Genomic DNA, 288,358 nt, shown 5'->3' with positions numbered 1-288,358 from the left:
AATGCATTCACGTGACGGAAGCATTTAAAAATATCATTTCAATAAAAGCAATTTTTTACCTTGTTTTTCAAAATTAAGAATTTTTTCAACTTATTTGGGGTTAAGTTTATTATTCCAAAACTCGAATACGAAAAGTGATCTCAATCACTCGATGTCTTGAGTGTCGTTAAAGTACTTTCATTTCTCGTGAATGCCCAATTTCGATCACGCATGCATACATGGACACGCTCCATGCCTTCCTTTTGGATTGATACGAAAAAGCCCGATTTAAGTTTTTCCGCATAAAATTTTATTTAACACCACACGATCTAGGTTTCGCACAAAGTTCCACATCATCAGCTGAAGTATGACCAGATATAGAGGCACTACGAATAGGAGGGACCGCAAGTGGCACTATATAATGATTTTTCGTTCTCTAACCTCACCTGATAATGGAAAGCTTTTACGAAACCTAGATCGTGTGTGTTAATTAAAAATGTTCGTGGATAAACTACAGGTCACCTGAAAGTCACGCTTTTTTATTGCTATGTTAAAGAATTTCACTAAGTTACACAGAATAAATTTGATATTAAGCTCCCTTTCGAGGCAAGTAGAGCAAAAAGAAGTCTGATTTTAAAGGATTTCAGTTGACCAGTAGAGTAGTGCTTCATCTGATTATGTGGCATAATATTCCACGACATTACCCTGCTCATTCTAAAACATTTTCTGACCCCTTTCGTCGCACCAGATCTTGTTTTCCTCTTGATCTATCTCATTTAATTATCTATTGAATCCTAATGATCTGTACTTCCACTGAATCCCAGATCTAGTTTCACTCCCGTCCACCGTTTTCCTTCCCCAGCAACAGATTGCTCTACTTCCTTTGAATAATTTTCCCTCTCTTTCATTCAACAAACTTACACCGTTCCACGAAACCCTGATTTATCCCAGGACGCTCATCTACGCCCATTTCACTGGTAAGCAAGCATCAGAAAATCAAAACAAACATCTCAGTGACTGCACATAAAAATTTAAAACATCGTCGGCACCGCAATTATCGTCTTTGCCCCTGCAGTAAAATTCGATAGACGTGTCGACATCAAACCCTGTATCTACGGTATTGGATTTTGAGCGAGTGAACCTTATCTCAACTACGACTTCCGAGCACGATAACGTGAGCAATATTCGCTAAGGCACACGGCGAGGAGTAATGGTTGCCGTTGGGAGGAACGAGGGTGGACGTTTTACGTGATGATGGCGGCGTCGTTTAAACTTCGAAGCAGACTTCTTTGGATTCGCGACATCAGGGACGGTGTGGACGACGGCGAAAGGATGCGGGGAGAGCTCGGAGAGCCCCTTGCGTCTCGAGTGACGCACTCCCCGAGGGGGAATGTATCTCGCAGTCAATCCCTCCCGCCGCAGCCTCCGTGGAACACGCACGAGCTGAGGCACACCGGGCCGAGCGGACATGAGAGACGGGTGGCTGGCAGGGCAAGTGTGTGGGTGGGGGGGGCGGGAAGGGGGTGGCGCCAAGGGAATCGAGGGCTCTCGTCCAGCCATTTGGTTCCCGACGGGGAGCCAAAGTGACCCCCCTCCCTTTCTCCCGTGCCCCCTCTTCCCACCGCACTGCGGCGGATATCTTCGCGAGGGAGAGGGGGAGATCCTGGGGGGGGGGAGGTCGGGAGGGAGAGAGTGACCTCCATAATGCGTTTAGGATCGTTCGCTTCATCTCGCCGTGAGCCAATTGTTTCCAGGGGATTTGCAATCGCAGAGCGAAATGTCCCGCGAGTAGTTACGCGGAATCGGATGAATCAAGAACGGATCCGTGGGTTGCCCTTGGAGCTTGGTCCAACGCACCCATGACCTTTCGGCCACGCGCGCACGGAACTGGTTGCGATTGGCTAGGCCTCGCGCGGACTATTACAGCCTACGGCTGGGCATAGACTGCTGAATGCCTTGCAGCGTGCGTCGATGCACGCTGCAAGCTCATATCGACGGGGGCAATGACTGAATTTTCTGTTTAAAGCGCCAGATATACCGTCTCCAAACAAATACAAGAAGGAAAGTGGTTTCATGGGGTGTGCGCGAGGAATTAATAATGATAAAGGGTCAGGATACTTGTTTTTTAAGAGGATTAGTATCCAAATGACCTTGTTTTCATCCATAACACAAATGAATACTAAAAAATATTTCGTCCACTGTCGGCACGGAGGTTTTGAGGTCGTGCGCTAATTTCAGGTGATTAAGCAATCCCGTCAATGACAGTCGTTGACACACAGATTAATTTCGGCGAAATTTCAAATGTAGCGTACAAAATTTATTGATCACTTCCAGTTTTGCAAAACAAATATTATTTGGACAGAGAGTGCCATTTAACGATGGATATGTCCACGAATTAATGCCATTTCTATCAAACATATGCACATAACAGTCAACCTCATAGTTGAAGACTGCGTAACGTGTGAGCCTGCCGTTTTTACTGGGGTTCCTTGTTTGCCTTCTAGTGTAGTTACTGGAGTAGTCACTAACAGTATAACATTCACCATCACGGATCAACGCGTGTTGTGCGTTTTCGGAAGCATTTAGGTAGATGTAGTATGCCTTGTGACCTAACACCCCTGCCACACGTCCTTCAGGCGGCTCGAGGGGTAGTGTATACATGTAGATGTAGAAGCCAATCCAGCAGGAAACCATTTTTTTGTGTTTTCCCTTCTCCTTCAACCATTGCACACCCTTCCTCTCCCTAATACCGTACCCTTTCCAATTGGCGCTCACACCCCCCGCCACGCACCTTCTTAATGGATTGAGGGGTATTTGCGCAGATGCATAAATCATCATTCCAGAACATAACGCTTTAATAAAGCATATGTATGTGAATTAACCACAAGAAATTAATAGTCATGAGATTCTCTAGAAGTAGGAAAGGTACGTTAAACATTAAAATAGGATGCAATAAACTACGGAAGGTAAAGTAGTTCACGAATTAGGGCAGAATTTTTGTGTAAAAGAGGTACGGAAGTGGTGACATTAGGAGAAAAACATCTTTTGCGAAAGGAATATTTGCGAGATTAAGAGAATTTATGACGAGTACTTGGGAAAATGTGAAGAAAAGGTCAGTAAAGACGCTCATGTGGAGCGATGTGCTTTATGGATCTGAGAACAGGTCTTAGAGGTGACATTCGGGATGTGGGCGTGGCGAAGAATTAAGAAAATAAGAAGATAAACGCTTAAGTTTTAAACAGAGTGGGTGTAAAGAGAGGAAGTTCCTGGGGCAACCCGGAAAGGCAGAGAAAGTGGGCGGAGAAAATGTAGAAAGGTAGATTGGGATGCTGAAGACCTGAATAGAAGGGAGAATCGGCAAAGTGGGGTAGACGAAGGAAGAGCGTAGGTTTCCAGACAGCGTGAAGGCAGGCACAAGTTAAGAAGAATTGAAAGTAATAATGTAGGATGATAAAAGAAAATAAAGTTCTCGCCATTATTGGAATAAATGGTGTGCCACGGGTCTCACAAAACATACCTTTGAACAGAGAGGATGTCCATGAATGAATGAAAAATCTGCGGATGAATGATGTCATTGCTTTTTTGAAAAACAATACTCTTTCATTATCACTACAAAATAGAATAAATTCTTTGAGTTCTAAATTCCGATAAAAATCGATTGGGGTGAGTTCCTCGGAGTTCTTTGACACGACAAAGATGTGGATGGTAGAGGTCGTAGACACGGGGACAGTTGAGGGTACAAGTATATCGATGGCATGGACACGAAGTGTCGAGAAATGCATCCGGAGAGTGTGAGAAGCCTTTGATCCGGCGTCGCTTTAGGGTCCTCTCGGGCATGTGCGCCCGCACAAGCCACAAGGGCGGTCTGCGAGCATATGCCCTCGTCGACGAGCGATTTACTTTTCCCACACGGTTAAAGCGGTCGCATTAATGGAGCTTCGCTTGGCTCGGTAACTTATATGCATATGGGTGTCTGAAGGTAAGTATAGAGTTTCCGCGTTAGCGTTTCCCACGTAGATGATCGAGATATCCAATCGATCGCTACAAGATCAGAGGTCGATATTTTACAAAGTAGCTGGAATTGTTGCCACAAACCCCACGGAACTATAAATATATAAAACTGGTTCCAGAGTTTTAATTGTGACAAAAACACCTTCAAGACGTTTTTTATGCAACGGTTTTTGACGATATGGGTACGCCTTAACACAGTATAGCCCGGATATATCGGACCTGAGTTTTCCCGTGACACCCGGATACCTCTTTATTTACAAGGGACAGTCAAATGAAAACCGAACTCCCGCTACAACGTGACCAAGGAATGATTTCGGATCGTGGGTCCAAACGGACCGTTATGGAGCGGGAGTTTTCACTAAGCGATTGTCCTATCACAGCAATGGCAGCATCTATACGTCACAACACTGTTGCCACCTTTTGCGTCGACTGTTTTTATGGCGGGTTCGGTTTTCGTTTGTCTGCCCCTCTTACGTAAATACCCCGCGATTCGCCGAAGAGGTAGGTGGCAGGGAGTGCAAGCACCAGGCGGAATGAGAGCAGAATAAGAGAGCTTTCAACGGGCGAGGGAAAGGGAAAAACAGAATAAATCCAAATAGATGTAGTTTCTATTGTAGTACTCTAGATAGTAGTACTCTTTCTTTTGCACTGACGAACGCATGAGAAGATGATAATATCTTAAGACCGATAAGAGTAGGCTCATATCTTGTAACGTGGATGACAATGACGGCCAGGCTTCGCGTAATTCCGCATAAATTATCTACAAATCAAAAGTTTAACTGCATCTACATCAAAATGCATGATGAAGAAGTAAAAAAAGCAGAAACTCTGACACCTTACACCCCTACCTCGACAACGAGTATCTATTACATTCGTAGGTGCTCCCCCTTTTACTGTCATCGCGAATAGTACGCGGGAAAAACGAATGCTTGAATCTATCAGTTCGATTTTCTCTTATTTTGTGACATTGTCGGCTCTGCCAATGTTATTAGGGGACTTAAGGGCTTAATTACACCCCCAATGTCGGATGCAAAACCACACGCTTCATATCTTTGTAATAAGTTTAATCTAGCCCTAAATCTTCGCAAATGTAAAGGGTCCCACCCCAGATTCTATATTAAATATGTGACGCTTTGTGTTCTTTCGTATGAATTTTTCACGAACCTAGCGGCTTTCCTGTGCCTAATTCAATTCTGTAATTAATTTTTAAATGGATCCCATACGCTCACCGCATACCCTACGTGAGGTCTTACTTAAGAAAAATAGCACGTTTCCTTTGCTTTTTCGTCGCTACACCTTCCGGCTCTACGTTTGGCGAATGCCATTTCTTTAGCGCCCCTCCGCAAATAGTGCGTAGATGTTTCCCCAAGTAAGATCCGATGCAACGGTGAACCCAAGGAATTTTATTTCATCCGCGACGCTAATCCGAGCACCTCCGAGGGAGTGTGAGTTGCTAAACTTTGGTCGTGTGATCTATTAACAATTTGAGTAGTTTCAGGCGTGATGTAATACATCGAAACCCGGTCGTACTATTAAACTTATCTAGTGGAAACTTGTCACCAAGTTTTATTTATTGTGTTATCTATAGTTTTAGAAATGCATAACGGTACATTTTTTCGTATTTAATTCCAGTCCTAATTCTTCACACCATTTCTTAATGTTGTTTAAGTCAGTTTTCAGGGATTCGCGATCTGCGTCATTCGCGATTTCCCTGTAGATTGCAGTGTCGTCGGCAAAGTAAAATAACGTAGCATCAAATCAGCTCTAAATATCACGCACATTTCCAAAAAGGAAACTTCCCCCCGTCACACACCCTCGTGAAGACTTCAAGCTAAGATGAAGATAGGTCTGGAAAATCTTCTCCTAAAATGCCGTGCAAGATTTGGACACTATCTACACTATAAAAAGGCTGGTGCAGAAGTGCGCCAAAACACTCGACTGCCGTGGAAGGGCTTAGTTGCCCTTTCTTTAAATTCATGCTGCTTCCTGGGAATTACCGTCGCGTAGGTGAGTTGATGGACAGCTGTTTCGCCCCCAGTCCTGGAGGCGTCTTCAGGTCAAAGACTTCGACCTAAAGACGCCTCCAGGACTGGAGGCGAAACAGTTTTCCATCAACTCACCTACGCTACGGTAATTCCCGGAAGCAGCATGAGTTCATCAGATACACGTCGTGGAAGCCCAAGGATTAATGCCCTTTCTTTGCCTTCATCTCTGTTCCTACAATTGACTTATTCCCAGAACAAAAATTCAAATTTAAAGAGCATTCTTTCGTCGTCGCTTGCCTATTCTATTCGCAAATCCTCGTCCCATCTATTCTCAGTCTTCCCCGGTCGCCACCTCTTGGAAACACAGGACGCTTTCACCAGGGTACTCTTGAGACTTGGGATTAGTTTCAAGAAAGCTACGGGGAGACTTTAGAGATGGGACTAAAACCCCAACGGGGAGGTCTCTTTTGGCCCTTTGTCCCTTCAGTGTCGCCCCTTTGTTCAGTGGTTTTTCTTTATCTAATCTGGGAAATCGAATTTAAACAAGCAGCGACAGAGTAGAAAGAATAAGGGTTTTTCTGCACGGCTACTGGTATCTCACTTCCCTATCTTCCCAACTTAGGTATTCGTTAAAAATTTCGTCCTTTCTTTAGAAACTGGACGGAGACTTTCCAGAAAGATGACCCTGGTCTTGAGAATTCCCAGACGTCCCAGAAACTCCAGCGTGCCACTTGGTGAACGTGCTACATCAACTCAGGCGTAAAAGTCGCTGATAGATGCGCAAACTAAAGTTTGCCCCACACCCTGCCACACACCCCCGTGGAAATTCGATGACTAAGATGCAGATTGTAATTACATAAAGGCTTTTGTAAACGACTTGAACTGGCCAATGTATTTTATTGCAGGATTGGGGTCCCTTGGGCCACAAAGGGAATAGGTATGACTAAAGCTTCAGCTAAATCTAACGGAAACGGCAGTTCTCTATCAATTCTATTCCTCAATGAATCTAACAAGGATTATGTTTTTGCTTAATTCATCCCGATGGTGTAATTATTCTAGCAACCCAACTCGGTTGATTACTGCTCACCCGTCATTTAATGCTGAAAAGGGCAGTTATCTTGCCAATGCTTAACCTAACTTAGATCCTGTACCAGTATTAATCATCTTCCCCAAATACGCATCTCCCGGTAAATCACACCGCTATCCGTGAACAGTCAAATCTTACTACACGCTTCGTGGTTCAAATCGGGACACGGCCCCAGATATCTTATGATATTGAATGACTTCATTTCTCTAGTCGCTAGAAATATCATTTCGTGCATTTTTCCTCCCGGCGTGACGTAGCCTTTGACGTCTGAACGATTTTATAACTTCCGCGTCGTACCATCCACGTTCCATGTTATGTTTTATAAATATATCTGGAATGAACTTGTTTACTGTTCAGCGCGTGATGTCGAGGAAATGATTCAATTGATCCTCAGTATTCCAGTGCTATCATTCGTAAAATTAATAAATGAACTTACCATAACAAGCATTTTAAGCCATTATAGTCCCCGTTTTTAAACAATCAAATTCATGTGCGGCAGGTGCCTTGACATCCCGCAAGCACTTGAGATGGCTTGAGAGGAGGTGTTGGTGATGGGGAATGATCACACTGAACTATACTTTTTTTGAACGGGTAAATAGCACCTGCCCTACCTGCTGCGACTAATACATCTTTCAAATAATATTACTCGAAGGACGCGGGACTTTGAACAGGAACGAAAACATATTTCCGTATCAATCCTTCAGCAGAGCCACATAAATCGACGCTGAAAAACTTTTCTCCCGAACCCGTTGGAATAATTCATGAGTTTTTTTTTGCATCCGTTATCTAATCGGGTTCATTCAAACAATTCGCTTCATGGCGTGAATAATTCAGGGAGAATATAAAAAAGCGCAACTCTATAAGTTATATTATCACGCCGAGTTTTCCAACCACATTCCTACATTTTAATGTAAAATCTATGGTGAAACTGCAATTGAATGCCAAAAAGAGTGACAAATATACTTCCTAACAGCAATGACACTAACGCTAGTCAGTAATTTCTACACTGGGTTGCGGCTTCGGATAGATGAATATTAACAATAATTAATCACTTCGCAAGAACCCACGAATGAAACAACAGCCTTTCAACTTCCCAATATGCTTAGTCCCAGGGAATATGAAACTTCTGAGATGAATCTATTTTGCTACTCTTATTAGGACTTATTTTCTTCGGTATCATAACCGCGGAGAAAATATTTTTAAAAAATACACTTAGCCCACGGTTAATCCTCAACTCAAAAAAATGGATCGAATTTCTCCCTAATGGCAAAAGATTGGCGTTTTCAACGACTCTGTATGCCCATATTGATCTTGCTAGGCATTACGTAAGATTCAAATTGAGTCCGCGAGAGGTAAAGTGCATCCGGAACTATACGTCAAATCTTATTTATATATTCATTCAATCTAGTGCCATTTAAACCTGACCACATTTAGGCGACACATTTATTGACAACCGAAACAACACGCCGGATCTTCTTAACACTCATGCGTTTTCGTAAACTTTAATGTATACCTATATACTCTGAATTGGATACAAGCGTGATGCGGAATGGTCTTCGTTAACGAACAACTTGGACCACAGCATCCCTCCAGCGTAGCATCATTTACGATTCGCTCCGACCATGAACAAAGGATTTCAGACTGGGTGGCCCTGACAGTCGCCACGATCGATGGACAATCGCGAGAACAACAGGCCGACTCCGGAACACCGAAGACGAATCCATTGGCTCTCGATGGTCGGAAGCTGCGTCTCCACGGGGTGGCGCGCGTTGACCAGATCCCTTTCCCCTCCCCTCCACTTGGGCGAGACGAAAGATACGGGTGTGAGAATGGGTAGGGGGGAAGGAGGTGGATCGGAACCGCAGACTGAGTCCCTCACATGGCCGAGCTCGCGCACAAGTCGACGCAAATGAGACGATGAAATAAACAAGCAAGCCGGCCCCTAGATCACAAAAAGGGCGCGGTGGCTGTGCCATTCGCCAAAATCGTCGACGGATGAGAGAGAGAGGGAGAGATCGGGGGAGAGAAAGGGCGAGTGACAGGTCGCCATCAGTTAAGTTTGACGCGCAATCATTCTCATCGCCTCGGTCCGCCTCTCTCGCCAGCCTTACGCGTCTCCCACCGCCGGCCGCCCTCACACCGTCCCCACGAATCCATATACGCACTCTCCCCGGGCCGACCGCCTCGTGCCCCCCCGTCGGATCCCCAACCCTTTCACCTATCCCACCCCCCAATGACCCACCCACTCTCACTCACTCCCTCCGTAAGCCACCCATCCTCGTCCAGCCCCCTTCCCTCCACCGATTTCCGAATGTCCGTCCGCCCACTCGATTGGGCCGTCAGCGCAGGAGGGGGTGTTGTGTGTGGGGAGAGTGAGTTGGTGAAGGGGTTGCGGGGAGAAAGGGGGAGAGGGATAGAAGTGACGAGGGAGAGCACCAAATTGTGTCTTGGTCTTTTTTTCCGTTATTTTCGGGACCATAGGAAGGCAGGCTTCGAGTGAGACATCCGAGCCCATTATCCTCCTCGAGGTGGGGAGAGGAGGAAATGGAGTTTTTTTTTCTTTTTTTTAGGGGAAGGAACGGACGGGATGGATTAACTCAGCTGCTTTCGCATTCGAAATTTTATCATTCTTTTTTAATGGCAACGAGGTCACAGATTCGCGAAGGAGTATTCATCATTCCCTCCGGGAGAGGAAGTGTCGATTCCGCAGGTGATTTTTTTCCAGTGACCGTCAATGATAAATGCTCTCTTAAGGCGAATGGAATAATCCAGAACAAAAGAGCCCCTCCAGGCACATAAAATAGTTTCTCATGCAATATGTCATTCATATAAAATCATTAATGCATAATGGGAAAAAAGGAACCGAATAAACTGTCTATGGAAGCCCAATAGCACCCAAGTGCATTAGAGCTCAAACCATTAAACACGATTATATATGCGCTACCACTAATGCGCTGTCAAATTTAGAACAACTACAAAAATTTCAACCGTTCAAAAGATTTCTGTCTTCGTGGGTGATTTACTATCCATACCTACCCTCCAAGTAGCCAAGAGGGCGAGTGATAGAGAGTATTAAGTCACCATGTGATGCGGTAATTAGTAATTGCTATTTGTGACAGAATTCCCGTGATTGCGAAAGCTGTTTATTTAAAATTGCATTGGTGCATCTCCCTGATTACTGACATTAGCCAAAATTAAAGAAAAATACATGAACAAAAAGTACTGGTACTCCCTGGAAAAATATGCCCTTAATAACACCTTGTGATTTTTTCCCGCCAAAATATCCTAGTTAATGATGTAAACCTTACACGGAAATGAAAATTACCGAAATGCTCATTGAATACATAAGTGCAATGCCTGTGCCAAAAGTAGTGTCTTATTTTCCCCGGATAGACGTATGGACGGGCGGCGGTTTCTCAGACTGGCTTCAGGAGAAGGGAGTCTCAGAGAAGGCTGGAGGCCGCTGTTGGCAGTTGGCTCCCAGCCTTTGCGGAGTGCGGATCGTTCGTTTCTGAAACCTCTGTAACGGGACCTCGTTACGACCCGTCATGAATCGGTTATTGGAACAGCGATACGTCATCAAATAAGAAAAAATACCGGAACATGCGTTTATCATATGAAATGAAATGGGAAGGAGAGAGTGACTTAGATAAGACAAAGGAATAACATAAATTACGCAAGCCTTCATAGTGTCTAGCTCAATCGCACTTCGTGGAAAAGCATCGCAAAAGTTGTGTAGAGAGATTAGGCAACACGGTAAAATTTGGTTACAAAAACAACTGCCGGGTGCGATAAATATCGTTATCAGCGGAGGATTTGGAATGCATTCCACGAAACTGGCCATGGGCTGTTGGAAAATCCTGTTTTACAAAGTAATCTACATTTACTATGTTTTTAGAAATATTTTCGCAGAGACGCTGACGACGTCGGTTTTGGGTGCGAGGTAGGGAGAACCGTGAGGGAAAAAAAGGTGGGTTCGCCCTTATTGCATCGCGTTGCACCCAGGGCCACTCTCGCATCACCCTCGACACACACACACACAACCACACAATGGCTCCTCATCTCCGAGCCAAAAGGGAAGGGGGGTTTGCTGCTGCTGGGTGTGACCCCTTTGTCCTCCCCTCTCCCACACCAGGGAAGGCGAGAGACGCCCGCTGCTGATGCGGTCGGCCGGGCATGGGAGCAGGCGACGGGGCCGGGCAGAGAGGGAGAGAACGGGAGCGCGAGAGGAAACTCGAGAGGGTGGGTGAAGGGGGCGGTGGGGGGGGAGCGGATGATGTGGGGGTGGGGTGGCGCGAGGAGAAAGAGAGAGTGACAAGGGAGAGAGGTGGACTCGCACGAAGGAGATAGAAAGAGGGAGAGCGATGAGAAAGCAGACAAAGGAGTAAAGCAATACGGGCGACACCGAAACCCATCCCTCCTCTCGCGCTTTCGACACCGTGTCAGGAGGAATGTAGGGATAATTCTTTCGTAAATTCATTCATTCATTTTCAAACAATGGTCAGCTGAGAGCGGAAGGCAGCCTTCCGGTGAAACTTAAAACGGCGAGGTGACGACAAAAATCCCACAATAGCGACGCGTAACTCGAGAGTGATTTCGGGGAAAATGACGACGGAATCATGGAAATCACAACCGCAGACGGTGCGGGCTGTTTCTGGTTGAAGTTTTAGTCAGCACGTGCCGCCAAAACTCGTCGAGGATACCCAAACAACCCCCCCCCTCGAGAATTATGTCCCCGTTTGAGTCACAACGACATCAAATTCATCATAGATAATCAAAATTATTGATGCGAGGCACTCGTTTTCATTCTAGAACATGATGTATGAAACTAAGCGCAGTCTCGTCAAACCGTTTCAAATGAAAGACGCCCTCATCTGAAGAAAATAATTGGCCTTAAATCTTCATACACAGTGGATTAAGTCGCTGCGGACGGGATCGATCCCCTTAATTTTGGCAGCGTTTGGAAGCCAACTCTGGCTCATAATTGGGACATTTCTGCGCCCCAATTTCTACACAGAGCCAAAAGTAAAATAAAATAGCCTTGGAAAGAATTCCAGCTAATTTTCGGATCGAAAAAAACTAAAAAAAATGTTTGTGCATTTATTTATATATACCTACACATAACCGACCATACGACGAAACTCGGGAGGGGAAAAAGCAATGGCCACAGAACACGGGAACCTCCAAAGCCAGTGCGTTAATGCAATCAGCGGAATTCGTGCTAATGGCGTTTCCCAATGAAGAAAAAAGAAGCGAGAGCAATTAACGCGCACTCCCGAGTGCGTGTGCATTTCCAGCCGAGACATTTTCGCGCAGGGGTGCTCCCGGAGGGGAGGAGAGGCGAGAGGGGAAGAACAGAGAGTGGCATGGCGGGAAGGAGAGAGAGAGAGAGAGACCCCATGAGGGGAGGGTGGAGAGCGAGAGAGGGGGGAAGGGCGAGGACGGGAGGGGAAGTAAAGGAGGGGAAGGGAGGGGAGCGTGGGGCGGGAGAGGGGGCAGCGCTGTGGGGGCAAAAACAAGCCACCGCTGCCCGGCTCGCAGTGTGTCGTCTTCAGTCGTTGGCGTTAGGCGGTCGAGAGTGAGCGTGAGAACGAAAGAGCGCACATATCACGTCGAGCGTTGAGATTCCCAGACTTCTCGCATCAGGTCGGTCGGTGTATCGTCGACCCGACCCTCTCGTGTGATAATCAGGGCGGCGGAGATTGACCGCGTCCCCCGGAGTAGTGAGTGCTCCCGACGAGTGAGCGAAGGCGTGCGCGCCACAAGGAAAGGAGCCAGAGAGTGTGTGGTAGGGAACGAGCGGGCCTAATCTCCCTCGACCTCCGCGGCCATTCCCGCGTATTTTCCTCCGCCCAATTCACACTCCGTGAAACAGGCGGACGGACAGAGGGAGAGAGAGGAAGTGGGGAAAGATCCTCGCGGGAAGTCGAGGCATAGGCATCGCCAGTGCGCACGCATTCACTCCTCTTCGCCTTCTCCCCCTGGCGTGCCCCTTTCCCTGGCCGCACCCTCGCGAGATTCTTCTTCCTCCTCGTGCCCCTTTCACGAGGGCGGGGTATCGTGTGTGTGATCGTGTGGAGTGACTTTGGTGAAGCAGTGCACTAAGTGAGAGAGATAAAACGGTTTTGTGTTTCGCGCGAGGAGGGAAGTTCGAAACAGGAGGGAAAACCGGTCGACGTTCCTGGTAGTCCCCTCCGTCACACGCCGTGTGTTTTGGATTACGTGGCGCGGGAGAAGCGGCGTGCGGTGCCCCTAGAGAAGGAAGAAGGTCCGCGATTTGAGAGAAAAGGATTCATCGTGCTCGTGCGTGTTTTTTGTGTTTGTGAGACATCATCTCATCCACTGCAGACTGCAGATATTCTCTCTCTTCTGCCCCGTACGATGGTCGCAACGGGCCGGCGCTGAATCGAATTGACCTCGACGGAATTGCCAAATCCATAGGTATGTCGTCGACTCCGTGAGGGCGCGTGATATTTTGTTCTCACACCGACTCGAACATTTTTGAGAGCGTTTTTTCTTATTTTTACTCTACCGGGTTCGTGAACAAGCGGACTCCTCGGAGTTGGAACCCACCAGTTCGCGGTAGGCGGTCGTTTGCGATCCCAGAGAGGAGAAATTCGTTTTCGGGAAGAAGGGCCCATGTGGGTGGGTGGGTAGGTTACTTCACCTTTAAAAGCGCGCGACGGCTCCGCGCCCGACTCGGGAGGCGAGGCGGGTGCGGCGCGCACGGGGGGGGGGGCTTGGTTCCGCCGTCGGGGAATTCCTTCCCAGTCACGAGGTAAAGATCACAGGTTGTCGCGGAGGCGGGTCCGGAACACCATCCCGCCATCAAGTCCATCACTCGGCGAGATAATCGAGTGAAGATGATTCACCGGGCGACTTTTTTTCTCCTTCGACACGCTCCAATCGAACCTCGATTAGTTATGTATTCTAGAGGAAATGTTAGTGTATAGCTCGTCGTCTTAACATCATAAACATTCCACGTGCGGCTTTCCTATTAAATTTAAATTGCCTGAGTGTTGATGGTAAAACAAAGTTGTTTGGACCTACCTTAATCTGGAAAATGAAATTACGACGCAAGTAAACTCGGTCATCAAATGCTGATGACTATTAATTTTATAATCCCTTAATTAGATTTTTTGATTTGTTCGGTGTTAAATGCTTTATTTATATGAACATTTATCATTTTAATATGATTATATGTATAATATGTACATATATCATACATTAACATATGATTATATATTGTTTTGATTGGATCAAATGTTATAAAGTGTAACAAATAATTCAATTGTTCATTTCACATATAAACGAAAGTAAAAACCTTCAAAACTCAACAAGAAGTCTAAGTGAAGATCCACTGAATATAATTTCGAAAGCTTAACGTAATTTTGTATTGTTTAACGATGGCTGTCCCATGAATCAGAGCACGACCATCGGTTCGTCTGGTGAATATCTATCGGATTAATTAAGTCAGCTACGTTATTTAAATTCAATAATGATACTAATAATGCACCATGGCGTATTGCGTTCATGCCAAGAGAAATTCACCGAAACATTCACTTTGAAATGTCGCTGAAACTGCGGTTCGAAATGTTAGAGAAAATGATTTTCATAGCAGTATAAATGCTCGAGAAAAATAACTGCCTAAATAATTTGTCATTTCGCTTCGTACCGGGCAAGCAACAATCTTTTGATAACCAATATAAGGTTCGCGAGGTTTAACTTATCACAGACGTAAGACGGGCTCAGGAGTAATTAGAGATTTTTACAAAAGATAAAAAGAATAAGTGTTGGCATGATTTTTAATTATAGGTATGGTGATGTTTTAATGAATCCGTGTCGCATATCTATTGCGTCATTAAGATTAAATTAATTCATCAATGTTTTAATTAAGGGACTGCACTGGGTGAAATGAAATTAAATAGGCCAAAGATAAGTGTGAGAGAGGGTTCCCCAGAGTATAAAGTAAAACTTGGCAAGAAATAGAACCGATAGGGTTAATTCGAACATCAACAATATCAAAGCAAAAAGAAAGCCGAAGAGACAAAAACCACTACGCCTTGTAATCATGGCTCTCATTGAACAAATTCTTTAAACTGCGTCCTTATAAAAATAAGCAACCTATGATTTACTGAATAATTTTGGACCATTCCTCTCCCGAGTCATATTAATTAACGGACTATACAAAATAAAATCTCGAAAAGAATTATATATAAGTTTGTATTACCATTTTCCTAGCCCAATGGGCAAGTGAAGCAATCAAGGTGAGAACTGAATGCCAAGCTATTAGTTCTATATAATTTTGCGAAAAAAATTGTACGCGAAAAATAGCACCACATATCGGAGAAGTTACCTTGAATTTAATGGAAGGAATGGTTGTTGTTTAGGATGCAAAAAATTTGCTGGTTTGAATATATCATCAAATTTCAGGGAGATTTTTTATCAAATCGTTCGGAAAATTATTTATTGAACCATCATGATGCAGCACCCATTTAATCATAATTTTATTTAGTTTAGAATTTGCAAATTATACATAAAAACGAATAGTAAATGATACGAGGAAACCATCTTCAATGTGCAGCCGTCGAGTAATACCCCTTTTACTTCGTGTTTCATTCAGGAAGATCCCACACGCTACTACCACACAAGCGAACAAGAAATTACAATGTTCACATTTTTGAACTTTTTCACCTTCTTTTTAACGATGAATCTTGATCGAAATCGAGCGTTTGACGTGCAAATAGAACGAGAACGTTTTGAACACACATCGCGGCAATAACGATTCAAGAGTGATCGAAAAAAAAAACAAGTTAAATGGTGAGCACCGGACTAGTGAGAGACGAAAAAAAATGCTCTCGCGGGAAAGAGGGCGCGATATTGGTGGCAAATGAAGAGACAATCGATGATCTGGGGTGCAGGGAGCAGGAGGGGTGGCAATGGATGAGGGAAGGAGATACTAGGAGCGTTGCGCAATCGAGGGGGAGGCGGGGGGCGTGGCGATGAGGGAGGAAGGTGTTAAGTGGGAGGGAGGGTGTGCTACAATTTCTCCCGCCGTTGGGCGTGCTAAACCGGATGATGACGAGGAGGTGTGGAGGTGCGTTCGTGAAGGTTGTGATGCTGCCTTGTCGAGGAGGTGGGGTTGAAACGTTGGGAGCATGTGTTTACCAAGTATAGAATGGCAATGGAAGGAACAAAACGCTTGTGGGAACCGACTTGTAGTCACGAGAGAGAAGGACGGCGAGATGAGAAAAAGGGGTCGAAGAGGATCGACAAGGGGGTAGCGGGACCACGTCTCCAATTCTCCCGTGCGGTTGGTTCTCTTCTCTGTGTACTTGACCCGATTGCACCAACGAGCGGCAAAAGAGGCATGCTGCCTGACAATCGACCCATAACTCTTTAAACATCCCGATGCACCCACATCCCGTGGGACACCAGAACGTGAGCCCTCCGAAAGAATTGACCGTGCCGATTCCACACCCGCTTTCCGCAAAATCTCCCGTCTGTCGACACGACCGTAAACACTCAACGAGCACCATGCCCCAGGCATTTTCCTTATCGCTCGTCGTCCCACCCCCACTTCCATAGCTTCCCCAATTCCAAGAACTAAAGCACCCCGGCAGTTGTCCAATAATGGCCGGGTGGTGTAGTCCCTAATAGGGCTTCGCGAGTCAGCGGGTTACATCACCAGGTAAACTGGGACCTAGCCTTGTTTACTCGGGAGGGATGAAATGAGTGAGTGACTGCGGGAGATGACAAATGGAAAAAAAGGGAGTCGTTAACATGAGCGTTGCACGGCACCTCTAAGAAATAACACCATCTTGTCAACAGCTTGCGTAAAATGCTGGGTAGCCCTGGCATCCAGATAACGCTTAAAATCGTCGACAAACTTTGATGAACGAGTATTAGAGGAAGAGAAGGTAAAATTCATAATGGACGAGGCCCAGCACGTTATGGACTCAATTGCATAAGTTAACTTGCAATTTTAACGATTAGGCCTCATGAAATTATTACATTTCATTTCATTCTATTGTCATCTCCAACTCTATTTTGAAACATACCATGCATCGAAAGACATCTTTATATTTACAAAAGTCAGAACTTATTTACATATAAGTCGCCATCTGTTTTATGGATGGTTGATGAAATTGTAAGCGAATGTGCAACATTCAATCGATAAAAAAACGTCCGGAGGTATAATGCTCAAAAATCGTCGGAAATTAAAAATATTTGGTGGGAAAGAATTTTTTTTTTTAATGGGCAAGCCGTGATATGCAGGCAACACGTCATAATGGAGGAAGTGTCAACATTTTTTCAGAATGATTAAGCAATGAACGCGTTAAAGCTGCAATGAGCAAATATAGGCTGAGAAAGACATGAGGGGGTCGTGGTTGGGAGGCTTAGGTGTTACGTGATCATTATACGAGAACCATTATCTAAAGAAGAAATTCGAGTGAAACTGCTCGATCAAAGACAGGTAACGCAAATCTTGGACGGCCAATCTAACAAAGATACTTCGGATTTGATTAATCCTATTTTTTATACGAAAAATCATACCGTCTGTATTCTAGCATTCTCGCTCTGATGACCATTACCCATGTCACATTATTAAAAGTGGAATAGAGAATCATAATTGCTGTAGGTAATAGCTGAAATTTGACTTTGAAATTATTCCATCTGAATGGCATAATGATTGTATGTGTGTACGAAAGGGATTACAATCTGCTTTATGACGGCAATGAGTCGGAGAAGGCATTAAGTGATTCATCTAATTTTTATTTGCGTACGTTTTATTCCACACTGCCGATTGAACTTTTCCAGGGAAAAATGATTACGGGCAGGGCACTTGATTAGTCTGAATCCCACTTCCACCTTAACCCACTTTCCTGGTGTGCTCACGGCTGCCCTCGCCAACCCCTTCCTTCACCGTGTGTTTCCCTCTCCGGATTCAAGTTCAACCTATTCGGCATCTCGCCCTTCGAAGGGCATTCTCAGCATCAATCGGCGACAAGGCGAAACTCGCACTTTTCCCTTTCTCATCTCCCGAACCCGCAGCTGTGCTTCCCGCCTCGCCAATCAAGCACTGTCGTATCACAGCTCAGTTAAGAATGCGTGAATGAATTTCAATGATCTCAACGGAAACCAATACTTCAATTTCCGCAAAGTATATCGTGGGTAATTCAGATTGATTAAATTCCGGCCACTCACCGTCCCCAGTCGATTGCCAATAGTATAAAATTGTATGTTATTATTACCTGCGAAATAAGGGAGGATAAAGGAAAAATTTAGATGTTTTGGAAATCGTTTCTTGCATGTCGTCTGTCTGCCAATTTTCGCACAATATGAATTTCGACAAACTTTCTTCTCGCCGTAAGCGAGAAGGTTTCTCGTCTTTTCTCAGGTTTACACGTGTGAGAACTGGGATAAGATGAATTAAATGTTGGCATGATTATGTGTAACATTCGCATATTTTTTTATTCTTAAGTATCCGAGTATGATCAGCATTCTATGGATCTCTTATATTACTGCCTCATTAACGAAAACTTGTCTGGCATGCGCAAAGAAGCGTTTTATGCTTAAATACCGAGTATACGATGTTGTCAAAATGATACATATTATTTGAACTTCATGGCAGAATAACAGTAACGTCATTAAAAAAAATTCGTTTTTTGAGTTGAGGATCATAATCTTTATCATTCGGAAAAATCAAGCTTCAGTAGAAAAAAATATGGTAGGATTCATATTACATTTAGTCTAGAATTTTGGAGATAAGTAAGACCCACAATTGCGACACTTTTACGGGAAAAAAGTTCTCTTTCGCTAGAAAATCTCCATACTTCAAGTATGAAAGATTTATTTGTGACAGGGATGATATTTTTCGCCAAGATTATTACTCTAAATATAAAAATAATTTAAATATCCGCTTTCTAATTAACCCTTCATGAATGCATTCAACTATGCTAAGTCTCTTCTTACATTTTATCTCTTAACCCTCGATGCAAGGAGGAAACAAACAGCGCGATGGCGCAGTATCATAGTAAATTATCAAAAACTATACGTCTAACAACCTCCAGTTGGTGGAGCTGCTGGAATATTCTAACCATAGGAGATCGTTTTATTAAATCCTGAATTTGCCCTGGTAACAATGATCTTAACTTCAATATTCTTTTTTTCCCCCTGCAGGCTTCACAACCATGCATGCCGAAGAGAGCGTCTGGAGGACTCGGGTCCTCTACATCCCGGCCCTCGCCTTCCTGGCCCTGTTCATCGTCTTCTCCTCCGCGGATGACAGCGTCCACATCCGCTCCCAGTACGGACAGATGGTCACCTCGAGTACGCTTCGCTGGATCAAGGGCGAGCGGGGATCCAAACCCAACGACACCGTCCTAGGATCCATCAAGCTGGGTGTCAAGAAACCCTACCAACTGCCAACGGACGAAAACGAGGGTGACACCGCCAACGAAGACGCGGAGGCGCCCAAGGACGTCGAGAAGGAAGACATCTACGTCTGCCGAGCCAGGCACAACGGCGCCTGGCTCCCCGGGCGACTGGGCGCTACGTCCACAGCCTGCCATGTCTCGCTCCTGGGACTTGTATTCGCATACGACACGTACGAGGTCCTTCAGAACGAGGAAGGTGGCGCCAAGCTGAGCTGGGTCCACTGGAACCGCTTCAACATGGTACCGGTCGGGGCTGTCGGCGGGGGGGAGTCCAAGCTGTACTACGTGGCGCGGAGGGCGGAGACCGTGCCAGGAGACGATAAGCGGAGCCATTATGTGGTCGGGAAGCTGGATACATCGGAGGGAATGGGAAGGATCTCCGTGGCCGAGAAACCGACGGATAAGGAGGAGACGTCGGGCCGATCTGGGAAGAGGGCGGCGCAGGAGGTGACCGACGAGAAAGAACGACACTACACGGATGGCCAGGTCCTTGTTGAGACGGAGCCGCTCAGCTACGAGCTGTCCAGCATCCACTTCAACCAGAGGCGCCGGAGGGCCAGGGGCGACAATATAGTGCTCGCGACGGGCCAGCTCATCAACGACGGGTCAGCTGGCGATTCGGACGCCGAGGACGGGTCCTCCCTCGTTGACACCGTGCTCACCTACACGTCCGAGTACTCCGTGTACTGGGGGCAGGGAAAGGCCATGCTCAAGGGCCTCCCGACCGCCGTTGTGGGTAAGGGAGAGGACGACAAAGCGATCGGCCAAGGAAAGGGGGTCGAGACGTTCAAGTGGGGGCTGCCCGAGGCTGGCTCCAAGCAGGAGACGGAAAGGGTAGAGGCGAGGATGCTGCCGGGAACCGCAGCCAACGTCACCTTGATCGCCAACAGGACGGAAATCGAGACCCCGTACACGGGCCGCCTGGTGGCCCACTTCCCCGACGGGTCCAAGATGTCCAGGGTCATCTCCGGCTCCAGGAGGTTGCAGGAGCTCAGAAACATTCGAGTGGAGATCGGGCCGTCGTACTTCCTCAGCGACGGTACCATGGTACCCACGACCACCACCACCACTACGACCACCACCACGACAACGACCACCACGACCACGACGGAGGCGACGACCACATCCGAGGACCCACCTCCGAGGCTCCCACCTCCAGAGTCGGCGCAGTCGAAGAAGATACACAACATGCTCTCTGACGAGCAGAGCGTCGAGAAGGAGACGTGGAGCGGGGAGACCCGGACGGAGATGAAGCTGGAGGCCCACGAGGCGGCAGCCGGTTCGGCGACCCGAACCGCAGTCGCCTCTCTGGGCACGGCCCTGGTCGCAGTGTCCTTGGCCGCCATTCGCCGGACGTAGGAGGAACCAGCCCTCAAGTAGGAATTAAAGTGAACCCTGCGTCCGTCCTCTCGACCTACTTGCAGCCAAAATCCCTTAAGGAAATCATAATGTATTCGTTCCTTCTTCGCTTCAAATGCCAACATTAATTATTGTTTAGGAGTGTCCTAGAGGTGAATAAAAATATTCCTGGGCATGTGCCGGTCTAACCCACCATGGGTCGTTGCGAAGGTTAAGGCAGCTCCCCCTCATCGGGTACAAAATGCGTGCGGAAAAGTGACACGAAAACGACGAGGAAACGAAGAGATAAATCCTGACTGTCAGGTGAACCAAAGTTGGTGTAAAGTGAGAATAGATTGAATCTATGGAATATATCCCGGTCGCACTAGTTGGTCCTTTAACTAAGGGAAAGCATGTTCGTGTGTATATATACATTGCACTCCAGGTGAATGGAGAACTGTAAGATATTTTGGTAGACTATACCTGTAAATAACTTAATCCAATAACAAATGTATCAAAGACAATAAAAACGGTGGGAGTAGAAAAAAAATGAAAAAAAAATCAACCTAGAATAGGCCTCTTTGAAAAAGTACAGTTTCAAGTGCTTTCAAATTTATGTGAGTGTTTGTGTATGCATGTACTTCCAAAATCAAATCATCTGATGGCAATGACGATGATAATATAATTCCTCATAAATACTGTTGTTTTTCCTGTCGTTTTTAGCTAACATTCCATTGGGCGAATATTTCAACCGGATGGTAGATCGGCCCTATTTCGTTAGGACAGCGTATCAAAGAACAAGAGGCAACTAATTTGTAGGCGAGAGTGAGAAAGAAAGATGAGTGTGTATTTGCGTGTAAATGTGTGAATTTGGCCTGGTAAGATATATAGGACCACAAGAACGAAAGAACGAGAATAAACATGTACATTCTAATTAATCAGACGGTGGAAAAGGAAACTGAATATATAGCTACTAAAATATGTGAGAATCAGGAGAGAGAGAGAGAGTAGGATGACAATGAGGGAGTCAGGGGACGATGGGTTCTTAGACACATACAGGCTGCTCTTTTTTTCATGGGAGAGTCGTTATTTTTACACTGATTTTACTCAAATTTTTGTATGAGAAGCACACTCGATTCCAACTGTCGTATTTCCAAAGAGTCAGATTGGTTTTGAGATCTCGGAAGTTTTACGGAACTTAGGAATGGACACTAGAGGGAATTCAATCAAATCACTGGTGTTGAATTTAAATGGAAAATTTACTTGCGAAATCGCGCACAAATGTTTTCAATATTCAAGTGCTAGTAATATCGGTTGAAATGTATTTTTCTCGTGACGGGTAGGGCAAATATTTAGTCTGAACGTAACCCGCTTATTTCATTTCAAAGTGAGATTTTAGGGCTTAACTGGCTAAAGATTATCACGTGCCTTTATCAACCGGGTCAATTGTAATTTTGAATAAAGCAGAGATCTGAATTTAAAATCATTTCTAGGAAAAAAACAGAAAACAGAAGTAGAGAGGAGATATTTATAAGGCCTAATTATGCCCAGATTCGGCCATACTTAATGCTATTTGGAACAAGGTACCCGATGAATCTTAGCGCAAACGCATATCTTCTTGAACCGATCGTCGAATGGATCCAGAATACTCCGTGAACAATTTTTCCTCAGTTGCCCTCTCCTGAAGTTTCGAATAGGTTTAAAAAAAATTGCAAAAGTAAGGATAATTTGTTATTCAGTGCGAAAAGGCAGTCATTCAAGTATTTCCAATATTGAAATTGGTGATGAGGTTTGGGGTACGCCCTGAGATTTCTTGAATCAGTACAAAGGAAAAATATTTTATCAGAGGGAGAAGTGTTTATTTTTTATTTGGTGTCAATTAGAAATGTTCCTCATGCTTAAGTATTTTCATTTGTTGTTTCGCGTTCAGTCTCATGTTGTGGTAATTTACACACGGGTTTCGAAGGAACCAGTTCAGTATCCTTGCGATAAAAATGATAATATAATGTTGGAACCATGCGTTAATGTATCATATTCTCTCATTTGAGGCAAATTGTTTAAAAAGTACCTTTTAATTATTATTTATCCACCCCACCGTGTTCTCCGATAGTTTGAGAAACATATTGCGAATGGGCTGAAGAATTATCTTTAAGAATACATTTAACTTAACCCGAAATTCATGCTGAAAGCTGTTGTAGTATTTTATTATTCATGATTTAAGATTGCATAAAGACTAAAAGAATGCCAAGTCAAGCGTAAGGAAGAATTCAAAGAGGTTTGAAAGGCGCGTAAATATTGCCATTCGGTAAAAAAGGCGACATATATATATACATACATAGGTTGTTTTTCGCTTCTACTGAGTAAATTAAATGTTTTCTCTCACTAATTGAATGCATTACCATGTTAATACCCTCTTATAGAGAAGTGTACTACCAAGCTTAACCACTTCCAAATCCTACTGTCAATGAAAACAATTTCAATGTACATCATGTGTCACGACTGAGAAATTTCCAGAAATGAAATGTATCTGTACCCGAAAAAATGATTGAAAATACATTAAATAAAATCTGTATGCATGACATTTATTCCTAATCCCATGAAAAATTATCCTTTCAAGGAGGACTAGTCAAAATATAATTAAGTATGGCTGTTGGGAAGAAGCCTGCATCACACTAAAAGGATAATAAAAATGCTATACATCGAGCACAGATGGTAAAAATTAATTGAAAAAGCTAAATTCGTATTGGGTGATGCTTACGCCTATTAAATTAAAGAACAACCCTCTATGAAATAATCTAATGATTTTCAAATAAAATAAATAGATGTGTGCGCAGAAAAAAATCATCGCATTGACAAGCTCAAAAAAAGGTTATTTCAAAAAAATGCCAATTTTTTTAAAACGAACGTTTAGAGTACGCAGATTCAAGGAGGTATTGGTTTATTCAAAAATGTATGAATTCCGTTACGTGGAAGATCGACCATAAGTTTGAAGAATGAATGAACGGCGCAGATACAACTGTAACTGACTTGTTTATCCAACTGAATCCTAGTTAATTCTAACACTCGGATCTAGAAACTGGAATTTATACGCCACACGCTAAATATGATGAATATTTGATAGCGATAGTTGGAGAAAATAAAGTTAAAACGCACTTAAATTACCGGAGGCAAAAGGTAATTTATGCTTATGGTATAAATAGAAATTTTGATAAACAATAATAAAAACATGCCTAGGAACCAGTTTTGATACATTATATCCTCATCGATTGGCCAATCTAAAAACAATATATAGGGAACCTTCAGGAAGTCCTCAGTTTTATAACTCCATTGAGCATGGTGCTGAGATTCAGGAGCCCAAATCAAACGAATTTGTTAACTCAAAACTTATTGGTCTGATGGGGAGAAAACCTGACTCTTCCGCGTTGGAAAAAAGGCTTACACCAGCCAATGGGCACGAACTTAACCGATGGAAAACCCCGTGGGGACCGCAGGCGCCGAAGGAGCTCGATACGCTCGAAGTGCCTTGCGTGCGGCGGACTGACAGGCGTGACTGTAATGTGTGTGGACTAGGTTCAAGGCGCCACTGGCGCAAGGACGCCTACGACGTCATTCGAGGCAGAACTTTAAACTCCTCGAGAGCCATTTGTGGAAGGAGGCGGGGGAGGGGAAAGGGTGCGGGCACTTCCGGCCGAAATAAGCTCAGTGGGCGCACAACAATGACGCCGCCACCACGAAGGGGGGACCCGTCGCTTAAAAAGACAACGTGGAAGGAATGGAAAAAATTAAAAAAAAAAGATTAAGGGTTTATTTATAGCGGCATCATTGACGAATGCGAAGGAGAAGGTCAGTGTACGTCTTGGGGCTGGCGTTCTACGTTGCAACCAACCCTCCTATATGGGCAAGCACGAGCCCGATAGACACGCGTTCAATAAAAACGACCAACCTAGAGGTAAATTTTGTTATATTTGGGAATTGAATACCCCGGCTGTTTCCAAGGCGACGAGTTTGGAAGGGCATTGGAGTAAATGCACTCAATAATACACAGGAAATCGATAACGTCTCCCTCTAGTTCGCTGGAATAAAATTCTAAACGGCGAGGAAAAAGGGTGGGGAACCTTGACTCTGAGTAAGAAAACAGAATTGTATTAACTTCTAAAAGCTGTTATTCACATTTATGGAACTGTTAGAAGAGGTATTTGTATTTTCCTGAGAAATTAGAGGGATATTTTCTCATCCTACACAATATAAGACGAGCCACAAAATGTCATAGGAAAGGAAATCGACATTTCCACTACATCAGTGAATAAAGTACTACGATTACGATTTTAGATGAAAATAAATATTGGGAACAATGAAAATAATAATTGGTATACTCATCAATAATTACTTTATACTTTAGAATACTCGTATTTGATGGAAATGATGTATTTCATACCAGCAACCTCTTAATCCGTTGCTCGCAACTTTAAAACTGGTACTGAAATTACTTCAAATTCGAAGTACTTAATAATCATATTTCAATCAGAAGATTGATTGTCTACAGCCCATCATGCTTGCCTTTCCAGTGCCAACTCCCTCAAGCCTCGGTAGATAGTTCTTTCAGTCCAATGGCTCATTTGGTCCTTGTATTTGTACCTCGACATTCCTGTTAGCGTATCCCCTTCTATTACGGTCCATACATATGGCTTATATCGCAACGTGATCCATATGTCCATCTATTTCTTCTGTCCTTGTGTAGTTCCTATTTTTCTTTTGATCTTCTCCATTTCCGTTAAATTATTTTTTCCTACTTAATCCGTCAATTTCATAACGAGTATTCGTTCCTATTACCAGGACTTTTAAAAAGTTTAAATTCTTCCATAGTCACTGTTTTTTAATATCCCATGTTTATGACACGAATAATTATCTCACCACAGTTAAAAAGACGTAAATGCTCTCAATGTGATCGGCCCATATCACCCATTTAGTTGAGCAAAGGATGAGTTTCTGCCACGGGAATCCTAGGTGGGTGAAAGATTATACATGCTCTAATTTCAGGATTGAATGCACTAATTTCACCATTATCTTCTTACTTTCATCAACCCAAGTTCCAAATATCATGTAATGCTCATTTTATTCAATTATAATCTTTGTGGATCGTCCCGTTTTGCTCACATAAATAGCGGGATGAAGCACAAAAATATTGGTTTAAGAATGGCAATAAGTAAAAACAATTCAATGCAATGAGAATTTTAAGATTTTAACTAAGATTGGTTGATTATTTTATGGTTTCCTGAGCAATATAAAGATGAATAAAGAATACCTCCAATATCCGTATTTCAATAAACAGGGTGGCCAATTTCGAGGATTGTCATGGATACCCACCCCGTTGATCTAAATACCCATACCAGAGTAATTCTTCATTCATCCCTTCATTCTTTAATTGTCTCACGAAGTCATTAAAATTCCACAACATTTATGGAATTTGTCCATCATTATTTAACAATTTGAAGTAATTACGCTACGGTATCATGATTAAAATGACAGTGGGAAATTTTCTCCGCCGTTATAAAAACTCACCATCGAGTGAATGCTGCTCAAATAATTAGGAACTAAGTTTTGCAATGAAAATACCTACTATTACTTGCGGATTTGCTAATTCAAACTCGTTCGATTTTTAGACCAATTAAAACCAAAATATATTTTTTACGAAAACAAGAAAGGTTGATATGAATTGAACTTGGAACTTACCTCTTGGTGTTATATTGTTATTTGCACCAGCTTCTGTCGGATATATCTAAAAAATACAATAATAGACGTAAAAACATCGTATTTCATAAAGGTTATTGCTATCGCTTACATTAAAAGGAACACGAAGATTATTTATACAGCAAAAATGGAAAACGAAATGCTCAAACAATGCCTAAAATCAGGAATTTAAGTTTTAACCAAGTGCTTGGAGATGCTTTCGTAAATATCACATTTAAAAAGAGGCTACGAAATACGACATAGCCAGCCATTCAGCTCCCCGTGACATTAAAGAGAGGCTTAATAGAAACCATAACTTGGTATGTGTAATTCAACAAGAGAATAGGCTAATGAAGAAGAGCAGAAAAATCCTCAGCACTTGTGAAAAAAATGATACCTATCGGTTAGGTTTACTTCCATGCGAAACTGAAAATCAAACAATAAGGCTTCCAAAATGTCCCACAATGCCAAACATTTCATTGAATCAATGAAAGGATTTGAAGAGTATTTCATAATAGCCACGCGTCACTTACAGAGTCGGTGATACTTATTTAAAGCGTTGTATTACCCACACTAAACGAACACAAATCCCTATACTTCGCTCTAAGAGGTTCTTTTCTTCCGCCTTCAACCTTATGGACCGACAATAGAGGAAAGTGAAAGGGAGCCTTTAATGCAGAGCCCAGCAACTGGAGATCGGAAGGGGATGAGATAAATAAGTGCTTGCGGTTGTGAGTTTGAACAGTGAGCCCGAGGGCGGGGACGGAATGCGAAGCGAGGATCCGAGTTATTTGCGCATGCGCCATTCTCCCCACCAAGGCGTCGTCGAGACGGTGGACACTCGGGCGTCTTCCTTCCTCCTTCCCCTCCTACTTGGTTGCTAGCGGTGCCTAAGGTGGCGCTGGTGCCCTCTCAGGAGTAATACAGAGAAAATTGTTCATGCAAATCTTCTTAGAAACTCTATTATCAAATCTAGACGGGAAAATGTCAAAGGAGAGCATTCGAGGAATATGCGTTTACGATTCAGCATGATACCCAAAACATAATCACAGCAAGTTATTGTTTTAGCCAAAATCTAAAGGCAATAAATCCACGTTACAACATTTTCAGCCCGAGGCACTTTTATACAAGCTCATTATCTACGGTATTCTGAAGGAAGCATTTGGAAGATAAATTAATACATGGATGTCAATATCTTGCGTTAAATGCATTGCAGGGAGAATGGACTTGTTTTGCAAAACTGCGAAGCATAAAATATAGCTCAATCTTTTAAAGCATACAAAAAACCACTGTCCCGAGATTGAATCACGAGTAAAGAGATATTTTAAGGTCGCGGAAGATTTTATTCATATGCAGGCAGTATAATAATAGCTAGGATTTTTAATACGGACGGCGAAATATCTAAAAATCAATATCCATCGTGCTTCGTTGTATGCAAAGGAGGAGTTAATTGACGGTTCATCACTGTTGCTCCTTCGGCAGTGATAATTTGCTCCGAAAAATGGTCGTCAAAAGCGAGCAAGGTGAATGAACCCAGAATCTACGCCAGAAACTGGAGTTGATTTAACGAACGTCGTCGTGAGATTGGAGATGGGTGGGATGGGCAGGCGATGGGATGTACGGAGGAATGACTCGGGCGGGAGTGGAAAGGGAGTCTGCTGAGGAAAAAACCACTCAAATGTGTGGGACAGGATGGACGCCAGACATCAGGAAATCAAACAATTCGAATCCCGAGCAATCTTGTTTTTTTCTGTAAACAAAAAGCTGAGAACAGCTGAGTGGCACTCGCCAAATGGAAGTTGAGGCCAAAGCACCCCTAGCACTGAAACACAAGGAATAAGAGTATTTACCGTTCGGAGAGTTGAATATACCCATGAATAAATACCCGGGAATTGAATTGAATAGATACCAGGGAATAAATGATTACCCAAGAAACAATGTAAACATCATCATTATTACACTTTCGTCATAAATCGAATTACAGACAAATATAACGTCGTCTAGCATAATGATTAACATTACGTATTGGAAAAATAACATCAACACATTTTAATTAATTATTTAATAACAATAAGTAGTATTTTTCAAAGTGAAGACTGAATTCCAGAGCTATCATAGGCTCATATTTAGGCAAAAGTAAAGTAGAAGTGTGGAAAATAAACCACTTGCTCATGATTACAAAAAAATTTTATGAAATATCCCATGCATCTAAACAAATAAATGAAAGGCTAATAGTCGAAAGAAACTTAGTTCTGTCATTGTAACAAGGTTGACAATATTCGAATCCACCTGAAAGACCCGAAGACTGAAAACTACCCTCTCAAATTATACAAAGGAAAGTAAATTACGTTCTAAATATCTTAAAGGGACGATTATACCTCTGCATTAATTTCATATTCGCGTACCAAACACTTAATATCCGCGAGTGGCATTTTCATGATTAAATGCCGCACTTTTATTAAAGTTTTATTAACAAATTGACGCCTCATCAGGAACCGGCAGCCTCAGCGAACCGACGGAATGCCACTCATGCACGAGCAATAAACTTGGGACACTTTGCGATGAGGGAAAATTGGAAACACCACAGTAATGTCACCTCCGGGGGTTGCCAGCAGTTTATCTTGCCAACTTAATGAGTCAACCCCCGACCGAAAACAATCAAGCACGCGAACGTGGCACTTTCATTCATCCTTTCCTCGAGGGGAGGAGAGTACAAAGAATATGTCGCACGGAAAAAAATAGAAGGCCAACCACTCCCCAACCCCGAGGCCGTACGCTCACTGGAGAGAAAGAGAGATATTCGTCGTCAAGCGTGGGATGGGCGAGTCTTTTCCTAAAGAGGGAGGATATAGATAAAAAACATACACACACACATATAAATACAAATATGTATGAATGTATATCTATAGGTGTGTGTATATATGCATATATAGGTATATATATATATATATATATATATATATATATATACTGAAACACACACGAGGAGGAGTAGGGGGTGGTTGCAAGAACGGAGAGAGAGAGTTGTGTGCTCGATATAGCGGGGGATGACGACGCGGGAGGAGTGGGAAACGGACAGGCGGAATTCCTGCGGAGGGAACCGCCAGGAAACTAGATCGATACCGGTGGAGAGGGTAGCGAGGGTTTCGGAGGGAGAGGGCAATAGGGTGGGTGGGTGAGGGGGGGAAAGAGGTAGTAGGGAACTGGGTGGTCGGCGGAGACGAGCGAGAGAGGAGGGAAGGGGTACCGAACAACCCCCGCCGCCACCAACCCACTCCTCATTTAACCTGCCCTCCTCACCCACCCCATACATAACCAAACCCTCTACGAATCCTTCCCTTAATAGCTCAACCCTCACGCCACCCCTTCCTTCACCGCCACCGGTGAGCAGGGGCAAACCTTCCCCGCGGGGGTTCGGGGTTCAGTCGGGAGGGTAGTAGACGTGAAAGGATTTGGGTTGGTTGGATGGGGGGGGGGAGAAAAGTGAAGCGACTGTGTGTATCCGGAGGACCGTGAGGGAGGTTTCAGGGACGGAGGGGGACAAGAGGGTGCGCGCGATGAGTCACGGCGGGGCGGAAGGGCAAACGTGGCGGCCCTGATACCCGAGGCATCCCTTTTCCGACACCACGTCATGCGACCGACCCACGCGAAGTTTTTTCTCATCGGAAACACTTCCCCGCTCGCATCCCTATAACCCACACTGCACCGAAAAATACGGCGATGAGAAGAGATTCGTCACACCGAGGATCCCATCATGATCGCCTGAAATTAAAACTTCCCACACTCTTTCTCTCTCTCTCTCTTCCTGATTCTCTCCAAGTTCTCACCCCTTCCCAAATCCTTGCAGCAACGTAAAGGTAGCTAGCACGGGAAATTCCGCTGAAATAGATGGAGGAGGTGAGTGATGCGGCGAGGAATCTTTATGTGGCGAAGAAATGCGATGCGAGCGAATCTTTTTCGCTCTCCTCCTGATGCGCGAGGGAAGGAAAAATAAAAAGACGTAGGAGTTGGCGAGAACAACAAGATAAGGCACGGACTAGGGAACAACAGGAGTGGGCGGTTGTGGCTCAACAATACGTGCGCAAGCATTAGGACATGACAAATGCTCGTCTTTCGAGCTCCTTAATCTTCTTAGCATAGAGCAGAGGAATTCTGAGACTGCGCGGCGCAAAGTGGATATGAGGGAAGTGCCGACATGGCGATGTGAATGAACGAACTCCATATCTCATACTGGTGACACAAAAACAACTCATTCACGGTGCACAACGTTCCCCTTGAGTATCGCACAGGAAAAATCAATACATATCGAAAGAAGAATGAAGATATTTTCGAAACCATTGAATCCTATGACGTAACATACTTTCATAGATAGATAAATGATCAGAGATCGAGATGACACGTTGGCTAATGTATTGGCTTGTTCGGAACGAACGAATTTGCTGGGTTGGGCAGCAATTCAAGTGGAGTGCGCTTACGTCGAAAGGGACATTTAACTCCGTATCCCTCGCCGCCTCTCGCTAAGAGTAGATTAATTTGGACGCTAGGTTCCTTTCCATTCTCCCGCCATTCCCTCAACATCCTACTCTTAACAAATTAAACACCCATACCTAACGGCGCAAATGATCTCAACTCTCGGTCTCCTCCCGTGATAACTACTACTATCGGATAATGAATTAACTGAAATGTCTCATAAGAACTTATCAGAACATTGCTTGGTGGATTCACATACATATCTATTGTATATCGCAGCGCGAAATCTCCTGTGAGCATACGAAACGACGTTCCCGTCGGTATATAAAACTCAGTATCAGATATCTGTACGGCCCCTATGGTAAGATTCCTTGGCATAGTCCGTTCGAATTCCAATTAAGAAGCGTGAACGAAAAGCATGCTGCTCGAAGGTGAATTACTTAACCTACGCAGAAAGTACCCATGGCGAAAAAACGACCCACACAAAAAATCATGTATCTGCACAAGATACATTATAAAATAAAGGAAGAATGCTGCATAGTGAGAAATAGCTTTGTCTTTGAAAGTCAGTTTTTCTAAAATTTCTCAAGAAGAGCATTATCAAATGGAAAATACTTCATTCAGGATTACAACAATGGAAACGTAAACGACGCTGGAGTCTTGAAAGTGTTTCGCTCACTGAACGGAGTGTCCGGTGTCCAAATCCAGACGCTATAATTGCACGATCTTCATTGCAATACAAGCGATAATATTTCCACGACACAAGAATCTCGTGACAGATCGCAGACTACACAAGGAAAGGAGCCCGACCTCCGCAACGCTTGATTTTCTCACGCCATATGGCTTAGTCCCGACTTGTAATTCACCATGCATAATTCCCTCAATGCAAAACTATTCAAGCTTTGGGTTAATCATTCTGGTAGTCTAATGCGCCGAACTATCAAAACTCTCGGCTCGGCAGCAGTTCTCGTTCGCTGGAGCTCCGACGGGCGTCATTCTGTAGAACATGGTACACGTTTCACAACGTTGAGCACACCGCCATCAAATTATGAAATTTAATCCATCCCATCTGGTAGTCCGCAAAACTTGGAAAGTTGGTATCGAAAACCTCATTAACGTTCTGGTTTAGCCATTGTTGGGAGACACATGGAATTAAACGTAAGCTCCAAGAGTATGCTCGTTTCAATTTGCTACACGAGTTAGGCTGTGGTATCCGTGTAATTGGATCTCTAGAGCGGGCCTGCGCATTGCGTAAGGATTATCTTGGACAACATATTAAGGAAAACTAATCAACAGTGGCAGCTGATTAACTTGTACCATTTGAGAGCCTCCGTTCGGGAGGAACGGACGTCACTTATTAACGATTTCAAATGGTGGACATCAATGCAAAGTCGCTTGCAAAAAATGTACATCGTTTGCTTAAGATGAAAATTGATTGTAAGTAACTGCATTGGGTAATCAGTTCCACTCAAGTAGTTATTCGATGATTTCCAATAGAGATATAAGATGAAGTTAACTGGCACGGGAAGGAGAGGTCAGATTTCTGTATTTCACACTTTTTCAGATATGTATTTCACACTTTTTACGTGCATTTCAGTACATTAGAACCACTGCATAACTTTTTGTTGTACGATAACTCTACCGCTCTTCAATGCAACAGGGTTCCCGAGTTTTCAAATTTACATTGACGATTCATAAAATGATTATGGTCTTGTGGAGTAGAAAAGTGGGGAAAAATTAAATATTTATTGACAACATTAGGTACGTTTGCGTCACCTTCTCCTTGCTCCTGAGGAATTTCCTCGTCGTAGCATAAAATATTCACTCTAAAGAGTAAGTGGAATAAACGCGTCATTTTTTTCTCTTGAAGACATTTGAGAAAATATATATATATATAGAACAATGAAGCTCTGAATGCTTAAAATGAATTTTCTATCGCGTAAAAGTGTTCCAAGAGTCCTGAATTACAGCCACTAGTTTTCAGGGAATATCCACGACCGAATTTCAACGAGTGACTTCCTGAATTATCATAATAGGAGTCCCCGGAGAATGATTCCTTGCATAGCCAAAGCGTGCATTCATGTATGCGTCCTCACTCGGACAATGACGAGTTGTTTAAAATGAATCCCCTGTCACAAAAAAAACGACACAGAAGGGGAGAAGGAATCGGAGGGAGTAATAGGTACAGAGGAAAGCAGGAGGCGACTTCATGCAGACGACCACCCAAAACTCGAGTAACCTCACTTCTGCACAGAATCAGCAACTTCAAAAAAAAAAAGATTTCGCCATTGCAGTGTGAATGGAATTCGGAGCGGACAAGAGCGGGGGGATTGCTGCATTGGAAATGCTAGGAAATGTGAACTAAATTACTCTGGAGAGAAGCCATGAAAATTCTCCCCATGCAATGCGCCCAGAGGACAGTGGACTGCAGACGTCCTACTAAATCACAAACAAAACCTTGTCGATTGCAAGAAAGAGGCTTGAGAATCTTTCAGGCAACGTTAAAAGAAATGGAAAAAAAGTAAAATCCGTTTCAGGAAAACTGTAGTGGAAATAAATTTGAATATTCAGCATAAATACCATCGATGTAAAAAAAACAGATACGATGGGTGCATTACATCCCCATACACGCGAGATATTCTACACATAATGCAGCAGGTAACGATAAACGTATTACTTCGCATGAGAATAAGCCTAGCCGAAGACGAACACAGCAAATGAACCACTCAAACATCTATATGCTTCCCACATTCTATTAATTATATAATATATTATTAATATGAATGAGCTAAAACATTGTTTCCACCCGAATACAACGCTGTTCCCACCCCAAATTTTTGTTATTACTATAATTATTTCCGGTAAGAAAAAGGGATGCGATTTTACTTTGACATGTAGTTCTAAATTGAATTTCTTCTGACTCACAGCAAATGGAAGGCGCTCCGAAAAATTGTCTAGAAAAGAAGTCAAAGACTATTTTCTACAAAACTATTGGATAGAGATGGTGTTATGGGAGAGTATGTTAAAAAATCATGAAGAAAAAATTCGTATGATATACTTTTAAAGTCAACTTTGTTATCTTAAACTGTTCACATTCACAGAGGAAGGCATTCACAGAGAAATGGGAAATTATCGACATCAGTTGGCGGGCCCTTAAAACGTCTATACCTAGTCCAACCGTAAGGATGACTCTTTTATCAAGAACATGGCGATTTCCCTCGAACGACGCAGAGAGGAATTAATACAACTTAAATAGTAATAATATCATACAATCAAAGCAATCAACCCGAAGATAGTTTTAGATAAAACTAAATAAACAGGTTTCTTTAATTAAGATATTTATAGCATTGAGTTACCATTTCGTAATTATTAATTTGAAATATAAAGCAATTAATTTTTTTGGCTTAAGTTCTATCATTGTTTCAAAACTTTCATCTCCAGTTAATGGTCTTGATTAGGTTCGCACTTGAGTAGCTACCAGGTTAATGCACGAAGGAATGGAAATTAAAAAACAATTATACGAACCGAAACAACACCAAAATTTAACATTTCCAGAAAACGATTAGATTAAATCCTGAACAATAACAGCCCGATGGACGTGAAACTACGATGAGAATTATCGAGTGCTGTTTATATTTTTGAAGCTAAAATTTTGAAACAAAAAAATATTACCTTCTCCAAATGCAGATAGTACGAGAGAGAGTATTGAATTTATAACAAAACGACTGCGGTAATATTTAAAGAGAGAAATGTTATGAGATGCCCCAAAAATGTAAGAGAAGAGCTGGGAAAGGCAGCAGAAGAGAGAAGATGACTTTTGGGAGAAACACGAGGAAGACGGTAAACGTGGACGGAGGTGATGTTCGCAGATAATGTGTTATTGAAGACCGAGGCAAACGTTAATAAAGTGAGGTAAGAGGAGGAAAAGATTGAATATGTTGGATGTAATGAAGGTAAAACGCGTGCATGCAGAGCCAAAAAATATGTCACTATACTTGTAATGTGGAGTATATGTTGGGGTCTTTGTGTCGTATTAGGCGGTGCTCATTAAGTATAGCAGAACCTAGTCCTTGGATCCATCAAAATCCTACTTTAACCCGTGGACAATGCTAGTTTGCACGTTTTGACATTATACATGGTTTTCAACAAGACACCGTAAGGGTGTCTACGTGACGGGGTAATTCGATACCAGCCAAACAACATCAAAATTAATTTATTCTGAACTCCTAGTTCCCTCAACACAAGTAAAATATTTCATATAATGAGAGTAAAGTCAACACTATGGTATTCATGCGTATCAATATTTGCGAGACCAGCTCCTAGCCACAAATGACGATTACCCTGATAATGGCCGTCCACAAGGTTTTTTTCTGAATGGGATTACGTGGGGTTGATAATTAAAAATTATTAAACAGGAGCAAATAGCTGAAACATTGAATAAACAATTTGAAAAATACTAAAAAAAGAAAACGATTTTATTAGATTTTTACAAAATCAAACCGCCGAAAGTGGGATTTTCCGGGGGTGGTTATTTAAAATAAAGATAAAAATTTTTGCCAGTCCGTGTGGGTACGACGGTGTTCTGAAACGTTCTCGGAATGGCACAGAAATAAACTACTTACCTCAGGGAAACGTTTTTATTCTTCAATGCTGTCTCCCTGTACACTAATATACTTGGTCCATTAGAGGGAAGAAACTTTGCCAGGGCGCCATTTCACTATTATAACGATTTTCACGCAAAAAAATTCAAATTTTGAAATCAGATAATATTAAACAATCTCAGATTCAATATTTTTCTTTTGATTGCATTCAATTACCCAGTGATAAAGTGTTAAATGCATTGCTTTATACAAATATTTTATTAGCAAATTAGTCCTTCGCCATATAAATCAGTGAAGTTCACAGAGGAGATAATTTTAAACGGCTCCGGTTCCAAAAAAATAGTTCATAAAAAGTAAAAAATCCAAAAATGTAGAACTTCAATTCACCTTGGGCCCCACACAAAATATAAGCTATTCAATTAACTCGTGAAACAACAAATTCAGGAAGTTTTTACATTAAGAATCACGCTCGAATTTAAGAATAAAATCAAATAAAGAATCATTGCCGTGAAAATCTATTTATGATATACCTTGATCAAAATCATCTCGAATAACATTTCGCAAGGTGAAATTTAACAGAGATTTATCCGATACATTGATTACACCGGAACGGAAGGATAAAAGTAGAGCAGTTGAATTACGATTGCATTATGAGCATTATACCTGAAGGCTAAATATTCGCTTCATTTAATAAGCGGAAATGTGTCCTCAAAGACCGTGCGTGAAAGTAGCATGCCTATTATATAATTATAAGATGATAAGCAGAGACGTATAAATCCGCAATTTTTCCGGATATCGTGAATAAAAGAGAAAGCGTAGCCGGGAGTGAAATTAGACTAAGTAAGAAGTGACATTAATAAAAGAGAGACCCTTCTTAAAAGTAAAAGCACGGTGTTCTCATCATTAGGAAAATTACTTCCTAGCTTCATTACGTTTACCTTAAGTGAGGAAAATTTTGCTGGGGCCGTATTCATTTAGGTCGGATGAATCAATACTGAGGTAGAATCGAGTTATGGGTTCTTGCAATGAAAGAGAAAGTATCGACTTTCCTTATTTCAATCTTTACCAATTTCCTTCAATGGAAGAACATTTTACTATTTTATTACCAAAAACTTAACAATGGGGGAAGTTACAGATTCTTTGAAATGCACCATTTACGTCAAAGAGCTTCAAGATGGGGAATATGGCTTTTTCTCGGTTGATGGAAACAGTACATGGGCAGGAATTTCGGAACCAATGTTTTGGCAGTCAGAAATTAATTGCGTTCAATTGGCCAACAAAGATACCCAAATCCTCAAAGATTAAAAAGATAAGAAGTTTGGATACCAATATCTTGTGCGGAAAACCTTAGCACGGAGTATTGTGTCATTAATTGAACAATTAATTAATGCCACGTTTAGGGGTAAATTTTCTGTACCAAATTATATTTCTGACCTGTACCAGATTATGGATAATATATTAGAAATTTTCAACGATATTAATAACTTTTTCCAATTTTTTAAGTACGATAGGAACAGCGGTAATCACCAATGTTAAGGATTTCAGCGAATCACCGACCAATATAAGATTATTGTTTCTCAGAGCTTACAAAATAAATGTTAGATTAACAAATTGAGTTGCTTCAGGTGTGAAGCGGTGGAAGTCGAACATAATGAATAGCTGATCAAAGCACTTTTCCGCTTGATAAAATTTATTTACGATCGGGTTTCGATTATCTACATCATCATCAGGTCACCTGATGTGTCGATGTATTACATCATCATCAGGTCACCTGATGATGATGTAATACATCGACACACGGTCGTAAATAAATTTTATCAAGTGGAAAAGTGCTACGATCAGTAATTCAAAATGTTAGGTTTCCTATAAAGAAGTAGGTTACACCGAAGTATCTAAATTAGGTGTCGTGAAACGTATGGGGACACTAGTGTTAAAATAGATTCCTTTCACTACAATTCCCTGAACAATAAAACTACCAATACTTGTATTTTGACTTGCAACTTGAGAAACGAGGCTGTAGTCGTTGGTCCGTTTTCTGACTGCAACGACATGTAACTTAAATCAGCAGCCCATTGATGCATTACTAATTGGGACAAAATTTAAGAATGAAATATTTAGGTAACTAATTGGAAAATTTGAACACAACTTAATGTCCATTCATTTTTATTTATTGAACTATTCAAAAAAATGGAGCATCTCAAAAATTGGATAGTGAGGGAAATTCCTTTGAAATTACAGGGGCTAGGGAAATTGCTCTCGTTTCTGGACAAAATTCGTTCAAAATTTGAGTTTACACAGTATTTATACTTCACTATACCTCTCCTCTTTTCCTGGATATTATATTCGAAATGATTTTTTTCGGAAAGAATTACGAATGCAATGAGAAAATTAAAAGATGAATTATTGCCTTCCATTTCACTATCATTCTTCGTGAAATGAGAACTGCGACAGATGAGTCAACGAGATTCCGTTTTTAATTCTTCGTGTCAGTATATCTATATATATGGTCGGTAATGAAATAGGTTGACTTTATATTCCTGGATTAATTATTCCAACATAATATTTTTTTAAATTGGCAGCATATGATGCAAGTAAGCCTGAATACGATAATATACTAGGAAGAAAATATATTATGAATTCGTGGGTAAATCAATATTTTGAAAAATCGCGAAGTAAAGAAAGTGAAAAATTGATATAAATATGAAGACTACCTACGCCAAGTTACACCAGTATATAATTTCTGGGAATGTCAAGCTCAACACCCAAGTATTGGTGAATTCTGTTCCAATCATTCAGAAGCAAACTTCTCAAAATATTATTGTAAGACCCCTGTAACCAAAGATAGACAATGAAATAAAGATACAGGATTATTCATTCGCATATATTCTGGGGAAAATAACGCAACCACTAAGTAACAATTTCAGATGCAGTTAATTAAATGTTCCCTTACGACTCATTGATGTTAAAATCTCAATCAAATTCCATACACGTCTACTACCACAGCAATCAATAGGATGGTTGATTACACCCTGTACACCCCCTGAATTAAACAGGTGAACTTCGCATATTTAGGTTAGAGGAGGTATATAATTCCTTTCTTTATGCCACCATTCGACATCAAAAGATATTCCTATAATCAGAAAATTGCCTGGATTTCAGATGACTCCGTTCACCCGATAACCGCCCGAGGATCTGAACCAGAGACCCCTCCAGTCAGTAAACGAACCGTCTCCTCAACGAAGCTCTTAACTTTAATTATCAAATAAAAAACCTCTCAAATTAAAGTTAGCAAACAGTAATGCACTGCAGCGGATTTATTCTTTACGCATATTTCCTTAACCAACCCCTCAACGCCAAATGTTTTTTTTCTTTTTGGAGAGAAATCTGAAAAAGAATGAAGTAATGGATGGTTGTAAAACCAACCAATCGGGAAGTGAGGATGGCGATATTAACTGGCGATACGGTCGGAATGAAGCACGTGCAGAAGGAATGAATAAGACATGGATGACTCCCAGAATCCGAGATTATTCGTAATTTGGGAGTATATGATGAACGAAGACGGGTGAAATACTAATCCCTTTGATCTTCCACAGCAGTCAAATATCTGTATCTCAATTTTTCAATAATTCGAATACGATATTTTCAAAAATATTCTAGTCTCGAATGACGTTCTTTATTTTTCCAAACCACACCCTAGGTTCTTCAATTATCAGCCATGAACGTCAGCTGTGTAATCACATTCATTTGAAATCGAATGGGGTATGTTCTGATTCCTCCTCAGAGTTGCGCTTTAATTTTGTCGCAGATCGTCTTTTCTGTTACCAACGTGTATGTGGCGCCCAATGAAAATTTTGAATCAAAGGACTGCGGAAGACGTCGCGCCAGTAACTTTAACCAAGATTGATTGGTTAAAAGCCCTCGGCCAGGAATCTAGGGATCCAGATTCGGATCTCGGTCAAGGGAAATGATTTTTACACTTTGGAATCGTTGCACATGGCAATTTCAATGTTTATGATTCTCTTGGCGTTTTTGACAATCTACTCTTAGGATGGCAGCAGTGGTGTTATTGTTTACAACCGTAAAAGCAATATGGATCTCCAGATTCACCTTCGTTTGAAAATTATTGTCCCCCCTCTCTAAACATTTTAATCGCCACGTCATTGTGCTATAGGTAATAAAATACTCTCCGGAGGCCTCCTGTAGCAAGAGACAGATAGACTTCGGATGATGATTTGTTCAGGCAAACAGTATTTCAATGCAGCGTCGCAGGTTACCTACATCGCTGTTGTGGGCGAACTGAAAATGATGCAACTTGCAACGGTTGCCACTGACGCATTACTGGAGTCGAATGAAACACCAACCAAATATGAATACATACACAATAAATACATGTGTACGTGTAAGTGAATATATGTATATATATATATATACACACATAAAATATACTACATATATATATGTATATGTATATATATATATATATATGTATATGTATATATATATATATATATATATATATATATATATATATATATATATATATGCCCTTCCTTACAGTGTACCACACCCCTCAATATTAGAATTAATAACCACCGGGCCTCTTGCGAGAATTCTTCCCGGATTGGTATGCTCCCAATTCCCAAACACGCCTCCGAACACTACACTCCCTTCGATAAATGATATAGTGCATCCATCTTAGCATCCCTCCCACCCTCTGACCCTCCACTGAAACTCAAAACAATGGAGTAGGTATTCATCTGGCTCCTAGATTCCTGAAATTCCCCAGGTATTAATATTAGAAATTAATTACCCCGATCTTCACATATTTCCATCCCCCCTCCGTACCCAACAACCTTTATATTATCCCCATCTTCTAAAACTTCCCCTCCAAACTCTTCCCCTCGCAAAACTTTCCCCACCTTCCCCTTCCAACCAACGTTTCCAGCCCTCTCTATTCCTCAGTTCTGTCCTTCTCTTCCTTGAGAAAGGTGGTTTGAATCACCGAAAATTCGAAACCTAGTGAGTTTCTCTTCTTTTTTTGCGTGTTACTGTGTTATTGTCTTTTTCCACTAGTGCTAACTTCATATACATTATTATTCACGTCCGTGAGACTTTCGCAAAAGTGTTATTTTCGTATATACATTATATATATAATGTATATATATATATATATATATATATATATATATATATATGACAACAATGTACCATTAATTTAAATTTTTGCACAACAAATTAAGCGACAGAAGAATTTATGATCATATTTTTTTGAAAAGTTTTTCTAGACACACCATGAAATAGAAAAAAGAGATGAGTACTTTGAAAGTGAAAGGGAGAAGAGAGAAAACACTTCGTGATTCGGCATGAAAACGTTCCATAACAAATCACTAGTTGAACTATCGAAATCAGATGTAGATGTCGCACCGTAACGAAATCTAGGTCATAAGTCAAAAAACTTTTTCATGCGAACCCATAAAGTATTTTTTCCATCTCCCATTACGAAGGCATTTCACAAAGTTACGTATTCAAAAAACGTTTTTGCTAGAGAATGATATAAGAGAGTATTTTCACAAGCTCAAACGAAAGATTTCCGCAAAAAACAATTGAAATATTCACATGTCATGTTCATAAAGTATTCAAAATAATTAACTGAAATTTTAAGTCTCAAGGTAGGAAGGAAGACTTAGCCAGGAGTACTTTCGTGGACGTTTTCAAATCTTCTGATGCCTCACCGCGTTTAGGCAAAACAACATAAAATTATATATATACATATATAACAGTATAAAATATAATAACATATATTTGCATAGTATATATATATATATACATAATTATATATTTAACTGTACCTACGAGTATACCATGGAGAAGATTAATATTGTCGCACAATATTAATAGGAAGATTATCTATGTTACTGATGCCGGAAACGTACATTGAAAATACATTAAATATAAATTTAGCAAACCTTCCAAATTTTACACACCCCATTTGCATGCGCATATCTAGACGATGATATTGTATTGAGATCGTTTGGTGAAGGATGAGAGATTTTATGCGCGAAAAATTGCCCTCTCTCTTCACACAGCGACCATGAAAAAATACGGAGGGAACGACTTCTCCCAAATATTCTAGCGATATCTACCCCTTCGCTGCTGAAATTCGGTATATATCTTCACTTTCACCGCGCTATTATCTCCTCTCTCTCTCCTTCCACTCAACGGGATCTCATATTGAACCTCCTGACGACGGAGCGCGCTCTTCTGTGGAACTTTTATGTCGTTCCAAGCGCATGTACATGGAGAGTGTCTGCGGGCGCAGATGTTAAATGTCTCTCCCGGGTGTGGACAAGGACGACGACCGCAGACACGCCCTCTCTTCACCGACACCCAGCTCCCTCACTCCTCTCATCGCGGGCCTCGTGCAAAGGGAATGGAGCGAGCGGGGATGTCCCCAAAAGACAGAGAGAAAGAGGGAGGGAGAGAGATTCTCGACGCTCCATTTTCTGTCTGCTGAGAGCAGTCCTTCTGGATGAAATAAAAAAATTCCACACTTCATCGATCCAGCACCAAATGCATGAAGGCCTTTGGTACGTATGAGATAAAAATATACTCGAGGAACAAAATCGCCGCCGTCGAAAGATACCCGCAGTTTCAATAAACGATCTAAAGGAGACAAAACGATGGGATGGTTAAGTGTGTTGAAACAAAAGTGAAATGATCTAACGGCTTTGAGACTGAAGCACTCCGTCACCGACAATGCGCATGGGGAAAAGAAAAAAATATTGGCTTCACCGCCAACATGTCCTCTACGGCCGCTAAATATATAGCAACGCTTGAATAAAAAAACAACATGAGCGTAAAGACTTTCAATGCAGTTTTCGGCATAAAAAGATGTTAAAATTTTGCGAGAGACTAGTTCGTCTTCGTCCTGCGTATATCCTCCGTGTGCTCTGTCCTACTTGAAACTGTGGGAGTCTCAAAAAACTAAACTAACAACGTTTTAAAGTTACACTTCAGCTTCCACTGATGTATTGAATTCCTAGAATGATAGGTTCTTAATTTTTACAGTAGCTCAAATTTCATTAGTATCAACTGCGCATGCTGCATTGTCGTATTTTACCGTTCTAACTTGAATGCGATACATGAATTTGGCACACCGTTAATTACGCGTTGTTTGAAACAGGTTAATTTAAATACTTCAAACATGATATTGTGAAATTATGCGCTGATTATTAACGTTAAATACATAAAAGAAGCATTGATACACCATGACTATCAAAAAAACCTAGCCGATAAACGTTTATAAAATTAATAAAGAAAGTAAAAACATATTCAATTTGCGAATAAAAAAATTCAATAATGAAAAACCAAAAACATAAGTATCATTGAAGAATCTTTGAAAAATGTCAACTTCAGCTTTGTAAGACTCTTGTTTTGACAATGATAATGTTGACAGAGTAGTAAAGGCCAAATCATTTATGAAATGGTAATACTCTGCACTTATTGGATTTAACAGTCAAGTGTAATTTTGTATAAGAATCGATCATTTCCACAGGATTATGAAACGGATAAATACTTCATTTAACCTGAGAAGTGAAATGAATTTAATGCGAAAATCAGTCTTGGATATGCCGATTGTTATTAAATCAGTGCATTCGCAACAAAACATTTCGACCGCGAACGACAAGGATCGATATTTCAACAGTAGTCTATTCTAGGAAGAAATTATGGTTCATACAATAATTAATAGTCGGCCAAAAACAATCAACTTTCTCATACATTATGTATTTTCTTCCATCAATGCGAAAAACAGAAAAAAAATCACGGAATGGTGATAAACTCAACCTAGGTATATGGCAGAAATTTCAATAAAAAGTTTGCTCAAATTTCTGAAATAACTCAAATGTTTTCCTCATCAATACAAGATATTAAAATACGACCAATAAAATAATACTAACATATACTACTCTCGACTTAAATAGCTAGGCTGTTCTTCTGTCTTATGCTTATAAGGCACACTTACTGTTACTACAGCAAACCTGTTAAGATTGCCTGCTTAAAATGGTAAACGTCATACACAATTTAATGGAATGCCCTAATGCGTGGAAATGAGGGGATAATATCTCGGCTACCAGCGAAGAGGAAGTTAAACGAGAGAGTACCGCTATTATGTTACTACCCTATAATTTCGTTTATCGTTTGCTTCCGCAGCGATTTAATGATGTTAAGGTGAATTTCGAGTTTGGCTGCTTATGGAAAGTCGGAAACTATCGATAATTTGTTTCTATTCCAACTTTAGTTTATTCCCATTCCTGCTTTAAATGAAAAAAAAACTTCGTATCACAGGAAGTGGCATATCAATACTCCAGTTCATCCTTTTTCAAATTTGAAGTTTTTAGCTTATCTTGTACTGCATCATACATTTAAAATAAAAAGAATAATTCATATTTTGGCACATATCGTAGACGCATGAGAATTTATGCAGACAAGTGAAACCACCACTGTAAGTTACTTTGATTTATATACAATAGAAAAAGGCGAAATCCTTCAGCAAATTTAATATTGCACCATTATATTTGACAAATAAACTTAAAAACGTAGAAATGTGAGAATTAACGGCTAACTCCAATGAAATCCTAAAGTAATTAACTCTAATAGCATGTGAATAGGATCCAATGGAACATAAACGGGAAATGCCAGTAGGTATCAACCTATCATGCCTACAGTAATTCACATGGTAAAAGCATTAATGACTTGATATTTACGCTTGGTATGAGGCTAATATCTGACTAGAGATAATTTAAAGAAAGAGAAGAACCGAATGGTTCGGGCACATATTAAGACATAGGTAATGAATGTTATGAAACCATTAGAAAGGTAGACCAATGGATATATAGTATACCGTGCATTAACCAAAAATGTGTTCCGTCTAACATCCTTCTTCATATATTTAGGACGTAAAAGGGAGTCAGCATTTGAAAGGGAAGATTTGAGGGGTGCAGTCCACCAATCTACGAACTTCAACACCTATGGTGACCTATTGCTTCAAGCGTGTGCCCAATTTGACCGCAAGATGCAGTCTTCAAACGTACCATGTGCTCCAAAAGAATACAATTTACATTATCAAATACTAGAATACATATGATTTGAGTTCTAGGCATATACAGGCCTGTAAATTTTCAAAGGTTCCCTAAAATCGTTTATTCTTGCCTCAACAAATACACAAGAGCCACAAATTAGAATTAATATGCGTAACATAGAAACAAATTTCAATTATTAGTCAAAATGATCATAATTACAAATATAAAAATTAATGTAAAAATAAAGCATGTAAATATCAACATTATGGCAAAGTAGTAATTAATCGAGATAAATTTTCGCGAAAAATATGGGTTTCATTGCAATAAAAAAATGATGGTAATGAATAAATGCTCAAACAAAAAACATTCAAATTGAGGCTCAATTAACAAATTTAATGGTCAATTCAACTGGCTCTTCATTAATTTCATCCCAAAATTGGTTAGCTACTGAGAATCTGAGTAAATACAGAATTCACTAATCGTACACCACAAGATTTTTTTCAACGGTTCAGCTCAATTAATTGCTGGGGACGTGGATTCAATAATACCGCTTCGGAGATTTCGCAACCCAGCCAAATCTTTTCCTCTCTTATTTCTCCCATATTTACTTTTTTCCGAAAAAGGGCCCCCTACTTCCTACCTCTTCAGGAAATCGTTATACGAAAGAAAAAACAAAATTTCGCTCCACTCTCCGCCTCATAAGCCTGCCGACTGACTCTTCCTTATGCTACGAGGGTACAATAACCAGCCTCTCTACCTCTCCACTTATGCGAGCCAATGGCAAAGCGATTTTAGTTTCCTGTATACCTTATTCTTTCGCTTAACCTTCTTCCGTCTGCGTCTTATGTTAGCCCCTTAAGTTCCTTTCCTTCTATATCTTGTCTCACTTCATCTCTTTCGGAAATTCTCAAAACCCTCTCGAGATATAAACGTGCGATGTTGATCGAATGTCGCAGTTTAGTACGTATTGTCAGAGGTATGTGAACTGACGGAAAGTCCCATTTTACGAAACATATTGCTGCCTTTACGCCTCATTTTACCTAATTAACAGCACTCATATTCATATATCGTAACGTGCCTACATTGCAAGGCCATTGCACTTCAAGCTCGATATATACCTCGGGAGATTATGTTGCTGTCTTAACAGAATCTGTGTCTTCAAAGCATTGCCTACTGATCTCACTCATGGCTCATACGATTGCGTTTAACACGGCCCCTAGCCTAAATATCGACTAGGACACGAAAGTAGAATTTTACACAAGGTTTGTATCAAAAGTATCGAGAATCGTTTCGGAAAAATGATTTATTTCAGATATTTCTACACAAAATGTCTTCTGGCACAAAATGCTTTAAGGTACATCCCTTGAGCGTTGACTTATTTTTGCCACGGAACGGAACTTGGCGTCCCATGGTGGTGTCCTTTGAGGGATAATTTCACTTTTTGGAATAAGAAATAGTCTGTTGGTGCCAAGGCAAAACTGTAAGGGGGTTGGGGAATCGTCGCGATGCAGTTGCAATGGGTCTTCCCAAGCAGACACTCGACCCTGCTCTTGGTCAGGCGTCAAGACCTTCGGAGCGAGTTTAGCGCAGATTTTTCGCATCGCCAAATTTTCAGTGATACTGGTGTGCACTGTCATTTTATCAATGCCAATACGACCTACGATCATGCACACACTTAACCAAAGGTCTGAATTCAGCACTTCACGGACAAGTCCAAAAATTGTTCCCGATACCTTTTACACCAACCTTGCAATCTCATTTATTGAAGAGGTAATTATGGAATAGGTAACTCTAACTTTTGCTGAAAACATGAATACAGGTCATTTTTCTGTAGCTGCTACATTTTAGAGGCGAGCATACGACAGAGAGCCGAGTCAAAATCAACCTACAAGCAACCTTCACGAAACCCATTCACCGTGAGGTGACAAAGGTGAAAACATGGCTAATGGGAAGGATACAGAGTTCAAGATAAAAATATTATTTATTTTATTTATTTATTTATTTAGTAAAAATTGTGCGCATACAGCAGGATTGCCAATTTATAGTGACACGTATAACATTAACATATAAGGACACAAACATACAAACATCAACAAGACTTGAAACTGTAAAGAATAAATATTATTTACCCACACTCATCATATTTAACTGATTGGAAAAATTATGGCAACTTTAGATTTGCGTGCAGATGGCATACCAGCAGAAAACATATAAAAAGGACACAATTAAGTTATTTTAAAATTAATGTTGCCCGAGGGAAAAAACCTCCTTCCGATTTCTTTCAACAATCCCCTCTCTCTCGTACACAACCACGCCTACCTACTTCGTTTTTGTCACATATATATGCTTATATATACATGTATGTATATACATATATATATATATATTTTTTTTTTAATATGTATGTATATATGTGTGTGTGTGTGTTATTTCTTGATAATTTCGACGGAATTCTACTCCGTCTTCATCGGAAGATAGAGAAGTAATCTGTTTAGTATTGTTTGTTACTGTGTAATGTACTATTCGGCACTTCCGTGTTACGTCGACTAAATCATATATATATATATATATATATATATATATATATATATACACACATACATATATACTATACACATATAGTATACATATATAGTATACACACATATACATTACATATATATACACACACAAACACATACACACACACACATTGGTGGGTAAATGATGTAGATATTTAAAGCATAGAAACACAAAGAAAGGGCACTCACATATGTAGTTTTGACGTGAGAACCCGCGAGATGGCGCATATCAGGGTGTCCCAGTCATTTAAACCCCCCAGGCTGAGCCACGACCACTGAATGCATTCACACATATATATTTTTTGCCATTTTACACGTTCCACCATGGTACACACAAAAAACGCGAAGAAGTTACCAGAATGATCGCCATCTCTCTAAACTAATCCTCGTTCTATTTTACTTCCATTCCAACAGGCTCAAACACGAAATTCACCCCTCTCAAATCCACGCTTCCCCACCATCGATTCTCTTTTATCACCTTCAGAATTTTCTTCCTTTCTCTATCTCCACCTTTGTCAAATATCCTTCAAGTTTTGATATACCACATCCCTCGCATTAACATGAAAAATTACCTTTTACTTTCATCATTTCTATCATCCTTTGCATCTCAAGCCCACCGCCCACTCCCCTCTTCCTACGCGGCTGGTTTCTTGCAGTCAGACTGTGAATCTGGATCTACAATAGTTTTAAGGACAAAATATATAGGAGGATAACTAATGCCTATGGAGTAGGAGAACTTTGACACAATAACCCTTGAATGACACCACCGCGACAAAATTTAATAAATAGTTTAGATTGGTGTACATCGTCGAAGCGAGACCATTACTGCAGAAAGATAACTCCTCAGCGGTGTGGTAACACCCTGGCCCGCTGTTCTGGAGATGGGGAGTTCGATTTTCTCCTGGATGGGCTTTTATCCACCTAGGGTTCTCTCTCATGTTTATTCTATGCATTTTAACTTTATGTAAATAAATAATTTCCAAACAGATTTCAACGACCTTAAACCACGACACCACGATTTTTCACCGAGATATTTAACCACCGCGACCCTTTCTCGACTCCTCCGTGCTTCTAAACTTGCAGCAAGGGCGAGTTACGTCACTTAACTGGAGTTATCAACTCACCATCCTCTCTTAATAATCCAATGCGTCCTTCTTCGCATGTATCGTCCCTTCCGAAATTTTATCTCCGCTACACCCTCGATCACCGCTGCCTTTCTCCATCATTCCGCACACCCTCGATACAACCCACCCACCTCTGGCCATCATCGACATAATCATCATCATCTACCCAGCAACGACGTCCACCCACCACTAGAGCTCGTCCAGCTTCGAAGCTTTAGCTACCCCCCCCCCCTTCCCTCTCTCCCCACCCTCACCTCCACCTCTCCCCACGGCGCCTCCCGGATCTTCCCAGCATCCCGGATCGTCCCTTCGTACTTTTTCCCCGGGAGCCCTCGACAACGTGCGTCGGGTACAGACCCGCAAGAAGAGTAGGGCAAGGGCTTGGGGAGAGAAAATGAGGAAAAAGAGAACTTATCCCCTGGCACGGACAGGACGCCTTCCCCCGCGGGGTCAGTGGTGGGCGGGGGATTAACGTGTGGATCCAGGGGCTGAGTGGGGAGATGGTGGGCTCCAGGTGCAAGGGGGAGAAGGTGGAGGAAGAGCGGGGGTGGGTCACATCCACGCTCTTTTAACCCGTCAAGGGTCGACTACGCGTTATCATCGGGAGGAGGAAGGATATGCCCTCTCCCCCTATTGCGTGGTCTCTCTCATTCTCTCCCCACTCATCTTTTATCTCCTGGCTAAGTCCGCCGCCTCCGTTCGTTTTGGAGGCCCGCTGGGGGGGAGGGGCTTTGGAACGGGCTAGGAAATATAGTGAGCTTTGGCGTAAGCTGATGAAACTAATTAACGAACATTCCGAGGGACACTATGAGGAGCGAGCGACTCGGGGAAAGGTCGGCGGAATGACGAAAAGCTTCCACCTCGCGGCCGGTGATCCCGGCAACGCCCGAATTGATATACGTGTGCGAACAGAATCTCCTTAAAGGGGAAGCGGGGTAAATTTTGTGAGGGAACGAAAAGCGGGCTCCCTGAGAGATAAAGGAAAATTTAAGATCAAACTTTTGCGAAAATCATCAAACCGCAGGGAAAAATCTTCTGATGCCGGATTTCAAAATTTTCCAACGACGCTAAATTTGCTCGCTGGGTTTTCGCTAGAAAGAAGACATTTGAGTTCATTCGCAAGTTTTTGAAGATAAGACGGATTTCGTCCCGAAATATGCACACACAACTGAATTTAAAATAAAACTACTCACGCTATGCATTGCGTAAACCAATATTAATACCGTCTGGAAAGAGTCTCAAAGATACTAAATAAAATTAGAAAAGTTGCCTCCGTATACGCAGTGACTCTTGTGAGAACAAATGAGACTGGAAGATTATCCGGTCCCTGGAAAAAGTAGGCACCGTAATGCTGAATTCGAAAAATGTGCCTTATGGCAAAAATGTTTTTTGCTAGCATTTGGGGATTTTCGTTGAGGGAAAGGAAAAGATGAATGTGTTAGAGGTAAGCTGGTCCAAGCGCAAATTATACGCAGAGAGAATTCCGAAAACGTAAGTTTATACTTTAATGGAACAGAATTTTAAACTAAACCTTTGAAAGTTCTTGAAGGAAATTATCCACTCTTCCGGTGTGTAATAATACAAAAAGAACTATGGGTAATAGTTGAATTGCGAAGTTTAATTGACCAGAGGTGCTGCATGAAGGTTCTTAATTGATCATATGCTTTACTGTGATTAGCAGTATGTACCTTAACTGGCCTAATTCCACATTCACGTTTGGTGACTTACTTTTCAATCTATTCGTTTCATCAACTACCATTACACGAGATACATGTATATCGTACGACCAATAACAATATTTGCCCGTACAAATATTCGGGATAACAGGAATAATAAGGTGGAAATCATTTCAGGAGGAAAGAGATAGAGAAAACTGATGGAATAACAACCGTATGTTACAACTAGCGTAAAATAGAATCTCATTACGTTTGAAATAGGTCCTGCAAAAACGTTTTTATAAAGATAAATAACCTCAAAAACTCCACTGAAACACACATGTAGACCAGGATGTGCAGCTAATTGGTTTCAAGTCCAGTCTATTGCAAAAAAAATATTTAAAATATTAAGCACTATATTCATGAAATATTATTCGAAAATATTTTGTACAGTTGATAATTTTTGCATTGTGTTTGAGAAATAATTTTCATCTTGTTCATTCATTTGAAAGTTAATTACAATTGCACCAAGAAGGAAGAAGATCATATGAAAAAATTATTAAAAAATAGTTTCTTTTAGAATGCCGCAAACAAATTCCGTTTATTTTAAACTGTTTCTTCGGACAAGAACGTTGGCGGGAAAATGAATGTTTTGAAGAGGGCGAAGAGAGGATTTGGAACTCAACCAAATGAATTTGAATAATGAGATTCACTTCATTTCGGATTTACATTTATCATTACAACTTACTTGGAAGTTTTCATACAGCGCTCTTATCAAAGATTCCTCTTTGACTATCCCACTGAAATTCCTTGAAAAACTGTGATATAAGATCTTTTGCAATTGTTCACTGATATGTTATTACGACGATTATTATCAATGGATAATATAGTTGCCAAGTCTCAAAAATTACTCAACGCACCGAATTCAGGAGTTGTGATAAAATATCCGTGTAAAATTGCCAAGTTTTTTATCCCTACGGTAGGTATCCACCACAGAATAGCCCACACCACATTAAATATTTCCATTAATTTTAATTTTAGCAAATTTTAAAGTTGATTCCGGTAAAGAACGAAATACCATACCTCATCATTATCCACATAATTATATCTGTCAAAATATTTGATAGACGCAAATTTATCCGTGTTTTCAATGCCGTTTCAACACATTCTCGGAGAACTACTCGAAAATCCAAAAATAGGTATATTATTATTAAACGCTGTTGAGTTCTCCGTATTTCTTTAAATAACGTCGAGCAACTTTCCCTCTTCGCAGACTATATTCAATATTCAACGTTGGTATCCAGGTAGGACCAGCTTGATTTCTCCATTAACCGCCACAGCCACACCTGAAGAGCTTCCAAGATACGATTATCAACTTGATTCTAAGATCAAGTTTCATTTCCAGTAGGCGCTAGGCACTATAAATAAGGCTTTAGTAAACATTTCTTCAAAGCTTTTTCAGTGCGTAAGTCATCATTTTTCTTCTCACAATTGCATCCTCCACTAACGCAATTCTTAAGCCAATCCTCACACCATTGGACCACTTGGGCAACCACTTTCTTCTTAAAATTCTATCCAAAACAGAAACTGCACCACTAGGTTTTTCCCTCAAATTCTGAGGTTGACTAATATATTTCCTATATCTCGAGAAAATTTCGAGAGATTTTTAAATAATTTTTATTTCTTTATAAGTACGTCTTCACTTCTGGGATGCTTTTACTACATTTTTCGGTGTACAGGTTCCCTGGCGGATTCGGTTTTCCGCAAAAGCGGATGAGGTTTTTCAGCAAAAACTCCAGGATTTACAATTAATGATTCTGCATGTATGGCTGGTGCCCTAAAGAAATTACTATGAAAAGGTAAGAGAGAGGTGTCACTTCGCTGTAGCTAAGCCACATTTAGAATACGTGGCAACTGTCTGGGATCTATGGGATAAAATATTATTCCCATTCGGTGGCTTTTAGGATATTGTGAAGATATATAGAAGCATGTCTAAGAATATCCCAAAAAAATGAAATCTGAGAGAAAATATTACATCTTGAGTTTTCGGCCTACATTCTTCCATATCCAATGCGCATCTGTAGGTAACATACTTTTAAATGTGAATGATCATTCAAATAGACGTAAAATGATTTTTCAGGGCAAAGGTTCACAGACAAATAAGAAAACAATTATTACCAAAATTCAGCCCTTATTTTCAGCTCATAAACAATTAATAAACCTGCCCTTTCCTCTTCTAGTTGCGATTGTCTTATTCACCATAACATGAAGAAGTTGTAAAAGGTAGGTAGATAAAAGAAATATACAAATATATACGTGAATAATGGAATTAATAATAACAATCATTATATTTTATTCCCGTAGTGGACAAAAATCAAAGAAGGTAGGTTCGCCATCTAATGGTAGCTGTTTTTTGTGAAGGTGATACTGGGTGGGTTTTTTTTTTGGCAAGCCAAAAGCAACGGATCGATCACCCTTGTTTGACAAGCACTTCCCCGTCCTCCGCCTTTGCCTCAGCTCGTCTCTCTCCTCTTCCTCTCCCCATCCATTACCTTCCTTCTCCTTCCTCCTATTATTCCCTGTCCGCCCTTTTCTTTCCCTCTGGCCCTTTTGCCAACTATTTGGGTAACTGCTGTCCACCTTCCCACGGGGTAGAGTTGTACACTGTCACTTTCTATCACTTCTTAACTTACGATAATATAAACGTAACAAATGGGGATCATGAGAGTAAATGGTCGAAATACTTACGATTACGTACATAACTTAAGCAACTAAAGAAGAAAAATATTAGTTAATTTAATACATGTTATGGGAAAAAGTAATCATAAACCAGTATTTTTTCATATTTCTCAGGCATTAATTAAGATTTCAATACTTGAGCGGGTTCATCCATTATATTCGGGTAGATATTAGACTTAAGTGTATTCACTCCCTGCCACACACCCAAGCGCTGGCTTGCAGGGTACTAAAAAAATACTGAAGCAATAATTACTCCAATCGCTGGGGATTTTATACCCCCCGCCACATGCTCCCGTGGAGGCTTGAGGGGTAGGAAGTAGATGAAGGTCACCAAATTCACTTCAACGGTTCACATCAAGACGAAACGAGGAATACTTTTTTACTTAGTATCACGCAGACTCGTCGGCGTCATATTAAAGTTCATAGCGTACCTTTTATTGTCATACTGCGAATCATTAGAGTGAAATCGGATGCTTTGGAATTAGTCTTACCTCAAAAAGTCGAGGCATACAAGTTTTACTCATTTTACCACGATGAATTTCCACATAGTTGAGACTGATACCATCGAATAGTTCACATCATAAAAGAAGCTAAAGGAAAGAAGTTCTTAGAAGTATTCCGCAAATTATGAAAATTAATTCATCATTATAATTACAAGTTATCGAATAAATCAACAATGACATCAAGGAAACTACAAGTAATGGCAAGAATAGTTTACTCTTTCTAATTAATTAACTGTTGTCCTGATAAACGGTGGTAAAAATATTTTCCACCCAAAATGCATTAACTAATGGATTAAGACATTTAGAAAATTCAGTTTTAGACTCATATTACCACGGAAAAATATCGGTGGAACTGGCATTACGATATTCTTCGCTATATCGATCTTTTCTACAATACTTTCATTTCAACAATACCAGCTCATTAGTCATTCAATCTGACAGTTGGATCGTAACGGCCTACTTCCAAACCCATTTCTGTCGCTCCCTTTAGTATTAGCTCTTTTGGATGCTCGACCCATCAACGCACTTACAGGTATGAACAGTAGTTTCATGGTTGTGATTAAATTCACTTTCGCCCTCTACATATAAATACGACGGTGAATTTTCCTCTCGAAACGCCATTGATCCACGGTTTAGCGCACGGTGAGAGAATTATCAGCCCAAATGATACACCGGAGAGAACTAAAAATCTCATACGCTCCACGGCTTCACACATGTCGACCTCCGCCCTTCTTTATCATTTTCGCCGCCGCGACCGTGGGTCACGCCGGCGGTGTCAGAGGGCTTTTCACGGCGAGAGAGCCGATTGTTTGTAAAGGTACGACAAGAGGACTGGAAAAAATATGAGGAGAAGACGGCGGATCCCTCTCCTAACAGGTGGGCGACGGAGAATATGCGCGAGAAGGTTAGAGAGGGAGTAGGGAGAGTGGGAATGGCGGGAGAGAGAGAGAGTGCCGGAGATGAGATGGAATCGGAATGCACCCGGGGGGCATCAGCGGACGACTCGAGATAAAAAAGGAATATGGGGAGGGGGGGGGTTGTTCACCGTGACTCCGCCATTGGCCGATAAAAAGGAGGGAAGACGAGGGCGTCGACGACCAGGAACACATTTTCATTTGGCCTCCTTCGGACTGGGCTCGTGGTCTTAGAAAAACGCGCACAAAAACTCCATCTCCCTAAAACCAGTCCCGATTGAAAAAGAAAGAGGAAGAAGAAAGAGCTCCCCTTCTATTTGCTCGGTCGTCATCTCCGCCCGATGAACAGCGCCGGAGTTTCGGACGAAGGCGGAAGAATGGGTTCGACTCTGAAGGACTCTGTACGCGCACGTCGACAGGAGGGGGCAAACGCCGCCGATCCCACTGCCGGCAATCGATCAAAGCGGCGACCTCGACGCGGTGGACAATCTCGTTACACACGGTGCCTCCTCGTTTTAGCGGATTAATCCCTACCAAGTATGGAGAGATTGGGTGTGCCTCAAACGCTGGTGGCCACTATTGGCGTGAACGCGGGGATTTATCCACGGAGAAGCAGTGGAGACTGCTGGAAAAGAAGAGGAATATTATATGATAGATACTTCAATCCATTTAAAGAAAACCGAAGAAGAAACGCCCACATTATCATCAGCAATAGTCTTCCGGTCAAGCGAGTTTTTGATGGGGCAAGGGACTTTAACCACGGCCAATCACCTGAGCTTCGCATAACATGACTTCTAATTCCGCATACGAGTAGTAACTGTATGCCACCACGGTAGAGTGAGTGAAGCAACGCCAATGCTAAATTTTTCTTATTAGTTAGTTACCAATAAAAATGAAAAATATTCAAAATAATTGAGGTAATTTTGACTTCATATAAACGTTCTACGTTAACTAAGCGTGAAATAATTCTCCACGCATGCGAGACGAACTGCTATTAACAAGAACTCAATAAACTAAGAGGGAGATAAATAATGACAACATATTAGACGCCCTAAGTTCTTACTTCTCCACCCAAATCGCTTGCAGCTCTTCCGATCTCTCATCGAAAAAATGACATTTCCAATCCGTCGGTTCACATCACACGGCATAATAACCCATGTTAAAATTAAAAATTTCACAGCCACAACGCGTACGTGCCTCGGTGAGGTGACAGTAAAGTCGTTTGACACCAGGGGGGCAAATCTTACAGTGATAGTATCTCATTTAAAACCCTATTGAGAAGGGCATGAGGAAACCACCTCAACTAATTTCTTCCACAAAATCACTATGGACCCAGAGAGTAAATGTATTTTCATGGCTGATCAAAAGGATTCTGTCCCTCGAAACTGAGTTAATTGTTAGGACTCCCTCCATATTCCTTAAAATCGAAATATAAAATAAATGCGTTCAAATAAACATCAGTTCCTATCAATCTCAAGAATATGAAGTTAGAACTCTTGGTAACATTCCCATACCACGCTCTGTACCTATTCATTGACAATTGCAATAAGTATTTGAGTTTTTCAGTTAATGAAAGTTTGGGATAATTCAACGAGGTATAGTCCATTGGGCTAGTCTAGCTAAAGAACATTCAGCAACTTGACCAATAGGCTGTTAACTGTAACAACAGCTTTTCTCTCTCTCTGAAAGGTGTTACGAAGGCGTCGGGCAGGGGTTGTTAGCCACCAGCCATTGCGGTAATAAATGATTAAATGGTCGTAAATTAACTTTTCCAATGCTGTGAATTCGAACTGCGCAATTGAAAAATAATCCCTTACAGCGATCAATTTGGCATTTTTTCAGAATTTTATATTCCAGACCAAAAAAGAGGGGACACGATTGGGAATGTGCACGGATGGTTGGTGACCACTCGCCACACGCCCTTGCGGAGGCTAGTGGGGTACTGCGTAGATGTAGATGAATTCTCCTTTAATTAGCTTATCACAACCGGATTCCACAAGTCGCCACACCGCCACAGACAAGTCCAGTATACGTTCTTGCCTCGCAAGATACCGAATCATAAACAAATATAACCCAAGTTCTCGAATATATTTAATTAAACACCAAAATTCAATGGTTTACTCAAACACGCAAAACAGTTATGACTCTCTCATCGTGGTAGGCAAGACAATGTGGAAATATCTTAAGGTAACTCTTAAAATTAGTCTCTGGATTTTGGATGCAACACCATTGGAATTGGAGTTGGTATTTATACTGAATTACGCTGGTCTCGATATCTTAATCATTTTATTTTAGGTAATTTATCCAAAATGAGAGGAACCACGGTAAATTTTAAGTCCAAAAACTATACTACTAACATTTGTCACGTTAAAAAAAAAAGTCATAGAATATGAATGTTATGGTTAGCTTAATAGGTGCGGGAGAGCTCATGTCTTACTAATCCCTACGGATTGCGGAATTAACACATAAAAAGCCAGGAGCAAGTAGTCAATCCCTTTCCTCCGCAGCCTGTGACTTCCCATAAAGAATCGGCACTTGAAAAATTCACTCAACTTGGGGAGAGCTATAAGTCTTCAGAGACACCCTGATTCGAACCTGTGTCTATTGATTACCAGTCGAACGAAAATGTGAGCAATAATTTGATAACACAACTGTTAAATTACAATATACTCAGATTCGCTTCAGATCCTGAGCAAAATAGTAATTGTCATTATTTGTAGAACAAAGGCACAAGGGAAGGGTCAAGCAATTTTTCTTCTTTGGATTTCGGTCAAAAAAAATAAGCTAAAACATTTTTTACACATTTATTGTCTTCCAGTGAATAAACGAGTGTTGGGTAACAGGGAAATTTTAAAATTTGGCAAAGAATATTCTACTTCCAATAAGATATTCAAGGAAGTCATACGTTTCCCTGTTCCCTTTACATTCCTCGGCTCCGATTAAAGGTCAATAAGGAAAAGATTATGAAAATGTTAATGAATCCGGCATCTCGCCCATCGCTTTCCACGTTCCCTCACCACCGACCGATTAAGAGGGCCTTCATCGTGGATAAAATTTTGAGCGGTATCCCTTCCTTTTCCTTCCTCACCGGGGTACGAGAGCAACTGAGGTGGGCATTGGAGTGGGTAGGACGGAGGGATTTCACGAAGCGAACGCCTGAGGCTAAATATCGAGGCTTGACTTAACGAGGGATCTCCAGATTGCTACTTTATCCTCCCTCTTGGTTTCCACGCCTCTCCCGTTCCCCAGCACCACGGTGGTATAAAAAAGTGGAGATCACTCGCAATCGCAAGAAAGGGTATCGTTCCCGATGGAAGCACCGACGGTCGAAAGGCGATCACGTGAGCAATTAAGCGGACGCGAAACTACCCAAGAATATTATCCTGGCAATGGATAATTCAATTTCCCGTTTATGGTACATGGCGGATAGTTATTTCGACCTCTAACGCAGCAACCTTCACAGTTCGTTGGGCATATCCGAGAGGCAACCCGGAGACCGCGGGGTGACAGAAATAAACTGAGACCGATTTTATTGGCTTGGGAACGTCGGGAACAAGCAACGGTACAAATAGGCCATGTATATTGAATGAAAACAGAGATAATTTCACTTTTAATACATTCAAGATAATTTTCCCTGCATTCTTATGAAGTAATAAAAAACATACCTTAATATTTAAAGTAATCCCATAACGTTCACGTTCAAAGCTCCGACCGAAACGGACGTAGATGAAAAAGTGGGAAAATATCAAATATCAGCATATCACATGCATGCTGCGCAAATTAAGAAGAGATGCACTAGGTTGTGGGAAGTCAGTTGTGCGCGGTGATGTCAAAGGTGGCGTCTGCTGATAACAATAATCGAGTCAATCCGAACCTGCAGGGTAAAAGAGGATGAACTTACGGGACTCATACGAAGAGCCGTCGCTTTTCCTGTTTCGTAACCCTACAGCAGAATATCACTCGTGTGCGACAGCGGTGGTGACCGATTATACTTACGCTACATTTCTCGATTTTCCGACCGATAAGAAAACAATGAAGGACAGGGTTTCCCGGCGATTATGACAATGAAAATTGCGCAGCGTAAGCTACAATATTGATAAAAATCTAAATATATACGCCGAGTAACAGATGAAAGTATCATGCATAGAAATATGTGAACAATGGAAGCATGCACGGGTAAAATAAAATACTAGCAGATCCCTTTACAAGTTGAATGGTTCCATTGACAACACCACAAAATAATGCGCCTATGTACCTCATAATATAGTTAAGGACGAGATTCATCGTGCTTAATTATTAAGGACCTCAAAATTAAGTCAATATTTAGAGTGATACCCACAATAAGAGTTTTCAAAATGTGGCATATTTACTGTTTCCTAATTCAATTTTGGAATTTTTTACAAAACGGAAAATACGTGTTAATGCTTATACGCTAATGCACGTCGCACCAAATATAATATTCATAACACATAAACTTCTCACCGTATAAATGTAATGTACAACGATTCCATCATTGTGTAGTTGAAAAGTAAACATAATCTCTCTCATTTCCTCCAACGTACCTTAAGATTCTCAAACTTGCCCCATTAACTAATTGACCCCACATGCTTTCTTTAATCCCAATTCCGAGTGGCAACAAGAAATAGATGCGATTTACAGGAAGCGCATCTGAATGATGACGCACTCTAATTGTCCTTCTTGTTCCTAGGAGTTCGTCTGTGTGCATAAGAGAAGTATTTCACATTTTGGTACATGCATCTGCAGTTAGCATTATCCTCATTATTTGAAATATTTTACATATTTATTGATAAATTACGTATGTTTCCAGGTTTCCTTCGCATAGCTGGCGTTTAACCACTCTCCACAACCAAGCAGTGACTTGCAGAGAGCCGAACATACAGATGATGACTGAAAACCTACGCCATCGAAGGGTGAGCGGGAGAGAGAGAGAGATCTCCACTTTTACCAGCGGCGCATTCGTAGCCGTGTCGTCGTCCACCGCGGGAGAGGGGTGACTTGCACATTTAAGGGATGAGCACCGCCAAATGGATGGAGGGAAGTGGGTGAGCGAGGGAGGGGGAAGTGGAGGGACGGGGAGGACCGGAATGTATTCCTGGGGGGTGGGGTGGGTTGGGGGTGAGGAGATGGCCTCGCAAGGTCAACAAGGACAGTGCGGGGAGGGTTGTGTGTGTGTGTGTGCAGTGGCAGACGACGAAGACCTTCGCAAACTGGACGCGCGAGACGGCGAAAAAAGGGGTGCGGGAGACGTGAGCATATGTGCGTGCGAGGGGAGAGGGCCGAGTGCCAAAGGAGAAGGAGATAGATTGATACAGAAAGGGAGCGAACAAAAAAGGCAGGGACGGGACCGGAGAACGACTAACAAACCACCCAACGCCTCCCGATCTTTGTTCCTTTTCCTTCTCCACCCCTCCCCCGCCCGGAGCCAGCCTCGGAGGGCGCGCCGTGAAGCGGGCGGGGAAGGGCAAGCCAGACGCGACAGAACCAGGGAGAGAGAGAGAGGCCTTGGGACCAAGAGATGTGGAAGGGACGAGGGGTATCAATGCACGAGGGTAAAGCATGAGAGGAAAATTACACATCCATTGTTATTTTATTTTTTCGGGCACGTGGGTATGTACAAGAGTGAAACGTGGTCGGCGGTATGTTCCAGCTCCCCCAGTCCCGCCGAAAAATATATTGGTACATCCGCATTGACGGGGCTGCATTCCTGTACATGATAACGTTTCAGAACGAACTTCAAGTTACGACGATAATTTTCGGTGAATCCAGATGGGTTATATTCCTTCACGACCGCCTTGGAACAGAATACTCCCAAGAGACTGCAACGCCCCCGGAAATTCACTTTCAACCATTCCCCTAAGGCGATGATCGTTCTCTGACAGTACTCAGTCCTCAAAAAGCATCCAGGGTGCCCGGATGACTGTGAGAATCCATGACTACACGAAAAGTGTGTTAATGACATAGAATGACAGTCTGAAAATGCATTTGAGTAGGCATAAAATCTGTGCGGAATAGGTATCTCGTAGTCCAAGAGCTCACAACTCAACACATTTTTGCACAAAAACACCTACCCGCTATAAGAACTAAACAAATGCCAATCTTCCTATTACATACATCTTTTAATATTTCCACACCTTCAAAATAAATAGCAGGTTCCTAAAATGGCGAGTGGCGAGGGGTGTTTAGAGCATCAGTCTGTTATGGAGGTGATAGGGAGGAAACCAGTAATTACAGAGCGATTTCTTTACCAACCATTTCCTGCAAACTCTTTACAAACATCTTTGGTTGCATTGCATAATGTCGTTTCTCGACAGTAAAAATATACTAAGTCGTAACCAGCACCGGTTATGAAAAGCAGATCATACGAAATACCACTGGGTCTTTTTATTTATGATATCTAGAAATCGGGGTAAGGCCATACAAAAGGGGATGCTGTATTTTTAGATGTCAGGAAAGCCTGACATCTAAAAATATTAGGTCTCACATGATGAACTGACATAACCCCAAGGTCATACTTCAGCAGCAATCTTAGATAAATTGCTGACAACGAAAGCATACAGAGAAATACGAACTCCGGGAAATAGCGGGCTGCTCATTAACGATAGATTCTAGGTATTCGGTATAGTGTAAGCACTGGGGGCGAGATTTAAATACAAGAAAATGCACGGAACTTAAAATAAATGGGATGAAGTCGAGCATTACAGAACAGGTCAATTACTTGGGTGTTGTGCTGACAATAAACACTTATTTAATCGGGTACACACATTGTAAGAATATGTGGTTTAGCCTTAAAGAAGCTATGTTTCATTATATGGGTTACAGGAAAAACGCAATGAACAAGTATTGTTGCTCAATTTACTTTATTGGGGTTATTATAAGAGAGAGGTGTCACTTCGTTTTGGTTAGGCCACATTTAGAATACGCGGCAAGTATTTGGGAAACATGGGAGAAAACGTATGTCAATGATATAGATAAGTTTCAGAGAAAAAACGCCGGGGTTGTCAAAAATTTCAACGAGAAACAAGTAAGATGCACGGGTATGCTTGAGAATATAGACTGGGAGCCTATTGATTTTCGAAGAGAACAGTCAAACCTCGAGATTTTTTGCGACACAGAGGGAATTACTATGGCAACAAATTTTATTGGTAGACTGGACCACCACGATAAAATAACAGAGATAGACACCGTTACTGATTCAACTATTCCTTCTTCCCTCATACGATACGCAATCATAACAACATCGGACCCAAGAGTCCTGAAAAATGAACTTGATTGCAAGAACTTGATGAATTCCTCGGCCGCAAAAATTACTCTCGTATAGGAGCCTAAGCCCACTGCCCACCACACGCTCTTGCTTACAGGGTATTCTGTATATGGAGATGAATGTACCTTCCCATAAAAATTCACGCGTACATAAATATAAATATGGACGCCCATAAGCAAACGTATACGTGCAAATATGAAATGATGGGTGTATTTGAGTAAAGTTTTCTTTTTTAAACGAATTTACACCATTATACTGAAATACTAATTGGTAAGTTCCTGATGTTTCCCACTTAAGAACATGTTTGTTATCTACTGCCTTCAGTATGAAGAAACCATTTTCTTACACTTTCAAAATTTTTGCAGCATTAAATAGTGAAAAAATTTGAGCCATGAAGTTTTCTAGTAATGCATTTGTAATCGCAACTTGTTCAAATTTCGCGCGCAATCATTTATTTAAATTGCAGTGACTCAATTATAATTTTTTAATGAAAAATCGATGGCATTTTCCACAATTTTAATTTAAATTCTTCGAGTTTCGACGCCCAACGCATGTTACATTCAAGCATCGAAACACTTACGTGTTTTGAATAAAATTGAGGGCAGTGCGATAGGTTTTTTTGCTTTAAAAATGATAGGCACAAAGGTACACCGAATTTAGGGCTGACACTGTTGATTAAATTATCTTGCCCGAAAATTAGGTCAACATCGTTAATACGTAAGCCGTCTCGAATAATTTCGCAAAAACATTCCACGCTTCTTTTTATAGATAACTGAATTTGAATATTATGTCATTATTAAAAAGTTCAAGTTTCGTGAACTTCCGGACAAAAATTTCAAGTTGAAAAAATAGTCAGCTGCGGCATGCTACGTTGAAATCCAATCAGCCTAATCAATTCATATCACACGAAATTCTTATAGAACATCGGTAACTAACTAAATGGGTAAATTTCGGTAATTGAGGAAAGAGGGCAGGGAACAGATAAATGTTTTCAACTGGCATGCAATATCCCAACTTGTCCAGTTGGCGCAAAAAGTGTAAGAAATACACAGAATTTTATAGGTTTTTACAATATCCCTGTCATAGCTACAACTAAGTGCATCAACAGACTTTGTAAAAAGGAAATTACTAAAGAAATGCATTTTAAATATCGCATATCTTTCATATAACGTTGCGTTTCCACCTACACATTCTGCTAAGTCGAAATCACCACAATGACCATTAGCTCAAGCAAAGGAATGAATTGACAATTACGTATTAAAACCTTGCAATTATTACTTCCTTGGTAAACAGTGTTATTTACTTTTCGCAAATGTATAAATCTCAACGATAAATGGGAAGCAGGCCGTTTGAGCTGTGGTGCAGAAATGTTATCACAAGTCCAACCATACTACGGCAGGATAGATCATGAAAATATGATTAGAGATATTAAATGTAGGACCGACAGATTTAAAACATTTTTCCAGCGAACGTTAAGGAATCAGAGTAAATGAAAACGATCGCGCTGGGGAAAAACTAGCGTTTTCTAAATTATAGGTATCATAGAATGTTGTTATTTCTTAATATAACTCGAACTTTAATATTATTCTTACTACTCAGCAGTTCGCCTCGCATTCTTAGCAAAGTATTTGCATTTATATATCATAGTTCAGCTATCTGCGGTTAACCTTAATTCTTTGAAACATTTTTCATTTAAATAGTCGCTAATATTTAAAATTATGTTTATTATATTTATTAAATACGTCCGATGGAAAGGAGAGTTAATAAAAAGACCAATTGTAAACCTAACAAAAAGAAAAATATTTTACATTAACTATCAACGGTATTCACGCGCATCAAAGCACATTCACTGATGCGCCTTCACGGAAAAGCCTAACAACAGGATCAGATGTTTTGTGAGGCACCACCGCTTGGCGATGAGGCTTCAAGTGGCTAGCCTTTCTTCGACGCTTATCCCACCAAGCTTTCCCCAATAAATCATCCAACCAATCGTCCAGTCATCATCCACGAAAACTTTCGTCCGATGGCATTTGAAGAATAAGCCACGGGATCGTTGGAGTCGCGTGTGCGTCTGAATGAAACGCTCTCGCGGAACATCCCAGCGCCGACTCCCCCCTCCCGAGGGAATAAGGCGCCGAAATATTCGAACGAAGCACGGGAAGCGCAAGGAGTCCCAAATGGACGGCAGGGCTCTGAGATATGGGGACGCGACAGAGAAGTGGGCGCCCATCTCAGGTCAATCACGGCGCAGGACCAATTCGTATGTCATTTATTACCTCTGTCCACCGAAGATTACCACGCAACGACGGCAGACAGGTCGGTTAAAGGTTAAAAAGGCGGGTTGGAAAGGGGGGAGGGGGTCGTTTTAAAACCTTGGGGCCGCGGCTACTCGGCCATTAAAAAAATAGAGACCCATGTATCGTTCCTCACGTCCCTAATAGGAGTTAATCCGGAAACGAGGCCGTTTGACGAATCGAATCGACCGCATTTAAATTGCTTCTGGTGTCCTTTTACTCGCGGACGCGCACGCAGTGGAAATCGCCTTCGAGGATGAGAGGAGGAGCAATGCAACGTGATGGGGGTAGAGAGAGAGGGAAGCAGTTTGCTTGGAGCCAGGGCAGGGATGAGTTACGACAGGAAAGGTCGGACTGGGACACGGCGTACTCTCGAAGATGGCTAATTGTCAACGTACCTCCACAACAGTAAGTACCCCCAATGGAGACATATGCGAAAGGCCAACTTCATGTCGCTCAGCAACTCTATGCCCATCCGACAAAACGTTCCAACGGAAAGAAATCCTGGTCCAGGAAGGATTTTGAGTGGTGAGCCGAGACCTGAAATGGCGAGGGGACCACACGAATCAGGTCCACCAGGACGGATCGCAAAGCAAAACCTGCTGCTGCCGACAGCTGTGTCGCAGCCCGAGGGGAATGGGAAACGCTCAGAGTGCAAACTTCAAGGCATATGTCATTGGTATGAAAATGCAACGCACCGATACCGATCGAGCATGATGACTGTTTCGAGCAGGGAGGAGAAATTCAACTTTTGAGTTTCTCCAGTTCCGACCCTGAGAAATGGAACGCTTAAGAGCGTTTTTGGACAGTTACCTTCCAGGAGAAGTCAGTGCGGTCGTTTTGATAATAAAAACACCAAGATTAATTCTCACAATGTCACGACTGTCAGTGGATAGTTCCACTGATCCTATAGGTGTTCTAAAAATCTAGGTATCCCGCAATTAATACTGTGGCAATGGTTGAATGCACCACCATGATAAAATACGAGGAAAAAACCCAGCCACTGACAGATGCAGACACACTATCTTCTCCCACGTGGTCAAAACCAAATCAAACTTCACCCCACGCCTACATTCCTAATTCAAATGGCAAAATCTTAAGCTTCACTCGAACACAAACATTATTTTATGGTGTAGATAAATCGAAATACTGGAATTTCACAATGAAAAATCATTCTTCTTGGCCGGGACTGGAACCCGGATCTCCTTGGTTACCGGACGATTACTTTAACCAATTAAGCTACCGAGAACTTCTATGGGATCTAAAATAACAGGATGTTATGACGAGTTACTGTACCTTCAATGTCATCGGTAATCTTTGGTTTGTGACTGAGTGCTTGTGGCATTGATTGTACAGTAGTTCGTTATGGCATCTTGACCTGTTAAAAGCCCCAAAACATTCAAATTTTTGATTGGACGCCTCGGTAGCTCAATTAGATAAATCAATCCGTCAACAACCGAAGGCATCCGGGTTCAAGTCCCAACCAAAGATTTCCACAGTGTGAAATTTCTCTATTTCGATGCTCATCAGCAGATGACTCCGTTTAACTTTCACGTTATCTTCGGCAGCTCTTAGATTAGTTTTATTTAGAGTTTAATATATGGGTATATAAAAGCATTTTAAATGCATGTGCGCATGTGTTTATGTTTATGTACAATTAATATTTATGTTCATATACAAATGATCACTTGTACATAAAGACCTCATCTTTGCAGCGGCTTACGGGATTTGTACAGAAGCAGATGAGCCAAATCTGTATTTTTACATCCTATTAGGGACTTCCGCTAATTGCGTTGTTGTGCGCTGATGCATTTTATATGGGTAGCCTCGAGCCGTGGAAAATTTTATTTTTAACGAAGCTATAGGAAAATCGGTAGCCAGAGTAGCGAGTGTGCACATCAAGCATACCTGTTCCCGTTTCAAAAAACATACTGGATTAAAAAACTGCCTCCTAAATAAATTTTCAAGTGTTAAATAATGAACAAGGTACATAAAATAAGTATTTACACGAATGAAAAAGCTGAATTGATGAGATGTCAATGAAGGCAAACCTAAATGAAATGAAATAAAACCCTCTGCCACACACAACTTTATGCTGAATGGCGGGGTATTTATGTCGATGCTGAAACGAAATACTGAAAGCGGGTACCTTTTATGGCAAAACGGCGCAACGCATAGAAGTCACGATCAACTCTGCTTACTGCCGATCACGAGTATCAATGCTGTTTGACGTCGTCAACTACGATTACTAACTTGAAATGCGTTAAACACGGTTACCTAATTTTTAAACCATTTAAAACAGGAAAATATTAATAAAGTCGCTTGCTTGAAACATTCAATGAACATCGAAGTATTAACTTCATCCGGTATTTAATTGATTCCGCTACCAAAACTGGATGATAAACGATATCTATTTCCGTATCTTTATACGGACCGGTAGAAAATTAACTGAAACTTTGTGCCGACCTGAGGACGCATCGTCGAATAATTGAACCAGAGTTAAAGCCTACGCAAAATTTCACGGTAGCGGTTAAAGGAACGGGGAGCTCTAATCGTTCGATCTTAACATAACGCTCAAAGAATAAACTTGGAAGCGCAGAAAACAGGTTTTCTTAATTTCCCCCAGCCTTATTCAGAGATGATGCTTCGCCCAGACATCCGCCTTTGATAAATTTCGTCCCATGCGAGTGAGTAAAAAGTTCAAATAAAATGAAGAGCTTGTGTGTTTTTCAATGCAAAATACAACCAGGCATTATTTGCACTGGTAGTGTAAAACAAATAGCTAAAAATATGAAAGAATCTCGAGGTAAAGTAAACTCACCCCAAATACTGACTTACCTATGATTGATGACTGTAAAGCTTTGCCCCTCAGCTGTCCAAAATATTAAAAGAAGGCCTAGAGTAATTATCCCAAACAATGATTTCACGGCCACTGTCACGCTCTACTTCTTTCCTGCTCATTAAATCAATATTCATTTTGGTATTCTTTGGACTTTTTCCCACAAGAAAAGTTATTTACATGATGCGCGTGTATTCTGAAAGATTTCATTCTTGACTGAGAGATAATAATTAACACATCTCTATGCTTAGCATGACCAACATATCTGCTACGTAGAACGTTGGTTTGGCCAACAAAGGTAGGGTTCATTACATTACTGAGTTTTGCGGCATGATAATTACAGCAATCGGGGGAGGAGGGGAGTATGTATTAGGGGTTAGCTTCCCAATGCCGAATTCAGCACCCTAGATCAGAACTTCAACCAGAAAATAACCAGATGGACTTTAGGTCCTTCGATGCATCGTATTTCAAATAATTATTTTCATTCCAATTCTTATTACATGCAACTTAATATTAAGATAATGTTTAAAAAAAGGTAAAGGAGATTAGAAGAAAGGGCTCCAGTTTAACGAATGAAAAACAATATATTATTCAGAAATAGAAGGGGCGAAGGGAGTTGAGGCTTTGAATATTCAGGAACTCTAGCTCCTGAAATTTTCGGCACATTTTTCATACTTAATTTCGGCCAGTTCGGGTCGAGAATCAGTAATCGAGACGAAGATTCCACTTCAAGCGGCGGACATTAAAAAACGAAGCGCCTCTACAACCTTAATCGACGTCAATTACGAGCCTTTTAAAAATTTCGACAAGTTCGAGGAATAAAATAAAGATAGGTTTAAATGCGATTAAGGAACGAGTTCCTTGAATTTTTCACAGGCTTCTCTCTGCGCAGATGGCATCGATGGGTCCCCCCCCCTCCTTTGTCCGCTCGTGCTTCGCGTCTCGCAGCAGGACGAATGAGAGTGTGGCGTGCGCGAATGCGAATATATAAAAGGGACGGTTATGAATTCTCCTCGATTTTCTACCCGCACACCACCGATCATGGAAGGACTTACTATCGACCAGTTCACTCTGATTGTAAGAACTTCTTGACGAAAAGACTTGATAAATTTGGAGTTAAGGATACGGCTGAGAACGGAGCCTGGAGAATTAACGTAATGCGAAAGATAACACACGTTCATCTATTTCAAATTTAAGTCGAAAAGTTACCCAATCACGGGGGAGAACGACTTCTTAACAACGTACAATCACGGCTGAAACTCCAGCGCCACGAGCGACTAAAACATACAATACTGGAAATGAAAAAATATAGTAACTTTGTGATTCGACGGAAAGTTTATTTCTATACGACACGGATTTCGAAGTTCAACGTCACCTACGATCGAAATCGGGTCGTATCGAAATAAATTTTCAGTGGAATCACAAAGTTACTATTTTTTCATTTCCAATATGAATCGATTCCATAAAGTTACGCCAGAAACCATCAATCATACAATACTACGAGCATAAACAGTCGAATTATATTTAACACCGAGGCGAAGTTAATTGAACTCGCGAGGGAACAGTCGTTTATTTATGAAAATTTTAGCAATAAAACGAATAAACAAGCAATGATAGAAATCTCAAACAACCCATCGACACTCACGTTTCCGCATACATTTTCATCTTATCACCCCAATTAAGACTTCACTTGTTTCTACAACTGGCCACCATGATCGTTTTAGACGGGTTGTTCCTATCAATGAACGAAATAATCACAAATATATGGTCTGAATGGCCGAAGTTCTTACATTTGCGGCTCTGTGTGAACGACCCACCGATTTGTGTACCTCACGTCTAACTTGAGCTCTCACATTCTACATCAACTAGCCTTTTAAGTCTTGACCTCCTCTCTCTTTCCCCCGTGACATCGCCGAAACATTATTAAGGCACGCGAGGGTTCGAAGGCGAAACAGAGCAGGACGGGGCCGAGGACGGAGCAAGGGGGGGACCGGAAGGCGGTGATGAATGGGGATGGTCAACGGGGATGAGGGAAAACTGGCCGACGACAGGCAGAAAGAAGATTGGAAGCTAAGGGCTGCTAAATGCCTCGCCCTGGCCAGCCTAACGGTCGCGGGAAGATTCCCAACCGTGAGGTGGCATTCCGAAACGCCGGAAATTGAGGAGCAGAGTAAGAGAGAAAATCAACGGAGTTAAAGAGGCCACTGCGGCAAAAACCACACATCAATACACTTTGGATAAAAGACTAGGATAATTGAGTCCTATGAAACTGGGAGAGGGAGGGCGTGGTAATCCCCAGCGAGTGGACTATTTGGTTGCTGACTGGGGGGGGTCAGGTTTCGGAACCCACGGGGCACCTACGGACAAACCCTTCCGAAATCTGAGAGATGCAACCCTCTGTTAACAGTAGGAAATCGAATGGTGGCACAAGGAAAGGAAGCATTCCCCCGTACCTTGAACGTGAATTTCTCACGCATTAGGACCAAGTTTGGTATAAGCTGCGCCCTCGCACATTAAAATCAACCTTCGGATTAATTACTGTGATTAAAATGATTACTTTAGAACACATAACTCAGGAGAATAAATAAAGACGACCACAAGGAATTACTCTTCTTTTCTACAAGCAAGTACATTGAGTTGACAGCATCCGGTATATTATTTCATGCGAGTGGTTTCCACGTAGAATAAGCCATGTTAGGAGCCGGAATGCAACTACACATTGAATGATTTTTAATGTGTGAAACAATCTCTTGCGTAAATTATTTAAGTACGAGGGTCATCCGGAAAGTAGTACCCGTTCGTGCCGCATGAAGTGCTGACGACGCGAGTAGCCGCTGGACGAGGTCAGATAGCTTCAGTGGCTTGTCTGCCTTCTCTGAGCCAAGTTGCGTGACGCTAGCATTGCCTGTGTTGTTTCTGTGATTGTTTACAATGTTTAAAAAAATTGAGAACGCCGCCAGTTGTGAAGTGAGGGCAGTGATTAAATTCCTCAATGCAAGAAACGTTCGCCCATGTGATATTCATCGCCAATTAAAGGAGGTGTATGGAGACAATGTAATGGACGAGTCGTCTGTTCGGCGGTGGTGTCGCAACTTCAACATGGGGAGGGGGAACACACACGACGATGAGCGTTCGGGGAGACCGTCTGTCATTACAGACCAACTGGTGAGCTCAGTTGACGAATTCGTGAGGAACGATCGGCGCGTCACAATTGATGACATCTGTGAGCATTTTCCCAATGTTTCTCGAACAATTGTTCATGAAATTGTTAAACACCATCTGCATTATGCAAAAATTTGTGCAAGATGGGTCTCTCGCGTATCTCAATGAGCTGGCGGCGAAGGACTATGCAGCAGGAATACAGAAACTTGTCACACGTTATGACAAATGCCTTAATTTGCTTGGAGATTATGTTGAGAAGTAGTTTAAAGTATCCTCTTTCAAATAAATTTTTTTATGTTTGTTAATATTTACTTTTGTGTCTTTATTTCACGAACGGGTACTACTTTCCGGATGACCCTCGTATGTCTACATTATGAGGTATTATAAGAATGACTCATTCTTGTGCAAAAATTTAGCAATTTCCCCACCTTCAGATTCCAAAAAATTCTACTGGTTCACTAAATGATGGGTGCAAACAATACATTTTTTCACATGCAAATATTGGATTATAAATGCACACTGCGCCAATGTAAATAAAAAAAAGTCACTACCGCCGGCTGCGAATATTTTTTATGAGGGAAATTACGTACAGGACACACGGGCCCAAGACGATAGCAAATTGCTAAAAAAGGTTAATAGCCAGTTGTACGATAGCTGTTCGATAAAGCGTGAGCATACACATTTTATTCGCACGATTTATTGCGCAAAAATCTTATTTTATGTTCTTTTGTTAACTTGAAATTTAAAGTACTCTTATATGCGGTACATGTTTCACTGATTTAAATCAAGCCAGCGACAGCCCTAGCGAGGCGAAACATGATCAGTTCACCGACAGCAACGACGGAGATAATACGCGATGCTGCGTTGGAATATTGCTTTCGCCTGAACAAATCTTGAGCCGAAGCCTTTGCAAAGCTACAGGAGGCTTGTGGAGAGCGTTCTCCTATGCAGAGCAGATATGAGCTGGTTTAATATGTGTATTGAGGGGAGGCAATCAAATTTCAAAGGATCCCGGAGCTCTAGCCACTGCTTTAACGGAAGTAAACATTTAGATCTCTGCTTCCATTGCAAGAGAAGATCGTCGAAAACCGTTAAGAGAAACATTGAAACGTTAATTCGAAGAATTCAGAATCGACGAGATCAAGGCGAAACAACCGCCACAATTTTGAGAATCATCAACCACTATTGACAAAACTGGCTCCAAAAAGCTCGAGATTGCTTCAAACATGAACCTTCATCGGTATTTGCGAGTACCCACAGAGGAAATTACTGGTATGATGGAGCCATTAAGGAAATGTAAAATAAAAGTTTTTTTTGAAAACTAAAAATAGAAACGTCGATAAAAGGAAACCAATGCATATTTATGAGGGAGGGATGCTTGGGACACCTACGACGGAATGGATGGGTTGGGCGCGGCCAGGAATTTTCCTATCTGCAGCAGATGAGTCACTTGCTCATAATAACGTGCAATTTCGGGCAACAAGCGAGAAAACATCCCAAAATTAGGGCAGGTCGTTATCGCGAGAGAAGTTGCGAAACTTCTCTTCGGCTTCACTGGGGTGTGATGCATGCGTGGAAAATTGGTTGTTCAATTTAATCATCAAACCCACTCAACGACGAGCTTACGGAACGACTTCGACAAGAGTCGTTCAATGTTGAGCGAAAAATTAGTGGGGATGGGGTCGACGAGGCGATCGAATGTACGAGGCAGGTAGGGAAATGGCGATCTGTCGCCAAATACGTGATTCCAGTGGATACCCATTCAAATTCCACTGAGATGGGATGGTAGCAACAACATATGAAATGAATTGGCCGGGTGAAACAGTGAAAATCAAAAACTCTTATTATGCAGAATTACAGATTCGGAAAACATTGTTAATTATTCAAAAACTACTATGAATTCTGAATAAACACGCCCAATACTAACAAATCAAGTCTTAAAAATACGTATCTAGAATGGTGAAATATATTTACCTAAGATGGTTTCATGCTGCTTCCGGGAATTACCGTACACGACGGTAATTCCCGGAAGCAGCATGGGACCTTCATCAGAAAGACGTCGCGGGAGCCTCAAGAATAAATAATATTTACCTATTTGCATGTAGGCAAATGGATTCTTAGAACACTTAAAATATCGAAAGACGCAAAAGATGGGAAAGATCATGAAATACTGATAGCATTCTGCTATGATTGTTTAAATAGTAGCACCACGCCTTCATTGTAAAAAAACAAGGTTATTGTCTGCAGTAGATTTGATGCGTGGCTGAAACATTGAAAGAGCAGCAAAACCTCTTGCAGATGTATTTACGCATTATCCAAGAGAAGGCGAATGATTTAACCAGCACCATAAATACAGCTTGAGCCTCAAAATAGATCTAAGTCTAAACAATAACCTGGGCGGGTGCCGTGGGATGTTAAACCAACATCCATACATGTAGAAATAATAGTCAACTCATACACTTGAACACACGTTAGTTCGTATATATTCGAGCACAAATATGCCAATACACATCATGCGGTAATTTTTGCGGTTAATCAGATAATCAAATTCTAGTATTAAAATTAATTTAATTATTTCGATGTTGGGTTCATCTTTGGGCTGTTTCCGCATCGTGTGAGGGAAGAACGGGTACTTGAATTTCTCTTTGACTGTGCCTTTTTTTCTCTCAACCTTATCTAAATCATTAATATACGTTTTTTCTCATGGTTCCCAGATACTTGCCGCGTATTCTAAATGTGGTCAAACTGAAGCTAGATGACACCACTCTTTTACTAATTCATTACATTTTCCTACAACTCGTCGAATGAAACCTAGCCTCTTTAACGTTACCCATTTTAATCTTCTAATATGTGCACCCGATGAAATGGTTTATGTCAGTGTATCACTCATGTGTTTTACCAATTCTTAAATGTATAACCCCGTCCCACCTATTTGATGATTTCTGCCCGATGTATCATTTCTTTCATTCCAAACTTTCAGTTCCGTATATTTCCTTGTAGTTAAATCTCAACCACAATCTTTAAACTACACTGATATCTGGTCTCCATATATATTTAGTGAGCAGCCAGCTATCTCCCAGGGTACTTATTTCTTTATAAACGCCATGCTTACGAAGATATTCATTGCATCAGACCCTCCTTGAAGATATTTTTAGCTTTTCTGCCATAAACTAATCAGTTTTAATTTCATAAATAACCAAAATTACAATATTCTGCATTCGGTAAGTGTTTTTTATTAAATCTTCAGGTCTTGTATCTATTACATACACGTACATCACAAAATCAGAAGTTAGCTTCACAATATGCACTGTAATGCCCCATTATTATTTCATCCATTACCATGATTAATTCTCAACAGAGCGGAAGTTTTAATCCCTTGGGAACAGACCAATTACCTTGGCATTAAATGTTCGAAGCAGAAGGAAGGGTCACGAATGAACTCCGGCTTCAGAGAAAATATTTTCCCGGTACATGCACGATGTCAAATGTTATCACGCAACGTGCGAGAAAAATGGAACGTTGCAAAAATGCATAGTATTCCGAGACCATAGCGAGGAGGGCTTTTAAATAGACTCATTTCATTTTCTCGCTCATTATTAAATCAACGATTACTTCGCCGAAATCAAAACTTAAGGGATTCAATGAAAAGTCAAGCACAGATGTGAATGACAAGTTAGGGAGAACTACGATCATTTATCATCCAAAACTTTCCTTTATAATATCAGTTATCTGCTGAAATTACCAAATAACCAGCATAAATATGAGAATAGGCCCACATAAAGATATGAACTTCAGTATAGGAATATTGAGATTTCAATCAGAAATCAAAGTTCAGCCATTGGTATATCGCTGAACAATTCTTTTCACAGGCTGAATATTGAATACAATGAACAATTACTGATTTTTACCGGGAGGAAAATAAGACTTCGTATGAATGATATGTATTAATGCACCAGGCAACATAAATATCAGGTAACTATTAATTATTTCGGCACTGATACGATGTGTATAATGAGCATTTTACACATTCTCATCCAGTTCTATATTTCTTGACAAGCAGTTGCTGGCACACCGTGGAAAACAACGTTTGAATTCCAATACTGCAATCATTCAATAACGGCAAAAGAAAGGGAGAAAAATAATATTAGTCAAAACTCTAGTGAACCGACCCTAATATAAAGGCAATGACTGTAGTAGTCGGCTTCCAGTAGATAACCCGGCCAACATGAATTACGTAGCTGTGTTATCCAACAGTTGCGATGGATCAGCACAGTACGGCGTAATATGCCGGGTGAAATTTAAACAACAAGGTCTGGAAGTATAATCCTTCTCCTGAGCTGCCTACTGTTTCCCAGGAGGATTTGGTGCCCAAAAAAATCACACAGCTTGAGTGAAGAAGCTAAGGGAATTACCTGGCACTCTGGATCATTAAGGGAACGCTCTAACTACAAATTTGCAACGCTCCCCATACGTTATATAGGCCGCCGATAATATAAAACCTCATTACTTTGACAAATAATGTTACGCTGGTATTCTACCGCATGTTCAAGGTCTTGAATGGGCACAGACTGCACAATGATCGATACCCTGCCTCTTCGAACAAACAAAACCAGACATTCTGTTCTAGATTCAGCTGTTTTTCAATTCCGCATTGTACATTCTACCTTCCTTGATTCCGCCCAGCATGCCTATCCTATTCTTCCCTTTCCTCTTTTGCCTGACCATCTCCCCTCCAAAAAATCCCCTCTTCAACATCCCATCGCCAATCTAAATTCTCTGTACGACCATTTCTCACCTCCTTTGGATATCTGCCAATAATACCCTCTCCTCCCCCACCACGTCTAGTACTTCCTCGTTTGTTTCCCATTTCGTCCTATCCACTTTTTCCATTCTTCTCCAAATCCACTTTTCAAAAACCTATCTACGCTTATTGTCTTGCTTCAACGATCATTCTTCCGCGCCGTACGAAACCGCGCTCTACATAAAAGTTTTAATGAGCCTTTTCTTAAGATCCTTCCCCAACCTCCTTGCCATCAATTACCTCCTTCTTGTGAAAGCTTCTTTGCCTAATGCAATTCTTCTTTCTATGCCAGTACTACTTTGAACATTTTGGTCACTGTCACGATAGGCAAACTAATTCAACTGCTCCAAATTTGACTTCCCTATTTTAACGTTTCATTAGTCTCCTTCTTTCATGAAAACCTCTTGGTCTTTATTTTATTTACATTGATTATCATCCCATGCATATCACATGGATAATGTAATAAACTCAGAATGCTTGTAAACCCTTGGCTGACTGGCTAATTAAAGCGGAATTATCCGCAAAACCTGAAAATTTATGATTTCTCCGCCAACTGTCATAACAATCTCCAGTTCTTCCCATGCCTTTTTACCACTTCCTCCACATACCTGTATATGATGAAAATGCCGGCTGGTAATGGACATCCCAGCCCTATCCCTCTTCCTAACACTGCCCATCCCGACTATTCATACGTCACTTGCGCCTGAGCAGTCTTGGACACATTGCGGATATGCCTCCCATCTCCTCCTATTTCAAGCAATACATACATTGATTCTACTAAATTTACTAATTTAATATATCGAACACTTTCTCGAATCGTACGAAACAAAAAATACATGCCGATTCTATTCTAAGTTTCTCTCTATTGGCGACTTCAACATCACTATGGGATCACGAGTGCCTCTCCTTCCTTAACCCAAGCTGATCATCCTCTAGGCAATGATTTGCCATTCTCTTATTGATTCAACGAAGTAACACTTTTACTGCGTGCAATATCAAACATACTGTCTCATAGTCCTCACATATTACTTCCATTCTCTTTTCTGGGATGGTAACTAACCCTGATCAGACAAAATCTTCCGCCCAAAATTTCTCCCTCCTGAATTCTATGAACTAGCCCATAAAAATTTTTCCTTCTTCGTTTTCTTCAACCCTATCAATAGTCCCCGGGAAAGTTATTTCTCCAAGCCAAGTATATTCCACCCAAATCTTTCACGTATAATATAACAGCCCGAGACAGTATTAAACAAAAGTGATGTTTGGAATGATCAGAACCACATTCATGATAAATATAACTAAGTCGGAGTGAAACCTCTCTGTGTAAAGATTAGGTACCTGATGCCACAATGTGGGCTAAGTATGACAGTATTAACTTCAATACTGTGTAATAATTACATATCATAACCACTAATGTATTTTAAAGTATTCCACTAAGAAACTTACGGCGGAATTACAGTTTTAATTAGGATCTAAGAGTTGATACATGATCCCCTGTGAAATTGTGCCCAGGGAGAAATTATCATGGCACATATCACGATACGCTTACTCATTAAAATAATTCCTTTTTAGATATTTTCTACAAGTTGCGTGGTTACTTAGTGGGTAGATCATTCGGACAAATACCATATATATCTACACTAAATCCTGCTACCCATCGTCGAGGGGTGTTGCAGAGGGTGCATCCACACCAGGCAATAATAATACGGGAAGAGTTAGCGTCCTGTACTGTACATAAAAGATTTGTAATAGCAAACAAATTCTGTCATATTGTGCAAAAAAAATTGAAAGAGTTTCATTCGTGGACAAGGAATCATTAACATTCGTATAGAGATCAAGCAGGCACAAAATTAACATGCTAACCCTATATAAATTGAAAACCAGGGCAAGCTCAAATACGGGTATAGGAGCAAGCATTATGGATTAGCTTGGATTAGTATTTATGCTAATAGTAAAAAAAGGAGAAAAAATTAAGCCTCTAAAGCTTACATTACCTAATGATTCTATTTATTCTCTAGCCGATGAGGGCCGTGGCAGTTGAGAGGGCCCCCGTTTTAATTACGGAGGAAACTAGGAAAATCCCATGTAAAACTTCTAATTGGCCTTATCTTTTGGTCACTAGAACTTTGGGGAAAATCGAAAGACAGGAGGCAGATCGAATCGAACATTGACCCCTTTTCACCCTGAATGCGTAAATTTCGCATGCCTAAAGGGGTTATCTAAAGGGATATTTTGGAGTTAGCTACACCCTCACCATTGAAAAAGAAAAATCTCGGTTTAATAACGGCACTGATGACGATGATATATTTAAAAACTTCTTCCTCGCTTTGATTAAGTATTCCCAACTCTTATTCAGCTATCAAGTAACGACCTCAGGGAAGATCTCTCAGAGCACTCAATTTCTTTTGAAAACCTTAAGTAGAGCCTATTTCAAACTTTCTCAAAATTTTAGCGCGGATAAAAATAAAAGTATTCGACCGCATGAGTTTTCGGAATGACGAATCTTTTGATGGGTTTGCCCGCACCGAGTGAAGAAGATTGTCTATCAGTTTCCCAAAATTATACCATTCAAATTGAAGCCCCGAACTGAGGTGGCACGCTGTTAACTTGGAGAGCAATTTGGAAGAAAGGAGGGACGGAAGACTACCGAAATAGAGGGGAGAACAAGGAATCCAATTAAGCGACTAATGTCTCTCTTCCTACAACTTTCCGTCACGGGGAATTAATGCTGAAATGGCAAAATCTTGGGAAGGAGTTAGCAATTTCTGTAAGATGGAACCAATGCTAATCGAGAAAAAGTCGAGTGACCATGGAAGGTAGTTTCTTCCGACTCAAAATGGTAAGGATAACGAAAAAAGTAAATCCATCCCAATTGAGAAATGATACGGCGGATAAGTTGGTCGTTATTTAAAATGCAACTTTATCAGTACTTATCGACGTACTCTACAATAAAATGCTACCCTGGGTCCGGGTGCATCAAACATTCAGTTGAATGTAGCTTGAGACCGTTCATTTACAGTTGAAAATATAAGAATAAACAACTCCAAAACAGTTAACGTAAAACAAGTAATGATGGAAATAATAATTTACTATAGCCATTATAAAATTTGTTGTTTCAGGCGTAACTTTATGGAATTTGCATAACATATTGAAATGTAATGAAATAATTGACTTTGTAATTCCACACACTTTATTTAAAAACACGACCCAGGTTTCGACGTCACCTGATGATGACGTTCAACGTCGAAACCTGGGTCGTGTTTTTATATAAAGTGTGTGGAATCACAAAGTCAATCATTTCATTACATTTCAATATAGCCATTATAATTAAAATATCATTAATAAGCCTTGCAAAAATCTACCATTGAACATGTAAGTGTGATATTGTATCCACGACTACAACTGCGACAACTCGTTACAAGTTACCGCGTTTATCACTTTCAATTCACTCCCTGCAATTTCAAATTATTTTACTCTTGATCAAAAAGTTCAAATTTTAAAGACATGTGACAGGTTTGACATGATTTTCATTTCAACGTTCTTTTTACAATGATGAAGTGTTGACTTATTTCAACATAAGGAGATCATGTTAATAAACCTAAATTCTTTTATGCAAGTAAAACCTTGCAATTATTCGAGTAGTATCCATACTCTCTCTTTGACCGGATGAAAGATTACGGAACATAGGTTTCATGTAGGAAATTAAAACTGTCACTAACACCAACTAATACTATACAATAAAATTGGATCTATCAAGCAGCTACAGAGATAATATTTGGTAATGACATAGGGCTGAACACCAATCTTACACAACAATTAAACATAATTTTTACTATATACATCTATGATTATGCGTAATGTGTACAAAGATCGGATAGGTAATATATTGTCGTTGCAATGGTCGCTCATCAGTAACCAAAGTGGAAGAAAAAGTTAAGTTAAGGAGTATCATTTGACCGTGCAATCCTACAAAGAGATACCTAAAAAACTTTTAAGCGAATAAATTATTAAACACACCACAATAATCATTCATAGCAATGACACCTAAAGTAATGATTAAGTGTAAGTAACATGCCAATGTACGAGCGATCGTTTCAAAATTAACGGCAAAACGCCACCATCTCTGTTAAGAACGACCACGACGCTGTTGGGCCTTGATGGAGAGAATTCGGCGGCCAGTGTGTGGTGGATTCGTGGGTAATACATGGAGGTTGGCGGGAGGGGCGCGGCCATCCGAGGGTAAACGACTGGAGGGAAACGGAATGGTCCCAGGGCGCCCGTGCCGAGATGAGTCCCTCGGCAGGAGTGAGGTGGTGGAAAAAAGGAATGAGGCGACTCACGTCGGCTGCACCTGTTGCTCGCGGACCCCCCTCGTCGGCTCCTCCGCCCGGTGAGTCAGAGGAGAGAGAGAGAGAAGAGGCAGGGCTGAGGGCGGGGCTGAGAGATTACATCGGGCTCGAGAGATGAGGTGAGGTGAGAGGACCCTGAACCGAAAGGTTGCCGGGAATTTCCAGTGATCGAGAGGGCGGACGGGAGGGGGATGACTGCGAGGCGAGAGAGTTGAGTCTGCTTCCCCACCTCCTCTCCCTCACGTTTGCGGCTGAGGGGGCGGGACCGTTCGACACCCCATTCCGGTCCACCACCCGACGGTGGGAATCGATGTCATAACCCAGGGTAAACGATCGAAGGACGTGCTTCATCAGTTAAACTCTTGAATGTATGCAGATCAACCCTTCCTTGCCATTACCAGTAACGGAGGGAGTCAGCGAAACTAATACTTTTAGAAAGGTACAGGACTTTTCTAGTGTCTCACCGAGGGAGTTATTAAGAATCAGCTATTAAGAAAATAAAAATCATTCTAGTATAATGCTGATACACAGTACATAATTTTAGCCCTGTATTACAATGATACTCGAACACGGGCGAGGATACAACGAGAAGTTAAAGGAAATTTATTTATGAACAGACGGAGATTAATAATCCTTTTCCTCTGGAACAATTTTTCGCGAAATAAGCAGTAGAAAAAATCACGCGCAAAACAATTCAAGTTTCACAAAAGTAATCGTACAGCATGTGAATAAACACAAATCACTCTAATTACAATCGGCTGGTAACTATACAACCCCTGCCACACACCTTCGTGGCGAGGTAAAGGATATATGTAGATGATACCGGCAGACGAGAAAACCCTGACGCACTCGAAATAAGATTAATGAAGTATGGTTTCCTCACAGCCCACGGCACAGGTCCTCGTGGCAGTTCGCATAGTATACGATAATGTAAGCGTAGTTATTTTGCTCCTATGTTATGTCCTGCGAGGCGCGATGCACATGGGGTGGATAGGCTTAGTTTTGAGATATTTGTAAACATCATTTCCATCATTTTGATGAATATATAGATAAATTATCCGTTAGTCACTATCACTCAAGTCACGCTTAATGTTTTGACACATACCTGTTGCGGAATCTCCTCTGAAACATACCCTGGCGATACAATCTACTAGATGAAGGGTGGTACCATCTACTAGATGTTGTTGTTGGAGTATTAATCCGTTTTCCTTTTGCGTTCACGGATTCCGCGTGGGAAGCAAGACCATAAAATCCTTCCTCGCGCAGGTTAGAGCCTACATCATTATGGGAATGTGCAAATAGGAGTACAAGTACCCTCTCCGTAGAATTGCTGTTGTAGGGCGCCGATGCCCGACTCGCTTTGTAACGCGAGCACAACTAATAACAATAATATTAATGACATTTATTTTTCGCAATAAATGCATGATAAAGGGCATATAAAATTATTCATAGCCTATATTAATACAGCGTATATACGGTCATCACAATAATTCTATTGAAGGAGTAAGGGTCTCAAAATCAATAAGTCCCGGGCAATAAATTAAACCAAATAACGTTATGCCTCATCAAAATATTACGGCGCTCAATAATGCTGCTGCTTCGGGTTGAATCATTGATTGCCGATGAGGGAGGAATAAAAGGGCGGCCCTCGGGTGATAAGACGAGCGGACTGTCGACCAAACTGCACCTGGGTTCTCACGGAAATGCAATATAACGAGAACAAACACTGAAAAATAAATATATCATCGAATGAGTCATGATTCACTCCAGTGCATCGTGAAAAGAAACCAGGCCGAACGCTTAATAGAAAATGATATACACCTGACTAGAAGTAAAAGTATACTATCAGCGCCAACACCTCTAGGAAAGAAGGATTATTATCCAAGATTTTATCAAATCAAGTAAAAGGAAAACCCGAACATCCTATTTTCGCTATGCTAAGGCTGAACTATATTCCAAAAATTACTATTCAGATCCATTTTTTAACAGGTTTAATGAATGAAACTGGCTGCATGCACGTGAGCGAATTCGAAGCATAGGCACATCATTTCGTCACAAAAAATTTAACAAGGGATTAAAAGAGAATGGTAAAATATTTTATACCTTTGTCACCAAGGCCGAGAAGCCGAATACGATAACTCATTCAGTGTTACCTGCATACTTAGGAGGCGCGGTTGCCTCGTGGGTAGAGCGTATGGCTACAGACCGGAGAGTCGAAGGTTCAAATCCTGGGAAGTGCGCTACCATGTAAATCTAACGTCGCCATTGTCTCTAAAATTCCGTAGCATTTGCACAACTTAAGGCTTACTTTGGGGTGAACTCTGCCCTCAAAGGATAGACATACGTTTGGATTGACGTTTGGAATACTCCTTAATGAGTGGATTTGAACTCATCTTCCATTGAACGAAATTATACATAAGTAAAGGTAAATAAAGTATGAAAACTCCCTAGGGATCTTAATGTACGGAAAATTATGGCAGCAAAGGATATTAGACAGTTCGTACACATATGGTTGTAATCGCGATTTATGATTTAATTCTTAAAACGCTTATTTATTGAGTTTCCAGGGCGGTTCAAAAGGTTCTCGGAATCACCGCCACATGCCAGCGCTAGCGTAACAAGTTTCCCCGCGTAGAAATAAGTAATCCTTTATGAGTAAACGCGTAACGTGCCAGTGCTCTGGGAAGAGACCTGTGGTGCGGACGCCTCTGTGCTGTTGTTCCCATGTAGCGATTTGTGAAGATGGAAAAAATTGAGATTCCAGCAATGATTAAATGCTTCGTAAAGAAAGGCATGAAAGCAAAGGAAATTCAAGTCAACTTTCGGAGCACTCAGGAGGACTCTGCTGCTCCCTCATAGTCAACTGTTGCCGAGTGGCTAAACGAGTTTAAGTTCGGTTGGGACAGCTTATATGATGATCAGCAAAGTGGTCGGCCAAAATGTGCCATTGCCCCATACATCATTGCAAAAGTGCACGAATCGGTCCTGAAGGATCGCCGAATGAAAGTGCGAGAAATAGCTGAAGATTTAGAGATGTCATTTGAACAGGCAGATCACATTTTAACCGTGGAAGGGATATGAGAAAATATTTGCTTGACGGGTAACACGACTCTAAGCATAGGACCACAAACGTATCAGAATGGAAATTTACGAACAATGTTTGACCCGTTTTAAGAGCAACCAACTGGATTTTATGAGCCGGTTGGTGGCCACAGATGAAAGAGATCTGGGCGTTTTTAAAGCTGAAAAAAATTCTTTAAACACGTGAAATAAAATTAATAGACACCGGTGTCACCGCGATAAGACGAATGTTTTCAAAATGGGAATCCATCTGCAACATTAGCGTAATTGCTGACATTATTTATCGTAATTTCTGTTGTATTAAAATGAAATTTAGAGATACCAACCGATAAATATACTGTTTCCCCAATAAATACAATTTTTTCACTCTTCCCTTAAAGGCCTCGTGTTTTGGCTCAATATTAATCGCGGGGAGCCATGAGCGGCGGAGCTCAATTCGGAGAACCCTGGCGAGACGGAGACGTGTCTCAAGCACCAAGAAAGAATACGTACGGCGACGTTCAGCCACTAACCGGTGAATGTTTAAACTCTCTCGTACACGATACAGCCACGCAATCGATTTCTCCTCGGCTAATACCGCACGGAAACTCCGGCGATCCTAAATCGATTCTCGGAAGGGAACCACGATAAAGCAAGTTATAATGTCTACAAGCACGACTCGAGTTACCTTGCAACGAGGAGGAACGGGATTAATGAGCAATATTATTTATTCCTCTCTTTATTCTATTAAATGTGATTCAACGTATATAAGAAAGTTCTGAGTTTTTGTGCATTGATCAATATTTATTTATTATTAACATTAAATACACTATCATAATAAATTTTAATAATACATGCCGGGAGTTACCATTAAACCATTACCTTATGCTTATGTTAGCATTACCATTAAACCATTACCTTAGGCTTATGTTAGCATTAAGGTAGGTAATGGTAATCAGTAAGTGATTACTCACAGGTCACTTTAAATTTAACAGAGAAATTCACCCAGATCCGAAAACGATTTGCAATAAAGGTGCCATTAGCCTCCTAAAAACGAGAAATAAAAAAATATGTGTATTTTGCAGGAAAATATTTTCGAATAAGACCGTTAAAGCATTAAGAGTACACAAAATAAGGTATTAAGAGGAGGTGGGAATTGATAGCAAGGATTTTAAAAAAGGAAGCCAGAAAACATTGGTGAAAACTCTGATATGAAGCCGTAGCTTTGTATGGCGGGGACACTTGGTGGTTGAATCGACTGGATATATATATATATATATATATATATATACTGGATATTGGAGGCTTTTGAGTGATGGCTGTGGAGAAGGATGGGAAAATAAAATTGACGTGCAGAAAAACTAAAGAATAGCACTACACGAGATAGCGTAGGACAGGGAGTTATTGGAATAAATTCAAAGGATACATGAAAAGACAATGAAGGGTATATTTAATGGCCATGGAATATTGAAGAGAGGGGATAACGTACGAAATGCAGGGTATAGGAAGGAGGAGATGCTGGATAAAATAAATGGAAGCAGAAAGTATGAGGATATAAAGAAGGATTAATGGTATTTTAGGGTGCCGAGTTGTGCTGTGTTAGGTAACGACTAGAAATATACCGATTGTTGGTTCGAATATATCCAAAACCTACTTAAACCGGTAAACCGGCACTGACGAAAACGGCCCCTAATAGTATTATTTATAGTACGTTTACCTGTAAATACAAATATCAGTATATTTTGCTATAAAAATGTATTTACACTGTTGAATATTACTTAATTGAAACAGGCATTACTTAAATTTCAAATCATATTTTTTGATTGAAGGCAGACCAACATCTTCCAGAAGACCTACCACTAGACAGTAACTTTTTAAGAATAATTAGGAGCTTACCAGCGCGGAAGGCGCTGGTAAGCTGATTAAAGCCTTCAAAGAGCAAGCTTTCTCTTTGGAGACGCTATGGTGAATTTTTCAGAATATCATCGGGTTATTGCGAAAAGGCGGCACCATCCAGACTCCGATGACCTTAGGGTAGCGCTCCACGAGAGGATATAAACTACAGAGAGTGACGGTAGAACAACGTCAGCGAAACTTAAGACACGAAAAATCTCCCGGAATAAAGTTCGCAAGCACACGCGGTTGCGACCCGATTAACTGCCAGGTTTCCCCGGCGTTCTTGAGCCTTCCTCATTTGCTTTCTCCGTGAGTTCCCACCGCCCAGCGGCGGAAGGAAGGGACGACTCCGCGGAGGGATAGGGAGAGTTGCGTGACCCGCGACCGGATGCTCCCCTTAACAGGAGTGCACGGCCTCAAAGGCCCACCCCCTGCAATCCCAGAGCCTCTAAAAGGCCCTCTCTCTCCCATCCCTTCTCCGACCCCGAAGCCGCCGTCCGCCCCAACCTCAACGGCGATGCCTAAGGCGGCAGGTACCTATGGGAAGCGTCACGTGCCCCCCCGCCCCAAGCGCACGAACGAAAAGTTTCGAAGGCCAACAACGGTGCGCTGATGCTTCACCGATAAAGCAGCCCGGCGAATAAAAAATAATAATAATCACGGCATAAGGATGGTGTGCAGCTGCCACGTTATGAAATGCGTTCCGACTACAGCGTCCGTTGCCGCGCTGCCGATACCTACTTTACGAGGAATTAAATTTTAATGGCCGACGCCGAGGAGAATTGGAAGCCTAAGGGGAGGATTCATCGGCGAACAAGTTAGTGATTTTATTGCCATCTCAAAGGAAATTTTACGAGAAGGAAGCACGCCTTGGGCCTCATGATGCCGCCATACCATTTTTAAGGAACACCAGACTCTTTCGGGAGTCCAAATTGAGTACGTCATCACATAGTCCTCTCCGAGTAATTGCAAAATACAACAATCTCATTTAAGGCACTCATTTTAATATTCTTGCATGATCACCATTATAATTTTACTCTTTGATTTATGAGGTTATAACTTACGATAGCATACCCACAGGAGTTTCACTAAAAAATACAATTACCTTAGATAAATTGAAATATGAAATGAAATTATTTTTATAATTTTATATGGGAACTTAATGGCCGATTTCCAAGTGGAAAGAAATATTACCCTAGTAATAACATAATAACAGCATGACCGAAAACATAAACCTAACGAGTAAACAGGTCTATTATTTCTGTGAATGAAACCTTTAATTTCGGCAAAAAAAACAAAAATTCGCAAGATGAAGCAATACCCGATTGTCATAAAAAGATTTAAATTCAAGAAACTTCAATAACATGACTATAATGTGCAAAAGGGATTCATAAATGTATGATGAAATATGTGCTCAATTGCCTTCCAAGTAGAAACCTTACAGATGAGGAAAATAAGCCCTTCGTTTGGCAGGAAAAAAATTTTATTGAGATAGCAAAATGGGAGGCCTCAATAAAAAAAGGATAACGAGAAAAAAACCGAATGAAGTGTTTTCTTCAAGAGCTGAAGAACGTGGAAATGACACGGAACGTTAATGAAAAGTCATTGATTGAAATAACAGAAATTATTTATCTAAGAGAAGTGGACGGCGAACAACTCTTTAAAGGGAGCCTTGTTAAATATACCCGAGAGGGCTCTAAATATCCGTGATTACAAGAGAACAAAAGAAGAGGAAGGGGCCAAAAAAGCAAGCGTTTCACGGTTAAATTAGAACACCTAAGGGAGAGGAGCGCGGATTGGGGAGAAAGCAGCTGAGCGAGTAACTCGGATCAACCGAAGGGGCATCACTACCTCCTATGTCACGCCCCCCCTCCCCTACCGACTCCACTCTTTTATTTTTCGCGTATGTACCACGCGAAACTCATTACCGCTCGCCCATACTTCATTCGTGGCACGTACAATGCGCGCTCGCTACGACCTGGGAACGTCATCCCCTGCCTCCTCCCAATCTATCTCCCCAACCCCTCCGACTTCCGCCCCCTCTCCATTCCCAGAGAAACTCCCCAAACCCCACCTACAACTCTTTCTCATTCCTCCTCACCTTCCTCCACGACACCGAGCGCCCCCCGCGCTTCGAGACGCGAAATCGATAGGTTGAAGCGGAAGGAACCGTGTAGAGTAGGGTGCGCTGGTAATTGCAAAACACGAGTGACATTTTACCTGACGCCCGTTAACATTTTCCATTGAAAAATCTTCGAAACCTTTCATCAACACGCCACGGCTAAGTATCCCTGGATACGGACCGTCGTAAAGTCAAAGGGATCCCTCGTGTGCAATATTGGAATAGATTCCTCGTGTGCAATATTAAAACAGGATCCTCAGGTGCGATATTAAAACAGATTCCCCATGTGCAATATCGGAATATTGAATTTAGGAATACAGTAATATTGAGTAGCGACATCACTTTGGTAAAAACAATGGAAGTAATCCAGGGTGGCATTTTATGCTGGAATTAGAAAGCTTGACTGTATTCCACACAGATGGAATGCCCGGGAATCCGATTTTTAAGTTCAAAAGCCTTCAGGAACTAAACATTCAATGAGCGAAATAATTTCGGATACGTCCTCAAGCTATGGACTTTATGAAAGGACGGCTGATGACCATGGATAATAAGTTTTAGCCCCGTAGTCAAAGTTCATCGATAAAAAAATTCATCACAACCATTAATCACTTTGGTGAGCACATTGAAAACGCTCGTAAACGAGGATGGGAGTTTATTTCCCCCGTAAAAATGAAATAGTACTATCATTCGCCAAATTAATTTTGTCCACCCGTTAATCCTTCCACACAACAACACTTCAAAGAAAATTCTCTCCATGGTTTCTCTTGCATTTTTCCACATCTCTCTCTCTCCTGAGATATTTTTTCTCATCGCTCTTTTCCAATACTGGGCGAGGAGTGGCATGAAGCCTTCGATAGGTTGGTTTGGGTCGAACGTTGCTCGACACAGCATAAAGAATGATAGCAATCCTGCTCATGACCAAAGGTTGCCGGCGGGTCATAAGAGTCCCATCTGCGGGGTTATTATTGAGGTCTCATCCCTTAGAAACCTAGTCAAATATTACGGCCTTTCCCCAACCAAACGACTCTAGCCAAAGGTTGCTCTCGCCCATTGCTGTTTAATTTCACATCTCCGAGGCCTTTGGCTCGTGGAGCTGATCAATGTGTATTTACTGTAGATGTGTGGCAGCAATGGGCGCAATTTCACTCGGCAACTATCAAACAAAAAACTACGAAATACGTACTCTGATAACGAGCAAAAGTTAACGAACTCATTGCAATCCAAATCCTCCAGATTGGGATACAAATTCACCGGAAACGAACGGAAGGATTATAGCATACCGCGAGTGCTTGGGACCCCCACGAGGTAAGCTTAGTTTTGAAACTAGATCGAGTGAAAGGTAGAGCAGCTAGGTTTGTGAAAAGTTGTCATGAACAAGGTAGCAGTGTCAAGACACTATTGGAATAATTATGATGGGAGAAACTATTTGATCATTGGTTTAAATACAGGTTGAATCTACAGCGTAAATTTGGGGCAGGTTACTTATCTGACGATGTTAAAGACATTACAGGCCCCGACTTACTATGGTGGATCAGATCACGTATGTAAAATCAATGATATAGATATTAGAATGGATGGATTTTAAAAGCCGTTTTTTTTCGAACCATTAGAGGTCAAAATACATAAAAGATAGCAGGCACGAAGGGTAATTATTATTATTAGTGTATATATTTTGTCAATACCCTGCATGCGTTTTAAATAGACCCATCTTTATAGTATTATTCCTGCATGATTTTAATAAATCCTATTAATGAACATTCTTTGCATGCATTGCATGAAAGTACCTTCTTTTGGGTGATCAACTTTGTTCCAGTGGATGCTTAAACTGATATTAGTGTGGAGGTGGGGGATCAAGATGTTGCGGTGGCTACCGTACTGGCTCCCCACCTAGAAGGTCCGGGTTCAAATCCCGGCGGTGTTGAATATTTTTCCGAGGTATCTCGATCCCTACTTGAGGTGCTTTGTGGAGGGCACTTTGAGTGAGTACGCCGTCCGTCGGATGGGACGTTAAGCTGCGGACCCCTTGGCGCCTTTCGTAAAGAGTAGCCTAATGCCGACGCCGGGTTTCTCTCCACCCTTCATCCTTTCCTATCCATCCCCTATGGCGCAAATGACCTCAGCTGTCGGTCGCCTCCCCTACAGACAACTACTAGTGTAGAGGTGTTATGATTGTGAGTGTGTTTGCAAGGCTGGCGGCATAACAGTCCACGCCACACGCCCTAGCGGCGGCTAGCGGAGTATTATGTAGATGTAGAAAAAACCAAATTGATATTATTTTGCCCATACTACTTAAACACTGAGCTATAAAAAAACTACATCAGCAGAAATAAAAAAGAATTGTCTACCAGCAATAATTGGGGGAGGAGAGGTTTATCTCATAAGTAAGTAACAGATGTACAATCTCCTTTCAGGGATTATACATCCTGAATCGTGCGGCAGCATGCAGAGCCTAGTGAACTTCAATGACGGAACGAAGGATCAAAACAGTTTTGTAATATTCAATTTTCGTTTTCACATTATATTAAACAATCGGCCTACCATATCTCGGAAGACATTCAAATACACTAAAATATTTCATCAATGTAAACATAATGGACATCCCAAATTTATTTTAAACCAAGCGACTTTCTTCTCCAAGGAGCACATTGACATTTGTTTTGTGAATCTGTTCATGAGATGGAAAAGGTTTTGATGGTGATACCATAATTAATTAAATGCATTTTCAAAATGCATTCAAAACTTCATGGTAGCATTGAACTGCGTTGATAAAGGAAAAAATACGACAACTACATTAATATAACGCTAAAATTGCGATTATTTCCGCTGTATTCAGTCTCCTTGAAGCTTTATTTGACTAAAACCTTAAAAATAGGTTTAATTAAAGATAAATGCAAAAAGACAAAAAAATCAAAAGCTATACCTTTCATACCAAAAAATATCTGCGTGTTTCCTCCGCTTGAAGGAGTTAAACACTCTTAGTTATTATTTACACATTTTCCCAAAGGTATTACCGACCTTCCATTACGCCTAGGCCCGACAAGAGAAGGAATCGTGTAAGAAAATGAAATACGCGAGCGCAGAATTTTCATTAGGTCGAGTGCCATATACTTTCCAGCCGCATTCCGAACACCACACACCCGAGAGTAGAAATTGATGAATAGAGTGCGTGCGAAGAGTCCACATCCGAACCGAGGTGGAATGTACGTAAATTCGATGATTTAACTTTTATTCAAGAAAGAGGGAGCAGTTCCAGGCATTATACATCCGACCATCTATGATCTGGAAAATTCCGTGAGACATAAATACCAAGAGTAAATTTCAGGAGTTTTTAGCGGAAGCGGATGGGTATTGATAGACATGGCTAACTATAATAGGGTGTGCTCGCCTTTAAATATTTAGAGTCAATACCGAAGTTGTAGTGTTTAATTTTATGAGTAAGCCTGTAGAGATTCGTTGTTCGAAAACAATGTTCGATGAAAGCATGAGATAAAAATTAACGTGACTCAATTTAGAAGTCATGATAACCACTTTTCCCTGGTCGAACGCTTTTTTAAGAGAAATTTAAAATTGATATATTAAAGGGGACAATATAATGTTCTGGTCTGATGAAGTAGGCACAGCGCGGAATATGAGGAAATAAAAACATATATTTCCAACTGAGGTGGAACCTTCTTTGGGTATTTGGAATTATGGATACGATTGAGCATTCTTCATAATTTTATCTCACGAGAAATTGCATTTTGCACCAAATAAGCAATTGCATCGGCACCAAGTAAGCAATGATCTAAGAGATCAATTTTAAAAGCCGTTGTGCTTATTGAAGTACGACTTGGGTTGAGAGTGATTAAATTTATGGCAATTGGCTCATTTTTTTGTCAGATTGAAAATAAGCAAAGGTGATTCCGAAAATGCGTATTTCCTTACCTCTGATAAATAAATGCATACTCCACTTTTCACTCGCCTGATTAAAATAAAGTTAATTAGAGGAGAATATTTCTCCCTTTCACGTAGGAACGATATTCTTAAAAAGAAAGATAAAAATTATTCCCATAACTTTTAAAAATACCCATGTAGACATAAAATCAACATGATTTACGCAGTTGGGTATGACATGTACGTATACCGTGGAAAACGCGGGTAACCTACCTAGCGTTACAATCGATTCAAGTGGGGAGAAAACAAGGAATCCTTATGCTATGTCGCCGTATCTCCCCCATGTCATTTGCTTAATATCATACAAATTGTATAAAACATTTAAGTCATACGCAAATTACCAAGGGTCAAAATCAGAATTAAACATTTAAATAATGTCAAATCAGGGTATAAAATAAATTTTCTCGGCTTATTTTTGCAGAACTCGTCCGGAATAGAACTAGCATTTTTCTACGAGGTCTAACAAGTGGAGGGTGAACTGGGCGGGAAAAACTCACCACTCCTGAAGGAACAATTTCGATGGAAATGCAAACAGATTTTGAGAATATTTATATGAAAATGTCGAGGCATGGATAAATTGAATTTTCGTAGATTACCACTTAATCTTCTACTTAAAAAAACACCTATAACTATCGTTTTCCAAACAATATGGAGCATCAAGCTCATCGAGAACATGTACAGTTTTAGTCTCAATTACTAGAAAAGATTAGAGAAAACTTTTACATGGAGAGTATTTTTGTATGACGTTGTTTTTTGTGGTTTTTTTCCTGGTCGCGAAGCAAGACTTACTTTGAAGGCTTTGGATATGAAATGTGAATGTGGAAAATGATGAAAAAACTAAAATGGACAGAGAGGAAAACAAACGAAGAAGTACTACGGACGGTGGGGGAGGAGAAAAGATTGCTGAAAGACCTCCAAATGAGACAGAAAAGGTACATGCACAGTATTTTTACAGGTGATGGAATGCTGAAAACTGTGATAAGACGTGAAAACATTAGACGCGCGTGGATGGGAAAGGATGTGCCTGCTGGTTGGAATGGAGGTAGAATGCACGCAGATTCAAGGAGGCTTTATTTTAGTGTGGAGATATGATCGTAAATTCTACCTTACCTTGAACGGTAGTCTACCAAATAATAATAGTCTCCATGACAGCTAATTAATTTTGGCGGGTTATGCGTCATTGAAAAATAATTTTTATTGATGCAGCATTTATTATTTAAAATATGATAAACATAATGCTTTGGCATATCACGCAGTTGTCAACAACTTGTTGCTTTTCAAAAGGGGCGTTGCGGGTAATTAAAATGATTGGCGGGCGTTACAAATGTGAGCGGTGTCCAGACAGTCGGACAAGTGGCGCAATTATACGGTTGGACAGTTACTGGTTTCTCCCGTCCTCTTCCCCTCCGGGCAGGCGACGCGAAATTGCGAAATAATGTGTATTTGATTTCAGGTTGATAAAAATATATGTCATGATGACGGGAAACAAGGGGTCGCTGGGCGTGATGGGTGCAAGATACTCCGGTCTAGGGAAACCTCTCATTTGCCGCAAGCCGCGCGCAATTTGCATTTCGAGGGGAAGCTGCCGACAAAAGCTCAGGATGCACAGACAAAATTAAACAAATACGTCTGGGTCTTTTCATTTGATTTTACACTTCTCAATTAAAATTCCTTTCGCCAGCTTGAATGTCCAAACAAAACAATTTTAAAGTTTCTTAAACTTATAGCATTGCATTGTCTTCCAAAAGTAGATGGTGTAAGCCCTCGAAGGGAGTGCAAAAAATGTGGGGCACATACATTTTTATTATATAGTTAAAGAAATAAAATGAAAACACTTTTCAAGAACAGGTCACAACGTTAAGCTTATGAGATGTTAAGTGACAACAATATGATGACATAAGGGCGGATCGTTTTAAACCTTCCTAAACTTTTTTTCGGTCCGATAGATTTTCCATTCTCGGGCCATGCGTCCTTGATCGGAGATTCTGACAAGTCTTCGTATTCCACTGGTTTTTCAGGGGACGGAATAATCAAAGCTGTTTTTAGTATTATTGATATTCTACCGGGTAAGGTATGTTTTGGATGGTCACAGCCTATACAACAGAAAGAAGATATATTTCCTTGCCTCACCTAACAAAAAATATCCGCCACTACAATAAACCCTTCAACCCTTCCTCCCTTCATGATGTCAACCTGTCCAACCTTTTCCTAACCATTCCTCACTTGCCTTACGTTCTCCCCACTATCACAGTTTTCAATATTCTATTGCCAATCAGAATCCACCATATCCCCCTTGCCTACCTCCTATAGATTTCTGCCAGTTATTCCCATTCCTCCTTACCACGCCTGGCACTTCCTCGTTTTTTTTCTTTTCTGTCCATTCCGTCTTTTCCATCTTTCTCATCACCCACATTCCAAAAGCCTCCAGCCTACGCTTATCGCCTTGCTTCAACGAACATGTTTCCGCGCCGTGCAAAACGACGCTCCATGTTAAAGAAAAACAAGTTTACTAGCCTTTTCTCAACATCCTTACTCAGGACTGCTCAGGACAATGGGCACCCCTGCCTTACTCCTCTTACTGCCCGACTCACCATCCCCAACTCCCACTTGAGCAGTCGGTGAAATGCAGAGGCTGCGGCTAAGTTTCCTATCTCTATATCTACTTCTATATTCTGAAATTAATTAATTAATTATACGCAATTCATTCTATGCATAAAATGCCTTCTCCCTTCCTCATGATTGTATTCTATGGTCCTCTCTTAGTGGCCTCATTACTGCAATGGCATTACGCGTGCTTATCCCCTTCCTAAACCCAAACTGATCATCCCCTAAGAAATCATTTGCCCTGCTCTCCATCCTCTTGTTGATGATCGTGAGAACCCCTCTAGCTGCGCGCGAAATCAATTTTATTGTTCCGTACTCCTCACATACGGATGCCTTTCCCTTTTTTGGAGTAGGAACTAACACTGATTGGACGAAGTCTTCCGGCCGAATTCCTTCCACATAAATGCTACGAATTAGTCCATAAAAACTCTTCTTTCCACATTTTCCTAAACGTGGGAAGAAGTGTTTTCCTTTAAGAAATTCCGCGGGAATGCTGTTCAACCCTTATTTGGTTTCAATACCCTCAATGCCCTCTCTATATCCAGTAAAAAACCTGAAACTAAGCCATCCTCATCTACGTCACATTCCCTTTCTATGTTTAACACTGATGGCCTAATATTTTTACCATTCATCATTTTCCTGACATATATTTGGTTTTCTGTAAGAATTTTCCCATCTCATTTCCTGTTAGTGCTCCTATTTCATCCTTAGAAAAACATTTCACATCCTCGCACTGCGTCTTCCGCCACGCTTCTTTCTTTATACTACTTTTTCCGTCTGTTTACGAAGATCCTATGCTCAATCTGAGACTCGAAACCACGACGACCTTTCGTTTCATCCAGAGTTTTAGCAACAAATATCAATTTTCATCATCACGGCGAAGTAATTCCACCATGTAAATCAAGAATACCAGGTCGGCTTACGAAAGTACGGACCTATTTCACGCCATTCAAATGCGCCGGTGAACCCCATGCATACTTCCACAAGCCTGCCGGGAGCGGCAAAAATCGAACCCCACACTTCAACATCTGAACGAGGAGGGGGCGCACGCGACCGGAAAAGGATAAGACCCGGAAAACTATCGCGAAATAAAATAACCAGAAAAACACACGCGCACCGTCGCAGAGAGACCTATAACCACATAGCCGAAAGGGACGACTAGAATTCCTCTGTGAGGGGAAGGAGGCGGCGGGGGGAGAAGGAGGAAGAGGATGAGAGTGGAGGGAGGATGGAGGCGGCATAATCAGAGTGTCTACCTCTGCGGTGAAGAAACTCGCGAATCGCGTGGTGCGGTCGCCGGGGGCGGTGGGAGCCCGCCGCCAAAGGGAACCGCTGACGGAAATGGGGAAGGCCTTGGCGTGGAGAGAGGTTGAGGCGCGGAGGGTGGGAGGAGCGTCATTCGTCCTTCCCTTTGGGGCTAAAACCGTTCATTCGGCGGCGAGTCGGGCGGCAGGGCACGGGTGCTCGTGGAGGGGAGAGGATGGGACCCGCCGGAAGAGGGAGGTCCGTTTTCACGCACGCGTTCGTGCGCCTACGCGTCGAACGGGCGCAGATTCCTCAGCCATCCTCATGCACGCGGTCGGAACGCGTGCGTCAAACTGTTGACACTTGAAATGAATGTCGTGGTTCCAAAGAAAATGCGGTAAATACAGTTACAATGCCGCCTTCATCGGGATCGACCGCTGGTGCTCACACAAGTGTGAGAATTTCACAGTTTAAAAATCTCCCTCGCCTTGACCGGGATTCGAACCTTTGTCCCTCGAAATCACGCCGATTGCCTCGGCCAGTTACTCTACCTAGGCGTCCACTAAAGATGTCAATTTTTAAGGGATTTATTTTCTTGAAAGTTCCTAGAAACTCTCCTTATTCGAGGACAACTTGGTAGATACACTGGCTAAGCACTAGAGAGGAAACAAGAGGTATACGGGTTCTAATCTCGATTAAGGCAACATGCCAGTGGAATTACAGACATGAAATTTCTTTAGATGGGTTCGGTTTAGGAGTCACCGGATAATCAGGTGAGAGACGTTGGATTAAGCTCATTTTCATGGCAAGAAAACGACAAGGTTACGGCCAACATTTAACTGAGTGGATGAGATTGAACGACGAGGAGTCATTCTATGATCTTTTTACTCAAAGTCGCTGGAAACATTTGCAAGACCATCTCCCTAAGAAATTTGCCCCTCTGAAACCATTCGTGAAGATTATGAAGTACAATCATTTTCGGTTCTCACCTCACCTATTATAAATTCTCCCAACGAGGAAATTGATACTAGTGTACATCACTTCTTCCCAAATGTATGTTCCTCCTAACTTCTTCCGCGGCATGGTTACATGTAAGAATAATTTTCAGCCTTCTAATGTTTTCACTTTCCGCTCTAACTAAACGGTGACAGAAGTTGATTCCATTTTAACTCCGAACGTCTTAAGGCACTCGAGAGGCGAACCTCGTTTCCCATTGGAGGGCGCTCTAACGCCTGGACGCGCGTACACGGAAACGGATAAAGAGAGGTGCGAGCGGGAAGGGAGGAAGACCTGAGAGTCCCATTTCACTAGCGGAAGATGGCGCGCGGCGAAGGTAGACCCATCGTCCTTGAGACAATTCCCGAAAGGGTGAGGCGGTCGCGAGGATGGAAGGGGCGAGAGGGGCGGAAAGGGGAGGGGGGGGCAAAAGGAAGAAATAGGCAATAAGGGAGGGGGATGGTGGGAGTGGGGGAGGGACTGGTACCACGTCCGGGTGGCCGGGGGACGGTAAACGCTGGGAGCCAGCAATGGACGGGAGGAGACAGGAAGGTGACGGTTTTGGATGTAATAAATGACACGGGAATCGTGAGTTGGGAGCGAGGAATGCGGAGGGAAAACGAATGGTGGTGAGACGGTGGAGGTCGGATGAAGGATTGGGGCACACGCAATGGAGACGGGAAAATTGGTCCGAATTCAATTCCGACGAGATGCCCGGTGAGCCTTAACGCCTGATCGAAGATCGGTTAGAGATCGAAATGGGACCTTGCCGTTCCGAGGGGTGACTTCAATTAGTAAACAACCGCAGAGGAACAATTTGGTGGACTAATCACAGGGCATTGTTATAAATAAATAAATATATATATATATATATATATATATATATATATACATATATATAGCACCCACAACAGCCACATGCACAGCGGTATTCAAGTGGGAAACACCCCTCAGGGGCACAATGAAATAAGGGTTGGAAAAAACCACCGCGTAATAAAGTAACCAAAAACCTCATTATTCAACCCGAAGGTTGGTCTGATAGGTGAGGGTAGAGCTCACCAAACACTAGGCCCGAAGGCGAGTGGCATCCATACGTCAACAGAGTAATAAGACGGATCAAGTTCCTCTCCTTGTCCCCCTATGGTTTCGCAGGAAGATCTGACATCCAAAAATTCAAACAGCTAGGGTGAAATTGAGGTGTCCAGAGGGTCATCCGGATTTGAACCCGGGCCCACAAGCCCAGCGATTTTACCCGTTGCACTACGACGCCCCGCAATAGGCTGCATAGAATTTTTTTTTAATGTCTCGCGCGGTCGTCTGAATTTATACTGACACTTCATCTTTCGCGGGAAAAATGACATCATAAATTTGTCGGTAAAGAGAATGTTGTATCGAAAATAAACATTGTGACTAATATTTGTGAGACAATTTTCTCCCGCGCTGGGTCACCGAGACCTCAGAGACTTCCACTGCGGGTGACGTAATTGTGGAACGCTCTCTGTTCTTTAGGGATGCATAGACTTTAGGAATCGGACATCTTTTCCGCCTAATGCTGTCCAATTATCAAAGAAATTCTTTCTCCTATGGGTTCCAAATTCTCGCCACATTTCAAATATCGGATCTACCAAACGAGAATATTATGAGTCCTTCACTTTTTAATTACCGAACTTATCAGCTCAATATTTCGTAAAAGTTACCTTCTTCAGGGCGCGTACGTTAACCAAAGATAAGCGGAAAACCAGAGATAGTACGCATGAACGACATACTTCTAGACATAAATATATCTGAGCACGAGAAAATTAGCTCAAAGGAAGTTGTGAAAAGGTTCTCGATTCCGTGAAGCGGGAACATCCCTGAATTTCTCTGTGAACAATTTGGCCGAAACAGCCAAAAAGAAACAAATTAAAAACAATGAATTACTTAAAGATAATCCAAACATTTTAACTACAGTTTTTAACAAGGCCTGATTCCCTAATATAGGCCAACCACCGGCAAACAATGGAGCGCTCGCCTTACAGCGAGTCAAATCCGAAACAGACTCGTGAAGTGGAACAGCAGTTGGCTTGACCCAGACGTAACCGCTGCGGTGCGTACGCAAGCAAGACGTCACACGCCAATGAGGTCACGTAGGGCCAAAACAGTAAACAAAAAGAGTAATAAATTAAATGGAATGACCAGTTTCTATCCTGAACTCCAATTAAAAGTTGGTAAATTACTTCACAATTTTTCATCCCGGCAAAATATTAAATCTAACAATAAGAGTAAACGTGACTGAAATCCTAACAAGAAAAATTTATTCAGGTCAACAGATTCAGCATTGAATTTATCTTTCTGCCTACATACATAATAAAAATTATGGGTGGAAATCATTTTTACAGCATGCCAAAACAAAATATTAATTTTTAGAACACTGATTTAAATATTTTCAACGTTTCGCCGCAGATATTTTTTAATATGTGATTTTATTTTTTTCTTTCAGGGAAATAATTTTTATTTGTTGAATGGAGGAAAGAAGTATACGAAATTGAAGATGGACGTATCGCAGTTAATGAATTGCTTATTAAGAGAAGAAAGTAAATATATCTTTTTTGGTTGTTTCCATCCAAAACCTACCTTCACAGGTAGAATACCAATAACAAAATAGATATATATATATATATATATATATATATATATATATATATATATATATATATATATATATATATAGCATATATAGGCAATATGAATACAGGTTTATATACAAAACATGCGGTCATACTATAGTATATCTTTATGGGGATATCTAAGTATGAGAAATATGAGAAGCCATATACGGGAAACAATGAATAAATAAATAACTAATGATTGTACTTTTCCATTATACTCAACGTATAGTGGATAACACACGATGTTCGGAAAGTTATTTCTTGAACATTTATTTCCACAAATTCGAACCGAATATTGTATCCAAGATGAAAAACAATATTTGTAAACATTATAATCTGAAAAAAAATTCAAGCGTATTGATAATATTCGTGAAAAAGCACATTTCAAGAAAAATATGACACACAAGCACAATTGAGAAGAGGGAAAATTATTACATTTATAGACCGGCTTTCCATAAAAAACAGTTTCGGTCACCGTGCCATCAATTCGCTTCCAAAAGGGAACGTATAAAATTTGAATAACCCAGCGAACACCTAAGATCCAGATAATACGAAAAGGACTAAAACAACACTGCAGTTTGCGAAAAAATGGCGACAATGGGGCGTCCTCTGCTCCCAGAGCCATCCTGAACACGACTCACGAACTAAGTATGTCAAGGTTTCTTTTCCTCCCGGGTGTGTCTCCAAGAAAGGGGTTGGGATGAGAGCAGGTGCATCCAGTCGCACGCTCATATAAGGAGCGTAATATTTACGAGCCCGGCGCGACAAAACGGGAAGTAGGGATGCCTGGGGTTGAGCTTGACTTTTCGTCCGAAACATCAAAACGCGTCTCATCGGACACTTCCATTAACGGAGAGCTAGACGAGGCTAGTGCAAGGCCAAAGCTTCTGCGAATGACACGAGAAAAGTACAGCACGAAAAAATTTGAAAAACAAACCGAAACAGATTAAGTTTTCAAACCGACGCACTCCTCAGTCGCACGGCGCGTGGAATAATACCGTGAACGTATATCTAAGTGCACCAGACAAGGTTTCCCTTACAAAAAGTTAATATTCACGTAGAGACTAAATGTGCTATTGAGAGAAAACCGTAAATTCAGCAATAAATCCGTAATACTACCTTGATCAAAAAGTCCCCGGAATAACCACCGTGTTGCGCTCCCATCATTTCGATTTGAGTTCTGTTTTTTTTGTTAAATTGGTACATCTGTTGTTGATATTCCCTTTAAATCTTAGTGTCATAACTTGACATTTGCAAAAGTTACGGTCGGTTTTCGGTATGTCCATCAGTGCTTCCTGCGATTTTTCCATTACTTCCTCTCGGCTGCTAAAACGCGTTCCCCGTAATGGTTTTTTAACTCGATTGAACAGAAAGAAGTCACAGGGAGCCAAATCAGGTGAATTCGGTGGCTGTTGGATGGTATTTGTTGCATTTTTCGTCAAAAAATTACGAATAATGATAGCACTGTGCGACGGTGCGTTATCATGGTGCAAAATCCACGAGTTTTCTGCCCACATTTCTGGTCTCTTTCGGCGAATTGCTTCACGCAAACGTCTCATAACGCCCAAATAATACTCTTTGTTTACTGTCTGGCCTTCTGGCAAAAATTCATGATGCACTACACCGTTGTAATCCATGAAAACCGTCAGCATTGCCTTCTTTTTTGACTGAAAACGACGTGGTTTTTTTGGTCTCGGCTCATTTGGTGAACGCCATTCACTTGCCTGATGTCTGGATTGCGTGTCGTACTCATAAACCCACGTCTCGTCTCCAGTAATGATCCTTTTGATGAATGTGGGATCGGATTCAGCCTCGCAAATCATGTCTTTTGCGACGTCAACACGGTCTCTTTTTTGCATGAAATTGAGGTCTTTTGGCACCAACTTTGCTGCTACACCTACGGAAACCCAAATCATTAACCACAATGTCTTGGGCGGATCCATAGGCAATGTTCAAGTCCTCCGCTATTTCTCTGATGGTTAATTTGCGGTTATTGACCAACATTTCTTTTACTTTATCAATTTTTTCACCGACTTTCGATGTCGATGGTCTGCCACTGCGTTCATCATCTTCGATTGACTCACGACCACTTCTGAACCGCTCGTGCCACTGGTAAACGACCGTTTTTTTTAGAGAATCGTTGCCGAAACACTTTTCCAACATTTCCAACGTCCGTGCGCCACTAAATCCGTTTTTTACGCAAAATTTAATACAAGTTCGTTGTTGCAAATTTAAATCCATTTCTGAAATTGTAAAAAATCGCCAACACACACAGAGATAGATGTACTCTTGGCTACGTAACTTTTGCAAATGTCAAGTTATGACACTAAGATTTAAAGGGAATATCAACAACAGATGTACCAATTTAACAAAAAAAAACAGAACTCAAATCGGAACGATGGGAGCGCCACACGGTGGTTATTCCGGGAACTTTTTGATCAAGGTAGTATACTCGTGGTGAGTCTAAGACGGGACCTTTCGTTCGAGAATTATGAAGTGAAATAGTGTCCACTGTTGCCACATGGTTCCGTGAACACCGATCTCCAAGATTCAAGGCAATGGTATGAGAAACTGGAGAAATGACAGGCATACTTCTCCCACGAAACTCAAAAGAACAACATTTCCATAATAGAAAACGAGTGCCAACGCAACTCATTTCGTGAAGACACGTTATAACATTGTATTAAAAAGCACAGGGTTTGGGATGGATACCTAATTCAACTACGTTACGGATAAAATGAAGTTTCGCCCGCAGAAAAGAACCAATCCCCATCATGAGATATTCACTAACCGACCTGATGAACAGAAAAACGTAAGGAGTAAGGGGACAAAACGAAAGGTTTTTTTCCTCTTTTGTTTCCGAGAGCCAGACCAAACAAAAATATGATCGATTAGGTAGGCACTCGTTCCCACTCGCGCCATAATTTTAAAACAACCCGGTGGTATCGAACCGCTCCACCGGAGGCCGTCCTTGTCGACACTCGGAAATGCGTGCGCCGTGACTTGACGGAGTCGCATGAAGGGGGTTGCGAGAGAAGGAGGGAGTGAGTGGGGGAGGACAGGGAATGGGGAAAGAGGACGAGTGAAGAACGAGGGGTGGGAGAGAGGATGGCGAGTTGTGGGGGGCATTCCCAACACGCAGGGCGCATCCGTCGATAAAATAACCCCCTACATACACACACGGTCGGTCAGGAATTGTCTCTCTACTCCCTTCATGCCGACGACGACGGCGGCGAAAAAACCCTCGCGGCATTCGCGGCGTCAACGCCTTCCCCCCACGGTGGCGCCCTCCGGCGAATCGAGGTGATGGTGGTTGCGTTGAGAACGACGGGAGAGGGAAGAGGGGGGAAAGCGCCGGGAGAACGGAAGGGAGAGGGGCGAGAGGCGTCGGACCATGGGGTTATGGCATCTTGGGCACCGCGTCGGCGGCGACGCTGTGGCCGGAGGGGATAGGGGTGAGTGGAGTGGCCTGTCTCGATCGATTGATTAACCGTCCCTCTGGCAAGGACGTCGAAATTTTTAGTCTACAAACAGGTAGAGGGGCGTGAGTGCGGGTGGGGGAGGGGAATTGACACGGAAAGAGGTTGGGGCGGAAGAGGGGCAATTCAGACGACTGTGGTGGCCAAGAGGTGACCATTTCAACCGAGTTCCCCTCTCGGCCATTTGTGCCCAAACGAGTCACGTTAAAGGACTGAAATTTTAATCAAGGGCGGCCACCATTGCGTGAACTAAGTAGGGTTGGAAAGGTAGCCCAGGGAGAAAAGTGTCGCGGAAATGAAAGGAGATTCACGGGTTCAAATTCGGGCGATTAATTTGGGCACTCTTAAGCTTGTGATTCTACGAGTAGGTACCAGATATTCCTGAGAAACCATAGGCGACACAAGGGAAGAAAGTGGCTCCCTACTCTAAATGAGTAAATTTCACACGCACCCGGGCTTGGTACGAGATAGACTCTGCCATAACATATCAGATCAAACTTTGGAGAGATTATTGCAATGATGTACAAATCAGATAAAATAAAGTGAAAAAATGTAAGGTTATTAAAGTAATGATACCCGGCTTCACTACGTGGAATACGCCCACAATGGAAATTGCATTGGGAACACCGAAATGGAATGTGTAGACTCAATTAAATACCTAGGCGTTACCCTCACTCACGATCTTTCCAGGGCAAAACACATATGGGTAATATGTGGAGAAGCTAAAAAAAATTAGGATTTATTAGAAGAGTACCAGGTGAATGTGATGAAAAGGTCAAAGAGAAATGTTATCTGTCGTTGGTTAGGCCTCATTTAGAAAACATGCTCGCATACTGCAAGTATATGGGATCCTCACGAAGTTGCATTAATTGCCGAATTGGATCACATGCAGTTTAGAGGAGCTAGATTTGTAAAACTTTTTTATTATAACCTTAGTAGCGTATCTAAAATATTAGAGCAGCTAGTCTGGGAATCACTCACGGAGCGAAGGTTAAATTACAGATTGAAGCTCTTGCATAAGTTGGTAGGAGGCCTCCTTAGCAGCGATGTTGAAAATGCATTATTACCCCCATCGTACTATGGTAGGAGAGATTATGTTTATTAAATGAAAGAGATTAAGTGTAGAGCAGATAGATTTAAGATGTCATTTTTTTCCACGAACGACAGGAGAATAGCGGTCGAACAATACTGTTCGACCGCTATAGGTTCATGTTCGGGTAAAAATTATTCTGGTGGGTAATACACACTGTGTGTTCACCCCCTGCCACACACCCCGGCGGTAGCTTGCAGGGTATATATAAATAAATAAAATAAATGGGAATGAATGAAGAAACGCCGTGGCACCTAGTGATGTAGTGACGCGTGCATATTTAAAGAATTCTTTACGTAATAATTTTCTTCTTAAAATCTGAATTATATGCCCAGAAAAAAATTAACTTCCCGCAAGTAAAAAATAAGTGCAACTATTATAATGTAAATCACTACTGGACCTCTTCGACTTATTAATTGAAACATTCTATGTTTTAACTTTGATTTGTCTCAGTACATTTCAGCTATTTCATTGGTCAATAAAATTTCAGGTAGAGAAGATTAAAGGAAAGTGTGTGCCTTGTCTCTTTAAATACGTACGAGAAAAACTCAACAAATCCATCTGTTTTGACGAAGCAGTGTGCGGCACCTCTTGACAAAATGTTTTTATCCATCATTTAAGTAAGTATGGCTTACTTCAATGCTTCCGTCAGACTTGAATTACGACGAAACGATCGACGGGAATAGACACGATAATCTGATCCTCGCTTTTTCCATTTTTACTACACAAAAAAAAGTCAAGATGCTGAGCGTATCCCACTTCAAGGACCGCATGCGACCGTCGAATTTAAATAACGGTTCCCTCTCTGATTTAAATAATGGGCGCGAAACGCCAGGGAGAGCGATACGAATAAGTGTGGAAGAAGGAGAGAGTTGGTCGTTCTTTCGTCACCGTCACCTTCCGTAGGGGTGGGGGAGGGAGGAAAGGGAAGGGGCAGGGTCGAGGATGGGAAACAGGGAAAGCACTAGAGGAGGGGTTTGGTGAGGGTTTTGGGGAAGAGCTTGGAGGGCGTGGCCGTTCTCACGCGATCCTACACAAACAGCCGCCTGGAGCTGTGGACGCATTTGGAGCACTGGTCTTGTGTGTGTGTTTGTTTCTGAAGTCTCTCAGTGCTATGAACTTAAAATAAAAATGTCAAGTACTTACGTTCACGTGACAAAAGATACAATTTCAAAGCTTTCAGATGAAACTTAAATCTATTTTAAAAAAATGGACGGAAATATAAACTAAGGTCTGGGCTAAAAAGGAATATCTAATACCTAGGAATACGGAGATTTTTTATTTTAACATTGTCAACTGAAAACACTTAGCTCGTAATAATTGTAACTTGTAATATCTGTTACATGTAGCACTGTGTTACGTGTATTGACACTCCGTTTTTCTCTCTCACATACACGCAAACACATTCGCAAGCACGGAAACAAATATACACTTATGCAGAGGCGATAAAAACAAAGATTGACCTTAGTTATGAATTCCGTTTCAAAATCCTTCATAATTTCACCTCAAAATACTTATCTATAAAAAGGTTGGAAAGTGTAATCGCTAGTTGCTTGGGCAGACGCAAGGCAGGAAGACCCGCGGAGGGGGAAGGGTCGTGCAGGACCAACAAAATTATAGATCCTTAGACTTCGGTGTGACATTACAGCCTCAGTTAGTTCATTTGATTTGCGTTGTAAGTACGGGCATACTTATATCGCAAGACAATTTACTAGAGTGATCATTTTAACCGTGACAATTTGCTCATCAAACTCACAATTCTCCGCCAGTCTACTCCGTTGGTTTGCAATAGCCGAGGTTTCGTCACGCTCATTATAAATGAGTTTTACTGTATTTTATTATAATTTTAAATATTCAATATTTGTTATAATACCCCAGAGAAAAAATTTTTTGACAGTGCCCATATATTTGTACGCCCCGTACAAGCCAACGTATCGATTGAAACAATGAGGATGAAGGCTGTATCATTACGTCGCGGGCATGCCCGGAGAACAATGCTCGCGTAAGAACGGCAGCACGGTGTTTTCACTTTATTCACGCTATTTGTAATTTCTCAAGCAAGGCTGCCAATTTCTTCATGCGAAGAGCCATGTACAAATGGAACAATGAACGTAATAAATTACGAAAGAGGTAATGGCACCAATCCGGTTGGAACGGTGGTGGCCCGATCTATATCAATGACTTCAAGGTCGCGATTTGGAGTAAAAAAACACGGAGATTGTTTTACTTCAAACACTAAACTGATGTTGAGGCATAACCCTTATCCACAAAAAGAAACTAGAGATGCAATGCAATGCAACGAAAGTTGCCATTGCCGCCGAAGTTTTCTCTATTAATCACCGACAGTTTACATCCCCATAAGTACACCGCGATCAATTAAAAATGTGTGTGGAAAGGGCGCAAGCACCAGGGGTAAAGATGCTGAAGATGACGCTGAGCGTCGAAACCCGGGTCGTCTCGTATTAAACATTTTTCAGTGGAATCACAAAATTACTATTATTTCATTTCCAATAGGAATCGATTCCATAAAGTTACACCGGAAACCATCAATTATACCAGGTGTAAAGGGTGAGTGATAGTGGAGAGGAAGACTGTTTAAAGGGTTAGGAAAAGGGACAAACATCTACTTAAAATTATTGAAAATATATGCACGGTGATGCACATATTAACATGCAGAGAATCAATAGGTTAACATTAGAAATAAAAATATATTGTCTCATCTAGTTATTAACATGTGACAAAAACTAGCCACTTAGCGATTTAATCCTCGTGAATATTACCATTACATTATTTTTCTTAATCTTTTCGAGACTTCGATTCACCTTAGTTGAAGTTCATAGAACGTATGCCCTTCTTCGATACTTAAAATGGACACAATAAGGTCAAGTGAATTAGTACGGTTTAGTATTATGCAAGGGAACATGAGAGGATGCAAATATAGAATTGAGAGGATAATTTGGAGCAATGGAGAAACTCGCCAAGAAGCTTAGCTTTGTGGTGGAAATGAGCTAGCTTTCATCAAGGATATTGGAAGGCACCAGTTACCCAATCTCCCAAATGAAAATTAATTATGATGGAAATGCCGTCTGGATGCAACCCTTACAAAATTCTTCATTCCTGGAATTTCAGCTAACAGCAGCACAGCATTCTTCCTCGTAATTACGTAATCCTGGTACAGCTACCCACTTCATAAAACTTATACGTTAACTCATTTAAACCATTTGATCGCTACTTGGCAAAGTAAAACCTCAGAAGAAACAAAACGAAAGCTGAAGTAATGGTTAGTAATCAAAGTTAGTCAGACATTATTTAAGACTACGAAAAGATACACTCGAACAGGCGATCGACTTAGTCATTCAGGCTGTAAGATCACCAGCGATGAAATAAGCAAAAGGAACACAATCAGAAGAATAGCTCAGTAAAACAAGCCTTTTCATCAAAAGAAAAAAGCTCTGATGATAGGCAGGACTAAGCTACAGGAAGTTGTTCACCAAAACTACGCATGGTGTTCACTTGACTGTGAGGCGGACGCTAGGAGCGGCAGTGATCCTGCCAGCTCATAAACTTCCTAGCCATTACAACTTAGCGATTGCGAAAAGGGTTTTCTACTTCTCGTATAAATGAGACAACGGAGTCAATCATCATGTGAACATTTGCTTATTCTATTAATTAAATACATACATTGGGTAACTCGATAATTGTTCCGCAAGTTTCCATTTTAGGGCTATTGCTTTTTAATATTTTCATTGATGACCTGCCCAGTTGTCTCAATTCTGATTGCCTTTTGTATGCCGATGGCTGCAAGATATCAATCTGGTTAAATCTAGTCACGGCTGTGCTATTTTACAGAATTACTTCAATAGATTTTATAAATGATGCACCAAATTGAATTATTACATCTATTTGTACAAAGGATTATCGTATATTGGGATCTTAAAAGCGAAACTATGCTTACTATTTCTCCATCCGTACCATAGTACCGATGGAGAAATAGTAAGCATATTTCTCCATCGGTACCATAGTTGCATTACCTGGCCTGGCCGTGACTTGTCCTTGCATACGGCTAGGTGAACTGGAATCCATACCTTTTAACTTACCATTTGGCTATTGAAAAAATACAAATACCTTTTGCCATTAAGTTAGGTTACAAAAATAATGGCATTTTTTCAATGCAAGTGACTATTCCAATTTATGCCAGTACTTCAATCTCACTCTTTTCTCTCTAAGACGGAAGGCTACCGACGTAATTTTTCTCCACAACATTCTGAATGGACCTGTCGGCAGTAGTTATCTTCTAGGTGTTGTGGGCATTAACATCCTTACGCGGAGAACAAGACATGCCCCACTCTATCCAGGTAGATTCGGAATGGTGAAGGCCACGAAGTTTTGAACCATCGACCCAGACATTAAGATCGGCAAACGAGTTGTAAATTATAATACTGACTCCGACAATGTTAGTTATTCACTGAAATATTTTAAGAAAATACTTTATTTTTTATTGAGAAGTCATTGTTAAGGTATTTATATTGTATTAGGTTTTAATTTTATTATTTACTTGTTTTTATGATAATAAATGTGATTTGGGTTAGTAACATGTTAAATAAATTATTATCAATTTTGTGAGCAAACAAAACATTCTTTATCGGCTCCAAGGAACACATTGACGTTTTCGAGTTCCATCACCACCTCCATTGCCACATTTTTAATGTCGGTTGGATAACGATTCGTTCAGCATCACTCTTTGAGTTCCAATCTACGTTTCTGCCTGAGGTTCCTCCCGACCTCCTGTTGCTATCCGAATAAAATTCGAGAAAGGAGCCGCCACGCAATGAACACTGTAGGAAATAACTACAATTAGTATTTCTTCGCAGTAATAATGACTTAGGGACGACAAATTCACCACGCCGAACATTCCTGAGAATACACTTCCTCTAACGGTGCTGAAATGAATTTGTAGCGCGTAATTAGCAATGTGTGATTCTACATTTCACTTTCTTAAAATAAGTCACTATATTACTGTTAGTACATACTTATTCCTACATATGTTAAAACAAGTTACCTTATGGATGCTACCAACCTTTTTTATTTTTTAAATAAATAAATAAGTCAAATTTGTCAAAAACTTTTCAAAGCTCGAAGATAAAGTGATTAAAAAATGAAAAGATTGCAGCTGAAGGAATGAAAATGGTGGGAGCGACATAGGAGGAGCCATGATCCAAACAGAGAAAAACCATATAATATCCTTCGAGACTGACTCTTGAGGCAAGTGCCGAGGAGTCCGGTTCCCATCTGTGGCACTTAAAGGAAAGGAAAATATGAGTTTAAAAAAATTCCCAAGAGGCCGCCAGCGCGAGCCGTCGATTTGAAAGTGAGCCTGCTCCATTAGCCGATGGAAGATAAGGCCCCACGATGACCGGTCATTTCATTCTCCTTCGATCGATTGAAGAGCGGCCACTCCTTCGTAACAGGTATTGCCGACAAGGCAACGGGGAGGATAAAGGCGGAGGGAAATGTGTATTACACGAATCTTTAAGGGAAAAGCGAAAGGGGGAGATTTGGGGGGCATGAAAGGGAGAGGGGTAGAGGGGAGGGCGTGATGTTGCGGCGAGGGGCGACTTGACCCCGGCGACGGGTGACTCCGAAATATCGACTTCCCGCCCCCCCGCACGGTGGCGCCCCAAGGGGAAACGCGGGACCGCGGGGCAGAGGTCCCGGTTGGTTAATGGGCAGGTGGGAGCAGGGCGGGTGGGCGTGGGGTATCGCGGGAAAAAGCAGGCGGGCCACCGCGGCAGTCAACTCCCGTTTAGGGCATCCTCCCGAGCCCTTCTTTTTTCCTCCCTTTTTCCTTTCCCATTCCCCCTTCGCTTCTCCTCTTCCTTCCCCCTAAGATTTTGTGGAAATGGAAGTTAGGGGGTGGCAGGAGGGTGGGGGTACTTAAGGTTGGCAGGGAGGAAAAGGCGGGTGGGGGAAAGGGGATGGACGAACGGAATGACAAGATTATAAAGTTTTCGTGAAACATAGGATCTCAGGCTTTACTTTGTGAAATGTGCCAATTGCTCAAGGAGGAATAAAAAAAATAGGATGTAGATTCCACCGATAAAGATTAATTTCAATACCTAATTCCAACACGCAATGCGAATATGATATAAAGTGTCGACACCTGGTTCGTGAAAATGAACATTTATTAGTGGGACTTTGGGGGTATTTTTTATTTATAACGAAACATTCATTTAGTATTCAATTACATAACATTTTTAGTTATTAATTTCTCCAATAAGATCAATTCCAAAATTCTCCATAGCAGGGGATGCTATCTGAATGCTATGAAAACGATGATCTGAACGAATAAAGGCAGTATAATGGATATGGGAGCGTCGTAGGCCACTTGCCTGGTAGACCGCTTGCTTCCAGAACAGTGCATCTGGATAACCACTCTGGAAAACACTATCTTTACCCAAAATGATTTATTTTTCAGGCACCAGATCTTTCTTAATGCAAACGAAAAAGTAAAGGTCGGTGAAGAGCATTTTGTTCGGTGATGGGATGTTGAAGGCTACGATAGAGGGGACGTTTAGCAAGCTAAGTAGAAGTGAGAAATGGTTAGGGATGTTGGATGGAATGAAGAAAACAAGTACGCAAAATTGAAGGAGGTAGAAAAATACGGTGGTATCAGTGATAACGTTTTTGTGGTGTCGTTTGGTAGATTGTGCTTAGTTAGGAGAGGCAAAGATACGTATCGTCTATCTCCATCCAAAACATGAATACCCGTAACGCTAAAAGATCTTCGTTGGCCACTTAAGGCAATGGAAAGGAATGGCTCCCCTTATCTGGATGCATCCATTTTACACGACGTATAGAGAGCATTGTTGGTGCGATCTGAGCTCTCCCCTCAAACATTAAATCAATCTTCGGGTCGACTATATACTGCAGTAACAATAGTGAACAAGTATAAATGCCTTGGCACTGAAACAGCCGTTTATATCGAGAAATCTTTTGTCCAGACGGATTCACGCGGGATGGAGATTGAGACAATGCGGTAGAAAGGAGTAGGAGAGAAAAATGAAGATGGGAGGACGACAGGGGCGTATCTGAGGCGATTATTCGCGGCACACGAAGGGGTGGGGGGTGGGGGTTGAGAGAGATCTCTCTCTCACTCTCTCTGGTCATGATGGGGAAGAGGCAGCCTTCTCAGCGATTCTCCAACCTCATCTCCCTCTTCCGCGCCGTCACCACCCTCCTGCCGACATCCCGAAGTGCCCCGGGGGGAGGGATGGTGCTTTCGGGAGGGCGTGCATTATAACGACCGGACGATTATCGGTCGATTTGCCAAAGAGGGAAAAGGGGAGCGATTGAGAGAGAGGGAGGGAATGAGATGGTGAAACGGGGAGGACCCGCGGGGATACAGAAAAAAACATGTCCCCCTACGACATGCGCTTCACCGCGGACGGGGGTGGGATTGCTCGCAGGTGAAAATAATGGCGGGAAAATAAATGAAGAGCGAAAAAAAAAGAAAAGAGTGTTTACCTGATGAAGAGTCCCCTGTCCTGCGTGTGAACGTCACAAATTGAACCGGAGCGCAGACAATAATTATTTTCAGGGCCCATTCGTTCGAACGTCTCTCATTAAACGGGGGAAAGGATTCGTTTTTCGAAGGAAAGAGAAAAAAAGGGAGTTTCCTTTTACATCCCGTTACGTTCAAGAATTGGATGCCGAAAGGGCAATTTAATCGGAAAAGAGGACAACATAGAACGTGTGGGACGACGGTAATTGTGAAAAACCGTTTAATCGCCCCATCCTCTTCACTGCCATGAATTTTGGTGCACACGGCCACTCTCCAGCCGCAGTTTATCTCCTTAATAACATGCCATTATTTCTAAGGTAAGGGCGAAAAGATTATTCTTCCCGCTGTCGGAACTCTTGATATACTCTTCCGTTACGCCAAATCAAATAAAATATTCAGTTTTCACTTTGAAATTTGGCATTTAAATGTTCTGATCTCACTATCCCCCCTGGCTATTACGATTTCACGCCGTTCCTCAGAGTCGATAATGGAAATGGGTCACGAAAGACTCGAGAAACTACCCTTAAACGTCCACAATAAATATACCTTATTATGTTTCCACCGAGGATCAATAAGGTTTTGATAAGTTGTTTGGCAAAGAGTTTTTGAAAGAATGTACACTGATCCGAAACTAACATTAAGTTTCAATCATATCACTACTGATAAATTTACGATCAATTTCTCAAACTCAATAGTAAACATATAAATTAACTACAGAGATTAATTCGAAAGAGGGCCATAAATAAATGGATGGGGCAATAAAATAATTGTAAACTAACAACGTATATTAAGAATATAATGAATGCGTAATTATCATAAACAGATATGTGTATGACAGCAGTTTAAAAGGAATATTTAACCATGATTACGGAAGTCCACGAGCATCAAAAAACACCGCATTACCAGCTGGAACGGTCACAGCTAACCTTCATTTTTCATTCTTGCCGTTTCCCATTTCCACCTTCGTCAGCAATCTCAATTGCGGAAAAGAAAAAAAACAACTTGAACAAACAATTAGCTGAAAAATCCGAAACTGTTCTTTGTATGTATCAAGCAATCTCCAAAATGCCATGATATAAGAAACAGCCCAACGAAACTTAATCACAACCCGCTCGAATACAGGGCCACTGAAAATCGAGCTTTCTCTTCAAATCGCCCCTTCGGAATGTCGGAATAATGACATTTTAAGTTTCGGCACATTGCGAAAATGTCTTGTGCCGATGAAATACGGACCCAATCACTCTCTTTAGTTTCGACTGATTGTTAATTCGATTAAATAAAACTGAAAATCCCATGTTACCAAACCCATTTCAAAGAAACTTCTCATTAATTACAATAAAAACTTTTATTTTAGGTTCAAATAATTATTACCGATAATCAATTAATCTATAGGCTCAGTCAAACATTTATGAAATAAAATACGATTTTATCCTTTTATTTTAACGATATTATTTTAAAGAAACCTACGCCACACAACAAGGTGAACGTAAACGTTAAGCGGATTGCCTAATCATAAATATGTTAAGCTCTTACAGAAGTCTTGAATGCAAGCAGGGAAAGGAAGCTGACAATATTGTCAAATATTATTGATAAGGATAGAATAGCGTTTTCTATTCGATTTGATAGTTTTATATAAAGAATTACAAGCTCTATACGCAGAGCTACATTAATTACGCCTTATTTTCGGTAAACGTACGAAATTGAAAATCCTTTCGACTGGGTATGGCGTTTTTTTATTTGAATGAAACTCGGTATTATAAGCTAACACACCAATGATTGAAGGGTTTGGAATTTTCAAAAGACATCTCGATCCAACTGAAACCACATGCGTTCTACGCTTAGTATTTATAGGAAGTTTGAGAATCCAAAAGCACATTTTCCACAACAAAAAGAATTGTTTGAAAAAATAATATTTTAGCTTTTATTTACTGATGGTTAATAATGGCCTCTTTCTAGAATTTAATACTACAGTTTGAGTGTCGCACAAATATACCTATAAGGTAGAAAAAATGGAAACGAAAAGGTGGAATGTATCATTAATTGAGCCCTTTAAATTATAGTATAAAACCTATAAAATTATAGTCAACTAATATGCAGATATGGGGGTATCGTTGATTGTAACAATATAAAACAGCAACGGTCGTTAGAATCAAATATCACAAAAAAAACGAAAAGCATCTACATATCAGATGTCAAAATAGAACAGCAAACAATTATTTCGCTCCTGAAAACGCTCGCTGAAACTAGTTCGAGAAGGCGAGTCTTAAACTTTCATCCCGAATGATGCACACAGAGTGTCCTCAAAAGCCATTTTCCATTAGTCGAGTACCTTGCCTTGGAAACCACACAATACGCTCCTACCCATTACGCCGAAAACCACAGTCGTCAAATGGTAAGGACCAATTACGCCTAGCATCCCATTGAAAGTCAAATGGCCGATACCGACCCAACCTCTTTGAGGTTCGGATCCTACTCTAGACAACAAGCCTCCCTAGTTTAGGGTCCTCAGGGGCGAGCACTTAAGAGAGCTTCTCAGAGACATGAATGCACTTGGGCCAGCCAGGCAGCTTGCTACCTCTAGTAGTTGCTTCAGACCCCCAGTTCTACATTTTGGATCCAAATAGGGGGTCGCGAATACTTCGTCCGCCTTCGCATAGACTCTTTCGTCTGCATTAATCCACACGAACGATAATTTGTAAAGAGAGCATCAACTATTAGCTCTGACGGTCGCAGAAATAAGCCTTCAGGCATATGAAATTCATACATTCAGGGTAATGAGGCAGCCAATTCCCGAGGCTGGCCTTAAGGCATGTGAAATTCACACGCTCAGGGTTATACATATATATTCGATGTGCAAATCAGTGCATAATGAATGTCTGTCTGTCTATAACTATTTATGTGTATATATGCATGCAATTATTAATTTTATGCCTAATATAGTATATATGGGACGATGGGTTAAATGGAAGAATGGACCATTTGGTCTCAATTTCGCCCAAATAAATACCTACCTCTATCTATCTGCAAACATCCGAATGAAAATCAGCTGCGATTGCGTTCTGACAACTAAATTACCCACCATGCCAGAACGACTGCCGATTCTCGACTTCCCTCCTCCCGCTAACACTATCGCGTCCAGTGGGCGAACGGTAGCATCTGTGTGTGGGAGTTCAAAAAAGAATAAATATTAAGTCAATCATTCCGCCGAAAAATCGAATGTCTGGAGGAAGAGAATCTGTTTTTCTGGGGAGTCAGCCGGAAGAGACTAAATTAAACATTTCATTTTCCTAGGGCAAGTCTCTTCGGGACAGGCATGCATCTCATACTAATAGCTATTATCTATTCAGAGATCATTACTTGTAAACAAGAATGCGACGGAGACTGCATTGACCTTCTCTTCCTGAGGCGGACGAGGGGCTGGGAGGTGGGAGTGAGGAATTGGGACGGAGTGGAGAGTAGGAGAAGGAGGGGAGCCGGAGGAACGGTGCGTGAGAGGTGAGACTGGGCCGATTGGCGAGGATGTGTGTCGCGAAAGGAGGAAATGGTCTCTCCCCCACTCGCCAACACGCCCCCGCCCTCCGCGTATCCCTGCCCGCACGGGAGCGAGCGAGCGAGGTCGGTTTAGTTCGGTCGAGGCAGCGGTGCGCGGATATGGAGGGGCCGGGGTGGGGGGAAACGGAGGGGAAAGATTGGGGAAGTATCGCACTTTTATTGCATGCATTGTCGCAATCAGTCGGCCCCCGCAGTCGCAGTGTAGCGACTGCCAAATGCCCCTCTACCCCCACCCCTCTGCCCCGCGACGCCGACGATTGGAGGTGACTCCGCGACTGGCAATGCTCCTCTTGACTTTTTATTATCACTTCCTCCCAAAACACCGCCTGCCGCCCCTTATAGTCTCTCGGGTGCTTGGGACGGTGCTTCGCAAACGGAATGCGTGATCGAATCAAATTTTATTGAGTCTCAACACCGCGGGAAGCCGCAATAAATCGTTCGTCTGCAAAACAACAGGGTTATATTACGACAATCGTTGATATAACGGAATTGGATACAATAAGGGGAAATAAACTCTCCTTTAAAGGACAGGTAATATTTGTAAATTCAAATGAATATTGTACCCGCAATTCAAATAACGTTGAATTATGATGTGTTCATTAACTTAATATTATTTTTGTAATAAAATTTACCCGTCCTATACAAGACGGAACATCTGTCTAGTGATGTAAGGCGTATTGTAAACTACCAGTCATTCACACTTTTAAGACCCCTAATAGAGTTTATTACTTACCAAATTATTTTCACAATCGCTTACCCTTGAAGATATTATAGGCAGTAACGATTTATCGGGTACTGTATGTACAGGATCGCACCCAAAAGTGGTAGGACTGATTTTCTCTGGCGCGAACGGAGCGGTGGAGGGGGGTCTGCCTGGCAGGGTAAGGTGGAGGGGGCTTTTAGCAACAGACGAACACCAACCTCAGTTGCCTGCGGGCTGTCGTCGAGTGAGGACACCGTTTTTAGTGAAGCAAGTTTTTTGTCCGCGTCGAAAAACAAAATGAATCTGAATTTAGAGCAACGTTATTCCGTGAAGTTTTGTGCGAAACTCGGGAAAAGGGCAACTGAGATCCTCGATATGATCAAGCAGGCTTATGGGGACACTGCTTTAAGCCGTTCCACAGTATTTGAGTGGCAAAAGTTGTTTAAAGAGGGTAGGGAGCTCGTTGAAGACGACCATCGCTCCGGACGGCCGTCGACGGCAAGAACCGACACGAATGTGGACAGACTGCTGAACACAGACCGACGCTTAACCAGTGAAGAAATTGCAGACCAGTTGGGTCTGTCTGCATCCAACGGCCAACGCATTATTTCACAGGATTTGGCCATGCGCAAGGTGTGCGCCAAGATGGTGCCGAAAATTCTGCCATGGCGCGCTCGTCGTCAGACAGCTCCTGGCCAAATACGGCGTTACCACGTTGACGCACCCGCCCTATTCTCCCGATCTGGCACCACCGGACTTCTTCTTCTTCCCTCTGATGCAAAGACAGCTCAAGGGACGACGTTTTGACTCGATTAAGGCCGTTCAAGACGCTTCGACGAGGGTCATCAACGGCATCCCCAAAGAAAATTTCCAGCAGGCGTACAGGGAATGGGAGCAACGTTATACTAAGTGTGTAGCAGCTCAAGGAGCGTACTTTGATGATTATTAAGTATATCGTCAATAAAATTCTTGTAAAAAAATCAGTCCTACCACTTTTGGGTGTGACCCTGCATATACATATATATATACACATATACACACACATATATATATATATATATATATATATATATATATATATATATATATATATATATATATATATATATATATATATATATATATATATATATAACGATTGTACGGAAAAACTCACACGAGCGGCACAATAATGGGCTGACACAATATAACACAAATAGAATAGAAGAGAATAGCAACATTTAAAAGGACACTCCCACAGTTAATTGTTCGAGCTGTCGGCCCTCTCAGAGGCCTTCTTCAAGGGAGACACTTCTCACTTGAAGAAGGCCTCTGAGAGGGCCGAAAGCTCGAATAATTTACCGTGTGAGTGTCCATTTAAATGTTGCTATTCCTTTCTATTTGTGTTATATTGTGTCAGCCTATAATATATATATATATATATATATATATATATATATATATATATATATATATATATATATATATAACTTCTCTATCTTCCGATGAAGACGGAGTAGAATTACGTCGAAATTATCAAGAAATACCGTGTGAGTGTTCCTTTTTTTGTGTTTCTATATTGTTTGTTACTGTGTAATGTACTATTCGGCACTTCCGTGTTACGTCTACGAAAGCATATATATATATATATATATATATATATATATATATATATATATATACATATATATATATATATATATATATATATATATATATATATACATATATATATATATATATATATATATATATATATATATATATAGCATATGGCTCTATTTCAGACCTTTAGACCATAGGGTACCTTAACTCTCATCGCAGAACGAGGAAAAAGACGAAACACAGCGACAAAAATTAGAGTAAAGGGCTGCAAGAGAACAAACTGGAAAGGAGTAGGGGAAAGAAAGCGAAATAAGTGGCAACAAATACTTCGCTCCAGAAGAAGCTCGTTCCATGGCGAGGGAAACGTCGAGCTGCATACTATTTCTTTGTAAGGAACATTCGAAAGCCCTATCAGCATCATCAGGACCCCTCCTCCATTTTGTGAAAGGTATTGAAAGAAAGAAAGATATTGAAACAAAAAGAAAGAATAAAATTTACCCGCGGCCGGAAGAGTGATCGGTGCATGAATGACAAAAGTGGAAACGAAGAGATATCAATTCATATTATAATCGAACAATCCGTAAAACTTACCTGTGTCACTGATCGGAAAAGTTACGAGGCTACTTCTTGATTGGTCCACGGAGGATCTTGCCTTGGATTATTTCCTGTTATATCGTGACAAATCGAACTGGTATGGTTACTAGTCGGTGACCTGTGTGGTATTAATTAGTTGTCTTTAGATATTAGGCAGGGGCTCTTCCGTGCAGTAAGCGCTACATAATAGTGATACGGAAAAATACATATACATTGATACAGTGATATGGAAAAATGCAATGGAGTGATGTATAAAATTTCTACGTAGTTACACCGGAAGCCTTTAAGATGGCTGGAAGGAACTAGTTGATAGTGCTACGTCAAGTTTAAAACACTCATGAATATTATAGCTGGATCGTGAAAATTAATTTGAACACCGCTTATCTAGAGACTTCTTCTCCGAGGCCGCTCTTAATGAACTGAGGCCTTGCTTGAAGGAGAAGTACATATAACGCAGCGATCACACACGAGGCTGACTTCTCCTTTCCTAGTATGCGATTCACTATTACTTAAACAAATGCAGTTTATTTTCTTCTTCGCTGAAAATATAAATAATGGATTAGAGAGAGAATGGGGGATATATATTAACAATGATCTCTTTATGAGACCCAGCGAAATGAATTTAGTCCAAAATGGATCATTCTCCCAACAGATATGCCATTGATGCTAAGAAACGCCTGAGGAACTAAGGATCAAAATAACAGTTCCGAAACAATTGGAAAGAAATTTCTTAATATCGGTTAATTTGGATCATTAAAATTTGGCTTTATTCAGCAGGATTAATGAGAATTCGTAAATTGTTCCACGATTCCGACTTAAAACGTTTGTTACATTAGATTATTGATAAGATTTCCCACTTAATTATTAAAAAACTTTTTCTTTCAAAGAAAAGTGACTTGAAATATTTTGTGGATGCCTTATGAAGTAGAGAGGAGACTGAATTTCACCTAATAAGTTTCAGCAAGGAAATTGAGAAAAAAATAGTCGCTACGAAGGACGGAAGAACAATACGCAGTTACAACTGAAATTTCCGAATAATGACCAGTTTTAAACCAAAAAAACAAGGTCTTTCGAAAAATTTATGGTATTCCAACACAGTTTTAAGATTTAAATAAACTATAATAATTAGTAGAAAAGATAAAATTATTTTTCACGCATCACGGTATCCAATGCTTCAATTGAAGAGTCAGTACAAGCTTCAAAGTACAAATACCGTAAAAGCCTATTGAAATAAAAAAGTAGACCATTTATATATACATTTATCAAGTCTTTACTCAACCAAATTCGAATTTTCATTTTGAAAAATTGTATTCAATGGTGTTCGACGTTTCTGATGAATGGAAAAATTTCAGATACTCGTAGTTTTACCGCGCTCATATGTAACAAGGAGGAAACGTCAGCCACAGCAGAGACAGAGAGGGAGAGAGAGATCTTTTGGGGATCAAAGGGTCTGCCTTCAACACATGCTGGATGCGAAATTGACTAAGGAATTACTTAGCTCTAAGATGAAATGCCTACAAGGGAGAGAGAAAGAAAGAAGAGGAATAGGAGGAGAATCACAAGAGAATACTTCTTTCGACTCAGTCCCACTTTGCTGAATGAATACCACGGCCGAACGTAACAGACGCTACAGTATTCACCAACCGCAAAACATGTTTCGCAACGGGCTGGTAGTCACAGGTTCAGCGGATGCGCAATGCGGCGCTCTAAATCAGGATCGCGACGAAATAATCCGACTGTGGAAGTGAAATTCCATCAAAAAGCCACGCCCTGCTCTGAGGCTGCTGGTTGGAGAGCACTGAACGAAGAGAACTCGTCGGCATGGTGCATATAAAAGGAAATCAGGTGATTTCCGTACCGAAATGAAAACGGACAAATGATAAATCCCGCTCAATACCAAATCCGAACGGGAAATATTATTTTTCTCACATAGAATTTCAACTACAAATATTAATTTAAAATTCCTCATAAACAACAGAATCTCTTTCCAATGATTCTCAACGAATCAACAACGCGCTGCTAAATCAACGCCATGAAAATAACTCCGAGCGTGCAATAAAGCAAACGAAATAATTTGTACACAGAGACAAAGATTTATAGCTTTTCGTAGAAAGCTTTGGTTTTTCAGGTTGTTTAGAGCTAGGTTCGGCAGGTTAGGATGTAGTTCCGAAATTATGATACATACATAATACACGCAAGTTTTGCATGAATGGGATTATTATTTGGTAGTCTGCCATTTAAGATATATATTTTGGATGGACACCAACTGTTCACTCATACATTTCTTAGCCTCGCTCAAACAAAACACAACCAGACATCAGACTCTACAAACTTCTTCAATTCCGCAAAATTTTTAACCTCCCATCATTCCGTACACCATGCCTAACCTTTTCTTCCGCATACCTCGCCTGCCTAACGTTCTCCCCATTATCACAGAGTTAAACATTCCTTCGCCAATCAAAACTCTATATCCGCCTTTCCGGCCTCCTTTGGATAACTCCCAATAATACTCTCACCTCTCCAACTATGCCCAGTCGTACTTCTCTTGCTCTCCTTTCCGCCCATTTTACCTTTCCATGAGTGAGAGGTGGGGTAATACCTGCGAGACTTAAATACGGATCTTGGCATAGCAATGCACTAGTTTCCGAAGCTGAAGGATTCGGGGTAAAGGGATAATCCCATAATGAGAGAACGAGAAGGCTTAAGAGAACAATTCGTAGAGAGTGGTAGACTACCAGTGTGCAACATACATGTATAGTATGTTGGGGGAGGAGATCAAGTGGAGGAAATTTTGAGTAAGGAGGAGGAAATGAAAATAGGGGATACCAATGAGGTTGATATTGTTGAAGCGAGCGAGCTGAAGGACCATGAGCAGAAGGAAGAATGATGGGAAACGGAAAAAGAGGAAATATCATCGAAAGCATGATTAGGCATAAAATATAGTACATCGTGCAAACGGACTGAGGCTGGGAGGAAATACTGCAGAAGTCATGAAGATATTTAATGGTTTCAGGGACCGTCCAAAAAAACCTCTGAGCAATACACCGTCTATGATTATATTCTGTGTACAACGGTTTAACTCAAATATCACAAATAAATTTTTTTATTACCAATGCTCCAATATGCTGTGGAAGTGAAACGCAGGAATCTCAAGAAATAACGAACCCCGAACAAATGTGGTGGATTTGGGGTACTCTAGGAACAGGAGTGATCGGTTGATGAATGAGTTGGTTATGAAAGAATGTGAATTGGGTACACAAGTAACGGAACAGAATCAAAGGGAGCCAAATCGTCGAGCAGATACATATGAGGGAAGAAGAATGAATGGTTTGAGAGAGAGAGGGGAAGGAGTAGAAGGAGAAGGTCAATGGGTGAATATGATGTCTCCCCCGTGGAGTGTGACGGAGGCGAAAGTACGTACAAGCATATACATACTATACCAGGATAGGGAAACCTTGAAGAAATTAATAAGTGTGGGTAGGATTTTTAAATAACTTAATTTATTTGGTAATCTGCCGTTCTAAGTTAGGTTTTCGGATGGTCAGAGAGTATACACTAATACAATTATTTACCTCTTCTAATAAAACTCACCATGGCATCCAAAACTAAAATAAACCCTTCTTCCATTCCGTATAACCCCTCTTCCTCCCATTACAACGTCAAACATGCCTATCCTTTGCCTAACCCTTCCTCAGTTGTCTAATGCTCTCCCCTCAACCACAGTCTTCCATATCGCATCGTCAGTCAAAACGCTCTGTATCCTTCTTTCCTGCCTCCTTTAGATTTTTCCAAACAATCCCCTATCCACCCATTTTATTGTGCCCAGTTAGCACTTCTTCGCTTGGTTTTATATCCAACCGTTTTGCCTCTACCAACCATCCCCACGCCCAATTCTCAAAAGCCTTCATTTTATATCCATCTTCCTTCTTCAACGACCAAGTATCCGAGCCGTACAAAACAACGCTCCAAACCAAATTATTCAGAAATAACTTTCAAAGAGCCTTTTTTAATTTGTCTAACCAGTGAGGAGAGGATATGAAGTATAGATATTTATACCTTTATGAACAATATCCAAACTAACTTGTAATACATTTCTACCAAACAAAACAACTTGACATTAATTTCTTTTAAGGGAATCTCTAAAAGGCATGCCAATAACAGAATCTCTTACATGGTTTTAAACTAATCCCTTAAAAGGAGCGGAGCATGAAGCTATGAGTTGATGGGAATTCGAAACTACGATTAAGAATGAAATACAAGAAATTCACATAGCACAGGGGCTGGCATTTGAAAGTGTGGGCCTTCATTGGCCTTCCTATATGATGATCGAAAGATTGGCCCAGCGTCGCTCGGGGTGAGGACGATCGAGAGGCATGTTTTTTAAGTTGCATGTACCCTTTTCCAGGTTGAAGAAAATAGGTAACATATGATTTTATAGATCTTCGCCAAGTCTTCGTTGCTATAGAATAAAAACGAAAACTTGACGACAGGGAAGGAAGACGCCTTATAGGTTGCAATCGTAAGGAGGGTAAATTCTCATAAATAACAGGTAAAATTCATGATAATGTTAAACGAAATGCAGTGGTTAAAAATTGAATGGAGTGTACAAACATTCAAAGAATTTGATTAGAAACATGCAGTGCCATGAGAACATTTTGGTCGCAGATACAAAAATAGCATCATCTTCTTTTAAAGGTGGAGCCTTGTCGTTGCAGCCATTGGTCTCTCTCCATTGCCGTTCTTTTCAGTTCATTGTATATTTTAACTCTCATGGTATTTTTTATATCATCTTTAAATGTCTTTGTTGACCTTCCTCTTCCTTTTTTCCTATTATTTTTCCCTCCATTATATTTACCAGGAAGTTATTATGACTGAGAACATGTCCAACAGATATAATTTTCCTTTTCTCCGTCTCTTTCCCTAAATTCCTTTCTTCTTTAATTTCTCTCAATAATTTTACGTTGCTTTTCTTCTCCGTTCATTTTGTTCTTGTTATTTTTCTCCAAATACACATTTCCATTACTTCCAACCGAGCCTTTTCCCTCTTTTCCAATGTCCAAGTTTCGCACCCATATGACAATGTACTCTAAATAAACGTTTTTGCAAATTATTTTCTCATTTCCAATTTCATTCGCTTGTTTCCTAAAAGATTCTTTTTATTTTCATATGCCTTCTCCGCCAAGGCTACCCTTCTTGTCACTACCGAAATACAATATTAAGGCCCAAACACACAGAAAATACACACGGAAGACGGTGGGAGGGTACACAGGGTTTGTATAGCTACCGTTTAAGAGAGAAGCGTTTCCAATACTTCCAATGGTGTCGTTCATTTGCGTGGTTTAACACACTTTCCGAAATTCATCGTCATTTGAGTGAGACATGCAGTGATGGTGTTCAGGATGTGTAAAATATGCATTCCTGTGTGCGACAGTTCAAAGTAGATCGAACGTCGAGTGAAAACGAACCCAAGAAGCCTCAGCCGCGGTCCAGCCGGACGGAAAACCTTGCTGTACGAGTGAAGCAAGGTGTACGGAGGGCCACCGATCACCAAGAGTGATATCGCTTCTAAAGTTTAAGATACCGTCGAATCTACGCAGAGCATTCTTCAGTGGAAACGTGGAATTTGGGAAAATTTTCCCCAAGGTGAGTGCCCCGAATGCTGGCCGACAAAAACAAGGCTGCGAGGGTAGACATTTCTCGGGCGATGCCGACCCGTGATGACGCCATGAATGGTGCTTTCTTATCACCATTTGTGGCAATGAACGTGACATGGGTGTTGTTTTTCAATCCTGAAACGAAGCGGTAGTCCGCGAAATCTAAGCACACCGACTCACTGCTGCCACCGGAGAAATTTCCGGGTACTATAAGTGCAGAAAAAATAATAGCGGCCATGTTTTGGGTTAGGAAAGCGTAAGTCTCACCCATGGTGTTCCACACTGGGGTACTAGAGTGACTACAATATCTTACGAACATTTCATTTAAGGACAAGGCTCCTTCCAACATTGCCAGAAAGAGAGACCGGAAAAGATTGAACGAGTGCATTTTCATCTCGATGATCCTCCTTGAGGGATATTAACTCAGAAGAACCTTCGAAACAACAACATTTAAGTGATTTCTCATGTTTGCTACTATGCCGATCTCACTTATATTGATTTTTTTTTTCCAATGATGAAATTCACTCTGCGTGGCTTCACATGTTCCAGTCGGACCACTCTTACGTCAGCAGGGTTTGCAGGGGGAAGGAGGAACCTCCATAAGTAACTCCTCTCAGTGGTAATGAAATCATGACATCGATATTATGAAAGTTTTTTATTTGTGCCTACAGGGACACAGTTCAGAGAAGTTTCAACTTTGCTTTGTTTCCACCTTAGAACTTGAATGCATCCCGTAGAATATGACGAACAAATCCAATTGTCCCTAATTAGACGTGAATATGAAGACTTTTTTTATTTCAATTGTTACTTATTAATATTTATTGTTTTTGAGCGTATGCGTTCTTATTTGTACGTTATTACATTCTCCACTTAAAATTGGCAAGTTACTGCTGTATTTGGTTCAATTTCCAAAAGGGTAAAATAAATTATCCACGCAATGATCGAAGTTTGACCCTGCGTTGCTCGGGGGAGAGTACGAACGAGAGGTAATTGTTAATCATTATTATTCAATCGGAATTTCTCGGCCAGAAACTTCTTGATTAGCTTACATGTAATTCACCCATGCTCTTCAGTGTTGAATGATGTACATCCTCTATCACTTCAGGCAGAATAACTTCGTAGGCCCCACACTGATGTTACTTAAATTTATAAATATCGCATACACAATCACAAGGAAGCCATGGTTGGCGAGGAAGGAGCACGCTATATTCAAGTAGTAATTTCGCTAGGCAACAACTATTTGCAAAAAAAATATGGCGCTGTGTCAATTCAATCAAGGGTCAACAAGACGAAAAAAAAGGCAATCAACAGCACGCAAGCAGTTTTAAAAACAGCAAAAAAGACGAATGAAAATCAAAGAAGCTCTACTTTATATACTTGTAGACAATTTCCTCGTCAAATTAAAATTGATGAGGGATTGCGTGCAGAGTTTTAGTTATTGTGCCTCTTCAGTAGGCTGAAAATCTTTAGGAATAATTCGACCGATGGAAAGCTGTTTTAATTCCAGATAAATCGCATTCCTGCGAAAAATGAGTTCGCAGATCTTGAGCGGAGAGGGGCTGGAGTGGACTGAGATGAAAACACGGGAGAAATCGCATGCAAGCATCACAACACGCCAACTACAAACCGTTATTCTACACCAAATTAAACAAAAAACAAGACGGACAGCAAACGAGCACACTGGTGCCACATGTCAACTCGCAATAACTGCGTATAAACACAGAACGAGACGGTGAATTGCCACTTCGTTAAATATAACTGTCATTCCCGACCCGAGCTCGGAGTAAGGCAAACGGATTCGTAATTCTTTAAAAGGAGTCCGTAGCGATTTTATTCCGAACGACCCAGACTCGTCAGTTATTCCATTTCCCTATCCTGATCCTATCCTTTACTCTTCGGAAATTTTAATCGCAAATATTGCCAGCATCCTGGTGTCAGTCAGGTTCTCCATTTCACATGGCGTGATTCCGAGCGGCTTCCCCGCGGTGCGGGAGACGTGGAAAGCAGCCCCTGGGGGAATTATTGATGGTGCTCGCAGCCGCCAGCGGAATGGAGGTGACGGCAGGGGGAAGCCGTTGGACGCATGCTTTCGGTGATTTTCAATGACTGGTGAGGCGCCGCGAAACCGCGGACGCGGGATGCGTGCCTTTTAGAGTCAATGCTTTCTCCGAGAGGATGCGCACATTTAATGACAGGAAAAGCGAAGCATAACGCAGATTCCTGAGCACAAAACATACTGAAGAATCCAAAGATGCTCAATCATTTGGAAAGCAGAGAAATTCGAATAATAGCTCCTTAGAGAGTGCTCTTAGAATATTACGGAGTTAGTTTTGACGTTCACTGGCATAACATTAACTCACTAATGACATTGCGAGAATAATAAAATTAATAATTATAGCTAAATGACTACATTCTCATACATACATTATATATATATATATATATATATATATATATATATATATATATATATATATATATATAAAAGAATATAAGACAGACAGATGGCTAACGGGAAACAAAACAGAAAATAAATCACTTTTGGTGAAGATTTGAAGTCGTGAGTAGTTGTTGCGTTTTAGTAAAACTTAAAATGGTTGAGGATAGTAAAAATACTAGCGGTAGGTTCGTCGCTCTACATGGAGTTCCTCAAGGAAGAATGAAATGCGAACAGCTAATTTAACATTAGATTTTTTTGTGAATTGAATATAATATTTTTGTAGAATTTGGAGTTATGGTTGTGCCGGAGAATGGAGAATATAAGTTGGACGGAGCGGAAGAAAAATGCTGAGGTTTTAAAAGGGGTGGGCCAAGAGAGGAATTTACTGGGGGATATCCGAAAAAGACCGAGAGAGAGGGTGGAACAAATATTGAAAGTTAGTAGAATGTCGAAGGTGGTGATAGAAGGGAAAACGTCTGGTATGCAGGATGGACGAAAGAAAAGAGAATAATGCTTACTAGACACCTTGAAGACAGACAGAGGCAGACGAAGAACGGATAGAAGAATTAATTAAATAATTTAGGGCAAAAAAAAGAGGCAACTCTAACGATAATTAGAAGTCGTCAAGGATTGTCCCAAGCCTACCTTTAAATAGGCAGATTAACTTCAATTAAATGCAATAACTACGAGACAAAGGCCATTGACTGGCACAGGTTTTCATTCGTCACCAAAAGAAAGTCAGGGTTGGTTTACACCTTTCACTTCTTTTCCTCCGCTGCATTTGTCGAACGACCGGCGTGTTGCAACCCTCCGAGAATACATTTCTCACGCTGCAAATTAACTTCTCACGCCGCTGATTAGATAACTCACAGCTTAAGAAAAATTTCCACACGCGAAGTTTAATGCAGAATATGCGTGACTGCATTTCAGCAATGGATGAATTTGAAATGTGAAAGTATTAATACGCATCAAAGGGTCTGAACTCCGTGGAAATCCCATATAAAAGTTTGGAATATCAGCTATTCCGAATGCATGGATGTATTTTGTCAAAAATCTACTTTTCTATATAAATGAAAGCATAATTTTGTTGAAAATTTAAGTGGCAAATGACCTTTATTTAGTAATGGGAGATTTAAATCAGCTAATCATGAGACAAATTTGGCATGGCGTGCAGAGTGAGAAAATGTTTTCCCTTGTGCATAAAACTTTAAAGAGGGACAGAGAAGGAATGAACTAGCAACAGTTGCGGGCGGAGAAACAGAGACCAAGCATATTTAGGTGAACACTATGAATAAAATAATTTCCATAAACATCGTTAATTAAATTATCGTAAGCCATTAAACTGCGGACTAGCTCTATCGTAAACGACCCTTCTAGGTAGCTCATATAAAATGTACAATTGAAAAAATAAAAATTCCCAAGAGATGCGAATTACAGTGGTTCGATAGAGACTGCATGAGTCGAATGACACCTTAGTTCATGTGTTAATAACGTAGTTACAAAATTAATGCCAAGCCCATTTATGCGTAGTTTGTAAAAGGATATGATGTGAATATACAGTTTTAATAACTCTTAAGTGGTTCTTATTTTATTTTGAAACAGGCTCTGAAACACTCGGGACTAGTTCTGAAGCGCACAGTTTGAAATTTTTTCCATTCGGGTTTTTTTCCCCACAATTTCATTAATATCATTTACACAAAGACAGGTATTTATTTATTTATATAAATATTTATTTTTATATATTAACTTTATTCCATTATATTTCTATGTATTAAATTTCTATATAATTTATCAAATACACTTTATTATTCATACATATTTGCATATATTTATGTATTTATTTATAAACACAATAATGATAAGACACTTTTAATATAGTAAATTAATAATTGAGTGCACTTAGGGCTACAAATAGATGCAATATTATCATATTGATATCTCGATGCAACTTCCTTAATTAGGACTTTTTATTCAATTTACCTGAATCCCCTTTGTCTTACGGCAAAGGCGAAAAGTGTGGAAAATATGAGACTACAGGCACCGCAAATGGCTCAGCAGAACGCGCAGGAGCGCTACTACTCTGGGAATTCGAGGGTGGGGGAGGACCTAGGGAACTTTCTAAGAAGAAGAAGAGCGCAAACGGGAGACGAAAGATGTGAGGCGCAACAGTCCCTGCAGATTCCATCCCGGCCCAAAAAAACCCTCCTCAGCACTTTCCAGAGAAGAGAGATAGGGGCGGAGGATGCGGGAGATGATGATAAGGCCCTCCTTATTGAAGCCCCAGCCAGCCTGCTCGTGCGGTAATCCACTGCAAAACGCTCTCCACCTCCCTGCTTTTATCTCGAAAGGGAAGCTAATGCGTCTCCAAGGATGAGTACAAAGGGGAGGGGATAATCCAAACGCAACCTAGATATGGGGCGATACGTTATGTCGTTGTACATTGAGGCACTAAAAGCATGACTCAAGGAAAACGAAGAGAAGTTCCCAAACCTAAACTGACGCTTTGCGCTGACAAGTTACACCCAGAAGAATTTATTCACTCACAATTTCTGCCACAATATTCGTAGAATCTTTGAAAGTTTCGCTCGATTTCTTTTTCCGAATAGATCGATTGTAAAGATTATTAACTCACTGTCAATATGATGAATTGTATAACTAACTGAACTAAAACTGAAGGTTTAAAACGTATTTTTTCCCAGGTAGATTAAGGATCAGGAAAATTGCCATCAGACTCAGCCACGAGGCATAATTTTTTAAAAATAGATTGTCTCATTGTTACCAATATTCCGTGAAAACTGTTTTGAGTAACGTAGTGCATGTAGATTTCATAGGACCAGTTTCTCCCATCGTTTGAATTATATTAAGTTCTCGGGCCCTAAACTTTGGGTAATATAAACTGCGGATGGGCATAACTGGTGACTGGCACCTCGAGATGTACATAGAGCGTAACATCGAACCAATCCCGGGTCACACAAATTAGAAGAATATACCTGTCAGTTTTAAAGAAAATACGTTACATAGGACCGGTTGTGGGAAAATGTAACAAAAGTGTAAAAGAGGGGTATACTTAGCTTTGGTTGATCCAAATTTGGTGCACGCGGCAAGTATATGGGATCCTTGGGAAAGAAAGTTAATTAAGGATTGGAATTCACTAAATTTGTTTAAAATTCTTCCCAGAAGAATATAAGATTAACCCGGTAGGTAGGAAGAATTAGGTTAAGAGCCTCTTTATTCACGAAGAGAGCAGTCATGACTTAAAAAGCAAAATACAGGGCCTGTTTATGTATGTATGTGTGTGTGTGTGTGTGTGTGTATATAATATATATATACACACGCACACACACACACACACACACACACACACACACACACACACACACACACACACACATATATATATATATATATATATATATATATATATATATATATATATATATATATATATATATATATACAGGTTTCTCTTCGAAATGAAACGCGCTTCGGCGACGCACAAATATATAAAACACAGATGTAAATTTTTAAACCATAGAAACACAAAGAAAGGATACCCACATATGTTGTTTTGACGTTTCGACGGCACGGCCGTCTTCATCAGAATCCTGATTGATTGATGATCCGGATGATGTGTGTATATATATATATACATATATATATATATACATATATATACATATATATATATGTATATATACACACACATGTACTTATATATAATATAGTGTATAATATCCTTGTATCTATACCTCTCTCTCTCTCTCTATATATATATATATATATATATATATATATATATATATATACATATATATATTCATATATACAGAAACAGATATAAGGAAAAGGGATAGGAACACACATAAAGGACGAACACAATAGAGGTGGGGAAGGCCCTTCCCCACCTCTATTGTGTTCGTCCTTTATGTGTGTTCCTATCCCTTTTCCTTATATCTGTTTCTGTATATATGAGTATTTATTCGCCGTTTGGCGGGATTTCGTGTTTGAATGTGTGTATATATATATATATATATATATATATATATATATATATATATATATATATATATATATATATGTATATATATATATATAAAATATCTTCGAAATGGAACGCTCTTCGGCGACGCACAAATATGTAAAAACAGATTTAGATTTTTAGAATATAGAAACACAAAGAAAGGATGTCGACGACAGCTGTGCTGTCGAAACGTCAAATAACAAATTGTGAGTGTCCTTTCTTTGTGTTTATATATTCTAAAAATCTAAATCTGTTTTTACATATATATATATATATATATATATATATATATATATATATATATATATATATATATTTATTTATTTATTTATTTATTTATTTATAAAAAAGAGAGAGAGGTATAGATTCAGGTATATACATACTATATTATATTTAAGAACGTGTGTTTTAATACATGTGTGTGTGTGTACATACATACACGCTCATACACGAGTATGAACTTTTCATATTTCATACTCGTGTGTGATTTCATAGTTATTTTTTCACGTATGGCTAGTGCCCTAACATCCTAAACCAGACGTCGTTGCGGTGGCTTGCTGAGTTTTGAGCAAATGTAGATTTCCTCTGACGGAAAGCAAAAGTATCGAACAAGTAAACGAGTGATGCCGCATGGCTTTCTTTGCCTCGCCGCGTCCGCTGTCTTACTTTGATCAAGTTTCGTTCTCGTTCCAGAAAACATCCTCAGGTATAAATGAAGTAAGATTTCGCATCAAAGGTATTTGCTGGAAGAGGAACGAAACTGTGATCAAAAGGAGACACCGGACGCGATGGGATATCACAAGCATTGAAGAAACGGTTCTCGACGAAATCTAACGCTTGAATTCAACTCGCAGTATCCCCGGGAGCCTCTCAATCAATAGAATACCGGGTTAGGTTCATTTTTTAAATTATAATTGGCACTACGCACTACTGTACTTCAATATCGACATAACACAAAATATTTTTTTACACCATACTATACATTGGAATAACTCAATCTTAAGTTCTGCATACATGGTTTACTATGAAAGTAATGCGCATAATTTTTTTGTGCCGCGACTATCCATGGCAGCGCGGTAAAACCGGTCGGGAAATGTGGTGGGCGATCTGCCCTTCCAACGCAGCCGATCGCCAGTTTGCTCCGAAGAGTCTGCGCGGAAATACGTGCCTCCGTGTGAAGTGTGTTTTTCGACTTTATAGCACGGCGCGACGGAGCGCCCAGCCACACGTCCTTCATCGTTACCAACTTCCTGGTCGGGAGCACCACACCGGTGGTCTCCCAGCCTCCTCATAGTCCCGAATTGGCTCCATGCGACTTTTTTTGTCTCCCTGACTGAAGAGAGAGTTGACGGGAAAGCATTGGGACACCGTGGAAGATTATTGATACAGGGGCAGAGTATTTTGAAGAATTTTAAGGATTTGTACACGTGCGATCAATATATCTATTTTTCCCAGAGAATGCGCATTACGTTTACAGTGGCCCTGTATTTTCTAACTGCCTTCATACCTTCCAAAATCTCTCACTCACTTTCCTAACATTCTCCCATCTATATCATAGTCTTGGGCATTCCATTGAATGTCAACATCTCTTGCGTCCAATTGTCCTTCAAAATTCTCCCAACAACCTTCTCTCTCTCTCTCTCGGTAATTTCTAATGAACTCAATTACTCCAGTAATAACGACACTCTTTTGCACTCTACTTCTTTTGTATGTTTAACGCATTGTGATTCTTCCAAACTACATTATTCATTCATTATTTCTCGATATTCTTGCTTAACTCTCGCGTTCTTGCTGGAACATCCTCCCTCCGATCAGTACAGAGTGGGTGAAATACTATTCAAGTACTGTTTGCAATAGCTACTTGCTCACACCCGGTAAATACATTTATGGCCGTTGCGCCACTCCGCAGCGTGCACCGTACTGGCGTCACTCCCATAACCGCACGAGAATAAACATACTCCCGAAGAGACAACACCGCTGGTGAGAGAGTGCACGTGGTTACGGTGTACGGTTGGTGCACAGCAGGCAATGCCACTGAATTTCCACGAAGCAAAGCCACCGTAACTGGAACATGGATTCATGAGTCACATTACATTATTCAAGATCGCATATGCCACTTCTCAAAGATATTTCTTTGTCAAGTGAACCTTAAACTAATTGAGCGCGCTTCCTTCCTAATTCAATTTCCGGGACAATATTTCTACCATGGAAATCAGAGGTAAACTAACGATAACCCCGATAACATCAGCTGTCGAAATGCATTAATGTTCGTGGAGTAGAACTTATGCAATGGTCAATGGCCTATGGTCAATGAAATAGGTGAGAAGTGTATTAATATGGTTCTTGTTAAGACCGTGATTTCACGAATCGCAATTAAGGATGATTACAGATGGTTTCATTGAATCAAAGACGTGGATTTAGATCACATTAGAGTGCAATATAATTAACTATCAATACATCACAGTTCTAAAATTCAAATTTTGTTTCAAAGATTTTTCTCAGTAGCTCGACTCTCGATTGATCATGTCCTTGCGTCTGGTTTCTGAAGACGGGACTGAAGTAACTATCGCCATTTGTAAACATAAATATAAAAATAAATAAAGCGTTTTCGATACATTTAAAAATTAGAGAAAGCGGTTATGTAAATAGCTGAAAAAAATTACCAGTGTGCCCTTTAGTATGCAAATCAGGTACTCAAAATGAAAGCGTTGTAATCACACACACACACTACCTGTAGTATTATGCATAGATTGAAAATTTATTCTTGACGCCTTGGAATTAATGTTTAATTAATATTTGAAAATGCAAAATAATGCACACAAGTTTCCAACCATTCACATTTACACAACTTTCAATCTTAATATTATTTTAATCCGCCACTAAAGTCTTATGAAGCTTAAAATTTATAGATAATCCATTCATTTTTATGATGGAAAGCGATTATACAAAAATAGCTTCTTAAAGTAGGTATTCGTTTAAATGGCGAATGGTTTGACGATCGTTCAAAATATCAACGCTTTCAAATTGAGAAGCAAAAAAATCTGATTCTCTGAATCAATAAAATGAAGAACAGAAATAATATTTGGAAAAATATGGCTGACGTTAAAGCTTAAAACTAAGTAAAAGGTACATAGATATGTTTACGGCTTCAGAAATGGATTCTAAAAAATTGTCAAGGAAATATTCTCAACTATCTCTCAAACTTTGTGGAGATCTGTACTGAATAAAAAACATTACGCGTTTCAGACGAAACAGACGGCGTTTCGCAGGATGCACAAATTTAATTGAAACATGTTTCAAAACGTTATACGATGTTCAGGTATGTTACAGGGCATTCATGTATTAACAAATTCATGGGAAATAGGGGGAGGAGAGGGCAGAAAAACCTTAGGACTCATTACTGTGGCTTTAGTTAAGGAGAAATCAAATGAAGATTCTAATACTCTAGCAATAATGATATTTGCAGCAGTTTATAGTTGAAGTATTATAAATTTTTATTCTAAGCCTTAAAAATATGCAAAATATGATTCACCCACAGATAAAATAACACCACGTATTTCCGCCTGTTTCTTTTAACGAGTGTTTATGAAGCAAAAAGAAGTAATTACGACGTTTAGGGACTTTTTCCCTGTTTAAATAAAGTCCCATATTTATACGAAAAAACAGAACTCTTTTCACAAGTAAACAACTTATCCTATATTTTTATCCTAAATTCCAGCATTAACATTTTGAAAACTATCCAGTCGTAGCGAACTTAAAACCACTCTGAACTTCAGAGTCTATGTATGTGCACTAAACTCAAATTTCACTTTGAGAAAAATTAAAACTTATCCGGATATCGCATAACCTAAAAGCTTAAATGGATTTTCAAGATATTAATTATGGAGAGACAGTGGTACAGCGTTGAGGATAGTTGAACATTATGAATAAAGTGAGTTATACTTCAGTTCATTCGACGATTTGATTTAACTTTATTCGAGGTATACTCATTACGAGTACGCTTCCTTGTGGTGAAAGTGGATGAAAAGAAAGAAGCTTGGCCTCTAATGAGTCAAGAATGATAATGGCTTACATGAACATTAAGGAAGCATTAAATTATCTATTGAAAATCAGAATATTCTGAGGCGAAACTAGGTTTCTCACTTTTTAGAACATCAATGCACATTACGAGGCAAACCTATGAAATGTACACACGGAGGAAAAATAACGAAACCAAAATCTTTAAAATCAAATATTTCAAACTCCAACCGACGTTTTTCCACAAAAGCAAATATTTTTGCATATTTTACGGACAGCTTTGTTCTTCAGGAATTTAATGAAGGTTTTTTTTTTTAATTTCCCGAAACGAATTTATAAATGGATTTCTTGACGCCGACGATTCAGTAATCGCAAATTCTGATGTTAAAAGTGCTTTCCAAGGATTAAGGTCAAAGTTATACGCTCAGAATGTGCATGGAAGTGACGCTCTGGGACGTTAACAGCTCCTGCTATTCGGCACATGGGAAACCTACTTCGCCGGCCTTCGCCCTCCATGTTGCCCCACGCCATATGGAACGAATTTCGAGGAATGGGAGGACTCCCGATAAGCCTCCCCATCACCCACTGGGATGGAAGCGAGGGGTGAGCGTGGTGCATTTAGCGGAGAATCCAAACATCGTCGACTCAAATACGCCCACGGCCGTGAACGTAGCCCTGTCCAACTGAGCCATTCCTCCTCTAAATATTTACCGTGCGATATGATCATGGCCGTCTGAACAGCTAAAATAAATTTCTATTAATAATCCCATGCTGATTCGGATTCTGGTGGTACGGACACCTCCCAAACAAAAGGAATCGCGCTTGATTCGTAGGTGTGAGGAGAATTCTTCCGTGAAATTACATGCTGAGTTGGAAATCGTAAGGAGAAAAAGACCGGTGCCATGTAGTGGACACCTGCACACTCAGACCAATATATGCCACCTTTCGCCGAGGGGAACACGGTAACAAAGGGATAAACGTCAATTTAATTATAACCATGTCATAGACTAGTGGTTTCAGGATAACGTTATTAGGCGAACTTAAGGAAAGTATGTATCACGATTCGGCATAATGCCTCAATAACGCTGTGGAAACGGACCACTCTGGTTTGCAATTACTCACAACTTAGATAATTTAAGGAGGTTAGGAGCACAAGTCAGGTAATCTGTTAAGGTAAATGCTTATTTAAGCAAAGTGAGACCGTAAGTTGCTCAGTCAGGATTAATCAGTAAATAATATACGTTGATAAGACGCATTAGGATAAATTTGCATGGGAATGAGGTCTTCATTTAAACCCTAATGATACCCAGAAAGACACCGATAGGATGCGCGGAAGGGGTTGATTCTAAATGAGGCCTCCACGCTCCAAAATATAATTTTTAAGAAGGTTAGGAATAAGTAGGGAAGTTGTACAGGTATACTCCAAACGATGATAGTAACTTGTGCTACAAACAAAATTTATAATTTTACAATTCGATAATATTATATTTACGGTCAAGTTTGGGTTTTGAATATTTTGATGGTCCAATCACCTTCATCAAGGTTATATACAAAACTTATGTGAAAGTCTCACGGATGTCAATAATAATGTATACGAAGTTAGTACGAACGAATACAGACAAAAACATACAAAAATGAAAAGAAACTCAATAGTTTCCGAATTTTCGGTGGTACAAGCCAACTTTCTCAAGGAAGGGAGGGAAGGAATTCTTCTTCCTTCTCTTACTTCAGAAAGGTGGCTTGTACCTCGTTTCTGTATTTTTGTCTGGGTTCGCCAGTGCTAGCTTCATATACATAAATATGTATGTGTATATATATATATATAACATATATATATATATATATATATATATATATATATATATAACATATATATATATATATATATATATATTAGTTTCATATATATCTAAAACTTGGAAAGCAACAAACAATATAAGAACACATAAAAAGAACACTCACACGTTATTAAGTGTTCTTATATTGTTTGTTGCTGTCCACGTTTTTTATTCAACACTTCCGTGTTACTTCGACGAAATCATCTATATATATATATATATATATATATATATATATATATATATATATATATATATATGTGTGTGTACATATATATATATATATATATATATATATGTACACACACACAGGTGAGTCTTCCAGGAAAGCTAAGATGCCCAACTATTCTGCTGTCCTACCTAGCCAGGAAAAAATGACATTTTAATCCAGCCATATAGTTTTGATAGAGTGAATTGGGAAAAACAAATGAGTATATTGCATAAAATAGGCATAGATTGGAGGGAAAGGAGGCTAATCCGCCACCTGTACATGTCTCAGACTGCTCAGGTGCAGGTGGGGAACGGGGAGTCCGGATGGGCAGTGTTGTAGGAAGAGGTTTAAGGTAGGGTTGCCCATTATCACCGTTGCTGTTCGCCCTGCATGCAGAGGAAATGATCAAAGAGGCATGGGAAGAACTCGAGGTAGGAATGAAAGTGGGCGGGGAATTCGTAAAATCAGTTAGGTTTGCTGATGACCAAGCTTTAGTTTGTCAGTCAGCCAAGGGGCTGCAAGCATTGCTGAGTGAATTGGAAATTCAGTGCGACAGGTATGGGATGAGAATCAACATTAATAAAACAAAGGTTATGCGATTTTCTAGAAAGAAAAAGGCTAAGCTTAACATTCAAATAGGAGGGAAAAAACTAGAGCAGGTAGAACAGTTTACGTATCTCGGTAGTGTTTTGGACCAACACGGTCAAAGTAGTAGGGACGTGAGGAGAAGAATTGCGCTCGGCAAAGAGGCTTTCACAAGGAGGAGGGAGTTGATGACGGGGACGTTGAGTAAGGATGTTAAGAAAAGACTCGTAAAAACTTTGATATGCAGCGTAGCTATGTGCGGCGCGGAAACGTGGTCATTGAAGCAGGAGGATAGACGTAGACTGGAGGCTTTTGAAATGTGGGTGTGGAGAAGAATGGAGAAGGTGAAATGGACAGAGAAGAAAACAAACGAGGAAGTACTTGGTATAGTGGGCGAAGAGAGGGGTTTGTTGGGAGAAATCCTATGGAGGCAGGAAAAGTGGATGAAGGGGGTATTGACCGGCAGTGGGATGTTGAAGACTGTAATAGAGGGGAGAAAGTTAGGCAAGCGAGGAAAGGGAAGGAACAGGATAGGGATGTTGGACGGGATGAAGGGAGGAAGAAAGTACTCGGAGCTGAAGAGGGACCTAATGTAGAGTAGGATGTAGTGTTTTGCTAGGGGTCACAAACTATTTAATTAGTAATTATGTCCATCCAAAAACCTACCTTAGCCGGTAGATTACCTCATAATATAATAATAATAATCCAGCCATTTCTGCGATTTCATTCAGGCCATACTCACGATACTTCCCGCGGATGGTGGTAAGATGAAATTGTTAACTCCACAACGTCTCCAAAAGAGAGACCTGCCCCCAATTCACAGTTCATCTTCTTGGGAAAAGGGAGCTTTTCATTCCGCAATGGATGCACTCGATTGCAGACTGGGTTAGAATGAGAGAGAATCACGAACAAGAATGGATTCGGTTTACCGATAAATGGTAGGGCGAGAGGGGTACGTCCAACGCACGCCACCTCGGGACAGGAGGAAAAAAGTCGTGTGGGGACGAAAAATAAAAGCAGATCGTCCCTATTCTGCCGTCGGGCGCAATCCGACAGGAGCCCGGAGTTTTCAACCGGGCGAAGCGAAACGGAAGGAACTCCGCGTCCAACCACATCCACTCCGCGGAAAGCGACGGGAGAGGCAATCACTTCTGAGTCTCCCTCCGGAAGGTTCGTCGACCCTCGAACAGTCGGGAGGAATGTTCTTAGCCGGCGGAGGAGATTTGATAGGGATGGAGATGGGAGGAGAGTTGCGAAGAGTTTGCAATACAAATAATGGACACTTATGGGGGAGGGAAGATGAATGATTGGGGAGGGCGGAAAGGTGGAGGCGATGCGACGGAGGGTAGAGAGAGGATAATGAGCGGCGTGAGGCCGCGGGGGCCTTCAAAAGAGTGTGACTGCGCGCATGTGCGCTTGTGAGCGCCGACCACTGGCACATGGATGGCAATTGCGCAACTGGCGAGGGGGAGGAGGGGGGGACCACTAGCGAACCGAGCGAACTGCCATTTGGTGCCACAGGAAGGAATGTCGTCTCATCGGCCGAAGATAGGGAAACGGGCAGGGAAACAATGGAGAGAGAGAGATAGGGACTCGACGAGGAGGAATTCCTAACCGCCCGAGGCCGGTTAAATGGGAAAGTGGAGCAAAATTAGTCCACGGGCTCAGTGCATGGGGAAGTGACGTTGGATAACAACTGCCAAGATTACCACGACAGGGGAAGAACGAAAGAGAGAGGAGAAATGAGGGAAATGAAACGAAAGAATGTGAGTGGCCGCATGTAAGCAGGCTAATGACGGAAAGAAATGAGGAAATCACCACAGGAATATGCTCAGGACATTCTTATAGTTAACTAATGAAGCTCCATGCAGGAAATCAATAAAAATTCTCTCGTATAAAAGAAAAAGTTTACTAAGCGATAAAGTAGTGACGGTGCAAATCCTCACCCTGTATATGTTTCTACAGGTATGTTTTAATAAAAGAAGTAGCCCAAGTGGACTCTAAAACCTTTAACACAACTACAAATGGTGAACATCCCACCATAACTTGCATAGCTTAAAATAATTGGCCATAGAAAATATATACAGACATCTTCAGCCAAAACGATGCATAAAACTTTATATTTTACGAGTGCAATTTTGGAGAGAATATTTTTCCGTCAGCTTACATTGCATCATGGTATTCAGCCGGTAATGAAACGCTGGAAACATGTATTCTGCTTGCAATTCGCAAATTCACTACATCTAATACTCGCTGCTACACAAAATTCAATTATCAGAGTCGAAATATTTTTCTCCGATAACTAACAATAAAATAAGATTCTTAAAAATCCCTATTAAACACATTACGGTATTGAGGCGAGCTTTTTTCTTTCTTTCTTTCATGAACATTCACAATAAACGTCAAATTACAACTAGGAATCAACACTCGATTGAGCATCTGAATTCGAAGCATTTTTCATACCGAGATCGTAATACAGCCAACGTCAATGGGCTTCAACGTCACGAACTAATCGTAGCATAAATATTATGGCAACCAATTCCTTAATTATTGAGCCAAAACGTACTTAAATCCGGGTAGAGATAGCATAAACATATCCCGCGGGTCAAATAGCAATTACCAGATAAATGTAACGCCTTTAACATAAATTAACACGATAATTTTCGTAATGGTATACGTGTAAACTCGGAGTGACCACAACCCAAGATAGAATGGGACGTCCTTGAGGGTGCAAGGGGATAAAGCGCTAAACTGACGAATAAACAAAACCCCCCTTCCGATGCCCTTAGGGGCTCCAGTGGCAGGGAGAGGGCATGATGACTCGAACGCCACACAGCGAGGCGCGAGGAAGGGAAAAAGCCACACGAAAAGTAAACACGAGTCCGCCAAGCGAGCTCGCGCTTGGGCACACGATGACGGGGTCTCGCGAAAGCGACCGTGTCCTTGAGAGGGAACTTGAAGGGAAGTTGTTAGGGGGAGGAGGCGGGGGGAGGGGTCATGAGTAAGAAATATGAGTGGCAGGTTCTCTCATCCGATGACGGAAGGACGCATGAAAGTTAAGAGAACATCAAGGCGCAAGTAACAAAGGGAACACATTAATGCGGAGGCCGGCGAAACGAAGGAAGTGCTCGTAAAAATATACTCTCACAGTCTCACAATTAATTGATCAAAATATGAACCCGAAAAAAAATATTTAACAACCACAATAATCAACCCTAAATTTGTTTTGATTAGTAAGGGTAGACCTACTAACCACTACTAAGACCTACGGGGTGTGAAATTAGCACATTAACAGGGTAAAGTGATCAATTCTTTTCCTTGTGCCACTGCTTTCGTAGGGAGCTTAGGTATTCGAAAAAATCACACCGCTCGTGTGAAATTTGTAGTGTGTCCAGAGAAGGATCACCTGGAATCTCTGTTCTTCACACATTCATGGCTCTACCCACAGGGCTACCAAACCACCCAAAATTCACTCTATAAAGTAATTCCTCATGTGAAAGGTTTTCGACATTCTAGCTGTATGCATCCAATTGATAAGCTTCTTTGAATCTTTAAGAGGTGAATTTAACGGCCGCTGAACCAAGCCGACTTATCTGCGAGGCTTGAAAATTAGGTCAGATTCGCGGTAGTCCAGTGGGTTGAGCGTTGGACTGCTGACCGGGGGTTCCCGGGTTCGATTCCCGGGCAAGGCACTCTGGGCACCTGCAGCTCCACCCAAGCTATGTGATTTTTCGGGTACCAGATCTTCCTGGGAAACCTTAACCGGCACAGGGAAAGGAACTGGCCCCCCTACCTACAGTGTGTGAATTTCACACACCGTCGGGCTTAGTACTGGGTGAACTCTGCCATCACCTACCAAACCGACCTTCGGGTTGATTACTGTGTTTACGGTTTATGGTTTATTTCGATTAATGTATCTTCATACCGTACAGACCTTCGGGTTGATTACTGTGTTTATGGTTTATTTCGATTAATGTATCTTCATACAGCGGAGTGGATCATATTGCTTAGATATTTTGTTCATAGTTTTCTATTTGCTCAATGCAAAGTTTAATATTTACAACGTACATACTTTCTTCAAACCTTTGAAAAATCCTCTAAAAATACGAGGAAGCAGAATTAACAACGCTGGCAGAGGGGTACGGCTGGTATCGCACCACCCTTGCAACGCTAAGTTTATGAGTAACAATTCCGCTTAGGATGTAAAATGTACATCAGTACTAGGTTAGATGAGACGTTATTTCCTCACTTAATTCAATAGGAGATTTTTAAATCGAATTCTACCACTACTGAAATAAGTAATAATACCCAGGTACAAATATTACTAAGAGTATACGACTGGATATGCTGAGTAAGAACGATGGAACAATTTATACTAACAGTGTATTTACCAAGGTCATTAATTTTTTTCTTTCGGGTAGAAAAAGCGGCCACATTCGGAAAATAACTGCTCTATAATTAAATCAATACTTTAATCGACACGAAAGTTACCTCTTTCCTGTTATGAATTAATCAGGCAGGGTATGTTGAATACGCTAATTTGCGTGTAAATCACAAAATAATCCCTGTAAATATTTGACAACTATACCCTTTCCTGGAAAATTCACTGAGCCAAAGGCCAAAAGAGGCAGTGAGCCACTGGCATAGTCAATTGCAACCAAGTCTCCGAACAAGGCGCCCGAGAAGTCACCCGGAATCGAGCCCGGGACCTCAGGACAGTAGCCTTGAAACATCCATGGCATGTAGGCAATATTAAAACAATAAAATAACAATACTATCGACAACCGACGGGGTAACAAATTGTCCCTTAACAATAGGATATTGCAAAGGCAAATTAACCCTTTACTTACAAAAAGAGATTGAGATTGAAAGAGAGAGATGGCACTTTATTACGTACTGGCAATACAACCACAATAATCAACCCGAATATTGGTTATGAAAGGTGAGCTAGAGCTCACCTCGTAATGAGTCCTTAAGAAATTTTAAGAAGTTCTAAGTTTAACAAGTTAATCTTATACCTACTAAAATCTCCTCGCAAATAATAGTCCGTATTATACAACGTTTAGATACTTAGACTGTTTAGATTTTGAATGTTCATATTATCCATCTTCCAATCAAAAGTATAAAATTTACTTCAAATGTTACTCGCGCTTAATAGAGTAGGTGGAGTAATGCTTACAAACTTTTGGCGAAAGATTTAGCCGAGAGTATTTTTCCAAGCGGTCTTTTCGATCCGCTTTTAACTTATTTATCCAGGCAGTGCCATGGCGATGATTAACGATTGAAGCTCACACACACTATTTACCCTTACCGTCAAATACCAAGGAATTTCTTTGACTATAAGCAACCCGAAGGTTTGGCTTGATGGGCAAGGCTAAGGCTCTCATCACTTGAAATGGCATATAAAATCACATGTTCTGGGTAGGAGGCGCAGGTTCATTTTTTTATGTCACCTGCGGTTTCCCAAGATGTTTTTTTTGCACTCCAGGAAATTGCGACCCGTTTGGATTTGCATCATTTACGACTTTTGAGACTCAGTAGGAAGAAGTACCGCTCTTTGTAACGGGTTACCACGTCTCACAAAGTATAATAATAATAAAAATAATGAAAATAACTATTTTCCGAAAATTGGAGTCGGAAAGCCGTAGACCATCGACACTAGAGCGATCACTGGAATGACGAAAACATCGTGAACGGACGTGAAATTCACACCCGGACGTGAAACGATGTAGTTTAGAAGCCGTGAGTATGCACTCCAGTTAACGGATCGATGCCAGACATTCTACGTCCCCCGAGGACCGTTAGAATTTTAGTCACGTGGCTATAAATGGGGCACATCAAAAGAGGAAGCGTTAGGACGTAAGGTAGTGCTCAACAAAAATAGCACGTGAATTAGAAACGCTGTCGGAGTTGCTGAACATGAACAACGTACCATACTCTTTCATTTACTCGGATGCACAATTTGTATTTTTTGGGCGAGGTATCAATTGTATTCATGAAAAAATCCAAATGAAATATCATATTGACGGACAGCAAAATATCTGCAAAATAAGTAGTAATTCATATGAGTCTTTGTTTGGTTACAACATTCAGGTTGTAAGGTGGTCATCCGGTGACTGAAGCCCTCTTGGGCCAAAATTAAACTCCAACTACTACTCGGTAACAGAAAATCTATGCCTGAGAAGGGACTCGAACGGACTTACGGTCATGTTAACAAGCGAGAGAGATACATCATCAAATGCCGTACACAGGTGTACGGCATTCGAGACGGGGTGATTTCTACGCCTGCAACTGGCGGCATACTATGATAGTACGGCGATATCCACCGGTAGTGATTCCGCTGAACCAAACGTCGGTCGGCAGTGAGCTCAGTTATATGTGTGAATATGTGATTTCGCAACTGGAGGGAGCGTGAAAATGTAATTCATCTACATCTACGATGTACCGTGCGAACCACCACGGGGGGGGGGGGGGAGAGTACGCAGGGTGTCTTTGAACACCATGCTGACAAAAGTAAATGTGGGTTAAGGTTAGGTCCTCGTAATGGAGCAAATTTTAATGAGGATTTTTGATTATATGTAGCTGCTGGGGTACTCAAACTTGTTTTTTCTGAGATCGAGAATTTTGCTACAGAAAAGAAAAAAGTATCTAAGTCTGATCGTCCCGTAATCAAATTCTCCTTATTTTATCCAAGTGATTCGATCTGCCGACATAGAGTGGAGACCTAAATATTCCCGCGGCGTTAAAATTAACCTCGAATGCCTTGCACATCTCCAACACTCTAATACCTGAATGTTCTTGGTAAAGCTAACGAGCATGCTTTCCATCTCGTGAACTTGGTCGATCTGCATCATTATGTTTGATGGGTAGGTGGAAAGAACATGGGAATGGAAGAACCTTGGGGGTGCAGCAAGAATACAGAGGACCCATGGAAATAAACCAATGTATACCAATGATCTATTCCTAAAAGAGGCTAATCAAGTATCAGTATTTAAATGTATTTTCACGGGTCTGGTACCATACTGTCATTTTCTCCCAAACGGTAAGGGATCAGAATAAATGCCAACGACAGCGCTAAGGAAATAAAATATATTTTACTAAGTAGCCTAGTGTCAGGTCATTATTTTATCGAGCCTTTTCTTTACAATCAAATAAAAAACCGCAATTTTACCAATTAATATATATTTCCCATTTCCACCACGCCATAGTTTCACCAAAAGTGTCCGGTGAAACTAGCGGTGAAACCATGGTTTTCGAAGTGGAAAATATACATTAATTACATCTACATCAATACCCTGCAAGCCACCAAAAAGGTGTGTGGCAGGGGGTGCAGCACCAGGAGGAAAGGGTAAGGGATGAGGGGGTTAGGGTTTTTCAAATGGATGGGGAAAGGTAAGGGGAACCTGCAAAAAAATATATATAAAAAAATATACATATAAATATAATCGTATAACCCTGCGCAGTCGCTACCTTGTAGGTTAATACTTATTATGTCGAGCCGGCTCCCGTAAATACCAATAATATACCAATTAGTGGTATGGTAAATTTTAATTTGTCTCCACGATAGAAAAATTCCACCAAGTAATGACTCAAACAGCTTATTATAACCTTCGTATTACTTCTCTCAATATTAATATTTCCTATCGACTGACTACACATGAGTTTTACACTTAGATACCATAGTGCATGTAGATGATGTAGAAATATTTCAGTTCTTTACATCATTTGACACATTTATTAGAAGCTAGCATTTAATGCGCATTTGATTTTGATGTTACATGACCGTTGTGGAATCACCCCCTGTAGCACACTCTAGCGGATGCTTATAGGGTGCCATGTACATGTACACTTGGCTCTTTCCAAGTGCTAGCTCTTCATACATTACGCGAAACGGCTTCAAACAGCATTTTTGGCCTCCTCTCAATACAAGCCCCAGTCACACCCACCCCGCTTAATCGCCACCTTATTTTTTTACCAATAGTTTTATTATCTGAGCGCTAAAAAAACTAAAGCTGTAAATTTTAATGCTACCACAGTCGGCTATTCCACTCGCTGGAGCACGAAAGAGGAGGCCACTTTAATTATTCCGTTTCGATTTTTGCAGTTCGAATAATGTATACGAACGAGTTAATCCCTTTCGTAATATTCAGGAGTCTTTGCTAGGCCAAAACTCATCGGTAACGAGAGTAGGAATGCGAACGACAAGACTTCGTCGGTGATTGCTACACACCAGGGGGGATTTTGTTTGAAACGGCCAAACTTATCTCTACCAGTTAGTTCACTGATGAGTTTTGTGACACAATTACAAACGGTTTGAGATTCTTGAGACATTATTGAACAGCTCGCCAAAATATCGTTTCTCGCCTCGTCTTCTTATGTTACACCAAATCGGGGATTCTTCGAACGTCTTCTAAAGCAAGGACCACGCTCCATTATGCAAATCAAGTCTTCTTATTTCAAAATATAGTCGAATAAAAATGAAAATCTTCAAACGGAGATTCTAGCAAAGGCGAAAAAAATCAAGTGAACAGAAGAAAAAGGTCCCAGGATCACTGTAACGATTCGACTTTCTTAACTACCAGAAATTTTGAAATTTACGTTGAAAATTAATCTCACCACTTACCCAAAAGTTTAAGAGTCCAAAATTTCCTTAATCCATTTGTGAACAATCAAATAAATAAGTACAATAGAAAAAATATTTATTACACATCTCCGACTAACGATTATCAGAATATTTTGCCAGAGGGACAGGAAAACATACACCAATAGAGATTTTGTAAGCCCGCACAAAACCTCCCAATACCTGTAAGGGTCAACAGGCTTTGACCAGTGCACACTTTAAAAAAATATATACCGAAATCTTCAGAGAAATATCATACCAATTACAGACCATCAAGGAGAATGCAAGAATGCCTTAACAAGAATCACAGAGAACGATCAATATATTCTGGGGACCGTTATTTCACATGATTAGGTCCCAAGTACGGCACGAATCTCTCGTGGCAACGACGGTTGTTGGTTCTTCTCACACGAAGGCCCAACAACATGATCAAGAGGTAAAGGTGCTCGGGACGAAATGAGCAAAACGGCTTCGGATCCCCATGAAATATTACGCCAGTCTTGACTGCACATTAAATAAATACCGAAGTGAACCGAAAGCGGTGTAAAGGTTGGGAGGCTGTAAATGCACAGACGAGAGGGCCTCGTTTACGGCCAGGTTATGAAAAAATTGGGAAGGCGGAGTGGGGATGAATAGCTGAATCGTGCGGAGGGGCTACGACGCTGTCGATTAATCCGATCGTTACCAGTTCAATTTATTCGGCCGACGCGTATGCGACGCCCGCTTTTACATCCCAAGGGCCTTTCATAAAGTTCCCACCCACCCTTCGACGGCCGGCGACGGCGCACGGCCACGCAACGCATTCGCGCGCCAATATACACTCCTTTCGGCTCTGGCGCGTGTGGGTGTGTCCGCGAGATATGGAAAAATGGCGGCGAAGAGGAGGTCTCCGGGAAAGGGGCGTATACACCCGGGGAGGGGGGACTTAATCCACGCAGCACTACAACAATTATAACCGTGGAGAATGGAGAGAGGGAGAGGAGAAGTTTGGAGGGATGGGGTTTAACGAAGCCATACGTGATGATGCATTACCCCGCCGGTCTCACGGTGGTTTGGGAACGAAGCCTCGTACGAGAAGGGGATTTACAAAAGGGAGGAGGATAGTCTAAAAATGAATATGAAAACAGTAGAGTAAACATCAATCCTCCTGCAAAATAAAATCCATGTAAGCCCTTCGATGATGCCTACTTTTTATAAAAATATCTATCTACGATGCTTCGAGTAGGTCTTGCGTTAGATTGGGAACTACACCGCGTCCGGGAAAGGGTTTTCAATAAGGAAGGACTTCCTAATAAACAAAAACCAAAATGAGAATGCTCACGTATATCCCGAGCGTAATAAATAAAGTGATATGTAAGGTTAATACTTTTAAGTCCTTAGATATTCTTTTTTAAACATCATAACTCCAAAATCGTTTGCGATACACAGGTAAATGCTGAAACACGAAGCAATGCCACATATAAATGCCCATTTACAAATAGAATTAACTTTCTCTCACAATGAAAAAATTCCAAATGATCTTATCTGAAACTGTCCTCATCTATTAAAAATCATTGCCAAATATTTATTCCCAGTGAGCAGCAGTGCAATTAAATATTAAATAAACAATTGTGAACCTTCGAACTCTAAAAATGTTTGCGTAAAAACTTCGGTAACTCTGCCAGGGCTACTCGTATAATGGTAATCATGAAAAGGCGTAATTGAATGAAGTATATTTCGTTAAATATTGTCACTCGTTACATATCGATGTTGCTTCGCGAAGTCAACCCTCACTAGTAAAACCTTTACTAGTAAGTAACACATGTAAAGCATGCAAGAATTATTAAGTAAAAATAGGCACTTAATTTATATGACGCAGCAAAAATAAAATGTGTACCAATACCGTATGACTGGTGCGCGTAAAAATGTGCATACGTAATCTGGCACAAAAATATTCCAACGAAAAAACGTCCGCTTATGAACGCTTTTAATTTTGGGCCAAAAAAAGACGAACAGCATCTAAAATTCTTTTGAACCTACGTCATTGTGTAAGCCTAGATGAGAATAAGAACGCTATGTAATTCAAACCACCAACGGACGGGCAAGGGAGACCATGCCATCACGGAATTTACTCGACACAAACCCAATAAAAAATTAGCATAGGATGGCTTAGTGAGCATTTGAAAAAATAAAATATTGTGCTACATAGATACAGGATGTAATCGCCTCTATTAGTCACTTTCTGCTGCTTAAACGTCGATAAAGTGTTAAGTATGCGATAGTGGATTACCTTTACCTTAGCCATCGCCCTTTTCAGTGAGATTGAAGTTATAGACTCGTCGACATGTCATTTCGTGAGCATGAATATAGTTTTTATTTGCAACTTTGCCATACCCTGAGAACCACTCAATGGGCGTATGATAGGGCGTGCAAGGACACTAGCAGGTTGGGGAGGGGGTGATGTGGCCCTAAGACAAAAATTAGATGACAAGGATTTTGTTTAACACTTTCTGTCCGGGTGCTCAACAATTTTTTCAACAAAAAATACGTGATGGCGAATCGAGCGAGAGTAGAATAAGTATTTTAAAAATCTATCTAAGCTTGAATGCTTAGATAGATTTGAAAAATTATATTATATTATTCAATTTCTCTTATTTAAAGCTGAGGTGCTGCTTTGTTGAAAGTGTATGCAGCCCTAATAATTCCCTCTTCGGTGCCACAAGTAAACTCTGTCATGTTTATTTCACTTGGACCAGCGTCTGAAGTGACTACCACTCTGTTCTCCGGTAACCTCATCACGCTTATTCTTTTTTTGCAATAATTTTTTTCACAAATCTAGCAAATCTTTTTCGAAATTTATATAATTTATCGATTAATACTCATTTCGATAGGTCCAAACCCTTTGCCACATAATCCATGTGTGACCTATTTAACTTGAAATTGAGCTTTCTCTCTTTTCCGAAATACATCTTAAATCGTGGGAAAGTATTCCTTAATCTGCTGGACACATAATTCATCTCAAAATTAATCTATCGTTAGCAAATAACGCCAATTATTGTTTTTTTGAGAGCATGACTTTATAATAGGAATTTCGGAGGACCTATCTCACTTCCTTGTGGCACACCGGATACCTCATCTGCCCCTTTTCTCGTCGTATGTCTGCTGTGTATGTCATTGTCGGGGTGAGATAAGAAATTCCTAATCCAGTAAATAAACTTCTGATTTCTTTCAATAAATTTTAGTAGGGGCATATTTTTCATAAGAGATCTTTTCAAGTACTTTCTTGTAATTCCAAAATACAGCATCCTCTGGAGGATCCCTTCCTCCATGATTTTTCATGCGCGCAACCAAAAAGACTACGTTTTACTTAACTTAATCTCCCTAAACTTGTGTTGGTCCCCGATTAGTATGATGGCACCGCCGAGAAACGACTTAAGTTTACCATTAATCATAGTTTTCACAGATTTCACGATCTCTCTAAAGCATTTGTTTTATGTTCTTTTTTATTCTCCATTGTTGCAAATGAAACATTGCAAAATGCTTGGAAATGCTCAAAGCTTGAGCTCCATGAACATGGAAGATAAAGACAAAAAAATATACGAGGAAAGATTGACAACCACTTAAAGTGATTTAAAGAAGTCTTACGAGTATTTTATTTACCTTTCGATCTGAAATAAATGTGATAAATAGTTCTATTATTTCACCTTTGTAAATATATACCCGTAAGAGGACGAAGAGAAGTCATGTATATAAACCTTTCTTCCCATTTCCAGCAATAATGAAGATTTATATAAACTGATTTACCTAGAAGTCCATATACGTATAATTTTCAAACTGAAGATCCTGAAGACGAATAAAAGTGACATTTGTCGATGGTGGATGAAAACTTTGAACCTTTCGACCAAGAACGCGGAACAGGAGTTCAAAAGAATTACGACTAAAAGATTCTCCTGAATGAAAGCGCGGACTGTTTACAGTAGCGTACATCCGGGAGAGGCATATTCCCCCTTTTCCCCAAAAAAACGAACCGCATCGACCGAGGGGCACCCCTCGTGAACGGCTGCTTGAACACCTAACACTTTTTTCCTCGAGGGCCAAGCGCGGAAAATGTAGAGAGAGAACTGTTGGAGACGGGAGCCCACACCGTACGCAGCGGTTCTGCTGCTGGGACCGCCGTCGATTCCCAGGTCGCGCGTGACGCGTTGATGCTCCTCCTCTCGGGTGCTGAGCCCCCGGCGTTCCAGAGAGTGCTAAGTGAAGAAGCGTGTAAAACGAGAGAGCGGGGGAGGGAGGGAAGGAGGGCACGACGGGAAGGGGAGGGCTGAGAGTGGGCGAATGCAATGAGTGGCGCGGCCTGGGCGACGATCCGTTTCCGGTGCCGTTGTACATCCCTATGCGTACCCTCCGAAAACAACGTCGGAATTTAATTAATTGAAACCCTCACGGTCCATTTGCGGATACACCAAGTTTTTGGAAGTACACACTCCGCGCCTTCTTGGTGAAACACCAACGCTTCTCAGGAGTCTAAAGAAGCCTCCGGTAGAGAAACGCTGATGAAGAGATGCACGAGGAGTATTCACAAAACCGCTACATCATCGTCAGAAGTGTACAGGTGGCTTTCTTTAAACTTCATGAACCTTTTAGGTGGGCGGGGACGTGTGCCATTTAATGGAGATATGGAGGCGAGTCATGTGAGGTTAATTAATTGCAGCATTTCAGCCATTATTTATGAAGAAAGAATGTCAATTACCCTCTATCTCCGGAAAACACATCGCGCAAATGCTAACTAATGAAACTATTTATTTTTAAAATTGATCTGTAACATAATTTTTCAAGCTTTTGCCAAGGTGGAAATAATAGTTTTGAAATGCTTGTTTCATTTCACTCCATGTATTCTCATATTCGTGAAATATAAAATAAATAAAAATATTGATGATATCGCCGACAATAAGATAGGAGGTGGGGGGGGGGTTCCATCCTCTTTCCATTCCATGGAGGCTTAAAACGGGGGGGGGGGGACGCCGAAAATGACATTACGGATTCGAATTTGTCAATAAGAATACATGGACATGAGGATGCGTATCAGTTGCATTCTTTAAATGCAAATTTTCTAAGCGATACACTTTGGACGTTAATGAATGTTTGCTGAAAAAGTAATACTTAACTCTAAAGTCGCCTCTGGTAGAAAAACGCTGATGAAGACGACGAAGTGGGCTCAAAAAAAACGTTACATTATAGTCGGAAGCGTACGGGGGCTTAGAGTCAAAAAAAAAACCCTAAAACTAATACAATTATTTTTCAATTACATTATTAGCCTTTTTGAATAATAATCCTAGCTAACTAACATAACTAAAGAAGGGGATTGGATCAGCGTAGGCAAAGAAAGTAGTTAAAATATTAAGTTAAGAGTTAAATAATTAAAACCCTGAAAGGAAGAGATGACATTTTTGGACACATTTTGATATATGCTCTGATGACGATAGTCACCGAGGAAAGTGAATTGCAGAACACGACCATGGATAAAATACAGGAATAAAATGATGAAATTCGTCAGAGAGAAAAAGTATGCAGACACGATGGGACTTCAAATGGTTTCAGGCTTTAACTAATCATTTCATCCAGAGAATGGTGATTTAGTTGTCACATAACATTTAATGCAGTTAAGAGCTGATGATGTTACCTATGTGATGAAACTGGACGAAACGTATTCAACTTTTCGAGAAATCTACACAAATATATTCTACCCCCACGTAGAGATCAGTCAACAGAAGAACTGAGCGGAGAACTAAGTCAAACCGATCTTAGGACTGATGACCTGTGATGAAGAACAATTTTCAACATTTTTTACGACCAAACCTTCAGAATTTTAAGGCTATTTCATGATAGTATGTAATTATATTGAATTTAGTCATGAATAATTCAAAGCTCATGCGTTCGGATGCTTAAATAACTCTTCAAAATACCGAGTTCTGATCATGAGTTGGGAGTTTCGGAGACTTTTTCTGCAGTGGCCTTCGTGTCTCCTCACGTTCCTCTACTTTCAAAAGTTTATTTGAGTTCCAAACAGTCCTTGTTACCACGGAACGGAGGCCATCAGGCGACTCGAGTGCTTTTATTCCAGTCGTACGAAATTTCAGGCCAACTGAGCCTCTAAACTACCAGTTCCACTACATTTCCCAGGTGGGTACGTGTTGAAAGAACTGCAAGGAACTGAAAGGAAACATCGGCGTGAATCAAATTCGACAGAAAGCGCTACCGTCGTTCACAGTAGCTCATTGAAAAGTGATTAGGCGCGGGACTTTAAATAGCCTAATAGAACAATAATACTCGTTAACCTGGCCATTAACCAATGTTCCTTCATTTTCACAACATTAAACCTTATTGCCCGCAAAGTAGGCTCATTAACCTAAAAACTTGAAGCAGTAAGGAAAAGACACCGATTCGCTCACAAGTCACACCCGACATAATTAAAAATAATGAATTTTCGTTCCGGAGCAGAAAGCCGATGAATTGCACCGGTTTTCCTCTCCGAGGGTCAGGAGGTAATGCACGGTTCAAAATGCGGTACGGTTTACTCTACGGAATCGCAAGTGCAATGCCTCACTTAGATGCACTCGGCGACGCGTATAGTACCTAACATCGCTCGGTCGAGTTTCGAGGTAGCATGCCGTTTACGGGGGAGGGCTGCGCTCTGGAGTGGTAAGAAATGGGCGGGAGGGAAGGAGGGAGAATGAGAGGAGACAGGGCAGCGGCGCAAAGGGAGGCAAGGGGCACCGAGCTCGAGCGCGGAGAGTGGGAGTGGAGTGCAGAAGGGAAGTGCCTCGGGGAATGGAGAGAGGGAGGAGCAGGGAAACAGGGGGAGGAGAGTCGAGGAACCAGGGAGTGAAAGGGAGGGAGCCCCTGATTTAGAATTTGGAGAAGAGCTCAAAGGAGATAGAGGATACACAGAAGATGGGAACTGAAGAAGCCTTTACCACACACCTGATACCGACGTCTCGGTTGAAAGGTGAAGTCAGGAGACGGATTGAGTGGCAAACGAGCGAATAATACGAGAGACAGCACACTTTGGCCCTGCCAATCCCCCAATAACTTTTTGGTGCGAGACATTATGGCTAGTCACACGTACATTGTTATACCTCTTGTCGCCTACGAGTAAAATATCTATTATGGAACTGTTCCAAACAACTGTTGTGCATAGAGTCGCGTGGACGTCCACTGGCCTCATGTACGTTACTTACATCTTCAGACTTTCTACATGCCTCCGGAAAAGTCTTTGCACTCCCTTACTCTTCTCCCATTGCCAAATATACTCCCTTCTATCACGGTCATAAACGAATCACGACGTTTTTGTAACTTCCTCACCAACGTTTTCACCTTTATGGAAATTTACATGGAAATTTCCTCTTTTACTACAATATTCTTCGTAATTAGTCGCCAGCTATGACCAACTTATTTTCTACATTCTTTTCCATATTTACGTCTCAAAATCCTCTAATCTACTTACTCATCAACATCTGTCCTCAAAGACCAGGCTTTGGATAATGTCTGCCTGATGCTTTAAGTTTATGTCTTTCCAAAACTTTTCTCTTTACGTCATTACTACGTCACGAGTATCTGTCATCCATTCCGTTCTTCTGAAAATGTTTTTCCCATTTCATGTGTACACATAGAATATTAGACCGAATGTTAAACATGACTCAAGCGATTGGAAAAGACTATTAGTTCAGCTAAGAATCGATGGATGAGGGACCCCTATTCTGAAAAACGGTTTACATACGAGGGTCATCCGGAAAGTAGTACCCGTTCGTGCCGCATGAAGTGCTGACGACGCGAGTAGCCGCTGGACGAGGTCAGATAGCTTCAGTGGCTTGTCTGCCTTCTCTGAGCCAAGTTGCGTGACGCTAGCATTGCCTGTGTTGTTTCTGTGATTGTTTACAATGTTTAAAAAAATTGAGAACGCCGCCAGTTGTGAAGTGAGGGCAGTGATTAAATTCCTCAATGCAAGAAACGTTCGCCCATGTGATATTCATCGCCAATTAATGGAGGTGTATGGAGACAATGTAATGGACGAGTCGTCTGTTCGGCGGTGGTGTCGCAACTTCAACATGGGGAGGGGGAACACACACGACGATGAGCGTTCGGAGAGACCGTCTGTCATTACAGACCAACTGGTGAGCTCAGTTGACGAATTCGTGAGGAACGATCGGCGCGTCACAATTGATGACATCTGTGAGCATTTTCCCAATGTTTCTCGAACAATTGTTCATGAAATTGTTAAACACCATCTGCATTATGCAAAAATTTGTGCAAGATGGGTCCCTCGCGTATCTCAATGAGCTGGCGGCGAAGGACTATGCAGCAGGAATACAGAAACTTGTCACACGTTATGACAAATGCCTTAATTTGCTTGGAGATTATGTTGAGAAGTAGTTTAAAGTATCCTCTTTCAAATAAAATTTTTTATGCTTGTTAATATTTACTTTTGTGTCTTTATTTCACGAACGGGTACTACTTTCCGGATGACCCTCGTATAAAAATGCACACAAATCAAATCATTTCGTGAAATCATCAAAAACGGTAGCTATCCACTATAAATACTGATTCCGCAATAAGGTATTCGGCTCACAGTGTCATAATTGTACTGATGAGACTGTTTTGAAACTTTGCCGTGAAGCTTAAGAATTTAGAGTGGATTTATATCGTGCTATTTGTGCAATTTAGAAATTCTACAAAGCTACACGAAGTACTGTCTAATATAAGTAAATTAAGTAGGTCCTATTACCCAGCAAACGTTTGCCGTACAAGACCATAATTAAAAAAATATAAGAACTTTTCATCTAAACGCGTTTCCCTCCCTTCCTTTCGTAGATCACGAATAGTCTTGCGAAAAAATTTAAGTGTAAATAATCCCATTGAAAAATAAACGTTGCTTGGAGAACTTATAATGAAATTATGCTAGTCACTGAAACTCTTAAAGAAAAAAATCACAGCATTCGAAACTTCTTTATTCGATAATATACTCGATAACTTTAATGAATTTTCGCCGTGAGTGACACAAACATATAGGAACGCGTAATATAAATATTTATGCATATAAGTGTAAGAGATCTGACATATTAAAAAAACCGCGATGGAAGAGATATCCGAATGGATGAAATTTTCACGAGTAAATTAACCCGTCATTTATAAGTAGAGAGGAAAAGATGTTGATTAAAGCTGACCTGGAGCCAAAAGATTCCACCGAAATGGAAAAAAAAGGTCTCTGTATCTGTCACCATTTCCATGACTTGGGGCAATTTAACCCTCTGCATTAGAATTAAGTAACTTGGATCAAGGATATAGAGTAAAAATGACGGAGAGGGGGCCACCATCATATTCCACTTCCTTCTTCGTCAATTCCTCTCCGTCCCCGTCGCCCCCAGAATCGCCTCTCCACTTCTCCGGCAATAGCATCGTCCGCCTCCCCTTCCCCAGCAGCGGCGTTCTGCCGGGGGCACCTCTGCCTCTTGGCTGCCGATTTTAAAAGGGGTAACCTACACCATTTACTGGCAAACGGGTCCGTATTACTTAGTGGGAGTGGAAAAGGGGGTCGAGGGTGTGGGGACCGGGAAGCGACGGAGAAACGGGAACGAGGTCAGGGGATGGGGGACGGGACCTAAACTTGGGAAGGCGTAACGACATGGGGTTATGTGAAACAAAGATGTCGTGGAGAGGGGGGGGCTGAGAGGAGGAAGGGCAGAGAGCGAAGACGAGGAACAAGAATGGAGAAAGAGATTGGGGAGAAGAGGAGGATGGAAGGGCTTCCTATAATCCTCCCTTGGAGCAAGAGGAGACGACGGAACTTTGGCCAGAAACTTCTTTGAAAGATGACCGGAGACTGGTCCAGCTGAAATGAACTTTTCCCCCGAAATCCCGTTCCATCTAGGAAAAATAATTTTGCAGTGGGATATTTCACTGGAAGATTTTACGCTAACTCGCTGGAATCAAGGGAATGTTGTTTCGTGATATGTATGATATTACAAGACGTTAAGGAATTAGACTAATAACATGTACAGGTATGTAAATGTACATATAATGGCTCGTATACGTGAATGCACATGTATATGTTGAGTCAATGAAGGATTTCAGAGCATTTATTCGTACATTTGCGAGGCTTGAAAAGCAATAAATACGGAACCTACTCCGATAATTACTGCAAATTTAATTCATGCATTCCATGTACCATTTTTCCATTTCAAACAAGAATACAATGCGTGGAAATAAGAGTAGACCTTTGCTGCTAGTTTTTTTCAAAAACTCTGTTAAACGTTTCTCCAATTTCTAGAAAAACCCATTCCTTGTTTGCATTTGAAAATCCGTTCACATCGGATTATCGACAGATTAAAAATTGGTGCAATAAATGACATTTTGTACTGGAAAAATGTGCAGCACAAATAAAAAATTATTGAATAATTTTCATTGAACAAATACATTTCTATATGATGAATGGAAACTCTTTAAACTTAGGAAAAAGCCGACATAAATTAATACCTGTATTAATAACAATAATCACATATTGATTTGCTCTTATTAACAGCCCTCACAAGGAAACATTGGCCGTTTATTAATTAACAGCTCCCTAAACACAAAAACTAAAAGTATGAATGACATTCTGAATATAATTGACAACCTCTGCATAAAAAGTTCCAAATGTTTTCCCGGAACTAAATTGTGAAAGATCGGGATAAAAATACATTATAGCATCCTTTAGCGGGAATGAAAGAAGACGAAGCAATAAAATATATGATTGGATGAATAAGCAAAATCCTCTGCAAATTAAAATCCTCGCGATTCCACAGAGCAGCTGATGAAGAAGAAATGATAAAGGTAAGGCCTATTGTTCATTTTGAACCACCACTGATGGGGATATCTTTTCTGCCCGGGAAGAGGAAGCGAGCGTGAATTTAATGCTTCCTGCATAAAGAAAGTGTCAATTAAACGATTTAAAGGATTTTGAGTCCCTCTAATCTGTATGGGCATAAGATGTCCCTCTAACCTGTATGGGCATAAGACGTCTATAAAAATAAACCATAGTAACTACTCTGCTGAAAAAATAATGTTCCCTTATGGAATTAATGCAATTAGAATTAGTGGAATGCTCCATTCCTAGATGGAAAACGGAATTCAAAACCAAAATTATATCAATAGAGCTCCGCTCTCTTTATTCAGACTTCAGTCTATCTGATAAACGTCTAAAACGCAAACAAACGTCATTTTTCCTGAAATGTAAGGCATTATACCTTACCTCATGATGACTACGAGAAATTCGTACAAGAAACGGCTGTCTGACAGATTCACGGTTCCTTATGTGTAGCATACTGGGATCTGTCAATCTAACAATCACATATTCCTAAGATTTCAACAGGCAAGCTAATACAATTACATCAAATTGGTAGAGATTTTAACGTACTAACAAAAGAATAAATTCAAACCCTATACATGATAAAAATAACGATAATAAACGTACAGCTTGAAATTTTTAAAAGATTTAAGGAATGCCTTTATTATAATTTTATGTATATTTTTTATAAGACTACTTTCCCTAAAATTAAATAATTACTTAATATTCCGTTCTCATTTATCCTTGACAGTTTAATTATTATTTCAACAAAAAAAGGGAATATGAGCCAAAATTCAATTATCTGGTGGATCTTTCATATGAATGTTATTCACGTTTATAATATTAACGCTAAATTTAGGCTATATTCAGCATAAAATGTCGTCAATTAGCATAAATAACAACTTTTAGGCATTCTATCCACGAAAATATTTCTCGCTGTGTCGTTAAGCAATGCCTTATTTCTATTATCTTTGCTATGAGGTAAACCATGGTAGTGCCACCTCCAAGAATATTATTAAGACATCCTTTCACATCTATACTGACACAAAAATACACATAAAATGAGAGGATACTTTATTAGAAATTTTCACGACATTTCATACGTTTCATCTCATGATCACTTGCCGGTAAGAAATAGAATATGAACAAAGCCTGTTTTTTTTAAATTTGAATAATTTTTAATATACTGTTTGTTTCGTCTAGTGGTTTTATTAAAACAAACAGTTTTCTTCTCGATGCTGGCAAAGTCTATCGGGAGCTGGAGGGCTCTACCGTCATGTGCCACGATCGTATTCCTATCGTCTGTCATGGGGGCGGGAGGTGGTGGGCGGTCCTCGACCCTCCTTAGAAAACAGTGCCGATGGCTACGTGCCATTGACCCTCCGTCTTGCGGATCCGTAGACATTTTTTCATTCCCAGCCGCTCCGTTGAAATGTAATGTTCCGATGGTGTGCCGAATCAGGCGCATTTTATTCTCGGGGGATGAGCTCTGTTTCGAGGATGACGGTCTTTCCCGTGGCGGCCAGCGGAAGCGGGATCTCGGCGGATGCTGGCCACTTGAAAAATTGCTTGATGACGTTCCTCGCTCCAAGTTTTTAAATATCATCCGACCTCCTTCATGAATACTTGATTGGAAGTTTTACAATTAACTTTGAAGAAACTTGTTTCCATCCAAAGGTGGTAAGGAATATCCTAATGTTCCTCATTTGGGCTTTTTATAGTAATGAGGCTATGAAATAATGCTTCTTCGGAATTCGGGTTATTTTGAATGACATTCCTTACATCTGGGGAGAGAAAGCTTCATTTAATCAATATTTGCCCTGCTCATAATGGAATTGGGGAGAGTTCAGCTATTAGTGGAATTGTTGGAAATTTATTTTTTATCCATCTCCTCATTGAATGTAACTTGATGCATCGATTTTTAATCTGTATGCCTGCGGGCCAAGAAAGTTTGAACCTATGCATTAACCTAGACCCATTTATAAATTATAAACTGAAAGAATTCTATGGTCTCGGGCTCAACTTTGTGGAGGTTCATGTTCGTTTAAATGAATATACTTTGTAACTTCCACACAATTTTTTTTTCTTTTTTTTTAGTGAATAGTGAATCAATAGGCATCAAGAATTTGTTTTGTTGGTTTAGATATGTCGACGACATCTTTGCCATATGGACAGGAACCGATAGACAGCTAGACAGTTTTTTGAACACTTTAAACTCGCGCGACCGCAATTTAAAATTCACATGTGAAAAGGAATCCAACATGGAACTCAACTTCTTGGACCTTACAATCTCAAAACAGAGGAATGGCTTTAGCTTCTCAATTTTTAGAAAAACCACTGCCACAGATCATATCATCCCCTCCGACTCACTCCATCACATAAGCCAAAAGTTATCCACTTTCCACTTCATGATAAACAGATTACTAAACATCCCCCTTTCAAAAGATAGTTACGAAAAAGAATTGTCAACTATAAAGGAGATCGCATCCAAAAATGGCTACAGTGAAACATCAATCATGAAAATTCTTTATAAAAAACGCCTCGAAAGAACGAGAAAACTTCTTTATAAATCGAGTGAAGCTACGGACGGAAACCTTCGCTGGTGTAAACTCCCCTACTACGGCTACAACTCCCAAAATATAGGTAATTTCCTCCCGAGGGACAAACTTAAGATAGCCTACTACAACATCAATAATCTTGGGTCCTTCCTAAATAATACCAAGGACAAGGTGGATAGGGTCAACAAAAGTGGTATATACAAATTGAAGTGTAATGACTGCAGTGCCACATACATCGGACAGACAGGCAGATCCTTCCTCACACGCGCGGGGGATCACAAACGCAGCCACCGCACGGGGAATTTAAAACAATCGCACTTTGCGAAACATTTGTGGGAGGAGGACCACTCCAGCGACTTCAACCCGGAAATACTACACGTCGTGGAAAAGGGAAGAAGAATGGACAAATGGGAAGAACTGGAGATAAGAAGACACATGAAGAGTGGACATTTGGTCAACGAAATTTTATTTGAAAATCACTCCCCAATTTTGGAAATCTCCTTCAGGAAATAACATGTGCCAAAAAACCCCTGTATCATGCCTCTTTTACCCTCCTCCAACCTCCTCATTTAGCTCACCCCAAAAACTTCCTTTCTCTTTCACCTCCCCCATGCCACCTTCCCTCCCCCCCCCCCCGCCAACGGACCTTTACCTGCCAGCCACGCGGCTTAACCCCCCCCCCCCTAACCCCTCTCCCTCCCATTAGCCATTCACCCCACCCACCCTCCCCCAACATTCCTTTTCGAAGAGTGCATATATATACAACCCTGTGCCCGAAAAATGTTTGTACCTGATGATGACGCCGTTGCGTTGAAACCGGTAGTACGAATAAAAATAAAAAAATTGTGTGGAAGTTACAAAGTATATTCATTTAAACGTATAAACTGAAACAGTGGCTACATGTATACGTGCATACCTGGTCGCATCACTTCCAATAAAAACAGAGAAGAGAGCTATCACTTGTAGTCTGAAAAATTCTGGAAAGGTACCTAGCTTATATACTTACATGCACATATAGAAATGATTTAAAGTGCAGTGAAACCGAAATTACTCGTTTTGCAGATCGGCAAGAAAGAAAAATTTCAGCTATCTAGATGGGACCTTACAATCCACCGCTAGGAGGCGTGGCAGGGGGTTATAGATTACACACCAGGCATGTAACATAAAAAAATATGTTTTTCTTGCAAGTAGTTACAATATATGCATCGATTCCTTGAAAAACATAGGTTTCCTCTAAATATTGAAAGAAATAGGATAAGAATTTAATAACCGATTTCTGGCTTCGTGATAACTCATATTACAAATTGAATAGCTTCAGGCGTGATGTGGTGGAAGTCGAACATAATGAATAACTGATCGAAGCACTTTTCCACTTGATAAAATTTTATTTTACGACCGGGTTTCGATGTATTACATCATCATCAGGTCCTGACCTGATGATGATGTAAAAGCATCGAAACCCGGTCGTAAAATAAAATTTTATCAAGTGGAAAAGTGCTGCGATCAGTTATTCATCATAAGTCATATAAGTTTAATTAGAAGCGTGTCCTAAAAATAATATTACTAGTTCATAACATGACAACGTATTAATATGGGTATATAATTGGGAAAAATTGATATATCATGAAAATAGATAGCCCAATAATTAATATTTTTGTTAATAGATTAGATATTATCTTAAATTTCATCTTATAAACAGATAAAATTTAAAAAGTAAAAACAATCCGGTTTTAGCGCTTATCTGTCTTCATTTTTAACAAAATCAACATACATGTATTTATCATCGCCGTGATTCGAATCTGTAACCTCTCGACTACCTGGCTTGACAGCCATCTACAAATCCAAACAGGGTCCCGTTTCTGTAAGTAACAGATTGGTTTGAAAGCCATTAAAATCTTCATCCATGGAGACATCTGATGGTAATAAATGATACAGCATTCGTTACTTGCTTACGTCACACAGCATGCGATTTTTAAATACTTCTTATTACATTGAAGACTATTTTTACAAGAGTTTGAAATCGATGACACACGAGACTCAGATGCAATATTTCACGTGAGGCAGTATCACCGAGAATCTCGATCACACCTGAGAATTGAATTTAAACTCCCAGCAGAGGATTTTATCTAGTAGGTAAACCAGAAAAAAAACTAGAGAGGAGTATTAATAAAAGGTCCCGGTGCCTTGTCAAACGTAATGACTATTGCATACGAGCACATAGAGGAAAGGGCATTAAGTTCAGCTGACTGCTCTCCCCCGAGTCATCGGGGGGCTCATGGAATCAAAACGAAGGCGGGGCACACACGGGCGGAATGGGAGAACAAAGACTGTTAGAAACAGAGAGGTAGGTGGTCACGATATTTTAAAAACAAAAACTCTTTAAAAAAAAAGAGCGGGTCTCACATTAGGCTCGAGAGACGGGAACGAACAGAGGAGGCGTAAAAAAAATAATAAGCGCGAAACAAAAGCATACGGGGACTCGAGAGGAGGAGTGTTGCCCGAACGCGTTAGCGAGAGCAGAGGATCTTAATGACCACATTAGTGTCCTCATGACTTTTAAAAGCATTTTTGCATCAATTACCCGCGCCTCGCCTGACGCCGTGTACGAAATTAATCAACCGCGGAAGCAAATGGTCAATTTTCAAATATCATGCGCGACGGCGAGGTAAATATAAAAATAAAAACCCCGAGTACTGCGTGCGAGTAAGCTACTCCGTCGAGTGATCTCACGATAAAACAGACTTTTCCGACACCGAATGTCACTAACTTACCGTTTCGCAAGGCGAAAGCAGCTACAAATTTAACTGACAGTCGCGGAACATGAAATTAAAACGTCAACTGAGGACAAGGGGACCATAAGATTTCTTTTCCGAAATCGTTGTCAGAGTTCTCGTGGTAAAAACCATCAAATACTCCATTCGCACGCAATGGAATGCAAATCGCTTAAACGTGGTAGAACTAAAGGAGTGGACCCAAGTAGCGAAACAGCTGCAAACACGTGAAGTGGAAGAGCCGCTTAGGTTTACCAGTGCCACAAATACGAGTACAGATAGGCCAAACTGGCTACGCAAGCGAGCTTATCATCTGTAATGGTTAACTTGGGCGCAAAACGCAAACTCTTCAGTGCGTCAAATATTTTTGACATACTTGTATAATTTACGTTCAACTGTGGCACGCAATGAAAACAATGATTTGTCCTTTTCCCTGTTTGAGCACAATATGCAGAAAACTAATTGCCATTTGTGTTAGGTTATGAGCTGCAAAACTGATTAACGTTATGCTTCGCTATGGTACTAAAAAAAAATCGCGTAAAAGAAACACCTGTTGTTGGTATTTTTTGATCTAGTTCATGCATGAGATTTGCCATTATGGTATAGTTGGGAGAAGGGAATGCTAAATTTAGGAGAGCATGACCCCCTTTGGCTATGGCATAGGGGTACAAAAATTAAATATTCAGCTCAACTTTTGAATCCCTACTTTTCAAGAGACTTTAATAAGTTGATTGACTATCCAATTTTGATCTATTTCCTAAAGTCAGGTTTTACGTTAATACGCTGGCTGTCGAGTTTACCCAGCTCAAAAACTTCACGAAAAATAATTTGCAAAAAATTGCTGAAATTAGCCAACCGTGCCGGATCTTTCGGAAAGAAGTTGACGTTGCTATCCAGAATGGCGGAATTGTCTCGAAAATTTAGAGCGGAACGCAATAGTTGCATCCTTTCTTCTTCATTGAACTCAGTTTGAAGTCTATAACTTTCGATTATCTAAAGCGAAAACCGCAAAACAGATAAAAAAAATCAACAGGGTTTAACAATCATTCCAAGCTCTCTTTTTTCAAAAGTGTCTGTCTACTTGCCTCAATGTTTCCGGAGAAGTCGGCGAGAAGGAACTTAATGTGGAGAATTGCGCAAACAACAATGTACGAGTAGCTTCGAGGCATCGCTGCTTTTGACCAATCTCTCAATAACCCGATTTGAAGGTTGAATAATACGGAGTGCATCCGTGTTATATGGCATGCTTCTTTTATCTACATATTTGACTCTTACTCTGAAAATAGAAATTATGCCAATTATAATGCTTGAGTTGAATTACTTAGAGCAATCCAGGCGGATGCAACAACAAATCAAGACGGTAAGAAGAAAAAAGAAACCGTATTCTGATCTTGATTGAGCAAAAATTCTTTTTTTAGAGCACTGGATTGTAATTAATCAAGAAGTTTTACCTAAAATGGCTGCAATGAATAAATTACGTTGGAAAGAGTCACTCTTTTGATACTCCTAATTTTCAATGCAAGACTACTTGCAGCCAGTAGGATCCTTAAACTCCTAACAGTTAAAGCGAGAAATAGATAATAGAAAAAGCTTACCGCAAAAAGATTTATGGCAGTTGTTTTGTGATTTTAAATTTGTACGATAAAATCATTATTATTATTTTACCAGGCCATCCTTATTGCCATATTTCTCATTAAAGTTTTGCATATTGAACTGTAAATATCAATTAAGGGTAACGCATAAAAGTGATAAGCACGTCGATAAATAAATAATTTCGTTCGCCGTCAATTAGCAGATAGCACCACAATCTCGTAATACTAAAGCCATAACGCGACCAAGGAAACTAAAGCAATTTTGGCGCTATGTCAGATATGTGAGGGTTCACTTAATTGACCTCTGCCCTAGGAATCACAGATAACGAAGCACACACCAAACAAGACGGGTCAAGGACGAGAAATTCGAGAGGAAATTGGAGACGGGGCTTTTACAATGGAGAAGCAAACATTTAAAAGAGATGACACCAGATCCCAGCAATAGTTGAAACCCTTGGAATACAGGGAAAAGGGCTATTGATTTAATTTTAACGAGTGGTGCCCACGCTAAGAGGATAATTTCGTTTTGATGAGCCTTGCTGAAATTTTAATTAATTCCCAAAACAGTATCCTTTTCAATCTGGAGTAATTCCTCAGGGAAACGTTTAGGTGGCATACATTTTGAAATAATTGGATATGCTAAATGTATTTTTTTCCAGTTGAGAGCCCCGCGTGGAACAAGAACTCTTATCCTAGCGAAGTAAAATCTTCTCGAATCTTTAGTTTAACTTTTTCGGGCACTTGAAGTTCTCTGTACGTATTGGAATATCAATATACTAAATAACTACAATTGAATGAATTAATTACCAAATTATATCAGTTTAGATGATTACCAATTCATATCAACAACCAGGTTCCGACATATGGTTTTACATTTAGATGCATAATGATTAAAATAGTCATTTTTATCATAAAATCGTTATAAAACGGCACCTATACACCAACTCATTCAGCACCTGATGATGATGTAATGCATCATATCATACCCATGGTCAGAAACAAATTGTTGAATAGTGGAAAATGCTATTATTTGGTCATTAAAAAGTTTCATTTACACCAAATCAATTATGAAGCCACGTAATTCGTAAAAAAGAATAATGAACTCACGTGAATTCCTTGAAATCTGCTAAAAACTGCAAAAGATTTAGCAAAGAAGACCACCACACTACCAAACCACAATCACCACACAACATCAATAAATTCGAAGGTCGGTTAGATTGATAAGGATAGAGCTCCTAGAGCGACTCCTCTCGTACTAAGAATTATAAATGTAAAATACAAAAGCGGAAGAACTTCTTCTTCGCCATCTCCGTTTCTATGGAAAGAACTGGTACCTCAAAATTGAACAACTTCGATGCAGCAGAGGGTTTAACACTAAGATATATCATTCACATTCCAACGTGTAACTATTCAGTCAGTAGCATGACGTGTAGTCCTGGGAGTACTTAATAACAGACTAACAATTATAACGTGTATAGCAGATGGATTTTGCATGAATGGTATCCGGTCGCCCCCCTTACACACGCCCTTTCGGTGGTTCACGGGGTGCCATATGCTCGTGGAAGTATTGGAGCAGATGCAGCGTGGCTGGTGACCTAACACCCCCTGCCACACATCCTCGCGGGGGCTTGCTGGGTAGTGCGTAAATGCAGATAAATTTCCACCCTCAGGCTATCACGTCACCCTTAAAAAGTCTGCCATCCAAATAATAATAACATGTATATATAAATAGTAATAAATCCGCTATCCAAAAATAATAATAGGTATATATTACCATAAAAACCTAAATTATGAATACAATTGCCCATTTTACTTAATAAACCTTTACTAAGCAAATAATTTCTCTTCATCCGTAACATTTGTGGCTTATCTTTCTCGTTGTTCTGATCTGAGCTTCGGCTCTCGATGATGTACTTTCAGTCTAGCCTGTCATTAGACATTTCCCATCTAACTAAACCAAGCCAACAAGGGCAAACCCAATCCCATAATCAGGCCAACTTCGAATCATGGTAATCCTGGCAACAACTAGCAAAGAAGAATGCCTACTACTCTCGGCATTAAGTGGGAATTTAAGTGGCCTGATTTTCTAGCTCGCGAGTCCAAATTATGTAATGAGCGCTGCTCTACAGTGCGACGTTTTCAACATGCAGTGCTGCTGTACACGGTATGAATTCAGCCTTGACGCTATCTCAAGCCTATGAGTATTACAAATATGACAAATCTGATAATGGAGATGAACGATTCACAATCCGAAAAACATTAAATGTAATGGAGTAAATTGTAGATTAAGGAGCCTGTATTACAACTTCGGCTTACTTCTAAGCGGTGCACACTACCCTGCTGATGGGTGAAAATATTTTAGTCATTATTTGATTTTTACATTCAGACTAAAACATTTATAAAAATTACTGTAGGATTTTCAAACAAACATACACATTTTTTCGAACAACAAATAGAAGTTGAATCCTGTTCAGAAACTTCCTATATAACTGTCGGACTGACCTTTCTCTGAAGTCGTGTAACACTAAATTGACAATTTTCGGTACAAGCATGCTGAAAATTGTCCTTTTCAAAAAGTGTTGAATTCTTTAAAATCGAAAAAATCGAATTCAATGACATCAGTAGTAAATGGAGGACGTCTTTCTTTGTTTGACTCTGAAAAATGTTGTGAAAAACTTTTCTGTCTTCTTTAGATTCTTAATTTTTTATCTTTTTTGATCAATCGACTCCAAAGCACGCTTAATCACGTCCGGGTCATGGATTAATACTCATTGTATGACATTGGCATGAAGCAACAGTAGTATTTATTTATAGAACTCTCTGCTGCGTCTCCTGAGTACAAAAATGCTATTGAGATTTACATAAATATCTCTCATATTAATCATCGCCCCAATCCGTTCAAATAATACTAGAATTAGCAGTATCAATCACTAAAGCGAACATATTTGCGGCATTAATTACCCTTTACTCAAAAGAAGTCAATTAAATTAACTATCGCACAATTAGAACTTACTGTCAAAAATTGCTAGGATAATCCGATGGTATTAATATCAACTTCAGTAATGACCGTCGACAATTCCAGATCATCAAAGTAACGCCCTAAAATATAATAATTTTTTCGCGAAAACATTTAATCCTGCCTGCAACACGTTATGGAGTAGAGCGAGCTCGCGGAAAAAGATTCCCAAGTCTAAGCAGATGCGTATCTCATCACAAGGACCACAGGAATACAACAATTTGAACAGAATAAGGACAAACTAGTCTTCCATTTGAATTTTCTCAATCCTTCGGGAAGACGCAAAAGCAGAAGCGGAGGAACCGTGAGGTTGGGGGAGAGCCAAATAGAGGGAATCATGGGGGAAGGGAAAAAACCGAAAATTTAACGCGGGCCAAGACGAAACCCTGACGCCAGGGAGCGTGGAGGGTTGGGATTGGGTGCGATAGGGGTTGGTTGGATTCGGGGGAGGGGTACGGGATAGGTAATTTTTATCGTTGCAATTAAACAAGAGGCTGTGGCAGCGGAGCGTGCGAGGAATTTATCGCGAAAATGTTAATTAATGAAGTGGGAGGGGTTGAAGGGGTCTCTTGGTGGTGGGTGGCGTTTCGGGGAACTTCCTGGCGTGCTTTCTCTGGGGAGCGGCAGGGGCGGTGGGAGGGCAGAAGTACATACGATCCGGGAAGGAGTGGAGGAGGTGGGAAGATGAGTAGCATTTCGAGAGAGATGGAGAGACCGTCACGGGAACGCTGTGCAAGATAGGAGGCAGGGCACAGGAATTGAGCTTACTATTCATTATCAATTTCCACGACTGAGGCATTTATTTTATTAAAGCCAGCACCGCAGTTTTTGTGGGGCGATTTCGTTTTTCCGGAGCAGTCATAAAAATGCATTCAAGTCTTTCGCAAGCCTACCTTATTGGTAAAATAAAATGGTTATCAGACAGCTTTTATGATACTTTAATCGCAGCGTGTTTGGACCCACCGATTCAGTGCGATGATCAGGTGCACATAAAACGACATCGGTGGGGCCAAGGCCGATTTAAAAAGCCTTTCGATAAATACCTGATGATAAATCCGTGAATAATAACAATTATATAGGGGCATTTCAACGAGAAAGATTTAACGTTTCATTTAACTATTATGGAAAAATCCTATCACATTAAGCCTGATTAAGTGATGATTTCCGATGAGCCGATTAATTTTATTTTAAGTGAAATTTATCACCCTAATGCGAAAATGTAGCCAGTTGTTCATAGTTTCTGGCCAGTTGGTAATTAAATACAGATGTTATAGAAATATAACTCCATTATTGTGACTAAAGTATAGAAAAGGAGAAAACTGCTGTTTTGGGGAGGACAAAATACGCGATTTATAAATCCCTCAAAAAGTAGTAAATTTATGCAGCATAACCCTAGAATGATTTGCTAACATGTCCTGGTAAAATCCAAGTGAGATTGGATGTAAAAATACCACAGGTACCCTCTATCATTATGCTAAACTTGAGCCTGGTGGGTAATTTGAACCCGAAATCTATCGAGTATTAAAATCAGTCTCTCATGAACAGGCTGCAAAACCAATTAAGACACTAGGGCAGCTATTGAAAAAAGATCATGTTCCAGCTTAAGAGCAAACAGCAAAACCATAATTCTTTGATATCGTGGAAACATTTCAAGCCGTATTCCAATTATTTCTTCACACGCACTGTGCGTTACTGTGAACGGATTAAATGAACATTCTTCAATTTACACGATTATATTCGTCGATTCCATTTCTGCAATTAACCAATGCTACATATCACGCAATTATGCACATTTCCTAGACAGAGTTGTCCTTACGTTGTCGCAACAATTGAACTTGTCCGATGTATGTATTCAATGGTAAATCTGCTATAGGATTCGTGTTTTCGGTGGTATATTTTGGGTGTTAGAACAAACGAAGAGACAGTTCTCGGGTGAAATGACTAATTATGCGAACAAATTGCAAAAAAGAGCTTAAAATCAATTGGAACCGAAGAGAGTGAGAAGAAAATTCTCATTTTTCAATATCCATGTGCTCGCAAGGATTAATTTTATCAAATAAATACAAATAAAAAATCCACAATGAGCACATGTGATATACATATCATCAATAACTTGGGATGGTAATTGACCCAAATCATAAATTCATTAAACATTGTCAAAAGTTAAGCAAATAATTACCATATCTATCATGCCAAACATGAAAACGTAAAATAATTTATTTTGGTGCAGCTGAAAATATATTGCGGTATTTCCCTATTTTTACATAACACGCATAATTTCATCCTAAATATCTTGCAAAATTTCATATTTAAATTGGCATATTATGGAAATAGAGTATTAGTCACAGAAATATGCAATCATTTGAATGTATTGACGAGAGAAAGCTTACAAAATTATTTAAAATTGTTGAAAAGAAAAATAGCATGATGATCATTAATGGGCACTCGTACAATGTGCCACGGTTATAAGAATAACTACGGTGAATCAAGGAAGCGTGTACAGGATTCCTGTATAACAAGAATATTGAACGCATAACCATTAAGAGTAAAGAAAACAAAAAAAGTTAACTATTATTGATTGAATTATTAGTTATTTACAACCGTAAACACTCCCTGTAATAAAGCCAATAACAACATTGTGCTAATTACAACTGATCATAAACCTTCAATATAAGTATTCATTTTGCTTCATGATAAAATATGTATATTAGCCAGTAATTAGGATATCAAATATGTAATTGAACATCCCGCTTTAGTGTTAATAATATGAAGTATACGTAGGCGTTTTTAATATCTATGGATTTATGTGAAGGGACTGATAAAAGGTAAAATAAGCATTATCGGATGAGCCAGCGGCTGAGGTGTACTCGTACGTTTAACCAAAACTCAATAGAAAAGGGTGATATGCAAGCGTGGTTTTTTTTATCGACCACGTGTGGTTTTATTTCCAATCCAACCGTTAAATTAAACCTAACCTAAATCATCGCACCTGTGTAACATAATTTGAATAAAAATTGAGCAGTATTATCCAGCAAATCCGCAAGGGCGTGCGAATGGGGAGTGTTGGGGCACCGGTCATGCATGCAGAATTTCTAGTTCATACGTGCACTTGACTACATCTTAGCTCAAATACAACTATCGTTCAAATCCGATTCTATACATGATATATTCGTACATCATGCTTAAATCATAATTATTCATTATTCATCAATGTTTCAATTTTAAGATACGTTTGCGGTAGCCCTCCATTCTTCTCTATCCATTGTCAACTCATCACCTGAGAACTCTTCTGTTTTACGCCCTTAATTTGCCCCTAGTACAATCCACCATATGCGTGCATGCAAGTTAACTTTTTTTAGGTCATTGGGTTCGATTTCTTTTATTCGCGTATCATGGGAGGGATAAACGAGTACTTGAATCTGTCCGTGAAAGTGTCTATCCCTCAATCTCTCTTATTTCATCCCCGTGGTCGAATTCACCACTGTAACTTGGTGCCATAATAATTCCCTCGGTGTCCTTCTTAGGACTCCGAGACTCCGTGCCCTGTGCCTTTCTAAAAGTCTAAGCCGTGCCTGCTCTATTTGAGAAGCAAGAGGCTCCCAGACTATATTATCCAGCATAACTGTGATGCTTACTCACTTCTCGCAGCAATTCGTAACAAACATAGCGGATTTTATCCGAACCTTGTCTAATTATTTAATTCACGTTTCCTCCCATACATATCAGATACTTGCCGCACATTCTAAACGTGACCTCACAAAGTACGACCTTTCTCTTACTTTTTCATCACATTTCCTACAACCAATACCTAGCCTAGAAAGAAACTTAAGAAAACCTAGCTTCTTTAAGTCTAAAAATACTTGTTACGACATAGTACGTATGTGTCTGCTGCCTAAAAAACGGCACCATATTGCTAGCAGTGTTATGTTATAATATTTTTCAGCTTAAAGAAATTGGTGTCATCATTTGGGTCCTCCCTATCGTCGCCTTTGTAGAGGGGGTAGATGTGAGACAGCTTCCTTTCGCTAAGTATTGAACCTTCTATCGGAACCTTCTATTGGATTAAATACCATTGTCATATAAGGTAAGATATATCACGGATATTCCTTATATTCCTTCCCGTAATATAGCAGGGATTTCTTCCGGACCTGGTTCATTATTTTGTTCTATATTTCTGAGCTGATTTTCTATCGCTTTACGGAGAAAAAATATGCCGTTCACTAACTTTTCAGGTTTGTGGGGACTTAAAATTGTGTCCAAATATTTTTGGTGTCGATATTTAGACAGAATTTATTAGAGATACTGGCTATTTTTACGCTCTCTGAATCAATTTAGCCATTTTTGCCTTTAAATAATGTAAAGTTGAACGCTCACCGGGCATTTCCCTAATGTAAGACTAAAATGATCTCGGATTATTCTATAAATATTCGCACATCACTTTGCTTTTAAAAGTACGCGGCTTTGGGCATAATATTTCTCCTTTCAGCGATGCATTCCACGAGTTTAACTACTGGTGTCTTCATTAGATTTTCGTCATTACTTTTTAAACTGTTTAAAATTTGAGTGCATATTTCCTTGTCTCCTTAACGCCATTTAGAACTCTCTGGTGCACCATCGTGGTTCTTAATCATCGTGTTGAAAATTGCGCGGAATAAATTTCTCTATCCCGTCACGTATACTATTAAAAAAAAATTCAGAGTTCTCTGCGACAGCGCTGCGAGTTTCCAACCTGAAAGTTTGCAGTCGAGTTATAACTTCTCAAAAAGCCCATTAAAATTCCCTTTATTAAATAGACACACACTACGCTTTTCCTCGTCAATTTCAGTAACTTAAATTTTCATTTATGATAATATAGCTTTGTGATCTTTAATGCCCTCAGTTATGTGCCCACGTTTGTAATGATATCTTTAATACATACACTACATATTACTACTATTAATCGCAAAAACGTCGAGTATGCCATTACTTCGAGTCGGTGATTTGAATGCTAGTTTCGACGAGAATTTGGCCTATTTGTCCTCACGTTTTTGGCAGGAATCGCGATTTTTTCTTGGTTTTCCTACGCAATAGTTATCCCAATTCATTTCCACCAGATTAGATTTTCTGGCGTCAAAAAATACACTGTTACGTGGAAATAGTCTGCCATTACAATTCCCAACACGTACTTTGTTCGGTGAAGAGTTTGGAAATTTGGTCATCGATTTTTAGAGAATATCTAGGTTGGACTCAGGTTTTATAAAAATCTTCCTCAAGTTTTTTTACTGTCAGAGGTAAGTTCCAGGAATCCGAATCTTGGACACACTTCGGTAAATTCAAATTTGTTAAGTCAATGAATGCCTTGCAGCAAAAATGCAGTCAGAGAATTTTAAGTGGCAGGAACTCAGTCGCTGGTTAAAACCCGAAGTTTGTTTCCTCGTGATATTTCATTCACTTTTCAAAAACCCTATCTGTTTTTATAATTTTCAAGCTCTTTTCTAGTGTTTTTTTGAGAGGTGACGATTTGATCATTCTGCTCTCTTTTTTCAATAGCTACGGCAGTTAACACTCGTAGCATACGCTTTAAGTAATGTTAAATTAATCTTACGTCCATTGAAGCATTCGCTTGATTTCAAGGAAGTTTCGCATTTTATATTGAAAAAGTATTCTTAATTTTCACAGGTTCAGTAACATCTGAGAAATCAAAATCTTAGGGAAACATATGTTATTAAAATGGCCAAGGAAGACAAAACGGGCATTAAAGATGTGACTGCTCTATTAAATATGAAAATACACTAATTTACAACTTATTTACACAAAAAGACGAAATAATGTAGATAACTATTGAGCATCAAAAACGATTAAACTTGAGTAAAAAGATGGGACACAAAGTACAGCAAGCTGAATCTCGTCGCGTTCGAGTAGTTGCTTGCAGCCAGAGAAGGAAATTCCTATTTTTGTTTCAATTATTTTAGAAAATGCAGAGGAAATTGAGGATATACTTAAGCTAGATAGTTCTTCTGAATCAACTAGCTGACAACAAACTTTCAGAAAAAGATAAGGTATTACGTTTATTATATTTTCCTAGAAGAAGCAATGATGTCAACAAAAATTCCGTGGAAAGCTGGCAAAATAGAATAAAGGAAGTAATCTGCCATCACAATTCAAAACACAATGTAAATGTTGATGAAACAGCTTTGTTATTTATACCTGCGCATATTATGTACAAATGTGTATAATAAAACTTTGCAGATGGAAGTTTTATAAAGGTCGCTTTTTAAAAGAACGGTTAACTGCACAAACATTACAGTAGTTTGGGTTTGCATATGGTAAACTAAATAAACAATTAGTGATCGGCAACAGGGAAAACCCACGTCATCTCAAAAATACGATATGGAGAAGAATCAACTTCCTGAGAACGGCAAAGCAAATCCGAAAGCAGGGATGATGGCAGGTGTTTTCTTAGTGGGACTTCTTAATAATTTAAACAAAATAATGGAAATTAAAATAAAAATATTCTTCTTTTACTAGATAATCCAACTTTTCACCCAAGAAATCTACTGTCAAATATTCAGGTAGTGCCGTGACTTCTGGCACGATACCAGTTCTGCAGAAACAAGACAATGGTGACACACAGAATGTAAACATAAATTAAGAAAATTAAAATTTCAGCATACTCTAGCAAACCTGGATGGATTTCAGAGTGCTTCAGACTTACAGAAATACTTAATGTGTTAGGTATAATTAAATTTTAATAAGAGCGTACCAAACTAATGATAAATTTGAATTGTTCAAAAATTGACCAGCACGGAAGAAAATCTGAGGAACAGCAAACAACTATACTATCACAAGCTCTAGCTCACACTGACTCTTCAAAACTTTATGCAAAAATGAGAAAGAAAATGATTTTAATGCTTAAATTGTAAAGTTACGTTTTTCTTTCTACTGCATTCGGGAGTCACAGTAAAAAAACAAAATAATTGAAACATAAGCTGATCTCTCGCAGCCTGTGGCTGTAGATTAAATGAACTAAGTTTAATCGGGCGGATTGTAGGAAAATGTAATGAAAAGGTTAACCCGCTTAAGTTAGGTCACATTTGGAATATGCGGGTTGAGTTTGGAATCCTTAGCAGAAAACTTTAATGCGGGAATAAGAAAATGTTGAGAGAAAGTCCATCAGATTTGTCAAAAATTGATACGAGAAGAGAGGAAGCGTGACAAGTATGTTGGTTTGGGGGCTCTTGAGTCAAGAAGAAAGCGGGCAAGACTGACTTTTAGAAAGGTACAGGGTGCCTGACTTATCCCGCAAAAAGGGAGGGCACGATAGGCAATCATAACCAAATCGCACCCAAGCACAAGAATAATTTTATTCAAAAACTTACATTTAATGATTCAGTCAAATACACCAACTTTTGCATGTTGTTCATAGTCGTACGTACACGATGTTCACGCACCCTATTACACGCTGACACCCTGCCACTAATCCTCGCGGCGGATTTCGGGTTATCGTGTTGATGTGTATAGTATGCGCCATGCGGAAATAGCAGGTGCTTCACCAAGGTATGAATCGCTTCCACAAGCGTAACGCTGTAAACTACCTAGTATATTTAAAGCAAAATCATTATCGGGTAAATCCGTGCCTCAGTATTAATCAAAGACATCTGCGGGCGAATCGTATGTTTGCTAAATCCCAATTACTATTTATTCCCATCTCTACGCCAGATACCTCCAGCGGGAGGGTGGAAATGCAGGTTTTGCCTAGGAGGACTCTCAAAAATTGCTCCCTTTGGCTCCAAAAATCCTCGACAAAAAAAGCAATTCATAAGCGAGGTGGATTGGTTGCTGTTTACTTTGCTTCGGGCGCCAAAAATTCCTAGATTCGGCTCTGCGTCCGTCCTATGGCAAAAAAACTCGAGAAAAAATGTCCAAACACATCGGGGTGCCTGGCGGAGAAATTGCCCGCGGTGCGCCGTAGAGGAGAGCTGCATTACCGAACGGGTTAAGGATGACAAGCCGGGAGCTTGGGGGAAGGGAAGAGCGAATGGCGGAGCGACAGTGACGTGCGGATGGAATGGGAGTGGGTGGATCTTCGTGAGAAATGAAATAGCGAAGGTGTGGGCGAGAGGGGAGGGGGGGGGAGAAAAAGCAACGGGGGCGAGGAGTTGAGGATGTCGCATTAAGGGGAGATGATCCGAAGAAGGAAGGCGGAGGAAATGAGAAGAGAGAGAGAAGGGCTGAAGTGATAACATCTAAGTCTCCCGGGCGAAATGAAGAGTTATGACGCCCAATTATAAGGGATGTAGACTCTCTCTCTCTCTCTCTGGAAATGTTTTCGGCTCAGAAAAAAATGTGTGTGAACTTATCTCCCACTCACCAAATCCATATCCGATGGGATCAAATTTTTCGAATAGTCCATGAAAATTCGAAAATGATCGCGTGCGATCGGCTGGGCTGTGAGTGGAAAAAAATAACAGGGATCCGTGAGACTTGAGAATTAAAAAAAAGGCGAGTTCCACATAAAGAGGATAAATGAGAACTTAATGGAGAAAATTGTTTCCGTTTTCTCATTTCCGCCGATTGAAATAATTACCCGCTCGATCTTGTTCACTCGATAATTCCTCCGGAAAAACGCCAGTAATATATAAATGCTTTCCGAAGAAATTTTACGTTATCCATCCACATCCGCGCAAGGTAAATGTAAAAAAGGGAAAATGAAGAAAGAAATATTTTCCACCGCCGTGAAACAATTGAGATCTGCCAAGAGGTACCTGAAGTTAGGAAATACAAGAAATATTTGAGTGTCTTTTGGCTCTCTCCGCCATTTGCATTTCGTAAGAGGAAAGTAAAATTTCACATGAAACTAAAGGCATTCACTTATAAAACAAGGCAAGTTCAACTTTTGAAATATATGAAATGAAACACATAAAACGGTCAAAATTTATTACATTCTATCACTGGCTAAATGTTTATCCTTAGATGATTGATTCATGAAACTATTACGATTAATGCATCAGGAGAACTTGACTGCTTGAATAGCTTAAGTTATTCGGCTGCTACCAAATATCTTGTTGGATTAACAACAGTGTACAAGTACTTAGTGTTTACAAATAAATTCATCAATTAAAATGTTTATCATGAAGAAACATTTCCACTGAACCAAGCCCGTTAACTTAAAACATGCATGGGAAATAATGGTATTTGAATATTTTAACGAAATCAATTAAACATATTAATTTACCGCGGAAAAAAACATTTTAAAGTGATTGAAAGAGAGATAAAGAATAGATCTGAAAAGGAAATGACAGTGTCAAGGAAGAATTTTGATAGGACTCGCAATTATTCAGACGGCATTTTTTTAAATTGCTTCCGTCATATTAATATATCAAATAAGTCTAACGCCAACCATTATTATTATTATTTGACAAGAAATAATCCACAAAAATAATTAAGACCCTGAAAAAAATTAAGAGAAGTGATTTGCAATGTCAAAATTGAGGGTATTTAAACACGGGAGATTTGAGAGAGGGCCATTCATAATATAAAAAAGGTCCAAATGACACTTAAAAAACCTTTCTTTTATTAGCTTTGATAGCCCACGATAACTTTCCCTGACGACCTACCTCCCTCCCCGCACACCTTTCACACTTCTTCATTCCATCCTCCTGACCACTCGACACGATTGCCCGACTCAAGGGCCCCTTACGACCTTATTCTTGAACAGTCCACTTGGATTTCTCTCTGTCTCAAAACGCGCATTGTGACCCTTTTGCTCGATTGGACCTGGGAGGAAATTTATTGGCTTGACTACAGGTTTTTCAGCACTCATGCCCGGAATGAAACCCGCAATCTCTGGGTTCGCATGCGAGCGCAATACTCATCATGTTAACACGGCGGAAAAGTCAAATTGCCCATTTCACATGCAGCTTGAAATGGAAACATATTCTCACTCACAAATGTGAAATGTGGCAAGGAGGTGAACTGAAGATTTTTAAATGACAAGGACGTGTAGCGGGGAGAGGGGGGAAGATAACCATAACCCACATCTTTAAATGCAAAATATTAGCTTACACATGAATTCAAATATATGTATACACTAGCTCATCTACAAAACACTCTTGTGCATATACAACTCTAGTACACACACATCATGTAATTATAGGCTAAATCATTCAATTTTTTTAAGTATAAATATTCGGGTGCTTGCGCTCCTTTTTCTTACGATTGCGGATCGTGCAAGGGAAGAACAAGTAGTTGACTCTGTCTGTGACGGTGTCCATCTATCTTATTTTATATTTGTGGTTGAAACTAACCATTACGATAAATTGAGTAGCTTCAGGCGTGATGTGGTGGAAGTCGAACATAATGAATAATGGATTGAAGCACTTTTCCACTTGATAAAAATATTTTTATTTACGACCGGGTTTCGATGTATTACAACTTCAGTTGGTTACCTGATGATGTAATACATCGAAACCCGGTCGTAAATAAAAATATTTTTATCAAGTGGAAAAGTGCTTCAATCAGTTATTCACTAACCATTACATTTGGGACCGTGATAATTCGCAAGAAAATTAGGGCGTTCTAAGCTTTTCTTCAAAAAAAACTTAAATCTTACTTATATCTTAAATCTAACTTTCGCATTTTCAAATCTTTCTACAGCACCTTTTGATACTGCACCGAGGAGGCTCGTAATTTCTGAAAAAATAGCAATGTATTGATCGAAATATGTTATTCTTGTCGGCGGCGGTGGGCATATAACACATGATTCAAATAAACCAATCACCAATCGAATGCTTAATGCTCGGCATTACTTTGTTTTAAAAAATTCAAAGGTCAATAAGCGTAAATGTTTATGGCCGCGGAGTATTCGGTATTTTTTGACAAATGTATCGCACCCAACTATAGTTTAAACAAACTGGAACCTATTTTCTGGGAGTTAGTTGGAAGCTTTTTGAATAACCTAATTATAAAATAAAAATCAGACACAAATAATGCATTTTGAATCGCACTCGATGCAAAAACGACACTCAAATAGCCCACCGGAAAGTTTTTAATCCTCTAAAAACGAAATCCCGGAGCACGAACTTCTCCGCGGGCCCCAACAACGTGCGCAGCGTAAAAACTGCCATGTTCTACAAAAAAAATTGGAAGGGGGCGAAATGAAAACGAACGGCGCGGAATTGGGTTGAGGCGGGCGCGAGGGACGGACGACAGTGGGTGGGTGGACGCAACGGGAAGGACGAATGGAAAGATGACGTCACGATTGCGAAGCGCTACCATTGGGTTTTGGAGGGCGGGGCCCGGGGGAGGGAGGGGGAAGAACTTTCATCCTCTGTTCCTTTTAATCCTAACACTCCCCCCTCCCATATACTACTCTCCCGGTTGCGCCATTCTCCTTTCTATCCCAATCCCTTCCCTCGGCGGACGAGTCGTACACCGGCGTCCACTCCGCCCTCATCTTCCCACCAACCGCCCCTTTCTCTGTGCCCTGCTGTCCTCTTCCTTTTCCCATTTCTCCTTCTTCCCTTTCACACTCTCACACGCACGCGCTACATCCCCTTCACGCCCGCGAGGAACGTTCAAACTTATTCAACTAGATAGCTATTTAGAAAGATCGACCCCAAGTCCTTTAATCGCCTTCCCGCTGCTTTCGCCGACAGTGCAGGGGCTAACTAACCCCCCATTCCCCGACGGCCTTTGGCGAACCGTCCCTGATTTGCGGAATGGTCCAAAAGTCGAAGTTCAAAACTATGCGCTGTATTTCCAGCCCGACACAACGATACACGCCGGCCAAATCATTCCTTAACTGGACCTCACATAAGGGTACGCCCAATGTTACTTGTACGTTACATGAATGCATGGTATTCCACGCAGTTCATTGGCCTGCACAGCAAAAGCTTGAGAGATTGGTTGAAATCGAGAGATTTTGGATCTAATCCAACTTTCATCAATGTTTCAGTTCATATCGAGCGGAAAGCTGGACTATAAAATGGACTTTGTGGGGTGGTCTGGAATTATGTCTACGGGATGTCTATACCGAGAGTCTACGCTGTGCACCAGGTAGTCAATAAGAATTAATTTGCAATTTTAGAAATTTTTTAAGACTGTGTTGCTGGAAACAGGTTGACATAGATCAATCAGATTATGGATATTCTTAACAGAGGCATGCCATCCAGTCAAAATATTTTATCGCGTACTGTTTACGGTGCTTGTGGTAGACCAGTTGCTGACCAAAGGGCTTTAAACCCCGCGTTGACTCTTTGTACAACTCCATAGTCAAACCAGTGCGATTTTCTACTAATTAAAACCGAGAGTTGACACCAGAAAAAATACTGTCCGCCTTACTTCAATGTTTTGCGCTCCTTAGGGCCTAGTTTATCGGGTGGACCCTAGCACCTGCTATCAACATCAACCTACGCGATTTTTGGCATTTGTTTAATTTACATTGGCATTAGTTCCACATGGTACCCTGAAAGCCACCACTAACTTGTGTGGCAAGGAGATATTCCACATAGGCCAAGCAACATTAAAGTAAAGGTTTGCTTAGATGCTATTTACCAATAAATATGCTAAATTTTTCAAACATTGGAGATAACGCTGGCTATATACACTACAGTATTTAAGCACTCCCAACGCGGCAATAAACTTGATTGCATTGGTCAATTTGCAGGTAGGAGTGGCTAAAAAAATAAAACGAGTTACTGTTTACTCGACCATTTTTATCTGGTATTGTGAAACCTTTTTCCACATTCAGGTAGTGGAGGAAGAGAGACCTCGATTGTCAAGCATATTAAAGACTAGGGAAACAATAACATTGAAGTGTGGTTTATTCCTTGCTACTCCGGGTCCTCCACTACAGCAAGAAGAGAGACTCGTAGATGCAGTAAAGCGCTTTATAACATTCCGAGTGAGAGGCGAAATTCACAGCTTTCACTCATTGTCAGAGGTTATGTTCATCACTACGTGAAAAAAGTGACGCAAGAGATGAATAAATAATACGAGATATACGGTCGAGATAAAAATTAAAACTGAAACAATTGATTGGCATGATATTTCACACAAACAAACAAACAAACTTCAAGTCAATACATTCTGTTACGTAGCAGAAAAATGTGAAAATTCTCCATGAGCTAGAGGATTTTTTTAAAGGAAAACAATGATTGGAATAGGTTTCGTAGATAATCTAAGGCGCTCTTCTAAATTCCTTGAATTGTAAAAACTTTCAGAACTCGTTCTGGCCCCGTCTACTTGGACAATCGACTACTGGAAAACAATAATGCCCCCATGTTTATAACTCGAGATTCTTATGCTCCGTAAATTTCAGTCACGAATTTGTATATAAAAATTTAACGATCGATATGACAGCGGCTAAAAACATTCATTCCGCCACAGAAATTTAACAATAGTCGCATGGCAAGGAAGGAAAAAAAATCCAGGGACTTAGCAGGGCAGCCAGACCAAGGTTCCTGCCACTAAAATACATTCGGCACTCAACCAAGACTTTATAGCCAGCTTCTTTGCATTTCTGGATGATTTCCAATGCCTCTGACCTACTCTCATATTTTAAAAAAATATTAGGGCCTGAAATCAATAGACGGCGAATTTAAATACAATTTTTTTCATGAGAATCCACAGCATTGATCTCATTTCATTCCGTCATTGAGAAGCCTATATCAGCAATCCTACGACTTCGAAGCGGTCTTTTCCTAATAACTGACCTCCTGTGCGTATTCATAGGACATTTCCCACTAAAAAGGAGTAAAATTAAAAATATTTTAACATTTATTGACTTATTTATTCATTTTGCTTCCATTTAATGCTCAATCCCTTTTCATCGTACATTTTTTCTTACTGCAAGTTTTAATGTGTCAAATCCTTTTTATTCTTATCTTACAGATCTTGCCCTTCTTCAAATGCTTACTCGGCGATCGATCCAAATAAAATATTAATAAGTATTAATAAAGTAATTATAAGAAGTAAATAACCTATTCCTGAATGATTTGTATTTTTACCTTCATATAAATGATTTACTCTTTTAAAGGAGCAAAACAAAGTACACCGCATCCTGCCGGTAATTACACGCTCTGGAACAATTCAAATGCATCGTTACCTAACTGGCCTCGACAAGATAATCGTGCAAATACACCTACCTAGGAAAAGTAACATAAAATAGGACGGTTCGTTATTGGTGGGAAATAAAATGGCAAATGTGAACGTGTAAATCTGAATCGCTGAGTAAAATAATAAAAATTCATTCAAGAGGAATTAGGTTGAGAATCTCTCGCTGAGCGAAGGTTAAATTACAGATTTAATGTCATTCATAAATTGGAGGCAGGTTTTTCATCTACGACGTTGCAAACGTAACATTACCCCAATCTGGCCAATGTAGGAGAAATTATGAAAATAAGATTAAAGAGGTCCAATGTAGAACCAACGCATATAAGATTTTAATAAGGGATTCGATTACTTGGCTTGCGGATTTACTTCCTCAACACATTTTATTTCATTCTACGATTGTAATTTCTTTCGAGAAATTTCCACTTACACCACTACACCATGCCTCAAACTGCGAGCATTTATAAAGTTCTTATGCTAAATTCTTACGCTAAACCTGAACACAATTCCCACTCCCAAGCGAACGTTTTCTTATGCGCCTCCGTGCGACATAAATTTCGGTCAGCGTTGTTTAAAACACACTCCTCATTCACCGCGCTCCGATTCTCATTTCCATCCACCTCGCCTTAGCAACCCCTTCGCGACGGGAAGTCTCGCCCCCGATCTCTCCCTCCCTCCCCCCACACCCCTTCCTGCGCGGCCCGCACTTTTTTTATGCTCGGTCGCCCTTCCTCAATTCACCGCATCACTCTGAAACCCGCCCACGCAGGAATCCGCCCACAGACTTGACCAGCGGTCATATCGGTCGGCCTCATAAAAGAGTCCTCCCAAACCACAACCCCCTCCCCCTTACAAACATACACACACACTCCTCAAGGACCCCTCCTTTGGTGTCTTTTAAAGTCAACCGAGCGAAATGCGATCCGAAGCTGCAAAGGCACTTAAAACCGTCGACTGCCACGCCTCTGCTGCGGGTTTGATGCGACGAATCGTGAAACTTGGCAGGTCTTTGTCATGGCCGTTGAGACGCCGGAGGGGCTGATGGCGAACTCAAATTCCAGTGTTTAAACTTCTGAATGCAGACCGTGATGCTTTTCCGTGAGAGAGATTTAACCGGCCTCCCTGCACTCAACTGCTCCTCAATGCCGCGGAGAGAGATCTAAATGAGACATTTGGGACCGTAATAGCTCTCTGAAACCCATCATTTTCAACGAAAATCATGATGATGCTATCAAAATGAAAAGTGTAAGATGTGATTTAGCACAATCATGTCGAAGAACATCTCAAACAAGCACACTATTTCACAATCTGTAAATGGCGTAAAATACTGATGAATTTAATGATTTTAAATAATAATTAAACGTCAATTAATTGCGTATATTTATTAGGCTCATCAAATACTAAGCTCAATATTGTGTTAAATTTACACATCGTGGAAGGGGAGTCATTCCTTTCCCTGGGCTGGTTTTGGTTTCCCAAGAAGATCTGATACCTGAGAAATCAAACAGCTTGGGTGGAGATGAGTGTGCCCATTGAGGCATCCCGGGAACCTAGACCCTCGAAACCAAGCCCTCAGGTCAGTAGTCTAACGCTCTACCCCTAGACTACCACGGCCCATGTGTGTATACGCATATATGCATGCATACATACATACTACATACTCGTATGTATGTATGCATGCATATATATATATATATATATATATATATATATATATATATATATACACATAGCCGGGACGGAGCTGCAGGTCCCCAGCGAGGCTTGCCAGGGAATAGACCCCGGGCCCTCCGGTCAGTAGTCCAACGCTCTATCCCTGGACTTCTGCGACCCACTTACATATATATATATATATATATATATATATATATATATATATATATATATATATATATAAGATCTTTTTTATTACATTAGTTTAAATTGACTCTATGCCCTGTTGAAGGTGGCTGTAACCACCGAAATATCGAAGTGAGTTGTGTTTTGGTTAATCTATTAATTAGTTTTTACTATAATTAAATGCAAGTGTTCTCATATATATATATGAGAACACTTGCATATATATATATATATATATATATATATATATAAATATATAAAAACACAGATGTAGATTTTTAGAATATAGAGACACAAAGAAAGGACACTCACAATTTGTTATTTGACGTTTCGACAGCACGGCTGTCGTCTTCAGAATCAGAGTCTTCTGAAGACGACGACCGTGCTGCCGAAACGTCAAATAACAAATTGTGAGTGTCCTTTCTTTGTGTCTCTATATTCTAAAAATCTACATCTGTGTTTTTATATATTTGTGCGTCGACGAAGAGCGTTCCATTTCGAAGATATTTTATATATATATATATATATATATATATATATATATATATATATATATATATATGAGAACACTTGCATTTAATTATAGTAAAAATTAATTAATAGATTAACCAAAACACAACTCACTTCGATATTTCGGTGTTTACAGCCACCTTCAACAGGGCATAGAGGCAATTTAAACTGATGTAATAAAAAAAGAGCGTAAATTCCAAAGAAACTGCGGGAGATGCCGCAACAGTAACTTTTAACGGAGTCATCCGCTAATGTGCATTTTAATGCAACAATTTCAGAGCGTAAAAATCATTCGCCTTGACTGGGACTCGAACCCAGATCCCTCAATATCCGGTCGAGTGCTTTAGCCACTTAAGCTACCGAGGCGTCCTCTTAAACTCTGAAATTTTGGGGCTTTTAAAGGAACTAGATGTTATGACGAAATACCGTACATACAATGTCACATGCATTCGTAGTCGTGCGCGAGGCGCCACTGTCCACGAGGTTAAAAGCCAACTTTAAACACGTATGGTGTTTTCCCTTTGACAAATTCCAAAGAAACTGCGGGAGATGCCGCAACAGTAACTTTTAACGGAGTCATCCGCTAATGTGCATTTTAATGCAACAATTTCAGAGCGTAAAAATCATTCGCCTTGACTGGGACTCGAACCCAGATCCCTCAATATCCGGTCGAGTGCTTTAGCCACTTAAGCTACCGAGGCGTCCTCTTAAACTCTGAAATTTTGGGGCTTTTAAAGGAACTAGATGTTATGACGAAATACCGTACATACAATGTCACATGCATTCGTAGTCGTGCGCGAGGCGCCACTGTCCACGAGGTTAAAAGCCAACTTTAAACACGTATGGTGTTTTCCCTTTGACAAATTCCAAAGAAACTGCGGGAGATGCCGCAACAGTAACTTTTAACGGAGTCATCCGCTAATGTGCATTTTAATGCAACAATTTCAGAGCGTAAAAATCATTCGCCTTGACTGGGACTCGAACCCAGATCCCTCAATATCCGGTCGAGTGCTTTAGCCACTTAAGCTACCGAGGCGTCCTCTTAAACTCTGAAATTTTGGGGCTTTTAAAGGAACTAGATGTTATGACGAAATACCGTACATACAATGTCACATGCATTCGTAGTCGTGCGCGAGGCGCCACTGTCCACGAGGTTAAAAGCCAACTTTAAACACGTATGGTGTTTTCCCTTTGACAAATTCCAAAGAAACTGCGGGAGATGCCGCAACAGTAACTTTTAACGGAGTCATCCGCTAATGTGCATTTTAATGCAACAATTTCAGAGCGTAAAAATCATTCGCCTTGACTGGGACTCGAACCCAGATCCCTCAATATCCGGTCGAGTGCTTTAGCCACTTAAGCTACCGAGGCGTCCTCTTAAACTCTGAAATTTTGGGGCTTTTAAAGGAACTAGATGTTATGACGAAATACCGTACATACAATGTCACATGCATTCGTAGTCGTGCGCGAGGCGCCACTGTCCACGAGGTTAAAAGCCAACTTTAAACACGTATGGTGTTTTCCCTTTGACAAATTCCAAAGAAACTGCGGGAGATGCCGCAACAGTAACTTTTAACGGAGTCATCCGCTAATGTGCATAATTTCAGAGTTTAAGAGGACGCCTCGGTAGCTTAAGTGGCTAAAGCACTCGACCGGATATTGAGGGATCTGGGTTCGAGTCCCAGTCAAGGCGAATGATTTTTACGCTCTGAAATTGTTGCATTAAAATGCACATTAGCGGATGACTCCGTTAAAAGTTACTGTTGCGGCATCTCCCGCAGTTTCTTTGGAATTTGTCAAAGGGAAAACACCATACGTGTTTAAAGTTGGCTTTTAACCTCGTGGACAGTGGCGCCTCGCGCACGACTACGAATGCATGTGACATTGTATGTACGGTATTTCGTCATAACATCTAGTTCCTTTAAAAGCCCCAAAATTTCAGAGTTTAAGAGGACGCCTCGGTAGCTTAAGTGGCTAAAGCACTCGACCGGATATTGAGGGATCTGGGTTCGAGTCCCAGTCAAGGCGAATGATTTTTACGCTCTGAAATTGTTGCATTAAAATGCACATTAGCGGATGACTCCGTTAAAAGTTACTGTTGCGGCATCTCCCGCAGTTTCTTTGGAATTTGTCAAAGGGAAAACACCATACGTGTTTAAAGTTGGCTTTTAACCTCGTGGACAGTGGCGCCTCGCGCACGACTACGAATGCATGTGACATTGTATGTACGGTATTTCGTCATAACATCTAGTTCCTTTAAAAGCCCCAAAATTTCAGAGTTTAAGAGGACGCCTCGGTAGCTTAAGTGGCTAAAGCACTCGACCGGATATTGAGGGATCTGGGTTCGAGTCCCAGTCAAGGCGAATGATTTTTACGCTCTGAAATTGTTGCATTAAAATGCACATTAGCGGATGACTCCGTTAAAAGTTACTGTTGCGGCATCTCCCGCAGTTTCTTTGGAATTTGTCAAAGGGAAAACACCATACGTGTTTAAAGTTGGCTTTTAACCTCGTGGACAGTGGCGCCTCGCGCACGACTACGAATGCATGTGACATTGTATGTACGGTATTTCGTCATAACATCTAGTTCCTTTAAAAGCCCCAAAATTTCAGAGTTTAAGAGGACGCCTCGGTAGCTTAAGTGGCTAAAGCACTCGACCGGATATTGAGGGATCTGGGTTCGAGTCCCAGTCAAGGCGAATGATTTTTACGCTCTGAAATTGTTGCATTAAAATGCACATTAGCGGATGACTCCGTTAAAAGTTACTGTTGCGGCATCTCCCGCAGTTTCTTTGGAATTTGTCAAAGGGAAAACACCATACGTGTTTAAAGTTGGCTTTTAACCTCGTGGACAGTGGCGCCTCGCGCACGACTACGAATGCATGTGACATTGTATGTACGGTATTTCGTCATAACATCTAGTTCCTTTAAAAGCCCCAAAATTTCAGAGTTTAAGAGGACGCCTCGGTAGCTTAAGTGGCTAAAGCACTCGACCGGATATTGAGGGATCTGGGTTCGAGTCCCAGTCAAGGCGAATGATTTTTACGCTCTGAAATTGTTGCATTAAAATGCACATTAGCGGATGACTCCGTTAAAAGTTACTGTTGCGGCATCTCCCGCAGTTTCTTTGGAATTTGTCAAAGGGAAAACACCATACGTGTTTAAAGTTGGCTTTTAACCTCGTGGACAGTGGCGCCTCGCGCACGACTACGAATGCATGTGACATTGTATGTACGGTATTTCGTCATAACATCTAGTTCCTTTAAAAGCCCCAAAATTTCAGAGTTTAAGAGGACGCCTCGGTAGCTTAAGTGGCTAAAGCACTCGACCGGATATTGAGGGATCTGGGTTCGAGTCCCAGTCAAGGCGAATGATTTTTACGCTCTGAAATTGTTGCATTAAAAAAGAGCGTATTTGTCTCTTAAATTTGTTTTTTTAGCGCAGTCGTGTTTTTTAAGCAAAACTGCGCTAAATTGAAGCGTTGAAACAGCTTGGATTTATTTCGAGATGAAAACAAGGAGAAATGGAGGAGGAAAGTACCAGTAATGCAGAAATACGAGGACAATCTATGCTAACAGAAACCAAAGTTCCATCTTTTACCATGACCTTTTCCGACTTAACTAAGTTAATTTTTTTTAATTACGCGAAAAAGAGCAGATGTGTGGGGGAGCAAACAGAATAGTGCGAATGGCGAGGGGAATGAAGATCGCCGGATGTCCGGATAGGTGGAAAGGAATGATAGAGAAAGAGAGGAAAGCGAAGGAGGGAGGGATAGTATGCATTATGCACTCTCATCCACCATTCGCGTACCCATGGAAAGCACCAAAAAAACCGCTAATTCCAGCCTCAGGTTGCAACAACGGGGGAAAAAAATCTCCGTAATTCCTGCTCCACGTTTTTCTTCCATTCCTACGCCCACGTTGGCATACGAGCTAAAACTGGGTCAGGATATTTTACCCCGGAGAATAAATACAGCACACGATGCCATTAGTTCACTCACAGGGCCTTATTATTTTTTGCGAACTTCCCAAATGTCCACTGGTGACGTGGTCCAGGATGGAATGCACCGATGTGCTCATCGTGCACATCGACCGCAAGAGCCGACCCGGGCAGGCGGCTTTGTGGGAGGAGGAATGCATCTCCATTCGATTTCCATTGATGATCCGATTCATCCACAATATCGCACAAATTTAAAATTACTTTACTGCACAATGACATTACCTGCAATCTGAATACGAGACCCGTCGACCAGTAGCCGAAGGCAATACCTCGTCCATCACTGCAAAACCCGGGGAGGGTTTTTTAAAAAAATTGAAATAAACGAATTCGAGGTAAAGGAACTCAAATGCTTTGAAACTTAAATGCCCCTTAAGGGTGGTCGTAAAAAATCTAATCCGAAGTTCCCTTAATTTATCAGGTTTTTTTCCAAAAAAATCCCTCAATTACCGTTTGAGTAACCCCGTAAATACAATTATTTTTGCCCCGTAATTCAATTTGCACCATTATTAACACAATAGCCGCAAAAACTAGGTTGTAATTATGTGGCGGAAATGAATGTTTAAGATGCTTCTTGTGCAGTTGATACTTACAGGCCTCACTCGGAGATTATTCCGAAGAATGGCAGAAATAACAAAACTTAGAGAGCAGGAATCTTTCAGAAAATTTAAACAGCTTTTAAAGATAATCTAAGCTTACCCACTCTTTAAACTGAAACAAAATAGCCTCAAGATAAAGGGTAGAGAAAATAAAATATAATTTTAATGGAGATAAATGATATCCACAAAGTTATTTCCTCTATATTATTATAATTATTATAAAAGAAGGACATTTGAGGCCCCACGCGGCCATTTACAAATGGTCATTCCCGAAAGTTTTCTTTGTTTGTCATGAAAATCCATTCTTTAATATGGATTTATATAACTTCTTATGGATGTTTTTAAAAAAGCTCTGACTTTCCAAGAAATCTCCTGATATTTTTCCGAATTTCCCTGCTGCTGGCCACCATGCTTATGCAATAAAACTTTCCAATTGCAGATAGTCTTGATTTATATAAAAAATATCCGCTCAAAACTTTCCTAACAGTGAAAACACCAAGAATAAATTCTCTTTTTCAAATCGGTATTATTAAATGCTCATATTCACATTGAAACTCATAACTTTTCATGATTTCGAATAGATTTGAATGTATTTTCTTAAAACAAGACAGTAGCATTACCACTCTCCCTCCCGGTTAACCAGGCGTAGTAAATCAACCAGTTGATCATGAGTCCTCGCGTCATACTTAGTTTGAAGTATTGGCAATTTCTATAGGTGTCTATTAAAAGAGGTAGGTATATTTCCTCAGGGAGTGGTAGCAATTAGTTTCCAGCGATGTTTGTGCAAGTACTTGTATTCCTTATTTAGAGTCCAGCATTTAGAGATCTTATGATCCATAAACATTCGTTCTACACCGCTAGAAAAGTGCAATGAAATCCATTAAGTACTTCCTTTTTTATTACTATTATAATAAAAGAACGATTAAAGCCCTACGCGGGTATTTTCCCTTACAAATGGTCACATCTGAAATTTTTCTTGGCCCGCAGTGAAAAACAATTAATTATTAATAATGGATGGGGTGAAGCAACCGGAATGTAGATACACGACAACGATCTTAGCTCACAGAAACACAACGTTCCATCTTTTAGCATGACCTTTCGCGATTTCGCCAAATTAAAATAAAAAACTGAGGCGGAAAGGGGAAGAGTTATGGCTCGATTATGTATTTTCCTTCATTGTGAGGTGCGGTTTGCCAGGGAGTGTATGCTATGAGTATAACGGAGTGTTTTCTATTAAGGGTTTTGATGTGAATACGTCAATGGATTCTCGTCAACTTTAGCGATACCATCGCCACATGAATTTATACATCCCCACAGATATCCGTCCCCAACTCGACTGATGCCTTGCAACGCCCCTGCACCCAGGATGTCACCCGGTGATGGTTTCAAAGGGACCCGCCGTGAAAAAAGCGAACGTCGCGCCGACGCGCTTGGGAAGCGCGGCCCTTTTCCGCGGAGACCTCGTGCCGGTGCGACGCCATTTGGGTAAATACGAGAGGGCGGTCGCCGTGTGGCCCATTGTGAGAGCGGAGGCGCAAACAAGCGAATCCCGCGGCGGCGGGAAGGGTTGTGGCCTTAGGGCGGGGTCCGTTTGTTCGCGGCTGGGATAAACACGCGCGCGGAGGTAAATACGCGAACGGGGAAGAATGGATCGTGCATTCGAGGGAGGAAATGAGCTCAAGGCATTCTTCGGAAAGTGACAGCGTCACTAGAAATCGCGCATCAGTGCTGGCAAATGGAAAATTTTCGGGTAAAAATACGAATCCTATAGTCATTCACGTCCGTATGAAGTCACGGTATCCAAGTGGAATGATTGGATCTGGATCTGTCATAAGTCCTTGGAAAGAATCGCCAAAAGGTCACGAAAAATAGAAGACTGAAAAAACATTTACTTATAAAATATAATAAAAGTTAAATAATTATAATACGGAATATTGCATCTTTGAGAGAGATCATAATACAGCACGACATTATGTCCCTCAAGGATATTCGAATGTTTCTACCAATAGAATGGCAAACGTTAACGATAGGATTCATTAATATTATTTATTTTTTAAAAATGTTATGCGATGGCAAACGTACCCTTAAATTTCAAATATTTTCTTTATACGAGAATCCAACAACAATTATTATATAACTAGTACAGATAAAATGAAACAGCGATTTAATAATTGATATTTATTAAGATGATGATGTCACACACTGCTGAAACCAATGTCGTACAGAATAAATGTCAATTGTGGAATTGCTGCGTTTCATTTGATTTGTTCGATGGAAAAATTCCACCAAGAAACGAGCAAAACAGTTTTATATTACATCGTTAATTGCTCACTACACAATGTGAGCATGGATCTTTTCATTAGAGCATGATTATTTTAATCTCACTAAAATAAATAGTTCTTAGAACGGGGTACAGGTATATGCAGGAAAAGTTTTCACTTCCACCGTTTTTTCGCTTGTCAACATTCTCTCTAATGGAATTACTGCTATCATTATGCAAAAATTTCAGAGTGTAAAAACCATTCGCCTTGACTGGGATCCCAGTCAAGGCGAATGATTTTTACACTCTGAAATTGTTGCATAGAAATGCACATTAGCGGATGACTCCGTTAAAAGTTACTGTTGCGGCATCTCCCACAGTTTCTTTGGAATACTGCTATCATTTTTAATGCATCGAAATTGAAATCAAATCTACATCTCCGTATGTCGAAGGCCTGCAGGTTACTAAGTCGAAGAAGCTCTGTAGCTCCATGAGTCGAACTGAAATCAAACGGCGGCGTCCAAACGGATTTTTTTAATCGGTTCCACGTTTTGAGCGGTCGCTTCGAATAATAGGCATGCGTTTTTTATTGTGAATAATCCGCGGACGGTTAAGGTGAGGGGGACGAAGGAGGAGAAGGAAAAGCGTGTGGGTGGTGCAGCATCACGTAAAACGGTCAACGTGACGTCATGGCAAACACGTTTGGAGTGAATGATCCGTCGTGTGCTGGACCAGGTGGCGACCAGGATGGAAAAAGATGTTTAGTCAGTATGTACTCACCCATGACGCCTAGTTGCTGCGGCGTGAGGGTTGTAGCGACATCCAGCGGGACACCGGACGCGATGGCCGAAGACACTCCAGAGGCCGCCGTCGACGAAGCCACGGACACAGCGGACACGGATGATGAGGCCTGACGGTGAAGGATTCGGCGGACGGCTTCTGCGGAGTAGAAATAGAACGAAAACGTACTTAAAACTGGAAAAAACCAGATCAAGCCTTAAAATTAAAACTGCATAAAATTTTGAGCCAATAGCGGCAAACCATTTTTCCAAAAAAATGTTTCCCGAAACCATCAATGATCGACACCTAAAACCCTTTCGATACCTAAAATCATACGAAACTCTTATTTAGGTAGCAAATCCAACGGCTGCATTCAGAACATTGGCCGTCTTATTGGGAGGCAAATTAACAAACCTAGGAAAGAAGATATCTCGGTAAGCATTTAAGTTCCTTAATAGACTAACAATTTTGGAATTTCAAGTCACGGCACCGTGTTCGTACAATCTTTCCCAACGTCTTCAGTGATTAAAAGCTTCCAAGCTCGGTCCATTTCGAAGTTACTCAAACCGAAGGCGAGACCCATAAAAAACTACGAGAACTCAATTATATTCATATTTCAAGATAATTAGTTGGATGAAAAGAGAGTAAAGTATGGTATATTTTCTTCAAATATCTCTGCTTTCGCAATAAAAGGGGAGATTAACCTCCATGCATTTTTAATAGAGTAGAAATAGAGCTCCTATGATATAACTAACCCATGCGCGTAGTACACGATGTTCATGTCTTCTTACAGATACCGGAAAATATACGACATTATGCAAGCATTTAAAAATTTACCTTTCCGGCTAACACTTCTCTCAAAACTCATGAGCCTACCGAACAAACACGAAGATGAATTTTTTTAATGAATGTATGAATGGAATAATGGAACTAGATCCATAGTAAACGCAAAATTATAATCCTGCGATGGTGTAACATAAGCAACTAATACCTATAAAAACATACCACGTGTAAAAAGTATGAAAAATGAGTTTTTGCCATTTTGAAAAAAGATTTTTTGCCATTAAAAACATAAATTATTTAAAATTATCAATAAAACATTTTCCAAAGGTGCCAGCGGAGCGAACACAAATTTCAACTCTTGGCGTCACAAAGAAACCATTTTGCTTTAGACAGAAATTAGTCTTAACGTTACATTTGTGGTTAACTATATTTTATTTGCGATTAATATGAATCTTCATAATTGTCAGTTCAGTTATACTGATACCTTTATTGTTTTATGCTGGCTAATTTTTACATGAAATCGTACGGCGTATCACTATTTCTATCTATCATATGATTGTGGTCGCTTGATTTTTCTGGCCAATCATACACTTTGCTATGATGGTGATATACACACAGGATTCACTTCGACCCTACCTAATACTTATGAGCATTGAATTAATACGTGGAATAAATATCTATTTAAGTAATCAGCATAACAACCATTACGTTTCATTCCTTAAGTTTGCTATTACTCTTTGAAATTTATCTTTATGTTTTCCAGTTAAAATCCATTTTCTTATTATATATCAACTCTTCCATGATCACCAGCGATTGAATTTAAAGAGGGAGTCACCGAGAGACGGGATATGTTCCAAAAGTGTGTATTCAATCGACCAGTTTTGATGAGAACCCCAACCCGAAAAGGATGTAAGGCGTTGCCTCCTTCTGCGGTGCTTGGTTCGGGGATTCCTAAATGGCGCGGCACAAAATAAAAACAGCAAAGCAGTCATGAGACACCAAACACAAGTCCGCGGAAACACGGTGAAATCTGGGCGGAGAGACCAAAAACTCCGACAGCTTGAAATGTGGGACGATTCTGAGGGAATAGCACGCCAAAATCTTTTTGCTTTCGTCTTAAAAGGTGAACACACGTGCAGCTTTCCGAAAAAAATGAGACACCGAGTGCCGAGTCCAAAAATAAAGATGTTCTCTCAGAAAAATACGGAAGCAAGCGAGAACGCCAAATTACCGCAGAATGAAATAAATGCTAGAAGCGCACAGAGATTGATGTTTCCATTTCCCATTGTTTAAGCGCGGGACTATTCATTATTCACTCGCCTCACCGAGCTTTCGCGAGGATCGGCACGACGGAGAGAAACGGTCATAAATACGAAAGGAGACGTTTCACAGCCAAGGAGATACGCTTTCAAATTTCGCAGGCACCGAGATTTCTGGGAAACGCTTTGAACGAACAATGGAGCCGAAGAAAAATAAACTAAATGGTGGCGAGAATGAGACGGCATTGTATGACTCTCTACTTAACTTTCCGAATGCAATCACTCTTCGTCAATTTCGCGGAGTCCCCACCACATTATGCATGAGGCAGCGCCACAATGGCACCCAAGCCATTAAAAGTTACTTATCTGGAATCAAAATGAGCTCTTTCCTCGATGTAAATACGGAAGAAAAGGTTGAGAAAAAAAAAGAATAGCAAGTTTCTCGCGCACGCAAGAATAATGCTCACATTGACTCGAAAGGAAGGTGGTTTCATCGCCAAATTAATTACCCAACCGAAAAAATAAATGCAATCCGACGCCCGTTTCGTCTAAGACAGCAACAATGCCAATAAAGAGGGATTTCATCTCTTGGCTGGCGAGAGTAGTTGATGATGTCATACCGTTAAAAGCCACTAATGGAGCCTTGTCGTAAGTTCATAGAAACTGGCTGAGTTTTCTAATGAGAAGTGAATTCGTCTGGTAAACATAACCCCTTGAAGGACACAAATGTCATCTTACATAACTGAAGCAAGCATTTTGTTTATTTTAATGAATATATCTATACGCTACTGTCTTTATATCATTAAATTGCTATCAAGGGCATGAAATAGTGTTAGAAACACGTTTGGCGTATTTTTTCAAATTTAACTTTGTCAAAAAAAATATGAGTTTAATTCATTTCCCTGTAATTTTTGTGATTGTCAAACAAAATAGAGGAGAAAGTTCCCTAATTAGAAGCCGAACGATAAGGTGGGGGATTTAAATGGCATATGAGATAAAATCAATTGAGATAATTAATACAGAAGCAAACAACTACATTACGGAGGAAGACTAAAACTAATGAATATCTGGCTTATCCCCGTGATCTTCAATACGCTGTTTCAAAAAGGAGCTATCGACATAATTTCCTATTTCAGCAGCGCTATCGAATTTATCGCGTCCGCCGTTCATCCCTTGAACTTCACGGCTTCTAAGGACAAGGCTTCCTGCCATTTTAGTATCGTCCCCCCCACGCCGCTGCCCTTGCATGCAGCGACGATTTTACGACCTGTGCATCCTCCCACGGAGGGTGTCCACGATTTTCACTGACGGAGCTTCGTGTACAAAACTCTTGTCCAAGAGGAAGGAGTGAACACGGTTTCGGACTGAAAAGAGTGCGATCCTTCCTCTCTCCATCTTCTCCGTCGATAGATTTCTCGAAGGAAGGGCTGAGTCGAAAAAGATCCGATAGATTACGTTCGTTCGAATCTCCCACTACGACGACTCCCCCCTCCGCGTCTGTTCCCCATCGTCGCTGCCCGTGGAAGGGGGCCGCCCCCGCCCTCCTTCCGCGTGGAACAAGGGATAGAGAACACCCCCTCGACCCGCCCGCGCTCCGATCGGCGGAAAGCGGCGGACGGGACGGATTTCACGGGCTTTCCGCAAAAGGCACCGACGTCGGCCGCTCAGTCGGAGAGGGACGCCGATGAGTCAATAGATCGATCGATAAATTAATTTCAAGAGCTCGCTGATTGAGCTGGTCTCGAAACCCTCGCCCTCCGAAGGCTGCCGTGGCTTATTCCGGTCGGTGAGGATCCCCCCCCCCAAAGCATCCCACATCCCTGCTTCGCCCAACGCCGAGTTCTCTTCGGTACGAGTCGATTTATGGACCCTGCCTCACCGAGATAGGCAAGTTTAATGGCGGGATCCTTCCTGATCAGCCAAGCTCACGAGAGGCCGAATGAAAAAGTGGAAGCCTTTTTCGGGAACTGCGCATAATTTGATCGCCGTGGTCATTTATTTTCGAAAAAAAATTCACGGCCACTTCAGTGGAATGAAATTTCACGAACGTCCCTTGTCCACGAGACAAGTATAGAGAAAGATACAAAAGGAGTCTGGGATCCGAATGCTAATGCGTTGCACAAAAATCTATGTAAAATTAGTCGTAACACTTCTGGAGAATCAATTCATAATGAATTGAAACATTCAACATGTGATTCAATTAACAACGACCGAAGTCGACTACCCACCTAAAAGCTGTAAAAGTATCACGGGTGACGTCTTTCGATAAACAAATCTAAACATCAAGCAATGAAATTTCCTGGCTACCAACCCTAGGATAACTGGCACGAGGCACAGGGGCCGGGACTTTATGACCTCTTATTATCACGAATGTGTGAAATTACACGCCATTAAGACTGATCGGGGAGATCTCTACTCAAATATTTGAAATAACATCCGGGTGCGTTGACGATGATTATAGCCACTAGACTGGGAAGGAAGGATGTTTCTTGGACCGTGAGCGACGGGCTCCTCCAATTAATTAAATCGGTATCCGAGAAAAGAGATTGGTAAAGAAGGTGGAACACATTTTGACATGGACTTCGTTGATCATGAAATGAATATTATGTGAGTTCTGACGGCCTCGGTTAATAACAAAAATGCAGAGTAAAAGTCCCAAAGCGGGACATCAAAAATTCTGGCAAAATGAATATTGGATAATTGCCCTTTTTATACATTGGGGAGACGATACAACCAAGGTGGAGTGAAGTTTCGCCCCACGAGTTTCATCCTCCAACATGGCCGGAGGAGAAATTCATTGCTTCCAATTAGGAATTAAAGGCAGAAATCAATAGCTCTATACAAGTTAATCAATACGTTTCTGCCATGGAAAATGAATAAAAAGCATATTAAATTCTTAATAAATTAATACGATCAACACCCTTGTTTTTTTTTTCAATCCGTTTTACACTCTAATTCTCTACCTGGCTCCTTGCGTCAAGGGCCTCTTGAGAGAAACACCTATTGCATGAAATTTTAAATTAGCGATTTCATTTAATATGAAATTGGTAGAAGTAGTTCGGCCCTAGCGTTGTTAGGAGAGAGCACCATTTTCATGTAAAATAAAGTTGGTCCTCACGTCTAACGACACTAGAGCGGACCACCGCTCAGAAATATTTAGTGGGTTGCATGATGTCCGTTCCGGATGATTCAGCATACTCGGGCTCTCAATTCTCTCATATTTTGGTTTGCAGGGACCGTCGTATAGACACGGTGGAATATGAGCGATCACTGAGGTCATAGTCATTTCGGCCACTTAGGAAGGAGAAGATCGATTGAAGATACAGGAAGGATGAAAGTAAGATAATACATAGGATATGAAATAAAAGGAAAGGGGAGGGAAAAAAGGATTTAATTTCTGAAAGTTTTTTCGCGATGTTGTTAAATTTACACATATGTTTTCATAAGTGTTTTGAAGCATGGGCGTATTACCCTCCAGCTCTAAATACTCCTTGTTCTTCGCATTTTTTGTTCTTTTTCTACATAACATGTCTCTGAGTATTCATCTTTTTTTTGACATAAGCATGCATGTTTTTTTTTCTTCGGTAGCTTGATTACATTCTATTTTTTGGATTTTCAGAGCTGAGAAGAGATAGCTTATTATGTTTCCAGTAGACGAGACGCCCAAGAACAAAATAAATCATTCCTTTTTTTCTCGGAGAGGAAAGACAAAAGAATCCCAATGCCACATTTAGGCGACTCCGAAAATAAGGCACCCGGCGGAAATACAGTTGTCCTACGTCCCATCTCACGGTGGTGCATTGAATTTTAAGTTACTCTACCCAGCGAATCCAAACCGGAGACCGCAACGTGAGCGAACGGTGCCCGTATTCCCCGGGAACCTTGCCCGGACCACGGTCATGCAAATTCAGCGCTCTGGCGACCGCACGATCTCCGGCCGTGTACATCACTCGCAGGAAAGATGGCGGGGAGGAAAGGGATGCGGGGAGGAATAGGCATTCGGGTGGAGGGTAAGGAGGGCGAGGGGAGCGCCCTGGAACCGTGGAGCTGGAAGTGACATCACCCTCCCCTAATACACGGCTTCCCACGCGCGCACACCTATTGGGTGACGGGTGGGGAGGCTGAGGGAGGGAGGTGGTGTAGCGGGAGATGCGTCGAAGGTTGAGGTCAATGGGTCTGCAGGGAAGAGGTGTGGGGAGAGGACGAGGGAGACGCAATGAATGTACGGTTTTAACAATAGGGGGAAGCGCGGGCGGCGAAAAGACGAAATGCGACTCCAACTTTTCGATAAATACGAGTTAAACATTTTAGGTAAATGCACATCATAACCAAATCTGAAAGAGATGGAGTACAATTTGTTGTCACCGGAGTAAATTTATGGAATTTACATAGCGAAATGAAATGACATTTTCGGCTTGATAATTTCGCACACTTTCTTCAAAACACGACCCAGGTTTCTACGTTGAACGTCATCGTCATATCATCGACCTGATGATGACGTTCAACGTCGAAACCTGGGTCGTGCTCTAAATAAAGTGTGCGGAATTACAAAATGTCATATAATTTCATTTCATTTCAATATGAGAAGAATACAATTATCGTCAAAGTACACTGGTAGGTGAAACTGCAGCGAGAAGGTCAGGGATAGTGAGTCCCGAACCGATCTTAATGAGAAATCATTATTCCCTCCCACAATTCGAAACCATAGCAGAGAGAAATATTTCATAATCACGGCCATCAACCCGAAGGTTGGCATGTGAAATGTTCATTCGCTTAATATAAAGCCTGAAAGCGTATAAAATTCACACGTCAGCGTAGGGGGACCAGTTATTTTCCCTGTGTCAACACTCAGTTTCCCAGGTACCCGAAAAATCACACATCTTGGGCAAAGTTGATGGTGTCCAGAGGTATCCCCGGGAATCGAACCCGGGCCCTTGGTCAGTAGTACAATGCTTTAACCACTGGACTACGAATTCACCTCGGAAACATCACGTACGACATAGCCAAACTTACCTAGATGCAACCAATGTGAGGACCTAGCTGCAACAGCAACGTAAGTGTTAAGGTGCTGTTCACAGGCTGTGATTCCATGCTATAACAACATAGAATACAGCATTGGTTTCTGTAAGCTCCTTTTGGAGACTTCATGGAGAGTTGGGTGGAACTAAGGGGAACTTGGGGAACTAAGTGTTATATTTCCGCATAGCGGGGGGATATTGAAAAATAAGTCAATGCAAAAACAGTGATACCCTGTCATTATACCTAGGTTCACGATTATACTATTTGCAGGGGACCACACAGCACTCCCTGCTACACGCCCTCGCCGTGACTTGCGAGGCAAGTTGCATATGTATAATACAATAGAAAGGACCGTCTTCCCCGCGGGGAGCAAGATCCTAGCTCACACCCGGCCGGAGGTGGGAGACGCGACCCAGCCCGTGCTAATATGAACGCGGAGGAAGGTGGCGGAGGGGTGAGGTGGGCGGGAAGAAGGCTGGCAGGCAGGACTTTGCGGAGAGGGAGACCCATTCACGATTAAAGCGATAAATCGCGGACGAGATTAGTCCTATTATGGGAGGTGATGCAGGCGACCCGACGCGCGAACTTGTCGGAGGCCTCCGCTGGAGTGAATGTATTCGACGCCCATGCGCTCGTGACCTAAGAGCTTATATTTAAAGTTGACGCGTGGCCATCATTGACCGGGGGAAAGGTGGAAAGATACCGTGAAAGCGGCGAGAGATTTTACAGCGTGTCCACCTCTTTGGTCCACAACGTCATCCCAGCCGCGCGGAACCGCAGTCGGGCGAGATGCGCCGAGACACCACGTCGTGCGCTTCGACGGTAGCCATCCGCAGGGCTAGAACGCAAATCGACGGATTCGAGCGAAATGAAAAAGTCATTCGTGAGTGGCTCGACATTCAACTTTCACTCGTGCAGCACAGATAGAAAACGACTGCGACTTGTTCGCAACATCTTCCTTCGAAAAGTGTTTGAGCAACGCGGTTTTGAGTTGGCGTAACTGCTTATTGAGCAACCCGAAATTTAAAACGCAGGTCACGTCAAGAAGCATTTAATACGCTGACATTTGAAATAAAAATCCAGTTTCTGCATACTTTTGCACTGGAGAAAAATGGGCATGGATATGTAATTGGATAAATGGACTGTGCTAACTATTTTGTTTTGTTTATCCTGAGTTTTGTACGCTTGCATTAACCTTTTTCGCTACACACCCTGGCTTCCCATTGATGCGGCCAAACATTTCCAGTGCCAATCAGGTTCTACTTACCCATCACTACTCTTCTATCATGAAGGCTCTCGTCTCACACCATCACTAAGGCTGCTGACAAAACCATGCGAGGAGAGCGGCATTGATGCTATAAATCATCCCCACACTGAACTTACTAGAGGTGGTATATCTTGAGTGTTGACGGCGAATTATTATTGTTATTATTATTTGGGATACATTGCTGTTAGGCGATAAGCCGGGTGGCAATGACATGATATAACAAACATTAGTCATTCTTAAAACATATCACAGTGTCATTAAATAGTCGGATAGTAGACTTACAAAATAAAAAAATGAGAAAAAACAATATATTTTGATACAGCCATACACCTTCTGCCGTATTGCATTTAACAATCCCATCATGTATACCTTTTGCATTCACGCCTAAATGATTTAATGCTTTTGGGTAAGGGCTTAAAGAGTTCATCAGGCAGCTGGTTCCACTCTTTGATTCCCATATTTAGGAACGAAAACTTGGCGGTGTTTGTCCTTTGGGGCATGTATTTGATTTTAAGCGGGTGATCATTCCTGCCGAGATAACATGGCTTATTTACACTCTCGTTCAGTTCTTTCCAGCCTCCGTCAGCTTTCAATATTTTAAAAATGGCACACAGTCTATTCAGCTTCCGTCTGTTCTTTAGTGACCCCCATCCTAGTGAGCCTAGCATGTCGCTTACACTGTCAGTCTGCCTATGTCGCCCTAAAACGTACCTGGCAGCCTTCCTTTGCACTGCTTCTAATTTTTTCACATGCCCTATTTCAAAGGGATCCCATACTGTGGTCGCATATTCGACAATAGGCCTTACAATTGTTTTGAAGGCCAATTCTTTAGTTGATTTAGTGCTTCCTTTGAGGCTCCGCATGACCCAGTGGAGCGATTTAAAGGCCTTGCCTACCACATAATCTGTGTGAAGTCCCCACCCGAAGTCTTTACTTAGGTGTACCCCTAGATATTTACAATTATCTTTTGTTACAATCGTTTCTCCCATTATTTTATATACCCTTCCCTCACCTGCCTTCCTTTTGGAGAATGAGATGTGGATAGTTTTTGCAATGTTTATCTCCATTTTGTTGATTTTGATCCAATTAGCCACGTTATCTATGTCACCCTGCAGAACGTCGCGATCACTGCTGCTGCTGATTTCCCTATAGAGTATACAGTCATCAGCGAACAATCGTATTTTGGAATTGACACATTCAGCAAGGTCATTCACGTAACAAAGAAACAGAGGAGGACCAAGCACGCTATCCTGAGGTACTCCGGATGTGACGCGGGTTTCTTCTGAGATTTTGTGCCCAACACGAACCTGCTGGGTTCTATCTTGTAGGAAGGCCTTCGTCCATAGTAGTACTCTTTTATCAATATTTAGTTTTCCAATTTTATCTAACAATCTGTCATGGGGAACCCTGTCGAAGGCTTTTGAGAAGTCGAGTATAACTGCATCTATTTCTTTACCTTTGTCTAAGCAGTCTGATATTTCCTGGCAGAGTCCAAGTAGTTGGGTTTCGCATGAGTATCATACGATATACATTCAGGACAGTACGAGGTCTGTTCGAACAGTTCCCGAAATTTATTTATTTAATACAAAATAAAATTCTTCACTAACAAATTACTGGTCAGAGCCCCCTTCAAATTAGTCTCCTCTACAACGTATACACTTATCCCAACGGTGTTTCCACATTTGAAACAGTCTTGGAACTCTTTTTTCGGAATGCTCATTAGCTTTTTCGTCGAATTTTTTTTCTAACTTTGAAATGGTGGTAATTCTTTTTTTCCTTGAGCGGGGTTTTTAGTTTGGGGGACAGGAAAGAGAAATGTAAATCAAAGCTCATCATTGCGATTGCGTTGGTACCGTACACAAAGCCAAGTTCATGGCACAGAAAGAATAAAACAGTGAGACCGAAAGAAAGCTAGAAAGGATCGTTAAGTTTCAGGTCTACTTGTAAGAGTTTCGATATACGAGGTCTATCCAATAAATATGTAAACTGGTGAAATCTGGCGGCCATGACGCGGACTATAGCCCCGCCCACTAGTGGCCCTAGTTGCCTGAGACCCAATGAGACGTCTGTGCTTGGCGGATCGTCGAGCTGTGCGTATGGTGCCAGTTATGCTAGTTTCTGTTTTCCTTGTTTTTACTGTTTGTCGGCAATAGAAATCGACGAAATCACAAATCAACATTAAGTTTTTGGTGAAGTGCGGTAAAAGTTACCATGAAATTACAGAAATGTTGACAGATGTTTACGGCGATAATGCTCAGAAGAAAACATCCGTTTTCAAGTGGATTAAAGCAAACCGAAAAATCAAGAAAAAGCCGATTTAAAATCAAATCATGCTCCTAGTTTTCTTACATGTCGAAGGTGTTGTTCATCATGAATATCTTCCAGAAGGACAAACAGTAAATGCGGAGTTCTACCTTACAGTTATCAAGCGTTTGAAAGATCGCGTTCATCATGTGCGACCAAATTTGACTCAAGGCGATGGATAGATCCTTCACCATGACAATGCACATGCACATTCAGCATTGATTGTGCGCCAGTTTCTGGCAAAAAATTCAACCACCATCCCTGACCATCCTGTATATTCGCCCCCTGCCACTTTTTCCTATTCCCAAAATGCAAAAATGTGATGACGGGGCATCACTGGGAAGATATTGACACAATAAAGCAAGAAACGACGAGAAAACTAAAATGCCGAACAACCGAGGACTTCCAAGGGTGCTTTAAACAGTGAAAAAGAAAATGAAATAAGTACATGGCAACGAACCGAGAGTACTCTGAAGGGGACAAAATCGATATAGAAAAAACTTGCAAAATAAAGTTTTTATGGCCTCAGTTCGCGTATTTATTGGACAGACCACGTACCTAATAATACACTTCATCTAATCAATTGACCAGCAACAATTCAAGGGCACAGTAGCTTCCGAATTAGTAAAGCTGTTCTTGAAAAACACGGATTAAATCTAACAGTTTGGAGCATTTGGATGCTCCTTGGTTGCTATTTATTTCTAAAGAATATGTCTCGCTAGATAAGATCAGAATGCCACCGGCAACGAAATGAAGAGACAAGGTTGAAAGTGCAACTGCACCCCGCATTCGGCGAAAGAAAAGGTTGCATTCAGTTTTGAAATAACTCCGGTAGAAGTTGCTATACCTGCCTTGCTAAAAAAAACCAAGAACGTCCAAATTTCGATAACAATTCCCAAACCACCCGAGAAAATTAAGGCCATTAAATACTGATGGACGGCCGCTGTTTCACGCCGAAAGAAAAACAAACTGGGGTTCCCCAAAAAAAACATGTACATGGACAGATAAGTGGTAAGGTCATATGAGTGAAACAGTTACGATCATGCGCAAATAAACGTATTTTTTTTGGGCTTATAAAGCGGAAAGATAAGTGAGGAGACGCAAGCGGCCATTCGCGCTCGAGATGTTTTCGTCTAAACCATTAATTATTTTTTTATCGCGTCCCCTATCAAGGCCAAATGTTGCGCAGAAACGAAACAATTAATGCGAGTGAAGAGACTGTGTCATTTTTCTATTCCCCATTCTCCACTCCCATAAGTTACAACAGACTATCCACTCAAATATGATAATTCAACGTTAATACTTGAGCGCGCTCAAATAGCTTACCGGAAAAATAAGTTAAACTAAGGGAAAATAGAGGAAAATTCGGTCTGTGGAAATGTAGAATAACATGATTAATGCTTGGAAATTAATAACAGAGCTATAGTTAGCAGGATGTTTTCTTAAACGGTTAACAATGCTGACAGTAAAACTAGAAATTAGGAGAAGATATTTTATAAATATATACTTTAAACATTAAAATTTTTCAACAACTTTTAAAAACTATGTATCTAAAATGTTGATAATTTTATTTCCTAATGTAAAACCCATGCAATCACGGAAAGAGAAAAAACACTAATGACCAACCATGCATCTACGATCGCCATTTTACCGTTTTCGTTCCCTCACAAAAGTTTCGAGCTACATTGCACTCGGGAAGTATTTCAGCCTGGAGAACAAATAATAAAGGGCAAACTGATGGGCAAAGTTAATGAAAACGTAATAATAAAATAAAGAGATTTCTCAGGAGGTAATTCCAGCAGAGGTCGGAACAATCCCCACTGCGGAGGGAAAAATAAAAGAAAGCTGGACTTAAGTGGAGAAAATTGCTTCGGTATACGCACAGCATACGTACTTCCCTAAATGAAATTCAAAATTTTACTACCACAACTGACGGTACTTTAACTAGGCATAAGGCTTTCGGCAAGTTGCTAGGAGTAAACAAACACTTGGCTTAATGGAGGGGCATTACAAAGAGATCACCAAATGTGAACCAAAAATTGGCAATTAAAAAATTTCCCAGGAATAAAATTTCCTTCTTTTGATTGTCATCACAGGATTCAATTAAAAAACAGGTTTTATGAGATTGAAAAAAGAACAAGTTGAACAAAGAATCGGAATTAGTTCACATCACAAAGAGGTGGAAGAATTTCCGTTTAATTGAAACTTCATAGAGCGTAGATATGAAGATATTGGGCAACCTTCATAAGCTCATTTGTTCTAGAATAACAGATAAAGATTTAAGCGACAGAAGAGACGGTAAAACCCCAATACTGTCATACAAATGAATAATTTTATATATTCAATGTTGTAAGACTAAGAATATACTGAAGGTCGAAGCATTTATTCCATTGCCGATATATTATCCAATAAAGCCACCCTATGTAACTCATGGGACTGACATTGCAGGATTCCACAAGCTTCTCGAGGATTCACAGCAAGATATAGCCGCAGTATAAAAAAATATCAATGAAAGGCAAATTGTTTCTTTCGTGGCTAATTTTATGTAGCATATTAAAAGTTTAGTGAACATATCTCAGGTTATATTAGCGCCTTGGAGTAAAACAGGTAATGTATATTACCAATGACCATTATTCGCCAAAATATAGTATATAATAAAAGATGCATCAAACTACCACATTTCCCGTCAAAAGGGTAGAATTAAACCAGCATTTTCACATGCACGAAGGTGTGCTTTGTTTAGCTTAAAAATTTTAAATCACTCTTCGGCCTTCGCTCCACACACGACAAATGCAAAAAATCGTAAGTTAAGAAGAAAATAAAGGCATAAAACTACGACCACATATCCTGACGAAGAGCGAATATGAAATGCACTCGTAGCCATAAGAGCTTTAATTTTTTTTTTAATTCGTCTGAAAACAAAAAGTGAATCGACGCAAAATTCAATGCCGTTCTTAATACTAGGGTAAAAAGAGCCCAGGGAGTTTTCCTTGCCGCAGTATAAACCTAAAAGTCGTATGAATGCTTCCCGAAAACTTGAACCAAAGATCAGTTGGCATGCCAGTCTCAAATTTAAATATCGTAAATGAATCTACCAATTATCTGTTAGCTAAATTCATTAATAATCTCTATTAATTGGTACCCTAACATAGGTATAACCTTGGATATTTTTTCGAGTCAAAAAGTGGAAATCATATAAGGAGGATGATCATTTTTTACTACTTCATATGTCACAATTGTTTCGATAAAATAAACAGGTATAGATGGCTAGGAATTAACTACGAACTGACTGTCTGTACGGAGCTCCTAAGCATTTTACTCGTAAAAATGCTCTATTATTCAAGAGGTATCCAAATCTTCGTGCAAATGGCGTCACACTAATGGCCTTTTTAACCGTCAACACCTGCTTTGTGAGGTGACCTATCATGGTGAGGCTTCTCAGGGAAAAACACTAAGCCCTCGCTCAGTCTGCACACTCCAGTCACGCACTCCCGAACGAAATTGCACCGCGGAGACAAAAAGAGGAGGCCGGTGCCAAAGTAACCATCTCGGGGAAAACGGTACGTGTTGGAATACAAGACGGGAAAGGATTCAAAGAGAAAATATTGGTAAGAGAGTGAAAGGAGGAGCGCTGGGTGATGGCGGGTTCAAATCCCGGCGGTGTTGAATATTTTTCAGAGGTATCTCCATCCCTCTTGAGGTGCTTTGTGGAGGGCACTTTGAGTGAGTACGCCGTCCGTCGGACGGGACGTTAAGCCGCGGACCCCTTGGCGCCTTTCGTAAAGAGCAGGCTAATGCCGACGCCGGGTTTCTCTCCACCCTTCATCCTTTCCTGTCCATACCCTATGGCGCAAATGACCTCAGCTGTCGGTCGCCTCCCCTCAAAACTACTACTACTACTGGGTGATGGGAGGGAGGGATAGCGGCGTCCCTGAAAAACAAGCCCCGAAAGACTCCGTGGGACTCCTGGATGCTGTTTTTCCACGCCGGGGCGGCGCACTGCAGAGTGGAGGAGGGGGAGGGAAGAAGGGGGACACAGGGGTGCGGCCTCCCCCTATTATTCCGCCACTCTTCATGGCACGTGATCGTAAAGCTTCCATTTCTCTGCGGAATCAATCTCGTCGGCGTCACGAGGGGGGTAAACAAATAGAAAAAATAGCGCGATCCAAAAGAGGGCATCCCGATTCGTTCATGAAAAACCGTCGAGAAAAATGAAAATCGTCAAATACATTGCCTTTGCATCTGCGTCGGAAATCATTGGAGAAGGGAATAATTTTACACTAGAATGAAGTTAATTTAAAAAAAAAATAGATCGGGTGGGTTCACATCTGAAGACTCATTCGATTACTCGTCGGTGAACTTTGCCGATCGGTTCACGAGAAGTATATTCCAGAACCAACAGATTTAGGAATTCCTTCTTCGAGAATAAACGCGATTGGAACGATGGGGTTTCCATTCCTTCGTGAAGAGAAGTAAAAATATTTAATATGATCTAGCGTAGATTTAACGAGAGCTTCTTCAATTTTCGTTCATCGTGTTGAAAGAGTTTTGAAAAGGTTGATCCGTTTCTTTCATTGAGAGCCTTCACTCCAAATTCAACGCCTTACAACCCTTTGCCACTCCACATCAATTTTGTTCAATACTTGAACACCCTGCAGCACACCGATGGGTGACTATCGTATTGTACACATAGACGCATACACCTTTAATAAGTACTGGTGGAATTTTGGCAGCTCTTTTCCGACGTCACTACAGTTAAAAAAAATACGCAATATCGGTCGAACATATTTCTACACCGGCTTTGTTCAACTTATCCCTCCCTGGTCATGGTAAAATAACAATATTTCCTAATTTTCCATTCGTAATGAAATCACAGAATCCAAACTTTCAATCTATTCCTTTCGGAATTTTGCCTTTGGGATATTTAAACTAAATTCGAATATTTAATTCTTAAATAATCATACATTCGATCACCAAGCAGAGTGGTAAAATTTTGACAGCAGATCGACAGGTCTGGTCATCATGAGGGTTAAGGGGGAGAAGGTTCACGGGTTTCCACCCTCCCCGCGAACGACCCAAACTTGAAATAACAACCACATAATCAACTACTATAATACGATAAACAAAACGAGGAGGAACAGAGCAATTACAGACCCATTTGCCAAACATCAATTTCGTGCAAGACTATGAAAGATAAAGTCGCTAGTTCGATCGTGAGACACCTCGATAACCAGAAGTTATTAATAAAAAACCAGAACGGTTTCCGAAACAATAGATCCTGCGAGACACAACTTGCACTTTCTGTTCATGATATTCTTATTTCGGGAGAGAGCAATGTTCCAGTGGACGCGATTTTTCATGATTTCGAGAAAGCCTTCGACCAAGTACCTCATAGTAAACTACTCGCAAATCTAGAAGCATATGGCATAGATAGAAATATCCGGGGATGGATCAAAAAATTTTGAATGATAGGGTTCAAGGAGTAGTGATAGATGGAGTTACCTCAAATACAGTAGAAGTTACTTCAGGTGCTCCCCAGGGAAGAGTCATCGGACCTCTTTATTCCTACTTTACGTTAACGACATTGACTCCTTAGTCACCAGCAAGATGTTTATTTGCCAATGATGCAGTGGCTTACCGTGATATCCGTGATCCTGAGGACAGAGCAGCTTTGTCAGATGACCTAGACAACCCCGACCCGGCTCCCCCTGACTTTTCCTTGTTTCCGCGAATAAAAAGGGAGCTCAAAGGATATCGGTTCGACTCCATCGAGGCGGTTCAAGCGGCGACGACAAAGGCTCTCAACAGTATTCCGGAAACCAACTTCCAGCGGGCATTTGACGAGTGGCAGACGCGCCGAACTAAGTGTATCGATCCAGGAGGAATGTATTTTGAAGATTATTAAGTCATTGTAATGGTAACTGCAATACATTTTGATTTTTGGAACCAGTCCCGACTCTTATTGTACGAATCCCGTATATATATTCCCGATGTAATGACGGACCCAACAAACGCACAGATACAACTGAAAATGACTGTGATATATTGAAACTGAGTTGTAAAGCAGAGAGATTACCTACGCATGCAGGTTGATTTACTCGAGTCCGATAATGTATTTCTAATTGCTGAACACGAGGAAGTTAAGGGATTCACGAAGAAAAGTCCTCCAGTACCGATTTAGGAGATACGGTCGTTATTATTTAAGTTATCTTCGCAGGATGTTCAAAAATTATTCTTTAGATAATGTTTTTAGAGATGGGTTTAGTTCCCTACAAAATTACTCCACTTTTCTACATAATTGTCGTTCACTTCTACGTAATTTTCGTAACACTGCGCCAACTTCTTTAATCCGTCGCCAAAGAAGTTCGCCACCTTGAAATTCAACCACTGGATAGCTAATGTAGTGAGTTCCTCGTTGTCCCCAAACAGGTGTCCACCAAGCCACAGTTTCAAGTGCAATAAGAGAAAATAGTCGCTAGGTGCAAGGTTGGGACTTAAGGTGAGTGATGAAAAACTCAATGACTCGTGCAGCTATTATTATTTGCCCTTTGCGTTGGTCGGAAAGCATTTTCAGTTCCCACCTCACTCACAATTGGCAAAAACCGAGCTTTTCCGAAACATTCGTGTAAATAGTGGTGTGTTCTACAAGAGGAAATTCATCAGCGAGAGTTCTAATCATCATTCGTCGATTGGAAGACAGTTCTTGGCCCACTAGTTGAACACTTTCATCGGGTCTTGATACTGGGTGTGTCATTTAGCTATTCATCAGGTACATTTTTGCGGTAATTTTTGAAGTCTCGACACCATTTTCTAACCTTTCCTTCACTCATTACTGTACACGTAGGTTCATAAACTAGGCACAACTTCCTATGAATATGGATAGATGGTGATCCTTTTGCGCGCAAAAAGCGAATCCCAGCACACAAGTAGCAACTGCCGGGAGTAACAATTTTCGCGGATATTGTCATATTTATTCGTCAACAGGCGAAGGAATACTGAATCAAAACAATAACTCAAAGAGAGAGGGTAAGGGAGGTTGGAGGGGTAAAAAGGTTAAAATATATCTTTGAAGATGTATTTCTCTTTCCCTATTATCTTGAAGATGCAATTCTCTTTCCCTCCCATCTTAACCTTTTGACCCCTCCAACCTTACGTACGCTACCTTTCTGAACAACCCCCTCCCCCCCTTCCCCGCGCAGAAGGTATATATACCAAGTTGGCTTCCATTAGGACCACCTGATGATGACGTTAACGTCGAAAACTGAGTCGTGTTTTAAAATATAGTGTGTGGAGCTACAAAGTCAATAATTTCATTCCAATATGTTATGTAAATTCCATGAAGTTAAGCCGGAGCCAACAAATTTTATGCATTTTACAACTCAGCTCGATACTTGTATCATTATTTTGATAAATATAAGCTAACAAAATGAGAAGTAGTCGTTGAAGGGATACACACAAAAACGTGAAGTGATAACGGTCAATATCTTTTAATCTTGTATCAATAATATGATAATTCGAGGTGCTCAAAAATTAAAGTATTTGAGTACGAATCAAATCAAATTATCTACTGCTCTCATTTATTCTAACGTTCAAAGGAATTGTGAGCGCGCGTGTGTACTCCTCTCTACATATACCACATTACATAACCGAGGACCGCGGGAGCCATTTATCTCGAGATGGAAAATAATTCCAAAAATGACCACTAAAAGTCGAAGGGGTGGTAGGAAAGGGGACACGCTCCCATTGTTTAGCTAACCAGTGCAATGCGCCCATCCACCCCTTCCCTCTCCCCTGGATGCCTTCTTTCCCTTCCTCCTCCATTTTCCATCCCCATTCCACCCCCGATCCACCCGCAAAAAACTATCGAGAGCACACACACAAACATCCCCTCTCTCTCTCTCTCTCACCCCTTACCCCTCTGCCCACTCGAACGAACACCCATCCGATCCTCTTACAAGCCCGCAGTTCCCCCACTCACCGCACCCCGTCTCAACACCCCCACATCATAGCCCTCCCATTACAACCGTTGAGAGAAAAACTCCAGCGCAGTCTATTCCGCAGACACACGACCCTAAAGGACCCACACCCCCAGCTCCCCATCGGCCCTGATCATCATCCCTTAACCACTCAGACTGACCCATCGAAGGACCCCACACACACACAACTCAAAACACAAGAAACCCTTCTCTCGTCATCATTCCCTAATTATCCCGACCCCCCCAATATCCCCCAAAAACCCAACCCGAGGCCGCAGACCCGAAAACTGACTATCTCCCCTTCCTCGGCCACTCGCTGCCGCCCAATAGAGCAGGGGGTTGAGTCCCGATGCTCCACACCCTCGCTCTGTCTCCACCCAACTCCCTCGCCTCCCGTCCCCCACCCCTGTACAGCGCATCCCTCCAAACCACCCCGTCCCGATTCCCACACACACGAACACGCTGAACCTTTACCCCTCTCACCTCCCCCGCACCACCCCCTTCCGATCGGGCACGACACAGATTCCTCTGAGATTCTGTGATCGATCCGGGGGAACGACGCTGGGAGGGCGCCAGGGCCACTGCGGGCGCCGCCACGGAGACTCCGGAAGGAGGGCGGCAGACGCCGACGACGGCCTCCGGTCGTGATTCGGGGAGGGAGGGGAGACGGGTGGGGGCGATGTCCCGAGCGACGGTGCCCCCACCGCACTGCATACCGCACTATATTCATCTCCCGGAGACGCTCCCCGCTCCAGGTCCTTGGAAGTGTCCCCCCACCCTCTCTTTCTCTATCCTTCGACGTCGTGTGCGTGCCGTTCAGTTGACTCTCAAAGTCAACCGCGGAGAATTTATCCTTCCCAGTCCTTCGAAAGGCCTTGAACCCCCCCCCCCTCCGAGGAGACCCGAACCAACCTCCAAGCCGCTGCCAGCAGCGTGGCGGAACCCCTTCGATCAGTCATCTCTTTAATGGGCATAACGTAGATACGATATTAACTAGTATTGAGTATGCTGAGGGTTTGGTGACAGAAGAGCGAGCCTGACTGCGCAGAAATCTGGAAATCAAAGGTTGAAGTACACTGCAAACCAAATGTAAATATGTACTCCCCGTGGTTGAAAACCAATATTTAAACAGCTAAGAGGATTTGATCTAGGGCGAAGCTATTTAGGTGAATAAATGTAAGAAAAAACATTTCAAAGAACTCTTGAACAACTCATGTTTTGCCTAAGTTCCGTCTGGGGATGAAGGCCTGGGGTGTGATATTTAAATTCAGCAAAACGTACAACACGCACTTACCCGCTAAAGGAGGATCGGGACTTCTCATCCTGAGCGGCCGGGTTCGAATCCTGGACGTGGCAGGATTTTCAGTGGTATCAAGATCCCCAATCGGTATGCTATTTGGACAGCATTTTGAGTGAGTACACCGTCCTTCGGATGGGACGCTAAATTGTGGACCCCTAGGCGTCTTTCGTTAAGAATAGGCTAATGCCAACGCCAGGTTTCACTCCTCCCTTCTTCCATTCCCCGAATTATCCCACTCCTTCCGATTCACTAGTACCTATCCTGAATGGCACTAATGGCTTCAGCTGAAGATCGCCACCCCTAATGACCACTACTACATGTGCTCGTAAAAACAGGGAGGCGTTCAGCATCAAGAACAAAGTTGAAATGTAGACATTCCGAACCGAAAAAGATCATTCTTGCACCCAAGATTAATAACCAGTGTTCCTAAAATTTTGTTCTCAACTGGTACTCTCAAAGTTTCCGCCGTTTCTCACTAGTGATAGATGAAGTATTTGGAGGAAATCCCACTGTTTTTCTGTCAAAAAAGTGATTTTTCATCATTTTTCTTATTACTACTCAAAAAGTATATAAATCGAAGAAAGAATACACAGGATAGAACATTTAAACTTCAAATATTCAAATCTCAATTATTAAAATAAGTACGGAAAAACAGATCCATTATTCCCATTCTTATGCAGCTGATTTTTATCTGGCCGAATAAAAACGCCGGTAATATATATTTCAAATTAGGATTAAAGTGAATTAATAATTCCTGCGGAGGAATGATTAAAGAATCATTTTTAAATATTAAAAATAATCAGTTCGTAAAATTATTTTTAAGTTACCGTCACAAAGTGATGCCCTGTTAATGGTCTAAATTTTGAGTTATACGCCTATGCTATACCCGAAGTTTATATAATTTCAACAGCACTTTTTCAGTTAGTCCCATTATATGGCAAAAGTTTACAGTAGAAATTAATATAATTGTGATAACTACAATTAATTATGGTACCTCTAATCAAACCTTTGAGTCTGGACGGTCAGATATTGTCAAATATAGAATTTCATTTATCCTTTTACAGACACCTACATTTTGTAACACATAAAAAACATTTCCAGTTAATAAAAATATTAACAACCGTTTACTGATACGTAACTCTTCGAATAAAAAAATATAATTTATTAAATATTAATAATTGAAGAAATCATTAAATTTATTTTAAATCAAACAATTCGACGAAGTCAAGCCTGAAAGTGTAAAGTATATTATTCTTTGAAATGAATTATCGACAGACAACTCGGGAACCAAAGGCGGCACAGCGAAAGTAAGTGCCCTACCCCAACCTGATGACTGAAATTTACATGCAGTTGGGTTAAGTACCAGGTGAACTCTATCCTGATCTATCCATCCAACCTTCGGGATAATTACTGTGGCGCTATACGGTATGAAATTTGGTTATTTTTGATCCAGCTAAGAGTATCAGGGCTCGTGCTACCAATGGAATATCAAAGTGCTATTGGAATAGTTAGCCGCGCAAGTTATCCGTACCGGATATAGCATACATTCAACATTTAAATGAATGTACAGAATTTTAACTTAAGATAAGTGAGACAGCTCACTAAAATGATGCGATCCATATACACGATGAATTTCAACAAAGGAATTCGAGTTGGGTTCACAAAAAACTCGTAGACACCCATACACGTGTAATGAATCAGCAAATGCGAGTATGGATTTAGGTTCACCAAAGAGGTTTCTCTTTAGAAGATAGCTACCAAGAATTTCTGTTACTAGGCTAATGAAAACGATAGATACACCAAATTATTATTATTAATTAGGTAATTAACATTTAAGGTAGGTTATTGATGGAAACAGACCGAAGACCATTCCAATTCTTAGCCTCTTTTAAGAAAACAGTACTTGACACTAGTCACATAAAACGGTACGAAGATAAAGGGACTATTTACGGAACTGTATTCAATACGCATTTAAATGACACGAACGTATTTGGTAGCTCACCGTTTTTTAAGTTAGGATTTGGCTGACACAAGCTGTGCACACCTACATTTCTTTGCCTCTGCTATTAAAACACAACCTGATATTTGACACTACAACAAACCCCTCTTGAATTCCTCATACTTTCTCCCTCCCTTCATTCCGCTCAGCATTCTTATCCCTTTTCCCATCACTTCCTCGCTTGCCCAACGTCCTCTCATCTACCACAGTCCTCAACATCCCATTGCCAATTAAAATGCTGTGCATCCACCTCTCCTGCCTACTGTCGAATGCTCTCAACAAGCCTCTCTCGTTCCCCAAACGCTTAGATTTAATTTCTTTTCCGTCCATTTGACCTATTATACACTCATAATTGATGTAAATGCACCTGTGTTGTCGCTATTTAAATAAAAGTATGAACGCCTATGAAACTGCAGTAGAAATTATGACAAAAATTTATTTACTACCTGGACGTTTTTTTTCAATTGATGAATACGCACAAAAGAGGGTTAATTGCGGAAAAGGAGAAATCTATGGGATTTAAGTAAACCATGAAATGAAAAAAATGGGGGACATTTCTCGTAGGAAACGCAACTCAAGAAAATATTGGCAAAAACAGACAAATATAGAATGCAACCACAAAAGTTTCGATTTGATTGGCATAAAAGTTACCGGCAAAGCTCCCCGGGTTAATTACCATCGTAAATAAAATAAAAATCTAAGTAATGATTAATAAGTAGAGTAAATAATCGATTATTATAGCAAATTTTCCACTGAAATAATGGCGAAAACTTAGTGAACGCAAATGAACATTTCGAAACATGAGGATTTCTCACTTCGAGGTCCTCGCCCTAAAACAGTCATGAACGAGTCACGAACGTTAAGTTTATTAAAGGAAGGTAGGAAGCAATTCCCAATTATTTCCGGATATACTTGCCTTCACTCACTAGTTTTTGACTGATCCGCTCAAAACCCCACCGCCCAAAAATAATAATGGACTTTACTAATAGCATTCTTTCGAAGATTCAGGAACTAAATCTTTAAGAATCATTACATTTTGCAATCAACAACAGTTTAGTTTTATTCTTTTGGAGGGAAAATAGCTGTCACATTTGTAAGTATACATAAATAGCTATTCAATTTTATCAAAGGAACACTGAGGATTAAACGCACTAGTAAATTTTAAAACATGGCAATTTAATGCAATTTGATGATAAAAAAACCTACTCTAATACCTTAACCATGACATTTACTTTTTTGTTTTGAAAAATCACTAAAATAATTGATCAAAACATGAATTGTACAAAAACAAACGATATAAATAGCTTCGCCCAATGATGCCGAGATAAAACATTTTATTCATAAAATATCGCTAATATAAATTATTTATTCACAGGAGAATTGAACCCAACGAATCAAAGAAAAAACTTTTTCCAACCTTCAGTAGCTAAGAAAAGGTCGCCAATGTCAAAAATACCAAGCTAAACCATCCATTAAAACCATTGAAAAAACGTGTGAAAATAACAAAACTTAAGGCATACATTTTCCCTACACGAGTGTCCGCAAACCCACTCACGAAAGCAACTACTAATTACCGTATAAATTAAGGGATAATTCCCCTTGGACAAACTAGACAGGCAGTATTAAAATGTTATTAAAAATGTATTGAAATTAATACATTTTTCATCGCTCAGTAGCGATCACAAGAAACACTAGATGAAGTACCCTAAGGATTGTAAATGAAAATCCTTACGTTAATCGGCCATATCTATTATGAACCCTTTACATTCACTCGTATTTCTACAATAAAGTCTAATGTCCTAATAACCCGTGCCACACGCCATTCTTGCGGTTCGCTAGATGTAGCATATATTCATGTATATAACTGACGCCGAAAAATTTCGAGTCGGGAGGAAATTTCCAGAATGTCAAAGTCAAGGGAAAATAATTCAGTCTAGAATTTTGACAACAAATTATGCAGTCCGAGTAGATCCGTTCTAAATCAAAAAAAATATCATTTCTCTCTCAGAGAACCCCAAAATTTTCCTCATACAGGAAGTAGGAAGTGACAGAAACGTAATCAACTATAATTGGGAACTCAATAATCAAAATCCTACTCTTATCAACAACTATTTTGACATTAAGAGAAAAGATTCCATCGTATTCCAGATTTCGATCAGTTGGAACAGCGCCACAACTGAAACTTGAAAAAAATACCTCAAAAGACAAACAAAGATAAGTATTTAACGAAATAGATCACAAGTTTAATAAATAGGAGGGGTGGCATCTTTTGCATGAAATTCTAACACGTATCTAGGTATATGAGGATTTGAGAAACATTTCTAAACGACAATCCCTTCACCTGAAACTAAAAATAAATTGCACAATGAATTTGCCACCATACCCGGTTAAGTGATTTTGGTTGCGGAGACGCGACTCCTTTCACAGGTTTATTCACCTGGCCCGTGGCAGGTCAGATAGAATGAGGTAGAAGAGAGAGGGAGACATAGAAATGAGCACTTAAGGGTTATTTTTTCGCCCAAGTAATTCATTATAGGGGAGAGAGCACGAAGATATCCCGAGAAATACTCACATGTACAAGGGCACTCGAAAACGACTCACGAGTACTCAAAGATTCCGCTCACAAGCGCCGCATTCCGACACACAGCCTCGTGATGAGCCGGGCAAGTGCGGAGCGTCTTCACACGCGACACGCAGAATGCTCACGACGGGGTTTAAAAATACCCCGCCGCGAGAACCGACTGTCTCTCTGGAGAGGACAAGAGCGTCTCGGTGACAAAGTCACGACCTCTTAATGCATGTCCTGAGGGAAAGGACGCAAATTCCGCGAGGCGGAAATGACGACGGAAGTTGATCGATCCTAGTTTTCCACTCTATCATATCTACATAAATGTCAACTACTTTCGACTTTTTGCATGAGTTTCAGTATTTATTTAAAAACGACGTATCTATAACAAACATATAAACTAGTTATGATGGAAACAGAAGAGCAAAATTTAAAGTGTGCCTTTTAACTTGATTGAACAGTCCTGAAACATCATGCATGATGGAGTAACGTATGATAAGCAAACGTTAATAATATTTAATTTGGCGAATTCGAATTGGAATAATCGTTGAAATTTAAATAAACGTGCAGAATCATGCCTTAACACATCACTTACAGATCTTACGGTGGTAAGCATGTTTAACAATATATCGAAGGGCATGTACGAAATAAATGGAGGAGTCGGAGGCACCACTTCCGCAAATACGTCGTAAAATTGCTAGAAGTATGTTATTATGGAGGAAAGGATGCTCATGAATTCTTTTAGCTCGACTTATCGATTGCACAATTCTTCCCATACTCCTCATTTTGTTTGCTCCTTCCTGCAACCCACTTTTCCTCAATTTTAATCGGGCCATATATATTACCTTATCTGAGTTGCGGAGGGAGGCTGAGACAAAATGCGTGATTTAAGATTTATGATTCCCTACTTTCCACTAACTTTTCTTTTCCCTCCAGTAGAGAACTGGCGGCGGAGAGGAATTATAGTTTAAAATACAAACATTCTGAGAAATGCGCAGATAACATGTCACATTAAGAACGTTCTACGGTCCTTAATTTAAGAAAAATGGTCATTGTAAAGACCAGAAAACGAATGCAGGATGATGAACGCAAATCAAGTTGATTTACAAGTTGAAAAGCATACAAAAAATTAAAGCAAACGAAGGGAGGATTAGTCATCGGGACGGAAAATATCAAGGGGCAAAGAAAACACTGGTTACGAGGAAAATGTTAACAGGTGGAAATGAAATTATGTAAAAACTGAGGGGGGACGGGGAGAAAAATTTTAAAAATGAAATTAAATAAATAACTGAGCAGAGAAACTGAGATAAACTCGAGCACTGTATGAAAGCTGAAAATATAGAAATGGTAGAGTTAAAAAAAAAAAAAAGAAATGAGAATAATTCGGCAAAGGTCACAATCTAAATCTAAACGAATGGAAAGGAGATGAGGGCATACGGAGGTAGTGCATCGAGCTCAGATGGATCCAAACGAGATAAAAGGCGAGGATCAGAATAATTAGATAATGATGAAGTGAGAGATCATTTCGTTAGAGCTAGGTAAAATGAAAGACAAGAAGAATGAAATACTCGTATCCTAGAGTAAAAGTGGCATATCAATGGCATTAAGTTAATCACTGTATGAAGAAAGCAGAAGGGAGATATCAAAGATTTGCATCTCGGCCGAGGAGTATGACCAGGGGATTTTGTGAGAAGAGTAATATGGTACTATTTTCAAGGATGAAAGTAACGAGGGAAAATCCAGGTCCACCGAGTAATCGATTTGATATTTCATTCGGCAATGATTAGCAGAAAAAGTGTGATTCCGGAAAGGCATGGAGACAAGTAATGCCTTGAAAAATGTGGCAACTATTGGGGAAAGGACTGAAGGAGAAAAACGGGGTCATCAGTATGAGGTCGAGATAAGTTTAGGGAAGGCGTTCAACCGTTGAAATCGGAAAGATTATGGGAGGATTTCAAGCCATATTAGTTGGCTGGAAAGATAGATAATGGACTATATATATATATATATTTATGATTTCGTAGACGTAACACGGAAGTGTTGAATAATAAATTGGACAGCGACAAACACTATTGAAACACATAAATAAAGTATTGACTTTACTTCTATATCTTCCGATGAAAACGGAGCAAAATTCCGTCAAAATGATCAAGAAATAACGTGTGAGTGATCTTTTTATGTGTTTCTATATTATTTGTTGCTGTCCAATTTATTATGTATATATATATATTTATACATTTATACGTATTATATACATATATATGCATATAATATACATACATATAATATACATATATATTATTATTTATTATTAAGTAATTTACCAGTTCAGGTAGGTTTTGGATGGACACAACCACCAAACAAAGCACAATCCAGCAACCCACTCTATAGTATATCAAGTCCCTCTTCTTCTCTGCGTATTTCCTTCCTACCTTCATCCCGTCCAACATCCCTATCCTGTTCCTGCCATTTCCCTGTTTTCCTAACATTCTCCCCTCTATAAAATCGTCTTCAACATCCTACTACCGATCAATAAACCGTTCATCCATTTTTCCTGCCTCCTTATGATTTCTCCCAACACTCCTATCTCCTCACCCACCATACCAAGTACTTCCTCATTTGTTTTCCTGTCGGTCCACTTCACCTTCTCCATTCTTCTCCACAACCACATTTCAAAAGCCTCCAGTCTACGTCTATCCTCCTGCTTCAATGACCACGTTTCCACGCTGTGCATAGCTACGCTCCATATCAAAGTTTTTACGAGTCTTTTCTCAATATCCTTACTCAACGTCCCTCTCACCCACTTCCTCTTCCTTTTGAAAGCCTCTTTGCCTAGCGCAATTCTTCTCCTTACGTCCCGAATACTTTGACCGTGTTGGTCCAGAACACTACCGAGATACGTAAACTGTTCTACCTGCTCTAGTTTTTGCCCTCCTATTTTAATGTTTAGCTTAGCCTTTTTCTTTCTGGAAAATCGCATAACTTTTTTGTTATTAAAATTGATTTTCATCCCATATCTGTCGCCCTGAATTTCCAATTCACTAAGCAATGCTTGCAACCCCTTGGCTGACTGACAAACTAAAGTTTGGTCATCAGCGAACCTAACTGATTTTATGAATTTCCCTTTGATTTTCATTCCTACCTCTAGTTCTTCCCATGGCTCTTTAATCATTTCCTCCACATACACGTTGAACAGCACCGGTGATAATGGACAACCCTGCCTTACACCCCTTCCTAAGACTGCCCATCCGGAATTTCCATCCCTCAGTCGCACCTGAGCAGTCTGAGACATGTAGAGGTTGCGGATTAGCCTCCTGTCTCTCCAATTGATTCCTATTTTCTGCAATGTACTCATTAGTTTTTCCCAATTCACTCTATCAAGAGCCTTTTCAACTCTACGAAAATACGTCCTGATTGTATTCTATATTCCTCTCCATTAGTGATCTCATTGCTACAATGGCATCGCCCGTGCCTCTCCCCTTCCTAAACCCAAACTTATTATTGCCCAAGTAATCATTTGCCTTGCTCTCCATCCTTTTGTTGATGATCCTGAGAACCACATTAGCTGCAAGGGAAATCAAACTTATTGTTCTGCAGTGCTCACATGATGTAGCCTTTACCTTTTGCGGAATAGAAAGTAACACTGATCTCACCAAGTGTTCCGGCCAGATTCCTTCTTCATAGATACTACGAATCAGTCCATATAGACTCTTCCTCCCACATTTTCCTAAACCTTTCAGTAGTTCCGCAAGATGTTGTCTACCCCTACGGCCTTATGTGGATTCATATCCCTTAATGCCCATTCTATCTCATCGCCAAGTAGGCCTGGATCTAAGCTATTTTCTTGTACGTCTTGTTCTCTTTCTATGTCTAACCTTGTTGGCCTAAGTCAGTGTTTCCCAAACCTTTTTGAGCCCCCACCCCCTTGGATCCATAAACATATACTCAACGCCGCCCAATTGATAGCTTTAACATAATAATCAAAAACATAAAAAAATAACCAAATGAGAATCATTGAAACAATTAAATTAAAAACAATGACTAATTAAACGATTATTTACAATTTAATGGATGTATAGTATTCATATCACGTTTATTCAAAAGACTTAATACAAAATAAAATGAACTTATGTGAGAAGATACTTTTTACATTACAATAATTTATTAAGATAAATAATTTTTAAAAAGCTTTTTTTAGAGGATATATAGAAATATAAGAACAGAAAACAAGCATGAAAAAATAATATACGTACAATTATAGGTTATAATTGTAATGGACGGAGATTTAAAAAGAAATATTTAAGAGATTGAAGAGCGGAGAAAAGATTTGGGACAAGATGGATGTAAAACTGTCTTCTTTAGTCTAGGGCTACGATAATGCATAAGCTGGAGACTTCTGAAAAGGTAAGTCCGACCAAGGATGTAGAAAATAAAGTTGACCAATAAGCGTGAAGAAGTGATACGACGAGTAATCAAAAATTAATGCTTGATGAATGATAATTGAGAATGGAAGAAAAAAATCGTATAGATAAGGGAGGTAAGGGAACACTGGAATGGAAAAATGGAAAGAAGAACCCCATAAACTCCGTGAATGAATAAAAAAATTAATGGAAAAATAATGACTGGTAATAAAGTAATGCATTATTCTCTAACAGAACTATATACCGTTCAAAACGGATGACTTTATTTTTAATTAGATCCATCCCTAATGAATAGTTTCGCATGCATAACAACATTTCACCAGCAAAATTTGACAAAACAAGAACATTGGCTAGGATTTCGGAAAATTCGTCGTGAATAGGTGACGATCAAAATGCATCTGCATCGACACGTTTTTCAATCATATATAGTAGAACTCGAAGGGAGTCGATCGCGTTGGAGAAGACTTTTTAATATTTACTTCGATGGATGCTTGTACCCCCCATCTTGTGTGAATTTTCAATGACCCGGCGACAGGAACATACATAATTCTGGTTCCTAAAAATTGTTATGCTTTGGGCCACGCTAAGGGTGTCAAACAGGCATCATTCACATTTGAAACAGACTCTCTCAGACCATTTTTCCTGGAGCGCTATTGTACTGTTGGTCAACAAAAGGAATATTATACACTTAATCACTGTAGAAAGAATGCCTCAAATAAATAATTATTGCATTCGAAAATGTTATTCGTATGCCTGTTAATATAGAAGAGTAACATAATTGATATTAGTCCACAAGATAATGAAATAGTACTTCAATAAAAAATCTTGCTGTATCATAAGTTTAACAACTGTTGAAATTTTATTTTCACATGCATAATTACTATGTTGTTATTTTTATTTTTCCCTCTTTCTACATTCATAGCGTTGTGTGTAAGAGCTGTCACGTTAAAAAAATGTGATAATTTCACCAATATCCGGTGGTAAGCAATTTTTCTACTACATTTTTACACTTTTGAAAATGATAAATAATTCTCCAAGTATTTCCTGAAATGTTGAGCTCCCATTCTCGTCCCTCGGTTGAACTAAGAAAAATCTCATTCAATTCATTCTTAATTTTTTCAGAAATACTAATGACTCCTCTTTTAAAGTTTTCCATTTTCGTCTGAACACGTTGAAGTTATTACGTGCTTCTAAAACAATATTCAATTGGGGGAGGTCCTAAAGTCACACGATATTATTGTAACTGACCACCTAAGTGGCGTAATGTTTACGTTTACGTAACCCTTCATCTATAAAAGACCACCCACCGTACAACAATAAGCCCATCCATTTTAAGCATTACAAAATCGATCAGCTACAATTTTTTTCGCTGTGAAAGCGAATGAGGGAAACATTTCAAATTTCGTGTTAGAGCAGGGCGCGGCTTCCAAAAAATACCCTTCTCGTCCTAAGAAAAGTGTGAAAACGGATAAGGGTATGAAACTTCATGTGTAGGGTTTCATACAAAAACCACGATATCACAAAAAACAGGACACTTGGACTAGAAGGGAGAGGGGTAGGAGGAGGTACGACATGGAGTCTTCACAAATAAAGAAATCGTTTTCTTTTATTCCGGAAGAACGAGTTATTTTTTAAATTCTTTGCCGCACCCGTATCTCAAAAGCTCCTGCCTACACTAATCCTCTAGTCCAAACGACTAGGATTCCGAGTCATGCAAAACTATGTTCCATATTAAAGTTTAGACGATTCCCACCCTCCACCTCTCTCTCTGATCGGATCGAATCATGAACCATGCGTGAGATAAGATCAAAGTACATTTGTTCAAGAGACTCGCATAAACATATCCTACCAAGAGGAGCAAAAATAAGAAACCTTTATGCACTTTTCTTTGGAACTGTCCAAGTGATAACCTCCAACGATGTGCTGAGTAGTGCTAGCGTGATAACGAATGCCAACATTTTTACCACCGTCTCAGGAACGAAATTTAGACATGACATCGACGGATTGAAATCCGTCGATGTCATGTCTAAAATTCAAATTTCATCGCTGAAACTGTCTAAAAAAAGTTCATGTAAAATAAAACCATTTAGGAATCGTCCATCGATCAATTTATTCCTCTCCTTGACTTTCGCGTGCTAGAGGTTCGCCTTCTTCGCGACAAGGTAAGCTAAATAATGAATCGTGGAAGATTCCGACGAGGTCATTATTAAATAGGAATGATAGTACTTCTCCGAAGAGATTTATTTCCGCTTGGTGCGTCGAGGGGCTCCCATTTCACGTCTTCCAACTGGATCGATAGGAGAGACAAAGGCGGAAAATGAATCCTCCAAGGTGGTTCACCGCATGCAGCCAGATATGCTGGCGGAAGGAGATCCGGGCAAAGACAGAGTGCTTCTGGGAGGTGTTTTCTTTTTCTTTTTTTTATAATTCCGGTCTCCGCGGGGAGCGAAAAAGTTTTTCTTTTTGCATCACGAAAGAGTCGACGGAGCCCCTGGCGACGCGAAAGAGTGGGGCACGACGACGGAAGCCCCGGGGGGTGCGCCAGAGGATTCGCGGAGACGAGGACGAGGTGACCTCCACGCGCGGGACCTCAGAGACACAGGGAGAGGTCAGCGGCGGACGGCGGCGAAAGTAGGTCTTGAATCCGACGAGTAGGAGAAGCCCACGAATGCATTCGCCCCTCCCCCCCATTTCGAACGCGAGGTGAAGGTTCCACACCCCCTGCATAACTTGGGTACGTCTCCGAGTCCCCCATGACGGCGGAGTCCCACTGACTATCCCGGAATGTTCTCTTAAAAAAAGAGAACCACAAGATTTACACCGCGAGAGGCATGGCCAGTGGCGTGGCGAGTTAACGAGGTCCATAACAGATACACGTCCAACGCATTCTCACCGGGGTAACTGGGGATTGTGGCAGACCTCTCAAAAATTGAACGCCCGCGAGATGAGGAATGTCATCGATCAATGAGACATATTTGTGGCGTGGATGGAATTTTCAACGGTGCATAAAATATTCGCGAAGGCTCGCTAAAATTTGAGATTACCTGAAGAAAAGAGGGAGTTTTTTAAAATGACTGTACGTCATTCAATTTTTGTAAGTAGGTCAGTACTCGTCGAAAAATACATCTCCGCAAATGCCGCAGGAAAAAAACCAAAAAGAGCAAGTGCGCACGAAAAATATTCTGAAGGATCCAAGCAAAAGTATACGTATACTACCCAGGACTCGTAAATTTCTATTTTCGATTACTGATATTCATGTGTCGTCTCGCAAAATTAATTTAAACATCAGTTAGCCCCTAGTTGTTTGACTTTATTACTAGTTCTAAGGCTCGGACATAAATGATATGACATGGTGTAATGGTCCTTATCAACTGCTAAAATCATGAGAGGTCATTTCACCTCGACATCGGTGCGCAAAAAATGTACACAATTCCACTCGCATGAAGTTATCTGCGTGCTCTGCTCATCTGGAAGTATGAGAGCAGCGAGTTCCGGGGAGCTATAATGTCCGGAAAAAAATGTGATGGTAAAATATTGCAAAGCATTTCATTATCTCTTAATAATGTATCCTATTATAAGATTTAAATATATCCTATTATTAGGATATATATTAAGAGAAATGATTACAATAAGTACCTACTATATAAAAAAACTTAATACATTAACAAGAGCCTGTATCACTAAACATTGACCTTATGACGGCAGAGAGGTTCAAAACCTCTAGGACCGAGAGGAATGATGGTGGCGAGGTTTTCATGGACTGCGACGTCAAGACCAGTGTAGGACAATATGAGTTTTGCATACAAGGTCTGTATAAAAGTATCGGAAACAATTTCTTCCTGATGTGGCTGTAAGTCGCCTACCACTAGTCCCGAATCGGCAACAGTAAACTATTTCCTATTCCCAAAAGTGAAATCCTCCCACAAAGGACACCACCATGAGACCCTAAGTTCCGTCTAAGAAGTTTGCAAGCGTACTCTTAAGGACCTTCCGGAATCCATCTACCATGGAGCCTTCGCGTTGTAGAACAGGCGCTGGCAGAAGTGTGTCAACGCACAAGGGATGTACAGGGACGCACCCAAAAGTGGTAGGACTGATTTTCTATGGCGCGAACGGAGCGGTGGAGGGGGGTCTGCCTGGCAGGGTAAGGTGGAGGCGGCTCTTAGCAACAGACCGACACCAACCTCAGTCGCCTGCGGGCTGTCGTTGAGTGCGGACACCGCTTTTTGTGAAGCAAGTTTTTTGTCCGCGTCGAAAAACAAAATGAATCTGAATTTAGAGCAACGTTATTCCGTGAAGTTTTGTGCGAAACTCGGGAAGACGGCAACTGAGACCCTCGATATGATAAAGCAGGCTTATGGGGACACTGCCTTAAGCCGTTCCACAGTATTTGAGTGGTATAAGTTGTTTAAAGAGGGTAGGGAGCTCGTTGAAGACAACCATCGCTCCGGACGGCCGACGACGGCAAGAACCGACACGAATGTGGACAGAGTGAGGACACTGCTGAACACAGACCGACGCTTAACCAGTGAAGAAATTGCAGACCAGTTGGGTCTGTCTGCATCCAACGTCCAAGGCATTATTTCACAGGATTTGGCCATGCGCAAGGTGTGCTCTAAGATGGTGCCGAAAATTCTGACTGTCGACCAACAGGCAACGCGTTGCCACGTTGCCGCACCCACCCTATTCTCCCGATCTGGCACCACCGGACTTCTTCTTCTTCCCCCTGATGAAAAGACAGCTCAAGGGACGACGTTTTGACTCGATGAAGGCCGTTCAAGAGGCTTCGACGAGGGTCATTAACGGCATCCCCAAAGAAAATTTCCAGCGGGCGTACGGAGAATGGGAGCAACGTTATACTGAGTGTGTAGCAGCTCAAGGAGCATACTTTGAAGATTATTAAGTCGATGTAAGTATATCGTCAATTAAATTCTTGTAAAAAAATCAGTCGTATAACTTTTGGGTGCGACCCTGTAATTTGAAGAATTTTGAGGCATTGTAAAAATATCAGAAATTAATCTATTTTTCAGAAACTTTTCCCGATACTTTTTCTACAAACCTTGTATCGCCCGGAATGTCGTTCCATCGTAGAGACTTTATGGCATTAGCCATCAAAGAAGAACTATTGGCTTCGTCAGTCAACTTACAAGACAAGAAATATAATGGACAATCAATAAAATCAACAATTCCTTAATATTATTCAATTTCCATGAGCAAAAATCATTTTCCTTGACCGGGATCAAGGCGAATGAACTCCGGCAAGGCGAATGATTGTTACACTTCAAAATTGTTGCATTTAAATGCATATTACTGGATTTATTCATTAATTTTACTGTTGCGGCATCTCCCGCAGTTCTTTGGGCTATAAAAATGGTTTTGATACTCGTACCTGTTCCTTGCGGTTTGCTTCGTAGTGACTGCGAACTATGCGAGAGAAAAAGAATTTTCTTTTATGTGATTGTATTGCCGTCCATTTCCATTATTTTTATTGGGATGTTGAACAAAGTACTCGTACTACATGGGATGATAATTAGTGCCTAAGAGAGTGCGTGATTCTGGTTTTACCAGCGGATTCTCATGCAAGCGATCTTCGCGCAACGAGAGGCTCGTCTTTTCCTTGGCAGTATAGCAATCGTTCAGTCAATGGAAGGTGTCTGACTGAATTAGGAACTAGGCACTGCTGCACTTCGAAGTCCCATTTGATACTATTTTAAATACCTAAAAATGCACATTAAGCATACCCATTTTTCAGCCACACATACGTTTCACTTCCTTCGAATCCTTTCAACAAGCTTAATTCCTCAATATTCCTCGCTTTACCTATATTCTTCTCTCCTTCAACGTCTTTAAAACTCCACCGCCTCAAAGTAACTCCTCAATCCAATCTTCCTGTCTTCTCCAGACAACTTTCTCCCTTCCCCTATCATGCCTAGGCACATGAACATGCCTGCTTTCCTGTCCGTTTATGGTCTTTTTTTTCATTTTCGTCACAGCCACATCTCAAAAGCCTCGAATGTACGTTTATCCTCTAGCCTCAAGAACCAATTTTCCGGGACACACAATATCCAGTTCATACCAAATATTTAATGCATATTACCTTTAAATTTCTATTTAAGGTTTTTGAAGTCAACTCCATTTTCTTTGCAAAACCTTCTCTACCTGACGCATTTCTTCCCTCTATGTCCAAACTATTTGGCCGATTTTCGGCTGAAACAATTCCTAAATCATTTAAGGTGATCTACCTGCTCTAAATTATGTCTTATAATATTAATTTTTACCTTTACTATTTCTAGAGAACATCATGATATTCGTTTTATTTTAAACCATTATCTTTTCAGAAGTATACCAACGCTTCTTCAATACACTAGGTAATGAAGACTTGTCAAGGGTTAATATCACTAAGAGAGAATTTCCGTTCCTTTTGGCCCCTCATTAACGAATTAGGCTCGCCACCCTTAGATTTTGAATTAATTAGCTAATTAAACCTTTATTCAAAAGCTTCCATGGGCCAAAAGCGTGTTCAAAATGAGGCCCAACTACTGTGAAATAATATTTCTCCGTAACAATTCGAACAATATTTACCTCACTACTCTTCGGATGAAATAGCCTCTCTAATAGTTAAGAGTACTTCATCATCACTGCCTTCAACTTCTCCCCACGCTTGAAGCTCTGACGGATAGAATATAAACAGATATCAACCAGGAGAACTAATATGGGATTTTTTATTACGTGCACTCGAGCCGAAACCGAATGGACCGATTTTAATGTAATCCACATCAACTTTTACCTCGCTTCTATTCCCGTGAAATGATTGCAAACATTAAGGAAGAAAGAAAATGTAGATAGAATTACTCTAAGTTTGTGCTGTTGCGGGATGAATAGAAAAAATACAGTTTTTTCAGCCTCTCCTAGCCATGGTGCAAATTTAAGACTGTAAAATTTCAACAACAGATTCGAAATCCACCAAATTTTGAAATTAGATGGATGAAAGGGTCAAAATGCAAGGGAACGGACTTTTAAAACATTGCCTTCTTCACAGAAAAAATTTTTATTTAAAAAGTCATACAACGTTTTCTAGTCTTTGATAGGTCGGAGGAAACAATTTATTTTTCTTGGTAACCTCTTGATACGTATATATAGAACATAAAGAGCATTTACATGACATCAGATTATGACGCTATTTTACATTGGCGTGAAGTTTGGCTGCTCATCAGGAAGGAGCGAACGAGCGAAGAGGCACTGCCAAAGGAGCAGAGTTGACATTTCCGCGGCAACCCTTTCTCCCGCTGTCAACCCCAAACTAGGGGATTTCGAAATGGTTAAGCCATAAGCATTCGAGCAAAGGTTAAACACTAGTCAAAACACGCATTCCAGTACTTGTGAATGGACTAATTACTCAGTCTCAATACCATCACATACACATACCTTCGCATACTTCCGAGTAAATATGCCCGCGCGACAACCATTTTATGAATCCGAAACGCCCATGATTTTGAGCGCGACATGTTTTTTAGGACTGAAGGGTAAAGGCTATGGGAGAAGACGTGTCCAGTAAGTCAGAATATGTCCTTGAAATTCGTCAATCATTTTACTTAAGGGTACCTTCCCGCCAATATTACCATAACATGGGCGTAATAAAAGCAGCGTTTTCGTGAAACTGGAACCTGAGATTTAAAACTAACATTAATTTCCATTAATCACCCCAAAATAGATTGCAAGCATCTGAATCCTGGCCTTGGCATAAACGCCTTCATTAACTGAATATTTCCTGTACATCAGTAGGAACAACCGGGGTCAAAAATGATTTCAAACCGAAAACGAATGGCTGAAACTGCTGCAAGTTACACTTTTTGCGAATCTGCACGATAGGAACAACGGAAAACACACCGGCAACGTTGCCTCGTCGGCCAATACTCATAAAATAATCATGGCAAAAAAATAGAGGCGATGGGTAAACGTCTGCGACCTCGCCGGGTAGATGTTGTTGCGAGAGGAACGATATGCACGGGGCACCGTCTCTCGCAGTCCTTCCCGCATCCTGTGAGTTATGCACAAGGGGTTACACCACGCCGAGGATTTCCCGGCGTTAAATAAGGAACCTCGATGGCTCGCTGTTAGCCTCACCGCGGCAAAAAAAAAGGAAGGTTCCGTAGAGGAAAACAAGACGACGCGACGCCACGAAGGCAAACGCAGAATGGTGAAGTGGCGGGGGGGGGGGGAGAGAGAGGTAGTAGTAGGGGATGAGTTAAACGAGAGAAGCACCGCCATCGATTCCCGAGGAAAATGAACGACGAGAGGGTCGGGGGGTGGCGAACCTTTCGGTGAGCTCAGCCTCGGGACGCCTCCGCCGCGGCCTCCTCGCGGGGGCCGGTCGAGGTCATGCTGCACTGTGCGTGCTCCACGACGAGACGAGAAGGGTTGGGACGGGGAGAGAGAGCTTTTAACGTCGGCGGACAGACCAAGAAGCGGAGGGTTGCGCGCGGTAGAGGGGGCGAAGAGTGGCAAATGGAGTGGTGAGGAAGAGAAACCAGGGTACACGGACCCTTGGAGTCGGGAGGGAGGAGAATGGAATGACTGATTGTGTCGTTTTTTCATTCGCTTACTCATGCATTGGTTAGACACCAGACGAGTAAATTGCAACATTTAGCCGTCCGATCGACGAAGGTTATTTCTTTCGACAATAACTACGGGACTCCTACCGAGGGAGTCGCAATCGGATGCATAGTACTTGCATTAAAACAGTCGACGTCCTTCGTCAAGCACTGCCATTATACAGGCATGGAGAAGGCTTTTCACTGGTATTGAGCGGTGAGTAATAATAGAACCCAATAAGAAAAGATTACGTGGAAATGAAGAAGAGTTCCGGTGAAAGGAGAGGGACGGATCGAATAAATACAGACGAGATTAAACGAGTCCTGAGAATAGACGGATTTGTATCGGGATTTCTAAATGTAGGATGTGATGACCTCTAAGTATAGTTGCTAAAGGGAGGGACAAGTGAGCGGCAAGAAATATGAGGATAAACCCGGATACCCGGGTGAGTTATCCCAAAAAAATACCATTGGTTTGATACGTTAGGGTAGAGCTCAACTACTGCTAAGCACAATGACGCGTGAGTTTTTCAAAATTGGGGTAGGGTGGGGGAGGGCAAATCCTTTCCCTGTACCACCTGCGGTTTTCTAAGATCTGTTGCTCGAAAAATCACACAGCCTTCGTAAGTCTTCGGAACCGGGTTCTGGAGGAGGGTGCTTAAGATCAAATAAAATAAGAGATGAAGAAGTATGCCTGAATAATACACGAAGAACGGACCTTATGGAACACCATAGAGAAAAGAAGAACCAGATGGATTGGCCACACACTGGGGCACGATGACAATAGGAGGAAAAACCCCAAGTGGAAGGCTAGGGGATTAATATATGGGACAATTAAAGATGAAAGTACATAGCAAAAAATACCAGGAACTAAGCCATTTAGTATCAGATAGAGTAGGATGGAGGGCTGCAGCCAACACATATTAGGATTGAACGACCAATGATGAGGTGAAGATTAGGGTGCCCAGAAGTATCACACATAATCGACTCCGAGTCCTCCGGTTAAAACCCCAAAGCTCTTGGTGGATTTTCACGCCCCCCCGGATGAGACGTAGGCCTATAAACACATGATAACCAATGTTAACTCGAAATATTACCTAGTCAAATTTGATGATGGGAGAGAAGAGTAAAGGGAAATATGCTTAAAATCAATCATAATAAAGAATTCTTAGAATTTATAAACTGAGAGGATGAAAGCGATGATTTTAAGATGCACTATATACTGCAGTGCATGTAAATAAGAGATATAATCATTAATAATTGCACTAGTTATTAAATTATTAGAGTCCTAGTTGGATTCCTACCCACACAATTTTCGCTGCCGGTGTTGATTGTGAGTAATGGGTTAGCAGTCCGCCAAAAAGTGAAATTAATGAACGATCTATCGCAGCGAAAAATGTTCTCACTGATTCATTGACCATATTCGTACCGAAAGCGACATTATTACATCATCCTAATTTTTCAACTTCAGGTATCGCGTTTCTGAGTTTTCTCCTGAAGTTTCGTTGATTTTTTTCCGCCACACATGAGATGGGAATACGCTTTGGTCAATGCCGTGTGCTCTGGCTCTGAATACCATCACTCTTCCCTCCTCAAATGAAACAGTGATTCAGTTATTCCTTATGCAAAAACATGAGCGTTTTGAACAGACGAACATTAATGTGTAGGCAGATGTAAAAAATGTGAGTGAATTATTGAAGTCCCCATACGGAAGCAGAGAAACCAGGGAAGAAGTGACAGCAATAAACTAACAAGAAGGAAAAACGATGAGGGTTACATGATAAGCGATATCTAATAGCAATGTTAAACCTGAAGTTTTCACACAATGTTTTCTATCCCAAGTCGGCAAATTATTCGAAATGATATCAAGTCCTATCAGAATTATAATGTCAGCTTTAGAGAAAGAACACTCCGAATTAAAGACAACTGATAAAAGATTTCCCGGAGCTTGCCCGGTAAAATAGGCGAAGAAAATATTTACAATAAATGAAGGGAAACGTAAATAAACATTGGAGCCGAAACTATGACAGGAAGTTTATCAATGTTAATACGTGCCATATAGGTACGTTACTTCAAACATTTAAAAAAATCAATATTAATATACAAAAGCGCAAACGCGGATGAGTTTATTACTTAATAAGACGCGTATGTACTGCTTGTGATGACCTATGAAAATAAAGTGAGAAATTAGATAAATAGATAGAAAGATTTCAGACAAATACTATGCTAGGCGCCAAATGTTTAGTAATGATTGGAAAAGAATTTTTAACTGATCGAAAATGACGTCGATAAGTCGACTTAGCAATTTTTTACATTATTTTGGGCAATTAATCTCAAATAACAGCTTTATAGTACATCAGAGAGCGAAATAACATGCAAATGAACAAATTAAGCCATAAGGAACACCATTATAAGCCTAATTACTTCGAAGAAGAGACAGCTGCGCCGTTTAATCGGTAACCATAAAGAGGAATATGAACGGCTATAAAGCTGGAACACAGGGAAACTGATGTGTGCTAGAGAAGCACCAACTTTTAAACCATTTAAAGGAATCTAGTTTTTCGGCAGTCTTTCAAAATCACCCGATGGATTTGAGAATTGGATCTGACGCTGCAAAATAACTTGAACCAACAAAAACTGAAGTCATGCCGGATATGTTATCCCATTAATCACTACTCATAAAAAAAACGTTCCCGTCGTCCGATTCAATAACGTACTAAAAATATGGGAAAATAATACCACCACGTCCAGACAGCAACTACTTCACGCGGGATCAAGTGCACATTTCAATCCGCACGCCGTCATCCCGGACAACCATGTCATTCACAATCAAGGGCCTCGCGTCACCGACTGGGTGAACGTTGACGGGCACTTCCTGAAATCGCGGTGCGCGGTACTTACCCAGACCAAAATTTTCCTTACGTCTGACTATAAATGAGTTCGGTGCAGGTCCAAATAAAAAAATAAGTCGATGGTACCGAATGAGAATTACGAGATAATAAGAATTGATTACCAATGTCGACCTCGAGACGGGCGCGGGGGTAACGATGGGGATATTAAGAGAGGACGCATTATGATGAAGCCGAACTTGCCGGGATGAGAGCCGGGTGGGGGGTGTGGATGGGTGGAAAAGAAGTCGGGGCATGGAATATGGAGAGAAGAGAGAAATAAATATATTCCAGGAGGAAATGGGAGAGACAAGAGGAAGAGAGGGTGAAGCTGCACATCGAGGAACAACGCAGTTGTGGGTGGAAAGGGTGGGAGCAGTTAAAAGCTGCCGGGAGCGAAGCGCGCGCGCGCAGGACGGCGAAGGGGGAAGGGAGTTTGATATCTGGAATGAAGGGGAACCGCCGGGAACTAGGGAACAACGGGAAGGGTTAAAGGGTTTCGGTGCGCCGCCAGAGTGAGTTGGGGGGGGGGCGCGGTTGGAGGAGAAGCGTCGGAGGGGGGCGGGAGGGACGACCGTCCAGACGGCGCCCCGTGGCGTGCAGGGTTGGCGGGAGAGCCGGCGGGGGCGGGTGGGATGGAGAGAGAGGTCCGGCGGGGTGGATGATATGAGGCCGCGTGGGGTGGAGTGAGAGGGCGCTGGAGGAGAGAGGCGAGGGGGGGGCGAGTGGTGGAGGAGGATGGACCCGGAGGAGAGTTACGGTTCCGGGAGACATAGAGGGGAGGGAAGCGAGGTGGAGGAATGGTAGTCACCCCCCGGCGGGGTGGAACATTAAAAAAAAGTCGTCAGCGACGGAAGAGAGGCAAGGGTAACAGACGATGAGAGAGGAGTAAAGAGGTCGTAATAAAAATCGGGACGCGAGGAAGAAAATATTTTCCGTAATATTTTCACTTATGACAGGTAGGGAGAAAAGAGGATGGCCGTAACCAGTTTTTAAAACACCCAGGGGAACGAACCGAGCAGAAGCAGAAAAAGCGTTATCGAAGGTATTTAGGGATTATCGATACCTTTAATCAACTGAATGACAGAAGTGAAAATATTCGTTTACAAAGTTATATTTATCTTAAACTCATTTTGCGAAACACTTTTTTTCATTTTGACTCGGTGAGCATAGAAAAAAATACCTTTGCCAATTTCACCACATCCTGTGAGATCGTAGAGAAATTCAATCACTGGCGCAGAGGCGTCGAAACAGGAGGGCAACGGCAAAAAATTACACTTAATATAATTACAAAGGCCATGCCAATCGAAGTAGAAATTTTTGGAAAACATGCATTCGCGGAATGCAGCTTCTTGAAAAAATATTTGATATGGTCATTCATTAAATGAACAAGCTCAATAATACCCTCAATTTGCTTTTTTAAGCCCAGATACGTTTCTGTGATTTAATGTTAAAACTTATTTCTCAAATTACGAACGCATATTTCGCTATTTATTTTTTAAAACATAGTTCAGGATAATTTTAGTTTGCGAATTAATAATTTAATTCACTTGTTTCAAGAGCCATTTATTATTTTAACCTATCTTTGTTTTGGTGATCGTCAACAATTTTTCCGAGCCCAGCACAGAGTCAACATTTGAGCATGCTTATCGATAACGAATAAAACTTTACCGTGACACCACCTCGTTTTAATTCCTCGTCCCCTCGAGGTGAAGCCGCAAAGCACTGAAATATGAATGCAGCTATTGTCTATAAAGAGGAAATTAAGTGCGCCACACTCAAAAATCACCACGGCATAAAAATTACGAAAAACTACCCTTAGCACATGGTGTGAAGTGTGTGTGAAGTATTCCGCATGCAGAAAACTAAAAATATATATGACCTCGGCTCGAGTATTACGTTCCGTAAAGTAATATTTCACATGACCTCGTTCAGCATGTATAATGAAATGCGAACATAAACATAGCGGACGTAATTGCATAGAATAATTAAAAATGAGTATCAACTGCTTTCTCTGACCGAGAAGTATAGTATGCATAAATATCATAACCTACCTAACTCCGGCATAACCGGTGTTCCATGAGTATCCCTCCAGACCAAGGGATTCTACAGAGGGGGTGGCAAGTTCATGATTTATTCTCAACACTGGCGTTGATCTAAGTCTGAGGCGTGCCCGCACTACACAGCCGTCCTCTTTTGCATCAAAGTAAAACCTACAAAGCATTGTAGGTGTTCACTATTTTCGAAGGGGCCATTTAAAACATAACAATTAACGCACATTTCAAACGTGAGAACGTTATTTTGCCCTTAATAAGATGAATGTACATTTTAACAAACATGCACTTAAATATCTGGTGACTTTAAACGTCTTTTTAACACCAGTTATGCATTTCAGACTTCCAAAACCACCAATGGGTACCGGCGTAGCATCTTTTACCATAAGCGATGAAATTTACCAAGTACTCATTTTCATTGCCATATAACTCAACGAATATTCACTAGCTTGTCTATGAATTAGATTTTTTCACAGTTTTGCGCTAGACTCAATGAAAAAATTGTTCCGAATAGAATAATGGGAAAATAATTTTATTTGCAGTAGAGCAGGAATATTCTAACAATGAAAGATAAAAATAAGGCAATACAGAACAGGTATATACCCGATAAATCTAATGCAATTATTTACTTGTCAATTTATTACTTGGTGCAAAATTGACAATTTTGAAAACGGTACGAATTGAGAATAATATGTGATTATTATGCAATAATATTTATAGAAACTTTATCAAACGTAAACGATACAATTGATTATGCCATTAAAAATTTATCTATCAGTTAACAAAGCAATTCTTCTTGGTATTCGCATCGTATTATTGAATATAACCACCTGGAACTTTCACGACTCGTACCTTGGCGAATTCTTGAGCCAAACGTTTTAGTGAATCTACACAAATAAAATTACTCCCTCGAAAAAGTAGGGGGCCTACAATCACGAGGGAGTAATTTTTTTAAACTTTAACTAGGGTTAGAGAGTTTTTGATGGTGTTAAGCGGTTGGAAGATGGCTGGTGATAGGGACAGTCGAGATCAAAATAGGCTTTCCACGTAGAGAATATAACTCGGGCAGTCATGAACTAGGTAATTACCTTAAACATCCCTTTCCTAAAAAATTCTCCTCTCCGATGATATAGACGAAATGACAGATATCACGACATTCACGTTTGAGCATCAAAGCAAACAGAAGACTGACAATGACTCTCGGGATTGCGGAGGCCGGCCGCCTTTGAGAGAGGCGTGCATGAGACGCGCTCGGAGACTCTCAGCTACGCCGCCAAAACGGAAACGCAGGGTGCGAGGTTGTCAGGGGAGAAAGGACGTGGATTGACTCTAATGGACCGTCAGGCAAACGGCTTCATTTGGGAGGGACTGAGGGTCTTGCCCCCGCCGGCCCCCAGCCCCACCCTTCCCACTTCAATTCCCGAGAGTGAAAGGTCAATCGGCATGAGAGGAGGAGCCGGGCGCCGCGAGTAGGACAAAGGGAGGGAAAGCGAAGGATGGCGGAAGGAAGGGCTAGCACGTGTGCGGAGGAGGAGACGGGATTACTGCGACGAATGGCAGCACGCACCGCCGCGCGAATGAGGCGGTAATGAGTCGGTGAAAACCTCGATGGTGCGCTGATGAGGGAAAAGGACGCGTCATCGCAGTCATTTGGAGTGATTGTCGCAACTCGCACGGAAATGTAACGGACGGCTCACCCGAGGCTCACCAAATCTCTGGCGCCATGGCATCGGAACTCTCTCTCCCTCCCCCAATTACAATCACCATTCGCCGTTTCGTTTCCCGCACATGGTGTTCATTACGGAAGACGTATCCGGGGATAAGAGAATCAAACAAATGAGTGAGCCTACAGTCCTTTCAAAAACCTCACCACGATCTCCTTTCACTTTCTAATTAACACGAAGTCAGCACGTTAAAGGAAAATTAAAATATGGAATGTATGAAGGTGTATTTGAATGATGAAAGATCCGCGCATTTCGACACATCGTACGCAACCACCAATGACGACAAATCCATTTATGTACATCGCTGATTAGGAAAATTACTTACAAGAAAGGAAGAACATAGGCACTAAAATGAGGGAATAACTGCCGAATACTGTCTGAAGGTGTAAACATACTCGTTTTACTTAAAGCTTTAAAGCTGGGATGACTTGAATAAGAATGTGGACACTAACTATTAGATAGTCGAGAAGACAAGAGTTAATTTTCCATAAACTTTTATTTCGCGTACAACTAACTTCAATGCATGGGCGTTATCTTCCAGTACCTTGTGGTACCCCCAGTCATCCCCATGAACATGACACCAATGCGTTAAAAATAGTTGTACCCAAAAGTAATGTGTTTAGATAAATACCTGGTGCCTTGCTCTTGTCTCCACGATGAATTACTAATAAGCCTAGCCCGACACCATCGAGCTTACAGATAGTCTATTTATGGCGAGCCCTCGATGAAAGAGATTTCCGTCAAATGCTCTTCGTGGACATGGATCCCTTAGCAAAGTAATCAATCCAGAGATTGGTTGCGGTGGTCTGAGATCAGTCTGAACTAACTCTACGCCAAATGGAAGTCACACATTAAATGAAAATAGGAGGGGCAAGTTCCTTTCCCTGTGTCACCATTCAATTTCGCAAGAAGTTTTAGTCACCAAAATATGGCAACGGTTGGATTTTATGCAGCGTTGTACATGAGAATAACATATTTTCCAGTAATAGGGATATGTAGATTCCATTCAAAAGGCCATCTAAGCCAATTATGGATCCGAATCATCATATATAATACACGTGCCAATATTCAGTGAGCGAATTCAATTAAATCTTCGTATTGATTACAATGGTGGGAGTGATATTTTCGAAATTTATTTTCCTAGAAACATTATTAAATGCTTAAATGATAACAATGTTTAAAACCAATTTTTACTTGTCAGGACCCCAAACTAACTCATTTCTCCAAATTCATTCAACCAGGATGTCATCGATGGGAAGGGAAATATTTTATCCTAGCAATACGCAACCCACACATCTAAAATTGTAGTGTACTAGCTTTGGCACAGAGGGATAAAACATGGCCCCTAAATCGTGTAATACAGCACGAATAGTTCCAAAATACGAGCAAATGTAACCATGTAGCACCCGCGGCGGGGTGGTTTCTTAGATTATCCAATTTCAGTGACCGCGAAACGAAAACGACGAAATCATGAAAGCAGGGTCTAAATCCAGAAGACACATACATACCACATGTATGCACATTATTTTCAGAGTGGATTCAAAACGAAAAATGGGGCAAGCTCAGACCCACAATGGAAGGTGTTAAAATGAACTGGAAAGAGCTGAAGGATGTTGAAAAAAGAAGCCGAGTCGCTCAAAGGTTTCGCGTGGATTTCGCGTGTATTGGCGGCGCGGCAAAGGGGTAGTAGGTAACCCGAGGGAGACCAATGATGTACGGAGAGGTCCGCCAACTAGAGGGGCAATGAAAGGGAGACGAGTCAAATTCACCACCGACCCTCCTGGGGGCGACACGAAACGCCTCTCGGCCAGGCTATGTCACGGTGCGAAGACGGGGTGAATATGCAAAGGGGATAGTTTTACATTACTCCCGAAAGGAAAGACTAATGATACACTTAAGTTTTTTTGTGCCGATGATGTTTGGGCGGGATCGAGAAGGTGCGGGGGCTAACGTACTGACTTCCCACCCAGAGGGTCCGGGTTCAAATCCCGGCGGTGTTGAATATATTTCAGAGGTATCTCGATCCCTACTTAAGGTGCTTTGTGGAGGGCACTTTGAGTGAGTACGCCGTCCGTCGGATGGGACTTAAAGCTGCGGACCACTTGGCGCCTTTGGTAAAGAGTAGGATAATGCCGACGCCGGGTTTCTGTCCACCCTTCATCCTTTCCTGTACATCCCCTATGGCGCGAATGATCTCAGCTGTCGCTCGCCTCCCCTAAATACTACTACTACTATGTTTGGGTGCGATTACAGGTTCCGGACTTGGTGCCCGCGCACTCAGCATATATATAAGGAATGTTTCAAAATTATTATGCAGAGACAAGCATTTTTTTCCCACAATAATTATAAAATGTCTCCAATGGATATCAGATTGTAGTAAATCCATATTTTTTTTTCTTTGTAAGCTATTTATTAACACTATCCGTAAAAACTTGATTGACCTTGATCGAATTTAAGATTGACTTGATGAGTTTGCTTACATAAAACTCATTACTACAATACGAAACAAATAAGAAAATAATGATGCACAACGGTGAGGACATTGTCGAGTTATCTTCAGTCATGGTGGTCTACAGCAGGAATACTCTCAACTAAAGACTGAACAAAATCAGTTGTTTTTTTGAACAAATTATTGTTCGAAGGGTACGAATTTTCGATGTTTTCCTTTAACGTAGACATATTTTAATTGGATGAATAGTGACAAATATAGGCCGAGTGCTGGTGTAAGGAAACAAAACGCTCGATTCACCAGCTTGAAAGATTTTTCACCGGCTAAATATAGCATGAGAGATCGTCCATAAACTATGTTACGACCATTGACACGTTATGGCTCTTTTACGGCTGTCGGAGAATGACAAGGGAGAAACGATTGAAAAAACCAAAGAATATCTTAACAACCAAATCATATCGCGAAAAGCGAGGCATTTATACCACACATTTCCACGGCACTGCTAATCAATCAGATTCAGAGGAATTACCACTCTTAACCTCACTTGCTCGTAATCCATCATTGGACGCTGCCTGTCTAATCATTTAAGAACGCAAACGAAAAGAATGCAACGGAAGAAGTACATGTATTATAATAGATTCTGTCAAGTACAATTATTCTAAATAAAATAACATAGTTCAACTGATATCAGGATATGACTTTTGATATCATATTACGTAAGATATTTCTCTGGGGTAGCGTAGCAACATTGTTTATTATTGATCGATTAACTAGATAACTATATACATCCAATCCTACTACGCCTTAAGCTCTCTAGCACTTTAGAATCTAATGAAAAACTAGATTTCTAATAAAAAACTAGAAAGCACTCATTATAATACTCTGTATATTGGTAAATAGTTATCTTTCTCCCAAAAATATAAAGGAATTCATAGAAACCTAACGAAGTTAGGCAAATCAGTGAAGCTTAAAATACATTATTTATAATTTTAAATAATGATAAAAATACTCTACCATTCCAGATGTAGATACACACTACTTCAAGATTGACATGTGAAATGAAGTAATAACGAGGGAACATAATTATTTCCTGACAGAAGCAAACGTAGCAGGTTGGCCATACTTAATAAATTGAAATATAACAGTGAGGGATTAATATTTACTTATTCCAAAATTTCTCGTTGAATTACAAGTATTTTATGCCTCGTGATTGGTGAACCATTAGTACTAACAGGCTGTTTTCAGTCGAATATGTTTAAAGGGTTCACATAAATTAGGTATTCGACCTCTAAAACTTAGGGTAATTGATTAAAATTCTTTTCAGTAAAATACACGATTGATTCCTTTTTAAGGAAAATTCCATGTCTTCGGAAATTTTGTGGGCTTAGTGTCTTAACTACTGGAATAAAAAAATCTTAAATTTCAGAGACATTTTGACAATCGAACCCGTGTTTATTATTTCTGAGTGATTTTTTTGAATAAAGAGCCTCAGGAATGTGTAAACATTTCAAAGATATATGAGTTCATTTAAATAAATCCAACACACTTGAGTTACATTTATCATGACCACAATATTCCTTTTAGCCTCGAGATTTTGATTTCATGCTTTTCAGAATATACACGTACTATTGATTTTGAAAATTTTACAACGGACATAATATAATTACTTAACACTGTAGTCTATGAGAAAAATATTATGCATAAGGGAACCCGCAAGCGGTTTAATTTGCATTTGTTATTATGATGTAATACACGCTACAACCCGGTGTCTCAGGAAATTTTATATTTATGATGGAGTTGCAAAAAAGTAGCAAAAAAGGTTTTCACGAAATCACGAACGCTACCTTACATAGTAGTCTGCGTTTTTCGATGGCTTCCGCCTCTGTCAAATATTTCGACAAAAGTTTTATAGCAGTCGCTGAAAATTACCTTGGCCGTGTTTCCTTGCACCATAGTCGTTCAGTAGTCACTGCATTTCGTTTTCGATCATTTTACTAGCATACAAACTTCCGACAGCGAGTCGCAGTCTCTGACAGAAGGAATAACTTTCCTGCATAATTAATCAGCATTATAAATTTTTAAAATACAATCGGGTTAAAAATAATATTTCTAAGAATTCTTTCTGCTCATTTATCTAAATATATATTTTTATTTGAAGAAGAATAAATTTATTAAGGAATTTAATGATTCAAAACTCGGGTTATTTATGAAAAAAAATATTTTTTAATAAATAATTATAATTAATTTCCTCATTGCATTTGGTACTTCTTGAGCCTTTGAAATAAACTATAAACAAATGTAAATAGTTGGGAAAACTTGGAATCTTGAACTTAATACGGTAAATTCGATTATTATCCATTAGTTAAGTTATTTTAAGATTTAATATTAAGGAACGAGTGCCTTATCCTATCATTAATTATCTTTATCCCATTCCGCGTCGAACAATGGCTCATTAGTCGCTTGGAAGGCGGCATGATAAGATTAGGGATAATCTTTTTGGGAGGATTCCCAATTGAGATTGCCTCACGACCTTTGAGAATCGGTACTGAAGCCAGCCTTTTTTCTATAAATATTGGGTTTATTATCTGTATTTCCCTGCCAATGAAACCGTCTCTATAGACAGCAAAATTTTATCCTAGCAGAATTTGGGATAATATTATTCAGGTTCGCTAAAATTTGACAATATTTTCTATCAGATATTACTTCCTCTTTCACATGTGAAGAAAAACGAAACATTGAGGATTAATACTTATGGACCCCCATCAAGATCCTCCGAATCAGAGGGAAACTAAATCCGGCACACTTTTGGATCGTTTCTTTATAGGCCAATGTCATAAATTTTCAACATTTTAAATTTATAGGTCGCTGTGGACGAATGTAAGTTGCTAAAAAGAGCAGGAACACTTTAAAGTTCGCATATGGAGCAAATAAGCCCCACCTATTTTTATTACACAAAACACGAAAAGGGAAATTGCTTGGAGCTCCTTTCTCAGGAAAATATTTTATACAGGTATGATGTACCCGAATGGCGACATAATAACACCAGGCATACATTTGATAATAAAGCAATGGCTGAAGGAACGGTTTCCCGGGCTGGAAGTAGAAGATAGCCCGGACGCCGTCGGAATCCTTGCCTCCGATGGGATTCTGATATCGCAACTCTTGCACAAATACGGCATCATTCCTGAAGCCATAATCTCTAAGCTGAGTAAAACCAGGAAGCCCGAAGATAATTACAACAACTTCGATAGCATCCGGAAATTTTTAGAATGCGTATGGGAGAATTACGACGACAGCTTAATAAGAAGTGCCGCAAAAGGAAATGCAGGTTCCGGGCTTCGATTGCTAATGGAAATTTTCATCAATCTCAAAGACAAAAGTCCAGTTCACTTCGCAGTTCTCCAGTCAAGCGGAGCCGCGAAATCGGAGCGTTTCGAGCTGAACGTCAGCGACAGCGATAAAGAGTGGAGATCATCGTCGCTGCAGGAGAGACTAGACGCGAAATACACAGCATCACTCAAGCAGAAGAGAGAATATCAGCCCGTAAAAACTAATAGCCTCCTACTGAAAGAGGCGGGTGAGCTGATCGGTAATATCAAACGTTTTCAAAGCACGCATCTACACCGCCCTCCTCACTCTCTTGTGGGCGGCGCCAAAAGCAAAACTCATTCGGCAAAGGGCACCAAAAAAATTCACATCGTGTCAGTCACCGAAAAGTCAAGAGAGCTGATGAGATCGACCCTATTGCAACAAAAGGTATTGGCCCTGGAGAGATCGGCGTATCATCGGCACATGAGCGCGAGCAACCACAAGTATATCTACGAATGCGTCAAGAAGGGATCCGATGCCGAAATTCCCTTGAAAATGGCGATGGCCAAGGCATTACTGAATCGAAAATGTGAATCGATCGAGAGGCACCAGAGGAAACTGATGGAACGCAGCAAACCCGAATCAGCGTCAATCATCAGTTACAACGATAGCGACCTCTACGCCGAAAAAGTCGAAAGAATGCGTCGACGAATGGAAGTTGAGACACGAAAAATGAAAGGGCTGATCCATGAGAAATTAGTCGAAACCGTGTGCAAAAGCATCTTGGAAAATGTAGTCAACCTGGCAATGCGTGTGATTGACTACAAAACGAGAAAATTGGAAATAACGGAGCGAGGCTGGGAGAGGTGGATGGCACTGCTGCGATCGGACCTGCCAATTTTCCCCCTGCGCGAAGATCCCCTGCACTCATTGTGGGGCAGCGACGGAGAGTTGAACGAATCGCAGCGTGCGGTCGAAGGAAGACGACAAGACGCGTACGACAGCGTAGATCTTTCGGAATATCTCCAGTTCAACGGAATGTGGAAGATCAACGAGGATGACTACCATTACAACATCGTAACAATGCCCACGAACTTCAATATATTGAGCAACGTGGTTAAGAGGCTGCTTCATTTAAAATACCCAACGCAAGATACTCAACCACCAGCCTCTTTAGAAAAATTTCCCGTTTCTTCCATCATAATCGGGTTGGAGGAACCAGCTGCCCTGAAGGCAATTCACCAACAGCTGGAGGCAAACGACGTGCTGATGGTATTACCGAGTGTCGTGGTGGCTTACTGTTTGAAGTCATATGTAGAAACTATTCGAGATTCGTCCAAACAAGAGAGCCTTCTGAAGAACAGCATTGGTGATAATTCGTCACTTGAACACATGTGTGAGCACATCTCACGACATCTCCCTGAGCGCTTTCCGCCGAAACACAGGCCGGACGAAAGACTGACAGTCACAAGTCCTTATTTTCAGATGAAAATTTGCTCTCACTGTCACCCTGAACTACGTGCTACTGACCTAAAGGCCACAGATTCCGACGAAAACTTAGGGAACAAATTAATTTATGGGAAGCTCGCTTACGAAAAACTTTCTCTGGGTGGATGCCTCGACGACTCGATTATAGTGGGCATGATTGTGGAGTACGTCAAAGAATTCAGGAGAAAAAACGGTTGGGTGCTTATAAATTTCCCGGAGACTGTGGAGCAGGCGACTATACTGGAAGAAGCGCTGACAGGAAGGAAGGTCCCGGTAAGTCTGCTCAGGCAACCGGAGATAAGCAACAGATATCTTTCCCTTGAGAGTCGCATTCCGCTGGGGAAAACGGCTGCCGTTGACGGAGGATACGAGACGAATTCCCTGATTGGCGTGAGCACACGCGAGACGAATGAAGATAAATACAAATCAGTTCTTTTTAATGACCCATGTCCCACGAAAGCAGAAGAATGGGCAACATATTTTACCAGATATATTAGAGCCACCGAGTGGAAACCACGAGCATCCAAATATGGAAATGGAGAAGTAAGAACCTTCACTCTTTTTAAACCTACCAAAGACTATGATCCGATTGTGCATTTGTACAAAACTCAAGACATTTATCGACATCTGTACTATCTAACTTTAGACAAAGAGACAGTGCATATAATAACGGATTACGCGCTGCAGAGCGAGACATACTTGTTTCCTCAGTTCATCCCAAAGGAGAGCAAGTTAAAACTAAACGGAACGGGAAGTCAATTTCAAGACAAGGAAACAAAGAGAAACTCGATTTTGTCAGTAGGAAACGGAGATGGAGAAATCCAACGTAAAATATCTGCCAGTATAGAGGATGAATCACCAGCAGTGGCCAACTTGAATCTGAAATATTCATCGAATCGATTAAGCGAATACCACATAAAACCTCCACTACAGATCAAATTGCGAAACCTAATAAAACTGTATGAGTGCGAGAGGCAATCTTTAAGCATTTGGAGCCACGACGATGCGACCCGCTTGGAACTGGATGCCTCCGAGTCCTTGTCGAATATACTCCCGAATTATTGGGAAACTTTAGAACAAAAATACTTGACAACAATCAAGCTTATGTTTTTAGGCAAAAGGCTGCATGAAAAAATCTACCCCCAAGCCACCATGAGTCTTCAAAAGCGTACGGGGATGTTCTTTACCCGTCCATCCAAATTACAATCCATTCTGAATAAATTACAGGCAAACTTAGGCAATTTCAATGAGGACCATGTCAAGGATCCAGAAGTGAAACAATATCTTTTCAGAAAGTGGTTTGAAGTTAAGGAAGAGATGCACTTGGCAGCAAATGAAAGGTATCTTGAAAACGAAGATTTCTGCTACCGCTTACTCAAAGACATACCAGAGATGCTCTGTCGTTTGGCAACAGCGTTCATCACTGGGATTCAAACCGAAGTCGAGAGATGCATGAGAACTATTCGAATGCTAAATGAATACTATTCCGCGGCGCTCAAGAAGCCGCCGCCGAAGGTAAAATTTCATATGTACTGCACTCAGCCTATAACGACGAATGAAACAAATGTCGATCGGGTACAGGAGCCAGAGCTTAAGTCTCTGTATGAAATCATCGACAGATACGAAATAAAGGAAAAACCTAAGCCAATGCCCACTTCTAAAAGTCCTACATCAAAACGAGAGTCCAAAAAGCAAAGAAAGGAAATCGAAAAAGACGCAGAAAAACCGATCAAACAGATTGAGACTCCCGAGCTCGAAGTTAGCAGCCGTCTCGTGGAAGCCTCCAACCTCAACCAAATCGAAGAAAAAGGGCTGATGGACTCCCTTCTCGGGGTGGACGACCCAAAGGGACCCTTGCTCCAGGTGTACATCTTGGACGCTCTCTTCGCGCCGTGGAAAGGCCGCAAAGGGGATGTCGCGCACCCGGTCCTCGTGCTGACGTCCAAGAGATGCCGCGCCGCGGTGAGGTCTCTGCGGCAAGTTTACGCCTTGGAGGAGGCGGTTTTGGAGAAATTTGAAAGGAAGATGGAGGCCAAGGAAAAGTTCCGGAACGAAAGGGACGAGAAGAGGAAGGGCAGGGGAGCGGGTGGAGAGTTAAACAGTCTGCCGTCCGAGGACGAGCTGAGTCTCTCCTCCGAGTCCGCGCTCTCGGACAGCGAAAAGGAAGCGGGGGGCGGTGAAGCAGACGCCGTCGCGGCGGTCGACCCTGGACCCGCCCCAGCTCCCGGGACGAGCACGAAGAAATCTAAGTCGCTAGATGGCAAGAAGGCGACGAAGAAGAAGACAAAAGGGGAAGGAAAGGGAGCGAATTCACTGGACCTTGGGGTGGAGAGGGAGAGGATCAAGAGGGACTGGGAGGACAGGGAGGATGTCAGGAGGCCACAGGAGCAGTGGAGGAGGGTGTTGACTGAGTGGAGGGGGGCCGTGGAGGAAGAGATGAGGAGAGTTACTTACAGGTACCGCTTTGAAAGTTGCTTTACCTTCAAATTTAGCACACGACACCATGGCCGGCCTTGCTTTATGCAAGGGCTGACCCAAGGGGCGCTTATGCCTCCCCTTGGATTTTTCCTGCGTATTGTAATGGTTAAAATACACTTATTTTGATAGAATTCAAAATAATCATTACTTATACGCCAATAATTAATTTTGAATACCTGCTTCATATTGCTTTTGTTAACGCTATACTTTAATCCACTATACGATCACTAGCGTGCGTTTAAGCAATTCTTAGCTCGCATTAATGGCGTAATGCAGACAATGGTATCTCGCGTGAAGTTGACCATTCTGTTTCACGTATTCCTTAACTGCTAACGCTCTCTACTGCTTTGCCTAACTACCATCAGCTCTGAAAATACCCGAAGTTATTTTTCGTCAATTACCGTTGTGATTTTCATGATTTAATAATATCCTTATTCAAGGTATTACCATTGTTCTCGAGATAATTTATCTCATAGCATCTAGATATGACGTTATTTTTGTATTGATTTTCGTTTACCTTAGTTTTATGGGCACTACGAAAACATTCATAGAGCAGTAGACGAATAACAAAAACCTACCTAAAGCGGTAGATTACCTTATAATAATAAAAGACGAGTAACAAACAATACAGTCCCCTGAGCTCATTGCCAAGTATACTGGTTTACGTGCAATCACGCGGAAATCATTGGACATTAAATTACCGCATAAACTTAACCGTTTCAGGCGTAACTTTGCAAAATCGCTCCATGATGCGTAAGGCCAAAATAATAGTTTGTAATTCCACACATAAAATAAACTTTATGTTATCTTTTATTTTAAACGTGTAATATTTAATGGGTAAATTTTATTTTATGTGAAGAATTACAAAGTTTTATTTTAACGTAATTCATTACCGCATAAATCTTTAAACGCACGTACACAAGTACAATTCAAATAAACTGCAAGGAATGTCGCGATACGAATACCGTCGAGGTCGATTTCTATGGTGGAATCCTCACATTTGCGGCCTTTGGATTATTTTAGAGATGGTGAGGTTTCACAGTGGGCAGAGTATTGGTTTACTATAACCAGAGGGCCCGATTCCGGGAGGTTCCTCAGCTTCACTCTTGGAGTGATGTTTCGAATTCTAAATCTTCGTGGGAAATCCCATAGCAATACAGTGAAATGCACTTCACATTCCCTGTATTTCCTAATTTCGCACAGATCACGAGGATATCCCCATTCTTTCATTCTAAACAACCTTCGGGATGATTGTTTTGTTTTTTGTCTGTTTTGGTTGGTTTGTACAACAAATAACATTGATTTTGATTATTTATTCGTACAGATACAGAAAAAAACACTTCTCAGAGCACAAAGGATGCGATTTTCCCCGAATGTCTAATACTATGTATAGCCAAAAAAAGCAGAAACATGCTTAGAACTCGTATGTGTTTTCATGGAAGTTACTTAAGTTCTAGTTTAACTACCACGGAACCTGCAGAGGGTTAATGTTTATTTGTTTTATACAACATTTTTCAATAAATAAAATCTGAAGACTGCCCGGTTAAACCTTAAAATTACTTTGGCAATGCGGTAATATTCTTCAGAATATAAAAAAACTTGGCATTTACCTATCTGAACCTGCAGAGTAATCGCACTGCGGGCGGCGGCCGAGAAAGAGATCGCGTCGGCCCACGGGACGGTCTTCACCGAGGTGGCCAAACGCTACGAGGAATCGAAGCGGCGCCTCAGGATCGAACGGAAGTGCATAACCCAAGCGATGAGGCGACTCCTTTGGGTCATTGTCTCGACGAAGAAGCGCTGTCCGTACGTGACAATCGGTTTGAACGAGGTCGCCGTGGACCCGAAGAGGATACTGTTGGCGAGAACGGAGTCCGACAACGAACGTAAAATAGTCCCCTCTAAGATGCTCTCCATTTGCACCAGGTTTTGTTTCTGTCAGGTAGAAAACCTGAGGAAATCCTGCACTTCCCTGGGCCCCGGGGGGTTTCTTGAGAGCACGAAGTTCACCTCGTTACTCTGGGACTCTCGCATTATGTCGATCCTCGGTCAGGATCGATACTCGATACCTAAACTCTGGCAGGGGCTCACATGGGACGAGCTCCGAGAAATAATCTGCGACTGCTTTGGCAGAAGTGGTTGGGTCAACTGGAGGAACTTCATCGCACAAGCGCTCGAGCTGCCGTATCCGACCCAGAGACAATTGATCGACGCAATGAACCAGTGTAGATATTACGACGCTTCGAACAAAGGCACCATCTCGTACGAAGACTACAACAAAATATCGTTCTGGTTCGAGTACATCCCAGAGATTGTCGAGCGAAAGGCGATCGCCCGGCACAATCGCATCATGCAGATCGTGCGAGAGCTGGAAATTCCCCCGAATAAGAAAAATGAGGCGAGGAAGAACCGACTGTACCGACTGCAGAGATTGGCCAAGATCAAGCATCCGATACCGGCCAAGGAAGAATCATCGGATCTTCTGAAGGAGACGTCGGCGTTTTGGCTTCCCGCGCCCGCGAAGTACCAGCCGCTGGAAAAGAAACTCGGGAATCTGGTGATGAAAACCATCTCGGAAGAGACGAGTTCCGAAAAGATCGGTGCTAAGAAAGCGACAGGGAGACGGTCGAGCGTCACACCGTTGCCTCCTCGGCAATCTCTCTCGATTGGATCGCAAAGCGAAAATGGGAACAGAAGTGACAATATGAGCACATCCGATGATGACGACGTGGCCTTATTGATGGGAGTGAGCAGAAAAGAGAAAGCGAGCATCCCCTTGTCTCTGCCGTATAAAATACTACTGAAGCACGCCTGCAATAGGAGGAGGTGGGACACGGAGATGATCAAAAAGTGGCTGTTTGAGAAGAACAAAAGGCGATGTGCCACATGGGCGCTCAACCACATATTGAAAGAGATTATCCTCTCCGAGAAAAACGAAATGTACGAATGGGTAATCAACAACTTCGGCGTATTTCTCGGAGCATCCTTCGTCAAGCTTAACAAAAGAGTAATCGAATTCCCGGCCTCCAAAGCATGCGAAATTTTGATGAGAACACCTCCGCGTTATAAATCTTTGATGCTGCAGCATAAGGATATACCATTGATTAGATCTTTTGATTGGTCAAAAGAGTGGCATCACACGATGGTGCAGAACATGCCAATCAAACTCCAAATCAGAAGGACGAAAACTCAGTACACATACGGGAATGAAGAGAGGGGAAAAGCGCAAGTGAGACCAACCGAAGATGCGGAGACAGTTTTACACATTACCCAGCCTTGGTGGAAGGGAAGAATGTTACAACGTGGTGCAATGGACGCCGGTCAAAGCGATGAACTGCGAGCAGATATAAGTATCGAGAGGGGCAAATTGGAAAAGATCTTAGAGGGTGAAAGAAATCGAAAATGTCCGAAGAGTTACGACGAACAAGCGGAGGAATGTATTAGGGAATCGGATAGGGTGAGTGGATTGGATAGCAAGATGATTCCTGAAGCCTCCTACGCAATTTTGCGAATAAAACTAGCCAAATTGCTGCTATTTAAAACCTTCGCGGCGGAAAACGGGGAGTTATGTTATTTCGATATGCTTCTGGCATTTAGTAAGGATAGGAATCCCATGGAAGGTTTACGCAAGGCTATGGCGTTACATACCGGAAAAATCATTATCGACAAAACATACCGAAATAATGAATCTGTTCCTGAATTGCGGTCGACAACTGCTAGGACGTATTCCCAAACAGATATAGCTGGAATCAATGAAGGTAACCAACGCCAAAGAAAAAACAGAATAAAATGTTCAATAGCAAGCCCAAAAAATAACAAGACAAGCCTCCAAACCACGCCAAATCTACAAATGGTGGACCCTGGGTTTCCAACTATACGCTCACCCGAAGATAATTGTTCACGTGGGCCATTCTCTGGAAATTGGGACGAAATTTCGACAAAGCCTAATCCAACTAGTGTGGCTGACCGCTCAACTATGAGCAATTCAGTAGAAACACGCACGTATCAGGAAAAATGCGAAATACCATCGCGAAATGCACACACTCTCGAAACTAAGGAGCACGTGTGCGTTCCAAAAAAACGCAATTCTGCGGAGAGAGGAAAAGGAAAACACCATAATACAGATGCGGGACTCCTGGGAAATTTTGACCCAGAAATGAGGTCATCAGATGTAAGCCGACGAAGTAATATTCTGGAACGCAAATCGGAAAAAACCGCGATGAGAACAGTTGAACTGCACGAAAGAAGCCATAAAAATAAAGTAATCAGAAAGAAAAACATTATAAACTGCGTTTACAGAAACCAAATACGAAAATGTTACAGTACTGGTACTTTATTTCTACCACACGACACCATTCAGATGTCGACAGCCAATCACGGTACCATAACCTTCGCCATTGAAAGTTTGAAACGAGCAGAAAACACTAAACCATTTTCTGAATCCGTAATAGCTCCAAGGAGTAAATATCGAAGTTCGACAATGTCTTTGGACGTCTGCTCTTTTTGCGATTACGACCACGCCGGGGGCGACACGAAGAAATTTTACGAAAAAGATAGCAACTTTGTCCAGAAGACTCCCTCGAGCACTGAATACAATACTCTAGAACAAAAACCAGCTGAACTATCGCTTTTAAAGAGGTTTGGTGACCATGTGACGAGCAGTGAATGGAAACATGTCAAACCAATAGAGATCAAATGCGCATGTAAAGAAGGAGACCCTCCACATCGACTCCGTCCAATTCTACGAAGAACACCGAAAAATACAAACTTGCAGAGAGACGTACAACGTAAACTCGACCGCCTACTAGTCACCGCCGAATCGGCGGAATTTCCCACTCCTGGATGCGAATGTTGCTCTTCCCAAAGTAAAGAGACGAATACAAAAGACTCGTGGGTGCCTTTGAAACGAAAGTGGGGACAACATTCATTGGAACCACACTCTTCACACGTTCCACCGACGAGCGAATCGAGTTCAGGCATTGACGATCCAGATTTATACGCAAATATGGACCAATATCCGAGCCAGCACATCGTCCTGGAACGGAAGTCTTCACTTTCATCCATCAGGGGTATGCCCTCGTCCATGTCTCTTTCCAAAAGACTGAAAGAGACACCTCTTGTTCGCAAACCTGGGGTGCCTTCTTTGGACGTGATTCCGCTGTCGGAGCAACCCGCCACAACCATCGGCGGTTCCGATCGTTTCCGATGGAGTGAATCCATCAGACGAGCTTTATCCCTCAGGTCTTCGATCATAATGTTCGTCGGAAAACCATCAGACGCCGGGGTCGGAGCGAACTATGCGAGAAGGTTCAGCTACGGTGATGTAAAACCGGCAACAGAAATCTACCACCCCGCGATCTCGGGTGGCACAGGTAAAGCGCGCAGGCAGGAAGTGAGGCTGGAGCACAAAATCAAAAAGTTCCGCATCCAGGAGTCGAGCGAGAGCCAAATATTCCTCGAGGACGACCGAAAAGAGATTGTGATGGAGCGGAAAATCCCTCTGATGTCCATAAACATCGGGACTCGGGCTTCGCATCGGAGTGATACGGACGGTAACCCGCCAGCGCGGAAGTTAAATATCGACACCGGGAACGAATATCGCCGCAAAGAACTCGGGGTGGACACATTCCGACGGCACACGATCGAGTGCCCCAAGTCAGAGATCGCGTGCAAGAATCCGAAACAAATAAAACGTTGGAGCAAGCAGCTAGAACCAACGCCCTTCGATATTCCTAAATTTGACTTGATGCCTTCGGGAAGTGAGGGTCGCGCGCTACCCGGAATGATTTCGGACTTAACTTCGGCGTCTCCGCCCTTCCAGCTGCGTACGCCACCCTCGCCCTGGAGAGTGTTCCTTCCGAAGGAAGACTCGGCGCCAGGGGATGGTGAGGACCCCTTCGTGGAGGAGCTGCCTCCTCGAAAGTTAAAGGTGAAGCTCGTTTTCCAAAACGGTCCTGACGCGTCGTCCCCGCAGAGGAAGCTGCTCAGAGTAAGGCTCTACAGGGAGGCCGGGACAAGGAAGCCCGACTGGATACTCATCAAGAACCAGAACGGCAGCAGCACCATCTGGTACGGGAAACTGAAACTCTGCGACTCGTGTAGCGCCATGGATCAGATGCAGTTTCCGATTAAAATGTACGTGCCGAAGATACACGACCACACGTCGGAGAGGAGCCAAGAAAAGATCACCGAAAGCATAAACGTTATAGATACGTCCTCGCGACCGGTCAATGAAATGACCGCTAGGAATCCCACTGTATCCGCAGCATACTTCAGCAGTGCCAAAATTACAAACTCACAACAAAGAGGTGAGAATTTGGCGATAAAGGTCCTCACACTGATGAAAAATACGGTCGTCGAAGAGAGAAAGAAGCCCTGCCCAATATGTTCCATCGGCAAGACTGGTGAAGTACCGAGAGGTTACGTACTTCAGCTCATAAGGAATACACTCTCAGGCATGTATCCTCAAAACGAGCTTTGTGAAAACACTCAATCAAAAATTGGAGCCTACTATAGGAAGATTGACGATATCTTGGGAAACCCCGCACAATATCGGGACTACTTGCGGGAGAAAATCGACTTCAAGGGCATTGGCGCGTACAAAATACTTAGGAAATTTCATGAGCAAAGAGCCTTCGAGTACTTCAGGCTGGGACACAGGGTCAGTAAAATTGCGATCGTGAGGAAGAGGGTGGAAAAGGCATACGCTGAAGCTCCTTCCAAGGTTGTTATACCATGCTCGAGTCTGCAGAATATTTTTGCCGAGTGAGAATGCTACTGCAATGGCCATTAATTTACGATTTAAACGAAAAACGACGGTAAATCACTACAGAAACCATCTTGTATCTCACTCTGAATTGATTCAAGACAGAGAAATACAACAAAAGCATGTCTTTCATTGCAAGAGCTAATGGAGATTGCAATATTTGGAGAATATCTATTCCAAATTGGTGACATTTTGAAAGTTCCCCGATCCGAAGGCGAGTTTATTTGTAACAAATTTATTGTGATGAGGGCAATAATGGGACGAAGATAAAAAAAGCATTACGCACTCTCCACCCAAAGGATATTGTCAGCTGCATTAGTTTTACTGTTGAATTAGGCTTAGATTTTAAGTATATCTTGATTGACTTTGTTCCACGGATCACGGAAATGATGGACATGAGTCGACTACGCTGTAATGATATAATAAAGAATGAAGACCAAAACTGATATTTTATTCTATTATCCGAAACCATTTCAATTCATTATATTCCGCGAATAATTTAATGAACGTTTTATAAATTCAGAGTGCCAATAAATAACTTAATTTGGAGATTCAAGAAGGGGATATTTGCAGCCAAATGTACAAATTAATCATGGAACGGCATGGGAGCACTTTATGCAAAATTTAATCTGGCCTAGAGCAGGAGTTTTGCCTAAATAATACTATTTTTTAAATATACTGTTTTAATGATGAGACCCCATAAAAAAGACTGCATAAATCATCTCAGTAAAGAGTTTCTTCATTATTTACATTTTTTAAAGAAAAAAATGAGAAAACTGAATATTTCTGCTCGTTCGTAATAATCATTCGATGCGTGGAACATTTCAAAATCGAACACGAGGTAAAAATACATATGTTGGTGAATATCGTTAATATTAACAACGGCCTAGTAACTACACACTTCCATGATATTTTTCTGGTGACACTCACTACGGATCCATGGTTTTTCACTAATTTAGTTATCAATTATAAATGCGCCTAATCCCAAACTTTGTGAACGCTCGTCTTCTCTCAATATACAAAAAAGTCAATTGTCAGGAAAGGACACATTTTTCCACAAAGTGAGCGGTTCTGCAAAATTATTACGCAAAAAACTTTCTTGATTGCCAACGTTGTTATGGAAACGACGAAATAACGATGAATTACGGCTGATGTCATTTTGTAATCCCTAAAAATTGAATACGTTTTAACCCAAACTTTCTACCACAGTGTAATTTAATTCTCCGTGTTTCGACGCTTTGTTCGCGTTTCAAAATGTACTATACATTTTGCAATTCTTTCGAAAATGGACCAGCAACACCTACCTATACTTCTAGGTACCTAAATTCACTTACGTTATTGCTGGTCCATGATTGAGAAGCCATACATTTGTTGATATGCTAATATAATAGATTTAGTTATGGGAATTTAAAATTTTAATCGATGTTAGTCTTTCATTCCACATTATCATATCATATCAGATGTCTTATACTTGCTATTAAATATTGACGGAGTGGAAATCAATTAAATGGTTTCTGATTTCATGTTTGTTCTAGATTGCCAAGAATTAAAATTCGTTTTCAGAGGTCATGTACTACCATTCAAAGGTCTTGGGCTACCTCATTTGCCCGATGTTATCTAACGGACATTTAAATTTAAATGCGCATATAATTCAACATTCCACCTTGTAGCATGGACAATCATGGGTAGATAATTGGTAAGAAGTTTTAAAAATTCGATGGTTCACCTATAAAAAACCTAATAATGTTGAGATCTTACCTTACTAATAGTTTTTGATTCTTTTATTGGATTTTTCTAGGTTAATTTTAATCATAATATGGCACATTTTTGCATTTGTTTTGCATAGGAGAATTTCGCTCGTCATCTTGTGTTGGCGGAAAATTCATTCTTATCGTGGAGTACTTATCTACCGCGGTATTCTCTCTAAAATCAGTAATTACTCTACGATTACTACGCAGTTGTAGTGGAGGAGTGTTTGGGTAGTTGCTTCTTAGCACAACACTCGATCATCACGATTAACTGAACACGAATACTCTCTCTACGTACACACAGATGGGACGCACAAGTCTTTAACATCCTGCAGAATACATTAACTCCATGAAAGCCAATAAATCGCTTAGATTAGTCATTTATATTAAATTCAGATAATTCCTTCTTCTTTCTACTGCCCATTATCTATTTTCCCATAAAAAAGCATAAATTTTCCAAAATTCCACATTTAACATTGCAATTCCAATTTTTTCCAGAATGGTATCACGGTTTGTCACGTTGCCGGCTTTTTCCCAATCCCCCAAAGAGAGTCGTTTTTAGGTTAATTATGCAATGTAAATTGCGACAAGAAGCATGACCATAGAAAACTTGAATCGTTTCAAATTATATTTTTTGGTTAACTAGTAATGCCATTAATGTTATCATATTCATCACTAAACACGGTTGCATGAGAAATGTATGGCACACTTCCGTCTGGTGTGTGGCATTCTTCCAACGTCATCGTTGAATATTGAGCGTTTATTTCGCGGTCGTCAGGAATTACTTTTTATTCATGTTTACGAGGCAGTACACATGGAATTCTACCTTTGTTAATTCCTGATTAAAATGATTTTTTTTCTTTTCCTGATATTCATGTTTTATTACCTGGTATGCACCAAGAGTTGATCATCGTCTTTTAATTACTTGCGTGGCGGTATCCATGCACTTTTTGGATTTATACACTTTTATGCTTTACATCGATCGTCGCACGAAAGAAGCAAATTTTTTCAATTTCATGTGGGTTCGTCCTTCGTTCGTCCTTATACAGGCCGGAAGATGGCATTATTAATAATTCAATAGACTCTTATTCCAGTTTGTGTGCATTTTTACTATGGTGTATTCTTGTACCTACCGCTGAAACTAACAAGGGGCAATTTTATAGCTCTAAAATAAAAGCATTATAAAAAGTAAATTTAACTCGTTCTTATACTTCATGCACTGAAATACACCAAAATTTAGGTCTAATGTCCTACGCACCTTACCTAGAATGTGGATGTTGGGCTCGAGGCTCAAAATATTTTACGTGTGATAAAAGAAAATTGATGTATTTTACATTGGATAAAGTTTCTTTAAAACCCCCTTCGGTCAAAACATGGTGTTAAACGATCGCGGGGAGGAATACATTTATTATATAGTTACCTTACAAGAAAAAAGAAAAATGTTTTTATGAAATGGTCATAACAAAATGAATAAGTATCAAATATATATTTTCACCTCCGTTTATTGATCTAACTTCAAACTGTCTGGTGTACTCCTTAATCAACCGCACTTACTGCATACTTGTAAAACCAACCAAATATCTCAAGCGGAATGTTGTTTTGATGACGGGAGGTAGTGCTCACCCATTACGAAATCCGTCGGCTCGTGAAATTCACACATTCACACGGTATTAACGGGGGAGTGGCCCAAAAGCTCTTTTCCCTGAGCCGCCGATGGCTTTCCGCGTAAACCCGAAAAATTAAAAAGCTAGGGTGAAGCTGAGGACACCCTTAGGCGTTACCCGGTATCGAACCAGAGCCTTCCATTCAGTAGCCCAACGATCTACCTACTTGAGTGACATGGCTGAATTAGTTATGAGTAAAGACAAAATGGTGATTATACAGGGAAAAACCCAAAAGTGGTAGGACTGATTTTCTCTGGCGCGAACGGAGCGGTGGAGGGGGGTCTGCCTGGCAGGGTAAGGTGGAAGGGGCTCTTAGCAACAGACCAACACCAACCTCAGTTGCCTGCGGGCTGTCGTTGAGTGAGGACACCGTTTTTAGTGAAGCAAGTTTTTTGTCCGCGTCGAAAAACTAAATGAATCTGAATTTAGAGCAACGTTATTCCGTGAAGTTTTGTGCGAAACTCGGGAAGACGGCAACTGAGACCCTCGATATGATCAAGCAGGCTTATGGGGACACTGCCTTAAGCCGTTCCACAGTATTTGAGTGGCACAAGTTGTTTAAAGAGGGTAGGGAGCTCGTTGAAGACGACCATCGCTCCGGACGGCAAGACCCGACACGAATGTGGACAGAGTGAGGACACTGATGAACACAGACCGACGCTTAACCACTGAAGAAATTGCAGACCAGTTGGGTCTGTCTGCATCCAACGTCCAAGGCATTATTTCACAGGATTTGGCCATGCGCAAGGTGTGCGCCAAGATGGAGCCGAAAATTCTGCCATGGCGCGCTCGTCGTCAGACAGCTCCTGGCCAAATACGGCGTTGCCACGTTGACGCACCCACCCTATTCTACCGATCTGGCACCACCAGACTTCTTCTTCTTCCCCCTGATGAAAAGACACCTCAAGGGACGACATTTTGACTCGATAAAGGCCGTTCAAGAGGCTTCGACGAGGGTCATCAACGGCATCCCCAAAGAAAATTTCCAGCGGGCGTACGGGGAATGGGAGCAACGTTATACTAAGTGTGTAGCAGCTCAAGGAGCATAATTTGAAGATTATTAAGTCGATGTAAGTATATCATCAATAAAATTCTTGTAAAGAAATCAGTCCTACCACTTTTGGGTGCGACCCTCTATTGCTATTCTTGTGTTTTCATCTGTGACTGTAGTGCGTTGTCTTCCAACGTTTATAACTTACATTTTTTGAATATTTTTATGGCTATATCAGCTAATGTTTTACCTTTTCGCATTTTAATCTCGTAATTATCATAAAGCTGTGACCTTTCCTTTTATTATGCTTTCAGTTATAGAGCGTGATAAAATTTTGTATTATATAACTTCGTTCCATGATATAGTCAGATTTTATTACGTCTTCATCACTATGAAAAGTTCTATGGGACTGTTTGTTCTCTACGCTCATCTTCGTTATTAGCTAGCTGGTGTATATTCATTCAGATTTTATCACCACTCCTTCGTCAGTAATGGGTGTGGGCACGTACAGTAATCAAATTTTTCCAATTAAGCATTATATCTAAGGCATATTACGCAAAGTTCATTTAATTTTAAGATAAAAAAAACGCCCTCAAAGAACGCTGCAGAGTAAGAATCCAAATTTCCCGCCGTACTGAAATCTTAGGCAATGGTGGCGCCATCGTCCGGTCGATTCAAACGTTCTACCGGCTCACAGCATATTACACACATGAGTGTTGGAGATGACCTGCGGCCTTAAAATGCAACAGTTTTTTTACACCTGCGAACCCGCGCCATAATAGAGGTTCTTTTGCTGGAATACATAACACCATTACCCCTTCTCTACTGCTGGATTAAACAAGCTGCGCTCTTTTGATCCATTACGTCCGAATAGAAGGTTTACTTTTCAATATATCAAATAAAAGAGAAGGATTCTAATGCTCAGAAAATTCACACAAAGGGCCCAACGATGTAATTATCAATAAATCTGGGTGGAATTACCGATCGGACATATTCCAGGTGGCGTTTAGGGAAATGTTCGCCATACACGGAGAGTATTACCAAATGGGGAAATACAACACCCGGGGTGGACCAAAACTAGCGCCTGCTGCATGCAGTTAATGGTTGCACTCATAAAGACTAAGACAGGCAACCCCGATAGAAAAAAACCGTGACCTCTAAACATTAGGGTTACCCATTAACCAGTAACCTATTCATGTAATAACAGTATACAAGGGTATCATAACCATAGAAAAAAAGATAACAGTCGACTATAACACAATGCACTAAATAAATACAATTGAGAATCGATTAATGGAAAAATAAAATTTTCAATAAGGATTGATAGGGGTATTGCAAATCAATAACATGAACTAGGACATATTTAACAGAGAAAAATATAAAGTTTGCATTACTGGGGAAATGCTAAGGACAGCAGGAGAGGAGCTGGAGCTAGGAATAACAGTGGTTAACGATATTATGTAGTAGTTTTTAAAATGATTAAGTCATACCAATTCAGATGGCCGAGGTGAAAGTTTTAACAGAGTATTTACAAGAACAATGCGAGAGGCAAAAGATGGAGATAAACTACATGAAAATAAAAGAAATGAGAGACATCTCAATAAGTAGGAAAGCTAAGTTAAACATTAAATTTGTAGGGAATAAGCCGAAGAATGAACCATATATTTTCTTATACATATTAATATACAAGCTCATATATTTTTGCAGAGCCTAAGAGAAAAATGACCAACGTAATTTAGGAGAAGTTAGGAAAATTAGAATAAGAGTTTGGAGAAGAGTTGGGAAAGTGAATTGAGGAACATTTGGGAAAGATTTACATTAGAGGAACACGCATTACAAGAAGACGAGAATTTATGAGGGGTACATTGAGACGTGACCCGTCGAATCGTCACCGGACGTCAAAAGACGTGAAGTAAAGATTAGTTAATAATTTAATATGGAGCCTAGTGCTTTGTGGACGTAAGACCTGGTCTTTGATAAAACAGGATGAGCATAGAATGGAGGCTTTGGAGATGTTGGCTTGGCTCTAGGATGAAGGACATGCATCGGGCAGATAAGAACAAAAACACCGAATTTTTATACAGGTTGCGTCAAGAGAGGAAGTTACAGGAGGAAATCCGTAAAAGGCAGAAGAAGTGGATGGAGGTGATATTTCGACCCCCGTGAGAGAAGGGATAACGTTGGAAAAGCGGGGTACTTGAAGGAAGATAGTGGGCTTGTTAAACAACACGAAGGCAGGCAGAAGTTATGAAGAAAGAAATAAGGTCTCACGATACTTATAACTAAATAGATAACAGGGACCTTTCAAAACCTACCTTTAAAATAGGAAGATCATCCTGATTGATTGGTTGATCGAAGGGAAACTAATGGTAAATTTATAGATATAAAATATGTAAGGAATTCACGATGTCATATAGTTCTTGCTACACAAGGAGGAAGAACGAGTAACGATGTTTCAATTTTCCTAGATGAGCTGCTAGGAAGGTAAACTAAAAAAAATATTTCGCAAACGAATAGGTATTACCTTACAGCATTAAAATTGATGGAGGGTTCTTCCTTATTACCCTACAAAATAAATAAGAAAGAATAGGAAGTTTACAAAGATTTACGATGAGTCTATGAGAACATGGATAAAGCAATCTGCTTATAATAAGCACCGCGCAACTTAGCTGCGTTATTATTATCGTATTAAAAATGCTCGTAAATGGCAATTCTACTAAGCTCAAATTAACATTTAAAAGCTATAAATGGCAAAGGCTAAGGACTAAGATAGAGAATATTTACGATTTTAAGCAACTTAAAGGTTGCCAACGGCGTCTTCCGAGAGACAGACGTCCACAAATAGACAGGGACTGCATTAGTACTCCGATCTTTCATAGATTAACATAAAAAATTGAAAACTGAGAAGTCGATTGAGATATACAAGAATTTTTTGAAGAAGATATCGGCTCCTACCTTTTGCTACCAATTGCGGGGTTACAAATTTAAAATTGGGACGTGGAAAAGGTATAGAAGACAAATATAAATAAAAAATTCTGGACGAAGAAAGAACAAAAACCTCCATAGAAGACCTTTTGCAGAACCTACAAAATTTGAATAATAAAATAAAAAGAACAAGATTAGAATAATTTGGAACCCGTTATGGAGATAACAGGAAGGGTAGGTTTAATTTTGAACACCAGAGAAGCGACAAATGTCTTAGAAAAACAAGATGAATATAAAAACCAGTTGAATAATCACAATAAAACAAAATAAGAGCCACATAACAATTGAAAAAGCACCTTGAAAAAGGTTTATTAATGATACCGAAAGTGATGTAAATGGATGGCAATGGGTAGTTCGTAAAATACGAATAATTCGTAACGAATCATTTGAACAAAGGTGTTAACTATCAATCCAGTAAAACAGAAGAGGAAGGGTGATTACGGCTTCACGAAACCCTACTATGCAATGAAAAACCAGAAAAGGAAGAGATTGATACCGTAGACTTCACAGAAAAAGGCGATGCATGTGAATTTAATTGGGAGACAATGCAAACAAGTAACACGCAGAAAAACTGTAGTCAAAGGTGGTAAAATATAAAACTCCTAAAAATGGGAGAATACTACTTCATTTTAGAAACATGTAAGCAATGTATCCTTTTCGGAAGAAGTGACACTGCTAGCCCCAACAAATGGAGGAACGGAGTAGTCTGTATTTTGCAGGCACACGCATTCGACCAAAGGAGAAGATAGGACAATAAACGCGTCATGTAAAAGTAGAGAATCCATCAGATTACCTTTCCAAAAGGCGAATCCCCTATTCTAGTGATTGAATTATCTTCTCATTACTGATCAATAAAAAACCGCCTATGATTGTTCCACCAGGAATTCAATAAAGTAGAGTACCACATATTCATGCTGTAACCATTGTTCCGACGCCATCCCTTCAAGAAATGATTTATGATTCCAATTTGTAGCGCAATATCTTATCAAGAACAGATCAAACAAATTGTGTTTTAAACGAGTGTGGCGCCAGTGGAAAGAATTCGAAAGGCCTCCCGAGTCTTTGGCAACCTTTCTTGCTGCATCTGCCATCTAGCGGATTATTACTGTACTACAATGGCGCTTTCCAACTTTCCCGCCGAAACGTGATAAATTTGAATAGGAAATAAAATGAATCATGGGCATCGTAATATTACGATGAAAGAATTGAAAGGAGTTAAACACTTCAAAATAAATCTTTCGAAGAACGAAAACGAAATTAATTTGAATAATTATATTAGTGAGTCAATATTTGAACATTTGCATGCGAGCAGGAATAAAGTACTAATAATATTTTCAAGGAGGCAATTCTAAGAGAATATGCAGACTTTGTTTTACTGTAAATGGGCCCCTGAGATACCTCCTTCCAAAACTTAACTCATTTAAAATTCACTACACAGCATCAGGGAAAAGCATTCCAAAATATTACATTTTATGTGAAAATTGAGGATTACTACTTAGAAAACAAATCAAGTGAGACTATTTTCGATTGACTTGAATTCTAAATCTTCGCGATTATCCCATAAAATCATTACGTGATGATTTTTAGAGATAAAGTAACATAAAAAAGTTATGCTTTCTATGAAACGGTAACGTGAACGCTGTTAAAAAAAGGCCTTTGAAAACACCTTCAGCTCCGAACGAGCTAAGGTGTACTACGGTATTGAGATACCTAAAACATCGGCGAACGTATTGGCCTCGCGAGAGTCTCGACCTTTCGATTTCAATGGCCGTTACCATCAGGATATGCATGCGAGTTACCTGTCACGGCTCCGGAAGTAAGAATAGAAACCAGCGCGATGCCAAATAAAAATGTCAACACACCACAATATGCCAATGTATATAATGTGCCGATTGTCTCGGTCAGCTACGCTTTCTCTTGAGTTGAAAAAGATAGCATGTGACAAGGAGGTTCGAGGAAGCGAAACATACAGGCGCCGTGAACGTACATATTTCAGAGAAAAAAAATACGTATTTGACATATCACCTTTCCATCGTATGAGGCATGAAATAAATGCCAAGGACATGACAGACAAGGTTACAGCTGCATCCAGACTCGTTAGGCATTGGGGAGCAAGCTTTAAGGTGCCTAAATGTTAAGCGTCTAATGAAAAGGTGGCTCGAATTTGGATACCCTACGCATTAGGACTGTCATCTACGTAGCTAAGATTAGGGAATAAACAGATGATGTCCGAATGTAAATATTTTGATATTTGAGATAGCTTGTGCAAACATTTTTGCGTAGTCGTAAAACCTTGTCATGGTTTTTGTGTAGTTCGGAGTTTTACAATTCCTTCCGCAGTCTGTTATTAAAGTTTCCCATTTCTTGCATTTAATTTAGTAACTTGGGCGATTTTTGGTACTGTTTTCGTAATCATTTTCTCCAGTCTGACAATAGTTAACTCTATAGATAATCCCTTTTTTATATTTTGCTTTAACTATTACGTCAGATAGTATTCCATTGCAATAATTTGAAACTTTTAATCTTAATATAAGGTATTTTACTCCAGAGCTATTTTCTGGTCATTAATCCTTGACAGTAATTGTATTAAGATATGCTGTGTCGTGTGTAGTTCATTTATATTTAATTAATTAATTTAATTTACGTAATTTTCTCGCTAAAAGTTTCATATTTTTAAGTTAACCGTAGTATCAATTAAACATTTATTCTACAATTAGTCTTTTTCGGTACTTTTTCATTTTTGATGGCTTTTATTACTTTGAGAGCTAACGTAGAGAAACGGTGACTCATTTTGCAAGGGTTTGGCGAACGGCCTATGATCACACAATTGGATTCACGCAGACAGCTATATTTTTACTAAGGGCATTACTAAATGCTTACACTCTCCAAACACAACATTGAGCTTGAATATTATTTTCCGTAATGTTTATATGCCAAAATAAGAATTAACAAGCACACAAATGAAGCTTAGATACGAACACTATGGCAAAGACGATGTTCTTAGCATTGACATGCAGTACCAAACAAATAAATATGTTGTTACATCTAAATTTAACTGCATCATATAACTTGAAATCATAAAATTATTACAAAACTCAATTGCATTCATGCGGAAGATGTCAAATTTCTCTTGACTAAGGGAAGCTTCGCCTTATCCCAACTCACGTTAATTCGTTTTTTCAGCGGGTAAAAGTTTACTCACTCGAAGAAATAACCAATGTTAATTTGACCAACATGTATAACACACTCCCGCTATTGCGATTTTTCTTCTGCTAGTTGTCTTTTAACACTTGGAATTATGGGGGTCGCAATATTGCGTATTTAGGATACACATCTTGCGCCCTGAATTCTGGCGGACGAAATGGGTGACTAAATTTGCGTCCTTTCCCTGCCTAACGAGTTTGGACACCCTTCAAGATGATGCCCTTCCTAAATTGAGCGATTTAGACGCCTAAACGACGAGTCTGGACGCAGCTTACATTTTTATGCATTCAATCGGTGCAGTGAGATTTCATTCACGCATGTGATCACCGAGAAAATGGTTTTCTTAGATTGTTTTTTGGAGAAACTTAGTATTTTCAGAAACAGGTTTCTTTGCGTCTAAAAAGACGAACCAAATTTTGTCCCGATTCCCCCAAAATTTTTTTCATGCAATAACATGAAAAGTATTCATTTTTGCAATCTTAGAAAAATATCCATTTTTTTACATGTTCAACACACTACCAACAGTCTTCCCGTCGGAATTCGTACGCCATGTGCTCTTTCCATGTATCCAATCGTCTCACGCATGCTATTTGTCCAGTCACACGAATTCACTCCCTCGATCATTTCGCCGTTCATCCACATTATGTAATCAATCTCTCCATTCACCTGACCAAAAACGACTACCATCATATTGGAAGCATGTTTCTCCAACTTTTTTCTTAAATTTCTTTCTATTCTGAAGCTATCCACTGCTACTTGTACACGACCTCATTCACCCTTAAACTATGTTTTTACCCGACGCTTTCAAAGCATTCCATAAATAATCATTTTATCCATATTCACTAAAATTCCATTCTAAATTCACGTGCCATTCACATATTTTACACTCACTCTTTCACCACTTTTCTTAATTTTTCCTGTATTTTGCTTTCTCCGCATCGATAGGGGTGGAATAAACTTTCTTCCGCACAGATAACACCGAAAGCACTTTCCGAATCATAAATATGATGAATATATATCTAGCGAATAATCTCAAGATCAAGCCCATAGTTACGAGTTCGTACCTTCCTAAGTCTTTCGACAAACACTTTACCAAACTCTCTACCCGGCAGACTCCGAAACTCACTGCCATGTAATTCTTACTTCCCATCTTACCTTACCCACTTATACCCAGTCCTTTTATGCTAATGTAAACTGATTGAATTGTTTCGTTTGATTCCTATACTTGCAAATTTAAATTGAATAATTCGTCCAAATGGATCATCAGAAATTGGCACCTAAAATTCACCATTTCGCCAGATATTATACACATACGCCCGCAGTTTTTTCGTTTTCCAACATTCTCACAGCTGGAACAACCACATCGTTGATATATCATCGTTCTTAAATCGATATCCCGAGAATCGTTTTCACCATAGAACGCATTTTGCTCATTCACACTATCGTGGCCACTACCAAATAAATTATTAAAATACTCCCTCCAGCAGTCTCCAAATCCTCATTCACCCTAGATAATATCACCACTCTTACTCTTTATCACATCCCATGTCCTTTGCCCACTCATTTCTGGTCCTTTTTAATCCATTTGCAAAATCTCTTCGTATTTCCTATCAAGTCATCTTTTTCGGTTTTTACTATTTTCTTTCACGACATTTTCATTCATTCAATTTCTCATCATTAACTCCATATGCTATCTTTCGAACTCCCTCGGTTTTAGCTGCATATCCTCCTGCCGTATAAAAGGGATATTCATTAAAAAGGATTGCAGAGACAGGGGTGAATAAACTAATTATTGTAGCTCTTGTGCGTAATTGACAAGAAAATTACAAAAATATGCTTCAACTATGGCTTACATTAAACATATAGGGTCTGCCCTAAAAATAAGTCGAAAGATTTTTATTCCCGCCGACGCGGATAGCTGGTGCGGGGTGGTTGGTGGCGGCAAAGGTGGTGGGAGGCCTTCGGAAAGCAACGCGGCCCGCGTCAGTGGCCGGCGGGCGGATCGCTGCTAGACTGGACCTTCTGGTCGTGTCACGAATTCACGATGCCACGTTCCATGGAGCAACGATACGCCATAAAATTGGGTGTTAAGATTGGCAAATCAGGTAAGGGAGATCAAGCAATGGTTTTTTACTGGTACAAGATGTTCCGGGAGGGTAGAGAGGAGGTATGCGAGGAGGAACGCCCTGGACGTCCGTCAAAGACACAATGTGATGAAAATGAGCAAAAAGTGAAGGACAAGCTCCATTCCGATCGACGCCTGAATGTCAGAATGTTAGCAAAAGAATGGAATATTCCGAAAAACCACAGTACATCGCATCTTACAGATTTAGCCAAGATGACTTCCAAGGCAGTCTCCAAGGTGCTTTCGGAATATTAGAAGGCTACTCGCGGAATCATTTGGAGCGCTGTGAAAGTGACCTATACCCCCAATGTGACACTACCGAACCTCTTTTTTTCCCAAGAATAAATGGGGGATAGAAAAGCAACCATTTGGAACGCTGGATAACGCCTAAGAGGCCGTGACGAGGTGCCTGAACGAGATTCCCGTCCACGCCTTCTAAGAAGCGTATCGCGACTGGTAGAGGCGCTGGCATCGTTGGGTTGATAGTGCTACTTATTTTTCAAGAATTTCAGTGATTTGTACCTTGATCTGCAATAGAGTTTTTTTTCCCGGTCTATTTAACTGATTTTTAGGAGAGACCCTGTAAATAGATTTGTGGGAACCATGGTTACCGATTTTAGAGCATGGCACGATTTCTAACGTTGATAAGAATTATGAAAAAATCACGCGATGTAGGAACGGTGCATGGTGACGCTACAAATTTTAAGAACTGCGAACACCATTAAACCTTTAGCAGAAGCGTAATATTGTTCCTTTCTCGACATACTATCTCCACCAGCATTGCACCTAATATTGAGAATATTGAACATACTTCTTCCAAAAAAGTCTGTATGACAACTATGGACAAGACGAACTTATGTGGGGACAATCATGCTGGGTTACCCGATATGTTCGCAGCTATCGGAAATGCATTCACAAGATTGCCAGATAAGATCGATACACCTCGTTCTCGATCTCGTCTCGCAAGCGGTTTGATTTATGTAGACACGTTTGAGAAATTTAAAGTGTTTTGCCGGGATGCTTCAGTTACCAACTAGATTCAACTCTCAATAATGCCATCAACGTCTTCAGGGAAAATTTCTGGAAGTTGGGCTTTAACTCCAAAAATACACGCCGTGTTTGTTTTGATCCCTCTCCTCCCCCACCAGGTCCGTCTTTTTTCCTCTCTGTCCACTTAACCTTTGCCATCCTTTCCACACTCGCATTTCAAAAGACTACAATCTACGCCTTAAATCTTGCTTCAATGAACATTTTGCCGCACCGTACAAAACAAAACCAGATACTTAACAGAAATATACTAGGGTAGGCTGAAAATTAATGCACACATGCTTGTACGTAGGAGCTTAGGGTGTCCAGCGGCGTCAACCGGAACCGAACCCAGGCCCTCCGTTCAGCACCTCAGAGATTTTCGTTTTTTTATAGTAGAGATTTATCCACGAGATCACTGCGGTCCGAAATCTAGACATTATTTCTAAAGTAATTATAGCATATGAGTCTTAACAAAACAGAAAATTGTACGTAGCAATTTTCTCTCCCGGACATTGAATAGCCATTAATATTAAAAATTTGTACTCGACGGATTGATGATGTAAATAATTATTAGAAAGTTAATACAGACTCCAACGTAAGGACAGAATCTCGATCCCCGCGTCTTACCAGCTGTCGGCATAATATAAGTTTGTAAATGATACCATAGCGAGATAAAGGATGCGACAATCCAATTGTGGCGAATAATTGAAATGAATTAATTCAAATTGAAATCCTGAGCTAAATGTGTGCTGCCATACGTTTGTGAAATAAGAATTTTTTTCAAAAAACTGGTTTTTTTCGATCTAAAAAAGTTGTAGAAAACTATATCCAAATGGGACCTAGCCTATGCTACTTTGTGAATTTTAACCCTATTTATGCAAAAAATTAGAAGCCATTACTCCTCACCGTCTTGGCGCGATTAGTTCAAACAAATTAATTTTCAGATCCATATACAATAAGGATATATGAAATCATTATTAACATTAAAAATTTTGTAGGGCAACCAATGAAACCAACGATATATGTTACAGTTATGAAGGACTATTCACAGCCTACTTTTAATGTATGGCCTACCAATATAGTCTAATATATCATATTTCTCCTTATTCTCTAGTAATTAACTCTCCAAAAATAGGATTTAAAGATAAAATTCAAGCGAAAGGGATGGATATTTTAATTTGACATTACCGGGCATACGTGGAATATTAACGTAATCGAATACCATTTTTGTATTTAAGATAATTATCTTGATACAATTTTGATGATGCTACCACTGTTTCAAATAAGAATTTCGTATAATTATGATGAATAGCGATGGATAGGTTTCTCACTGGAGCTTTTGACTTCACTGGCATAAATCGGAGAGTTTCCAAAATATGCAGCCAAAATTAGGGAACGTCTTATATTCCAGTGCGCCTTCAATGTCAGTATTTACGGCAGTTACCATACATCCCAAATGCTCACCCAGAAGATTATTTTTGATGGGTCGGAGGGTTCAGAGTAAACTTAACCATAAGACGTGTGAAATGCACACATTTAGTAAGGATATCCGTTATCATCGCTGTGCCACCATTACCAAGAAGTTTTCGGTATCCGAAAAATCACACCACTTTGATTTGTGAGGATTGGTACGAAGGAAGCGCCAAGATTTGAACCCGGGACGCTCTCTTCTGCAACCGAACACGTTCAATACCAAGCTGCCATGCACGATCATCATCTAGTGTCTCCTGTTTAGCGTTTAATAAATATGAACCCAGAGTTGAGAATACGGGAACATTTAACCCATCTCCACCCTTAAAATAAACCAACGGGTGCTTACAGGCGAACAGTCAAAGGAAAGGGGAATCAGGGTCAACCGCTGGATGATAGAAATAGCATAATCGAATTCGCCCAATGGGGGAATCCCTTAAGGGGAAGAATAAACGAGCCGAGGCTCGGCGAAGCACCGCGGGTGCTCTCCTGCCCCCCTGCAACCCTTACTGCTTCGCCGAGCGCTCTTCCGCCATAAAACTGACCCCCTTTCTAAGCAAACCCCAAACCCCCTCTACCCCACCTCCCATTCACCCCCCTGCCGCGATGCATATTAAATTAGCCACACACCGTTTACCACAGTCATGTAGGAACATTATTCCCCCCAAGGAAACTGAAAACCCGATTACGTTGCGGTGAAACTTACGATACGTTATGAAATGAAAACAATGAACACAATATCCCCTCCAGCGAATATTTCTGCTCCAAAACCATCCAATCCTTATTGGGTAGAAATGGATTTGGGAGGTGTGCCAACCTGCGCGGCACGGTTAATTATGCTCGGTACAATGTCACCAGACGACCTTCGCGAAGTATGCATGTGGCTAACCTCGGAATGCAATGAAATCACGAATCGATTGTTCAAAGCCCGTCTGCCATGCTTCTACGGGTCTTCCATGCCGTTGTCTCGGGATGAAGGATAAACATATCTACTGCATTAATTTTATCCATCAACCTTTATTTCTCCTCCTTTTCATACGGAGAAAGGCGTGAAAGTATATAGTACATTTATTTGATAGAAAGAAGTATTAAATTGTACTTATTAACTAAATTTAGACGAAGATATCCTCCAAGATTAAAGCTCCTCTCAATATTGAATGACGACAAAAAGAAACTTTGTGATTCTACACACAAAAAAAAACTTTAATGCGACCTAGGTTTCACGGCAAGCCTGATGCCTGATAATGCCGCACCGCGGTGAAACCTTGGCTGCATTAAAGTTTATTTTATGTGAGGAATCACAGAGTTTTTTTTACCGTGAAACAATTCCGCAAAATTACGCCTGAACCGATTAATTATAAACATAAAAAAAATATCAAAGTGAGGAGACAAAGCCGCCAGCAAAATCGCAATATATGTATGGTGCGTTCAATCTCAATCCATAGTCATGCCGTAGGGAACTATCGGATATAATACTCGGTAGATACAGAACATTCAGCAGGCTTCCGCAAAGAACATGGTGTGCTTCTCTTCACTATCCGTTTGATATCCTTACCGTGAGCTATTTGTCTTTGGAGAATATACGGATATACGCGTTAAGACTACCCGAAATACGAATATCCGATGACGTCACACTTGGAACATTCGGACGCTTAATTATCCGGACAGCTGCAGCCTTGAACGCCGAAAAAAATATTCTTTAGAGAAATTAAAATAACATATTATGTCTTGTGATATAATAGAGATGACACTGACACAGGAGACTGATTCGACATTCGCAACATTCGCACGGAATTCCTCGCCCTTTGGTGGCGATCGCTGCGCAGATAAGCGGGGATCGCCATCGTAAAATCGGAATCATACATTAAAAACCCTTCCACATGTGGAATCCTGTATCCTGGCTGAGGCTCTCCTTTGTGGGCCTCAGTAAGCCACGGGAGGCAAGAACCGAATTTTTTTTTCAGGCGTGGATTCAAACAGGGCTGGTCAAGGACGGCAATTCACCAGCCATTCTCGACCAGAGAGCATGCTGAGTATTCAACCTTATATCGACCTCGAATCCAACGCGCACTCCGGAGGATGCTGGCCCAATTGGACACGCCGCCGAGAGAAAATGCGATCGAATACCGAACTGTACGCAAACAAACGTGAACTAATCATTGACTATCGCAAAAATTCTCCACGTCCGCAGCCGCATTATCTCGATCCAAATATCCCGAAGAGCCCAAGGAATGCAGACGCGAGCGTATATCGCTCGTACGCCGGAAACTGCCAGCAACAAATACAAGGAAGCAACCCATACATATCATATAACCGAATTTCGTGCTTAACGAATTTCATGGAGATCACTTCTCTCCCACTTTGAGTCATTAGTGATTATTCAGGAATGCACGACCTTGTCGAATATACCACCCCACAAATACATCAGTCTCGGACTTAATTTGGTGGATTACCTTCATGATGAGGGTAGAGAGAAAAATCTTTGCTATACCACATGAATATTTATATATTTAACATCGAAACCATCATCAGGTCACCTTATGATTATGCACAGCATCGAAACCATGGTTGAGAGAAATATATATATTTGATGTGGAATAGCAATGTTTTTTCCCTACTCTCATAATAACACCTCACAGCTTTGCATAAAAGTATAAACATTCGTAATACAAAAAGTAACCCATCAAACCAGTGAGTTCTATTATTCATTCGCCACTTGAGTTCAATATTTAAAAAAAAATAATTTAGACGCATTATTAACGCAATACACACTCACTGGTGCGTTAATATAATATCGCGATGGGGGTTTTGAGGGTAGGTTTTGAGAGAGCTCGCCACTGAGAAACTAGCGGGTTGGGGAAACTCCGGTGAAAAATATCGTCTTGTGTTACCGTCCTAAACGCTTAAAGTGATTTGGTATCTGAGAAGAGAGAAAACTTTTCGTATTGACCATATCGTATAGAAGATATAAATAGGCACTGAAAAATTTGGGAGACAAATCGGACCGTACCTGCACTTCGTATTGACCGATGCTCCGGTGTTTCCGTTTTCAGATAACACTGCTGAAAACCCATTCGCTGGAGAATGTGCCGATAATGAAATGGCTTGTCTCCAGCAGGACCAAAACACAACGCTTTACTATTACCTCCCATAGGAAAAGAGCGATGGGGGCAAACGCCTCTCCCCTCTTCCCGGAGAATTTTCGAGACCCGGAAAAAATTTCGAATGAAAGCGGACTGCCCACCTGATAAGACACACCGGCTGCATTGAATTGATCAGCTTCTCCATGACCACAATTATCACGTACTTTTAGGTCAGGCGAAATTAACGCATTTCCACCACTCGCGTATAATTTGTCTTAACTCGTAGTAGTAATAAAATGACCAGGTGCCTCGACGACTGAGGTCATTTGAATTGCATTACCTCGAGAAGAGCCTTGAAGGTTGTTTGGCCTTGATTAAATGGCTCTCTTTCTTTTCTGATCACGGTGAAAAATGATCAAATTAGGTTCCCACCGCGGAATTCATTCACAGATTAGTCGCCACAAACAAATAGAAATGCAAAAAGATTTTTTTCTTTGATCGCCCGACACGGAACAGCTCGCAAAAATGCTTCATTTCGGACGATACGAGATTCTTGCAGTTTCATATATCGTACGTCTATCTGCACATTATCAAGCGAGCCGCCGCAGGGACATGTGGCGGGGGAGAGTAGTACACCGGCTATGAAAATACACTATAAGGAAGAATACTATCAAAGCGAGATATGTATTTATTTGCTTGCGAATGACACAATGTAGTCATTAAGTATGAGATGGAATAACGGGGCTTTAGCAGCGTACTTTGCTTGGAAGTACGGAGGACAGAGTGAAGAGAAGCATACTTAAAAAAATCACGAGCATTTTCATTAACATATTGAATGTTTTGAATATTTTTCATGTGAAGTTTTATCAAGAAAAATTAAACGCATAAATTCTTTTAAAAAATCCCAAGTCCGAATCCCGGCAAGGACTTACGTTCTCCGTCTCCAGTCCACTCCTTGAAGTCCAACTCGCTATCACTAGACCGCCATGGCTAGTTAACCCCAAGAAAATATAGTCGGTGGAAGAAGTTGTTAGAGGAAGTTACCGACAGCTGCAGTCATTGGCGCCATTAGAGATAGGTGGGTGATTTGGTAGAGGTAAAATCTTCAGGTAGTGGAGGAAGGGTGGATAGAAACCCGGCTTTGGCATTAGTCTACTTTCCATGAAAGGAGTTCACAATCTAACGTCCCATCCGAAGGGCGGCGAACTCAACTTAAAAAGTTCTCCAGATAACAGCCAAAGTGGGGATAGGGATGCCGTTGAAAAATAACCACCATCAGCGGAATTCTAACCAAGACCCTACGGGTGGAAAAGATAGTTACATACTTTCGTCATGAAACGTCTCTTAAAAGCTTACATTATTAATAAATCCAGACTCCGAACCCCAAAGTCATAACTTTCTTTACGCATATGGTTAGATTTATTGCATTTGAGATGTCATAAGATTCGATCTGGATAGGCTGCAGTTGTAGTCTCGCGATCTCTGCCTTCGGAGAGTAAAAATTTATTAGCAAAAATACCGAACATAACAAATCTTTCACTAAAACCTAATTTTTGAAATCACTCGGTGAACACCCAAATGAAGATTGAACGTTATTATTATTCCCGGTCGCCACACTGAAGGTTGAGAAGTGATCATTAGAAAGGGTGAAATTTCGTTCTTTCGCATAACTTTGGCAAGCGACTGCGCCTTTCCAACAATATATGTCTGCCCACTAATCAACATGAGCGTGATCGTTGGGCATTTTCCTTCCCTTTATCTTCGGCTTCACTCTCAAAACTACCACGCAATCCCAATCATTATCACATGAAAACTCATTTAGCAATATTTTGCGCCATATTAAAAAAAATATTAACGATAATCACAACAAATTAGAATACCTTTTCCTCAATGTTCTGTCGGCCGGAAGAACTGAATGGTTTCAAAATTGCTTCAGAGAATTACCATTGTACCTGGGTAGGTGTCAATAGAATTTTTGACGCATCGATCTTGGGGCTCCGTAATTTCTTGGAAGGTCCCTCCTCTCTTAGCAACTGTTGGCATGCCATTTTTCTTTCCTCCTCTTTTATAATTTAACTTCCCTTCTTAAAATCTTCTGTAGGAAAAATATCCTTTCTCTGTGATATGGCGTATCGAGTTTGCCAATCGCTTCCTTACACTTTTCAACCTTTTTGCCCCCTCCAATTCTTCTGATTACCTTCTCATTCCGAGCTAGGTCTGCCCATCTTATCCTCTCATCTCTTAGCCACAGTCACATCTCAAAACTATCCATGTACCCAAATTTTCCTCATTCTTCCTTACAGTTCGTGTTTCTCATCGATAGAAAACGGTGATCCATATGTAACGATTTGAAAACCTTTTCTTACTCCTTTACCGATTCCTCTAGTAGTCCAAATTTCCCTCATCTTTACGAACGCTGCATTTCCTAAGCCAACTAATTCTGTACCCAGCGTCTTCCGCAAAACATCCATTTTCTGTGATGATGCCTTCCGGGAATTTTGAAAATTGTAACCGCTCAATTTCCTACCCGTCTAACACGATTTTTGATTTTCAGTTTCAGACATTTTCATCGCTTTCAATTTTTAATTTTACTCCTTCCATAACCCAATATTATCCGCCTCATCTTACAATTTTCTATAAACCCTCTTTGCCCCCTATATAACAGCCTCATCATCTGCGCATATTTCGTAGTCTTTGACCTCGTCTCTCCAAAAACTAACCCCTCCAACTAAACCCTTCCTTCATCAATAAGCCAACGGGTGCACCATATTTGCCTCATCCTCCTCTACCTTCAAAACTACTCTCTGCCCTGTATACCGCTGCATAGTTACCATTCTACCGTCCCAGTCTACTCAAATTTCCTCAAGGATCCTCATTGCATCCCATCATATCCCTGTTCAAAGTCAACATAGCGGATCCGCATGTATTCATATTTAGTACTCTTTCCGTCACCATTATCAAACATCACATTCCACAATTCCATCCAGTCAATTTTCTATATCCGAAATTGCTCTCGCCCATTTTTTCTCTTTGTTCTCAATTCTTTTAAATCTTTTAAATTCTGACGTTTTTCCTGCATGTGCTATAAGACTAATCATCCGAAATTCTATGCAAGCACAGGCATCACTTTTCGCGAGCAATAGTAACGGAAATCATCTGGTTGCTCCCGTTTCATATATGGCTCTGATTGGTTCCATTAACTTACGTATTGCACATACCGTAAGGTATTCAATGCCTCTGCCAGCATCTTATAACCCACCAGTACGTAATCGCTCTCTCTACCTCATCTCGCATTATCCTCGGCCTCCAGGGATACTTTACACAGCTCTTCTGTAGGCTTGGTCCATAAAACCTTCATCTCCTGAGAAATCTTTTTACTTATCTTCTTGAGTTCCCCCTTGTCAGAATTTTTGCAGTCTTGCACATCTCTCCCAGCTTCCCAGCCTTCACCAATTCCCCTTTTGCGTGACACCTCTCCTCTCGGGTGTTATAGGGGGCACTTAGGTAATACAGGCCTGCATACGTTACGATGATTACTCCATTGCCTTTTCCAATATACTGCACAGTCACATTTCCAATTTCATCTTTCCGTCCACTCGTCCTTCACTTCTTGGGTGACCCATTTGTCCGTTTTCTTCCTATTTCACCAAAGAAGTTGCAGGGAATGCGGAAACAGTAAATTTAGTTGACTCACTCGCTGGTGTCCACACGAATTGTCCACACAGTGCCAAAATCATTCGGGATACACGAATGATATTTCCACTGATAAATTCTCACCTTTGCATCACTGCCTATCTCTTGAACCCGTGTGTCTATAATGATAATTATGCTACATTCCATTCATCCCTTAAACAGTGTTCTTTTTCAGTTTAGGGAAATTTTTCTTTCATAATCATAGTGATTCTTTGAAAATTTCACCTTATTCACACCCCATTTCTTTGTTACCGTTTTTCCCATGCTAACGTTTCGTCTTCAGGGGGGATGCGCTCCGTCGGTGCATCATTTGGGAGAGTCTTGGTGCTTTCAAAACAATTCGTAAAATTAAGGTTAACTATATACTTCACCCTTTCAGGCTTCACTTCGTTGCAGTGTTTGATTTCCATATTAAACGAGTTTGTAATTTTCTACAGACTTTATTTCACAACACAACGCGTTGAGCTTAACTAGAATAAAATCCACTGAATATATTTTTTATCTCCTAGTCTAGTCCAAGAGTACACACTCCATTCTTTGTTTAGGAACCACGAGTTACCCACCCATTGGTTGTTCTGTTCCATTAATTCGATCAGTTTCTCTGCTCTCCCTCCCTGTTTTTGAGAACATATTCCTCAACCATATTCTCCCTTCCCTATAAGTGTGTTTCAGTTTTCAACAGGGGTATTTGCTCATAACATATATTCACCTCCTCGTCTATATTGCATCCGTCGCGGACATGCACACAAACATAACTCGAGTATCTTCCCGTTTTATTGGTAATACCACCACCCTCTCAGTAACAGAAATCACTTTGGTGACATATTTCACCTCGTTCGTCATCAAAATAATCAGCATACTTTACTCTTACAAACCTCACCTTTATTAACCACCTTATGCCCGTCTGATACTACTTCATCTTCTTCCCATCCAATTACACTCAGTTCAAAGATTTCGTTTATATCCTATTCCTCTCTTCATATTCCCTATACTGTTTACTAACAGTTTTCCTTTACTGTTAACAGTTATAAAATGTGTTGCCTATTTGCAAATCCGTATTTTAATTCCTTTATTCGCTGTCTTCGAATTCAATGCCAAAGTATTTTCGTTAGAGCACAATGGTTTACTTGGGAAACCACTCACCCGAATTCGGTTAAGCTTTATCTCCACAATGTATTCAAACACGGTATTAGCCACGCCTGGTAACTTTTAGTGAAAATAATATTTGTTTAAGAAATGGAAAATTTGGATGCAAGAAGGCTAACTCCGTTGAAATTGTCGATGATGTTTACGCGGAGGAGAATTTGGTGAAAGACACATTGGAACCCGAGTGTCTAGCAACGAATGTAGTGACGTGAATGCATTTTTACACTGAAACCGGTTCATCGCTTTGGCAAAAAGTAGAGGTAGGCCTGCATCAGAAAAATCTCCTACGCCATCCATTATGGACAATAATAGCAACGATCGCGGACCAAATACCCAGGATGTTACTGACGAGGATTTTGTTTGAACCGGTATAGAGTGGTTTCCACACCTAAGAATATAGTAACCTGCCATTATTTTGAGGATCATTGCAAATACAATACAATTTCAATACAACAGAACTCCCTGAAGGATGTTTTACCGGAGTGAGGGTAAGCTTTGCGACGCGCTGCAGCGTACGGAAGCAGTCCTGTCCCTGTCACGCGATGCGGACAACCTCGCACCTCCCATTAAGTTCCCTGTCGCACTTTCCCATCTCTGCAATTCTTCAGCTTTCAATTAATGATAAAACAAACTTTTTCGTCTTGCAGCTGAACGCCTTCAGATTTATCATCCAGGTGCTACATTTATTCGATCAAGGCAATCCATTTTTTTTTAGAAAACTGCACCACTGGTTAAGATAAAATGAAAGACGGTGAGACCAGAAATTGGATGGAAGAAATATAAGCGTGGATCGAGAGAGAAATTTTGGAGGTAGCCCAGTTCTGATATGGGGAAACTTCATCACTCAGAGTCACAAAATTATCACAAGGAAAACCATTACAGCAAATGGTTCACACCGTTACCTTTTACGTATTCGTCATTAAAACTTTCCGGCTGTTTGAAAGTATGAAATACTTGAATTACTGAAATTTGAAGGATTTCTTCAAGTACAACACAGACTAGTTTACATAATTTTAAAGCGCTAAACTAGCGAAGAGGGAAATGTGAGACTCCGGTTAAGCGACAGATCATCAAGTAATAAGAAACTCATGTTTTGACGGTAATATTTTTTTACACGCTCACCTCACCACCGATGGGCCTCACAAACTGCTCACCAGGCACTGATTAATTAACATTGACATACCTAAACAACCCCAACAACATCACAAATTACCTTTGAGGTTCTGTACAATCGTTAGGCATTGTTTTTGAGGGTTCTAACTAATTTGAATACATTACTAAAGAAAACCATAAACATCGTTATCAACCCAAAGGTAGGTTTGATAGGTGAGGGTAGAGTTCACCATGTACTAAGCCCAATGACATGCGAAATTCACACATCAGGTTAGTGCTCTTTACAGTATTGATTGCACTGCCTTGTCTGTTTTATGTTTCCCCTTACATCCCTTGTCTCTCTCTGTGGGAGGACCCTCCCACTACCTGCAGCATTGTGTCCTTGTGGAGGAGACCATTGTATGTTGCATGTCCATGTGGTAGTGAATTTTCAAATTCTAGCTTGACGTCATTGGATAAATTTCTTACTGCATCCTAAGATGCAATTCTTTGTTAGATGGTAATATATGTATTTGTATGCATTAAAATGAAAGGATTTTTGCATGAATGTATGCACCACTGTGGGTATGGGTTTGCATGCATGAGTTGGTTTTGAATATGGTTTTGTTTCCTTTAATGGATGTTGACCTAACACTCCTCTAAACCCCCACCACATGCCCTTGCAGTGGTTTGTGGGTTATTATTTAGATTTAGATCAGGGTAGGGTGGGCAGCTCCTTCCCTAGTGCCACCTATGATTTCCACGGATGTTCTGGTACCCAAAAAAATCAGACAGCTTGGGTGAAGCTGAGGGTGCTCAAAGAGGTGCTCCATGATCCCAGGTCAGTAGTTTACCTCCTTGACCACCATGTCCCCTTAATAAGGTACTACGATAACCATTATGCTCTTTCAAATGCAGCACATACAATTTAACTTACCTCAAAAGAAAAATGGAGATTAGCTGAAGAAATCAAAGTAAGCAAACTTATGACATAAAATGAAGCACATTTAATGCCAAATTTGCTTCAAAATCTCCATAACATGGCACATGATTTTATTTCAACATCCATGCAATAAATGTTTTATACATTTATTTATACTTTTGCATCAGAGTTGCACAAAAGGTATTGCAAGAGCGCAGTAGCACTGCACCTCACACCACTATCCACAGGAACAGTTAATGAGGAAACGAGTAAGCTCTTATTAATTCCACAGTTCTGTTTCCACTTCTCTAAAGTTACCATTATTTGTTTATGCTCATAGGTGAAAACAGTGCCACATGGAATCACCCAAGCAACATTTGTAAAATTCAAGCAATGGTGATTCATCAAAATCCAATTTTTATACTCCAAGTATTATGTAGGCATATGCAATCACTGATGCAACCTACGGTAAGTGTCATGCATTAAATAATTACTATTACAACCCTAAACTTAACCTCAAACATAACCTTAAATTCTTCACTCAGGCCCTCACGTACTCCATGGCAATGCTCAAAAGTAATCAGACAAAAACAGTTACTGATTTACTTAGCCCATGGCATTTGGATACTTAACAATACCCACCACAATACCTAGGGCCATTCTCTTCTGTTAATAAATTATTGATCTGCTAAAAGAAGTCCAAATCAAAAGGAAACAATATTGAAAAAGGGAGAAAGGCATTCACTTGGATGCATACAAGGAGGTAGTCAGCTCCGGAGCAATTGAATTCTTTAAAAGTATGGGATAGAATCTTTAATATGTAAGGAGATACCCTTTATCAATGATTATAAATATTATTAATGCAATGATTATAAAGACTCAACTTTGTAAAATAATCTTTTCAAATCCTTTACAGGGTTTTCATTATATATTGAATTACCCTTGGCAAATAATGATTAACACAAGGCATTGGGATAATCCCATATCACTGAGTAATGAGCGGCACACAATTGTGTAGCCAGAACATTATTTCCAAGATCATTTCTTGAGACCGAATTTTTTTAAGCACTTAAGTATAAGCACCGAGGAATATAGCACTTTACTGCAGTACCACCACAATTTCATGATGGAGTAATGGTTCCATTGAAACCAGCATATTTTTTAATTAATAATTGGAGCCTTGTAAGAACAAAAGCGCAATGTGCACCTTGGTGCTTCAAACTACAACACTCAATAAATGGGCCAATAAGTGAAAGTAAGGTATTGACTGAAAATATCAGTCTTTCAAGCAATTCAATTCTTTCTGTTGACGTACTTAAGGTTTCTGTTTGTTATTATTATTGGTATTCTACCGGTGAAGGTAAGTTTTGGATGGATGGAGCCTGGACATTTGTGCAACAATACATTCACTTGCCTCTCCTAACAAAAAACACTTATATCAGAAACTACAGTAAGTCCAACTTTAATTCCACACACTTCATTCCATACAAGATGCCTATCTTATTCTTTCCTCTTCATTGTTTGCCTAAGCTTCTTTACCTCACGCAATTCTTATGTCCCAGCTATTTTGACCATTTTTAGCGATTTTATTTAGTCTCCCAGCTGATGTTCTATTTCATAATGTAAGGCCATGCATCTTTAGGTAGGCACAACAGACACCTTGACCAAAATGGTAATGGCTCCTGTTATGCTTACATACATAAGTAAATATTAAATAAATAAAAAATACATCAACATGGTCAAAGTTTCTGTTGTGTCTACATTAATATGCTTGGCTTCAAATTATGAAAATATAACACAACAGCAGGGAGACTCAATAAAATCAATGCAACATCCACATCAATCATAACAGACAAAAATTCTTTGCAAAAGACCACTTAAAAATATTGTCAGAGGTATTAGAGACATATTTTTAGTCAACCTTTTATGAGGTGATCAAATGGATTTCAAAAGAAAGTTTACATGTAAGTAATTCTGAGTGGTTTACTCAACAGGGAAACTATATCTACTGAATTGAATTCCATAACTTAATTACTTAGTTTTCAGTACTTAAACATGCATTTATTCTGTTAGATATTAGTGAATTAAGTGAGTTTCTATGCCAAGTGTGGGTTGCGGTAGTCCAGGGGGTAGAGCATTGGACTACTGAATGGAGGGTCCCGGGTTCTATTCCCGGGCAAGGCACTCTGAGCACCTGCAGCTCCACCCAAGCTATGTGATTTTTTTGGGTACCAGATCTCCCTCCTGGGTAACCATAACTGGCACAGGGAAAAGAACTGGCCCCCCTACCCTGATGTGTGAATTTCACAGGGCTTAGTACTGGGTGAACTCTACCATCACCTACCAAACCGACCTTCGGGTTGATTACTGTGTTTATGGTTTATACCAAGTATAAGTTATATTCGAGCATTATCAATTTTAGCATGCTCAAATTAACAGTAACAACTCTAAAAGTATGCAAATCTCACTTTTTATGACATCACTTATCAGCCAAAAATCATTATCAATTTTAAAAACTTATTCAATGCAATTTTAATTCCAAGCCAAACCAAATAGAAATACTGCATACGAATTAGAGAAATGTTTTGTTTGGAATCCAGCATGGGTTAAGGTGGGCATAAAGTATAATTTGTGGTGTCATATTATGTTAGCATAATAAGAATTTAAAAAATGAAGAAAACGATGACTAAAACTATGAGTAATGATTCAAAGAAATGCTTCATGATAGCAATAATTTGAAGTTGGAAATTTCCTACGTAATTTCAAATGTGGGGAAAATGGGCGTCAAATAAAAATAGGATGTGAAGTTTGGGAGAAGATCAAAAAAATGTTTAAGAAATACAGTTAGACAAATGAAATTTTAGATGGGGTTGGGTAGCGAGAGAGTTGATGGTAGAAATGTGAGGCAGAGAAAAAAATGGATGGAGAAGAGAACAAAATTTAATGAGACTTTGTAACGAGTTAATTTAAAAGACTTTTACAGATGACTGTTTGTAAAGAGAAGAATTTGGAATAAGGAGGAACAGAAGAGGTATTTTTTACGGCACGAGGAAAAAAGAAAATTTTGTGCCGTGAAAATTGCTTATGGTTAGAAATAAGTCCCCTAATTCTGTTGTCAGATATGACATTTAGGGAAGGGTTTTCCTGTGCACTAATGCACAACAAATCGTGGTAAAGGTTGATAAATTTTTTCCACCGAAAGGTTAAATAATCAATCTTAGAGAAGACAAAAAAAACAGGAAACACTTATGTCAACTTTTCCTAACAATGGTGTAATCCCCCAGCTGGGATATGACTGAAAATAGAGATGCGGCCAAATAAATCTTATTTAGCTTCCTTGGCACATGTATAGCTGTTTAGGCAATAATGAACCAATTTCTGCAGTTTCTTGAAAATAAGGCAATAACAAATTTGAAAAAATTGGTGATGTTAGATGGAATGAATAGCACATACATAAACCAATAATTTCCTGAGGCGATATAAAGTACTCAAGAGCTGATTCTTGCACATATTTTCAACAACCTACTAGAATAGAGAGAACATGAAACTGGCTAGGCAATCCTCAAATAGACATTTTTCATGACTAGGGTATTCCAAACAAACTCCATTAGACTTTTCTCAATATAAAATTGATAGCCCTTCTGAATTCTAATGTTCAGCACAAAAGCAAAACTGCCAGAATAGAAGGAGGTATATATTTTGCATAAAAATGATTTGCCCAAAAAACTATCATTATGGACAATATAATATGACAAGCATTTGATTCAAAATATTACAGAATTATATGAAGATAAGATGGATGAACAAAATTATCTATAGGGAAAGCCAATCGAGAACAGCTCAAGAAAGAAATTGTATGAAAGACAATGGTCCTCTCCGAGAGCACTTCAGCTATTTGGACACAAAAGCGGAGGAAAAAATGAAAACAGATAGCTGTACACGAAAAACAAGAAAGAAATGGGTGATGTATAATTGGTAGGGTTAGGAGATGAAGAGAAGAAAAGTAAAACCTACCATAATGAGTAAGATAAAGCGTACGGTTGCAACAAAAATGTGTCCGGTGATAAATACTAATTTTTCAATACAAAAAATATGCATAGCGATTTTGAGTAAACTAAAAGATGAAATGTTACATGCTATTCACGTTTGTAAACGCCCATTATAATATAAATTTGAGCTTTAAACCACTACAGATTAAACTAACCACCATTTGGACTTCTGCCTTTGTTTACTGATCCTTTCCGAGAATCCCTGTCTCTTCTTCGAGAAGTTCCTCGGCCAAATTCCGAAGGATTTTCTCCTTCAGGAGGACAACCAACAGCATGCCTTTTCCTTCTGAAGTAGCGCGCCAAGAATCCAAGTAGTGCTAGTCCAACAGTTACAGATACCACAGTGACCTGAATACAATCAAGGAACATTAGTTCAAATTGCATTGGCACGATAATGAGACTTCAACAAGAACACTGAAATATATAGATATATGTAAATACTATGTCCAACCAAATTCGTCGTTTGAAGGCTCATTAATCGATACATTACTTTGGATAAGCGTCCCAAAATATATAATGATTATATCCAAAATGTGCTTATGCGAGAAGTTATAAAATAATTATACACATTTTGAGGCAAGGCTCATTCACGTTAATGAGTAGGTTGGTAGGTACCTATCCATTTGAAGTTAAAGATTAATACCACACCACCCCGAAAATAAATTGATGACCTTATCCTCATACCTTAATTATTTAATGGAAAAGTTTAAGAAACTTTGAACATACCTTCTGAGGAACGGACAACTGCAAATTCCTTGGCAATGGAATGTTCCTCATTGCTGGGAGTCTAATGAGCTGATTGTTCAATTCACTTAATAGAGACATTGCTGAAGCCAACTGATACTTAGAAAGCTGATTCTACTCCAAATATGTTCTCAGTATCATAACATATATCCATTTCCTCGCAAATTCAGCTAACAACACTGGAGGCCAGTTCCATTCATGGGTATTACAGCAGCAAGGCAAGACCCAATAGATATTATTCAAAGCGTGAAGACTATCGAAGTAAATAAAGGCTTCTCTGTAGTACCAGACTTTTTAAATGACAGCACGAAGTTGTGCTAAGCCTCCGCACTTAAAAACGGTAACTTAAATTTTTAGTGCGGTGCTCACTTGTCATGTGTTTACCGGTTTTTGAACTTATGTCACAGTTCTACCACATTTTTAACAGAAATAGAGCGAAACGTATTACATAATGGAGGGAAAACGAAAAAATATATCTTAAGTGTCCATCTTACAGCATGACAATCCAAAATTCAAGCAAATAAACACATTTTCAATGGAATGTTTCTATTCCACCTCACCAAGCAGACGAAGAATCCTTAACACATTCACGCTGACCGAATTCTCAGAGGAAATTTCATTGGCTATCACTCCGAGCTACATTACGATCTTCATTTCGCATGTGTTTCTAGCAACATCTGTAAGAGAGCATGTTCATCGGCATTCATCGGTGTCATGTTCGGTGTGATGGAAACAAAGTTAAGATGTAAACATGGTTGAAGTAAAAATTTCTTCTGTTTTTTCAGCGATTTAATGTGCATAAGAACTGTTATAAAATGGACTCAGGAAACTCAATAATTCAGGGAAAGACCAAAAGGTCAATCAATGATTTGCCAGACGAGGTTTTAGAATACATTATTAGTCTAACCTCTTCTTATAAGGATTTAGAAGAATGCAAAGTGGTGTGCAAGCGATGGCATAGAAGCGTATTAAGTGAGTTTCAAGTGAAGCAATTTATAGCTTTTTGATTTATTTGCTCTTGCATTTATAGCTTTTTCACTATTTACACTGTAAACAACATTTCCAGATGTGATTCGATTCAAGAAATATAACTTACATCGTGCCATTGCTGAGAATAATGTTCAGTGGCAACATGTCAGGCCATTAGACATGGCTCCAACGATAACGAAACGTTACTCTCACTCAGCTTGTTGCTACGGTAAAGGTTATTTCAACATGATAAACCTTATTCGGGCGATTTTGTTTTACTGATCTCAGTTAAATTTCACTCTTATTCAGGGAATTCCATGTATGTCTTTGGTGGATGCACATCAACTAGTACCACGTTCAATGACCTATGGAGGTTGGATCTGACCCGTAGACAGTGGGTGAGGCCGCTCTCAATGGGTTCGTATCCGTCTCCGAAGGCTTGTGCATCTCTCGTCATCCATCGAGATAACCTGGTTCTTTTTGGAGGTTGGACTCATCCTTCTCCCTATCCATTGCATCAGGTAAACTGATTAACTTACCCAGAAATTGTATTTCTGTGTTTGGCCAATTTTGCATTATTACAATCCAGCAAAACTGTTGCCTTTTTTGAAATCATTGCTTAATTTCAAATGTCTCTTTGGTCACTGTACAGGCATGGCGTCTTTTCAATGAACTTCATCTTTACTCTATGGAATCAAACCGGTGGCTTTCTCACTGTACTCCCTCCAATTCACCTCCTCCAACGGCGGGTCATTCGGCATCAGTGCACAGGGATAGCATGGTCATATTTGGAGGCTTACAAATGCAAGGAGGACTTGGTCAATATGCTAAGTAAGCGACTTCACGACTAAGCTGTGCGCCTAGCTGGGCATATTGTAGCACTTTGCGTTAAATGACATTTTAATTTTGAATGTTTTCATCTTATCTAACATTTCAAGTTATCTAACATATGATGGCAAAATTTTGGAAGTATTTCTCTTCTTAAGTGGACCATCATATTTTCCAGGATTAGGATGTTCCACTTGCAAAGCAAGCATAAATGCTAGCTGTGAAGTTTGTTTGTTTATGAATAAGCTTCATATGGAAAGTTTGTCAAATACGTGCAACAGAAAACATCAAAGTTCCTTTTGAAATAATATGGACATTGACATAATTAGGCAATGAATCTTTCGTTTTTGGGTGGGCAAAACTGATAAAAGTCCCAATTGTTGAATTTAAGTTTAGAGTAAGGAAAAAGGCAGCTTCTCCAAAACCTGTCTATGAATCAGATGGATGCTGATTAACATGGTAGTCACCAGAGGTTTTTAAGAAAAAAGGATGGCCTGGGATTAGCTGAGAAAGTAAGTGAGCAGTCAGGTGATTTGGTCAGTATTATGAATGAGCAAGGATTTGCTACCCCGACAGCAAAGGATTGTTGTTATTGAATAGTGTTCTATAGGACCAGTTCGAAAAGTATGGCATGATGAATAACCACAAGAAAATGAAATTAATGAGATTTTCATGAAGAGGGAAGGTTAAGATTAACTTAAAAATTCAAGTGAATAAGTTAGAGCTGCTGCAACACTTGATATCTTTAACCAGTATTTGAAAAATATGGATGAAGTTGTAGAGACATTAACTAATTGTTTTGGTCGAAGAAGCAATTGCGAGAAGAAGAGAATTGATGAGTGATACACTAAGTAGAGATGGAAAAAAAATTGGTAAAAGCATAAAATGAATTGTCAATTTGTGCTGGCCTGAACCTGGTCTTCAAGGCAACGGGATGAGCATTTACAATATATTCAAATATGGCAGCGAAATGGAGAAAATCACTTGATGAAATCTGAAGAAGGTAGAAAAAGAACTTGGGGAGATATTAAGAGGTAGTGGTGTAGTGCAATTAACTCTCAAAATCTCTTTTTCAGCAATGGCATGGAGAATATTGGGTAGGTAGAGGTGAGGAAGGAAAATAACTGACTCTTTTGAAGACAAAAGGTCCAAAGAATTTAAGATATTGGTCAAAAAAGGCTAAGCATAATAGGAACATAATGGTAGTCTTTAATTGGTAGATTAACTTTGAATTGAATTTCTTGTGTAGATTTGGACATGATTTTGTGTGTGAAATTATCTTTCCTTTAAGTAACTTGCACACAAAATGTCCTAAGCACGGTTAACACATCAATTAACAGTGAATTAGGGTCTCGCAAGGAATCAAACCATAGATTTGTTCAATCAAAGTGTATGATGCAAGCCAAGGAAAAGTAATGTGATAGATTGAACAACATGCATGATTTCACCTTCATATGCACTAGAGATGACCACAAAACATCTGCAATGATGGGATATTCTTGTTGCTCTAGCTCTGGGATGTCATTAACCACCTCTTTCCTGTTCCATAGCGCCCTTAGATGATGAGGCGCTGGAAAGAAAATGGGAGAGACTAAGCAGGAGTTTATAAGCCAAACAATTTGCAGGAAGCAGTAATTTACTGAAATGCATTTGAATGTTCAGTTTTAAAAGTGTTATTAATACGAATTCATCGATTGAAAAATTTAGGAAATGCAGTTTTCTACCAAAAGTCAGCAAACTATAGTGATGTGTACAATATATTAGAGGAGCTGAAAATTCCAGTATTTTCGAATTTAACATTGAAAACATACAGATGCATCTATGTATTTCGGCAAGTCTTAATAGACCCCATGGCCAGCTTAGGGAAAGAAACTGGCTCCCTTGATCTCAGTTCTTTTCTCAATGTTATAAGTTAATTTAAAAGGCCATGTAGGTTTCTCATGCTGCATCTCGTGGATATAATAAATGTTTCCATATTTCACGGCTGCTTTTAAGAGAATGTGTGGTTTAGAATTCTTCATATTTCATTTGCAATTGTGTTCAAAGACCTTCTATTATTTGCTTGTAGCTTTGAGAAATCACCTCCCCGGGTGTGTGAATTCACATGTGATTGGTTACATTTTCAGTATGAGGTGAAATCTACCTCACCCGTCATAAAAAGCTAGTTGAGGTCTGTGGTGCAAAACAATTTGGGTGTAGTGTGCAATTGAATATGGATGTTAATTTTTAAGTTAAGCTTTATTAGTAAGGCCTTTATTTTAGAGTCTCATCATGCATCTATTTGTGAAGTATTCTGAAATTCCTCCTTTGTAACATTCAAAACAGTAATCCATCTTGAGGTTGGTTTGATAGATGAGGTTTTGGTCAACTGCAAAGCTTTTTAAGTTGATAAATAAACAATTATGGGTAGGGAGGGTTATTCCTTTTCATTTCTCCACTGAGATTATGACAAAGTTCTGTTACCCAGAAAATGATACACCTTGTGTTTTCTGTAGATTTTTTTCCAAAGGTTTTAACCTAGGTCCTATCTCCAGTCAGTAGAAATATTTATTCCCACAAGGCTACAATTCACATGACTTTTGACTTCGCAAATGGGTTTTTAATAACTTTTTTTTTAATTTAGTAAAACTTAGGGAATCTTTGAGTGCTATATTTAAAATTTTGTTTTCCAATTATATTAATTTTTTAACTGAAGTGTCTTGCATTGTGAATAGTAATACTTTAAGGAAATTAATAAATTTCAAATTCCTTTTGTTCTATTAGCTCCAATGATGTGTGGGTCTTCGATTTGAATAACCCATCCTGGCGCAAGCAAGTCATTTCTCCAGGCCCAAAGCCATATGCCAGGTATGGGCAATCCCAAATTCCTTTGGATGAAGACCACCTTCTTATAATAGGTAAGTTATATTTTTGGAGTCTTAAATTCATTATCATGTTGCATATTTGGTGATGGCTTTTTAATGGTGTTCCTGAAACTTGGAAAAGTTAAGGTATAGCATTAAGTCGTGCAGTATTAAATAGCTGGAAACATCATTGGAGAGGTGGCATTACTAGTCAAGCTCTATAGCCCAGCATACAAGTCAGCCGTTCTATTTTTTTTGGTAAGTATCAGGTTGAGGGGGGGGGGAGAGAGAGACAGCTCGTCACCCATTCTACTACCTCTAAACCCATCCTTAGTAACGTTCTCCATTACCAACCCCTCAGCAAATGCATACCAATTTTTTTCTGTTTTGTTTAACTCCCTGTAATTATTGTTATCCATTAAGTTCTGAGGAAATCGTATGGACTTGAGTGCAAACATGTACCAAGTTAAGATAAAATAGTTTTTCAAATACTTTTTTTAATTTTACTGCTACATTTTGTGCTCTGCAGATGCTGGAAAATGATCATGTGTCTTGGAAAATGAGGTTACTTAATACACAATAAAAATGTTGTGATTACAAGCATCTCCTCAACCTATTTTTAAAAAGTTAATGTGTGTAAACAAGCAATCAAACATTACTCGTTGGTATGTAAATGTATACTTTCATTAACAGGTGGTTGTGGTGGGCCTAACATGGTTTTCAGCGATGTATGGCTTCTGACCATGGTAGGTCCCTTGTGGTCATGGAAGGAGCTTAAAGTGAGACATCCAGAGAGGGCAGCTGCCCACATGTGGTGTCATCCAGCATGCAAGGTGAGGAGGAACACTCAAACTTAAGATTGAAGTAGGACAATTAGGATTTGATCTAGGATCCTGCAGCGTGGTATTTTTTTAATTTCTTTCAATGCGGTTTGAAAATTAAGTCTTGTTTTTTCCTTTCCCTGCGTACGCACTTCAACTTGAGTTAAATTATTGTGCTGCAGCTGGTGTATAGATAGCATAATGGGTGCAATAGAAAACCATGAATATGAATACCAGAGGTTGGTTTGATAGGTGAGGTTAGAGCTCACCAAATACTAAGCCGATTGATTGGTGGGTTAAATTAACGCTCCAGGGTAGGAGAGGCAGTTCCTTTACATGTGCCACTTATGGTTTTCCTGGAAGTTCTGTTGCCCTAAAAGTCGTAAGTTTTGCATTTTAAATCAGCATTCAGCAAATGCGGCACCCACCTTGCTCAGAGCTTTTGCATCCCTAATTTTTTGTGCAAGTTGTTTCGCACCCTTTCTTCTGATATCCCCACGACCTTAGCTATCTCACTCACTTTCACTCGTCTATCGTCCAACACAAAATTCAAGTTTTTCCATTTAAACGAAAAACACGAAAGGCGTCTGCTGCAACAATACGTGCAAACAAATTACCTGAGAGTACAAGTTGAAAGTTGTCTTACAAACTAATGACGCATGCACCCAGTCAGGAAGCATAAATTTTTGCTGATTGAAATGCCATCTCTGTGTCAGGCCGAGAACTTTTCACTTTACTATGTTATTTATAATGACCCTTGTACATATTGCATTAGGAACTTGCAGGAGGGGCAGTAGCCTCATGGGTAGAGCTTTTGTGTACTGACCAGAAGGTCCTGGGTTAATATATTTGGTAAGTCCCTTCTGTAAATCCATTTTATTGGATTTTCTATGAAACAGAACCAAGGGAAACCACAAGTGACACTGGGAAAGATAATGCCCCCCTTAGCTATGTTCTGGGTTGTCTCAATCTCAATTATCAAAACCAGCCTTCTGGTTCATTATTGTGGTGGAATAGGTGGAATTAAATTGGGCAGATTTTTAGCCAAGTTAAACCAAATGGCTTTTTAAAAGTTTAATAAGAATGGGTTTCTGCTCATTCAACACAAACTGTAGATATACTTTATCACATATGTGAGACTAAATTTGTCCTTTGATTTGTCAATAGGTGGGTCAAAACGTAGTTGTCTTAAGCCGAAGCCAAGGAGTACCAAATCCAAGTTCAGTAGTGGCAACTACTCGGTCATTAGAGGCACGCAGTAGTTCCAGTGCTTCACAAATGCTGCGGCTCCATACGTCTAATATATGGGTACCTCCAAGAGCAGAAGAAGCCATGGATGAGGAAGAATCTTCACCGCTGAACCAAAGGTGAAAAACAATGGAAAAATACTCGGCTATACAAAATCCTACCTTTGGAAAAATGTCAAATACTAGAAATTGTTTTCCAGTGCCAGAAATTTTATCCACCGTTTAGGTATGAGCTAAATGCAAATCATATTCTGCCATCAGCCCTTTTCATTTTTCTCTGAGTGGTTCAACAATTTTTAAGAAACTACAGTAAATGGTAAAAATGCATTACTACTGTGTTACAGGAGCTATAAACCAAAATCGTCAAAGATGAGAATTTGAAAATCTATAAAAGTCACAGAAATTCAAGATAATATAAGAATACTGTAAAGCCAAATCTTTTTTTCTTTGAATATGGCATCTTAATCCTTTTTTATATTCCTCTGACAGGAGTGAAAGGGATAATCACCCAGAGAGAGGCGATTTGCCAAGGAAGGATCTGAAAACCCAGAGTGTTCAACCAGGGAGTTCAAATAACAACAATTCAAACAGCAGCTCTCCATCTCCATGTGAACCATCTTGCTCAGAAAATCTTCAGCATCCGGCCCCCAGTCCTGCAGTTTCGCCAGTTCCAAAAGAAAGCTTACCTTCCACTTCTTCCGGTGTAACATTACCACCACCCTCCAGTACTCAGGTCAATCCATCACCAGTCCCAAAAGCAGGACCCAGTTCCTCCCCTTCCCTAATTCATAGGCCATTGTGCTCCATAGAGAGGTCGCCATTCAGTCCAATTCTAAGGCTTCCTTCAGAGGAGCGCATCCCACTTACTCAGCCAATGGCAGCCTTTCGAACAGCACCACCACCTTCGGCACTTCAAGGAAGAAATCGTCAGAAGCAACTAGAATCTCTACGCCGCATGGAAGAAAAAATCTGTGGCCTCTCCCGAAGACCAAGCTCTGCTCCCGATGATGATGCAGCATCCAAAGGAGGCCCGCCACAGCCATCAAGGCCCAAACGTCCCGCTCCCCCTCAAGCTTCGCCACCCCCTCCGCTGCCCCCTCCTCTGCGACGTCGACCTCTACGCACTATGACCCTGCATGTGCTTGACACATCCAAAGCACTCGATGAGGAAGACCCACATGTGATGTGGCTCCCAGTGCAGCCAGTGACTGAGCAGACAGATTCAAACAGTGGTCCAGAAGAAACCATCCTGTACACCTTGGTCCCAGGGAAAGGTGAACTGATCATGTTTGGTGGCATACGCAAGGATGCCGCATCTGTGGCAGCCCATGCCTCAGCCGGTGGGGCCATGAGGAGGGGTGGAAGGCCGGCGGGGCCTGGAGTAATGGGTGGAGGTGGTGCAGATTTTGCCACCGGGGGACCTGGAAGCTCTTCCACAAACATAGCCAACACAGTGTCCAACACACTTCATTTCATTATGGCTCCAACCAATGTAATTTGAACTGGACTAAAAGTTATCCACTATCACATTAAAGGAAATATATATTTATTTTTCAGTGTTCCTGCTTCACATTCGTTGTGAGTAGAGTCATTATGGTTATCTTTTGCAGTGTGCCATCAATTACAGCCCTCTTGTTCATGTTGTCGCCCAAGGCCACAATACTTTTGCTTTTACGTACATTTCTATTTTGTGCATCCCCAGTGAAACTGGAAATGGTTCTCTCAGTAAACAGGAGCAGCTCTCAGTGCAAGTTTGTCTTTGTTTTTTAAAGTTTTAAAGTTTGTTTTTGAATTCACCAGTATGTTTTATGTAACATTCATTCAAATAATTTTCATAAGTGTTTATATATTAAAAGATAGTTTTTTTCAAGTTAATGTTTTCTTCAACCCTCTTATGTCCTGTGTGGAAAAATTATGATAATAATATTTACGTTATTAAAATGAAAAGTTTGTGCCCTGTGAAGCAGAGAATTACCTTCCTTAATCATAGTGATATGATATAGCACATGGCAGTATGAGTAATATTTCTTGAAATAAGTTACTGGTTTCTTTATATACATAACCTTCCCATCCATTTCTCTCCTCTATGGAACTAAAACATGATTTCTTCTTACTTGTGTGCAACCATGTGTTATTTTCCTCCATCATAAAACTTGCTTACAATTGGATTGAGAAAGCTAGGACTAAATATTTTATTAGACTTATTATATGTTCCAAAAATTCATAAATAATTAAATACCTCAGACTTAATGGAAGTTTTGATTGTTCAAATTATTAACATTAGTACTTTTCCACATAATTTGAAATGAATGGAACAATGTCTTTCTTCACATTACATAATCATCAGCCACTCATCTCTTCCGTGAACATATGTAGACGAGGACCTCTTTGTTACCAAATGAATGTTATTTTGTGAAACATGATATACCATTCATGTCAAATTCTATTTAAAAGTAGTAATTTTATTAAAATATATATTCGTAAAACTATTAAGCTCAGAAATATCTTAATTGGTGTTATTCATGATAATAGCTTCCAAAGGCACCATACATGAACCTAGGTTGTGTGCCAATTGGAGGATTAAATTACTGAATAGCTGATGGTGTTCCTGGAAAAAAATTTCATAGCATTACATTGATTGCCTTTCAGGGTAGGTCTACTGACAGTCTTAGAATTACGTAAGACTTGGCTCAAATCAGTTGACTCAATGCCCAAAATGCCATTCCCTTTTTCCTTATTTCAAAGCAAGAGCATTCTTAACTCCAGTCTGAGGAGATGTGTGAGAGAAGAGTGAGTTTTTATGT

At 40.6% G+C, this 288,358-nt stretch overlaps 3 protein-coding genes across 4 annotated transcripts; 2 read left to right on the top strand and 1 right to left on the bottom strand.

Moving 5' to 3' along the window:
• The first annotated feature begins 12,617 nt into the window (after positions 1–12,617).
• Positions 12,618–23,412, top strand: LOC139694258 (protein unzipped-like). Of its 2 annotated transcripts, none has more exons than XM_071592717.1 (2): positions 12,618–13,503; positions 19,246–23,412. In XM_071592717.1, the coding sequence occupies exon 2, from the start codon at positions 19,257–19,259 to the stop codon at positions 20,859–20,861; it is 1,605 nt and encodes a 534-aa protein (XP_071448818.1). In that variant the 5' UTR covers positions 12,618–13,503; positions 19,246–19,256; the 3' UTR covers positions 20,862–23,412. The 2 variants fall into 2 exon arrangements, with proteins under 2 accessions (XP_071448818.1, XP_071448827.1); XM_071592726.1 differs by lacking the exon at positions 12,618–13,503 and adding an exon at positions 16,284–16,370.
• A 129,328-nt stretch (positions 23,413–152,740) lies between these two features.
• LOC139690424 (mitoguardin-like) lies at positions 152,741–279,374 on the bottom strand. The gene is made up of 4 exons (XM_071587905.1): positions 278,829–279,374; positions 278,258–278,450; positions 188,261–188,419; positions 152,741–152,880 (listed from the first exon to the last, which is right to left on the bottom strand). The coding sequence occupies exons 1-4, from the start codon at positions 278,925–278,927 to the stop codon at positions 152,741–152,743; spliced, it is 591 nt and encodes a 196-aa protein (XP_071444006.1). The 5' UTR covers positions 278,928–279,374.
• Positions 279,375–279,548: 174 nt separating this feature from the next.
• LOC139694247 (F-box only protein 42-like) lies at positions 279,549–287,879 on the top strand. Its single transcript, XM_071592707.1, has 8 exons — positions 279,549–279,818; positions 279,913–280,044; positions 280,125–280,336; positions 280,468–280,646; positions 283,407–283,540; positions 284,180–284,319; positions 285,475–285,674; positions 286,044–287,879. Exons 1-8 carry the CDS (start codon positions 279,662–279,664, stop codon positions 287,053–287,055), a joined length of 2,166 nt encoding a protein of 721 aa, XP_071448808.1. The 5' UTR covers positions 279,549–279,661; the 3' UTR covers positions 287,056–287,879.
• Positions 287,880–288,358: the final 479 nt, after the last annotated feature.

Source organism: Hetaerina americana, unplaced genomic scaffold (genome assembly GCF_022747635.1).
Source record: "Hetaerina americana unplaced genomic scaffold, ioHetAmer1.1.p SCAF_1, whole genome shotgun sequence".
In the NCBI taxonomy this organism is placed as follows: domain Eukaryota; kingdom Metazoa; phylum Arthropoda; class Insecta; order Odonata; family Calopterygidae; genus Hetaerina; species Hetaerina americana.
Note: the sequence above shows the minus strand (reverse complement) of the source record. Positions and strands in the feature narration are given on the sequence as shown.

Bases quoted from the DNA above. Each gene is read 5' to 3' on its own strand.
- LOC139694258 (XM_071592717.1), top strand. From the start codon at position 19,257: ATGCATGCCGAAGAGAGCGTCTGGAGGACTCGGGTCCTCTACATCCCG.
- LOC139690424 (XM_071587905.1), bottom strand. From the start codon at position 278,927: ATGTCTCTATTAAGTGAATTGAACAATCAGCTCATTAGACTCCCAGCA. The intron at 278,451-278,828 runs GTATGTTCAAAG...GATTGTATTCAG, and splicing joins AGTTGTCCGTTCCTCAGAAG to GTCACTGTGGTATCTGTAAC. The intron at 152,881-188,260 runs GTGAGTACATAC...TAAAATCGGCAG, and splicing joins GCAGCAACTAGGCGTCATGG to CCAAGAGGCAGAGGTGCCCC.
- LOC139694247 (XM_071592707.1), top strand. From the start codon at position 279,662: ATGGACTCAGGAAACTCAATAATTCAGGGAAAGACCAAAAGGTCAATC. The intron at 284,320-285,474 runs GTGAGGAGGAAC...ATTTGTCAATAG, and splicing joins GGTGTCATCCAGCATGCAAG to GTGGGTCAAAACGTAGTTGT. The intron at 285,675-286,043 runs GTGAAAAACAAT...TTCCTCTGACAG, and splicing joins TCTTCACCGCTGAACCAAAG to GAGTGAAAGGGATAATCACC.